This window comes from Loxodonta africana, chromosome 19, assembly GCF_030014295.1.
Source record: "Loxodonta africana isolate mLoxAfr1 chromosome 19, mLoxAfr1.hap2, whole genome shotgun sequence".
Classification (NCBI taxonomy): domain Eukaryota; kingdom Metazoa; phylum Chordata; class Mammalia; order Proboscidea; family Elephantidae; genus Loxodonta; species Loxodonta africana.
In genome coordinates, this window is record NC_087360.1 from 76,296,947 (window position 1) to 76,585,304 (window position 288,358).

Consider the following 288,358-nt stretch of genomic DNA (forward strand, 5'->3'; position numbering starts at 1 on the left):
AGATTGCACATCAGAACTGCATTGTACCCTGCTAAGTAAGCAAATTTAAGAAAGAGGAGAAGGTGATGTCAAGATTTATTGCAAACTGAACAAATAAAGGAATTGGATTTGCATGGTGTTCAGCCTATTAAACCACAGCCAAACGTCAGCCCTCATTTGTCAACTTAAATGTATTTCTAAAATTTACAAAGATTCAGCCGATGGGAAGTATCCTTTATCTAGTATTCAGACTTGAAAAATAGACAATAGGAAAATGATAAATAGACCATACCAATAACTTAATTTCTCATAAATATGCACATTAGTAATTCAGATAAAGATCTTTTTCACCTTTTTTTCTGATTATAAAATTACTACAGGTTTTTTGCTCCCAGTTCCTTGAGGTTTTAGAAACTCTGATTAATTTTTGCTTTAGAGTAGCCGGATCCCAAATACCACACACACTGAAGCATCTCTAGTCTTCAGGGACTTACTCCCTTCAAAATTAAAAAAATGAAAATACATTTTAAAAAATCTAAGCTGAACCCCAAGTAGCCAAGGGTAAGGACTGGGGGACTTTGGAGCCTACTGTGTTGGGCTTACAGAGAATACCCAGGAACGAGGCAGCATAGGTGAGGAGCCGGAGCCAGAAGGATAGAGTTCAGTGGAGCTTGGAACCAGGATGGTAGGGAGCCTGCGGGGTTCATGGAGGGGTAGGATTGCCCTGAGGGCAGACTTCTGTACCAACCAGTAAGTGAGCATATTGAGCCCTGAAATAGCAATGAAGAAGAGAACCTGAATTTCAGGCCCCCTCCTAGGAGATAAAACCCTCGAAGGGAACCTGAAGGGTCTTGGGACAAGTGTATGTACATACATCACACACACACACAACTGGCTAAAGCAAGAAACCATCCCACAAGACTCACAGGTCACATCAAACGTAACCACTTAAACTAAGAAATTCAGATTCAGTCAGTCACTGTGAGTAAGAATGAATGCAGACAATAAATTTAGACCCCAAAAACATAGTTGCTGGAGCTGAATATAGAGTACAGAAGAGCTGCATATGAAGTGAATTGCGGAATATAAAATACGGGACCTCAAAAAAAAAAAAAAAAAACTTCAGAGATTAAGCAGATACACTTACCAAATATAGAATTTCTAGGGAAAAAAATTAATTGCTGAAACCAAGAAAATGGAGATTTGGTTCCAGCTCTGACTGAGAAACCAGTATTGGACTTTTCCTACCATAAATAACTGCAACGTCATACAACAAACAATGCAGGGCTTTGATCCTTGAGAGAAGGGAAGCTGAGGTGTTAAGTGACCTCTACTGTTCACTCTGGCTTCTTGCCTGGGGGCACTTTCCAGACTGCAACACAGAGAGACCTGTTGCCTTCAAGTCAATTCCCGAACTTATAGCAACGCTTTAGGTAGAACTGCCCTGTAGGGTTTCCTACGCCGTAAATCTTTGCAGAAGCTGACTGCCACATCTTTCTTCTGCAGAACAGATGGTGGATTCAAACCACCTATGTTTCAGTTAGCAGCTGAGCGCTTAACCACCGTACCACCAGAGTTCTTTGCAACACAAGGAAGTGGAGCCCAGAGAACAGAAGTTTCGTGACTCATGTTGGAGAGGGGCTGAGAGTGCCAGAAAGGCTCACTGTGTTAGAAAGTGGCATCAGACTTGTGGTATCAACCTCGTGATAATGACCAAACTCAAGGTAGGGGGTCTGAAGTTTGAATTACATAATAAGACCCCCATTAAAAGCTCTGGACACTGAAGCTCCAAGAGCTTCCTGGTTGGTGAAAGACATGCATGCAAACGGGAGGACAGTGAGTCCCTTTTATGGACATTGAAACTCTACATTGGGAGCCCCTCAAGACCTTGCCCTATGTGTCTCTTCATTTGTATCATTTTTGCTGAAAGAAAACTGTGATAAGTGTAGAACTGTCCTGATTTCTGCAAGGTGTTCTAACAAATTTTTGAAGCTGAGAGTGTAGTGGGAGCCAGCAGGTCAGGGTGAGGGGAATCCTGAAGACTCCCAAGCTTGTGCTGGTGTGTAACGTCTTGGGCAGACTTGGCAGTCTGTAGAACTGTGCCCCTCAACTGGTGAGGTCTGACCTAGCTGTGGTGACTAGGGTCAGAGGAAGAAGGGCTGCGTGTACACCTTGTACCAGAACAGGAGGGCAACAGAATTTATAATAGTCTATTTGGTTTTGTCAACACTTGGTGTCAGAGAAGCAAGGGATTTTAATTTGCACAGAATTATAAAATGAAGGCTTAATTACACTTCTCCCCACAAATATCCAGCCAACTAATTCAGCAGTATTTATAGAATAACATCTTTCTTGACACCTAATGTAATGCAAATCATATTTTAAGTATTTTTATATACCTGATACTGTTTTAAGATGCTATTTTCTTCCTTTGGACTATCTGACTATCATTGTAACCACATTGTTTTAATTATTTTAGCCTTATAATATGATTTTATATTCCATAGGGATTAAGTCTCTCTCCCCTCAGTACCCTCACCTACTTTCTCTTCTTCTACATTAAAAAAATTTTTTTTTCTTAACTGCACTCACTGGTTTATCCTCTCAGATGAACTTTAGAATTGTTTTATCAGATCTCTTCCAAAAGCGATTCTTATTGATTTGAACTTTAAAATTAGTGTTGTATAATATCACATCATCACCACAGGGCCCACAGACCAGCCCCCACACCACAGGCCCCAACAACCAGCTCCCTCACTGTCGTGGCCATGTGGCCACCACAGCCACACAAAGCCCCCCAAACAGAAGGGCCTAATGCTCTGCAGTCATCGTCTTGGAATTATTAATAATGGTATGTATGAATACCAAGCGAAGCCCATGGGACAGTGGAGCACATGCCAGGGACTCGGAGCCTTTTTCACACCGGCTCCCCGCCTCCTGGGATGGGTTCTTGGCCACCCCTGCCCTGACTTCTGTGCCTGAGGCTCCCCCAGCCACAGCCATAACGTGGTGGGGGTGAGCCTCTCACCCGCCCCCTAGTCTGGTATCTAGCCTCCTGACCCAGAGACTGCAATACCTCTGGGGTTGCCCTTGTAGGTTGGCAGAGCCAGCTGGTAGAAAAGGGAGAGGCCTGACTCGACTTCCCCAGGGTGCCCCCTGCTGGAGCATGAGGCATCAACCCAGTAGCTGGCAGGAGGGGAACCTGGCAGCCTTCAGACCTGAACAAATGAGGGTGCATCCAGCATCATGGGATGGGGTCTCCAAGCACCTGCAAGAGCCGTCACTCACCTTGCAAATATCCCGGCGTCAAGGGAGTTTATTGCTGAGTGAATCCTGTCTTCTTCCTTCCAACCTTCCTTAGCCTGCCTCTTCTGGCCAGTTCAGGGCACCCTCTGGAATCATGCCCTGAAACTGGGATTACGTAATTTAGTTCATTCCACATACTCTCTAAATGCTCTGATATTTGCATTTAAAACTAGCCATTGCATAATATAAAGATGAACGGTAAAAGTCATGCCAATAATTTAAATTTTTAATTTTTATTTCTTTAGAAAGACATTAAATAGAAAACAAGAACACCACAAGTTGAGAGAAAGATCAGGGAAGAAAGGAAAAAACTTGATACTATAGTACCTTAAGCTGCCCCTCTTCCGGCCTTTTAAACCTAACCACGGACCCCCAAAAATTATGTAGTGGGTCCTGTTCCTGGGATGTGGAAACTTGGGTCAGTGTACAAACACGTGCGTGAATTTAGTGAGATATACGATGGTAAGAAATAGATAAATGAAAGAGTAGTGCATCTGCTACTGGGAAGTGGACCTTGATTTTCTTGAAACTACAATGGAGAAGACAGTTTTTGTATTAGAAAAGACAGATATGAGAAAAAATGCTAAGACAGTAAGCGTGCTGCTCAGGACACCGGAATTGTGAGGTACCGAATGAAGCATTAAGGCCTAGGAGGATTCAAGGCCTATAGAGCAGTTATGATGACCTGTCTGAACTGAGACCTTGAGTTTCGTCAATGTGACTTAACCAAATTCCAAGTACAAAAAAAGCAAACCAAGCCAATTTCTGTAGAGTCAATTCCAACTCATAGCAAGCCTACGAGACAGAGTAGAATTGCCCCATAGGGTGTCCAAGGAGCACCTGGTGAATTCGAACTGTCAACCTTTTGGTTAACAACTGAGCTCTTAACCACTGTGCCACCAGGGCTCCAAATTCCTAATAAGTTCACTTAAAAAAAGATATCAATCTAGGCTTATAACTCCTGCAGAATGTAAATGTATAAAGAATAAATAAAAGCAAGATACTGTAACATGAATGAGTTTACATGAGGCAGGATGCACTAAAGAGGAAATGAGGGTGTGTAGAACACAGCTGTGGTGGCTGGACTGTGGGTTATGGACAAACAACTCTAAGAGCTCACTTAGTCATGGGGCAAATAAGCGACTGAAATGATGAGTGACAACTGCAAGGAGACACTGCAAGGACTAACTATACAATGATGTCAGCTTTGTTCATCTTTAACTTACCCAACCGAGAATGGAATACTGGTCTCCCCATCTTTCAGTGCTAAGTATACACATCACCAGAGACCCTGGGTGGCACAAACAGGCACTCGACTACTAGCCAAAAGGTTGGTGTTTCAAAGCCAACCAGAGGCACCTGAAATGACAGGCCTGGAGACCTGTTTCTGAAAGATCTCAGCCTTGAAAACCCAACGGAACAGTTCTACTCTGCACACATGGGGTCCCCATGAGTCGGGATGGACTCCACAGAGACAAACAATAACATAGACATCACCATCTCCAAACACAGAGAAATGAGGAACAATTCTTTAAAAGCCACTGAAATGGCTCTCACATCCTGTGCGTCAATGGTTTTACCCTTTTTCACACAACGTCTTACCAAAGAAGCATTTTCGTTCAAAATGGGTACATAGTTAAATAACATTTTTCAAAAAGCAAATGGTACTTTGTTTCCTGGTACCAGATTCTCTTTTAGGTGATTCGTGAAGTTTTTCAATTAGGTTCATGTGGTATTTTAAAAAATCGATTTGGCTTCTACCTTTCAACTGAACGAATGAGTCAGTTTATCAGACAGGTGAGGACTTGCATAATTACGACATTAAATGATCCTTGGGTAGAGTTGAGAAAATAGGCAAGAACTAAAAGCAGAATCCAAGCAGATGTAACTATTTCAAAAGGCTAATTAAGAAAATATGCACAAATTGGTGCGGTATACCTAAGTCTCTCTCTCACACACATGCGCACACATATACCGGTTGCCATGACTCATGGCGGCCCCATGTGTGTCACAGGAGAACTTTGCTCCATAGGGTTTTCAGAAGTAGGTCGCCAGCTAGGTGTTTGTTCTGAGATGCCTCTGGGTGGACTCGAACCTCCACACTTTTGGTTAGCAACCAAATGCATTACCCATTTCACCACCCAGGGACTTCACATCTAGATCATACATTTGTAATAGCATAGTGGTTAAGCATAAGTCAGACTTTGCGAGTTCAAATCCTGACTCTGTCACTAACTACATTTGTAGTTAAACAAGGTTTTTCCACTTTTCAGACCTCAGATTTTTCATGTGTAAGATGATATCATGAGAGCTGCTATGTCATAGGGCTTCTCATGGATTTTACTGTGTCCCCCCAAAATCTCTGTGCACTTGGATAGGCCGTGATTCCCAGTATTGTGGGATTGTCCACCATTTTGTCATCTGATGTGATCTTCCTATGTGCTGTAAATCCTACCTCTATGATGCTGATAAGGCAGGATTAGAGGCAGTTAAGTTAATAAGGCAGGATTGATTCTACAGGATTAGGTGGTGTCTTAAATCAACCTCCTTTGAGATATAAAAGAGGGAAGCGAGCAGAGAGACGGGGGGACCTCATAACACCAAGAAATCAGAGCTAGGAGAATATGTGGCCTTCGGACCCAGCGTACCTGCACTGAGAAGTTCCTCAAACATGGAAGATTGATGACAAGGACCTTCCGCCACAGCTGACAGACATAGAAAGACTTTCCTGGAGCTGACGCCCTGAATTTGGACGTCTAGCCTCCTAGATTGTGAGAGAATAAGTTTCTGTTTATTAAAGGCATCCGTTAGTGGTATTTCTGCAACAGCAGCTCTAGATGACTAAGACAGGGCTGTTGTGAGAATAAAAAGGGAAATTGCTTACAAAGCACAGAGCTTAGCACGTAGTAACAATACCACCAAAAACCTGTTGCCGTCGAGTCGATTCCGACTCATATAGTAACAAGTTTTAGTTATTGTTATTCCTAAAATAATAACACTATTCATTTATAGTCAGTTTATTCGTAATTATTATTTGTAAACTTGACCTTGAAGACTAATACAAAGTTAAAAATTCATGGACTATTGAAAAATATAAAGGGGTGCTCATTATTAAAGTTGAAAAAAATTAAAATATATTTTTTAATTTCATTTGATTAATATTACCAAATACTGTACCTGAACTGTTCTATCGGGGGGGAAGGAGGATATATTTTAATTGTTGTTACTGCTGTCATCTATTAAATTCTCTACGGTTCCAGGCACCTGCTGAGTTTCATTGAATGGAATATTTTATGCTGTGCATGAGAAATATGTAGTCCATGTAACCAGGACTATTTCTGTCCACTAGTTTTCCCTGTTCTTAAAAACAGAAACGAAGAACGCCTACGGCTGAAAAAAAAAATTCTGTCTTCTTGTCAGCTACTTCTGTTGATATCTCAAGAATTCCCCATTACATATTCACATAATTTCCATTTTCCCGTTCTTGGTTTAAAAAAAAAAGTCATCAAAACCTAAAATACATTCTTTTTATACCTAAAAATTGCTTCTATTGCTCAAAGCTAATTTAAAATAAAGTCTAATCACCCTGAAACAATATACATATAAGAATATTTTTTTAATTTAGCTTCAGATCCCTGGTCACTCAACACTCCCATTAACAACCTTGTTTGCTTTTTAAATGTAACTTTCTTTTTTGAAGTGGGGCTTAAAGTTTTATTCTATTGGAAAAGCATTGCTCAGTCCTGTGCTTAGCATAATGTCTGTAGGGTTTCCAAGGAGTGGCTGATGGATTCAAACTGCTGACCAACGGTTCAGTTAGCTGCCCAGCTCTTAACCACTGCACCACCAGGGCTCCTGGTGTCTGGTAGATATCAAATATAATTGTTGAAAGAATAAATAGACGGATGGATGAATGAATGAATGAACAAACAAAAAACAAAGTAAGGAATATTAAGCCTGAATGGCAAAAATAAGTCTTTACTTTTACTTTACTCCTTAACACATTTCTTAAAATATTCCTCTGCCTTCTGACACTAAGACTAATAAATGCAATTACTCACATACTTGAGAATTTCCTAACAAAACGCATATCCCAGCAACTAAGGTGTTCATGCCTCAATGAGATGAGTTTGCCATATGTGCCACGCACTGCACTGAACACTGTATACTCATAGTCTCATTAATCCTCAACAACCTTATAAAATCAAAAACTTGTTTTCACCGAGTTGAATTCTGACTCATAGTGACCCTATACAACAACCCTCGTGAGGTAGTGATATTGTGCTTCCCAGCTTATATCTGAGGCTTAAACCCAGTGCCGTGGAGTCGAGAGAAGTTAAATAATTCCCCTAAGGCAACACACCAAACCTGTTGACAATGAGTCAGTTTTGACCCATAGTGACCCTACAGGACAGAGTAGAACTGCCCCATGGGGTTTCCAAGGAGTGGCTGGTGGATTTGAGCTGCCGACCTTTTGGTTAACAGCCAAGCTCTTACCCAGGTTTGTCTAGTTTCTGAGCCAAGCTCTTAACCGCTATGATCTATTGCTTGCCCTGATGTGGGAACACTAGGAAGCGGACAGAGGTGACTTTTAAGTCCTGGAAGAGATGCTAGTGAGAAGTTACGGTTTGGTGAGAAATTCAGGCTTCTGAGCAAGCGCTCTGGAGCCTAAGCAGGCAGAAGGGAGGCTATGATCCACTAGGTATGGGGAAAAGGTGGGGTATTAAGGCAGAAATTTGGGTGGGAGAAGGCCACGGTACTGGTTTATTTAAAAAAATTTATTTAAAAAAATTGCCATCAAGTCACCTCCCACTCGTGGTGACCTCATGTGTGTTACAGTCGAATTGCACTTCATAGGGTTTTCAATGGCTGATTGCTGAGGCACTGCTGAGTGAACTCAAACTGTCAACTTGTCAGTTAGCAGGCAAGTGCAATAACTGTTTACACCACCCAGGGACTCCCTGGCCTCTACCTGTTGTTGTTGTATGCTGTCAAGTCAATTCTGACTCAGAGCAAACCTTTAGGACAGAGGTGGGGTTTCCTAGGTCATAAGCTTTACAGGAGCAGATGGCCAGGTCTTTTCTCCCATGGAGCCCCTCAGGGGTTCAAACCATCGATCTTTTGGTTAGCAGGTGAGTGCTTAACCATTGTGTCACCAGGTCTCCTTGGACTATATCTAGAGTCACATAATTTATCATCCAAACCAAGATACTTTTAAAAATGAAAGAGGACTTTGTTCATAATTGCATCAGGATTTACCGCAAACTGCCACAGTCCAGGGTCAGCATGTCTTAGTTACCTAGTACTGCAGCTGTAACAGAAATACTGCAAGTGTGTGGCTTTAAAGGGCAGATTTTTCTCTTCTCACAGCTCGGGAGGCTGGAAGTCAGAGTTCAGGGCCTGACCCTTGGGGAGGTCCTTCCTCATCTATTTCAGCTTCTGGCAACTGCCAGCAATATTTGTTCATAGATAGGCCTGTCTTCCCCCGTGTGAGGCTGTGTGTCTGTTTCATTCTTTTTATAACTTAGAAGTGTTTAGGTTTAGGATCCACCTTACTCTGGTGTCTTAGTTATCTAGTGCTACCATAAGAGAAATACCACAAGCGAATGGCTCTAACAAAGAGAAATTTATTCTCTCACAGCCTGAGAGGGTAGCATTCCGAATCCAGCATGCCAGCTCCAGAGGAAGGCTTTCTTTCAGTGTCAGCTCTGGAGTAAGGTCCTTGTCATCGATCTTCGCTGATGGAGGAGCTTCTCAGCACAGGAACCCCGTGTTCAAAGGATGCACTGTTTCCTGGCTCTCTTTTCTTGGTGGTATGAGGTCTGCATGTCTCTCTGCTCACTTCTCTCTTTCATATCTCAAAAGATATTGGCTTAAAACACAACCTAATCTTGTGGACTGAGTCCTGCTTCTTTAGCATAACTGCCGATAATCCTGCCTCATTAGCATCATAAAGGTAGGATTTACAATGTAGGAAAATCACATCAGATGACAAAATGGTGGACAATCACACAATACTGGGAATCATGGCTTAGCCAAACTGATACAGATATTTTTGGGGGACACAATTCAGTCCACAACATCTGGTATGATCTCATTAACATATACAACAAAACCTCCATCTCCAAACAGGGTCATATTGATGGGCACAGGGGTTAGGGTTTCAACAACACATATTTTTGGTGGACATAATTTAATCCATAGCAATTACCTTTCCCATATCCATTTCTTGCTAATTTTTTCCTTGTTTTTTAACTCTCTCATATTTTCTCCCTTCTTTTCTTTCCCTGTTTGTTCTCCCCATGTCTCTCAATGACTCTTACCATGTACCTTAAGTGGCAATAATATGCTATGATTACCTAGAGCTGGGAAGCTCACTAAGTGCCTCATATGCCAACCTAGTTAGACAAATGCTACAAAACAATAAGTCTTTTGCTGTGGTATTAGTTATCTATTGCTGTATAATAAATTAACCCAAAATGCCATGGCTTAAGAAGACAAATATTTATTCTCTCATACAATTTTGGAAAGTCGGTAATCCAGGAAAAATTAGAGAATACCTAGATATCTAGCAATAGGGGAATGGTTTATTGTGTCATAGAGTACGACACATACTTTGTTAAAACAAATTCCAGAGAAATTTAGTGGAAGCAGAGGTAGCTGGAGCCAGGCATATACTAGATTTCACAGGAGAAAACCAGCTCTCCAAAATGGTGAAGCTGCAGAGACATATTTATAGGGTGAGGACAGTGAACTAAAGATAGTCTATTTTGATTGGAAGTTGCAAACTTAAATCAGCATAAAGTGGGATTACTTGAAGTGCGGGCTTGAAAGGGATTGGTTTAAAGAACATATGTGTATTTCTCAGGTTGGTTACAACGTAACTATTTCAAGAGTACTTGACAAAAGGGGGATTACTGGGTGGTTACAAGTTAATTACAGGACATTCTTTCCTTAGAAACAGCTTGCTCAAGTGAGAACTTTCCTGTGGGTGTACATGTAGGAATATGCAGGTAGGAGATGTAGATGAGGGTCAGCGCCAAGGTCTTCTCCCGAGACATTGTTTCTACATCTTTAATTTAGGAAATTATTTCCTTACTTGCATGGTTAAGTCTGGACAAAGGTTAACTGTTGCAAAGGCAAAAGAAGTTACAAAATGGGGTTGGGCTCAAGCCTTTTCAGATATACCAGGCACCTCAATTTTAAAACCCTTCCACAAACGAATTATAGAGCTTCCACAAAGTGAAATGTTGTACAACTATTTAGAATTATTCTAAAGCCTGTGTAGTAATGTGAAAAGCATTTGCAATGAAATATTTATAAAAGAGCACAAAATTATATGTACACTATCATTTCAACTCTGAAAAAAATATGCACAGGAGAGAGAACCAAGTAGAAGCATACTGAAATAACAGCAATGGTTAGGCTGATATTTGAGATCATGGAGGTTGTTGTCTTTCTCTGTTTCTAAATTTTCTGTTATGTAGCTATATAATTTTTTTTTAATTTTAAAGAAGATAACTGAAGATAATCCTGGCTTTCTTAATAAAGATTCAGTAGGCATTTTTCCCTGTGTAGGAAAAAACCAGAGTATACTGGATTTATAGATAGTTTTTGGGGGGCTGGGGTGGGGGAGAGGATTATATTGGTGATAGAAAAGACAGGGAATATGACTCTCTCAAAAGAATTCACTAAAGGAAACTGCTATGGATTGACTTGTTCCCTCCCCCACCCCAAATATGTGACGGAATCCTAATCCCTGCAGCTGTGGGTGGAAACCCTGGTGGCACAGTGGTTAAGAGCTACGGCTGCAAACCAAAGGGCCTGCAGTTCGAATCCACCAGGCGCTCCTTGGGAACCCTATGGGGCAGCTCTACTCTGTCCTACAGGGTCGCTAAGAATCAGAATTGACTCAGCGGGCAATGGTTTGTTATTTTTGTTTTGTTTGTTTTTAGTCGTGGATGTCAACCTGCTTGGAAATGGGGTTTTCTTTTACGTTAAGGAGATTGCACCAGTGTAGGGCGTTTCCTAAACTTAACCACTTTTGAGCTCTAAGAGGTGCAGAGCAGACACGAATGTCCCCACAAATTACGAAGACGATGTCACGTGAGGACTGTCTACAAGCCAAGGAGCCAAGGAACGCCGGGGACTATCTACAAGGACGGAACAGACAAGCCTGAGACCCTGATTTGGATCCTTAACTTCCAGAACTATGAGGAAATAAATTCGTGTTCTTTAAAGCTATCTACTTGTGGTGTTTCTGTTACGGCAGCACGAAGAAACTAGGACGGAAACTGCAGGGCGTGGTGAAGCACCCTGGGTCAGCAGTAGAGGGAAGTCGGGTACTTACCCCCAAAGGCTTAAACCGGAAAAGGGAGGGAGTAGCTGTAGTTGGCAGGAGCTGGGATCATCCATGTTCAGGCTGGGGGGGGGGGAGTGGAACAAACACCCCCATCTCATTCTCTGCATCACTTGCCTTGCGTCTCATTGATTGGACCAACCAGAAGCCAGAGGACAAGGGAGGCCTTAAACACGAGCCTCCCATAATAGAAAGAAAGGTAGAGAACAGATCCAGAGGAACAAATGGAAATACCCAGCACAGGAATTTATTTAAAACAGCTAGGTGATATTCTCCTTTGGTAAAAGGATTCCAAAGATGTTGCAAAACATTTGTATCTTTATATTAAAAAGTTTGACATTGACAATAGTTGAGGAATATACATTTCAGGGTCAAAAAGTTCATACAAACATGCCCAGATATCACACTAGTTATTGACATTTTCCCTTCTGGACACAGACTGCTGGCATTTTATTTACATTGTGGCAATTCAAACAGATTCCTAAATTTTGATGTACGTGTCTTATACCAGGTTTTCTGTAAGTGCAGACAGTAGACAAACCAGCAGGGTCATTTCCATGGACCTCTTGATAAGGATGGTGGTGGTGTGGTTGTAGTCACGAGTCGGCTCCAACTCATGAAGACCTTATGTTTTTATCTTCATTCAGGTAGAAGGTGTAGAAATGGACATTTTCTTTAGCTGTTCTGTGAGCTTCACTATGGCAAACTCCTTGCTTTGTTTTAATTTTTTCCACAACATATAGCCCTCACCTCACATAATACCTTGAACAGCGGAAGTGTGTTATCAAAGTTTGTTAAATGGACACATGAATTGGTTTACTAAAAGCTTTTCACATGTTAATGTCCCCAGTTTTTTTTTTATTGGAGAAATGGAAGCCCAGAGATTTTAAGTAACTTTCTTAAGATCACATAGCTAGTAGGTAACAGAACTAAACTTCAAATCCATCGTTTTCAGTTTCGGCCCCTTGGGGAGACCAGCCCCTAACACTGGCACTTCTGTTACATTTCCAAATATATAGCCTGAGAAATGGCCATGTTCTTACCGTGCAAACTGCACAAAACTTCACCATCTTCTCTTCAACCTCTCTGGAAGGAAATTTAATGTTATTCCAAATGAAAATGTTTTATCATATCAGACAAACCAAAAACCCATTGCCCCTTGAGTCAATTCTGACTCATGGAGGCCCTATAGGATAGAGTAGAACTGCCCTATAGGGTTTCCTACGCTATAAATCTTTACAGGAGCGGTTCACCAGGTCTATTCTCCCTAGGAGAGGCTGGTGGGTTTGAACCACCCACCTTTTGGTTAGTAGCCAAGCACTCAACCATTGCACCACCAAAACTCTTCAACAGCATGCAGCAAGAAGAGGGCTCAGATGGAGTCCCTGGTGGTGCAAACAGTTAACGTGCATGGCACTAACCACAAGGTTGTAGGTTTAAATCCACGCAGAGGAACTTAGGAAGAAAAGCCTGGTAACCTACATCCAACAAAATCATCCATTGAAAACCCTGTGGAGCCAGAAGCAACTGAAAGGCAACTTGGAGTAGTACACAGAAGGCAATCAATAAAATTCGTTAAATGATACACTACAGAAATTTTAAAAAGTTCCTCATGATGTTTGAGCAGCTTCAGTATGCTCATGATTTCTGTATTTTGTAAACTTTTAACCACTTTCTAATGATGGTATTTATAACTGACCTTTTCATAACAAAAATTAATTAGCACTTTTAGCTAAACTTGACAGTTTATCCCAGCACTAAAGACACTGTAATTCATTGCCCTGCTTACTACATTTAACAAAAGAATGGAGCACTGATATTTTTAACATTCATTTCAGTCACTTGAATGTAATGCTTTGTGATTGTATGTGTATTCCAAGATGCTTATAATTAGAGAGTAATTATAAATTCCTACAGGACACTGTTTTTACCCCTGGAAAATTCAGTATCACATCATGTATGAATAAAGTTCAACTTGCTTTTCTGATTGATCAAAAAGATTTCAAAACTGCATAACGTGTATATTATGACACTTTTTGACGTATTTTTTCCAACATTTTGCAAAGCGACTATGTTGTCGTCAGTTCCTTCTTACTTCCTGGAAATGAAAAAGTGCTATCTTTAATATTGTGTTAAATCCAAGGGAAACCATAAAAGAATGAAAATTTGTTACTGAAGGCTGATATTTTGTAATGTTTAAAACATAAAATTAAAAAACTCTAATCATTTGGGCTGAGTCCCCACCACTATATTACATGCTTGAATATTTCTATATCTCATAGTCCACATACACAGATTATTGATATTCCACCACCAACTTAGCGTTTCATAGCAGGATCCACTGTCAAAGAGACTGAAATATAAGCAAACAGACAAGGTGTCATCAGCCAGTGAAATAATCCAAAGGAATTCAGTACCTTGAGTGTCCAAGTCTGTCTTGAGAATAACGCCAGACTCAAAGACTCTGTGCTACAGGACGTAATTAACACTGGACAAAGATAAAGTCCAACTGACAGAAGAATCCCTGATAATCAAGTTTCTTACTACAACTCAGGAGCCAATATGCCTTTTTAGCTAAAAGCCATCATAAAATATTTATTCTTCATCTTACCTGCTCTTTCTAAAGGCCAAAGAGAGCCCTCGTTAAATTTGTTACTTCTACAGTTATAATGAGGCTCTGTGAGCTTGATCATGAAGTAATTTTCTCCAAGTTACATTGAAAACATTTGACAGTTCTTGCAAATACTTACTAAAATTAGACATTTAAAAATCATTGTGTTTTTGTTTTGTTTAGTTTTCAGAAGAGGGCACCTGGAGCCAGAGCTAAGGTGTGTTTGTATAGGCTGCTGGGAAGAGCATATTAAACCCACCTCCTCTCACATCTGCAGAACAGAAACCCAACATGACTAACCTAGCCTCCAGCTTGACAGACGGAGCTGAATACAACCAGTTATTCTCCCAGCGCCCTCTGTGACTGTCTGCTTGACCAACAAAATAGAAAGGCTGCTTACGGCCATTGGATGAAGATAGACGGTTCTGTGCTTCCACGCTGGAGTCACCGGGGGACAAGGGTGTATCTCTAAGTGCTATCGGTTTATAGGAATCTGGGTATAACAGCCTGGTGAGTTTCTCCCTATGTACACTGGACTTCTCTTTGAGAGCAATCATCTGTACACAAGCCTCAGGTTGAATAATCTGCAGTGTTACCTCTCATGCCTCTGTTAAGATTCAACGGGCTCCTTACTCTTCAGACTTACGTCTTCAAAGGAAGAAAGTTCATGATGCGGTAAACCTAAAAGTGTCAACTTCCTGTTACCACCAGTTTTTTGTGTCTATGGAGCAGTAGAGTTAGAATTAGAGAGAGGTCTTTTCCCCCTGCATTTATAAACACAAAGCCTACCTTATAAGTAGCCAGAGGAGTCCTGGTGGTGCCAATGGTTAAGCACTGGGCTACTAACCAACAGGTTGACTGTTCAAATCCACCCAGAGACACCTCAGAAGAAAAGCCTGGTGATCTGCTTCCGGAAGTTCAGTCTTGAAACCCCTATGGAGGGCAGTTCTATTCTGCAATACATGGGGTCACCACGAGTCAGGATCGACTCAACGGCAGCTGGTTTGTTTTGCCATTTTGTTTGGTATGAGTAATCAGACAAGGTAAAATGTCTAGTTGGTGCCATCCAGCAGAACTTCCTGTGAGGATGAAAATGCTCTAGATTGTCACCGTTCAATAGAGTAGCCACTAGCCGCACGGGGCTATGACTGCTTGAAAAGCGGCTAGTGCAACAAAGGAAATAAATGTTTCATTTTAACTCATTTAAATTTAGATTTAGTAACTGCACTACAGTGCAGGTCTAATGAGTGTGGCTTGAAGGGCACCAAGAAAGTTCTTCCATCCCCAGAAATGCCTGTATCCCTATTTCTGTTCAGACATTAGCTGTCCAGCCAACCCTTTAAGATGTAGGATGCAGAATGAAATTAAAACTATGTGCCAGTAAGAGTTCTTGGTTGTAAACACAAGTTGACTCGAGTTGACGGCTACAAAAATGTGTTTGCAGGTAAGTAGACATCCCACAGAATCAACGGGAAGCCTGATGAAACAGGCTTGAGCTGGAACACAGGAAGCTGATGCACAGCCAAGATCCTGCCAGGAAGAACAGTCTGCCTCGGATGTCATTGCTGGCCTTGACAACACTGGACACTTGCCACCACACGGCAGGATTCTGCTGCACTGGGTACCTTCTGCTAACCACTGAACACTCAACAACAACGGCTGCTTCTAATTATCTCTTGTGGAACCTGTGCCTGTGTCACCCCTTAGTGGTCCACTCCAGGGCCGCCATTTCATGAAGAGGAGCATCTGCCTACCTTTGGGGATCATAAACCAAAAAAACCAAACCCATGGCCTTCAAGTCGATTCCGACTCATAGAGACCCTATAGGACAGAGTAGAACCACCCCATAGAGTTTCCGAGGAGCAGCTGGTGGATTTGAACTGCCATCCCTTTGGTTAGCAGCTGAACACTTAACCACTGCACTTCCAGGGCTCCTTTGGGATTATAGACACAGCCTTTTCCCAGTTTAGGGGTAGGACGGAGACGGGTCACTGCAGGCAAAAGCATTTACTTAAATAAAAATTTCCAATTTTACCTCCAAAAGTATTAGCTTTATGGCAAACTCCCAAGAAGCGGAAGCAGAATTAGAGGGATCTGTGTTACGGAAAGATATTCTTTAAAGCCTTTAAATTTTGTTCAATATTATTGGTATTTTTATTAATTAATCATTAGCCAATAAATTATAATATATAATTTTGTAATTATAGTATAATTATAATTAGTTATGATTATGTATAATTGGCCGCGAAGTTATAATTTATAACTGACTTGGCTATTGAAATCACTAGGAAACGATGTCAAGAGAGGTGCACTGCTCGGTGTACGCCTGCCATCTAGTGGCAAGAGGCATTAATACAGTCACGGAGAGTTCCCCGTGCCTGAAAGGCTAGGTAGGTCAGAGACGATTGTTCCAACTTCACGGTTTTCCCATTGTTTTGACCCAATCAACTGTACACTGAGGCATCCTTACCAAAAAACAAACCCGTTCCCATCGAGTTGATGCTGACTCATAGCGACCCTATAGGACAGAGTAGAACTACCCTATAGGGTTTCCAAGAAGCCTCTGGTGGAGTGTACTGCTCTTAACCACTGCGCCACCAGGGCTACGGAGGCATCCTTCATTCTTCGAAATAATCTTTTATTCTATTCCACTGTGTTCCAGATTACTTGCAAAACTGTAAATCAACTGCACAGCAGCTGGTTTGGCTTGGTTTGATGCTCCCAAGACATAGGGTGGGCCCATGTCGCCCCAGGCTTTGTTGGTAAGCCATTCTTAGTTCCTATTATGAAAAGGAATAAGTGAAAACTGTAGTCCATCTTGAAAAGTAGGAGGAAGATTTTGATCCTTAACGTGATGTGAAGATAGATTTAAGGTTTGGGGCCTTTAGAATCTGTAGGACTGGTTTAAATGAGATCTTAGCTAGAGGAGAGGAGGAAGACCAAGTTTCCTTCATGGGAGCATGTCTGATCACAGGGGGCTTGAAATTTTGTGAATTTTGTGAGTAACGTTGACCAGCTGCTGAGCAGTTGGAACATCCCAGCAGAGCCCCCCTAAGAATGGAGTCGGGATTTTCAGGAACTGGGAGGATCACGTAAGGGAGTCTTCTCCCCTTCGCCGTGCTCCCCTCACCCTCTTTCTTGTCCAGGCTGGCCCCTTCCCTTTACTTTATTGTGCTTTAGGTGAAAGTTTACAGCCCATATTAGTTTCTCATTCAAAAACTTACCCACAAATTGTTTCGTGACTTTGGTTGGGACCCCTGCAATGTCAACACTCCCCGTTTCTAACCTGGATCCCATTCCTCCATTTTTCCCTTTCTGCCTTCTTGTCTTTGCCCATCTGGTCTCATATACTTGATTGAACTAAGAAGTATGTACCTCACTTGTGTTGTTGTTTGTTTTATGTACTTGTTGTTGTTGAGTGCCATCGAGTCAGTTCCAGCTCATAGTGACCCTATAGGACAAAGTAGGGCTGCCCCATAGGGTTTCCATGGAGGACCTGGTGGATTTGAACTGCCAACCTTTATGTTAGCAGCTGACCTCTTAACCACTGTGCCACCAGGGCTGTTTATAGGCCTGTCTAATCTTTGGCCAAAAGGTGGGCTTCAGGAGTGACTTCAGTTCTGAGTAGCAGGGTGTCCAGGGGCCATAGTCTCAGGGTTTCCTCAGCCTTTGTCAGACCAGTAAGCCTGTTTTTTGTGTGTGAATTTAAATTTTGTTCTACATTTTTCTTTCGCTCTGTCTGGGACCATCTATTGTGATCCCTGTCAAAATGGTCAGTGGTGGTAGCCGGGCACCATCTAGTTCTTCTGGACTCAGGCTGGTGGAGGCTGCAGTTCATGTGGTCTATTAGTCCTTTGGACTAATATTTTCCTTTTGTCTTTGGTTGTCTTCATTCTCCTTTGCTCCAGGTGGGGTGGGACCAATAGATGTATCCTAGATAGCCACTCACAAGCTTTTGTCTCCTTCCCTTTTCTTTCCCTAGCGTGGCCCCCTCTTTGTTGTGGCTAACTCTTTCTCATAAATGACCATGACAGTTTTATCACAGTTATTACACGGAACCCACAATTCCTTGCAGTTACAGAATATCTAAATTAAAACTGGTGAGTTATGCCTTCTCGCTAAAGAGCAAATCTCCAGCCAAGGTTTTTCTTGATTGTATATGATCTTCAAACTGTTTTCTGTGAATGACAGCCCTAAAAAAGAGGGGAAAAAAATCAAAGGCTCTCTATTCCTAAAATAGAAGTTATTCTTCCACTCTCATCAAAGCCTGGGTTCTAGAGATTGGCTACTCACCAAAGAGCTTACCCTGGTGCCTGCATGCTTATGCCTGTCTGATTAGAGACTGTGCAGAGATAAACTGTCAGGTGTGGATTTAGCGACCATTCTTCCTGAGCTAGGCTTTTTTCTTTTTTTTAAGATAAGAACGATACCTTGGGAGAATTCAGTAATATTAAGTAAAAAACCCAACAAAACCCAGTGCCGTCGAATCGATTCCGACTCATAGCGACCCTATAGGACAGAGTAGAACTGCCCCGGAGTTTCCAAGGAGCGCCTGGCAGATTTGAACTGCTGACCCTTTGGTTAGCAGCCGTAGCACTTAACCACTACACCACCAAGGTGTCCTAATATTAAGTTTAAAAAAAAATTAAGTGGTGCCCTTAAAATGGCTAAATATGTGTTGAGATCATTCCATAAATATTTGCAGTAAATACCTCTGAAAGCTGGAAGGCGGAAACCTCTCAGAGAAGGAAAGCGGAAATATTTTCCACTAAAACGAGTGATAGAAAAGTGGCAAGGCTGCATCCTGCCAAAGGCTAAAACTTTTAAGACCCGGGAAAATAAAACAGTCGAGTTCTGGCTCTCAGGTTTCACTGCATTATAAATACGAACAATTAAACAACACTTTAGAGGAGTAACAAAAGCATAGTCTCTTCAAAGATGTTACACCTACATATGCCTCCAAAAAGGGTAAAGATGTGGAAAACGTGTAGGCTCGGCAGCCGGTGAGACTGATAGAAGAGGAGCTGCGCAGAGCACTGTCGTGCCTGGTATCCACCGAGGCACAATTTGTACCTTCTCCGCGGGCTCCAGTGTGGAAATCTGACCCCTTACTTTTCATTCCGTAATAGTCTCTATTGACCTTCAGTCACTGATTTGCTCATCTTCTTTGTGAGATTATTTCAGTCCTGGTTGTTGTTGTTCTTAGCTGCCTTCCAGTTGCCCCAGTCGTGGTGACCCTACGCAAACCTGAACCAGAAGAAATGCTGCCCAGTCCTGCATCACACCTATGACTGATTTCGGGTCAGAGTTTTGTGATTCATAGGCTTTCGTTGGCTGATTTTCAGAAGTAGATCACCCAGGACTTTCTTCCTAGTCCGTGGTGGTCTGGAAGTTCTGCCGAAACCTGTTTGGCGACAGCAACATGCAAGCCTCCGCTGATAGCCGGGCGGTGGTCATGCGTGAGGTGCATCGGCCAGGAATCAACCCAGGTCTCCGGATGGGAGGCAGAAAATCCTGCCACTGACCCACCCGTGTCCTCCCAATCCTGATAGGGATTTTTAATTCTTGTTTTTAGTCCCTTCTGATTGGCTACCCAATAAAGTCAGAGTATAAGGGTTTTGGGTTTTTATAAGGATACACCAAAATAAAGTATTATAAATAAAGTGATACTTCTCTGGATCAGAGATTCCCTCATTTCAATTATATAAAGTCCCACAGAAACGTAACTGATATTTTCTATGCGTTTTTTAATAGGTAACCATTTTGGGGATGAACTATAAAGAGATTCGGTGTGTGTGTGTTATAGTAGCAATTTCAGGGGAGAAGATTAGTTTACCGTTTAATCCAGTCACAGAAAGATAATCCCAAAGACATAAAATCTTAGATTTCTTTGAATTCATACAAATAAGGACTTTATTTTTTCCATCTACTAATGAATATAAACTAACTGCCCTCAACATGGTTGTGGTGTGAGGTAATGTAAATACGGATATGCATTAACATTAAGTGAAATTGTGCCCATTATATATAATAAAACCAAAACCAAACCCATTGCCACTGAGTTGATTCTGACTCATAGTGACTCTAGAGAACAGAGTAGAACTGCCCCATTGGGTTTCCAAGGAGCAGCCGGTGGATTCGAACTGCCGACCTTTTGGTTAGCAGCCAAACGCTTAACCACTGCGCCACCAGAGCTGCATTATATACAGTAATTATGTATATAATTCAGGTATACTACATTTATCTTAGGTGTTCCCATGATTTCCCGATTAGATGAATGTGGGGAAAACAAACATTCGATTTTTTTTTTTTTTTTTTTCGTTTTAACGGTCATAAAACCAAGTGTATGTTCCAACTATATCTTCAGGGTCTCTTCGAGGATTTTATGAAACCACTTTAAAACCAACTGCATGAAGTTGTCAAATCGGAATCTAATCTGCTGCGCAAATTTTCACCAAAAACACAATAAAATACTAAAAACAAACAAAAACCCTACATGCTAAGTTTAGAATTGCCACCACAAAAGAATACGTGGAAGCGAAAAGCGAGTCAGGGGAAGAGCACATGGAATGAACCACGGAGCTCCTGCGAGGGGTGGTGAGAGTGTTTACTCTTAACAATGGTTATGTAACAAGAGTTAAAATTCTCAGAGCAAAAAAAACCCTGTGTGGCTGACTCTGATCGCCCCTGTTTCTCCCTCTCTGCGCCGCCTTTTCTCCGCCAGAAGATGCTCCGCACCTTCTCTTAGTTGTGTTTCCGATTCCCAAACAATCCTTGTGGTCAAGTGGGCTTCCTTAAGGCCCAGCCGCGGCTGTCCTCCAGGTACGGAAAGCCGGCCCTGCCCTCGCCGCCCTCAGCCTGTTGACCCGGGAGCGACAAGTTGAAGCCAGAATTTCCAAGCGCAGTGCAGGGACACTGACCCCGGCCCCTGAAGACTTTCTAGGGGCGCGTTTATCGGGGTGGGCAACTCGCTCCGCACTAGTCCCGGACAGGCGAGGGTCCCATCCGCCGCCACCCTGCTTCCCAGGTCCGTCAACCCGGCAGGGGACAACTGACGGCCTCCCCTCCCCCGTGTGCGTCTCCGCGCGCAGTGGGGCCGCTCAGGCCACCAAGTGCCCGGAGTTGAGGCGCCGCGGAGGGGCCGCCCTCGCCCCCAGCTCCGCACCGAGCCGGCCGCCGCCCTCGCCTCCTCCCGGTACCCGACCCCGCGGTGGGCCTGGCAGGGTGGGCACGTGCTCTCCAGGGCGAGCGAGGGGCGCGCGGGCGGGAAGGGCCCCGGCGCCGCGGAGACCGCCCAGGGAGCAGCCGGGGAGGTGCCGGGGGCGGGCGGGCGAGCAGGCGGGGCGGAGCGGCGGCTGTCGCCTCCTCCTCCTCCTCCTCCTCCTCCTCCCGCCGCCCTCCTCCTCCCCCAGCCTCCGCCTTCGCTCCGTCCTCCCGGTCCTCCGCTCGCAGCCACCGCCCGCGCCGGGCTGAAGAGCCGGGAGTCCGCGGCGCTGGCTCGGGGCTGCGGGATGGGGAGTTAGCGCCACGGCAGCGGCAGTGGCCGCAGCGCGCCCGGCCGCCGTCCCAGGGCCGGTTCCCCCGGGGGCGCGGGGCGCGGCCAGCCCGGCACGGAGCCAGGCCCGCGGGCGGCGGCGGCGGAGCTGGGCAGGTGGATGCGGCTGGAAGATGGCGCCCTCGGGCCCGGGCAGCGTCAGGCGGCGCTGCCGGCGGGTGCTCTACTGGATCCCGGTGGTCTTCATCGGCCTCCTGCTGGGCTGGTCCTACTACGCCTACGCCATCCAGCTGTGCGTGGGTGAGTGCGCGCCCCCCGACCCGGCCCGGCCCGGCCCGTCGGCCCCGGAGACGGCACCGTCCTGTCGGCAGCCTCCCCTCAGCCCCTCCGCAGCCCACCCTGACAGTCCCGGGACTCGGAGAAGCGGGGCGCACAGTCTCGTCCTACTCCGGGGACTCCCTCCGTGCGCCCCGGGCACTGCCGGCTGAGCTGGCTCTCCGCTGCGCGGCGGCCAAGAGTAGCCTCCCTTCGCCCTACCCTTGCCTTCCCTGTGTCCAGTCTCCGGTTACGGGGTCACCTCCACTCCAGCCCAGTAGCAGCCGAGCCAGGCCACCCCAGCCACACCCCCTCTCTGGGCAGGACGGTCCCCGAGACAGAGAGCTGTGTTCCCGGTGCCAGCAGCCTCCGCCGAGGGCTGAGGCCGGGGAGGCTGCGCTGGGGGCCGGAGGACTCGAGGCTGGGCCCAGGATCCGAGCTGCGCCAAGCTCTCGCCGGCATGGCAGCCTCCGCCTCGGGTGTCGGCGACCTTTTCCTGCCTGTCCATAATCCACTTTTAAAATTTCGGTGACGGGGATCAGGGGCGTTTTCGTTGCCTTTATCGTCTGAGGATTGGACACTTTCTAGTTTAAGGGCGAGGGTGGAAGAGAGATACTAGAAAGTGTTTTCAAAGACATATGCAATATAACCAAAAAAAAAAAAAAAAAGCCGTTGTCGTCGAGTCTACTCATAGCGACCCCAGAGGACAGAGTAGAACTGCTCCATAGGGTTTCCAAGGAGCGGCTGGTGGATTCGAACTGCTGATCTGTTCGTTAGCAGCCGAGCTCTTAACCACTGAGCCACCAGGGCTCGGAGACCATAATTTAGATATTAGAATAATGGGGGGGGGGGGTGACCGTCTGAGGTTTTTTCGTTCAAAGAGCCAAATGGCCCAAATTCAAGTTTTCTGCTCCTGACGTGGTGGGGAAGGGTACTGTCAATGATGAAAAAAAAAAAGAAAGTGATTTTGCACAACGAGTGAATACAGTCACATCCTTTAATGAAAGCTGGCTTCAGCCTTCAGAGGTTTTGTGCAAAGTGACTGGGCCTGTGAGAAAGGCAGACCATTCCATCAGTGACACTGGGACGCCGGGAATGCTTGTCGTGTATGGCGCTCCACCTACGGAAGTGTCTGTATGTTTACCCTACCAAGCATTAGTCCTGGGTGGGACAAGGAGAAAGGTTAAATGGTTGAACCTTCCCAACTTGAGCATTTTCAGAGCCTCCAAGATCAAGACACAGAATCTTGTCTGAAAACATCGTGTCTCAAAATGCTCCTTGTGAGAAATAGTAGGTGCCAGAACTATACACCGAAATAAGGGCTGGCACAACTTTTAAGGGAGTTGATACTACTGATTTCATATGGGTTTTAGTTTTACTATCATTACTTTGTTTATTGCAACAGAAACAATTTTTCTGTACAAAAAATCCATCTGTTTATTGTAAAAAAAAAAAAAAAAAATTGGGCCGTACTGAAATCTTCAAGGCAGTGCATCTAGATAGGTGATATTTAAGTCACCTAAAGTGTGCAGGAAGGAAGAATTTGAAGCATTTCACAATTATTGTATTAACTTGTGATATCAAATAACTTGTCTTGCTGGGATGCATACGATACGTAACTATTAGGAGCCTCTGCTGTGTTTTATTCCTTAACCTTCTTAAAAAAGTGAACTTTCAATTGATGTAACCAGTGGGAGGAAGGGAAGACCTAGAAGGCCTTGATTATGGAAACAGGCAGCTTAGCCTCCTATATTATCGCATTAAGTCAAGAAGCTTAGCATGGGGCAGTGCCCTGTGGCCATCAGGAGGAAGTGCTTGAAGGCAAGGGGTGCTTTCTCCCCTTCCCAGGGCCTCTCCCTCCTCCGAGGGGCTGCCCGCGGAGGTCTGACTGTATTGGGTGGACAAGTGGCAAGGGTAGGAGAAGTGGCAAACTAGACAGAAAATTGCTGTTATATCAGTGTCACATTTTAATATAGATTTTCTGTGAGTTTAAGACATATGTATGTAAAATATCCAGAAAATCCACGGTGCTATTTTATCAAGTGGCAATTTGGTTAAGGGGGAGAATACCTCTTTTTTTTAAACTGCCTAAGTGACGTGGCCTATTATTGATACTTAGCTGGCAATCTTGGAGCAGCTGAAAGTGAAGTCGAATATCACTTGCTGTCACTGCCTACCTGGCCTGGCACAATGCCTGCCACGTGAAAAGCAATCGATGAATGGTGCTGAATAAACAAATAAATGATTCAGGAGCCATATGTCTTACACTGTCAGAAACTGGTTTTAAATATTCCTATTGCTATAGAAAAGGAGTCTGGTGGCACAGATGCTTAAGCACTCGGCTGCTAACTGAAAGGTTGGCGGTTTAAACCCACCCAATGGCTCCAAGGGAGAAAGAACTGGCAGTCTGCTCCTGTAAAGATTACAGCCTAGAAAGTTCTATGGAGCAGTTCTACCCTGTCCCATGGGGTCACTATGAGTCGAAAATTGACTCGATGGCACCTAACCACAGCACATGGCTATAGAAACACGTGGTAAATAATCTGTCTAGAAGACAGAGCAAATTGAAAATGAATTTAAATCTAGAAATGACGGCAGTTTAGACGTGATAAACTTCAAAAATCTTGGATAGCTTTAGTTGGGGTGTTGTTAGCTGCTATGGTATTGGTCCTCATATTATGGGGACCCCATGCACGATGGAATGAAATGCTGCCTGGTCCTGTGCCATTCCCGTGATCAGCTGTGGATTGGACTGTTGTGATCCATGTATTGGTCCTCAACTTATGGGGACCCTATGCACGATGGAATGAAATGCTGCCTGGTCCTGTGCCATTCCCGTGATCGGCTGCGGATTGGACTGTTGTGATCCATAGGGTGTTCACTGACTGATTTTTAGAAGTGGGTCACCAGGCCTTTCTTCCTTGTCCCTCTTAATCTGGACGTACCACCGAAATGTGTTCAGCATCATGGCTACATGCAAGCCTCCACTGACTGACATGTAATGGATGATGGCTCTCTGGCCAGGAAATGAGCCCGGACCTCCTACATGGAAGCCAAGAATTCCACCCTCGACCCACCACTGCCCCACACCTTGGTTGGGTTGTTTGTTGTTGTTAGGTGCCATCAAGTTGGCTCCAACTCATGGTGACCCTGTGCAGAACAGAACGAAACACTGCCCAGTCCTGGCCATCCTCACAATTGTTGTTACGCTTGAGTCCGTTGTTGATCTACTGTGTCAACCCATCTTGTTGAGGGTCTTCCTCTTTTTCACTGACCCTGTACTTTACCAAGCATGATGTCCTTTTTCAAGGACTGATCCTTCCCAATAACATGTCCAAAGTATGTGAGACATAGTCTTGCCATTCTTGCTTCTAAGGAGCGTTCTGGTAGTACTTCTTCCAAGACAGATTTGTTCGTTCTTTTGGCAGCCCATGGCATGTTCAGTATTTTTCGCCAACACCACAATTCAAAGGTGTCAAGTCCTTGGTCTTCCTTATTGTCCAGTTTTCACATGCATATGAGGAGATCGAAAACACCATGGCTTGGGTCAGGCACAGTTGAGTCCTCAAGGTGACATCTTTGCTTTTCAACACTTTAAAGAGGTCTTTGCAGCAGATTTGCCCAATGCAATGCGTCTTTTGATTTCGTGACTGCAGCTTCCATGTGTGTTGATTGTGGATCCAAGTAAAATGAAATCCTTGACAATCTCAATCTTTTCTCCATTTATTATGACGTTGCTTCTTGGTCCAGTTGTGAGGATTTTTGTTTTCTTTAGGTTGAGATGTAATCCATACTGAAGGCTGTGGTCTTTGATCTTTGTCAGTAAGAGCTTCAAGTCCTCTTCACTTTCAGCAAGCAAGGTTGTGTGCTCTGCATAATGCAGATTGTTAGAGTCCTCCTCTGATAGGAAGTTGAAATTAACAGTGCAGTCCCTTTATAGGCACTCAGAAAGACAACAACTAGTGTGACACACACACAAAACCAACCTCCTTGCCTTTTCACAGACAAAAATGGAACGCCAGCCCCCTGCCTCCCGCCCACCCCCCGTCATTAATTAACGTTGTGGACTGCCTTGGCCCTGTGGATTCCTTTTCTCTTGAAAGTTGTATTTACAATCAGATTCTGCGAATTTCACCTGTGCAACTTTGGCCCAAAGTTGACACCAGAACATGGGGGTTAGAGGCTGGGAACTGCAGTAGGTAAGTGAAGGCTAGAACTCTGGTCCTCCTCTTCCATCTGCTGTCAGCTAGGGATGACCCTGAACGTAATTGACTCTGTGCCCTTAGCGGAATGAACTGCAATTTAGGAGTAGTCCTTAGCCTGGTATCCTTGGAAACTGGAGATAATGATTCTCATTCCAGTTCATTTCTATATTTAACATCCTGGATGTATGTGGCTCGCTAGGCACTCTTTCAGTTATCATAATTTTTGCTTGATGTTTGTATTTCATAAAAATAAACTCATCTCTCTTTTCAGAGTGTGTGTATATAAAATGTATAGGGTGCAATTTATAGTATGAGAGTCCAGTGTTTTGGTAGGATTGTCCTGCTTGTAATCATTCAGATCATGGTTATCCATTTTATTATTAACTGGATCTTTTTATTCAGATTATTTCTGCCCCTCCTTCCTTCCCTCCCTCGGGCTCCTCTTCTCTCCCCCTCCTACCCCTCCCTCCTCCCCTGGTTTCTTTGTGTGTTATCTGTATTTGGTTGCTGTAATTATTACTAAGCTCATTTCCCATAAAGTAGGGTAAATTCGAAGGGTAAAATCTGCACTTTAGGATGCAGGTTAGAGGGAGCAGGGTAGTCTGCAGCCACAGGCATGGTGATGCAGTGGGTTTCCTGGACGTGGTTTGTATGTTTTACAGGTCACTTAGGTTAGGGCAGTTAGTGCATTAAATTTGCATGTTGTAGAAAGTGACTGTATTTTCCCTCTGCAGTGCTAACATTTAAAATTATTTTAACTATTTTTTCTTTCTTTTTTTTTATTATTGCACATTAGATGAAGGTTTACAGAACAAACTAGCTTCTCATTAAACAGTTCACCTATTGTTTTGTGACGTTAGCTACCAGCCCCACGGCATGTCAGCACTCTCCTGTTTTAACTGTTTTCTGCTACTATTTATTTTGTTATCATTTCAAATTTACAGAAAAGTTTCAAGAATAGTATAAGAAACGTCCCCCATGTCCCTTTTTAACCACTTTGGTCATCATTTTCTGAGATATGTTAAAGCCTTCCTTCCTCCCTGAGGCGGGTGCTACAGAACGTTTGCGATTATATTCTGTTGTAATACAGTTCCCAGTTTGCTTACAGTTTTACTGAAGTCATTTTTAAAAAATAATAAAGATTGAAAAGCTTAGAGACCATCTAGGCCAACCTCCTTCCTCATCTGTATATGAAAAATTTATATGCCTAAGAGATGGCTAAAAGTTCTGTATTCTTTCACCAAGTCTCCCAGTTCAGAAGTCAGCTGTGATTTTAAGCGCTGTGGTGTGGAAGTTTAGAAGGTCTCCACTTTCCAGCCAAACCTGTCACTAAATCTCGCTAGCCCTAGGAAGTTGTTTAACACCTTTGCTAAACATTAGCACTGTTGCTTAATAAGAGTAAAATAGAGCTCTGGAAAATAAGCCAAGATCTTTTACACAACAATTTAAGTTTTAGAGGACTTTATCCTTTGGCCCAAATAGTGAATATTTGGGGCTTTGCAGGCCATATAGTCTTGGTGGCAACTACTCAACTTGGCAATTGTAGCGCAAAAGTAATTGTAGGTAATACTGAAACGAATGGGTGTGAGTGTTCCCATAAAACAGTTTGGCCAGATTTGGTACTTGGAGCATGTTAGAAGTTAGACCATTGGAATACTGGGGTTTTGCTCACAGTTTTGCAGTCTTCATGAATACACATCCCTCAAAATGATTGTCAACCTCGTATATTCCATAGTGATCATTGAATTAAAAGCATTAGCACCTATCCTTAATGATCAGTTTGGGAGAGAAATGATCACGTTTTCCTTCCTAGAAGCGAACAAACATTCCTAAGGATCGAATATATGAAACCTCATACTTGGATTCTGTTAAGCTATGATCTACCATTAATTCAAGGCCACTGCAGTCTCAAGGACAGGGACTGACTGATTCCCTAAGTTGCTTTTCATCATGAAATGAATTCGAGCCACACAGAGAAAGAAATGTATTCGAGTTATTTGTAAACTGTCGTTTAAAAATTATGTAGAAGGGCACATAGGACTTAAAAAAAAAAAATTATGTAGAACATTAAAGCTTAAAAAAAAAAACCCAACAAATAGATGATCCAGGAATAAAAATGTTACTACCTGTCATGATTAACATTAATTCCACATCCACAGAAAACAGATGATATAAAAAACATTTAATGCCTAAGTCACTTTGGAAATTATTTCTTGCTGACATTATTCATGCCAAATATATTAGTTCAGTGACTTTTCATAATTTTATCAAATGTTTTAAAGATCTGACATTATGTGAATAGGGTGATAAAAATGTAACATTTCTTCAAATCCAGAATTCAAATGTATAAAATATCAGACTCCCAAAATTCTGGATTTGTGCTGCCATTCGACTTTTATACAAATGGTCCCTGGGAAAGTAGGGGAAGGAGAACCTACTGAATGCTCTCGTGGTTCCATCGAGCGTGTCCTGGAATCCTTTCTCTTTTATGTGTTGGACAATGCAGGGTTACTGCTGCTTTTAAATCCTATTGGAGAGAAGATATGTAAAGCAATTAGCGTGTGCCTAGCATGTAGAAGTGTTCAATAAATGCTGAATGAATTAATCTCTGTGATTTTTATTTAGTTTATTCACCCCATTTTATATATGAAAACATCCAGCTGTGTCATGGATTGAATTATGTCCCCCCCAAAAATGTGTGTATCGATTTGGCTGGCCCATGATTCCCAGTATTGTGTGGTTGTCCTCCATTTTGTGATTGTAGTTTTGTGTTAAAGAGGATTAGGGTGGGATTGTGACATCCTTACCAGGTCATATCCCTGATCCAATGTAAAGGAAGTTTCCCTGGGGTGTGGCTTGCACCACCTTTTATCTCTCAAGAGATAAAAAGAAAGGGAAGCAAGCAGAGATTTGGAGACCTCATACCACCTAGAAAGTAGTGCTGGGAGCAGAGCGCATTCTTTGGACCTGAGGTTCCTGTGCTGAGATGCTCCCAGACCAAGGGAAGACTGACGGATCACAAGGACCTTCCTCTAGAGCTGACAGAGAGAGCCTTCTCCTGGAGCCGGCGCCCTGAATTTGGACTTCTAGCCTACCAGATCATGAGAAAATAAATTCCTCTTTGTTAAAGCCGTCCACTTGTGGTATTTCTGTTACAGTGGCACTAGATAACTAAGACAGTAGCTATAAATAAGCTAGAGAATATTATTTTAGCAGTCAGAGCTCAATTTAAACTAAGGTTTGTTGTGGAAAATCTTTCTTTTAAAAATGCTTTCTGTGAGTGTCATCCATGCCATTAATACTTGCATGAGTGTTGCCAGTAATTAAACATAAGCTAAAAGGATGGTTTCTTAAATGAAGATAATTAATTATCTCTAGAGAAGGTGTATTTCCACAAGGTTAGAAAGAGGTCAGCTTCTGAAGGGCTTGAGTAGGGTTCATTCAAAATCATTTACTGACTTCTCATTGTGTGTTAGCCACGTTTCCCCAAAGAGATGATTTAGACGAGAAACTTTCTAATAGCTTTTTCTAATAGCATTGGGGGCGTGGGTGGGAGGGACATGCCTCTGGAAAAAGACTGACGTCTTCTGTCCAGCTTGGGCATGAGGAGAGGGTTGTTACCTTCCTGAATGCCACCTGCACAGCAGAGAGATAGGAAAGCAGAAATGGAAATAACCCACTCCTAGAACTCGTGAATTGGTTGCTGGCCCAATGCAGGATCAAAAAAATCATCAACAAAGCAGGGAAAAATAGCTCTGGGGGGAGCATTTCAGGAGTAATGAATTTCAAATCATATAAGTCTTACCACGTATAATTATCTCACAGTAAGGTTATGACCTGTAATTTTTGCCCCAGCTGCAAGCTATGGAGCCCTGGTGCCACAGTGGTTAAAACCTCGGCGGCTAACCAAAAGGTCAGCAGCTCACATCCACCAGCTGCTTCTTGGAAACCCTATGGAGCACTTCTTTGCCCTATAAGGCTGATAGGAGTTGAAATCAACTCAGTGGCAATGGGTTTGGTTTTGGTTGGCAAGCTAAATGGTTGTTTCAGCCCTCTCACTTCTTACCTGATGCTTGGGCCATCAGGTGTCTGCTGGCAGCTCAGTGTCTTTGACTTAGTGAGGGACGCTGAAGAGGGACAGGGAACCTCATGAATACACCTCACTGAGTCCATGGGAAGACTGAAGAACTTGCTTAGAAAATGGACAGAAACCAAGAGAAGGCGGTTGAAGCAGGGCCAACATGTTACTGGAGGAGCTGCCACCCTGTTGACTGGCTATCATGGAACCTGGAACCCCCACTTTCCCTGTGACTTTGTAAAGATGGGTCCCTTGTCAAAGACTTGTGTGAAACGAAGCACCCAGCTGGCTGAACTGAGGGTGTGTGTTCTAGACACCGGGGTTCAGCGAGAGCAGGTATTTGATCTTTTTGACTTCCGCGGTGTGAAGAAGTGTCAGGAAATGAAAATGATAATAATAGATAAAATAAAGTAAAAAAGACAAATACGTTCCTGAGATTAGTATGCAGGTGAGGAGTTCTCAGTGAGACGATCGTGACTGATTTCTGTTTCTTTGTTTTATTTGTTCTTATTTTTCATCTTAAGGGAAACTTTCTGGTTTTTCATCTCAGAACGATGGGACCGTGACTTCCACTTAATAATTTATACTGCAGATTTCATGTATTTGGACAGTTGTATCACATCTCCCAGCCTTCTTTGCTGTAGGAAGTGGTGGGCTGACAGGTCCCCTGAGACTCCGGCCCTGTGTTTGTGATGTCTGTAGAAACAGGATCTGGTCTAGATAGCCAAGTGGTAAATGAGAACATGGTACAGACCCTTAATGCTCTCTGCTTGGGAAGCACTATTCCAAAGAACATTTAGAAAGACGGTTTTAATGTTCTGTAGAATCTTATGATTTTGTATTACCCTTCAGAAATATGACAGATAATTAATAATAACAGGATAATTGAATTAAGTTTTTCAGTAGTCCACTAGAAAATTGTTGAAATATTTTTTGTAACTCTTTTAAGAGTAATTTTATTGTAATACCTCGAATGTGATCGCAATAAAATGCTGTTTGTTAAGGGCTGAAAATGGTGGGGCAGGGGTTGATGGAGGTTCAGAAGCATATGGTAACCCTAAAGTAACAAGCTATGATTGCTTCAGAATTTTCCTCTCAAAATCGTATTACATTTGGTAACGTTGTGTACCGTTTTTCCTAATTGGACTTTTCATCTGACTCTGACTTTTAAATTCAATTACAGACATTAGTGCCTCAAGCCTTACAAAATCCATTTTTATTTAGGAGGCACGCTTGAGCAAAGGTAACCGCTACATTTATTACCTTAGCACTTCTCTCCGCTCTAAAATATGTACTTGGTAGTGGTTCATTTACGTTAACTACATTTTAAAATGAAAATGAAGAAGTGCTTTATAGATAGCAGAGTTTTATTTCTTTGCCAGCGTTTCTCTGTGGGATCCTGGGATTTTCCCTCATGTGAAGTGTACAGTAAGTGTTCCTCGATACCTAAATATTTGACCCATTTGGGTTTGTTCACTGGCCTGCTGTCTCAGAGGAGCAGGATGGTCTAGCAGAGTACATCAACCGAATACAGACTAAACGATAAACAAACAAAAACCTTTTTCTCCACGTCTATTAAAATCAAATATTCAAAGAGTAGAATAGTTTCAGGGTTGTTTGTCTATCTTCATGATCATCTTATAATAGTTATGATCCTTAAAAAAAGGAGTTTATGTAGTTTTAAGAACTGTATAGATTTATTCGACTATAATTCAGTGAAATTTGGAAAACCAGAAGGCTTTGTCATGGTTACCTATTTTCTTGTATAAATACATTAGATTCTTGTCTCTGTGATTATTGTGTAACATGCATGTAAAGTTCGGATTAGAAGTACTTCAGGAAGAAAGCCAGCCTTCTCTAGAGCAGTTTATGTTGAAGCATAGTAAGAGATACCTAATGCCATTTATAGAGAAAGAAGAAGATGTCAGTTATGAGCTTCGAACTGACAGTCATAACTCTGTTCTGCATTACAGGGGCTTATTTTTGATCAGGTTTATTCATAAGTGGGCAAGTCATGTGACACGTTTCAGAAAGAGAGCCAGGAAGGGATTTATGTACTTAACTGTGACTCGTGATTCTCCAGGCCATCCAGGGAGACCAGTTAATATGAACAAAAGGCAGAGACCAGTTCTACTTAATAAAAGTTTTCATTATAGCATGTTTTTAATGAGACACAGCTTATTCCAGGAATAGTGCATACTGAAAAAAGTAAGGTATACAGAACTGAGAGCTGTATGTCAGTCACGGGGGGACAGGGGAGTCGGTAATGATTCACCATAAAAACCCATTGCCATCGAGTTGATTCCAACTCATAGCGACCTTATAGACAGAGTAGAACTGCCCCACAGGGTTTCCAAGGAGTGGCTGGTGGGTCCGAACTGCTGACTTTTTGGTTAGCAACCGAAGCTCTTAACCACTACGCCGCCAGGATTCTTAACCCATAAACTTGCCTTTTTAACACGTAATTACCAAATCCAAGACTTGAGCACATGTTAACTATATGTAATTTATTGGATGCTGTTTGAATTTTTTCATTCGTTCACAAATATTTATTGTCTGCTTTTGGAGCTTCCATCCTAGTTGGAGGGAGGAATGCAAACAGAATACATAGATAACAAATGTTACAACAGAAGGAAAAGCACGGAGCCAGGCAGAAGGGTCGGAATTGCCAAGGGAAAATTGTAGGTCTAAACAGGGTGGCCAGGGAAGGCCTCTTTGGTTGAACAAAATGTCAGCAAAGACCCGAAAGAGCTGAGGGATTTAATCATGCCGGTATTGCAGAGAAAAGCCAGTGTCTCAGGCAGAGGGTACGAACCATACAAACCTCTGACCAGGAGTCTGACATGTTTGAGGGAGAGCAAGGACATCATTTCTTCTGGAGTGAAGTGAAATGGAGAGAAGGGAGTAGGTGATAAAGTCAGAGAAGGTGCAGATCAGGTGGGCCCTGTAGCCATGTGAAGGTTTCTTTCAACTTAGAGTGAAATGAGGATCAATTGCAAAGTTTTGAGTAGAGTAGTCACATGCATATTCCAGGACACTTAACTGTGCTCATGAGGAACCTGTACATAGACCAAGAGGCAGTTGTTCTAACAAAACAAGGGGCTACTGTGTGGTTTAAAGTCAGGAAAGGTGTGCATCAAGGTTGTATCCTTTCACTGTACTTATTCAGCATGTATGCTGAGCAAATCATCTGAGAAGACAGACTATTTGAAGAAGAACGTAGCATTGGGATTGGAGGATGACTCATTAACAGCCTGTGATATGCAATTGACACAACCTTGCTCACTGAAAGTGAAGAGGACTTGAAGCACTTACTGATGAAGGTCAAAGACCACAGCCTTCAGTATGAGTTACAACTCAAAGAAAACAAAAATCCTACAAATGGATCAATAAGCAACATCGTGATAAATGGAGAAAAGACGGAAGTTGTCAAGAATTTAATTTTACTTGGATCCACAATGGAAGCACAAGTCAGGAAATCAAACAACATATCGGCATTGAGCAAATCTGCTGCAAACGACCTCTTCAAAGTGTTAAAAAGCAAAGATGTCACTTTAAGGACTAAGGTGTGCCTGACCCAAGCCATGGTATTTTCGGTTGCATCATATGCATATGAAAGCTGGACAGTGAAAAAGGAAGCCCGAAGAAGAGTTGACACCTTTGAATTGTGGTTTGGCAAAGAATATTGAATATATCATAAACTGCCAGAAGAACGAACAAGTCTGTCTTGGCAGAAGTACAGCCAGAATGTTCTTTAGAAGCAAGGATGGTGAGGCTACGTCTCATGTACTTTGGTCATGTTTTCCGGAGGGACCAGTACCTGGAGAAGGACATCACGCTTGATAAAGTAGAAAAAGAGGAGAAAAAGAGGAAGACCCTCAGTGAGGTGGATTGACACAGCGGCTGCAACAATGGGCCCAAACATAGCAACGATTGTGAGGATGGTGCAGGTCTAGGCAGTGTTTCATTGTGTTGTACATAGGGTTGTTATGAGTCAGAAGTGACTGGACAACACCTAACAACAGCAACAACAACTTAAGGATAATTTAGAATTGTAAATTATTTGTCCCAATTTAAAATAATTGCTATAAAAAAATAAGTGAAATACATTTTCAGGAAGTGGTCAAACTCAGCCCATGTTATCCAGAGAGGCCACACTCCATTTTAGTAGTTTCCAGATAAATGAAACCTTCCCCTTTATAATGCTGAAATTGTTACTCATTTTAAATTAAAAAAATTTTTTTTTTCCTAAAATCTGTTTCAACTCCCCCACCTCCACCCAGACTTCTTAGAGTACAATGCTGAACATAATTTGATTTTGATTTAAGGCTATCAATCTGAGACACATACATGTATCAAGCTTGTATCCAAGTGTGTCCAAGACCCTTGGTGTCCTAGGACTTCACACCCAGTTTCCTCTGTCTCTGTTGGCCGAGGAAGGTCAAGGAGACTGGCTTTTGTGATTTTGCCCAGGCATTCATTCTTTTGAATCCCAGGCATTGACTCTGAAGACACTCATGAATGAGCCCCACTCATGGGTGCTAGCTCTGCCTCTGTACTTAGCAAAGCTTTTCCTTCGCGTGTCACTTCCACAGTTACTTTTTTTTTTAATATTAAAACAACAACAGCAATAACAAAAAAAAGAAAAAAATCGTTTGTGGAAATGACGAGAGCTGAGATAGACCTTAGCTAGAGCTGAGCATTATTTGTGGTGTGTAGGTAGGCTGTGGAACACGTGATTCCAGAGAAGCCGACAGAAGCCCCGTAAACACGTCCAGATTTGAAGGCCTTTGGCAATGTCCTAGGGGCTCTGGCGGCGCAGTGGTTAAAGCACTCCATTGCTAACCCAAAGGTCAACAGTTTGAACCCACCAGCCGCTCCGCGGGAGGAAGATGTGGCAGTCTGCTTCCGTAAAGATTACAGCCTGGGAAACCCTATGGGGCAGTTCAGCTCTGTCCTATAGGGTCACTATGGGTTGGAACTGACTCAGCGGCAACGGGTTTGGTTTTGGCAGTATCCTTGGGGAATGTAAGTGTCACTGTAGCCATTTTTAACTGCCCTCTTCTTTCATGGTTCAGCATAAGAGCTGGTGGGCAGGAGACTGTGAACAATCCCTTTTTGCCCATGCAGCAGTCTCCTTTACTGGGGAGCATGTCCCTCAGGAGAACTCTGGCCATCAGGAATGGTAGGGCAGAAAAGCTGAGAGCTGCTGGCATACTGTATATAGTTAAGAATTCAACAAAAGGTTTTGAGCAAACAGTCCTGAGCACTAAAGCTAAATGCTGGAAATTTAATCTTTTCAAAGAGCAACATGTTAGCAAGGGCAAATGGTACACAGACAGGGTAAACGAACTAGTAGGGCAACACCTGCTTATGTGGAAACGTCGGTAACCTGTGGTGTTAGCCATGGACTCAGTCCCCATCCACAGCACACAGACCTGAAAGTGACTCACGAATGAGTGGCAAGGTGTTTGTATTGCCTGCATATCTAGGGTTAGTGAAAATGGTATTAGGAACAGAAAGCAAGGATCAACACAATATAATTGGCAGAGAAATTCGGACAGGAAGTATGAGATGGTGCTCACACATTAAACAGAGGAAGAGACCCAGTCCAGGTTTTAATGATTATCTTGTTCAATTTCTTAAATAATTTTTTAGAACTTCCCCCTTGCATTAACAAATACATCTGGTATATAATCAAATGGTATTTGTATAATATTGTGCTACCATAATATACTATGGAGCCCTGGTGGCGCAGTGGTTAAGAGCTTGGCTGCTAGCCAAAAGGTCAGCAGTTCAAATCCACCAGCAGCTCCTTGGAAACCCTATGGGGCAGTTCTACTCTGTCCTATAGGGTTGCTATGAGTCGGAACGGACTTGACAGCACCTGACAACACCAACAACATAACATACTGTGCCCTTCAGCAGGGGCTTCCAAAGCTTTCATCTGTGGGCTGCCCGGTGATGATTACGTCAGATTGATTTTTGCTGCAACTGAGCATATGTATCGTTAGAGCAATTTACGTCAGATTGGCCGTGCCAGTGCTGTAGGGCAAGGGTATGATTTGCAGCAGGTAGGAAGGAAATCGTAGGAAGGAAAAGACATGGTGTAATTAAAGCTGGAACTGAGGAAAGATTGTGTGTGTGAGAACTTTAATTCATGAAGATACAACAGGGATGTTACAACAGAAAACAGTGCTTTCCGGGGACCCAGTACTGAGCTGTGAGCCAGTGAAGTTTGGTTACCTCTGCATTTTTTAATAGATACTGTGACCCAGAGCTGTATTGCAGGAATTACTGCTGGCGCCAGTGTTTTAAATCTTTTAACCCGTCCTTTTGAGTGTGCCACTGTAAATTCTGTTCTGAGGCGAAACATAAACACAGAGGTTGGAATTACAGCTTTATACAGTTCCTTTCTCTGGTGAGTTGTAAATGTTGTGTAAGTGTAAAACAATGTATGAGGCAAGAAGTATTGGTTTCGTTTTAAATATGTTACACGCACGTGTATTCTGGTCACATAGCACCCAACGTGTATCTCCTAACCCTGGCAGGTAGTTTCAGAAAGCAGTCTGTGTCCTTGGAGAAGCAAAGAAGCATTAGTTTTCTACCTAGTAAATCAAACAGCCAGTGTCTTATTGTTGTTATTAGGTGCCTGCGAGTCGGTTCCAACTCATAGCGACCCTACGCACGACAGAATGAAGCACTGCCTGGTCCTGAGCGAGCCTCACGATCGTTGTTATGCTTGAGCTCTTTGCTGCAGCCACTGTGTCAATCCACCTCGTTTAGGGTTTTCCTCTTTTCCGGTGACCCTGTACTCTGCCAAGCATGATGTCCTTCTCCAGGGACTGATCCTCCTGACAACATGTCCAAAGTATGTAAGACGCAGTCTCGCCATCCTTGCTTCTAAGGAGCATTCACATGTCTGTCAGTTTTTCGTACTGTGGGGGCTTGCATGTTGCTGTCATGCTGGAAGCTATGCCCCCGGTATTCAGATACCAGCAGGGTCACCCATGGAGGACAGGTTTCAGCTGAGCTTCTAGACTAAGACAGACTAGGAAGAAGGACCCAGCAGTCTACTTCTGAAAAGCATTAGCCAGTGAAAACCTTATGAATAGCGGCTAGTGTCTAGCAGTATAAAAATAAAGTACTCACAGTATTGCCCTCTCTGTGCTAATCCTGAGTGTACCAGGCAAATTAAGAGGTGGATCAAAGACAGTAAAATATACACTACAAAAGTTGTTTCAGTCTGGTCTTACAAATTTTCAAAATGAAGAAATAACCAAGAATATAAGTGAGACTTTTGCTTCCCACCAATACATACATACATACACACATAAATAAGGAAGAAGAATGGTTACGTTGGGCAAGATAATCATTAAGGCCCTCTCAATTCTTAAATTTTCAATTTCTGACTGATGAGGAGAATGTTCTGAGAATCTAAAATCCCAGTTGACCTTCCCCTTGATAGTAGACAGCCCTTATGTGGGTACAGTGGATTAATTACTTTTGTGTGTGGTCGTTCTAGCCATGGTTTTGTAACTCCCACCCAGGTAACTGTGTGATAGAGTGACTGTGGCCTACCAAGGGGATTGGCCAGTCTTGCCTTAAAAGAAAGCCAATTCCAGATCAGGGAGGAGAGGAGCCCACCGACACCGATGAAAGAGAGACCAGCAGGAGAGACCCAGCAATAGGAGAGGGTGTGGTAGGCTTCCCAGCCCACGGAAAGAGAAAACTGAGTACATTTTGGCAGAAATGGAGGGCCAGGGAGAGGTATGCCTGGGGGCAGAGCTCAGGAGAGGCTCTCCTATTGAAAAAACTGTATCCTGAGTGTTCCTGAGCCTGAATTGTAATTGGTAGTTCCCTTATAATAAACCCCGTAATCGTGAGTGTGGTCTGTGAGTTCTGTGTGGCCAATGCAGTGAATTATCTAACCCAGGAGAGAAGTAGAGAGTGCTGTGGGAAGAATAGTTGGTGTCAGAACTGGTAGAGATGGCAGAGAGAGGAGGCGTGTCAGGAATCAGCCTTGGGCTATTGACCTTGGTTCGCCTTCCCTCTTGTGAAGTTAGAGGAGGTCATGTGCTGCCCACACGCCATTTTTACAGAGGGAACCAGGCGAACACTGCTGAGGGTGTGGTACACCACAGACTTAAGTGATTCAGAGGAGTTGGTAGCATCCTCTTTGGCCTTCCCTCAGGCCCATCTTAAAGAAAAAACCAAAAACCACACCCATTGCTGTCAAGTCAATTCTGACTCATAGCAACCCTATAGGACAGAGAGCGAACTGCCCTGTAAGGTTTCTAAGGAGCGCCTGGTGGATTCGAACTGCAGGCATTTTGGTTAGCAGCCATAGCTCTTAACCACTCTGTCAGCAGGATTTCTGTTTTAAAGAAAGACATCTATAATGGGAAAGGAAGAAGGTTAGGGTAGAAAAGAAACATTATTGTAGGGACATGGAGTTGACCTGTAGCCACGTGTAGAAGAGGGATGACTCAACCTGGTAAGAAAACTTACCTGCACTGAAATTTGCACCACTTGCTGAAACTGTGGATCTCTCCTCCTATTTTAATTTGAGACAGAGGGCTTATGGGATTTCCTTGAGTAAACTCTGAAACGAGGGCACTAAGAGGAAGAGACCAGCTCCAAGATCAGATATCCTTGTTTAACTGCACAGCTTCGTACAGTCAGTGAGTCAGGAATCGCCTTTCTCTTTGCCAAGGGGAAAGCTGCGGTGAGTTTTTCAGGGCCACAGTCATACGACATTCCCTTCAGGACTGATACATTGAAAGCCTACACGTTCCTAATGATTTATTTATGTACAAACATTCCGTGAATGCCTTCCCAGCCTTCAGCTGGATTTTACCCTGTCTGTTTCTGAGAGTGAGTCCAAAACCAAACCAAACCAAACCCACTGCTGTCGAGTCGATTCTTACTCATAGCGACCCTATATGACAGAGTAGAAGTGTCCCACAGGATTTCTTTTTTTTTTTTAAATCTTTTCTGGTGTAGTGGTTAAGTGCTACGGCTGCTAACCAAAAGGTCGGCAGTTCGAATCCGCCAGGTGCTCCTTGGAAACTCCACGGGGCAGTTCTACTCTGTCCTATAGGGTCGCTACGAGTTGGAATCGACTCGATGGCAGTGGTTTTTTTTTTTTTTTTTAAATCTTTACGGAAGCAGACTGCTGCATCCTCCTCCCGCAGAACAGCTGGTGGGTTTGAACTGCCGACCTTTTGGTTAGCAGTTGAGTGCTTAACCATTGTGCCACTAGTTCTTATTTATATATTTGGAGAAATGGTTTGACCATTAACTTACTAAAGAAGTGATGCTGCTGAGGAAGGAAAAGAGAGAGCCTGCTGACTTGGAAGACTGTGATACTGTAAGAATTACCCCTCCGGGACAGATCCATGTTCCACTTCTCTTAGTACCGGTTTCTCCAGGTGAGGGATGTACCTGAGGGGCGGGTGTCAGGGCTGTACACACCTCAAGAATTCTCTCTTTCCCTATACTGCTGAGGATGGAGGTCAGGAGACCCCTGTCCCCTCTTCTAATCTTCTTCCCTATCGTATCATCTCCCTGTTGCCCTGGGAACACAGAGCCCTGTTCCTTCCCCAGCTAAAAGGATGTTACATGAGATGATCAAAACCAAAAAAAACAAACAAACAAACCCGTTGCTGTCACGTTGATTCCTACTCATAGCGACCCCATAGGACAGAGCAAAACTACCCCATAGGGTTTCCAAGGAGTGGCTGGTGGATTCAAACTGCCCACCTTTTGGTTAGCAGCCAAATGCTTAACCATCGTGCCACCAAGGCTTGCTTACGTTACCTAGGTTTAATTCTCAAAGCAGCCCAATGAGATAACTGTTGAAATAGGCTCAGAGAAGCTACATAACTTTCCCCAGATAAAGCATCAAACAAGTGGCAGTGCCAGAATTCAAACTCCGTGAGGGACATGGAATGGGAACAAATTAATAAAAATAATTACAGGTTGTGCTAGGTGCTGAGAAGGAAACAGTGCACAGTGAGAGTGTTTGCTGGGGCAAGCCAGACAGGGATTTCTTCTTTGAGCGGCTGATGTTTAAACTGAAGCCTGAAGGATGACAAAGCGTGAGCCAGATGCCAAGGCAGGTGAAGAGCTTTTCGGGCAGGGAAGAACACGGAGGTGTAGCGTGTACCAGAGACGGTCAGGTCGGCGCGTCTGCAGCTCACCGAGAAGGCGAGAAGTGAGAAACGTAACCCTGGAGACACAGGCAGGAGCCAGCTCCTGCTCCCCACTGAAGCCGAGCTAAGGAAATTAGATTTTCTTCTTAATTTAGTGCAAAGCCAGAGAAGGGCTGCAGAGAGGAGAGGAGATCCTGGTTTTCTCCTTGCAGAATGAATCTTTAAGGGATAGTTGCGGGATCAAATGAGGAAGTTACCCAAGATTGCCTGGCATGGTGTTTGTGGTAGCTGAGTTAGGACTACCTTTTCTGGTAACCAAGAGAACCCCAGCTGGAAACCAGGTGTTCTGATTCCCCGTTCTGTGCTTTGACGTCTTACCCGTACCCCTTTTTCTATTCTGAAGCTAGTTAGCTGTCGTTGAACAAACAGTCCCTAAAAATCCACTGGTTATTTTTGGCATGGCTTTTGCCCTAGATTTTTAAAAGTCAATTACTTTTTTTCAGAGCACATCAAAGTAGGATATAAGATAACTTGAGAGCCAGGGGAAAATCTTAGAGCCAGAGGTAAAGTGCAGACCTTCATCCAAACAGTGAAGTTGAAGAGCGGATCAGCTGAGTAGTTGATTGGTGTCGCAGATACTGAGAAGCTTGGACTAGAGTCCAGGTCTCCTAACACCTGGTGAAGGTCCAGCACAGAAGATCCAGGGAGGGGGCAGTGCTAGCATGCTTAAGAACCAAGAAAGCCCAGGGAAGCGGAAGCATCATGCACAGAGGAGGAGATGAGATGAGGCTGGAGGAGAAGGCAGGGATGGAAGTTGTTGATAAAATTACAACAGGTGCTCTGGGGACTTCCTAAGGGCGCCTTTCCCATCTGCAGCCTTGAAGAGCACTTTGGTTTTTACCTGTTATGTTTACTCAAGGATGCCTTCTTAAACATTCATCAGTTCTACAACAAAAATCTTTCACCCTTATCAGTTGTAAGCTGGTATCCATTTTTATCCCATTGAGCCTTCTTTCTGGTGCCCACTCTGTTTCTTTGAGGAATGATTAAAGAAGGTAGGACACAGGAGAGCTGGCAACCCAAACCACCAGCCTTGCATCAGCTGTGATAATAGTACCAGATTCCTCAATGTAATTCTCGAAGGCCTTCATTTTGCTGTTGGTAAACAGGAACAGCCTTGGTAACTATGGGTAATAACTCACCATTCCCACTTCCTCTCTTCCTTTACACCATCTCTTATGGATTTAATTGTGTCCCCCAAAAATATGTGTCAACTTGGCTAAGCCGTGATTCCCAGTACTGTGTCATCGTCCACCGTTTTGTCACCTGATGTGATTTTCCTATGTGGTGTAAGCCACACCTCTATGATGTTACTGAAGCAGGCCTAGAGGCGGTTACGTTGATGAGCCCCAGTGACGCAGTGGTTAAGAGCATGGCGGCTAATCAAAAAGGCCGGCAGTTTGAATCCACTAGCTGCTCCTTGGAAACCCCATGAGGCAATTCTACTCTATCCTATGGGGTTGCTACGAGTCAGAATCGACTCGACTGCAATGGGTTTAGGGTTTTTTTTATGTTAACAAGGCAGGATTCAATCTACAAGATTAGGTTGTATCTTGAGTCAATTCTCTCTTATTGAGATATAGAAGAGAGAAGCGAGCAGAGACACAGGGGTAGGGGACCTCCTACAACCAAGTAAGCAGAGCCAGTAGCAGAACGTGTCTTTTGGACCCAGGGTCCCTGTGCTGAGAAGCTCCTAGACCAGAAGACTGATGACAAGGACCTTCCCCCAGAGCCAACAGTGAGAGAAAGACTTCCCGTGGAGCTGGCGCCCTGAACTTGAACTTCTAGCCTCCTAAACTGTGAGAGAATAAATTTCTGTTTGTTCAAGCTGCCCAGTTATGGTATTTCTGTTATAGCAGCACTAAATAACTAAGACACCACCATGCCAAAAAAAAGTGCTGATAGTCCTTAGGTTCTTTCAACAAGTCAGGGACCCTGTTGCCTAGCTGTACCACAGTTAATCAGGGAAGAATTTTAGGTTCTGGAGGTTCCTTGGATAGTTACATAGAAATCTCTAAAGCACAGTATTTTCATTGTGGGCCATGGGTCTGAAAGAAATTAGGCTAATCCAAGATAAATCAGAAATTTTTTACATGAAAATTAAAATCGTGACCCACAATATGACTGTGGTTTATATTTAGTCACTGGGTATGCCAGGGTTTAAATATTTTACTGCAATGACAGTAGGATGAGGAAACCGTGGTGGCGCAGTGGTTAAGAGCTACGGCTGCTAGCCAAAAGGTCAGCAGTTCGAATCCACCAGCAGCTCCTTGGAAACCCTATGGGGCAGTTCTACTCTGTCCTGTAGGGTCACCATGAGTTGGAATCGACTCGACGGCACTGGGGTCTTTTTTTTTTAAAAAAACAAAACAAGACAGTAGGACTGTTCCTAAGAGTAAATAGCACCTGACTTCTTTTGCAGTGAATATAGCATTTCGACCTTTTTTTAAAAAGTAGTTGTTTTTATTCAGCAAGTTAAACAGATAGTGTCACATCCTGAATAGATCTTCTCACTTTTAAGAGATTTCACACGCCCTAACTGCCTCATCAAGAATGAAGTTTTTATGTCTCATCGTCTCTCTGTGTTTAGAAGGAGTACCACCTTTTTTGTCTATACTGAACAAACTTCTGTAATGACGCAGCTTTATAAAAAAAGCGACTTACAAGATACCAACATTTAAATTATTTCTTAGTTTGATTTTTATCTGTGAAGTCTGCCTCCCCTCTAAATCTAGTGTTTATTTCTTTCAGAAACCAGCAGCAGGATGCTCTGTACAGGTGCAGAGAGACGGAAGGTGTGGTCCCGGCCCAGGGGACCTTAGTGTTTTAACAATGCTGATGTACCATATCCTGTGTGGCTAAGCTTAAAATGAGCCTAGCCCACCACCTCCATGTTGTTGGGTGCCATCCAGTCGGTTCTGACTCATAGTGACCCTATGCACAACAGACGGCAACGATGCCTGGTCCTGTGCCAGCCTCACAATTGTTGTTGTGCTTGAGCGCATTGTTGCAGCCACTGTGTCAGTCCATCTTGTTGAGGGTCTCCCTGGTGACAGTTAAGTGTTCAGCTACTCACCAAAAAGATGGAGTTTTGAACCCACCAGCTGCTTGCTGGGAGAAACAGGTTAAGTCTGCTTCTGTAAAGGCTGCAGCCTTGGAAACGCTACGGGGCAGTTCTACTCTGTCCTATAGGGTTTCTGTGAGTTGGAACTGACTCGTTGACAATGGGTTTGATTTACTAAGTATGATGTTGTTCTTCTCTAGCAATTGGTCCCTCTTGATGACGTGTCCAAAGTAAGAGAGACGAAGTCTTGACATCCTTGTTATAAGGAGCATCCTGCCTGTACTTCTTCCAAGATAGATTTGTTCACTCTTCTGCCAGTCCATGGTCTATTCAATGTTCTTCACAAACACCATAATATCTATAAATAAAATAAGTTAATATAAAATGTTTGATACTGTTATTTACTCAGTGACAAGTGATCAAATTTTGCTGGTATTCATTAAATATTTGAAAATATTTATACATAATTTTATTTGCAACATATATAACAGATATGAGATTGTTGTCCAGAATATATGAAAGACTCTTATGAGTCAACAAGTAGAAAATAAGTACACCAACAGGGAAATGATCTCACTCAGAAGAGAGAGGAAATACCATTCATTATGCTTTCTAAGAATCCCTGGTGGCACAGTGGTTAAGAGCTTGGCTGCTAACTAAAAGGTCAGCAGTTCAAATCCACCAACTGCTCCTTGGAAACCCTATGGGACAGTTCTACTCTGTCCTACAGGGTCGCTGTGAGTTGGAATCTACTCGACGGCAATGGGTACTAAATAAACTTAGTTTCACTAATGACTAGGGAAAGGAATACTAAAAAAATAATTTCTTTTGCCTGTTATGTTGACACAGTTTTTTAAAACTGATTTTGTAGTTATGGGAAATTGGGTAGGCTCATAAACTTAGTGTAATTGGCTACAACTTCTCTGGAGCGTCCACATTTTACTCTATAAATGTTAAATGTTATCTGAAATATTTACTATAAGCATGTATCCATATAAAACTTGTTTCATTAAAAAAAAAAACAGCATCTGTGGATTTTGAAGTGTGTCTGGGAAACACAAGCTCTTTGAGTGGCAAAAATAGCTTTAATGAAATACCTTTGAATGCATATTCAGCCAGGATAGTCGTGACCCAAGTAAAAAGATTACCAACTCACACTAACTGCGCCTTTTTAAAGGTCATTGTGTTTCACTGTTTTCAGTTCTGACAGCCAAAGCCATGGCTTAGTAAATAACCTTTTTTTTAAAACACTAGGCCTCCGATTGGTCAATAACAGTCATTCTTACACAAATGCACAAATCCAGTCCAGTCGCTTTTCCGTTTCCTCATGTTAGCTCCACTCAAGGGCTGGACGTTTTGATCCACGGAAGAGTTGTAGTCATTTTGGAGTATTTTGGAGGACGAGGAAGTCATGTCTAGAGAGAACTGCAGAGAGGGAGTTGAGAGACCAGATACCAGTGACAGGCTTGCTTCACTTTAGATGTGTCTCAAAGATCTTCCCTGACCACTTCAGAGGTTCTGTGAGAAAATGAACTCTGACTCTGCAGCCTCCGATGTGCAAGCAGATTTGTGGAACAGGCCAGCTGTAAGTCAGAGGTCATCTGGGCCTGCCTCTCCAGTTCTGGGGACCAGAATGTTAAAGGGTGTTGAGCAACTAGGAGATGCTTAAAGGAGCCACGTCCAGGTTGGTGACAAATCTGGAAATTATATTATTTGAGCGAACAGAGTACATTGAAGAGGGACACAGTAAATTCATATATTTGAAGTTGTGTTTGTCATCACAGTTTGAGAGCCTAGGCACCACCGGTAGAAGCTAGAAAGAGGCAAATTTCAGCATGCTGTAAGGATCGGTTTTCACATTCCTGGAGCAATCCGCTAATGGATGGGCTGCTCTCCAAGGCTGTGGGCTCCTGCCGGCCCTAGAAATGCCTCACCTGAGATCTAATAGCTCACTTAGAGAAAAGGTTGGTTGGATTAGGTAATCTGAAAAATCTTTCATGTTATCCTCTGATTCCAGTCCCTCAGATTCTAGTAGCTCTTGAGACAATGAAATTTCATTCCAGAAGAATACAGTCTCCCTTTAAAAAGCTGGGGGTCCCTGGGGGGTGCAAACAGTTAATGTGCTTGGCAGCTAACTGAATGGTTGGAAGTTCGAGTCCACCCAGAGGCACCTCAGAAGAAAGGCCTAGCAATCTACTTCTAAAAAATCAGCAATTGAAAGTCATGTGGAACACAGTTCTACCCAGACACACATGGAGTCGCCATGAGTTGAAATCTACACAAGAGTGACTGGTTTTAAAAAGCTGAAAAGGCACAAAAACACACAAAGTCAAACCTCTTTGTACAACTGAACTATGTCAAAACTTCCGAAAGACTTTGCTACAGACAGAGGCCAACTGGGACACCAAACAAATAGACAATACAGAGGTGGGAAAACTGTCAGGATTACTAAATACAGTTTCTTGGCCCAGCCTTTTCTTCTCATGGTCCCTGTCCTGATCCACCTGCTATCTTGTGAGAGTTAAAATGGCCCCTAAGGGACGGCCATTTCTCAGACGCATGGCCTGGCCCCTCACTGTATAGTAGGGAGCAGTTAGAGTCAGTGGGCTTAAGAATTCCTACGTTCAGAAATTTGAAAAGAGCATGTACCATGGGCACTGCAGTTGATTCTTTCTAAAGAGCTGTGCAGGGTGGTTGCCGATTTATAAAAGGCAATAAGTATCTCTGGAATGGAATGTCCTGGAGAACGTTGCTTTTATCTGAGCTGTGTAGTTGGAAGGAGCCCTGGTGGTGCAGTGGTTAAGAGCTATGGTGAGTTACAGCTGCTAACCAGAAAGGTCAGCAGTTCGAATCCACCAGCCGCTGCTTGGAAACCCTATGGGGCAGTTCTGTTCTGCCTTATAGGGTCACTACGAGTCAGACTGGACGGCGCAGGTTTGGTTTGGTAGTTAGAAAACCTACAATCCAATCCATGTAGAAGTTGGACCTACAAGGGCTATGCTTAAAGGGTTTTGTTTTGCTGAGTAGAAGCCAGAGCTGAAGTGCCGTCTCCCTTATTTACTGCTCTCCATATGGTGCTCAGCCTCTCTTCTGAGTAAAGTTGGACAAACATTTGAAGAATGTTGGTCGGATGGGGAGCCAGACCATTAATCTACTCAAGCGCCCTGTGCCTCTGCCAGGCCTTATGTTTGCCATAAGCATCATATAACCTGTTACCTCTCTATTTTTTTCTATCTGTTTCTGTAGTGTCCATGGAAGACATTGGCGAACAAGGTAAAATATGTTATATTATTATTGTAAATATAAAATGTTAGAAATAGCTTGAAAAACTATGATTAATTTAGATTGGGTTGGAATTAATAAATTATTCTTTGAGAATGTAGAGATAAAACGCAGGCATTTGGCATAGAACCTTCCCCTGAAATGGCCAAAATTGTGCCAAAAATTCTTGTGGCTTTGAGGTCCAGAAATCTCAACAATCTTCTGTTCTAACTCAGAGTATTACCCCATACCTGAGCCACCTACATAATTCATGGAAAATATCATTGGTTCTAAAACCATCGCATATTGATTTAAGTGCCAATAAGGATGGCTCATTTTTGTGTGTGTTTTATTTAATGGTCCTATGAATATGAGTATCATTATTCTTTAGAAAAATCAAAAGTTACTATTAAAATTTTAAAATACCAAATAAGCTATATTTTAAATTAGCATATTTTATTCAGCTATGTCTTACAGAATTAAGTTGTACATTAGTGTTTTAAATAATCAGGATCACATTATCCAAACCTAATATTTTATATTTGTGTATTAGTACTTCAGGATTTAAAACACCACACACAGTGTGTTTATATACATTACCTGAGGAAAAAAAAATTCAGAATGCTTTTTAACAATTGGCCCATGTGATAGGTAAGACACTTGAACTCCTACTGGAGGAAATTTGTCCTTGTCCAGGTGGTCTCTGTTTAAATATGTTGTCATTCAAATCAATTAGGGCCGTTAGCTTTGACTAAAAAAAAAAAAAAAAAATTTTTTTTTTTTTTTTAAGCAAATCAACAAATGGCTTCACAAATAGGAACCGCTTTTGCCATTCTCTGTCAGTAAACAAAGTTCTTAGAGCCTGCGTGTCTTAATGTTTGTTTAATGCTAAGTTTATTGTTTACAGTTTCAGGTATAACTACTTAATTGTGCAATTTAGTAAAGGTCCCTGTTAGCCATTTTGCCAGTGGGTAGACCTGTCTAAGTCAGATGGGAGGGTTCCATACCCAGGCACAGAACTAACTATGCATTACTAGGGATTATTTTTGTTAATTCTTAGCTTTAGGTACAAAATTTAATTCGTTGACTTGTGCTTATTCCAATATGATGTGACTGAACTTTTATAATTTATTATAATTGCTAATTTGGTTGTTTGAGAACAAGCAGGTCTTTTGTGAATACTGTGATTTTAGAATATAATTTGCAGATTACAATGGTAATTGTGTTTCTTTTATTTTAGTTTTGTGCCTGATTGCTTATCATCTACTTTTTGCAATGTTTGTCTGGTCATACTGGAAAACTATCTTCACATTACCAATGAATCCTTCAAAAGAAGTAAGTTAAAGTATCAGTAAAGCTGTTCTAAAGATGGAAAGATTTTTATTAATGTTGTGAAGGTCCCTGGGAGCACAAACAGTTTGTGCTCGGCTGCTAACTAAAAGGTTGGCAGTTCGAGCCTACCCAGTGGAAGTAATCTGCCGATCTGCTTCCGTAAAGATTATAGCCAAGAAAACCCTCTGGAGATGAATTTTATTCTGTGACACATGGGGTTTTTGTTTATTAATGTTGCAAACTTATTGTATGTAATCTTTGGATTTTATTTTTTTAATTAATATGTCTGTTAGTAAATAATTAAATTTTCACTTGGGAAATTGTATTTTTGTACCAGAGGAGTATTATGTTTCTAGAATTAAATCTGTTATGGGTTCCATTTCTACTTTAAAGTTAGACGTCAGAATGAATGGATGGATGAATAGATAGATTAGATAAATGGGTGGATGGATGAATAGATGGATGGATGAATAGATAGATGGATAGATGAGTGGATGGATGGATGGGTAAGTAGATAGACTAGATGGATAGATGGGTGGGTAGATGGATGAATAGATTGGATGGATGGATGGGTGGGTGGGTAGATGGATGGATGGATGCATGGATGGATGCATGGATGGATGCATGGATGGATGGATGGATGGATGAATAGATGGATAGACGAATGGATGGTTGGATGGATGAGTAGATAGATTAGGTGTATAGATGGATGGATGGGAATAGATAGATGGATAGATGAAAGGATGGATGGATAAGTAGATAGATTAGATGGATAGATGGGTGGGTGGATGGATGGATGGATGGATGGATGGATGGATGGATGGATGGATGGATGGATGGATGGATGGATAATTAGATAGATTAGATGGATAGACGGATGGATGGGTGGATGAGTAGATAGGTGGATAGATGAGTGGATGGTTGGGTGGATGAGTAGATAGATTAGATGGGTGGAGGGTAGGCGGGTGGGCGGGGGACGGGCGGACAGACGGACGGACGGATGGATGAGTAGATGGATTAGATGGATGGATGGATAGATAAATATGTAAATAGGTAGAATTGGAAGGTTGATATACTTCTATGATAATTATCACACTAAAGGTGTATTGCACCATCCCTGGGTGGCACAAATGGTTAAGCGGTCGACTACTAGCCAAAAGGTTGGTGGTTCGAGCCCACACACAGGTGCCTTGGAAGACAGGCCTGGCAATCTGCTTCCAAAAGGTCACAGCCTTGGAAACCCTTTGAGGCAGTTCTGCTCTGCATACACAGGGTCACCATGAGTTGGATGTGGGTCAGCATCAACTAACATCATCCACAAAGGTGTGTGTTAGTTGGCTGGCTAACAGGCACTAGAAACAACTACAGAATAATGGCTTAACTAATCTTCTATTCATTGGAAAAGTCTGTAGATAGTCCACAGCTGCCAGGTACTCAGGCTTCTTCTATCTTGTTGCTTTGCCATGTGTAGCCTTCATTCCCAAGGTCACCTTTTAGCCTAAAATAGCTACTCTAGCTCCAGCCATCACAACTACATTCCAGCCAGCAGGCTAAAGAAAGTAGGTAAGAGGAGAAGTAAATGTCTTTCCCTTTAAGGACACTTTCTGAAAGTTGCTGATGCCGTTTCCACTTATATTTAGAACTTAGTTATATGGCTGCTTCTACTTGCATGGAAGCTTTCATCCTTGACGGCTCTGTCACCCACTATAGAAGAAGGGAAGAATGGATATTGGTGGACAACTAGTAGTCTGTGCTAGAGAGCTTTTTAAGTAGGGTGATGTGATTAAATTTTCAGTTTGTAAAGACCATTCTGGTTATCTTTTTGTTTCTGGTCTCTTATCCTGGTTAATTGTTATAGAAGCAAAGGACTGTGTCTTACTGATTATTTTATTCTTGGCACTTAGTCCAGTATATGTTTGTTGAATAGCTGTAAATTTTGCTACCAGTAATAACAGTGTAGTTTCAGTAGGTCAAGTTAACAAAAAAAAAAGCAGCTCTAGCCGCAACACATTGGATCGTTTTCTGTAGTCATCCGTCTGAAATGCAGCTGTGGTCAAAAAGGCCAATAAATATGCCATATGATCTGAGGAAGGATATTAAAAACAAAGTATTTGCACAGAACTAATGGTATGCCTGGCCTAGAATGCTTCAGATTCAGCCTTTTTCTTCTTCTCCCCACTTCTTTTTCTTTTCCTCCACCTTTTTGCTCTCTCAAGCCATATTTGCTCTTTCTATCATCTCTCTTACCTCCCTCCGGGCATCAGTTGTAGGTTTGAAGGAAAATGCTGAATTCTGCCTTTGGTGATTTTATCCATTCTTGTGGTTTAACTAAAACCTCTTTGCTGATAACTCCCAAATCTATTTCTAGCTCTGAATTCTCTACTGAATTTCAAATGTATCCATCTACCTGACAGGCGTAGCTTCTTGATCATTCCCTGACACCTTGAATGCAACACATTCGGAAACTGAGATAGCCATCCTCTCCTTCCCCAAACTGTGACTCATTTATTGCAACTACTAGTTAATAGCACTGCCGTCCATCTCATCATTCAAGCCAGAAGCTTGGTAGCCATGCTTGAATTCTCTCTTTTCTTCATACCTCCCCCAGCATCCATACCCTACTGATCTTTCCATTTCTAATTTTTCTTTCTTAAATCTAACGCTTCTTTCCGTCATTACCCTTAGCCAGGCTATAAGTGATCTCTCGTGTGTGAGACATTGTAGTTGTTGCCTACATGGTGTTGATGTGTGCAGTCTTGCCTACATTCTCTTCCTAGACAAAACAGCTGAACCCGTTGCTGTTCAGTCGATTCTGACTCATAACAACCCCATAGGACAGAGTAGAACTTCCCCATAGGGTTTCCAAGGAGCGGCTAGTGGATTCAAACTGCTGACCTTTTGGTTAGCGGCAGAACTCTTAACCACTGTGCCACCAGGGCTTCTCTCTTCGTAGAGTCCCCTCTCCCCAAATGCATACTCCACCCTGAAGCTAGAGTGACTCATCTAAAAATAAATTTAAGAATTTCACTCTACTTCTTGTTTCTATCCAGAGACTCCACATATCCCACAGGTTACAGGCTAGTCTCCCTAGTTTGACAACAATGATTCTTGTCGAAATTTCTGACTTACCATTACATAATCTAGTAGTTCTTAACTACATGTAATTTCCTGTGTTATTGTTGTTGTTGAGTGTTGTTGAGTTGGTTCCAACTCATAGCAACCCTGTGTACAACAGAATGAAACACTACCTGGTCTTATTCTCACAATCATTGCTATCCTTGAGCCCATTGTTGCAGCCATGGTGTCAATCCATCCCGTTGAGAGTCGTCTTCTTTTTCACTGACCGTCTGCATTACCAAGCATGATGTCATTCCTGATAACATGTCCAAAGTACATGAGACGAAGTCTTGCCATCCTCACTTCCAAGGAGCGTTCTGGTTGTACTCCTTTCCTGTGTACACAATGCCATTATTTTCTTTCTAGAATGTTCCTATTCCCTTTCTCACTTGATAATTCTTTTTTATACATATGGGCAGCTCCTTCTTGGTCTCCTCTGTTGGCGCCTCATCAGCTCCTGAACTTCTAAAACATTGGATTGTCCACGGGCTCCATCTCAGGACCTCTTCTATTACCTACATTGTTGATCTCACCCAGCCTTACTGCTTTAATATTATCCCATTGCTACGGCTCTCAAATCAATATTTTTAGCTTGGCCCCCTCTCCTAAACTCCAAACTTATTTCCAGCTACCAATTTAACATCTATTAGGCATTTCAAAGAGCCCTGGTTGCCCAGTGGTTAAGAGCTCGGCTGCTAACCAAAAAAAAGGTTGGCATTTCAAACCCACCAGCCGCTCCTTGGAAATCCTATGGGGCAGTCCTATAGTTGCTACGAGTCAGAATCAACTTGAAGGCAATGGGTTTTTTTTTTTTTTTTTAGGCATTTCAAATTTAACCTTTCTGAAAACAAACTTCTGATTTCCCTAGCTGCCCCCCCAATCCTCCTGTTCCTATAGTTTTTCCCATCTCAATAATGGCAACTCCAATCTTCCAGTTGTTCAGGCCAAAACCGTGGAGACATCCTTGACTACACTTTTGCTTGCACACCTTGCATGCAGTCATTCAGCAAATCCTATGGACTGTCGCCTCAGAGTATGTCCGCAGCTTAGGCTCATGCCCCCTCCCCTGGCAGCCACCCTGGTGCAGGCCACTTCCATTTCCACTTGCATATTTGCAGTTGCCTACTAACAGGTTTCCTTGCTTTTATCCTTGCCCTCTTCTATGTATTTTCATCCTTTCAAAACACAGACAGATCATATCATCTGTATGCTCAGAACTGTCCAGTGATGTCCAAGCTCGGTCAGAGTGAAATCCTAATTCCCTGCTGTGCGTTAAAAGTCTCTACACGGCCTGGCCCACTGTGACTCCCTGTCTGACTCACTTTCGCCCCTTTAATGCTGATTTTGTCACGTTGGCTTCTTTGCTGTTCCATCAGCATGCTGAACATGTTCCTACCTCTGAGGCTCAAAACCCGCTGTTCCCCATAAACCTGAAATACAGTTCCCACAGATAACTGGATGGCCAGATCCCTTAATTTCTTCATGTCTCAGCTCAGACGTTGTCTTGTCATTGCAGCCTCCCGTGACCACGCCATATAAAACAGGAAACCACCTGCCTCTGGCATTCCTTATGCACCTTACCTTTATTTTTCTCCATAGCACTTATAACCGTGTAACGTACTGCATGTTCATTTGCTGTGGCTTTATTTATTTATTTTTATACCAGCACTAGAATGGAAGCTCTACAAGGGTGTGAACTTTATCAGTTTCGTTCACTTCTCCATCTCCACTGCCTAGAACAGGGTCCGACCCATAAAAGGTACTTCAATAAATATTTGTTAAATGATTGAAAGAAAGGAACGGAAGAAATTATGGGTAAAGATGGAGGCTTATGTTTGTGACTTTGGCAGGAAGTGGAGGTGACTTCTAATTTTCCAAATTATGTGTGAGATCATCTGCTAAGAATGATGAGGGAGATGGGTTGAGTAAGGTTTGGGAGAGTAGAGAAGGTTTGAAACAGTGCTTGGAGGGAATGGAAAAGTAAAATGATAACATTTATATTAATTGAATCATTCTATGTTTGTTCTGTAAGATGATTTTGGGGTTCAACATTATGTTGCTATGATTTCTCTTGTGCATAGTTGTAGTTCACTCGTTGTTAAATGCCATGTAACCCGTTGCTGTCGAGTTGATCATAACTCATAGTGACCCTATAGGAGAGAGTAGAACTGCCCCATAGGGTTCCCAAGGAGAGGCTGGTGGATTCAAACCGCAGACCTTTTGGTTAGCAACCGAGCTCTTAACCACTACGCCACTGTAAATGCCATATACTATTCTGTTATATGAATATACCATACCCTGATTTATTTATCCATTATCGTTTTGATGGCCATTTGGGTTGTTTTTAGTTTTTGATATTTCAAGCAGTGATGCAGTGAATGTCTTTGTATACGTCATCTGGAACACATTTATAGTGTCCCCATCTTACCTCACAGAGACACATTCCAAGGCCCCCAGTGGATGGCTGAAACCATGGATAGTACTGAACCGTATACATACTGTGTTTTTTCCTATGCATACATACCTATGATAAAGGTTAATTTATAAATTAGGAACAGTAAGAAATTAGCAATAGCTGATAATAAAATAGAACAATCATAACAATATACTGTAACAAACGTTATGTGAGTATGACCTCTCCCTTGCACTTTGAGGCCATTATTAAGTAAAATAAGTGTCACTTTCAGACCGCAGTTGACCACGGGTAACTGAAACCTGGAAAGCGAAACCGTGAATAAGAGGGAAATACCATGTGGGAGTCAGACAGACTTTGCAGACTGATCTTTGTAATTGTCAACTTGGAACCCAAACAAATCTTTATTTTTCTCTAGTAAACGTTTTTCTTTTTCAATTTTTGGCCAAATTAGAAGCTTAAGAAGGAAAACTGGTAACTAGTAATGTCATGATTATCACTAGGTTAAATTCACTGAATTGCGGAAACTTGCTTGATAGAGTCACTTATATTTTTGTTCTTACTATTATCCAAGTGAAAAGCTCATCCATTAGGGTCAGATTTGTTTCTTCGTTCATTTTATCTATTAATATAACTAATATTTGGATAGAAATTTACAGTTTATGAAGCACTTTTACATACCCTGTCCTTTTGCGCTTCAAAAAGGTCTGGGAATGCGGCTATCATTTTTAGTATGGTTATTATTTCCCTTTTCTAGATGCATAAACTAATGATCAGTGAGGCTAAGAGGCTTACCCAGAATCCAACTCCGTTACCTCACTGTGACTGTACAAATATATATAAAATAAACTGCTAGTATTTCATACATGCCTTTTTCTAGGAATAGTAGAATAGACCAATGTAATATTTCTTTGCAAATACTGATTAAACTTTAAATTCATTCCACAGTTCCATCTCTCCTATGCAGAGAAAGAGCTGCTGGAGAAAGAGCCAAGAGGAGAAGCCCATCAGGAAATTCTCAGGCGAGCAGGCAAAGACCTTCCCATCTACACCAGGACCATGTCTGGAGGTAAACGGTGATACTGAGCCCTTTGCTACAGGATCTGAAACCCTGGTGGTGTAGTGGTTAAGAGCTATGGCTGCTAACCAAAAGGTCGGCAGTTCAACTCCACCAGGCACTCCTTGGAAACCCTAGGGGGCAGTTTTACTCTGTCCTGTAGGGTCAATAGGAGTCGGAATCAACTCAATGGCAACGGGTTAATGGAATGATGAACTCGTTTTAACATTAAAAGCAGGTCCATATAGGGGTTACTGCCCAAAAAGAGCCTGTTGTGTTCCTAGCTTATTCCAACAGTTTCCTTTGTCAGGGGTAACAATATTAGCTAACATGGCTTTATTGGTAGTTATGTGTTGCAAGTAATTTGGTTTTACTGGGTGGGTTTAGTGGACTGCCTAGTTAGCAGTTGCTTTTTTTTTTTTTCTGTAGTTTTGGTAGAGGTTGCATCCTGTAAGATGCTGACGTACTGAAATCATTGTTTCTGATACCCGTGCTGGGGAAGAATGGACCAGGGCTTCAGTTGCATGAATTAAAATTCTTTTTTGGAAACACTTCTTCTAATACTTACTTCTAATCTTGTACCTCAGAGAAGATGTGTGATTTTTTTCCAGTATAAGCAACTAGTGGCGTTTATTCATACATTTCTAAAATGTGTTTCTGTGGCTGTTTCCTTACCTAGTCATCCTAGCAGGGTACAGGAAATAATTTACTTAAGGGTGACACTGTGTTAACGTTGATGGCAATGGACATATTTGTAACCTCTGTGAGCCCACTGACAATTGAGAATGCCTTAGAATAATTTCCCCAAGAGGTTCTCTATTCTTGGGAAATATCTCTAGAGAACTCTGGCTGTAGGCAAGTCATTCCACTTTTGTATTTAAAGAGTCCAATATCTAGTTTTTATCAAATTTAAGCTCAGTATGCTATTTGGGGAAACCCTGGTGGCGTAGTGGTTAAGTGCTACGGCTGCTAACCAAGGGGTCGGCGGTTCAAATCCGCCAGGCGCTCCTTGGAAACTCTATGGGGCAGTTCTACTCTGTCCTATAGGGTAGCTATGAGTCGGAATCGACTCAACAGCACTGGGCTTGGGGTTTTTTATGCTATTTGGGATTGACGATAAAACCTTTTAATGGTAGATTCACTCCAGTGTTAAATCTGAGGCTAAGTAGAGCTTTTTGTTCCCAGCAATCCGGTACTGTGACAGATGCCAGCTCATAAAACCGGATCGCTGTCATCACTGTTCCGTCTGTGACAAGTAAGAAAATCTTATACTGCTTTTCTCACCGCTGTCTGGACAATCTCCTTTTCTTCTTATTTATGCTTCTCAGACATTTATTTAGGAAATATGATGCATATAATCACTCCCATCAATGAGAGCCTGGCTCAGGGCCACAGTCAGTTATGTCTTGTTCCCGAGACTCATGCTGGCATGAAGCGCACAGTATTTAGCCCTTCTGACTTGGCTGGTTCAATTTAGCAAATACTTCTTCCTGTTTTCCACTGTTATGAAGATAATTGGCTTCCTGACAGTCAGACGTTAGTATATATTTAATATACTACAGGGACAGTGCTGCTTGGCTTAAGGATCGATATTCAGGGAAAAGTTTTTTCTAGAATTTTTGCAAAGCTGATGATGTGTTTAGCATAAAATAGTGGTATATTACTGTATTTCCTTGTTTGTAGAAAATGAGTCATTTGATTTGCCTTTTAAAACATGTATATTTTATCACCCAAAGCACCATAAAATTTTTTAAAAATGTGTATTTTAGGTGTAAGTTTCTATTATTATACCATCATTAGAATTGGTTATACATAGTGTTTATTTTAGATGAGGACTTTTGCTATTACTCAGTTTTTAGGTAAGTGAGTATTTTTGCAATATTTTCATCACTATAATCTTGAAATAACTACATTTTATATATATATATTTTTAAAAATCTAATGCGATTAAAATTTTGAGGGGTGCTGGATCTTGTTTTGTTTTCTAGATGTATTTTGAAGATGGATCACCATTGTCCATGGTGAGTATGGCTCCGAATGTAAACAAGATTCTGGACCTTACAGGTTTTAATAAATTGAATCACTTATTTGTTTAACTCTTTTTGTAAGTGAAATACTGCCATAGCTGGCCTAACTGGTACGTTCACGTTTAATTTCTAAAGTTTGTTTAATTAGTCCAGAAGAGCCTTTCTTCAGGAGAATTCCCATGAAATAATTTTAAAACCAGTTGGTTACTAACATAAAAGTTAATTTCTCATGTTTGTTCAGAACATTTTTTCTTATATGAACATAAGATTCTAAAACACTTCCCAGCAGTGTACACAAATACGTATACATAAATTATACAGTACCTCAGTGGGAGTTTCTAATGAATAATTATCTAAAGTTTTAACAATTTATTTTTTTAAAAAGCTTGATGTTAAGAAATAGAATAGCAAATACAGAAATACACAGATAATATGTTTAAACAGATTCCTCTTAGAATTCATTCACGGTTTGTAGTATTTATGAGTCATGAAATTAGAGGAATATTTGAAAGTCTGAATTAACTAATAAGAGCTCTGGTGTCCCAAGGGTTAAGTGCTTGGCTGCTAACTGAAGGGTTGGCAGCTTGAACCCCCCAGTGGCTCCATGGGAGAAAGACCTTGCGATCTGCTTCTATAAAGAATGCAGCCAAGAAAATCCAATGAGGGTAGTTCTTCTCTGTCATGTGTACTCTTTCAGGTATCAGCCTATGTGTATGTGTACATATGTCTGTATGCCTTTACCCCTTTTTTTCACAAGTGACTATATTATGAACGTGGTCTGTGTGGAGATTTTTCACATCAATACATACAGGATGTCCTTGTTCTTTTTTGCAGCCACGATGTGACTGTAACAGTCACTTGTTAAAGGACCTTTAGGATGATCCCAGACTTTAGGGCAGCTTTTTATACAGGTCCTGTATGTGGTTTTGAAGTTCAGTATCTATCAACTTTTAGCATACGAAAGATTAGATAAACTGTGCCTCCCAGCTGTCGTGATCTCAGCGTATCTGTGGTGACCGATTAAATTACCCATCAAGGTGCAATGGACTCACCTCACACTTGTATTTCAATGAAAATAGAGATTCTGTAGTGTTTGCTTTATTGGGTGTTTTAGCATAGAAGCATTTTTCCTTTGAATATAAAATTTCCATGTATTAGTAAACTATATTAATTCTGACATGTTTACCAAAGGTTAGTTAGCATAAATAAATAGTTTTAACTTCAATTTATTGTCTATTATGTGTTAGAGATTATATGTCTATATATGTAAAATCTATAATTCTTGTAACAATGCTAGACATAGAAATTATTTGTCCCATTTTAAAGAGGAGGCAAGTAAAGCTCGTAAAAGTTTGAGTGGGCCCAGAGTCACATAGCAAGGCTTTTAGACTTCACAGGCCATATTCTTCGCAATATTCCAATTTTCCCATCTTCCTTTTCCATTTTGGACTCAGAAAACAACTGCTCTGAAACAGCCCAGAGCTGTACAGTGTTGGAGGGATATTGGCCCAGCATGTGTTTTGTTTGTCCACATGAAGTCGCTCCTTTTCTAGAGGGAGGAAGCATGGGCTCAGAACAGGTTCTTTTCCTTTTCAAATTGAGTCTGTCAAGCAGCTGGCTGTTAAAATGTCTAACCAAAATCTGTTTTGAAGAGATTATTATTTTTTGAAGTAATTATTATTACTATATTTCCTCTCATATGCAATACGTATCCAATGCTAAAATCCTTGGTCTTCAGTTACTGAGTCTCTCCAATGTTTCCTCACTCTGGCTTGGCAAATTATATCACGCTGCAATAGCTGTCAAACAGAAGTTAAAGTAAGCTACCAAAAACCAAAACCAAACCCACTGCTGTCAAGTCGTCGATTCCTACTCATAGTAACCCTATAGGACAGAGTAGAACTGCCCCATAGGGTTTCTAAGGAGCAGCTGGTGGATTCGAACTGCCGACCTTTTGGTTAGCAGCCGAGGTCTTAACCACTGTGTCGCTAAACCAAAAAAACCAAACCCACTGTCGTCGAGTCAATTCTATGACTGTGTCACTAGGTTTCCAAATTAAGCTCAACTAGATAAAATCTATCATCAAAATCATTATACTTTCTATAAAAATGCTAGTTATCATTTAATACCAAACCTGCATCTTGCATTCCTATACCATTGTATCCCTTCTAATTTTCCTCAGTCCACAAGAGTCGTTGTCTGCACCCATGTTGTCCAAAGTCTTAACAGCACCCCAGTCTTGTCTACCCCCTCTCTCCTCTTGAAACTGACACAAGGGAGCAAAGGGAATACTCTCTATCCTTTTGAGACAAAATACAATTACACTTGGCTTATAGAGAACCATGCCCGATATTTTTTCTTGCCATTATTTTATTACAGGCACCATACAAGGCAATCCCAGTGACTGGTTTGCTATTCACATGGGATCTCTAGAGCTGTAAACGTAACTGTTTTCATTCAATGTGTACCCATAGTTTTTGGCTTCTTTATGAATTTGTCTGCCATATAGAAGACTCTTACAATCCAAAATTATTGACTCTAGTGTTGTTCCCTTTATCTGACACTTTTTAAAGTGGTTGCTGTTAGGTGCTGTCGAGTCAGTTCCGACTCATAGCGACCCTATAGGACCGAGTGGAACTGCCCCACAGGGTTTCCAATGAGTGACTCGTGGATTTGAACTGCTGATCTTTTGGTTAGCAGCCGAGTTCTTAACCACTACTCCACCAGGGCTCTGGTATTTTTTTTTTTTTTGGTAGAAATTGTAAACATTTTTCATGTGAACAGAGTTTCATTAAAAAGATCTAGGAAGAAAAATGTTTAGGTTTATTAGCAAAGTTAGTAGAAAGTGATCTCACCAGCGTCAAAGACGGAACAAAGACGTGTGAAGAGAGGAAAGCAGCATGTGTGTGTATTATGTGATACGTTCATTATGTAGTTAACGAAGGGTTATTTCAGCCAGTGGAGATGTCTGCCTGTTCCCACGTAAGTTTACACAGGATCATACAGTGATTGCCCTGTTTTTATGGGGGGAAAAAAAAGCAAATTTTGATTGGAAGTGTGGCTATAAAATGAGTTGTATTTATGTTTATGTTTATTAATATGACAGTTTGAATTCTTAGCCTCCCCCACCTTCCAACAATAAGATTTTAGAGTAAGAACTGAGAATTCATCAATGCCCATATTTGGAACCATAGAACATAGTGCCGGCTCTCAGAGCGCTTCTTTTACAGATAAGGAAAATGAAATCTTGATAGGCTATTTTGCTTCCTCAAGGCCATGTAATTATTTAGTGTCAAAGGTGCGTTACCAGTCTAGCTGTGTGGCTCCCTGTTCTTGTTTTCAACATCCCATTTAATACACTTTAACCCCCTGGTTGCTTCGTGGTATGCCGGCTGCAGGTAAGGTATAGTTTGGGAAGGTATTTCATCTTATTTGAGGAACCTTGAGTGATCTTAAGTTCCTTAAGCAAAGCTGGAAGTCAAATCCAAAGATAACAGTAAACTCCTGTAATCGGCCTGACTTTGTTAGGTTTCTCACAGGTTGTGTGCTTTTAGACATGTGCTTATTGTATTTTGTACCTGGGCATGAAATACAGTGAGAAGTTTCATTATTGGTTTAAAGCAATATTAAATGTCAAATTTTAAAGACCTAGACACAGAAATTCCCTTAGCAAAATGGATTTTTTTTAATGTTCATTTCTATATGTAAAGAAATCATATAAGCTGTACTTAAAGAAATGCAAATAAATTTAAAATGCTTTCAGTCCAAACACTGTTCGGGTTGAGAGTTTGCTGAGCATACCTATTGTGAAGGCGTAAAATTCATTGGTAATGTTGTTTTTGCTTTGTTCACAGGGTGAACAATTGTGTTGGATTTTCAAATTATAAATTTTTCCTCCTTTTCTTGGCATATTCTCTGCTATACTGCGTTTTTATTGCTGCCACGGATTTACAGTATTTTATCAAATTTTGGACAGTAAGTCATCACCTTAGTGACTTTTTTGGTAAACAAAAATATGTGGTATAGACTTTCAGCGGTGAATTGCTTCAGGCACTGATTGCATAGGTTAGAGCTAGTTTATACATAAGGTATAAGAAGATTTTTTCAATATTTAAAAAAGTGTTTTCTTTATGTATAAGAATTATTTTAAGTCATTTCCTCGTAATATCTCAGATATTTATTGATTAGGCTCTAGGCAACTCATTTGTTTTCTGCACTTATAGATTTTAAATGTAGGCAAAACCAAATTAAAACTGAGTGCTTCGAATATCCAAAAATACTCCTCGTGAACACCAAATGATAGTAAAAAAACAATCTGCCCCTTGCTTGAACTGCCTTATTATTTTATATTAAACTTTCGTTTATTATGGTAAGGCTTTCTGAATTGCTGGACCGTTTATGTGAGATTTGAACTAAATTCAATGCCAAAGATTTATTGAGTGCCTGCTGTGTGCCAGCTACACCGTTAAGCACTAGGCAAGTACTGTGAATGGACAGGCTCCTAGCATCCAAGGAGACTTGCAGCATCCAGCTTGCAGAGTGATCCCGAGTGAACGTCTCAGAGAACGTTGCCTTACCGCTCGCTCCTCGTTTCCCTGGCTGTTTTCAGTCCCAGACTATTTAAAATAGCTTGAAGCATTATTGTGGATGTGTTGTTGTTGTGTTCTTGTAGCTGACGCTGTTGTTTGTGGTAATGTAAAACGTCAATGAAAACAGTAGCTAAATTGTGCCGATCAGCCTCCATTTTCTGGCATTGTAATAAGACTAAACATTTGTGAATCTGTAGCATATTAACAAAATGTGTTCAGGTAGTGAATTAAAACTGTATCTTATAGTTCCTTTTATTTTGACCCTTACTATTATAACTTCTACACATACTATGTTTTGGTTATTCAAAACAAAATAAATTTCCCAAATTTTAGTACCTTTTCCAGATATATATTTACATCGCAGTAAACATTTATTTTAATTTCATGACACTGGTATGTGTGTATGGATAAATATACGTATGTGTGTATATATGTATATATTTGTATATTGTATATATACACACACAAATACACATCATCAGCTTAAAATAAATATATTTAGATATAAATATATATTTATATATATATGTTCCCCAAATTTTTAACATAAAGCCATGTATCTGTCTCCGTATCTAAATTTAAGAAAAAAAGTATCTAAGCAAAACGAAACCGTACTAACTTACTTACAAAAAAGTAGGGAGAATACTTATCCCTTTGACAAAATATTTTATTTTCTTCCTTTCTTTGTAGAATGGCCTACCTGATACGCAAGCCAAGTTCCATATTATGTTTTTATTCTTTGCTGCAGCTATGTTTTCTGTCAGCTTGTCTTCTCTGTTTGGCTATCATTGTTGGCTAGTCAGCAAAAATAAATCTACATTAGGTGAGTATCTAATTTTGTAGTTCACAGAACTTTAAATATTCACCAGAAGTTACCATATGATTAAATGCCAACCAGTCCTGATGTGGAAACGCTGGTGGTGCAGTGGTTAAGAGCTATGTCTGCTAACCAAAAGGTCAGCAGTTCAAATCCACCAGCCGCTCCTTGGAAACCCTATGGGGCAGTTCTACTCTGTCCTATAGGGTCACTATGATTCAGAATCAACTCAACAGCAGTGAGTTTGGTTTTTATGAGTTAGTCCTGCTTTGTAAGAATCATCCTTATTTCCCACATTTTTCAGTGGGTTGTGGTTTGGTGATGTACAAGTTTGTTCATTCCATCTGTGTACTGACTGTCCATTATGTATGAAGCATTGTGTACACACAATGGTGAACAAAGGCAAACAGTCTCGTGGGAGACATGGGAATGTTCGTCGGTGGCTGCCAGGGCCTGGGGATAGCGGGAAATATGGAGTGCCTGCCTCAGTAGGTATGGATTTCTTTTGGAAGGATGAAAACAGTTTGTAACTTGGTACAGGTGATAGTTGTATGACTACCGCTGAACTGAACCCTTTTAAATGGTTAACTTTATGTTATGTGAATTTCACCTCACTTCTTTTTTTAAAAAGCCCTACAGGAAAAGAGCTAGGTAGGAGTTTTTGAGAAACTATACCTGTGACTCATAGCAACCCTATAGGACAGGGTGGAATTGTCCCCTAGGGTTTCCAAGGCTGTAATCTTCATGGAAGCTGACTGACACATCTTTCTGCCCCAGAGCAGCTGGTGGGTTCAAACCGCCAACCTTTTGGTTAACAGCCAAGAGCTTTAACTACTGCGCCACCACAGCTCAGAATCCACTTGTAGGCAGTGGGTATACGTGTGACTGGAATATAGTAAACTAAAGAACAGTAATATACAACAAAGTTGGAGAAGGAACTAGACCATATAGAACCTTCTAGGCTAAGATTAAGATTTTGGGAATGCAGCCAGAGTTTGTAAATCCTTATGATCTCCAGGAGTCCCCAGGTGGTGCAAACAGTTAACGTGCTCACTGCTAACCAAAAGGTTGTAGGTTAAAATCCATCCAGAGGCATCTCAGAAGACAGGCGTGGCAATCCACTCCCAAAACTCAGCCACCGAAAACCCTGTAGGGCACAGTTCCACTCTGACACCCATGGGGTCGGTTGGGTTGAAGTGGACAACAGCAGTGGTGTTTTTTATTGTCTCAAAGGACACCATCAAGCTGAGGTTTCATTACAGTAATATTCAGTGATGATTAATTGTAGTAGATGGTTAGCAAAATGTTAATTTTTAACATTCAAGTGAAATCTTATTACAGCCAATACTGTTAAAGTGAAAATAGTGGTATAATGAAGTTTTTTTTGGCAAGGTATCTTATTTCAAATTATATGTAAAGCATCTAAATTATAATTCATCAAAAGTGAATGAATTGTTTCTGAAGTTAACTTCTAGAAATGTCTAGATAAAACTTACAGCACTGAAGGACTTCCTTTAGACAGTATGGTCCTATCATTAAAAGAATGTTTTATAAAAAGTTATATAATGTAGGGTCACAAATGCCAGGGATCTTGCAAATCACTTTTTTTTTTTTTAGAGTACCCTGACTCTAGTTAGATTTAATTTTTCCTTTTTAAATTATGGATAAAAAATCATACAGTTCTCTGTTGGTTCATATTCCAAAAAGGAAATTTTAGATTTTCCATTGCAGTGTTATTCAAGAAGAAAATGTAGCCTAAAAGGGGAGAGTATTGGAGACCTGGTTTGAGTCTCATCCTGTCATTTATTTTTTATCTGAGCAAGTCCCACAGCCTCTCTGGACATCGGCTTCCGTATCCAAAGGAGGCATAAAGAGATGCAGTGTACGGTGTTGGATTTGATACTCGTATTAACAAACCGGCTTTTAAGTATATACTTGAAAAAAAATATGAATAGGTAAGATAAAATTCTAATGAAAATGGAAAAGAGGGTTTATTGGTTGAAAAAAGTAAGTTGGAGAATTATGTAAAATATAGCCTCGTTTTGGTTAAAAATACCATGTAGATTTGTATTAACATATTAAGAACCTGCGATATGCAGATGACACAACCTTGCTGGCTAAAAGTGAGTAGGACTTGAAGCACTTACTGACGAAAGTCAGAGACTGCAGCCTTCAGTACGGATTGCACCTTAAAAAAGAAAACAAGGATCCTCACGGCTGGACCAGCGAGCAACATCACGATCATGATAAATGGAGAAAAGATGGGAGTCGTCAAAGATTTCATTTTATTCGGATCTGCAATCAATGCCCATGGATGCAGCAGTCAAGAAATCAAACGACACATTGCACTGGGAAAATGTGCTACAAAAATCCTCTTTAAAGTGTTCAAAAAGCAAAGATGTCATCTTGAGGACTAAGGTGCACCTGACCCAAGCCATAGTATTTTCAATTACCTCATAGGCATGTGAAAGCTAGACAATAAATAAGGAAGAGCAAAGAAGAGTCGATGCCTTTGCTTTATGGTGTCGGCAAAGAATATTGAATATACCATGGATTTCCGGAAGAGTGAAAAAATCTGTCTTGGAAGAAGTACAGCCAGAATGCTTGTTAGAAACAAAGATAGTGAAACTTCACCTGGCTTACTTCGGACATCTTATCAGGAGGGACCAGAGCCTGGAGAAGGGCGTCGTGCTTGGTAAAGTAGAGGGTCAGCAAAAAAGAGGAAGACCTTCAACAAGATGGATTAACAAAGTGGCTACAACACTGGGCTCGACCATAGCAACAATTGTGAGGATGGCACAGGACTGAGTAGTGTTTGGTTCTGTTGTGCATGGGGTCATTATGAGTTGGAACCAACTCGATGGTGCCTAACAATGACAACATATCTATCTACTGCCAAAAGATCCAGATTAAAGTTTTACTTTTTTTTGCCTGTTTGTATGTTCTACAATGCATGCGTACTACGATAGTAATAAATGGATTCCTTAAAAATTAAAATAGACACAATCATATCTTATGATTATTTAAAAACATGGAATAGACAGCTTACATTGCAGGATATCCACAGGAAGCTAACCATTGACTTTGAGAGCTTTACTCATTGAATTCAATCATTTCTAAATATGGCGGGTTACGAGTAGATATCTTCTTTATTCGTGTGCTTTCTCTACCATCTTTTCTAGAAGCGTTCAGAAGTCCGATATTTCGTCACGGAACAGATAAGAATGGGTTCAGCTTGGGCTTCAGCAAAAACATGCGACAAGTTTTTGGTGATGAGAAGAAGTATTGGTTGCTACCCATTTTCTCAAGGTACTTTATGAAAAAAATTGTGAAAATTTTCAGGTTTTAAACTAATGAAAGTAATCCAACAAAAGATAATTTCAGGCAGGAAAAGTCTCTAGTTCCATTGGTCTGTAGTTAAACTGGAAACCCTGGTGGCGTAGTGGTTAAATGCTTTGGCTGCTAACTAAAAGGTCGGCAGTTCAAATCCACCAGGTGCTCCCTGGAAACTCCATGGGGCAGTTCTACTCTGTCCTGTAGGGTCGTTATGAGTCAGAATTGACTCGAAAGCAATGGGTTTGGTATTTTTTTCTATAGTTAGATAATCGTGCATAGGAACGCCTCTTTTTTAAACACTGTTTTGTGATTCACTCTTCCTTCAATGTGGAAACCAGCCAACTCATCATCTCCCTAACCCTAAACACAATATTGAATCCAAAGTCTGATGCACAGATTAAGACTGTGATATAGCATGTTCTCTCTCAGACATCAGCATTTTAACAGAGAGTTCCACTCTATTGTCTTCTTCATGGTTCAGTTGTACGTTTTTCTTTTTACTATAGTCTAGGTGACGGCTGTTCTTTTCCAACCTGCCTTGTTAACCAGGATCCTGAGCAACCATCCACTCCTGCAGGACTGAATTCAACAGCTAAAAAGTAATCCCATATATATATTTTTTCATTTTACTTTCAAATAATGTATGTTATCCTCTTGTGTCCTTTGGTTATACATTCCTTTGGAAAAAAAAAATTTTTAAAGAACATAAGATAATTTACTACAATGGTTGCCACTTGGAGTGAGGCAGGGTGGATATGGTTAAAGAGGGATAAATAGGAAGCTTTGATTTTACGTGTAAAATTCTGTTTATTAATCTGCGTGGTAGATAAACAGGTGTTTCTTCTCTACACATTTTGGTTGACTGAATAATTTCATAATTTTTAAAATGTAGTGATTAAAAGAAAAAAAAAGTTAATCAAAATTAGCTCCCCCAGTGCGCAGGTACGCAGACAAGGTAAAATTTCCCTCCGGTCCTCAGTGTCCCGTGGAGTCAAATGGGGTACTCATGGTGACCTCACTGTTACAGAGTAAAACTGTGCTCTATGGTTTTCAAGGCTGTGACCTTTGAGAAGCACATCACCAGGCCTTTCTTCCAAGGTGCCTGTGGGTGGGTTCAAACCCCCAATCTTGCGGTTTATAGCTGAGCACTTAACTTTCCACGCTACCCAGGGTTCTGTTTTCCCTGATTATCCCTACAAAATTTCTATGGCTAGTCCTGGCCTCTCCTCTGTCCTCCAGAGGCATATATCTGACTTCTCAGCATACCCACCTGTCAAAAAGTAATCTCTGGCTGGGAACAGGTACAAAACAGAACCAGGATTTCCCACCCATCTCCACCTTACGCTGATTCTCTCCACCCTTCTATATTAGTAACTGGTGATCCCCGTTCTCCCAGGCACTCACTCCAGAAACCTTGAAGGCATCCTAGGTCCCCCTCTTTCCGTTACTTTGTGTTTACTCCATTTACAAATCCTGTTGGATGCTGCCACGAAATGTATTATATAATCTCAGTACTTTCTCTCTCCTGCTATGGCTGCTTTCCTGGCCCAAGCCATCACCATTTCTTGCATGGGTTTTTCAGTAGCTTCCTAACTGATCTTCCTGGTTCTATTTTTGTCCCACTCAGTTCTCTTCTCCATTAAGGAGGTAGAGTGATCCTGTTAACACAAACCAGATTGTGTCATTCTTCTGCTCCAAACCCTCTACTGGTCTCCCGCTTCACTCAGAATAAAAGCCAATGAATATCATCCTACCAGGGTTTATAAGGCCTGTCTGGTTCCTGGCCCCTAACACCTTTCTAGCCCACAATCCTCATGCAAACACATCTTCTTCCTCACCCTCAGACCTACCAAGAGTGCCCCTTGTTGAGTGCCTTTGTACTTACCAGTTCTTCCTCCTACCTGGTCTTCCTCCAGATACCTCAATGGTCTGTCTCATCTTTACTCTCTTTCTGCTCAGGTGTAAACATCACAATAGAGGCCATCTTTGAAAACTCTTTGAAATAGCTAACTTGCTCCTGCACGTCCCTTTGTGCTGTCTGATTTCTTGTCATGGACTGACTTACTATATCTATTTATTTTTTTATTCTTCTTCCTGAATTACGGTGAAATTTCCATGAGATCAAGGACCATGTCATTGATGAAATGGGCACTGAATAAATGTTGTTGAATGAATGCATCCTCACTGTTTGTTAGAATCTGATTGGCAGCAGTGAATCTGCAAAAAGTCCCTAAACTGGGACCTAATTAGTATGCTGTTCCCGTTATAGGGTCCCTTTCCAGAGGAGTAATAAGAATTGGTGATTTTCATCTGAATAGATAGAAACCTGTGCAGAGATCTGCTGGAAGGTTTTTGTTTTTTTTGAAGATTTCACCTCTAAATTTTTAATATGAGGATGTTAAAAGGACACAAAGTAGAAATATCCTCAAATTTTAGATATGAGATTAATCATTAAGGAGTAAAAACGTATCCTTTAAAAAAAAAATGGTTTCATTCAACTAAAATGTATTAAATTTTTCTTGTAAAAATTTTAAGTAGTTTTTTTTGAGTATTTTTATAATTACTATTTCAGGTACTCTAAAAATACCCTATTAGCTTCTATGCCAATAATTTTTCTGTCTTTATTTTAAGTGAAATGTTGTTTTAACATACATATATTTTGTCATACCATCCAATATATTAGTATCTGGCGTGTATATCTAAATTTTAAAACATAAACTTTAAAGAAATTCTTCTTTCAAGACGCCCGGCCTCCCAAGTTGAATGTTAGATTTGTACAACCTGGTAACATCAGATCTTTTCAACATTCCTGCAAAGATAGTACTCACATTTGTTCTTTCAGTTTCACAGATGAAGACAGAGAATTCTTTGTCCAAGACCAGCTAGGCCACTTTGGAAACACGAGACCAGTTTTTCTGAAACTTGTCTTTCTACTATCACCTTATTTTTTTTCTACATCCATATACCACTTACAAAATTAATATTTTCCTTTCCTATGTGTCTTTTAATTGGCATTTACATTTCTTTTTAAACAAAACTTTGTATCACTGTTATAAATGAGACACCAGTACAATTTGCCATAAATAGAATGTAACTGCAAAAAATAAAATCACTAATAAAATACTGTTATTAGATCTAACTAGATTCCATTACCTGTTAAAGTCTGAAGCTGAAACCATTTTCTCTGTATTAGGAGTGGAGATTTCCCAGAGTTAGATTTAGTCATCTTCTTATTGTAATTGGAAGAATAGGAAGAGAACTGAAGAGAGAATAATTTTCACTTTGTGAGTCAGGGTTATTCAATATGCCTTCTCCCTGTATGCCCCAAATTATTTTGGGTACCTCCTATAATCGTTTTACATCACAAGTAGTTTGCGTTTTGTTCTTTGGGAAACACCCAGGATTACTACCCAGAGTTGACTTATTTTTATTGTTACTGTTATTATTACGCAGTCTTGAAAACCACCCATTTCCTGCAAAACCATTGAGAGAGTCCCAGAGCCACCTTCTTACCGATTCTCAGTCTTGGACAGACAGCTGCACACACCCAGCAAAGGGCAAAGTTGGTAAGGGTGTGCTTGTTTCTGCAAGGTTTTAAAAGGTGAAAAGTGGTAAAACGATCCAGTTATAATATCTATGCAGTTGTTCTTGCTCTAGAGTTAGATCGCCCTTGTAAAATTAGAATCGTCGTTTTCAAAGACTTCCGTTTGTGAGGCACTGTGACTAATGTGTGCTAGCAGTAGGATAGGATGGTAGTGGGTTGAATGGTGTCCTCCAAAAATTCACATCCACCCAGAATCTCAGAGTGTAACCTTATTTGGCAATAGGGTCTTTGCAGATGTAATTAATTAAGATGAGATTCGCACTGGATTCCCGTAAACCCGTTGCCGTTGAGTTTATTCTGACTCATAGGACAGAGTAGAACTGCCCCATTGGGTTTTCAAGGAGTGGCTGGTAGATCCGAACTGCCGACCTTTGGGTTAGCAGCCCTAGCTCTTAACCCACTGTGCCACCATAGTGGATTAGGGTGGGCCTAATCCAATGACAGAAACCCTGGTGGTGTAGTGGTTAAGAGCTACAGCTGCTAACCAAAAGGTTGGCACTTTGAATCCACCAGCCACTCCTCAGAAACCCTATGGGACAGTTCTACTCTGTCCTATAGGGTAGCTATGAATCAGAATCAACACAACAAGTTTGGTTTTTTTTTAATCCAATGACTGGTTTTCTCACAAGAAAAGGAGAGGGCACTCAGAGACACACACAAAAAAGAAGGCCATATGAAAAATGGAGGCAGAGATTGGAGTGAGGCAGCTACAAGCCAGACAACACCAGTGATTGCTGGGGGCTTCCAGAAGCTAGGGAGAGACAAGGAAGGATTCTTCCCTAGGGCCCTCAAAGGGACTATGGCTTTGCCAACACCTTGATTTCAGACTTTTAGCTTCCAGAACTATGCGAGGATAAATTTCTGGTGTTGTAAACCACTCAGTTTGTGGTGTTTTTTTTTTATAGTTGAAGAATTACTAGGAAACCATGGCTAAGATGATATAAGTAGTGCCAGGTTCAATATATCTTTTATTATTTTGCTTCCCTGCTTCCTCGGGTATGTATCTCAAACTGTTTTTAAAGTGTTTTGTCACACCAGTTGTGTATGGCACTTCATCATTTGGGTGTGTGTTTCTATGTAACCATCTTATAAACACCCATACTATGTACAAGGCACCCTTAGAAGTATAGTGGGAGAATTCATAGATAAATAAGCAAATCTGTATTTGTTCAACATCAACAAAAAACGCCAATTTTTGTTTTCAGGTATGAGCAATCCTGCACTGACCATGGAGAATGAGACTTAACTCTTCAAGCAAAATAAGTTCAGAGTTTATAAAAGTAAGATACGTTTTCCCTGGTCAGTAAACCAAACCAGACCAAACCCATTGCTGTCGAGTTGATTCCAACTCACAGTGACCCTATAGGATGGAGTAGTTGGTTGGAATGCTTCGTATTTTTAACAATTTTCTAGTTCTCTTAGGGCAAATAGTTTCTATAAATATTATTACTTATTTTTGAGTGACTGAAATTATGTCTTAGCTGACCCATAGCGTCACATCAATCCTGCTGGGTCCTCTGGTCATGAGGCTACCTCAGAATTAACTGGTATGTAGGTTACCTGACAGATTAGAGAAATAAGTTGATGTACAAAATTCATTTTTCTAGTAATGCATTAAATGGCAGGGATTGATCCTAAAACATTGAGCTTTACATGAAAATTATCTTGTCATTTCATAGGATAAGGCAATTTTTTATGTTTTTCTGTCCTTCAGGACATACATTGGTCATACCCTTGACTGCACATTAACAGAATTTCACTGGGTCCGGGTACAAAAATCTCTGTCATCCCCATATTTTGGTCACATCAGGACCCCATAGCATGAGCTATTCTTATAATGCTAGGTGTTCCAAATCATTTTATTTAGACCACAATTATTTTTAAACCTGTAGTTCCAAGTAAATTTTTTTTTTTAACAAAACAATCTATTTATAAACTTCTGTCAATAAAAACACTACAATAAGAAACCCCTTTGGGGAAAAAAAAGCCATAAACATCTAAACCAAATAAACAATTATCTACACTGTCATATTAAACATAAAATAGTTGAACATTGAAGTTGTCAAGACAACGCTGTGTTTACAGAATTGCAAACTGAAATCCTGAAGTCTAAGGGAAGCAAGAGAGTGCCATCGAAAACAAAATGATTTGTGTAAAAATATTTCATGGACATTATGAGTTGGAACTGACTCGACGGCACCTAACAACAACAACAACAATAATTTAAATACATTCCTAAATAATACCTTCATATTTGTTTCTCCTCCTTTTGAACTACAGTAGTAAACGATCTGTGGGCTTTTTATAAAAATATTTCCTAGTTAGCGGTTCCCAGACAGTCGTAGTGAGCCTAACCCCATAACAGTGCTAAAGAGGTGTATTGCTGATGGTGTTAGCTGCCATCAAGTCGATTCCAACTCATGGTGATCACGTGTGCAGAGTAGAACTGTTCTGTAGGGTTTTCAAGGCGGTAGCCTTTCAGAAGTAGATTGCTGGACCTTTCTTCCAAGGTGCTTCTTGATGGGTTCCAATTGCCAGCTTTTTGGTTAGTTGTGGAGCGCTTAACCATTTCCAGAAACCCTGATGGCATAGTGGTTAAGTGCTACGGCTGCTAACCAAGATGTCGGCAGTTCGAATCCGCCAGGCACTCCTTGGAAACTCTATGGGGCAGTTCAACTCTGTCCTTTCGTTCGGGTCACTATGAGTCGGAATCGACTTGATGGCAGTGGGTTTGGTTTTGGGTGGGTTAACGATTTCCACCACCCAATCCAAAAAAAAGCCCGTGGCTGTCAAGTCGATTCCAAGTCGTAACAACCCTATAGGACAGGTTAGAACTGCCCCATGTGGTTTCCAAGGAGTAGCTGATGGATTTGAACTGCTGACCTTTTGGTTAGCAGCCATAGCTTTTAACCACTATACCACCAGGGTTTCCTTGCATCACCAGGGACTCCAAAGAGTAGATCAGAGATTAAGTCTGCCCATCCTTCCCCCTTATATGGTCTAGATTCAAAACAACACGCACTGTGCTTGTATATGGATGCGAAGTTTCAAAATTATTTCTCTAAAGTCCCCCTTCCAACTTAAGACACCTGAACTATCGGTTTCAGACTACCACAGAAATAATGCCCTAGAAGCCTGCCACTCAAATTCTGGTCCACAGACCAGCAACGTTGGCATCACTTAGGAGCTTGTTAGAATGTAGAATCTTAGGCAGTACCCTGGACCTGCTGAACCAGAACCTCATCTTCTGCTTTTTAACAGCATCTTCATTGTGCATATTTGATATGGACGTTAAAGTTTGAGAAGCATTGATCTTAAAGCCTGCCTTCAAGAACTGATCTACTGAGACTTCTAGCACAGGAAACAGTGTATTTAATTATGAGCAAGGGATGTTATTGCAACAACCAACCAATGAGTTGGTAAGGTTTTTTATTATTTATGGTTAACAATAGTTTCATGTTTCCTGTTTCAAGGTATCAGTGCTGTCCATGGATGGAAGAAGCTCCCTACGGAAAGCGTTGGCCGGTTATGCCTGTTTCCTGTTGGCTAGATTGACAGAATGTGAACTGATTAGTTCTCTTGGAGCCATTGCTTACAACGTAACACATTTTTTATACAGTATACAGATTGTTTCAACTAACGCAAGTTCCTGTTAAATATTAACACTACTTACTATGGTTTATAAATCAAGGAGGGAAATACCTTCTACTATAAAAACTTGGAATAAATTCATGGGCTAGTTTCATCCGGATATTTGGGCAGCACAATTTATCACATAAAATCTGATTTTCAGATTCTGAAAATTGAGAAGATTAAGATACTGTTTGAGATTTAAGAGATTTCAAGACACATTACAACGGTAAGCTTTATTTATGAAAACTGCTAGTTACCCATGAGAAGGTGGAGGTAGCAAACCAGACTTCTTTGTTCCTTCTGGTGTGAATCCAGCCTCAGACTGGGTGAATTGTTGCAACTCTGAATTCATTTCAAAGTCCAGGTGGCCTGCAGTGAAAGATCACCGTCCATTTTCACCAGACTTTAATCCATTCCTAGCCTTGTTCCCTGCTGGAAACGAAGTACAGACATTGAAGCTCAAGCTCATTGATAAAGCCATTGGCTAGAAGATTCTCATCAGAGCTAATACATTTTCAATTACGATACACCGGAAATATATTTTTCTCTCTTCCAGTCTTTCTAAATTGAAGGGAAAGTCTATAACAACAATTATGAAGCTTGGTTTATGATGTTTTTCTTGTCAATTTGGTTTAAAAAATATCCTTTTAGGTTATTTCTTCTACTGAATGTAGCAAAAATACTGAAATTCTATTGAGAATTCCTGATGGGTCAATAGATTAATCCTCCAGTGATATCTGTGTTATTCCTGTGTCCTCTCAGCAAAACTATGACAGTGCTCCTCAAACGCTATTTAGATTAAATTATGCAAATTATCAAACCACAGTCACGTTCTTCTGGAAATTTAGTTCAACGTGAACTAAAGCGGTGTGCTGTTTGGAAATTCAGCTCAAGATAAAGTGGTGTGTTTGTTGATGCCAAAATGTTTGGCTTCAGTAAATATACCGAGAAGCCCTTGTGCCTTGTATGCACTATGTAAAAAAAAATGTTTTGTTCTTTTTTTTTTTGAATGGAGTGTATGTAAGTTTGTAATTATAATTAGCAAATGGGATAATAGACTGTGTGCTGTTTTTGGTACTGACTTTGAGAATTTAAAGCAGATTTACTTTTGAAACTACACAGCTAAAGAACTCACATTTAATCAAAGAGAAAATAGTATTAAAACTTTTCAAAGTCTTTGTTAGACAAAAATTCAACACAAAGGAACTAGAAGACCAGAGGAAAATGGAGTAAAAGATCCTTGCAGTTAGTCCTTGCTAACAGTATCAGGAGTTTTATATTAAGTGGTTAGTTTATAGAAGAATCAGCGTCAGCCAAACGAACGTTGTAGTTATTTGAATGCAGTTCCTTGGACTATAGATACGATGGCAGTCTTTTTCAGATTTTTTTTAAGAGCTAAAGATTTTAACCTGATAATCTGCTTTAAGAAATCTCAGAAAATATGATAGATTTTTACTTTTATCTTAAAGCATTTTTTTGGTCACATTTTTCCTTACCTGAAGTGCCAGATTGGAACCTATAGCTACTGCTAGAAGTCTGAATGGCTCCAGAAGCATGTGGTTATTCAGAGTTTAATGCAGCCAGATTTTTTTCAAAGCACAGTATTACATTTCTTTTCCTGTACAAGATGCTGTTAGGTGTTCCCTCATATCACTATTTTTTTTTTTTTAATTTGAATAAACTTGTCAAACTGGAAGCAAAGAAGAAAACAGATTTTTCTCCCTTACTCACTAGGGAACCATTAATTTTTTTTCCCTTTAGATCTTTAATATAATTATTCAAAAACATAAAAATATTTTTCATTAAGTTGTAATGGCTCCCTTTCTGTTTTTATACTATGGACAACCTTTAAAGAATTTTTGTTTAGTTTTTTTTTTTTGTTCTAGGGGATTATAATTTTTTGGATATCTCATTAGGTATGACGTATATATTATACCTGAGAACATAAAGCAACAACTAAACCTACATTTTGGACATATCTATAAAATTTACTTTTAAATTATTTTAAGCATTTTACTTTTAAAAAAAGTTATTGGCTTAACTCGAAGTTGAAGGCAAATGTACACTTCAGCTGTCCTGATTATCCATTAAACTGATAATCTTTATTTTTCCTGTGTTTAAGAGAATCTACTCTACAAACATTAGGATATAAGAAGTTTTTCATTTAAAAATTATTGTACAAACTGCCTCATCTACATTAGTTAATTTTCTGCTGTTGTGCAATGGAAGAGATTTTGCTTTTTTCAAAAATAAATTAAAGAAAAAAATTGCGACTAAGTATAAACGACCAGACATTCAAGGACGTGCATATCCACGAATTCCCTCCTGTTATGTCCGAATAAAGTCTGGTTGATCTTGAAGTTGAAATTGCCTTTGCACTGACAATCGAAATTGTTTGGAACATATACTTAATAGTCTACCAGGGCTACTAATGGCAGAATTCATGTTTACAACCTGGTGGTTATATAGGGATTTTTTGTTTTGTTTTGTTTTCCTTTTTTAGGGGGGAGGAGGGTGGATTGGTGAGTGAAGTAATTAGTGGTAATTAAATGATTCTCACAACCATTTGTAACAGACTGTGAAACTTGTGTACACCGTAATCAGCTGAAAACTATTGGAAATATGGCATATGTTTGACAAAAAAAAAACAAAACTATATTCTCTGGGGAAATCGAATACAAAGGATTTATAAACATGTGTCCAAAAAACTACGCTAGTAATACTGAGATTCATGCTTCAAGAAAAAAACACGTGAAAACACTGTTATTCCATTATATAATGAACTAGAAAATTTTCCCTATTTTGAAATACATGTAAACTTGCTGCACTGATTCTGAAGTCAGTCACACCGTAGACTTTGGTGTATACTCATTATATGATCGCGCATTTACCTGTAAAAATGATGGCTCTGGGACTTTTATGAGTTAAAAAATAAAAGTACAAACATACACAAACCACAGAAAATGGTAAATGAAAGGCCACTTTCATTGTAAACCGTGTAAACCATGTTGGCTCTATCGCCAGTACCACCATTCCCTCCATGGATTTTTCACAAATAACATACATCTCTAGGTAAGATCCACCTGCAGAAACTGGTTTTTCCTAAGTAGACAAGTACCTGACCTAACCCAGGACGTTTTCGCAGGCTCCACTCCTTTTTCCACATACTGAGCCTGTCTAGATGTGGAAGAGGACCTTGTTAACACCTTACGTATTTGTTACTCTTACAAAGATACCGCTGGAATTTTTTAACCTTGTCTTGGTAAAAAACGATAGATCCTAATTTTTATTGACGTTTTAGCAATAAGATCATGTAACTAATTATTTAAAGCATTAAATAAATGCCAACATTAAAGCAGTCTGGATTTAAAAATTGAGCAGCCCCTTCTGCCCTGGACTTCCTTTAGAATTTATTATCTAAAGGTCTTATTTTGTTACTTGACACAGGAGATGCTTGTTATGCATTATAATGGCACTTTCCTTTTCTCTCTGCTCTGGTGGGTTTGCTCTTTCATGGTAGTATCCTGATTCCTGAAGAGTAGACATCACTCAGGGGGTGAATTCAAGAAAGCTTGTTTCAAAGAAGGTCCCTGGGTGAAGCAAGTGGTTTGTGCTCGAATGCTAACCAAAAGCAGCCCTGGTGGTGCAGTGGTTAACAGCTCTGCTGCTCTCCAAAAGGTTAGCAGTTCATATCCACCAGCTGCTCCTTGGAAACCCTTGGGGCAGTTCTACTCTGTCCTGTAGGGTTGCTATGAGTCAGAATCGACTCAATGGCAGTAGGTTTTTTTTTTGATACTAACCTAAAGGTTGGCAGTTTGAACCCATCTGTTGGCACCGTGAGAGAAAGATGATCTACTTCTGTCAAGATTACAGGCAAGAAAGCCCCATGGGGCAGATCTGCTCTGGAACACATGGGGGCATCATGAGTTGGAGTCGACTTGGCAACAACGGGTTTGGTCTTGGTTTCTTTGAAAGAAACTCCTACGGCTCAAAAGCCGTGAGCACGAAGTATCTCTCAGTGTACTGTCCAATGGAGCAAGAGGCTCTGAAATGGGATATCTGTTTTTTGTTTTTTTTTTCCTTCCTTCCTTAAACAAAATCCCTTTAAAATGTGAGTAAAGGAGCAGCTCTTGCACCCTTCAACTGTTCTTACGCCGACAAAAAGCTGAAATATGATAAAGCTGAGCAGTACTGAAGAGACGAGTTTAAATCACTTGCAGCCCTTTCTCGTTACGGGAAAGTGACATTGAAAACACAACCAGTGTCTTTGGTGGCCTCACTTACAGGCAGCGCTCAGTATTTCTGGAGTGTTCTTTGACAGTTGAGGGAAGATGTCTATGAAATTATTTATCTGTTAAGTTGGCTTATTTCTGAGTACCAGCTAAACCAAAGGGGAAGCTTTTAGTAATTGATTTTAAGCTCTTGCTCATGCTACGTAAGGGGGCGCCTTGCTGCTGAGAAAGGACGTACTGTTTTAGTTATAATTTTACCTGAAAAAAACACAAGCACTCATTTACGTTGCAGTTTCCAGGAAACAGTTAACAGTGTAAGGAGCTCACACCTGACCTGAATTTATTAATATTTAATAGTTCTTATTTGGTGGATAAAGTTGCTTAACCAAACTGAGAAAAAGTACAATGCTTCCTATGGGAATTTTGGTGCTGAATTAAAGAACGAGAGCAGGGAGTGTGTGTTTTCTGTTCTGTTTCTTATTCAGCTGTGAAAGCAAGGCTGCTATGGTCAGAGTTTTGCTTTCCTGTCTTCTTCCACCAGGATGACGGTCCTCTAAAGTCTAGTGTCAAAAGCATCCTAAATGACCTAAGCAAATGTTTATTGTGTGAAAGTTAAACATTAAAAGCAAGCAACCTTAATTACACACTAATCTTAGAGTAAAATGCAAACATCCTTTGAAGGTTCTTCAGAAAATATATTTAGTCAAGAAGTAGAGAATTTGAATGCCTGTCGAGAATCAACTTAAGGTATTCACGTGAGCGGCTCAGGAAGAGCTGTTTACTTGTTTGTCTTTCACGTTTACTCTCTTTGTGCGTAGGTTTTGCAGGGATATTTAGCATCTTGGTATTTATGATCTCTGAAGTCAGGTACTTCAGGGACAGGTTGTTAGCTGAGCCCATGGTGCTGACTCCACCTGTCCGTAGACAGGGGTTCTTCTAAGCCATTTGCAACAAAAGGGCATTTTAAACTAGTAACTGCCAATGACTGCTCTGTGTATTCTAGATTATCTTCTTACACCAGGAAAGCCATTGCCATTGAGTGGATTCTGACTCATAGCAACCCTATAGGACAGAGTAGAACGGCCCCAGAGGATTTCCAAGGAGCTGCTAGTGGATTTGAACTGCCAACCTTTTGGTTAGCAGCTGAACTCTCAACCACTGTGTCACCAGGACTCCAGTTAGTGTATCATTGAATAGCAGAGTCTCTGCTGCTGAAGAAAATTTAGCTTTATCTTCAAGGGAAGGAAACAGAACCCTAAGTTTACCAAAAGGACACTGGCTAGCAATAAGCAATGTTAATTCTGGTTTAGAAAAAAAAGAAAACAATAAAGGTATATAATGCCACCAACAAAAGGGTCCCCATCAAAGCCACTCAAGGCCCATGAGAATACGGACAATAAGTTCCTTTGGGTTTTTCAAACTGGAACTTCCTAACAATTTGGAAGCCAAAGGAAGATGGTCAGTCCAAAGCTGAAGGAACCCCAGCTTCTCGGTGTGGTACTGGATAAAATATCCTTCTCTTTGGAAAAAAGAGAAGCCAAAATAAGTGTGAGAAAGCAGCCACTTTTCCCTCCCATGGCAATGAAGTCAGAGGGAAGATGATATTCATGAATGTCCCTCTTGTACAAAGAAGTCCTAGGTGCTAGGAGAGTATTGGCCAGGTTATCTTCACAAAGAAAAGGTGGCTTGGTTCACTCAATAACTACGAGTTATGGCTAGAGGGCTGCTCTGAGCTGGAATCAGTTCGATGGCAATGGGTTTGGTTTGGTTTGGGCTGATGGTTGTGAAGCAAAGAAATGGATTTCTACAAGTGACAAATTGTTCATTTGCAGTAGGTGGATGGTCAGCCTATTGTCTACCGTCCAGGTAGCCTAAGCAGAGGTCGTGGGCCCAGAGCGTTCTCTGAGAGGCAGGCTGGGAGCTGGGTCTCTCTCTCAGTTTCTTCTCCTTATCAGGGAAGACTTTCCCCCTGTTCTGGGCACAGGGTAACTTTCTCTGCTCTCTCCATGTGCGGGCACCACGTGGCATCTGGCCAGTCCCCTTCTGTCTGTTCCTGGCAGGAAGGTGTCAGGTCTGTATTGCTGACTCACAAGACGGCTGGTGCATACCTGTCCTCCAGCTGCAAGAGGGAACTCACTGGCCATGGGTGATCGGTGCCCACAATCGAGACTGACCGGGCTCTGTGTCTTCTTTGTGTGTTTAGCATTGCAGTGCAAAGAATTACTTAATATGGCCCTTCTAGCCATACTTTTTGTAACTCCCACCAAACGATTGGGTAGGACCATGATAATAAGCTCTGTGGAACCCTAACGAGGGGATTGATCAGTTTTGCCATTCACTGGGCTTAAAATGAGCCATCCCAGAGGCAAGAGGAGGAGATCTCATCACCACCAAGAAGAAGAGCCAGGAGCAGAGTGCATCCTTTACCTGGAATCCCTGCACCGGGACCCTCCTAGACCCAGGAGACAGAGAGCTGTAACACTGAGGACAGCAAGAAGCAGCAGCAGGGAAATGGCAGCAGCAGGGCAGCAGAACCAGGAGACAGATGGCAGGAAACCCCCAGGAGATGGCGTGGTGGGAGTCCCAGCACACAGAGCAGGAAAGCTGAGGGCCTTTGGGCAGGAGGCTTCCTAATGGAGCGGGGTGCCTCGGGGCACTTGGTGGAGCTAGAGCTGACTGCATTCAGGCAGAAGGCTTATTGGCAGGGTGGGGGTGCCTCGGGGCACCTTGCTGGCAGAGCTAAAAGAGCTTTGTAACACTTGCCTGAGCAGGGCAGAAGCCGAGGGCCAGAGAGGGGCCTGCCTGTGGGCTCAGCTGAGAAGAGGCTGTCCTGATGGAAAAACTGTATCCTGAGCATTCCTAAAACTGAACTGTAATCTGTTACTCCCCTAAAAAGCCCCGTAATTGTGAGTATTGTCTGTGAGTTCTGTGTGGCCACTGCCATGAATTATCTTGCTAGCAAAGTAGAGAGTGCCTTGGGAGGGACAGTTGGTGTCAGAATTGGTCAAGATGGCGGAGACAGGAGGCACGCCTGACCTTTAGCTCATAGTGGTCAGCCTTGGGCTTGACCCTCCTTTCCCCTCCTGAAGTTAGAGGAGGTCAGGCACCGCCCCCATGCTGTTTCCATGCACTGTATGTGATCTCTGTCCTTTGTTTGCGACCTTGAACCTTGACACGTTGAGTTTACTTTTACACTACACCTTCAATTGTCCAATGCTGTAGAAAATATTTTAAAATGAGCTAGGATAAATGCAAACTGTCTTGTGAGAAGGCACATGAAAGTCTATTTTCCTGAAATTTATGTTCCAGGCTGACTTTCATTTAAGCTCATTCCTACAACGGTACTTTTTTTTTAACTTTTAAAGCCTACAGTGATGGGGAATTCTGCAGGACTTTGATGTTTTGTATAATCCCACATTTCTACAATGTCTTAAATAATCAAAAGTAGCATTGCTATACGTTAAACACCAACCCTCACATAAATTACCTGCTCCCCAACACAGCCAATGGCCGGTGCGAATCGCCTTAATTCACTATGAAATACCTACATTTTGAAGGAATCACTGAATCGATCTTTTTTCCCTACCCCTTATAGGTTTGTTCTATGGAAGTGAAATCATGTCTAAATATTCATAAGGATTTCACCTTAGGCTGTTTACCCAAAGGAGCTGCTGCATTTGTCACTTGGGGCGACATAGCAAACAGAAAAGATACAGTCCCTGGAATTTCCGGTAGTAGAGGGGTAAGCAAACCTTTCCATGAAAGGCCAGAGTAAATGTTTTACGCTTTGCAAGAAAGAAAATGGGTATTATATAGGTACTTATATAACGAGAGAAAATTTGATTAGTAAAGTTAAAAACATACTCGAGGTGTTTATTTTTGGTAATACAGGCCCGCTAATGAGAATGGAATCTAGGTGGAGGGAAATAATACTTTGGTTAATTGGGGCTCTACGGTAGTGTCCCTATCCTTAAAATTGATTGCAGCATTCTGTTGATTCTGGTCTGTAATGACATTTGGCTTTTCATCTTTGAAAATGTCTTTTCACCTTTGAAAATGTCTTTTCACAGAAAGACATCAACCCATGAGTATGATTTTAATTGACCACATTCGTCACTTGGAAGGCATTTATAGGATTCTATTAAGTCTTTTCTTGGTATTTATCTTTTAGCATGTCATCCCATTGCAGATCAATCACTTCCAATTGATGATTAGATGGAAAATCTTCAATTGTGGTTAAATAGACTTTGAAATTATGAAATCTTCTTTGCACTTACACCCAGATCAAAAAACTCTGCTGGCACTCCAGTCTGGGCTTGGAAAATACATGTACTGCAGATATATTGGGAATGGAGACCTCGCTTCTTGGTTGGATTTTTAATAGCACAGGAAGTGTAGAAAGCAGCCTGACATTCTTGTGACTCAAGTTTTTACTGAAATGACTTTGCTGGAACTTTCACCTGTAAGCACCGCTTTACCTTGTAATTTTAGGCTCGATTCTCTGAGAAACATGATCAAGTCTGCAGCAGAAGCTAATTTCCTAAGCTACTCGGTGATCGAAAATAAGTAGTGGAGGATGGTTCTTCCCTTATCAGAAAAACTTCAATCTCAGCCCTGAGTTTAAAAAAAATGGCAGCCAAACTACCACTGCTTAAGCCGTCGCCCACTGTGTGGTAGCCACGTCAGGATATTGCGTGTTCCTCCCCAAATCCATGGACCTAACCAGAGTTAAATCCGTGAGTGTGAGCGAAGCACACCGTTGACATTACTAGTTCCTAACACGATACCAGTATTTTCTGCTGATGGACAGTAACAGCCGCAGTCAGAATCAACTAAACGGCAACAGGTTTTAAAAAAAAAACAAACCTATTTTCACAGCTTTGGGTATTTAACCAACTAAACCTTTTTCTGCTCCGTGTACATTTTTACCACCAGCTGTATCACATCTTAAATCCCACACTGAGTTGTAGTGAATTAGTGTTTACACCTGTAGCAGTTCTGCACAGTCTGTGAAGGACCAGTCGTTCGGTCACTTCAAACTCAGCATTGATTTGTCCAGTAAAAGTAACAGTTGAGCGATACCGGTAGCATCTGTCAACTCATCAAGAGTCAAAGATAACCACTCAAACTAATTTTTTAATTGACTATTGATGTTGCCCCCAATGTCCTCGTTCTTCAGGAGACTCTTAGTAGTCTTAAATGAGTTTGCTTTCTCCGGACACGATCCTTTAGGTTACTGAAATCCAACATGATTTAAGTAACTCACCATCGGTAAATGGCGCTCCCTGCATGGCTGACAAATGGTCAAAAAATGGCCAACAAACTTGCTTGCAGCCTCCTTTCCATTTTTTATTTTTGCAAAGAAATTATACTCTGATGAGATACTTGACATTTTGTAATTCTTGTGACTTGCAGTCCCGTGAATTGGGAATATTGGGATGAGTGATTGGTCTGGTAAGGTCAACGTATTGTATCCCTTCAGCACAGCTAAGGCATAGTGAACACAATGCTGTAACCATATAAGTAGATAAAATACACTTCACTTCCTTAAAAGCACAACTTTCAAAGTGTTTCCTTTGTTTTGACATGATGGGGATGAACTGGTAACAGAAAAAATAAAATGTTGGGGTGCAGCAATACACACGACACTCAGGATGCTGCCGTCAGGTCCTGTGTCACTGTAATTTGTAGCATGGGGAGACCAGCAGTATGAAACTATGAGAGCCACACATGCCGTGTCTGCAGCTACTACTCAGCTTTGTCACTGTAGTGTGAAAGCTGCCATAGACAGTCTGTAAATGACGACATGGCTGCATTCCAATAAAACTTTATTTACAGACACCGAGATTAGAATTTCATATAATTTTCAAGTGTCAGGATATTGTTATTCTTTTGAGTCCCGCTCACCCCCCACCATTTAAAAACGTAAATACAATTCTCAGCTCACGGCCCTTCTAAAAACGGGCAGCAGGCTGGTTTTGTCCCCCAGGTCACAGTTGGCAGATCCCTGCTCGAGTAGATTTAATATGGTTGAGTCCAGAATAATTGGCTCAGGGACATTGAAAAAATGCCAGCTGAGTATATCCAAAAGCTGGGCCAAGTAAAGACCTTCCTGTTCCTCTTTTGGAAATTATAAAATATCATTACTACTTAGGGACAGAAACCAAAATTGATACAAGCTATAAAATTCAGCAACTATATGGCCACTAAAAAGCTATCTTCACAGTTTCTAATTTTTAAGAAACTGAAGATCAAATAACAAGAGACTTGCTGTTTGTGCCGGCTTAAAAAAAACCCCTAAGTTATACGAGACACATTTGTCTTTCAGGATGAATGCATTCTTGGAAAGGAGATAGAAATCAATCCTTAACACCTCGCTGCCGAGGCACTCCATAAGGGAGCCGTCCTGCTGAAACGCCAAAGGCTCAGGCTTGTTTTTCTTAAGACTAAATATCAGCTACTTAATGAAGTTACCGAGTCCTGCTCAGCTGCCCAAGTACAAGCAGAATAATATCCCCCAAATAAGTATTTCTAAACAAAATCACCAGTCATCAACATATATGTAAGAAAACATTTCTGAAGCCTTTATTTACAAAAACTTTAAAAACAAATAATATCCTCTTTTGGAAATAATGTTTTGTTTAAAAAGGACCACCGAGTTACAGCATTGTAATATCATGAATAAAGAGTGTACAAGGGAAACAAACCAATGTGGCTGATGTGGGGAGATCTGCTAACATACTGACTGAGGTGTTGCGAACACACATCGTAGCTCACAGTCCATCATTTCAGGGTAGGTAATTTTTTTTTTAATGGTTACCAAAACATCTTCCCACACATGCTCTGGTCTGCTCACATTTTCTGCATGTCGAAATAGTTGTCTCTTTTGTCAATATATATAAAATAGATTGCAAAGATATACACAAAAAAATAAACAAGCATTACACTCCTCAGGTAATTTTATTAACTATATATATATATATATACTTTGTATTTTGTTTTTTGCACCAAATCTCACCATTATTTAACTCTGTGGCAACCAGGAAAGCACAATGTTTTCTAATTTAATTTGGTACAAGATACCTAAAGGCTTGCTATCTTTGGACTTTAATGAAATTGATTTGTGGAATCAACAAATCAAGAGCATCATAAGTATGGCTATAAAATAAAAAAGAATAAACAGTGATGGAATAAAGGAGGCAGGTCAAGGGGTATGTGCTATCATAAAATAACCACGGCTTCAACATCTTGGATACCAGTTTCCTGGCAGATACTCAAAATACAATCACGAGGGATTTTTTCCTGAAGGGTGTAAAGCTGGTTTGAAAATTCTTCAGTCACAGAGCAGCCTGCACATGCCAACGAGAAACTGACAGACACTAGATGTGCTTGGAAGATAAAACACTACGTACAGAAACAGCAGTTACTAAGCTCCTCAGTAGTTTTCTTTTGTCTTTTTTCTTAGTCTTGATGGATCAACAGTTTGCACCATGAAAGTGCTATATTCCGTGGGTCAAAAACAAGTAAATACTGTATAAAGTTGGCAGATGGTCATTTTTTTCCAGCTAAGAGCAAGGGAAACCAAAATTTCTTTCTGATAAAACAGACGATGTGAGTCAGAGTCTCTCTCTAAAGTGCAAAATTGATGGTCCACAATCTCAAATAGCTAAAACTCCTGTAGGACGGAAAGGAGAGACAGGGAACAGGGAAATAAATTACAGTCAGTGCTAGTTAATTTAGGAAAGGGGAAAAACAAACCAAGCCCAAGTAAGTAACGTTTATCGAAATATTCAATATGGTGTAGAGCTTTCCCCACGTTCTGTCACACACGCTTGCTAACAAGTGTATTAAGTTAGGGCCAAATTCAACCTGAACGCTCTTATTTATTAAGATCTGAGATAGGAAATGTCATACTTAGTACTGAAAGGCAGAAAATAAAATGGGCTATGGAAGGGAAAATTAGGGTATTGTCTATTGTCCGAGGGGTTCAACCAGAGATAAAACCTATATACAAGCATGTGTGTAACTCAAGTAAAATAAAATAAAAATACAAGGGCTAGTTCGTGTCATGACTGCTTGTTGGCTTCCTCTTCGTAGGCGTTCCCAGTGCCATTCTGCACGTAGGAGGAACCAGAACCAAGACCATACAAGTGACCACAGTATTTGGCATCATCAATGTGATCTTCAAAGAACATCTACAAAGGAATTTTGGAAAAAAAAAAAAAAAGATAATTTAACCAAAAGGAATCACTTGTAATAAATTACACTTCAGCAATGTTAGGTACTAACTGTTCATTAACCGTGATGGCAGCTCTTTTTCGTGGCGTTCCTCTGGGCCTACATATTTAAGTTCAAGGAATAAGACTGATATCTTCTATAAGTAGAGAGCTCAAATTAAAAAAAAAAAGACGACAAAAAATGTACAGACCAGTTTTATGAGACTTTTTAATCATGGAAAAATGGCATTTTTATTCCAATAGTTTAACAATACTCAACAGGAAGTATAAATGAAAACAGCCAATGATGGCAGGAAAAAAAAGTTTAGGTTTATTAGTTGCCTTGAATCTATATGCAAGGCTCCTTGGCTAAAAACAAATCATTAAACGTGTTCTGGGCAGTAAAATCTGAACATTTACATTAGGTTAGTGTCCTTGAAGAAAAATGAAGATGACAAAACAGTACCAAAGAATTTACCATTATAACTGAACCATCAAGGCATTAAAAAAAACAAAAAATACAAAGTTAAAAATTCAAAAAGTGGTTGTAATTCTCTAATGTAGCACTGGGAAGTACAAAAAAAAAAAAACTACTTGTCATGAAGGTACAGTCGGAATCACTTCTGAACCAATATCACCAGGTATAAGTGCTATTATGCTTTCTATTATTTTGTAGTTTAAATTTTTGATTCTATAAAGAACTTATTCTTCCATTTGTCTCAGAACTACATTTTAAGATGACTTATTTTTTAAGAAGTTCTGGGCGGTGCAAACGGTTAATATACCGGCTGATAACAGAAAGGTTGGAGGTTCGAGTCCACCCAGAGGCACCTCAGAAGACAGACCTGATGATCTACTTCCAAAAAAACCAACCAGTGAAAACCTGTGGAGCACAGTCCTGCTGACACACGAGGTCGCCAGGAGTCAGAGTCAACACGACAACCACCGGTGTTTTGGTTTTTTAATTTCTGAACACCTTCATCCAGTGTGGTACAGGTGGCCTATATGGCACCTCTAATTATATCTTCGCTTGGTATGTTCTTATCGCCCAGAAACTTTTGCCAGAGTTAAGATTTTTTTAATGTCCTAAAAACACAGCCAACTGAGAAAAAGGCATTGCTTCTTCATACTTCTCTCATTTTGAAAAAGGCCATTCCTGTGAGCAGTGAATCCGAGCCTGCCTGATGCTGCGGTCCTATCCGTTCCAGTTCCAACTGCTCAGCGACCTCCTGTAACCCGCCCTGGAAGGAACAAAAACTGCCTGTCAGGAGAGAGAGCGCAATCCCTGAATCCGCAAATGACCCAGCCAGCCGGCACACACAAGCCTTGGCACGTGAAGATGGGCCTTACGAAGACAGGAAAACCAGACAATGTGTATCACTAACCTGCTTGTTGAATGTGGGAAAAGGCTATAATGTCACAGAAAACGAGATTCTAATTGGGAAAATTTATCTTCATCATATGTTTAAGGTGGAAACCCTGGTGGCGTAGTGGTTAAGTGCTACGGCTGCTAACCAAATGGTTGGCAGTTCGAATCCACCAAGGCGCTCCTTGGAAACTATGAGGGAGTTCTACTGTATTCTATAGTAGATAATGGCAAATTTCTTTCCTACTAACCTAAAGGGGGAAACAAATTACATTATACACAAGGTAACATTTACCAAGTACATTCATGGTCTACACACCCATCAATCAGTTTCAGTCTCTGAACTTTTCTTAAATTTCCCCCCAATCCAACTCAAATATTTTTCATCTATATAATTTTTATAAAACAAAGCCATTATAATCAAACCATTAAGAATTCACTAAATGCTTAACTATGATTTCACTACTTAAAAAAAAAAAAAAAAAAGCATACAACTCCTTAGAAGGTTCTGCTAAAATCTACGTAAGTAATAGCACTAGGAATAAAAAAGAAAGAGAATGAGATGGGGAAAGAAAAAGAATTAAGAGAGAGAAGAAAAAAGAAGGAAAGGAGGGAGGGAAGAATAAAGGGAAAAAGACGGCAGAACAAAGAGCAGAAATAAAGAGTACCACCGCCAACAAAACAAAGAACAAAGAAATTCTCCTCCAGGTTGTTATGGCCTCTACTAGCGGGCTAAGCCTTCTACGTAACATTTTGAAAGAGTGCTTTGCACAGCAGTTGCTTCTGTGTTAAAAATAGCAGGAGGATTAGGTGTCCTTAGCAACTGCTTAGGAGGCCGGGGAAATAGGGTCATACAGTGTGGCTGACTATAGGCTACAAAGCACCTCTGTCACCGACCTAAACTTTAACACAGCAATTCACTTTGGGCATATTCAGAATATCTCACATACATACAAATCCCCTGATAATATACATATAAACCAAACCCACTGCCATCAAGTCTATTCCAACTCTTAGTCATAGCAACCCTATAGGAGAGAACTGCCACACAGGGTATCCAAGGCTGTAGTCTTTACAGAAGCAGACTGCCACATCGTTTTCCTGCAGAGCGGCTGGTGGGTTCGAACTGCCGACCTTCTGGTCAGTAACCAAGTGCTTTAACCACTATGCCACCTCAATATACATATACTGAGCAATAGCGTGGCTCTCTGTTGCTGAAAACTGTTTTTATGAGGACATGTCAATTCTAAGAAGCATGGCCAAATCCTGGCCCTGGGTTCTCGTTGTGCAGCGCTCCCATGGACTGGGCTGAGTTTCAAGAGCTACAAGGACATGTCAATTCTAAGAAGCCAGGTTCCAACATGCTGGCCTGGGTTCTCGGTGTGCAGCGTTCCCATGGACTGGGCTGAGTTTTGAGAGCTACAAGGACATGTCAGTTCTAAGCAGCCAGCTTACAACATGCTGGCCCTGGGTTCTCGGTGTGCAGCGCTCCCGTGGAACTGGGCTGTTTTGGGAGCTGTGAGGACATCCTGTTCTTGTTACTTGAGTCACAAAGGTCTCCCTCCTCAAATTGCACAGAATTCTGCTGCCCTTAGCTGCTGCAAACACAGAAATCTTTCTTCAAGATCCCCTGGTTACATGCTGACCACAGGCTGGATTAGAGGCAAACAAACTTTGGCCAAAGACTGTTTCTCTTATGATATTCAGTTCATTTGTTAAAAGTTTCCTTATTCAAGTTCTATTCTGTTTATTTCTGCCTAAAGGCAAAGCTCTTGAAGCCTTACCGTCTCCTGAGAGTGTAACCTTACTCGCACTTCTGAGACCTGGCGAGGAAAAATTAGACTAACTTTGGTTTCCCCGGGTAAAGAAGGGGCGATGTAGGGTTATGAAGCAACCACTTTGCCAACATTTTTTGTTGTTGTTATATTTTAAATCCGAAACTGGAGAACCACACTCATATTCCCAAGGATCTCTGAAGGAGTATTTTTCCCCCTAAAGAAACTTTCCCTTTGGAAGAATTAATATTTAGAAGTAAAAAATTATTACGCATGTGTTAAGCAGTGGTACAAGATGAGTCCTTCAAGCCAAGGGAAAAAAATCCTCTTAGCTATGCGATTTAATCCTGGAAACATTATTCTATAACCAAAGCCAACAAAATAGCCTCTAGTGACGATAAGGTGAAGGGAAAAGTCTTCACGCTAACTAAAAACACGTGCCCATCCCTGGCCACTCCGGTCGCCCTGGTGCAGACCGACTCTGTTTATCGGGAGAGAAGAACCAGCACCTTCGTGCACGTGTCCCACTAACCCTCACATGTCTGTCCTGGTTCATGGTTTTCATATGGAAAGCAATGAAAAAAATCTCACCCTTGGTTTGAAATTTGCTGAAAACTTACTCTGGTAATACAGGTTGAAGCTCTGAGAGAAGATTTCCTGTAAATTATTTTTTTAATGCATGAAAAAGAATCAACGACCAGCCAACGTAACTGCATTTAACATCAAACTAAAAAACAGGATTTGAAACAACAATCCATTCTAGGACCTCACGTCAGTCACTCAGTCTGAGTAGTGTGCTGATGACAGAAACTGCCAGTCAGAACCTTACTTTGAGATTTTTGCAGCTCTTCATGAGGTACTTCACATCATAAATGACTGGAAAAAACAACCGAAGGATCTCAAAGAAGTCAAGTTCTTCTTCAGGCAAGTTAGAGTTGGTCAGGATTTTGATTAAGTAGCCAAAGTCATAACCACTGCAAAAGGGTTAAAAGAATACAGAAGAGGAACACATAAATATAAAAACAAAAAGAAAAAAAATTCTGAGCATTTGTCACGCCAGGAATCGACAACAACAAAAAAGAACACTACAAGACCAGAGAAAACAAAAATGCTTAGTTGTGATGGAAAATGACATGGTCTTACAGACAGTGCTGAGAACCTGTTACTTTAATTTTATCATCCAGAGGCAGCAACATACAGATCTCTACTGTGCCCAAGCCTGCAGTAACTAAAATACTGATTTGCTTGATCCTTTAATAAAGAACCCTTTAAGAAGGGTATCAAATTTCCCATAAATGGAAAGAGAGACATAAAGGTGAATGCAAACTTGGTCAAAAAATATCAAAAAACAGCAAAAGAACTGGCATTCTGAAGACAAAAATAATACAAATTTTATATAAAGTCATCATATACTTCAAAAGTCTGAAGACTAAATTCCCTAACAAAGTTTTTTCACTTCCTGTAAGTGACTTTATTAAGTTCTCTCTTCCCTAGCAAATCTGCTCCTATCTCAATATGGCCCCACAAAATACATTATTAATAAGAACGTGGCACATGAAAGAAGTGAAGGTGGTAAATGGTGAGAACTACAAGCCTAGACAATAAAATACCAACTCCACGCGCTCAGATCAAGATCTCCTACCTCGACCATCGCCTTTTCACTGACATCTCCTGTCCCCACCTGCTGTAATCACACACCCCTTTTCCCTGCCTCCCTGTTCTTCAAGGACCTCATCCGGGAAGCATTCCCTGGAAGGCCCAGCTCCCAGAGAGTTCTTCCGTGGCACAAGCTGTTTTCTTTGTACTACCTTTCAAAGTTACGGTTTTCTCCACTGGTTTAAAGGGCAGCAATCACATTTTAAAAATGTATTCCCTTCCTTGAAAATACTTGAAACTGATAAATATGTTATAAGAGATGCTATTTATTAACATACCTTTTGGGGGATACAAAATACAATTTGTATTTAATGCTCAGAATGTTTACTTTTAGCAGATTAAAATCTTATATCTTGACAAATATTCACAAGTACCAGAGTTGAACCTAAGATTCTAAGCTCTAAGAAGACATGAACCTTGCCTGTTTTTGTTCACCTTAATATGCCCCATGCCTAGCGCACAGTATCTGCTGAGTGTATTTTTCAACTAAGAAAACACGTCATATATAATAAAAAGACGTGAAAATGCTTTGCAGGTCTTTTGTATCCTACTTTTGAGTAAAAATAACCCAGAAATTTTTCTCAAATTAACAGACTTCAGTCTTATCTCTTGAGGTACTGGTTCAAGTGGAGAATAGGGAGAAAAGACGGTTGGTGAGAATTAGCGCGCTCAGTACTTCCACCTCAAAGATAACTGCTCAGCATTGCAGGAAGCTTACGGAATCAACAGTCTTTCACTACCATTATTCCACAGGCCAGACGTGAAAACTCTTCAGTTTGCAGGAGACTCTCATTTAAAATGAATTTAAAATAAATGTGAGTACGAGAGCATTTAGACCTGTGTAACACAATGCTTTAATAAAATGAACAAAAGGCCACATAAAATCATGCCCAGGGTCACTCTTAGTCCCTGCACTGCCGGCTTAGTTCAGTTTACTTTGGAAAAGTCTTCCTCTCACCTTGGAAGTGGTTTCCTTTCTAAAAATTCTATTTTACAATAACAATAATTAAAAACTAGCACTTATTAATAATTTACTGTGTGCGAAGCACTTCACGAGATGCTTTAAATACGTTACTGATCACCACAACGATTCTGCAATGTACTTGCTCTAAGTGACACTTCCCCTGAACACCCACCCAAGGCACATCTCATCTACCCGGGCTGTCCTAAGTGATGCTTCCCCTGGACACCCTACTGAAGGAATACAATGTGCCTGCACACACCCACCCAAGGCACCTCTCATCTACCTGGGCTGTCCTAAGTGATGCTTCCCCTGAACACCCTACTGAAGGAATACAATGTGCCTGCACACACCCACCCAAGGCACCTCTCATCTACCCGGGCTGTTCGAAGTGATGGTTCCCCTGAACACCCTAAGGAAAGAAAACCACCTGCCCGCACACACCCACCCAAGGCACCTCTCATCTACCCGTGGTGTCCTAAGTGATGCTTCCCCTGAACACCCTACTGAAGGAATACAACGTGCCTGCACACACACACCCAAGGCACCTCTCATCTACCCGGGCTGTTCGAAGTGATGGTTCCCCTGAACACCCTAAGGAAAGAAAACCACCTGCCTGCACACACCCACCCAAGGCACCTCTCATCTACCCGTGGTGTCCTAAGTGATGCTTCCCCTGAACACCCTACTGAAGGAATACAATGTGCCTGCACACACACACCCAAGGCACCTCTCATCTACCCGGGCTGTTCGAAGTGATGGTTCCCCTGAACACCCTAAGGAAAGAAAACCACCTGCCCGCACACACCCACCCAAGGCACCTCTCATCTACCCGTGGTGTCCTAAGTGATGCTTCCCCTGAACACCCTACTGAAGGAATACAATGTGCCTGCACACACCCACCCAAGACACCTCTCATCTACCCGTGGTGTCCTAAGTGATGCTTCCCCTGAACACCCTACTGAAGGAATACAACGTGCCTGCACACACACACCCAAGGCACCTCTCATCTACCCGGGCTGTTCTAAGTGATGGTTCCCCTGAACACCCTAAGGAAAGAAAACCACCTGCCCGCACACACCCACCCAAGACACCTCTCATCTACCTGTGGTGTCCTAAGTGATGCTTCCCCTGAACACCCTACTGAAGGAATACAACGTGCCTGCACACACACACCCAAGGCACCTCTCATCTACCCGGGCTGTTCGAAGTGATGGTTCCCCTGAACACCCTAAGGAAAGAAAACCACCTGCCCGCACACACCCACCCAAGGCACCTCTCATCTACCCGTGGTGTCCTAAGTGATGCTTCCCCTGAACACCCTACTGAAGGAATACAATGTGCCTGCACACACCCACCCAAGGCACCTCTCATCTACCCGTGGTGTCCTAAGTGATGCTTCCCCTGAACACCCTACTGAAGGAATACAATGTGCCTGCACACACCCACCCAAGGCACCTCTCATCTACCCGGGCTGTTCTAAGTGATGGTTCCCCTGAACACCCTAAGGAAAGAAAACCACCTGCCCGCACACACCCACCCAAGGCACCTCTCATCTACCCGTGGTGTCCTAAGTGATGCTTCCCCTGAACACCCTAAGGAAAGAAAACAACCTGCCCGCACACACCCACCCAAGACACCTCTCATGTACCTGGGCTGTTCTGCTTTTCTCCGCAATACGTGTATCGCTATCTAACAAAGCACAATACAGCATTTATCATTTTTAAAGAATTGTCTTGCCCACTCCTACCAGAATGTAAATTCCACGAAGACAAAGATTTTAGTCTTTCTTGATTGCTTAATCTCTAGAATCTTACCACACTGCCTGGAATATGGCACACACTCAATATTTTTTAAACGAATGGTTCCCCTTCTGAAAATATTAAAAAAAGACAAAAAACTAAGCCTTAGAGATGTTAAATCCCTTTTGGCAATACTGATTCTAAGTGGCACTGCTAGATTTAAACCCAGGGCGTCCTGTTTTTCCAGCCTGTACTCCTTCTACGATGCAAACTGCCTCTCACAGGCTCAGACAGATCCCGTGTTATTAAGTTAACCTCTGAGTTCAGACAGGTCCCGTGTTATTAAGTTAACCTCTGAGTTCAGACAGGTCCCATGTTATTAAGTTAACCTCTGAGTTCAGACAGGTCCCGTGTTATTAAGCTAACCTCTGAGTTCAGACAGATCCCGTGTTATTAAGTTAACCTCTGAGTTCAGACAGATCCCGTGTTATTAAGCTAACCTCTGAGTTCAGACAGATCCCGTGTTATTAAGCTAACCTCTGAGTTCAGACAGATCCCGTGTTATTAAGCTAACCTCTGAGTAGACCAACATTAGCCTCACAGCACTAGAAAAGCTCTACTGCAGCCAGTTCTTCCCAGAAGTGAGACTGAACTGGCTGCTACAGTGACCTACCTAGTGTGAAGCAGGTACGAGCTGGTGATAGGAACGCACTTCAGCGCAGTCTTTTTACCTGTGAAATGATAACCATTTGACTCCTTCACAGAGGACCACTCCTGATGTCATGAGAAGTTCTGCAAAATACTGGGTCTCAATTCCTTCCTCCTCATGCTTTTTAAACTGGATACCAGATGTTGTGAGTAGCTCTATAGAGTCCTGGGCGTACATGTCCTCCCTGGCAGGAGAGAGAGAGACAGCATTCAGGAGCGCCGGACTTCCAACAGACCGTGCTTCTCCACTTCACTGACACTACAGTGCCAGAAACAAGATAGAGGATTAGCAAGGACCCAACTGTTTCAATGATTTAAATAAATGCACAAGCATATATAATTTAAATATAAGGGCCATTTTTTCAGAAAAACATTCAAACCTTAAATTATCAAAGTCCAATGGTGAGATGCTAAAACCTTTTACTATGGACTCAATCTCATTAGCTGTTCACATGTTAAATAAGTTGGGTTTGAAAAAAGGGTGTTCTATTCACCAAGGGGACCACCAGAGAGTGACAGGCAAGTTCTTGCCTGGGCTCTCGGTCTCAGCAGCCTCTTTAACGCTGCCAGAGGGCACTGCAGCAGTCGCTGTGAGGGCCTATGTCACCTCCCAGGCTCTCAGCAACACCAGGAAAAGGCTAGATGGAAACTCAACTAAATGGCCGAGATAAACCACATTCCACCTTAAAGAGAAAGGAGATGCCTCCACTCACAAAAGATGAGCCTTTCAAATGGCTCCAACAGGAAGTAAACTGCTTATAGTTAAGGACTCTGCTGTGAGAGCTATAATTCTTCTTCCAACAATCCTAATCCAAGAAGACTGCCTTCTAAAACCAAGCCTGGAAATCTAGATACCACCAGTCCAGGATCTCCCTGAAGCCAAAAAGAAAGCCGCATCTAATTTCCAAGCACAAATACACAAGTATCCAAAATATTGAATAAAAAAAGGTTATCAAAATGCAAGTTATGTTTCTGAGAATGAAGAAGTATTCTGTGACTTGGCCATTGGATTTAACTTACTTTTTTTAATCATTAACATTTACTGGTTTCCACAATGGAGCAAAGAAGAAAATTCTATTCAAAGCCTTATCAAAACCAATTAAACCAAAAGGTACATTTCATTTGAGCCAAAAAGCATTCCTATGGCTTGTTTCCTGGAAACCAATTTACTTTTAAATGTCTTTGAAAAATTGCAAAGCTGGCAACTGAAGTATTAAAAACAGGAAAACTGCTATAACCACTGAGTCAAACTCTCCCCTAGAAAATGCTCTAAGAAGATCCCACACGAGGACACCTGGGTGAGTTCAGCAGAAGTTTGTTCTATGAGACAATACACACTCTTGGCCTCACTATAAAGCGTGTACCTTTAACAACTAGCTCTCACTCGGCAGGACCAGATGCTCATACTGAGAAGCACGCTTTAGCAGGACAGATTCTGTCTCCAGTCTCACGTTACTTCTGGGTCCTATGTTACTTTAGCCCATTTTTACTCTCCCAATCAGAACGGAAGCTTCAAGAGGGCAATGATTTTTATTTGTTTTGTTGAATGTTCTGTCACCATATGAAAAAGTTATATATATATATTCAGAAAGAACTAAGTGGAATAATGAAGTGCTGCACTGAAGTCGGTATTTCCCAAACTTGCCCTATGATAACAATCACTCAGAACTTACCAAAAATACCAATTTCCAGGTTCCACAGGCAAACCTACTGGATCACAATCTCTACCTGAGAGATCAGGATGAGCACTTCAAGTGTTTTATAATCAAGTAAGTTTGGTAAACAAAGGTCTGTGTGTCTATGAATTCTTCTTTCTTCTCCTTTTCTCCTGCAGAGTTCACGTAGCTCAATTTGGATAAGTTAATGTGCTCTTAGCCAAATTTCACGGATTATTTTACAGCTTGGAACCGATCCCATGCTTTCTACTACCCACCTTGCTAGGAAGCAAAGGGAAAGCTGGGGCAGGTGAGCTAAATCTCCATACAGAATGAAGAAAATGTCCTGAGCTAAGAAAACTCTGTAAATGTTATGACTCATTTTTCAAATGAACAGACTGTTCTGTTTGCACAGGGTTCATTTCAAATTTTTAAATCTCTCTACCCTGCCTTCCCCACCCTCAGAAATACTAGCAAACGTAGAAAAACCGTATTAAAATATGCTAGCCTCAGAAAGCAATTTAAATATTGTTTAGTCAAAATATAACAACTGCTGCAGACGCTGGGTTGGTTTATGGATTGTAAGATTAATTTGTTTAAAATGCTAAATTAATGATAATCTCTCCCAATGCTAAAGACAAACTACTTAACGCAGCAAAATGTCCAGTTATACTAAGTGAACATGAATGAATGCCATGTACAAACCTGTACGAGGGGGTTTAAAAAAAGGGCGGGGGCAGAGACGCCCAGCTATCCTTCTCAGGTAACCTAAGGACGATGACTTAGCCACTTGTGCGGAACTCAGTAAGCACACTGAAATTACCTCTCTCTACAGATACAAACTTCTTCTACACAGAGTCACGTTTCTAAACGTGAAGTTTAAAGATTTTACAATTTGGGGATGTTTTCAACCATCCAACCTATAATCATTCCTGCCTCAACACACCAAAAAAAAAAAAAAAAACAAAAAAACCCCCAAAACAAAAAACCTAAATCTATTGTTATCACGCCCACTCAGACTCACGGTGACCTCATGTGTTACAGAGTAGAACCCTTTACAGGGTGTTCTTGGCTGTAATCTTTAGAGAAACAGATCACCAGGCCTTTCTTCCACAGCACCACTGAACAGGTCCAAACCACCAACCCTCACGTTAGAGGTCAAGTGTAAACCATTTATGCCACCGAGGAATCTTGGCTCAAAACAGACAAGCTGCCTACTCTTACATGCTAATGTCTGTAAATAAAATTAGCCTGCTTAAGAATATCAAACCAAACCCAATGCCGTCAAGTCAATTTCAACTCAGTGACCCTACAGGACAGAGTAGAAGTACCCCATAGAGTTTCCAAGGAACAGTTGGTGGATTTGAACTGCCAACCTTTTTGTCAGCAGCAATGGCTCTTCACCACTGAGCCACCAGGGCTTCCAGAGACATGTTAACCCATTGCCGTCGAGTCGATTCCGACTCATAGTGACCCTACAGGACAGAGTAGAACTGCCCCATAGAGTTTCCAAGGAGTGCCTGGCGGATTTGATATGCCGACCTCTTGGCTAGCAGCCGTAGCACTTAACCACTATGCCACCAGGGTTTCCAAGAATATAAACTCCTGTATATTTAAAATTACACTAAAAACCATTGATAGAGTTAAAAGGCAAATAAGCCTCTATGCAGATCATCAAACACACGTTATGCTGCACACAACTGAATTTGGAAGAAAACCGTTAAAAAAGCTCCAGTGTTAAAAATGCATGTTCGAAGGTATCCAGATTTTAAACTAACTCTAAAAACTTCAAATGGCATTTTACACAGTCCAATTCATACTTGATATCTTAGGGTCGCTATGAGTCGGAATTGACTCGACAGCACTGGGTTTTATCTTAGGTTAACAAGCATAAAGCTAATTTATTAAGAGAAGAAAACCTGTTGCCTGGAACTCAAACCCAGGATAAGTTAATAGCACACCTACCCCTCATTTATCAACATTCCCCATTGACCACAAGGATAAGAAATCTACTATGCAACTATTCTGCACATTAAGGACCCCACCTACCCGCATGCCCCCTCCAGGCATAGCTTGTCCAGGGCAACTGGAGGAAGGAGCAACACTTCCCGTGGGGTATTTAATCCCAGCCTGAGACCAGCACCCACTAGTACCTCCCCTCCCTCTTCCCTGTGAGCCTCACTCTTCACTCCCCTCTCGCCATGCACACAGGCGTCCAGGCTGCACAGGTGTTCAAGCCGGCCTCCACCAGCAGCACCCAGTCCACGCTGCCCCGCCTTCCACACTGAGAACGCCCACCTGGGACATCAGCGGCTGAAGAGGCCCAGCCAGCAGCCTGTAGCATGGATTTGTGTGCCTGTGAGCAGACTGAGGGCAAGCCCATGACTGCCACAGGTGCAGAGGGGCCACAGCCACCCAACTGGGACGGCTGGAGCCAGAGAGGAGAGGAGGCTGGGGCTGGAAATGCCCAGTTTTTCTGCTTAACACCGATTTTTGCATAACACTCCGGTCTTTGGAACCTAACGATGTCGATGTTGGTAAGTGAAGAGTGTGTGTACTTAAAAAGCAAGCAAGGAAGCAAGCTTTCCACTAAAGTTCTCTTATAAACTGTATTAAGTAAAAAAGTTTCAAAATGAATGGAAGAAATTGTTGTAGAAGAGCTGCCTACAAAAAGGAGCTACCAGAAGTGGTGCAAGGCCCATATTTCCTGCGGTGCACTGCTTGAGGGTCACCTGTGTCATGACAGGCGAGGCCCACAGGGTCTGTTGGAAACCCAATGGTGCTTGTCACCACCCACCCACGAATTCAGCCCACCTACACTCTAAACTTCACTATTACTGCAAAGAGTTACGTGCTCTAAAACATTATCTCCGGTTATTTACTTGAGATACCTTTGTTTACCGTTTACCACAACGAATTTTAATATGTGCCTTCTTATACAAAGGTAGGTACTAACCTACCATCAGTATTTAATAAGTCGCATTCTACCAAAAGCATCAAATCATTTCTAAGTTGTTTTCCAGTTTTCGGCAATCCAAATAGGCTCTTTTTCTACTGGATATCGTCCTATGACAATCAGATGATAAGCCAGCCAAGTGGCCAAACCATATTCGGCATACTTGGTTCAGGATATTTGTTCATCTTCCTCCTCATGGATTAACTGTCCCTTCCACAGGAAGGAAGGTTCCAAGTCATTAGTGCAAACTTCTCTCTGACTTCCATCTCCTCACCTACACTGACTCTCCTAGAGCGATGCAGACCCATCACCTGTCTTTCCCTAAGAAGTACCATTTTTCATTTTTCACATTCAGGGACAGAAAGAAGGCTAGATAGGAGGAGACAAACTTTACAGTTCTTTTTAGGCTTGGTACTCCACACAATCCACAATCTTTTCTCCAATTCTTACAATCTGAAGTTCCAAGCCATTTGTAATTACCAATTGTCTATTCTACAAATTTGGATTTTCTGCATGATTAAAATACTCAGATAATTTTTTTCCCTTTCTGTGTGGTCTCTTAATTACCATCCTCAGCAACTTCCATTTCACACCTAAGAAAGTATCTTGCCATTCATGGCTTCGTACTGATCTCCAACAGTTAGCAAGCACCCAACGGTCACTTCCTGAATTCTGTTAAGACAATGCAGGCATGACAAGGCATTCTGACAAATCTAAGATTTCTAACTTGGAACTTTTCTTCTGAGGCCACAAATTCTTCACCAGTCACCTCTGCCTCTAACTGTTAAACGTAGACATTCTTGTTTTAATCATTCCAGACTTTTTCTTCCCCTAGGACATTGTGTTTTCTTTTCTCACCTCTGATTTCTTTTACACAAATAACATTTCTAAAATAGCAGCATACTTCCTTAATTATTATCAACCCATTGCTTCTGTTCTGTTCTAACAGCGCTCCTCCACAATTTCTCCTGTTGCTCTTAAGCACAGCTGGAGCAGCTTCCATTAAAACAGCAAAGATTTGGCTGATTTTAAACTCAGATGCTCAGCTACAGCCAGGGCCTCATCTTGACCTGGCACATCTTTTTTAGCGCGAGGGCGGCAGTTGCAGACCTCTTCCTTTAAGCCTACAATATTCTTCCCCTCTGTCACTTTCAGCATAAAGCCTCACCCTACATTTCCTTTACAAAGAAATACCAGGTCATCAACATGTCTGTCTTTACATCTACTCACTCCTCTTAAGGTTTTCTTCCTTTAGTCTCAAAGACAGCTCTCCTAACCACCAAAGCCAATCTCTACCAGTGCTTAGATGCTATTCCATACCATTTTTCAAAGGGCTCCTGGAGGGGATACCCACATCATCTTCAACAACTCCTTAACCAACAACTGCCTTTCAACCTTCAAATAAAACTCTTTGCCATCAAGTTTACTCTAACTCCTAGCAACCCTATTAGACAGGGTAAAACTGTCCCATAAGGTGCCAAGGCTATAACCTTTACAGAAGAAGACTGCCACATCTTTCTCCTGCAGAGCAACTAGTGGGTTCAAACCAAGGACCTTCTGTTTAGCAGTCAAGCGCTTAACCACTGTGCCATCAGGGCTCTTAACCTTCAAATACGCCTGTGCAAAATACTGCAATCACCAAATCTGACAGTCTCTTGTTTGTTTGTTTTTTTTTTTTAATTAGTTCTCATCCTCTTCAACTTGTCAATGGAATTCTGTCCGCAGCTTTCTTTTCTTCTTCACAGCTCATCGACATTCTGCTTCAATTTTCATGTACTTATCAACTCCACTTCGGAGAAAATCTCCGTACACTGATCCAGGGTCTAACAATCCTAATTCTGGACTTTAGACCACAGAGCGTGGACATAAGAGTTCTGGAAACACTAAGCTATAACGACCATGACCAACTTCACACACTTCGACATCCCTAGTGCCTAACACAGCGGCTGGCATGGTCTAGGCACCCAATAAGAAAATCCGTTTTTACCTTTCTTCAGAATTTCCAAAGCTCTGTTCCTGTCATGCACTCTTTCTCACCACATTAGACTGTACCAGTTCTAGCTTCCAACTGACTTTTTTTTATTTAATGTTTTTTCACTATATCCTTCTCCTTTGGTAGCAAAACTACAGGGATCCTCTATGTGTAAGAAAAAATAAACACGTTTCAAAGATTGTACTAGCCCAGCAGTTACTACAAGGACAAAGATGTCCCAGAAAAGGAAACAGCTTTTTATAAAAGCTGAGACACTAGTAGGTTACCCTCTCCTTCATGTACTAAAATCACAACACTATCTTAAAAAAGTAAATTCTAATGATTAGCTTGGAAAAAAGTAGCATGAAACCAATGAAACGGTAATGAACTAATTAAGAAAAGGGTTGTTTTTTGGAAAAGGGATAGAAGGTGATTTGAGTGCTTTTTACCCTGTAGAAGGCTGTGGGGGGTAAATTATAGACCCAGTAGCTTAAAAGGAGTCAGGACAAACACAATGCAGTTAGAAGCCACACCGCTGTACCACTGACACAATCCTCTAAAATCATCAAGTCCTGCTTTTCATTAAATCTTATATGCTAAACAGCACATTATCAACAACAAAATGGAGCTTCTTACATTGTCACTAACATTACTTGCCCCATAGCCTATTTTTCAAACCAGACGTTATACCATACCACACAATCAAAGGCTGCCAAATAGGATACTCTTAACATTCTAACATACATTAAACATTTTACTTCCCCAATGTAACAGCTTGTCTTTGTCCCCAAACACCATACACTTCACTCCTACCACTGATACAGAAGTATTGTAACTAAGGACGCTGGGTGTTTGCCCAGGGCTTGAGTTAAAAGTCTGATTCTTGCAGAGAAGTGAAAGAGACAGAAGGCTTAAGGACGCTATCACTCCTCCCCTATCTGAGAGGTTTTATGGACTGACCTGGGAAAATAACCAATATATAACATTGCTTCAAAAGGAAAACTGTACCCAAGTTTCCAGGATATAAGGAACATCTCAGCACCTGTGCAATAATCTACTCGTAAGAGAGTGACCGTAATGAAATGCTCTTCACAAGGACAAACATAAAAAAGTATATATTTTAAATTGCAACATAAAGTTTGAAAGTAAAACTAATGCCATAAAACTGTTTTTTTTTAATCAAGAAGTATTTTAAATATCCCAAGTTTTCCAAATTTCAAAAAAAAAGTGGCAGCCATACTTTAAAAATTACACCTCTAAAATGTAAAGTATTTGATTTTAAGACAGTCCTTCTTTATCCTAATTTTATTACTCCATAATAAAAAAGAAACTAAACTACACCTTCCAAAATTTTAGCTTTGATATGTATTTCTAGGGTAACTATATCAAATTAAACTACAATATCATACTTTGGGAAACCCTGGTGGCGCAGTGGTTAAGTGCTACGGCTGCTAACCAAAGAGTCCGCAGTTCGAATCCTCCAGGCGCTCCTTGGAAACTCTATGGGGCAGTTCTACTCTGTCCTATAGGGTTGCTATGAGTTGGAATTGACTCAACAACACTGGGTTTGGTTTTTTTTGGTTTATCATACTTTGGGGAAATAAATTCCCAAAGTTAAACTACAAAAACAAAGTTTGGGTTGTATTTATTTTCTACTTACGTCAAATTAAATTTAAAATTAAACTGCCACGTTGAAGTTCCTGGAGGGTATTCTCCTTGCTCATTCATAAATGTCAGTCCTAGCTGAATTATCTTTAACAAGTCTACGTTACACCGCAACAGTTGGTACTGGTAGTCAGCATTGCTCCTAAATTCTCCAATGGGTCTTGCAACCACACCCGGGAACTCGGTGTCCTGTAAAACAGTTTCAAGATTCACTACTTACTAAACAGGTATAACCACAATTCACAAATTCCTAGAATAATTCGTTTTTGGTACAAGTCAAAGAATCCTGTTACAGATGATATCCTACGCCTTTAGACCCAAGTAGCTTTTAAAAAATTCTAGCTAGGAAAAACAACTGCTTTTTAGAATCATAAAATTCCTTAAATATGCATAGCTTTATTTCAAGTACTCTAACAATAAAATTTTCTATTTATAAGACACACGTGACAATGTAATACCCTACATCCAAGAAAAGGAAAAGAATCCTAACTCATGCCTCCCCAGGGCTATGTTTAACTTTACTCACATTATTCCAGTGCTAAAACCCAGGCTTGTTTTTAAAAAGCAAAGCAGAAAATGCACTGTATTTTCTGTTTTCTGAGATAAAGTCTCTTAAACAACGAAATCTTCCAAAGAAGCACGTGAGCCTCCTAAAGTCTTCAGCTAAGACAACACTCTCTCTGTGCTCCACAGAAAGCCTGCCGTCCGGAATTTCATGCTGCCCACTCATTCCGTAGGGCATCATCGCTCCTCCAATGTTGCCACTCCTTATCACCTAAGAAATGAACACCCGCTACGAATTTCCAGCGGATAATAACTTCAAATTCTAATTACGATTAAGGAGCCCTGGTGGTGCTGTGGTTCAGTGTTCGGTTGCTAACTGAAAGGTTGGTGGTTCGAACCCACAGGCTGTTATACAGGAAAAGACCTGGTGATATCCCCCCTTTATAAAGATTTATAGCCTAGGAAACACTACAGGGCAGTTCTACTTGATGGGGACACAACAACGCGACCCTTATCAAGTAGAATGTCATTTATATATACACAAATCTTTAAATTTCAACTGTTCAACTTGCTCCTCCCCTCAAAAAAGGGATTTGTTTTTACTGAGAACATGATATATCAACTCAATATCAGAATTCAAACAAGGCCTAGCTAAGAACAGAAAGTATCAAGTCAATGTGAAAAAACAAGGAAATTTAAACTTCCCTAAGTTCAGTCCAATTGAAAAACCACTTTATGGATGCTATGTATATTTTACTAGATGTTGAGAGGGGAACATTAACCTCTAAGCTTCATGGAGCAAATAATCCAACGAAGACAGGAAACAGCAGGGTATCTGCCACAGATACACAAGGTTCAATGGTACAGAGGAAAAATAATTGGGCAGGAGAGTCTAGGCAAACTGACTGCCATGCACAAAAGCAAGAAGTCTTAACAGCACAGTGTGTTCATGGAACTCCAATGACAATTAAAAAAAGAAAAAGAAAAAATGCAGACTAATTAATGTTTTACTGGCATAGTGGTTAAGTGCTACAGCTGCTAACCAAAAGGTCGGTAGTTTGAATCCACCAGGTTCTCCTTGGAAACTCTATGGGTCAGTTCTACTCTGTCCTCTACGGTCACCACGAGTCAGAATCAACTCGACGGCAACAGGTTTGGTTTTTTGGGTTTGCGAGGTCTGACTTTTTTGTTTAAAAAAGACATTGTGGAGCTCCTGGCTTCTGGAAGCTGGTCGTACAATCGACTAGGCCTTCGTGTTGCTAGGGGCTGACCTAGTGCTCATGAGTGTAAACGACTTCACAGAACTGCAGCATCCGATAAGGACATTCTATAACCATGTTGAAGCACAGACAAAAACATAAAACAATGCTCAGACCACAAAAATGACCAATCCTGGCTAATGTGAATAACTGCTGCTTCTTTATAGCTTTAGTCTCACTATCCTGGTTCTAAATAAGATGTAGTAAGATACTCAATAACAGAATTACCCCCACTTCCTGACAGCATCCAATCCAGGGCAAAGCCCTAGTTCCTTAAACCCTCCCTAAAATCATCCACCACATGCCCAAATCCTAAAAGTCCTTTCTAACACTGTCTTAGGCAAAGGCCTCAGGGTTCCCTGTGTATTTTCCCACACTGCAGTGAGTAATAAACCCAACCTGTCAACTAACTAGTGGTCTTTGGCTGGAGAGCATTAACAAATTTTTCTTTTCACGGTTAAATTAGTCCCTAAAAATCAACCAGAAGAGTTGAATTCAAGGTATTTTCAAGGCTCTCTTCCGTTTCTATAAGAAGCATTTTAAAGATTTGGTCACGGGCATACCATAGCAACATAATTATATTTTCGGATAACTTGACGAATTTTCTTCATCTCTTCATCCAAGTTGCAAGCCCAAACTTCACAGATTCTTTGGCTGTGATCTACAGTTGCTGCTGGCATAGTGAGGACACAGGGGGTCTAGGTGCCAAGCATCAAAATGTTATACTTGATTGAAGATTTGTTTCATAAAATATTTTATCCTTTATTTGTGAACCTGTCAAAAGAAAAATCAAAGTAAAAGCCAGTTATATCAGAAACTGGAATTACAGAAAAATAAGAGTTGGCAAGAGACCTGAGAGATTGTTTATTCAAAGCCTCGGATTCATAAGAAAGTCAAAGTTTAGGAAGTGACTTATCTAAGGTCACACAGCTAATCTGTAGAAAAGCCAGGGCTATCACACAGGTTTCCTGGTTATAATTTGTATTTTTTAAAAAACATTATATATACTGATCATTAAAAAAAAAAAATCCCCTAATTATAGACTGTTCTGAATTTAACTCACCTTCGGAATAAAACTTTACTAAGTCACCCATTTCCAGATAAAAATGAAAAGTTAAATACCGACAAGATCAGATGTTATAACAGCAAGGGTAGTGTTTGCTTTTTTCCCTCATTAACATTCAAAATCTGACTTACTTACAGAGCTGACGGGCATTTATTCACACCACATTGCAGGACGTAGAAATTTAAAAGTTTAAAAGCATGCTGTTTTTCAGAAATAATAGATAGCCACAGAAACTGTTTGAATGTCTGTAACTGCTAGAGTGCAAAAGAGTATTTAAAAGCGTGTTTCTAATTTCCTGAAAATTGGCACATTTGCCCCAGTTACCAATCACACATCTCAGGTTTCTGGACCATAAACACAGGGTTCATGGTATATGACAATTAATCGGATAGACAGACCAACCTTTTGATTCTTGGACACGGAAATTCCAAATGCACCTTCATTTTTCAGGCAAAAACAAGGATAAAAGAGGAAGGTCTTGTGACCCCTTCTGAACTCTGTGGAGTCACAAAGGTAATCTGGAGTGCTTCTCTAAGAACAGAAACCGAAAGAGATCCAGAGGACCTCTCCTTTATAACCTCCCTTCCCTACCCCGCTAAACACACACACACACACACACACACCCGCCTGGTTTAACATCGCTTTCTTCCCTCTCTTTCTACAGCAGTCCCAGAATCCTCGAAGAGGGACCAGAAGACTTCTCAATACTGGAGGTAGCAGCTCAGTAATGCTGGCTCCCAGAGAAACAGAGTCGCACAGAGGCATTCAAGTCATAGATACCTCTCTTCCCTGGCAAAGAGCTAGTGCAAAGGTGACGACAGCCATTTACTGGAGCCAGGCTGACTCCCAAGCATTGCTGTGTGAAGGGGCAGAGGAGCTGCAAACCCAGGCCACCGCCCTCCGCTCCCAAGTTCCGCCCCACAACATCGAAACCCCAGGTAGAGTACAAAGCCTTTACGTCATCACTAAGCGCCACCGCCGTGACATACCCCAGCCCCCCTTACCCTCCCCCCAGCCCACACACGCCCGCCGCCGAGCTCTTTCCCCCGCAGCCGCGCTCCAGCTGGCGCCATCGCGCACCCTCTCCGGATCCTCGTTCCCGCCCCTTTCTACTTCCCCAGCCTGCCCCTCCCCCGGTCTGCAGCAGACGCAACAACTACTTGTGTCGCTGAGCTCGCGCTCCTTCTCCTCCTCCTCGCCATAGAGACAGCACCCGGCGGCGGTGGCGGCGGCGGTAGCGGCGGCGGCAGCGGGTGCCCCATAGACACCTCTCACCCAGCAAGGGGAAAAGGGGAGCCGGGGCCGCGCCGCACCTCGCTGCACCGTCGCTTCCTGCACGTCCTGACGGCGGCGCTGGGTGATGACGCGCACGCAGGGGGCGGAGCGCGCGCGGGGGCGGGGCACGCAGGAGCCGGCGGCCGAGGCGGCGGCGCGCCGGGCGGTCCCGCTTCCTGACTAGCTCCCGGGGCGGCCGGACGCGGAGCGCGAGCCTGCGTGCTCCGGCCGGCGAGCTCCGTCTTCCTTCCGCCCGCAGTCCCGGCGTGCCCCCCAGGAGCCCGGGCCCCCAGCCGGCGGCGAGCGGCCGGGCGAGCGGCTGCGAGGTGCCCGCCGGAGCCTCCTGGACAGGCCCTCGGGCCCGGGGACCCGAGGAGGATGAGCTGGCTCTTCCCGCTGAGCAAGAGCGCCTCCTCCTCCGCAGCGGGGTCCGCCGGCGGCCTGACCAGCCTTCAACAGCAGAAGCAGCGCCTGATCGAGTCCCTTCGGAGCGCCCACTCCAGGTGACTGGGGGCCGCGGGCCGGAGCCGAGGGGGACGGCGGCGGGGGCGGGCGATCCCCGGGCACCCTCCGCGCCTCCGGACGGCACCCCAGGGGTCTCGGACGGGCCCGGGTCCCGGTCCCGGCTCTGGTCCCGGTTCTGGTCCCCGTCCAGGTCCCGGTCCAGGTCCCGGTCTCGCGCGCTCTCCGGTTCCTAAGCCGCGTTCATGCACTGCTGCTTCCTCTCTGCGCCTCCCCTGACTCATCCTGACCCCTGGCTGCCGGCTGCCTTAGCTCCCCGTCGGATCCCCTCGCTCCCCGTCGGATCCCCTCCCTCCCCGTCGGATCCCCTCGCTCCCCGTCGGATCCCCTCGCTCCCCGTCGGATCCCCTCGCTCCCCGTCGGATCCCCGTCGGATCCCCTCGCTCCCCGTCGGATCCCCTCGCTCCCCGTCGGATCCCCTCGCTCCCCGTCGGATCCCCTCGCTCCCCGTCGGCTCCCCGTCGGATCCCCGTCGGATCCCCTCGCTCCCCGTCGGATCCCCTCGCTCCCCGTCGGATCCCCTCGCTCCCCGTCGGATCCCCGTCAGATCCCCTCGCTCCCCGTCGGATCCCCTCGCTCCCCGTGGGCTCCCCGTCGGCTCCCCGTCGGATCCCCGTCGGATCCCCGTCAGATCCCCTCGCTCCCCGTCGGATCCCCTCGCTCCCCGTCGGATCCCCTCGCTCCCCGTCGGCTCCCCGTCGGCTCCCCGTCGGATCCCCTCGCTCCCCGTCGGATCCCCTCGCTCCCCGTCGGATCCCCTCGCTCCCCGTCGGATCCCCGTCGGATCCCCTCGCTCCCCGTCGGATCCCCTCGCTCCCCGTCGGATCCCCTCGCTCCCCGTGGGCTCCCCGTCGGCTCCCCGTCGGATCCCCGTCGGATCCCCGTCGGATCCCCTCGCTCCCCGTCGGATCCCCTCGCTCCCCGTCGGATCCCCTCGCTCCCCGTCGGCTCCCCGTCGGCTCCCCGTCGGCTCCCCGTCGGATCCCCTCGCTCCCCGTCGGATCCCCTCGCTCCCCGTCGGATCCCCTCGCTCCCCGTCGGATCCCCGTCGGATCCCCTCGCTCCCCGTCGGATCCCCTCGCTCCCCGTCGGATCCCCTCGCTCCCCGTCGGATCCCCTCGCTCCCCGTCGGATCCCCTCGCTCCCCGTCGGCTCCCCGTCGGCTCCCCGTCGGATCCCCGTCAGATCCCCTCGCTCCCCGTCGGATCCCCTCGCTCCCCGTCGGATCCCCTCGCTCCCCGTCGGCTCCCCGTCGGCTCCCCGTCGGATCCCCTCGCTCCCCGTCGGATCCCCTCGCTCCCCGTCGGATCCCCTCGCTCCCCGTCGGATCCCCTCGCTCCCCGTCGGATCCCCTCGCTCCCCGTCGGATCCCCGTCGGATCCCCGTCGGATCCCCTCGCTCCCCGTCGGATCCCCTCGCTCCCCGTCGGATCCCCGTCGGATCCCCGTCGGATCCCCGTCGGCTCCCCGTCGGATCCCCTCGCTCCCCGTCGGATCCCCTCGCTCCCCGTCGGATCCCCTCGCTCCCCGTCGGATCCCCTCGCTCCCCGTCGGATCCCCTCGCTCCCCGTCGGCTCCCCGTCAGATCCCCTCGCTCCCCGTCGGATCCCCGTCAGATCCCCTCGCTCCCCGTCGGATCCCCTCGCTCCCCGTGGGCTCCCCGTGGGCTCCCCGTCGGATCCCCGTCAGATCCCCTCGCTCCCCGTCGGATCCCCTCGCTCCCCGTCGGCTCCCCGTCGGATCCCCTCGCTCCCCGTCGGATCCCCTCGCACCCCGTCGGCTCCCCGTCGGCTCCCCGTCGGATCCCCTTGCTCCCCGTCGGATCCCCGTCGGATCCCCGTCGGATCCCCGTCGGATCCCCTCGCTCCCCGTCGGCCCCCCTCGCTCCCCGTCGGATCCCCTCGCTCCCCGTCGGATCTCCATCTCTCGGGCCTTCTCCCGGATTCCTCAGCAACTTCCCCTTTGCCCTCCCCGTGGCCGCCCCAGTGGAGATCCGTGCCCGGCTACAGACAGCCATGAGAAGTCATCCCCAGGTTTCAGAAAGCGCGGAAAGCGAGCAGTTGGCACGTCCGAGGCCAGGAGGCCGGCGCTTCCAGCAGCCAGTCCTCCTCGCCTGGGCGCGCTCTGCGCGGCTCTCCTGCCCCAGCAACTCCTCCGGGTGCGCCTCCCGCGTTTTGGTTACTCCTGTCCCCACGCTCAGCGGGTGCTTTCGGCTCTGCTGGATCCTTTGGTTGCCTTCCTGTGGGTCTCTCGTTTTCAGCGTGCTCAGATGAGGAATATTTGGCAGTTCCGTTTATTTCAAGTGTTTCTGCAGTAAACTGGTTTTCTACAGGTTTTTGTATTCCGAATGCCAGTAGCCTCTAATGGAGCCCTGGTGGCACAATGCTTAAGAGCTCGGCTGCCAACCAGAGGTCAGCAGTTCGAACCCACCAGCCACTTCTTAGAAACCCTATGGGATAGTTCTTTTCTATAGGGTCGCTCTGAGTCCTCAACGGGTTTTACTGATAGCCTCTAAATGGTTTTCAAAAATTAGAGCTGCCTCTTTATATTAAGTGGTAAGTGAATTATGCAAGCATATTTATTTAAGTTTCACAGCATGTATTTTAAGGTAAAGATGTCAACGACTTTCATTGGTACTCCTCTTTTGAAATACTCTTTTTGCATATGTCCTGAGATAATAAAATTGAATAATTCTCATTGAGTAAACCATCGTTGTTGATGAGCAAACCACAGGAGCCATTCTGTGTTACACTTCAATAATGTTTTCCAAACAAGTCTAGAATAGTTTTAAATCAGGTATATTAAGAGAAAAATTCATCACAAAATCCATTTGGTTAAAAGGAGAGCTATTGTTGACTGCACTTCAGATGTTTTTCACCTGCCTCAGTTGTTTTGCTTGTTCAGAACTTTCAAAAGGTGAAAATCTGTAGCATTGGACAGAAAACAGTAGCAGGTGATTTGATTTGCTAGTGGCTTCCTTTTTGTAAAATTAAGTTCACAAAGTTCTTAAAAGTCAACCTTAATTCAAGTTCTATATTAACCTGTAAAAACCACTTTCACAACAGATGCTATAAAATGACATATTTTTAGCAAACCTAATGAAAGTGTGTCTTCTTTGATAATACCGTCTTGGAAGTATACTGTTAAAACTGTTGCCAAAACATTTTTTAGAACCACGTCCTTGGAATTAGTTGCTTTAAGCCTTTACAGAATATTCTGTTGTATATTCTGTTAAATACTCTCAGTGGTGACAAGTTTTTGTTTTTTGAGGTTGCAGTTGAATATTTGGAATACCCCCCCCCAAAGTCCCTTGCTGCTAAAGCTAGTAAATAAAGAAAAGGATCTATCTGAAATTTATGTATTTTTTTGCCTCCCAAATAAGGTGTGATTCTAAAGCAGGAATTCTTAGAGAGTCCTGAAATTGGCTTAAGAGGATCCATAAATACCTGAATTGAATATAGAAAGGATCCATAGTTTAATATTTTGAGCCAGAAATGATGGACATGTAATTGGACATGTGACATTATTTACAAACTTTTTAGTGTTATGAACATATAACTTTAAGGACTCGGTTTAAGTTCTTTAACAGAAAATACTTGAAGTTTCATTTAATTTAAATCTTTTACATTTACAAATTATACCAGAATACTTCTGGTAACATTTAAGTAGGTCATGACATTGAGATGTCTAGGAATGGGATTGTACCAGAAAAAAAATGCCATCCACCTATTCTAGTTCGGTCTGCCCTTTTACCTAATGATAACACTTTTGGACTTTGGTCATATAGTGGATAAGAGCTACAGCTGCTAATCAAAAGGTCAGCAGTTTGAATCCACCAGCTACTCCTTGGAAACCCTGTGGGGCAGTTCTCCTCTGTCCTATAGGATGGCTATAGAGGCGGAATCGACTTGATGGTAGTGGGCTTGGTTTTTTGTAGGGATGATTTATCAGTGCAGCACCTAACAGCGTGTTGTCTGAGTAGCTAAATTCAGTAGAGCGACATATACTTAAGGATTCCATGCAGAAATACACCACGATTGGTTATTCTGAAGGTGTCCTCTGTATAAGTTGAAAGAATCTTTCAATGGGATTTCAGTGAATAATACAAAAACTTCCTAAATTATGGACATCACTGTCCTTGTGCGCTGCCCACCTCCCTCATATTTCATACTCTGTCCCTTCACCAAACGTAAGGGCAGCAGCTCTTTCCTGCAGTGAAAGCATTTGACTTCTTTTGCCTTCTGCATAACCTCTTCCCACCACCTATTCTCGTCTCCCTTCCACCTCTTCTTTCACTCCTTATAACTGAGAATTCAGTCTTAGGAAAGAGTCTCTAGTTCATTTTCTCTAATGGATGTAAACTTTTTGTTGTTGTTGTTGTTGTTAGGTAAGAAATCCTTACTTTCTCACCTTCCTCGGGCCTCTCCTCACGGTTAGCTGAGTTTTATGTGTTTCCTTTTCTAAGTCTCACTGGTGACCAGTAACCAGTTGTTGTCCAGGCAGGTCCGACTCACATGGTTCCAGGTGTGCCAGTAGAACTGTGCTCCATAGGGTTTTCAAAGGCTGAATTTTCCGACGTAGATCACCCATACCTCTGGGTGGACTTGAACTTGCAGCTTTTCAGTTAGCAGCCTGCCAAGCATGTTAACCATTTGCACCACCCCGGGACTCGTAAGGCAGGGCAGATGGGAAAGGTTACTCTAGCTAATTGTTGGTTGTCCACTTCATTTCCCCTGGCTTCTTGGAAGAGCCCACTGCTGTTTGTGTTTCCCGCTCTGCATGTACTCACTGGAGGCAGAGCTCTTTCCACCCCAGCGGATGATCAGTGATTTGTTTAAACCAATGATGACGGTCTTATTGCCCCTGATGGTTGGACGCAGGACTCTTGATCTAATCCTGATCCATGCGAGTTGAAGGGGAAATCTACTGGGGAAGCTGCTAAAAAACATTTTTCTCAATAATTAAGAGAGGTCTGGGAGGAAATGTTTCTCTTATGTTGTGGATATTGTTATTGTACCTGAGATATCTGGAACTTCTTGGACCATGAGTGAGGACAGGGCTGCCCACTGAATGTGGTAGAGAGCTGGAAAACATCTGGGTCCAGGATAGTGCTTTGCTGCTAAATTAACGAGCAGTGGAGCCTCCCTCTTTCTGAACTTGAGAGATAAATAGCCCCTCACTGGGTGAGGCCGCTTTCAGCTTGGTTTTCTTTCTTTAATACTTTGTTTGTTGTTGTTGAGAATATACACAGCAGGGCATACACCAAATCGACAAGTTCTGCAGGTAAGTCCAGTGTCACTGATTATGTTTTTCAAGCAACCCTTCTCTTCCTCCTCTTCTGAATTGTTCCTCCTCCGTTAACATAAACTCACCGCTCCCTAAGTTTTCTAATCTTTTGAATTGCTGTTGTCAGTTTGATCCCATAGTTAGTTCTTAAAAGAGCACAATGCTCAGGTCAGACATTCTTTACTAGTTATGCTAAACTATTGTTTTGGTTTAAAGAAGACTTCAGGGGATATTTTTGGTTTAAGGTTCAGCTTGGTTTTCTGTTACTTGCAGTTGAAAACCTCCCAAGTCATACATTCACTGATCCTGATACATAAAGAGTCTTGAGAAGTGAAGCTGTTAAGTATTTCCCTGCATTTTGTCCACAATCAGAAAATATTAAAATCGAGTGACCCTAACAGTAAATAGCCTAACTATCTAGGTCTCATTATCTCAGTATCTGAAGTTAGTTTGCTCCTTTATTATTTTCTGGGCTGTAAAACAGCAACCTGGAGCTGGGTTGTGAATGGTGGTTGTTATTCGTAGTTAACTATGTAAATTCCAAGTTATGCAAATAGCAGCCTTTCTTTATTATCTTTTATTTAAGGAGATCACCTCACCGGTATATGGGCTTCGGCATTCATTTTAGTCAGATTCAATTCCATGATTATTTTGATGCTGTTTTTGTTTGTATTTGATTTAAAAAAAAAAATCTGATTTGGGAGTTATGCTTATCAGAATTGCTTTTTATTTTATTTTTTCCATTCTGGTAAAGCATTGGATACATGGTCTCAGAAGTCAGGAGATACGGATGTGTCGTTTACTGGCAGTACAACCTTGGATAGTCACGTAACCTTTATCGGCCTCATTACACTGGTGGCTCAGTGGTTAAGAGCTTGGCTGCTAACCAAAGGTTGGCAGTTCGAATCTACCAGCCGCTTCTTGGAAACCCTATGGGCCAGTTCTGCTCTGTCCTGTAGGCTCACTGTGAGTCAGAAATGACTCCACGGCACTTAGCAGCAACAGTAACGTGGAAGTAATAGAATTGTCTAGGTGATCCCCTACTGCCCTGTCCAACTGTGAAAGTCTGTCCATCCCTCGGGCCCCTCAGCGTGATCATCCTTTTGGAGAGAGAATTGCGGTGTTTCCTTTTGCTGCCAAACCCTGGGTACCATCCCTATTTGTGATTCCCAGAACCTTTAGCCTTGGAGAATCTGCTACGCATAACCCTCCCTCACGACTAAGACTCCCTCCTCACAGCTCCTGGGTTTCTAAGTAAGCCCAAATTCTATCCCTTTCTTTCTAGATTTCACTCTTCGCTCACAAGGACTCACACACAAACTTGATAACATGACAGACTGGTAGTTGCCAACATTTAGAAATTGAGATTTTTATGTTAACATATATCCAGGTTTCCAACTTTTAAAATGGAAAGATCTGGCAAGAATGTCCATGTTAACACACTTGCTTGAAGCGGCAGAGTAGCCGTGCCCTCTGCTGTGCTGATCCCACTCGGTTTCACCGCCACTCCCTGTGATACGACAGGCAGCTGCCTCTACTCCTGTACGTTATCTAGTTCCTGCTGGTATTTGAGATTGTAGTTCCTTTATCGGAGGGAATCACCTTAACTTGTTCCAATAAAAAGTTCCAGAAGAATCTGCTATGCCTTAGTCTATTGAAGCTACAGAAATCTACAAAAGTCAACATTGAGGTCTTAATGTGAACTTTGAAATTATGTGTATTAAACAGTCCCACAATTAAGTGAATTTTAATTTGGTACATTAAATCTTAGTCTGTTTATAATCTGTGATTAAAATTTATAGTTGGCGAGTATATGATACAGTAAAAGGATGTTTCCATTTTAAGAAGAGTTTCCTAAGTGGATCATAACAGCCTAAGAGTTATCTCCAGTTAATTTTTCTCTTAGCAGTATCAGTCCATAACTGCTTTAAAAAAATTTACAACACAGGCGGTCTTTCCCCATTGCCAGTTGAATCCAGTCACGCCTACCTCCGTCTACCCCACTCCTGAACTACTTCAAAGTGATCTCTGCTGTCTGCTCCCCTAACCAAAAACCTGGGTAATCCTCAGTTGCCACCCTCACGTCTACCTCGGTCTACCCCACTCCTGAACTACTTCAAAGCGGTCTCTGCTGTCTGCTCACCTAACCAAAAACCTAGGTAATCCTCAGTTGCCACCCAGTCTTCCATCCCCACCTCCACTTTGTTGTGGTTCATTGCCATCAAGTCGACTCCTGCTCATGGCGACCTCATGTGACCCCATGTGTGCAGAGTAGAACTGCTCCGTTGGGTTTTCAAGGCTGTGATCTTTCGGAAGCACATCACTAGGCCTGTCTTCGAGGTACCTCTGGGGAGATTCGAATCACCAGCCATTCAGCTGGTAGTTGAGTGCATAACTGTGTGTGCTACCCAGGGACTCCCTTCTCTTGCCACTGGGCTCTAGCGGTCTCTCTGCCCTCAGTCTTGTTCCCGCAATGTTTTCTTCCACATGGCTGTTAGAGCGATGTTTTCTAAAATACAACTTTGACCATGTCATTTCTTTCAGGAGTTTCTAGTTCTTGCCCAAAACAGATCCGCCTCCGTAGCTTGGTGCCTGGTTATCGCAGAAGGCAGTGATATGGAGAGAATGTCAAGTTTCTTTAATGGCCAAGGATAAGGAGACTTTTAGAAACTCCGTGTCAGTTCATATCTGAAGCTTTTTTGGTGGTGCTTACTCTGTCTACAATGCCCATTTCATTTCCCTGATTCCCTTTCCTGGGTGTTAACTCCTACTGACATTTAAATGTAGCTCAGGTATTTTCCCCCCGCCAGGAGACCTCACCACCACTACTCCCATTAAGGTTAGGTGCGTTCTTCTGTGTTCCCGTACCTTCCTTTGCAAAACTCTGTCATAATCTGATGAGTTCTGTGGAACACCGTTAAAAAATGTTGTAGCCTCAGTGTTCCATATCAGACACATCTAGGGAAAAAAACAAGCCGTTTACCTTAGAATGTCTCAAAGCTTTTAATATGCTAAAGGGCATCAGTAATCTTAATATGAAGCCCTTCGCAAACAGAGCACTGAACCATTTATTTGAAGGATTTATTTTAAATTTCCAGTTTCTTAATTTTACATTTTCCTATCAGCATTGCGTGTGTGCATGCAGAGGCTATTTTCTTTTGTTTCTCTAAGGATGTTAATTACACAAACTTATAGTCTTCTCTTGGCTCAATATTCACTCTATTTCCTTGAGTTCTGGGGGCTTTTTTTTGTTTGCTTCTTTTGTTGCATTTGATACTTGCCTTTCATGGTTTTGTTTTCTTCAGCTATCTGGTGACTGTTCATGTCTGTATTTGCGGTTCCCCCGGACTTGTTTGTGGATGTTTGCTCCCTTTTCCATAGCCTGCATCTGGTGATTGAAGGAAAGATTGCCTCCTGGATGGGGCAGGCTGCTTGTATTCTGGAAATGGAGGCTTCCTGGGTGTCGGTAGCTCCTAGGGGTTAGGAACTTCCTGAGGCACCGTTACCTTAGGGTCTGCCTCACCGTTTCGTTCTGGGTGCAGATGAGAGGTACTGCTCGGGGAGAGTTATCAAGGCTGCCTGCTGCACCACGTATGTGCTCCCATTTATTACCATGAGAAATGCTCCTGCCCCTCTCTCCACACTCTGGGTTTGCATTGACTTGGCTCAAGGGTTTGGAGGACCTTCAGACTGCTCCTGACTTCACTGTGGTCTTATGTTTTGGGTTGCGATAAGTTCCTATATTTACTTTCTTGGTTTTTTTTCCACTCCCTTCCTTAGATCTAATCCCATCTTCTTATCTTTACCTTCTTTAGTCTCTTCTGCATCTACTGTCTTTCAGCGTCTGGCACACCCATAAACATGACTGAGCTCCCCAGCACTGTGGGGACTGCATGATACTCAGTGTGTTGAAACCACTGGATTTTCTCTTCAGGCTATGTGCGCTTTCAAAGCAGGGACTATACTGTATTTCTCTCTATACTTGCTTTGCAAGATGCTCAGTATTTAATAGCTCTTCATTTGAAATGAGTTTTATGATGAAATCCCAGTTTACACAAAATACAAAGGAGGAGATTGTTTATTCTTCAGAGGGAATCTTTCACCTGTAGCTGATGCCTCTGTTGCGGTTCAAGGTCTGTTTGTTTACAGTTTTAGGGACTACCAAAGAAATAAGGTTGTTAATTAATTACAAATTCTGATTAACGGAGTTATCTGTTGTTCCAGCTCTTGTAGCCGCAAACACATGCAGAGCAATTGAGGTAAAACCATAATAATTCTCTTCTTAAAAAGCCTAGAGGATAAAATTAAATGTTCTCTTGTGACGTGATTACAGTATTTAAATATAAGTATATAAGATACATATTTACATCTAAAGGAGTACCACCTTCAGCATAAAAATATGGCTTCAATAACGTTTATCAGAGAATAGGTTTATAAATGGTGAATATTGGAAACAATCTCAGTATCAGCAGGGATAGGTTAAAGAATAAAAACCCGTTGCCGCTGAGTCCATTCTGACCCATAGCTACCCTGCAGTAGTATTATCATGTAGTAGAACACATGCAGCCATTTACAATATTGTAAAATAACATTTCCTGATTGAGAAAGAGAATAACAACAAATTGTAGAGTGAGACAGGAGCAGGTTACAAAATTGTATGTATAGTGTGATTCTATGTTTGTCTTAAAACTGTGAAGGTAGGTTGGAAAGTTCTATACCTATATGTTAACGGTAGTTGTCTTGGGGATACGCAGCCACCAGGGATTTTTATGTTCTGTTTGCTCGTTTTTTACTATGAGAATAAATTCTTTTTGGAATAAGCTTTTTTAAAAAGTTACTAATAAGAGCAGATTTTCAAAATCTCTTTTGTGGTGAATTATTTCCAGGGAGTGATTCTTGTTTTAATTAAGGGAAACAATTAAATATTTGCTGTGTTGCCTAACGCAGCTAGTCGGAACGCACCTTTGCATTTTGAGTTACAAGAATTCAGCCAACAGTGGTCTCAGGATACTGCACAGTTTATGGTGCTCATCTGTTAAAATCTGCGGTTTGTATAATTTCACGGCCATACGTTTAACTTGCATGCTGACTTTAGACTGTTGCATAAACTGCAGTTGAACTGTTGCTGTGAATCCCACCACATCCAGCTTGTTTTAAGGTTGTAGAGACTGAACTTTACCACAGGGTGACTAACGTACTTGAACTCTGAAAGTAAGCAGGAATGTTAGAATCCCTCATCCATTTCCCACTTGGAATTCCATGGTTATCTTAAAGTTATCTAAAAGGCTTTGAATATCTGCATATCTAATAATGGTTGTAAAAAATAATAAATAACATTTAGAATAGCGTTCATCCTGAGCACTTTACATTTATTTACTCACAACAGCCCTCTGAGGCAGTTACCAACTTACAACAAGGAAACCAAGGCTGGAGAAGTAACCTGCTCAAGGTTACCATGTGAACAAGTAGACTTTCGCTTTATTTCCTCCTTTTAGATTTTCCTTTTAGTCCATCCTTCAGTTTTTTTTTAGGAGTTCTCAAACATCACGTAAGAATTCTTGTATGTAAGCCGCATGCCTAAAACTGTGTAAACCTTATGTAGGATTTTCAAGGGTGATTTTGACTCTAAAGGATTTAATCCTAAGAACTTATCTTGAAATCCAATCGTCTCCCCTTCATAAATATGATTTTACTATATGGAGAAATGCAGTGTACAAACATACACACAAAGAATACAGAGGAAGTTTAGCGTTTTAGAGTTCAAACAGTAGCAGTGAGGGCCAACTACAGACCGTAGGTTATCCCTCCGTGCCAGAGGGCTTACAGTTGCTTCTACTGCTGGTGAATTGGATGCGTAGTAAATCAGTCTAGCAGTAATACAAGAATTTTCCTTGCCTCTTTACGTCAACAGCTGCCTCCCCACTTTCGATATTTCAGAACATTGTTGTTGTTGTTAGTTGCCATCCAGTTGAGCCCGACTCATGGTGACCTGTATATAACAGAACAAAATCTTGCCGGGTCCTGTGCCATCTTCATGATCGTTGGCATGTTCGAGTCCATTGTCGTGTCAGTCCATCTCATTGAGTATTTTCCTCTTCTTCACTGACCCTCTACCAAACATGATATCCTTTTCTAGCTATTGGTCTTCTTTGATGATGTGTCCAAATTTGCTAAGCCTTTCTAACTATGATATTTTTTTCCTTAAAGTACAAGTTTTACTGGCTGTCCAGATTCTGTGGTTAAAATTAACGTAGCTGAGCTTTAGTAGACTCTAGCATTTAGCATTTGTTTTTAGCATTAATGTTTTTGTAACTTTGGATAATTTTTTTTTCAAATTTTTTCCTATAGTATAGCTGAAATACAGAAAGATGTGGAATACAGATTACCATTCACCGTGAACAACCTGACAATTAACATTAATATGTGAGTAGAATTGGGTTCTATTTTGCCATGTAACAGGTCTTCGGAAAAAAAATCTTTATTTTCTCTTTCTTAGTCATTATTAGAAATAAGTTGTGTAAAGTGAGCTTATTGCAAATACTCACTTTCTAGTAACTCAAATTTATACAGAGTTACAATAAGTGAAATATTTTTGAAAGACATCACTAATTTATATTGCTGTAAGAAAGTATAAAAGAAGGAATACAATAAAAATATGTAATAATACTCTTTAGTACTATAATCATTTTTATTGCTTTGGACTGAAGTCTTAGCTGGGGGTCAGCTGAAGGAATCATGATAATGACAGATAACCAAAGGGATCATGCATGGAAAATCATTAGCGATATATTCACCTTTATACAGAAACTACTTAAAATGTTCTCATTTGCAGCAACAGAAATCTTCTATGCGAACCAGAACATTCAAGGCTGAATTTGATCTGCTGATTATTTTTAAGGCAAAAAAATTAAAATGTTAAAAATATAATCATGAGGTTATTACTAAAGTTACAGTGAAGAAAGCTTGGACAAGATGATTTCTGAAGTACCCATTTAGCCTTAAATGCAACTATTAGTCTTTAGTGTGAGAAAATTAAGTTATCATCTCAGATTGCATTAGGTGGCTGACTGTTAGAGAAAGCGCTTGAGCCGGGTAGAACGGTACCTCACTTGAAGACAGGAACCACGTCTTACTCACCTTCATATTGCCTAGCATAGTGCCTGCACATAGTAGGCCTTATCGAATGCTAGTTGAATGAACTAATTAAAACATGAACATATAACTGTGCCAAGCATTATGCTAGGTTAATTTGATACATGTGAGGTTTTAGCATCCTGCAAATTGAGGCAAATTACAGACACGTAAGTAGTGAATAGCACAGTCAGGATACAAACCCAGATTGGTTGGGTCCAAAGACCATTCGTTGGATTTTTACCCAACTAGTTTAACATCTTCAACTATACAAGTGAAGTAGCTTTCTCTCTCATGAAATGCTCCTGGCAGAGCTAAGTAGGAGAGGCCAACAAGGACCTGGTTTTTTTCTTTCTTGACAGCGCTGCCAACAAATAGTTTTCTCAGTTATCAGGGGAACAGAGAGACAGTTTAAAGAGAAATCCAATACACTTCTAAATTTTAGACGAGTTTGGAAAACAAGGTTCTATGTTCAGGAAGATTCCATTTTTATGATTTTATTCACTATTCATAATTTTCCAGCAGTTCAAAAAAGTTTAAGATGTTCACTTTTTTTGTATTCAGAATTTACCGTTCTTTGTTTGAAATCCTGTGACTGACCTCAAAGTTGGGAGAGGTGTTGGTTGGGAAGTTTAGAAGGGAGCCTGGAAGGACTGAGGCGTGCCGACAGCTGCAGTTTTTCAACCTTAGTACTTTCTTTTTGTCCACCTTACTCTTTAGTAATAGATTGTGAAATAATTCTTGGCAGTGTTTTCAAAGTAGAAAACTCACAAGGAAAGTTCTATGGCCAGGTCCTGCCGTCCAGTAAGAGCCAGATGGGGTTGATGAGGTTTACCTGATACAAATGCCTGATCTAGTTTTTAGCTGAGATTTTGTATAACTTGGCAGAGTATTCTGTTGGAAAGCAATGAATTGGCGTGATGTGAGGAATATTTTACAAAAACAAAGGTTTTACTCTATTAACTCACTGTGTGGTCTTGTTGCCAAAGTGTAACCTTTTGTATGTTTGCAATCAACTCAACATCCGTAACAGAGTACTTATTAATGAATAATTAGTCTGAATGTGTGAAAATTTAATTTGCTTTTAACTTTGTTTTAGGATCATGTTTATATAATGTAACATTCACAGTCTTTGTTTTCTGGTTTCCTTTCTGTTTTGTCATTACCAGATTGCTTCCTCCTCAGTTTCCTCAGGAAAAACCCGTGATCAGTGTTTACCCACCAATACGACATCACTTGATGGATAAACAAGGAGTGTATGTTACCTGTCCGTTAGTAAACAACGTATGTATGCCAGAGAACCTATCTCAGAGTGATATAACAGCTGTACAACTTTTCTGTGAAATAGTTTAGAAATCTGAAACACACTTAAAATTTCATTTTGGAATCAGTAACTTCAAATTTTATGTTCACCATGTGTAATAGATAATACTGTATTTACTTAGCACTACAATTCTGATTGGAAGGTTGTTTGTTTTTCATTGGTCAGGACCTCTTGATGTGACAATTTTGTTTCAGAGCAGGTCATTCCCTAGTTGTTAGGAAGGAATAAAATTCCCATATGCCTTTGAGTTCTTAGGATATGTGTATGATTGATTAACTGGGCGACTGTAACTTAAATAGACTCTCAGTGTTTACCCTTGACACCTACATTCCTGTAGATAATGAAATGTGGAAACATTGCAGGTCTGTTATGACCAAGTAGACTTCTAAGCTGACTTGCTAACTACTAAACATGATGTTGATTCTGTTGAGAAAAGATTTTAATTGAAAATTTTAATTTTTAATTGACTCAGTACCTCTGCTTTTCATTTAATTCTTGACCTACAAAAGTGGATTAAGATATAAGTTTTAGAGTGACGTTTTATCCTAAGGACACTTTATGGTCTTGTTTTTCTAAAAGTTACTTTAACCGTCCTGTATTATTTTTACTTTCAGTTTACGATGCACTCAGATCTTGGAAAAATTATTCAGGGTCTATTGGATGAATTTTGGAAGACTCCTCCAGTTTTGGCTCCTACTTCAACAGCGTTTCCATAGTGAGTATATTTATAATGAATAAACACTTTTGCTTATATTTGGTTTTGTTTTTATCAGAGTAATAAAAATCTAGTTTAAAAAATCAAATGATGTTAAAAGGCGATTCTCTGCTTACCACATCCTACCTTCATACAAATACTGTATACTTAGGCTGGTTGAAGGCAACTGAGTTTTACTCTTCTAGATGTTTGTTCTAGTATTTGCCTTTGTCTTTCTGAATGGTATGTACATACTGCTATTCATTTTAGTTATTATCTATAGATATGTTGTTATGTTAGATGAGGGGTTCAGCGTCTTTCACAAACCTTTACCCTCTCTCATCCTCCCTGTTAAATTGTTTTGTTATTTTTTTACTTAAATCTGCATTTGGTGTTTTCATAATTCTGATTCCCTTAACAATTGTCTATTGTTAAGCCAAGTACTTTATCACGATTACATTTCCTAATGGTATATATATATATATATTTTTTTTTTTTGCCGTTTTCTGGAGCTCATAATTACCTGAATTTTACAATGGTTTAATTTTCTTAGAAGATCTGTTTAATTTTTCACACGTTTCAGCCTCTTTGAGTCCATTGTTGTGGCTGATGTCAGTCTGTCTCATTGAGGCTTTCCCTTGTTTTCGTTGGCCTTCTGCTTGACCAAACATGATTTCCTTTTCTAGTGATTGGTCTTTTCTCATGACATGTCCAAAGTGGGCAAGTCAAAGTTTGCCATCCTCACTTCTAAGGAACATTCTGGTAGTATTTCTTCTTAGACTGATTTGCTTATTCTTTTAGCAGTTGATGGTATTTTCAGTATTCTTCACCAACACCACAGTTTGAACTCATCAATGATTCTTCTGTCTTCCTTTTTTGTGTGCATATGAGGCAATTGGAAAGACCATGGGTTGGGTTAGACACACCTTAGTCATCCAAATGACATCTTTGCTTTTTCCAACTTTAAACAGGTCTTTTGCAGCAGAGTTGCCCAATGCGATATATCATATTTTTTTCACGGCTGCTTCCACGGACATTATTGTTGATCCAAGTAGAATGCAATCGTTGACAGCCTCCCTATTTATAATGATGTTGTTTATTGGCCCAGTTGCGAGGATTTTTGTTTCGTTCACATTCAGGTGTAATCCGTTCCAAAGGCTATAGTCTTTGACCTTCATCAGTAAGTGCTCCCAAGTCATCTTCATTTTCAGCAAGCAAAGTTGTGTCATCTGTATATTGCAGATTGTTCAAGCCTTCCTCCAATCCTGATGCCGTATTCTTCTTCACAGAGTCCAGCATCTCAGATTATTCGCATACAGATTGAATAAGTGAGGTGAAATGATACGACTCTGCCGCACACCTTTTCCGTTTGTGGATCACACAGTGTCGCCTTGTTCTGTTTGAACAACTGCCCATCTGCCTCTTGACCCACGTACAGGTTCTGCATGAACACAATTAAGTGTTCTGAAATTCCCAGTCTTTGCAGTGTTAACCCATAATTTGTTGTGATCCACACAGTCGAATGCCTTTGTGTAGTTGATAAAACACAGATAAACATTTTTCTGCTATTCTCTGCTTTTGGCCAAGATCCATCTGACTTCAACAGTGATATCCCTGGCTTCACATCCTGTCCTGAATTCAGCTTGAACTTCTGGCAGTTCCCTGTCAATGTACAGCCGTAGTAATTTTTTTAATTACCTTCAGCAGAATTTTGCTATCATGGGATATTAACGATATTGTTTGATAATTTCTGCATTCCATTTGATCGCCTTTCTTTGGAGTGGGCAGGCAGTGTCTTCCAAATTTCTTTACATAGACGAGTGAGTACTGGCAGGGTTGTACCCGTTTGTTAAAACATCTCATTTGGCATTCCATCGATTCCTAGAGCCCGGTTTTTTGCCAGTGCCTTCAGTGGAGCTTGAACTGACTTTATACTTGCTACTGAGTTCAAAATAAAGCAGATTGGTTCAAAATTATTAAGGTGTTTGGATAGTATAAATATTTTTTCGTGTTGGTCATACTGTTTTTAAATAACTTATGTTCGCATATATATCACTAATACCTTTCAAGTTTTAAAGTAAAAATGAGCCATTCTTTGAAATTAATAAGTAATCAGAAAGCTTTTAATTTTTGGAATGGGTCATATTCACTTGGTTCAAAAAGTGTAAAGGCATGTAGAGTGAAAGATGTCCCTGTCACTTTTTCCCTTGTAACTTAGTTTTTCTCCTCATCGGCATCCGAAGTTGTTAGTTTGAGGGGGTGTTTATATAATACATATACAAGGAAATATGTATGTGTAGTATTTTAATTCTCCCTTTTTTTACACAAAGAGGACCCCAGTGGCGTAGTGTTTAAGTGTGTAGTGTATAAGCCCACCAGCCGCTCCGTGGGAGGAAGATGTGGCCATCTGCTTCTGTAAAGGTTACAGCCTTGGAGACCCTATGTGCAGTTCTGCTCTGTCCTATAGAGTCCCTGTGGGGTTGCTATGAGTCAGACTCGATGGCAGAGGGTTTGGTTTTGGGTGTTTTTTCACAAGTAGCATTGTACCTTTTTTTTTTCTTTTTTTCAAACTAAATGGTATAGTTACAGAGAGCTTTTCATGTTAGTATACAAGGTGTTTCCTCATTCTTTTTTATGGCCACAAAGTATTCGTTTTATGGACGTACCATAATTTATTTCAGAAGATTCATTTTGATATTTTTGTTGTTTCCAATCTTTCCTGAAAGGCCTACCCTTTGCCTTTGCCCTTAGTGCTGCAGTGAATAATCTTAAAAAATAATATTTTACCCAAATGTGAGTATATTTGTTGGATAAGTTCTAAAAGCAGTAGCCACATCTGTCGTTTTGACAAATAACTGCAAAATTGCCGTCCAGAGTAATTGTAGCAATATGTGCCCCTGTACAAAATGCCTGTTTCCTTGTATCTTTTGCCAAAATACTGTATTATCAAAATGGCTCTTTGCCAGTTTTATAGGGGGAAATGGTGTGTTAGTAGAATTTTAGTTGCTTTTATCAAACAGTGAAGTCGAGCTTCTTTTCCTGTCTTTTAAAGATATTTTCATTTCTGTTTCTCTGAATTCCTTTTATTTGTATACTCTCCTGCTTTCCATTTTGCTCTTGGGTTGTTAGTCTTTTAAGAATTTCTGGAAGTTTTTTAGGTATTATAAAAATTATTCCTCTGTCTGTGATACGAGTTTCTCATGTTTTCTTCCACTATGGCGTTCATCTTTACTTACAGTGGGCTTTGTTGTGTAGAATTTGTTTGTTGTGGAATTTATCAGTATTTTCTTGTAACTTCTGGATGTGAGAACAGAAAGTCTTTTCCCACCCTAGGACTATAATTTTCTAGTTCTTGTAAGATAATGATTGATAGCAGTGGAATTCTGAAAACTCAAGAATGGCCTCTCTGTCTCCGACCAGTTTGATTGTGTGCTTTTTGAAGCATTCATCTTCTTTTTCATGGAAAACACAATTCTCTTTCTTTTGGAGTTATATATTTCATCAATTTATATAAGATTTAATTCAGTTACATAATTTTAAGGGTATTACCTACTGTAAACAGATTCCATCTATATTGCGTGACTGTTACTATTTAGAACAATTTATGAGTAATTTTATAGATATTACCCCTAAAAGCTAATCTAATCTTTCTTCTGTCTTTAGCTTGTACAGTAACCCAAGTGGACTGCCTCCTTATGCTTCTCAGGGTTTCCCATTTCTCCCTCCATTTCCCCCACAAGAAGCTAACAGGACTATCACTTCTGTATCGGTTGCTGACACTGTTCCTTCAGCCACAAGTTATGCCACAGCCAAACCCGCTGCTCCCTCCTTCGGCATCCTCGCCAGTCTGCCGTTACCCATTCCCACGACAGATACTTCAGCACCGGTTGGTATCTTTGGATATCTATATTTTTTACCTTTAAAACATTCAGTCAGTAAACATTTATCTGTGCCTGCATTGTGCTAGCTGCTGAGTTAGGCACAAAAGATAGAAAGATGAAATCAGATTTTCCCACCTGAGTAGCAAACAGTACAGTAGAGAAGAACAACAGATAAGCAAATACTGGCAAACTGGGAACTTCCTATAAAGCAGAGAAAGAGTCCAGAGTTATGGTGGAGACACAGGTGAGAGAGAGCCAGTGCTCACAGGGACTGAGGCAGAACTAGCAGGGGCATCTTTTTAAAAAATGTGGTTATTTTTTACCACGTTATCCCTGGTTCCTCGAATCATGCCTGATACTTGGTAGGCATTCAGTAAAAATGAGATGGCTAAATGAATGAATGAATTCATGCCTTTGAGGATCAGGTTTTGAAGGGAGGTTCTGAGTTTGCCGGAATGGCAAGGGGTCAGTACACGGCATTCTTTGAAGAGGTAGCAGTGTTGGTAAAGGCACAAGACGTAAACCAGGTGGCCTATTTGTGAGTCTATCTATAATAGATCTCTCTGGCCGTTGTATATAGGCCAAAGGGATAGGCATAACAAGTGATCCTACAGGAGAACCAAAAAAACCAAACCCATTACCATCGAGTCGATTCCGACTTACAGTGACCCTACAGGACAGAGTAGAACTGCACCATAGGGTTTTCAGGGAGCACCTGGTGGATACCAACTGCTGACATTTTGGTTAGCAGCCGAACTCTTAACCACTACGCTACCAGGGTTTCCATATATAGGAGAAGCAGGTATTCTGTTGTGGAGAGTGTGTTATATCACATTAAAGGCTTCAGGTCCCTCATTAGTGTAAAAAAATGATGTTCTTCAGTTGAGCTGGTAACTGTTGCCATGTGGGATGTGATCGAGGGAGAAACTAACACTTTGTGTATAAAACATACAAAGGGATGTAAAAGCTTTCACTTTTAACCCTTAGTGAATAGCACCCAGAGTAATGTTGAAATAGTGTAAAGCCTTATCACATCCAGCAGTACTAATTTCAGAATTTGTAATCATTTAGGAAATGAATATAAGTATACTTTCTTTTTTCCAAGCCATTTCACCGTTGTGTTTCTGAATGCTATATGAATAAGCTGTAAATTAGCAGTATAAACAAATTGCAAGAGAACTTTTCATGGCTTCTTAATTTTAAAACATCCTCTATATTCAAACAATGCGTACTCTATTCCTCACCTACCTACTATTCTATTATTTAAACTTTTGCCAAATAATTTTTTATACTATTGCTTTTCACTTGTGGTAAATATATTCATATATACCAATGAAATCCACAGGCAGTTCTCCACATTGTCACAGATACACTTAAGAGACTTATTTTACAGTCATATAGTTGTCCAAAAAAGAGAGCAAACGTAGCTACGCATGTGGTCCTCACCATCCCCTCCCCCAAAAAGGAACCCGTGTATACAAAGCTCTACTGAGAAAACAGCTGGAAGGAAGACGGGGAGAGTAAAGAAAAGGTGAGGTGCAAAGATGAAGAGGCGATAGTGAAAGCAGTTACAGGATGTGGTACATCTCAACTTCTTCTGGTAAGTAAATGAGTGCAGTCACAAAGATGGTTGCAATTGAACACTATTTAAAACTCTTTTTAGATAAACCAGAATGGTGTTGGTTATAAGATGCCGGATGTCCCTGATGCGTTCCCAGAACTCTCAGAACTAAGGTAAAAACCTTGAAGGGTAAGGTCGGCATTCGTTGTCTTATTTTATTTTTTAAATACAGAACAGAGTATCATTTTCATATCCACATTGAATACAAAGATTTGTCAAATCCTCACTATTCCTGTGTTGTGGTTGTCTTAGTGGAAATTTTTAATAAATCAGTTTTAGGTCTTGCAGGTTGTATTTATTGAGTGACTCGTATGTATCCAGGGATTTTTCTTGAAGCTGGGAATGATAGAAGAGTTGCCAAAATAACAAGGCCCTTTCTCTCATGTGAATTACATTCTTTTGAAAATTACTTTTGAATCCATTATTCCTGCAGATTTCAAAATATATCTTGGCCTATTTTAGATCTTTGTATGGTTCCATTAATAGAACTTTGTGTGTAGAGAAATAAAGTTATCGTAAATGATTACAAGGTATTTTTACAGAGCCAAAAGTTTATTAAATTTATGGCAGGTAAGTTTGTAACATTCAAGTTTAAAGTAGCATTTTTAATGGCACACAGGCCCTCTGAGATGCTCCATGAGAGAAGTGTTTTGTGACCCTCAGTTTAGGGAAGGATTGCATCCTTTCTACCCCCATGGAAGATTTATAATACCCATAAGGCCATTATTACTAACACTGTTGCATACAGTTAAAAGTTTTTGGTTTTAGCTGTTCTTTTTGGCTTTAAGATATATCCCACCAGGGATGTATGACCAAATACGCATGAGAAATCTTAAGGTTTAAAAAAAAAAGTTGTTCAACTTTACTTGACTTAATGTTTTACAATCACTTTAGGAAATAGGAGTATTAATATTTTTAATAATAATAAACTAATGAATGCTTACAGTACGCCAGGTGTATGTTACGGGTTTATATGCATTGTAATGCTCACAACAACCCTTGGAGTCAGGGACTACAGTTCCCATTTTATAGAAGAAGAAACAGACTCTGGTTAAGTTAACCTTGAGCTCTTTGATTCTCGAGCCTCAGTAAATATTGATAAAAATGAATAGTACCTTCTCTCTCTCTCTCTCTGATTTTCTCTTACTCTTCTTTTTTAAGTTATTATGGAAATGTCAAAAACACACAAAGGCAAACAGAATAGTGTAATGAGCCTCCACACAGCCATCATTCAGCATCAATATTTATTAGCCTCTTTGCACATCTGATTTCATGTACCCTCCTGCCCAGTTTTTTTGAGGGGGGTTTTGGGGGTGGATGCGAAGTCCAGATGTGGATTGGGATTATTGTAAAGCAAATCTCAGACACTGTCTTTTCACCCGTAAATTGTTCCGTAAATTTCTCTACCAGATAAGGACTTTCTTTTTTTAGCCATGACCGTAGTCAGTATCATTTTTATGCCTAACAAAATTAAAAATGATTCCTTAATGTTATCTCTTTTCCCCAGTGCCTTAATAAGAAAATATTTTTGTTGTTGGTTTGTTTGAATCAGGATTCAAAACAAAGTCCACACATTGCATTTGTATGCTGTATCTCTCAAGTTAAATTGCTAACCATCTCTTCACCTTTAGATTTATATGTTTTATTTGTGTAATATGTGTATGTTTATGTGTTATTATTTATTTAGTGCAGAAGTTGGTTATTTGCCCTATGGAATTCCCCATCTCCTGATTTTGCCTGATGGCATCCTCTGTTAATAATTAGTCTTCTATTTCCTGTAGTTTCTGCTACGGGTGGTTAGATCTGGAGGCCTGATTAGATTAGGTTCACTTCTTCTGGCCGGGATACGTCCTATGGTATCACATCAGGCAGCAGTGATCCCTGGTTGCCCTGTTTTCAGTGAGATTAAGATCGGATCAGGTCGAAACACCTGCAACCATTGATCATCCGTTATTTCATTAAGAGTTGTAAATTTGATACTCTGATTCTGTCATCCCTTCTGCATTTATTAACCAGAATTCTTCTACAGAGAACGTTCTTTAATCAACTATTTAGTTTTACTGAAATACACTCTATATGGGAAAGGCAAAATAAATGCTTGACTTTTTTCTCTTTCTCAATTTTCAAAATACTGTGTTGATGCATTTGCAATCTGCGAAGTTTGTTTTGATGGGTGGGTTTTTTTGGATACATTTAAAAAATATATATTCAGTGTGTTTCAATCCATTGCAATCATTATTCTTTTTGATGCTTCACCTGTCCCATCTATAGTCATCAGGAAGCTCTTCAGGTTGACTTCTGTGTCTTTTCTGATGAAACAAAGATGCCATGGGCTCATCGTGAACCTTTTCTTTTCCCAGACCTGGAGCCAGCCACTTCTCTGAAGGGCTCTCGTTCTTTTTCAGAATTGGAATACCAATAGTGTTACTAAGATTATTGAATGCAGGTTACATTTCTGTTTATTTGTGTTTGGTTTTGATTTTTAGGATATATTCTGTCAGAGATGTACTGCCAAATACTGTTTTTTGAAGTCACTTCAAATAACGCTTCTCTGTATGTAACTTAGCAAACACAGGTCGTTTAATTCTATCTGCTTTGAATTTTAAGACTGCTTTGTTTTTTCTTTGTATAATTTTATGTTCTAATTATATAATGTTTTTATATGGTTCCATGGTCAAAACTAAAGGATATGTCCAGAAGGGTTAGCTCCCATTCCTGTCCCTCCCAGTTCCCTCTTTCCCCCATAAGTATAAAAAAAAATCAAGTCCAGTGCCGTCGAGTCGGGTCCGACTCATAGCGACCCCACAGGACAGAGTAGAACTGCCCCATAGAGTTCCCAAGGAACGCCTGGCGGATTCGAACTGCCAGCCCTTTGGTTAGCAGCCATAGCACTTAACCACTACACCACCAGGGTTTCGTTTTTTTTTTTTCTGCTTTGACCTTCCATTATTTGTTTTAAAAAAATATTTTATGCATATATGTACCACACACAAATTCACACATACATCTTTTATTGTGACAGTCAGACACCTATCAGCTGAACAGGTACAGGGGTTAAAATGGGGAGGTCGTTGTGGCTGTTCACACACCCTAGTCTCAGTAGGCTGTAGTAGTTTGACACCAAACAGAAGCAAAGACTGTGCCTTGCTGAGTCTTGGGAGGTTTTATTGGCTACATCATGGCCCACATACGGTTAAAACCACACTGATCTGGTCTAAGCCTGAATGGAAAGAACAGTCTTCCACAAAGACTTTTTATAAACCCGAATATTACAGTAACCACTCTGGGTTCCTTTCCAATTCTATTTCCCACCCATCAACACGGAATGAAAGGAATGGGAACAAAAGCTTCTAATGTTAACTTGTCTGTCCATTTAGCTTCCTTGAATTTACTCTATTATTAATAGGTTCAGAACGTACTTTGAAGAAATAGATAGCTTAAATTTTACAAATCAGCCTGGTTCCTATCAGAGAAATTGAGGAAATAAGTGATATTCTAAAGCAATGAAATTAAACAGGAAGAAAAAAATGAGAAATACATCACCGCTCTCCTATTTTAAGGAGCCTGGGCTGAATAAGTGGGAGTACTAGATTCACCCTTTTGTCTTCCCTGAGTTACATGGATCCTCCTCTTCTTGTTAACTTCAGGCCACTGCCCAGTTGTGAACACTTCCCCACAGCTGTGATTTTAGAGAAAGTAGACAACGTCAGTGTACCCACTGGACCAGAATTCACCTCCACAGATACTATAAGAACGCATACTCTTTTATGTTCCATTCTGGTTGATATTTTATTTGCTCTTCAGGTTATTACTAGCCTTCTTAGATTTATATGTAAAAGTGCATACTTCAATAATTATTTAGAACCCTATCAGTTTGCTAAAACTGAAAAATCGTGAATATTTGTCATCGTGGGGAGAAAACTGGCTGACTAATTTTCATTAACAAGATTTTTTTTCTGCTGTGTTTCTAGTGTGTCACAACTGACAGATATGAATGAACAAGAGGAGCTATTACTAGAACAGTTTCTGACTTTGCCTCAACTAAAACAAGTCATTACTGACAAGGATGACTTAGTAAAAAGTATTGAGGAGCTAGCAAGTATGTCTTCCTGTACTTCAGCTCAGATTTCCTGTGAAAAATGTGACCTTTATCTTGAGAAATAAGCCAGGGATATTTATCTTACAGGAAAAAATCTCCTTTTGGAGCCCAGCTTGGAAGCCAAAAGGCAGAGTGTTTTAGATAAGGTGAGTTATTATTTTGAAGAAAAATATTATGCAATTAAAAAAAATAAGATAAGACAGCATTTTTACTTTCTCTTTTAGTATGAATTGCTCACACAAATGAAATCTACTTTTGAAAAGAAGATGCAAAGGCAGCATGAACTTAGTGAGGTGAGATCGTTCAGCTCTTTACCTTAAGGATTTTGATCTTAGTGTATGTGAACCACGTTCTGACTTTATCATCAGAAAGCATTTAGACGTCTGCGTTAATAAGGCATGGCACCGCTCTCAAATACGAGCATTATAAATCATTTCTGCTCATCTAAGAGCGTATTTGGTTCCAGGACATAGGAAAATATGAAAATTCTCCCTAAATAACTTGATGAAATCAGTGTAATCCTTGTAATAAAACCAAGCAACAAAAAACTTCAACTTTAGACTCATTTGTATGCTTATGTATAAATATCTTCGGTGGGAAGTTAGCAAATTGAAAAGCTGAGGTATAACCACCACAACTGGCAGGTTTTATGCCAGAAACCCAGTTATACGAATAATAAAAAGACATTTTTAAAATTCAACCCATATTTTTGAAAAAAATAAATAGAAACAGAATGGAAGAATACAACCTTATGTCTCATATCAATAACCAACATCATAGTTAATAGTATTCCGTTACCTTTAAAAGCAGGAATTGTGAAAGGTGAAGCCAATGCGGTGAAACTTAGAAATAAAACAGCAGTAGCAAAAAATGATGGTGAAGGAGAATCTAACTTTATAACGAATCGTAAATAATGTGATAGTCCTTTGGAAGAAATAAGACGAATGGTTAACATTCAGCAGTTACTGTATCTTGCTCTGCACTAAGCTGTTTATATGCATTGGCCCATTCAACTCCCCCAGAACCCTGTGAGGTAGGTCGTTAAACTGAGGCCCAGGGAGATTAAATAACCTCCCGGGGGTCATATAGATAGACAGTGTCAGAGTCAGGAGTCTAACCTGAGCAGTCCTTCCTCCTCTTAACCAGAATCCTAGAGGAGCAGCTGAAATACCCTTAGATGCACGTTAGCACTTAGTGGACACTGAGAAGGCTTTTCACCATAGTCAGCATTATTTTGTATGTAAATTCTCAGTAAACTAAGAATGGAAATTAATTTATTAATTTGGTAAAGAATAATAGAAACCAACCTCAGACATCATGCTTAATAACTAAGCATTACCCGGATCCCATCTATGTTAGGAATAAGACGGTGGTGCTCCACTATCACTGCTGTTTAACATTGCTTGGGAGGTTCTAGCCACTCCAACAAGATTAAAAAAAAAAAAAAAAAGTTGTTTAATATAAAAGAAGAGATGAAATGATTGTTTACCAAAAGCAAGCAAACAGGCAAAAATCCCAGAGAACTGAGACACTTTTTCCCTACGTTCCAGTAATTACTAGTTCAAAATGCAGTAGAGGAAAAAAACTAAAATAGCAAGAAAACCATAAGCTAGCAACAGAACTGAAGTTAAACCCCAGCGAAGTGAATTAGAAAACTTAACTGCATGATATAAAGACTTGAGTAAGCACAGCAATATAGCATATTCATAGCCTGAAAGATACACCATTATAAAAATTTCATTCTTCCTAAAATCTATAAATTTAATACAGTTCCAGTAAAAATCCCGAGAGTATTCTTTTTAACCTTAGCAGATTTATTCCTAAGTTCACTTAAATGACTAAATGGATAAAAGGATTTGGGAAGAGTGTGAACAAAAAGAAATAGCGAGAAAAACTTCCCATTCCTGGTGTAAAACTGCACTGTAAAACCTCAGTGTTTAAAACAATGTGGTAGTTCGGTAGAAAGAGAAAAGTCGCTCTATGCGACAGACGTCAGTTCTGAAACAAGACTCGTGTATGTGAGTAATTAAAAAAAAACCAAACCCATGGCTGTCGAGTCGATTCCAACTCATAGTCACCCTATCAGTAATGGGTTGAGAAAAAGATTGAGGATTCAATATACTACATTATTGAGTAGTCATTTAGGAAAACATTAGATTCCTACATCATACCGTACAGAGAAGGGTTTCCAGATAGAGCACATATTTAAATGGAAGCCATGGAATGATGAGAGGCGACTCTCTTCAGATATGTTTTCTAAGATTATGGTGGGAAAGACCTTTCTAAGCATGACACGAAACAGGCAGAAGCATGAGGGAAAAGACTGACATGTTTGGGTACATACAGACTTCAAATGTGTGTGGTAAAGACCATAAACAAAACTGAAAGCCAGGTGAAGAAGTGGGCACAGGTTTTGTAACATATGTAATACACAAATACTAACACTGGTGGTCTGTATAGACCCCTTATAAGTGGGCAAAGGAAGGGACAGGACGTTTACAAAAGAAGAAACAGAAATGTCCAGTAAACATTATAACAGTTTTTCAGACCCCTGGGTGCTTTTTATAGCTTTGTATTAGAATTGCTTGAAGAGATTCTTAAAATGCTTCAGTGAAAAAACAAACAAAAAACCCTGGATTCCTGGACCCTTCTCTAGATGTACCCATCACAGTCTTGGGATGATCAATCTTCTACCCACTAAAATATGAGAACTATTTCACTAGATTATTGGTTCCATATTTTGGTCCTCATATATACCTAACAGGAGCCCTGGTAGTGTAACAGTTAAGAGCTCGACTGCTTACCAAAAGGTTGGCAGTTCGAATCCCCCAGCCACTCCTCGGAAACCCTATGGGGCAGTTCTACTCTGTCCTGTAGGGTCTGGAATCTACTAGACGGCAGTAGGTACTCTATGGGTATACATACCTAACACTTGGCACATAGTAGGTACTAATGAGTATTTAATGAATAAGTAAATGAATGCTTCTGAAAAGATGTGCAACCTTACTATAATTATAAACAAGCAAAATAAAACATCATCCATGTGAGCCAAACTTTTGAAGGTAGATAACCACTGTTGGCAAGGGTGAGAAGAAATGGTGCATTCCTGTACATTCCTGTGTGACATAACTTAGTACTGTCTTAGGAAGACAGCGTTCAGCTGTGCTTCCGTCTTCTGCCACTCATTCAACAAAAGTTTATTAAGCACCAATTATTCAGGACAGCTAATGTGTCATAAAGAGTAGATTCTCACTGAATCTGAGGGTAGGAAATTAAGTTCAATTAAAAGGACAGTCAGAAACCGTCTTTCTCAGGGACACCTGTTTTCTTTTTGTCTGCTTTTTATTTACTCATATTCCGGGCATATGGCCAATGTGGCAGCCATCTCCATCTCTACATCATGACTTCTTTACTGAAGTGGCCACGACCACCTGACCCAATGTGTCAGTGATTACGTTGTCTGTCTATTGCTTTGTAACATATCACCCCAAAACTTAGTGGCTTAAAGCAGCAAACGTTTATTATATCACAGATTCTGTGGATCAAGAATACAAACATGGCTTAGCTAGGTGCCTTGGCCTCAAGGCTGCAATCAAGGTGCCAGCTGGGGCTGTTGTCTTATCCGAAGGCTCAGTTGGGGGAGGGTCTGCTTCCAGGCTCAGTCATGGCTGTGAACAGGATTCATTCCCTCATGGGCTGCTGGACTGAGGGCCTCAGTTCTTCGCTGATGGTTGGCCAGGGGCCTTGCTCAGTTTCTTGCCATGGGGACTCTCCACAGGGCAGCTCAGCGTGGGAGCTGGCTTCCCTCAGAGCCAACAAATGAGAGACAGTGCAGGAGAAGGCACACAAGACGGAAGCGTCAGTCTTTTGGAAACCTGATCTCAAAAGTGATATCCCATTCCTTTTGCCGTATTCTGGTCACTAGGTCCAGCCCATACTCAAGGGGTGGGGCTTACACCCAGGTGGGCATACCAGGCAGGGACCATTGGGGGCCATTATAGAAGGTGACTACCACAATGCTGTATTTTCTCAATCCCCAGGAGACGACAGTGGTTTGCCCTATTTCTCACTTCAGTGGTTAGTAGCCCATGGGTTGGTTTCTTGTATGTTGGGTACCCATCCCTCTGTCCAACAACAGAAGACCTCGGTGGGGCATTGTAAGGTAGCAGTTCCACGAGAAGTGGGCGTGTAAAGTGTGTAATGAATGGCTTCTCCCCGCCTCTCCCCTCATTCTCCTTCCCTCTTAGGAGCTTTTCCGAGCATTAGAAAATCCCACGGTGCTTGATTTTCTTTTTCAGAGCTGTAGTGCAAGTGCCCTTCAGGCGAGGTTGAAGGTAGCCGCGCACGAAGCTGAGGAGGAATCCGACAATATTGCCGAAGATTTCTTGGAGGGAAAAACTGAAATAGATGATTTCCTCAGTAGCTTCATGGAAAAGAGAACAGTATGTAATACCCTCCAGTTGAGGATGAATAGCAGTGTCATGTCAATTAAGTATACTCAAAAGTAAAAAAACTTGAGCGTATTACAAACTAGAGTTCTGAGCGTCGTGGAAGAAAACTAGAGTCTCTGTTGAGGAGAACAGCGTTGTCCTGGCACTTGGAACCTCGTGGGCACGCACACAGGGAGATGAGATTGGCAGTTCTGTTTAGACACAGTGTTGTCCGTACCCTTCTGTAGTAAAGCAGCCGGTCAGCCGGTCAGCTTACATCTGGTCTCCGTAGTTGTAATACATTCCTGTATCATCTGTTTTACAAGTTATTTAAAGAGAATAACATATTACAGTTTCTGATCTGGTATTTTCATTGAATATTTTTTAAAAGGAGAGGAGCTGCTTACAATTTCTTGACCTTTGATAGAGTCCTACATATTTACCTAATTTCTCTGAAACATCACATTTTAAAAATAACCTTTCGTGAGTGAATTTTATAAAACATGTGCTGTGTATATCCCATTCGGGCAGTTGGGGTAGGTTTTATTATCCCCCATTTTCCATGAGAGAAAATGGAAGTTCAGGGACGTTAGTAACCTGCCTGTGATCCTAATATTAGTAAGGCATTGATTTCTGGCCCATTACTCTGTTGTACTATATGACCGTGTGGAAGCTTTTATTTGTTAACCTTATTGGTTAACAACAGAGAATGAAAAATTATTTGCATTATCTTTAAAACCCAGATATTTGAAATTACATAATCAGGGATAATAATATAAAGAATCAGAATTTATTTTGATTATTTTACATTCTGGGAATCTGTAGGCAAAGACTGTTTCCAAACAAAATTAAAGTTTTTTTTTTATTTTTAAATTCTGAGGAATTAGCTGCTCGAAACATTTAAAACGTGAAAGCATGTCAGCAGGCTAAGATGGTGAGAACTCTGTCATTCCACGGGAGGTAGTAGGTAGGTCCTGTGGAGAAGTGACTGGTGTTTTGATTTATCTCCAAGGTCTGCCACTGTAGAAGAGCCAAGGAAGAGAAGCTGCAACAGGCCATAGCGATGCACAGCCAGTTCCACGCTCCGCTCTAGGTAGGTTGTTGTATTTCCCAGCCCTTGAGCCTCCGTGGTGGTGCATGGCCGCTTCGGTTGAAGTACCCGTAGCAGTGCCTGCTCAGTCAGCTCGCAAACGTAATTCTGTCATTATTGTTAGTATGCTGTGTAACAGGCAGAATGCTTTATACTATGTATTGAACATAATAATTTATGAATGAACATATCACAAGAAGAAATCTGTTAGATGTTTTCTCAGGATGATGTTGGCGTAAATGAAAAGTATTTATCCATGTTTGATAGCTCCTTATTTTTGCTTTTATTTAGAACTTAAGTTACAGCTGCTTCCTTTCTCTCAGCTGGTATGTGGACTGTTGCCATACCTTCTAGTTGTCATATTTCTCAGTATCTCCTTCATCATTTTTTCCTCTAAAATGAACTTCCAGGCTGTCCCTTTTCCGTCTACACCAGGATTACTCCAGAAATTTTCTGACCTGTCCCGCTGACTTCTGGGTTTCTCCTTCCTACACAACACTGACAGAATGGCCTTCCTAAAATACCACTTCGTAAATACAACTTCTCTGCTCCACAACCTGTAGTAAGCCCCAAGGAATAGTATCAACAGCGAATTTCTCTCTCCAGTTGTAAGCCCTCAGTTAGCTGGCCTGTGTTTCAGATCACCTGTTTGAATTTTCCATCTTCCCCTTCCTTAGGTCGTTTTACAGGTCGCGTCCTTTCTTCCACCACCAGTATCTTTGCTCGCGCTCTTACCTGATTTCTTCCTTTTCCTCTCCGTCTGTCTTGTTTTAGGAATGATTTGGCTACAAGGACTAGTTCCTACCCAAACAGTCTTAACTACAGCTTAGGTTACTGGGTAGACAGTGAGCTACCACTCAGCCAGAATGCTGGGATGTACAGCTCAGTCACCTGAGAGACTGAAAACACAGCCAGAAGCCATCGGTAACCAAAGCACCCGCTCTGAGGCTCCTTGTTTCTCATCTCCACTTCCCTCCTTTCCTTTCTGTCTCTCATGTACTTTCTCGCTCGCTCTCTCTTCACATCACACAGCCTTCTTAGCGACACTTGCACATAGTCCACCTGCCCATAGGCCCGATGTCGTCATTGGACACTTCAGGTAGCCAGTGGAGGCTGACGGGAGTCTCTCAAGTCTCTCCAGTCCCGTACGATCCCCAGGAAAGATCCCTCCACATAGGGGTGAGGTGTCCATCCCGCCTCATCTGTTTGGCCTGGAGATTGGTGCCCTGTGGTCCTCTGCCCACTCACTGGGCTGAAGAGGTAGGAGCAGCTACAGGGAGGGGAATGCTAGGCCTTTCTCATCTTCAGCTGAGACTCCTGCGCCCCTCAGCCTCTGTCCTCCTTAACATCCGTACCAGCATCGTATTGCTTTGGGACTCATTTCCCAAGTTATACTGTAAACTCCTTGAAGGTTGGTTTTTAATACCAAGTTTACATTTCCCACAGCTTGAGAAGAAAGTGGACATTGAGTCATTGCTTACTTATCTGTACAAACGAGAATCCTTTCCTCATCCTTCCCCTCTCATAGCCAGGTTATCTCCTTCTCAGTAAATTTTAGCTGGAAGAGAAAGTAAAGGAATGAAAAATTATCCTCTTGAATTAAATCTCAGAAGTTTTGTTTTCGTTTTTCTCTTCTTTCCAGATTTTCCTAAAAAGATGAACTGCCAGGAGAGGAATGGACAAAAGACTAAACACACTGTTTTATATTTGTGGTCTGCAAACTGGCCTCCCACACAGTGGCGGAATTCACAGACAGACTGTAGACTGTATAGAACCCAGACAGACCCTGTACAGGTTAGAGTGATTGCCATCAGCTTTGCTTCAGAGTTTTTTCCCGCACCCTTTGCACTGGAAATGTTTATTTATTGTTGATAAATCCTGTCATATTTAAGTTTCCTCTGCTACTCCCTCTTATTAGAAATCAAATACCTATGCATGGAATTTTAGTAAGTTTCAATATTTTATAAAATTATTTCATTTAAATTTGTATTTTTTAATTTGAAACTGCCTCATTTCTTTACCAAAAGTGGTTTATTATTTAGATTTTTCCCTCTCAGCCTTTTTTGAAAAAATTAGTATTTTTCCTCTTTCTTTCTAGATAAAACTTGGAAAAGCAGTTTGTTTTTAAATATTCTTAGTGTCAGGGACACCAGACCTGTCAGTGTGCTGTCTCAAAAAAATTAACTTTTAGTAAGTGCAATAAATTGAAAGGATGAACCACCTGCTCTTATAAATTGTTTTTATTTTTTAAACTAAATATGCATTTAAAAAGTAATACAAGTAAATGGATGGTTTATCTAATAGGAAAAAAAAAAAAAACTGCCTTTCACTGAAACCAGTCCAACACAAACTTTCATGGTGGTTTTCTTGTTGTTTTCAAATAAGTACCTGATGGGTTTGTGGTGAGAGAAGGATGTTTTCAGAATTCATAATGTTAACAATGGTCTTTTTAGTCAACAAATAGTAAATTTAGACACAAGAAAGTCAATTAATTTTTCTGACCTTTTACTGTGAGTTAGCTTTTCATAAGAGAAAAGCTGTAGTGATAAGTAAATATTTAGTTCTTAGGAAATCCTCATTTTAATGAATTTAATTGAATCTTTACCTTGTACTACGTGCAGCGATTTACTCCTTTGTCACGGAACGGAAACATTTCACGGGTATCCTTCAATGCTAATAAAGGAGAAAGTCTTGAACTATATTTCTGAGACGCAGGAAGGTAGTCTGTAAATCACAAAACCATCTAAAGCCTATTTGTGTTTAAATTTCATCCCGTAATGACTGTCGGTCCAACACCAGCATGCAGTACAGCTCATGTTTTCTTTTTTCTTCTCTTCTTCCTGTACATGTTTTTGGCATTAGAGCTTTAGGAAAATCAAAATTATTTTCTTACACCTAAAACGTACTCAATATTTAGTCTGTTTGTGGAAGGTGAAGTATTCACATGAACGATAAAGATACAAAGTTGGATAAAGAAAATAACTTAATCACCTATCTTCCTGGCACTGCTAGGGGCATGTTGTTTTAGTCTTCAGAATGACTGTATGGGGAGGTACAAGTATTATTGCTGGTTTATAGGTGAGATAACCGAGGTAAAGGTTAGTGTTTCAAACTTGTGGCAGAGTCCTCTGGGTATCAGGAAGCCTTCTTTATGGCCCTGGCCACCGAGGCTTCAGTTTTACCGCCCAGCGTCACAATGGAGGAGCTAATAGTCCAGTCCTTTGCAGAAATCAGGTAGCTTTTTAGAAACCAAGTCTAGCCCACAACAACAGACCAGCAGACCATACCAGTTTTATTAAGCACCTACAAAAAAATAAGGCATTGTGAAGATACCGTACAGAGATGACTCAGACAGGGTTTAGGTGCTTATCTACCTACCTCTCCACAAAAAAAAAAAAAAGAAAAAAGTTTTTTTTATACAGAGTAAATCTCGTCTACATGATCAACTACATGACTCATCTCAGTGACTTTTATTCTTTAAACGTGGGCCATCCCAGTTAACACAGCTAGGTTTCTCCTTCCAAAATTAATTTATTAGATAGGCTCATCACAACCCACTAGTTAAAGGAAGTGTTCGATCCCAGTTATCTGTATTCATCAAACAGGCAAATTAGTTTAGATATAAGGTATGTAAATCAACCAGGATGGAAACAGTCTGCATCTGAATTTGGGTTCTGCTTTTATAGTAGAAATTTTAATAAAAGTTACCATTTTTATAACTTTAGGGCTATCTTTTTTCTTCTTAAAATTGGCCATATTGGAGAAGTAGTGACAAAGGAAAAAGGAATGCATGTCTGAGAATTGGATTTCACTTTAACACGTGATAGAAGACTAGATGACATCAGAATGATAAAGGAAAACTCAGGAGTTATTAGATTGTTCAGGTGGTAGTTTGTAATAAGTAGACATTTAAAAGCTAACATCTCAAAACAGAAGAAAGTTCTAGATCAATGAGAGAACATAGTAAAGATGTTTCAAGGTTGTTAGAAATTTCTAGGGATAAACAGAATAGGGAATTTATATTGGAACAGAGATTGTTTGACAGGTTTGACCATAATTTATATATTATTAAGTTGAAGAACAGCTCAGATTCATTTTAGGGGAAGAAAGTACGTTTCCCCTAAAGTGCCCTTAAGAAATAAAAATGTTTCCCAGGGTTTCCCCTCTCTTTACCATACCTTCATTTATTGTAAAAAAAGAAAAAAAAAGAAAAGTTTTTTTCTTGATTAAGAATATCAAGTGAGTGGGTTATTATGATCAACATTTTTATTATCAAATGTGAGTATCACTAAATAATAAATCACTCGAGCTCTAAAAATTACTAATTGCGAAGTAATCTGCTTTGAGTTAATTTTACAACGTCTTTAAACCAGCTCTGCCCTAAATAAAGCACTTCCCAGTTGACCTTTGATTTAAAATGAAAATGTACTCTTAGAGAGTTATTTTTGTTGGTACCCTGGCCATGATCTTTCAAGGCCCTGTGAAAGCACAAGTTTTCATGAGCAGTAAATGTAACCTGTTATGTAAATTTTAGTCTCAGGTCAACTTCCAAAAAGACTAAATAAATACATACTTATAATGTCTCGTAACAAGGCGGGGGGGACCAAAGAAAATGTGTTGCTGTGATGTAGAAGACATCACATTAGATAATTAAACTTTAAAATATTAAATATTTATACTGTTTCCTTTTGAAAATAAATGTATAACGCTGTTTGGCATAGTTACTGTGTACTTTTTTTTTTCCTTTTCCTTTTTTCCCCTTTGGCAGAAGCACTCTGCCAAATGGAATAAATTGAAGTGACATCTTTAATAGGCAGTAAAGTTTCTAAGACTAACTACAAGAATAACATGAAGCATGTTATAAAAATGCAAAGCCAGTACGACTACATGCTCAGGGTTTGTCGTTAACCAGGTATTCTCTGCTCCATACAGTATAGTGCAGAAAATGAATTAACATTCCTTAAATAATTTGGCAGCTCTCATTAGAGGATTTTTTTTTCTTATTAGAGGATGCTCAGGTTTTATATTCTAAAAGAATCAAACTTGCCTATTTTTTACAGTAACAGTACTTTTATATCTCAGGTCTCGTTACATAATAAAGTTTTTAAAGTAATATATATTTAAATATAAACACAATTACAATTATACTGTATTATTTCCTTTATATATACTGCAACACTCTGAATCTTTAATATTAGAGATTTCAATACAGTAACTTTCTTGCCCTTTCTTTGTTCCCATTTCAATAAAATTTAACACATTTTCCTATAAAAGAATTTCACATATTCAAAATATCGGTATACAGGTTAAAAGTTAAGTCTAAATTAATCCTTTATAATATAGAATGTACTAATATTTTAAAAGCATACAGTGTGAATATTGTTTATTTCTGTTCAGACATAGCAATCCCTCTCCACCGTTTCCTCAGATCAAAGTTTAGTTAACCCAGTAAAGTCCCATTTCTGATCATAAGATGGGGCATGATTCCGCTTCAAATGTGTATTTTAGCAAAACATAAAAACTCATGACTTTCAGGAGTCAGTGGTCACCAGGTGTTATTAGTGTTAATTGAACCATTTTCTAGTTCTTAACTGGGGTTTTCCTTCTTTGAACGTTTACCCTGTGATGTTCACATTGTTACTCCTCAAAGATCCAGCTGGAGGTTGGTCCACAAGGTCTTGGTAGTTGTAGTCTCTGGAATAGTAATATAAGTTATTAATAAACCTAGTCTGATCTGAGTTCATACGTAAGAACCAGAGAGCAAATGTTGCTTTTACTTTATTAGGTATTAGACTCCTGTTAAAGAAAAAGTCACAGCCTTAGCATTTTTTAAATGATGAATAACAGGAGAGGTTCAGAGAAAAGCAACAAAGTTATAACAATGTAAAATATATTATCTAAGGAAAAGTAAAGTGATTATTAAACCTGAAACATAAGCTTAAGCCATTACAAAGCTCCTCAGTTACAGGGATCTGTCTGTTAACCAAAAGGGTGTATCTCAACAAGGTGCTCTGTTTTTACAAATACTGATAACAAAGTCAGAAAGGAAGAGAATGTCAAATGTTTTAGAAAACACAAAATATAGACCTGGAAATGAGATAAGGGGAAAGGTTAAAGATGAAAACGGTAGAACAGAAAGGGCTTGGGGCCCTGTGAGCGGATGCATGCTAAGACAAGAAGACTTCTTTTTGTAACCTCAGGAGATGGTAGACGTAACTGCTCTGTACCAAATAAAATTTTCAGAGTCTGCAGTGACTTCTGAAATAATTTTCCTTACATCTGATGACAGAAATGGCTATTTCCTGTTCTTTGATACCTAACGAAACTAAAAGTTGGCCATCTTTTCCCTTTTTACAGCTATATTTTGTAATTCCTGATGACAGGGCCCTTTTCTTGAGATATTTCTTATTGTGAATTGCACAGTTCCCATATTTTTGGAAGTGTTTGCTGGGTGTCTTTTGTCCTGGGACCCCAAGGGGAAGCTTCACGCGGTGAGGAACACTGCCTCGTCAGAATCCCGGTCCTTGCTGCTGTCTTCACTCGTTGCCCGCTCCCCACCGCTGGGAGACCGGCAGCTGAGGTCCTCCACCCCGGACTCCTGATCGCTGTTGGCCGACAGTTCTGGGTCTGAGCTCTTCAAGTTGTCTTGGGTTAGGATCAGAGCGGAATCCTCGTCTCCTTGTGAAGGGCTCCTGGAGGGAAATGATCTCATATTTCCACTGTAGTCCTGGGGCGTGTTGGCCATGCTGTTGTCTGAGGTGGAAAACCCAGAGTGTCTTCCGGGTTCACTCTGCTTACTCTTCACTTCCGTGCGATTTAACTGGACTTTCTGAATTTTTTCCAGCCTCTAAAAAAGAAACAACAGTTTCATGGGAAAATCACAAATCATTTACCTCTTTTTTATACATGTATGCTTTCAGTATTTATTACCTTCCATTTGGGTATAATGTTAGGAACATGGGGTCTATGTGGACATGGGTTCAAATCTAGACTTGATGACCTAGGGCAAAATAAACTCTGTGAGGCCTGGTTTCCTCATCTCTAATGTAAGGATGGTAATACCTGCCTTAGCATAGATTTCTGTAAAATTTTAAAAACACAGCGTAGGCTAAAGTACCTGGCAGTCGGTACTCCCCATTTATTAAAGAGGATTTCTGTATGATTTTACATAAATCAGGCATGAAGGGTTTACTTTATTATCTAATTTTTTATTGAGATGTAATTTGCTTTCCATTGTGCCCTTTTAAAGTGTACAGTTCGGTGGTTTTCAGTATATTCACACGGTTGTACAACTTTCACTACTACCTTCATCACAGAACACCTTCATCAACCGGAAAGACAACCCCGTACCCCTCAGCAGTCACTGTGTCTCCCTTCCCCACAGCCCCTGCGAAACCCTAATCTACTTTCTGTGGATTCGCCTAGTCTGGATGGGCATTTCATGTAAACGGAATTACACCACAGCCTTGTGGGTCTGGCTTCTTTCACTTAGCGTAAGGTTTTCAATGTTCATCTGGTTGTAGCATTTGTCAGTACTTCGTTCCTTTTGGGAGCCCTGGTGGCACAGTGGTTAAGAGTTCGGCTGCTAACTGAAAGGTTGGCAGTTCCAATCCACTGGCCATTCCTGGGAAACCCTATGGGACAGTTCTACTCTGTCCTATAAGGTCGCTGTGAGTCAGAATTGACTTGATGGCAGTGGGTTTTTTGTTGTTCCTTTTTAAAGCTGAATAACATTCCATTGTATACATATACCAAAGTTTGTTTATCCACTCACCCCATGATGGACGTTTGGGTTGTTCAAAATACATTTTATTAAAATTCATCCTTCATCGTCAGAGGGGGAGATGTTATAAAATCAAGTATTACGTAGCCATTCAAAAAGACATTCATATTAATATGCAAAAGTACTGTGGTGGGCAATATGGGGAGTAGAAATAAATACAGATCCAGCCATAAAGAACTTGGAATGTTAAAGGGCTATTTAAGAGGCAATGTTCATGTAATATAGGAGTTTGGAAGAGGCAAAAGTCTTTAAGAGCAGCGGGGCAGTATGGTTAGAGGGCAGAGATCTGATTTAGCTTCAGGGAAGAAGCATTTTTAACATGTACTTTGGACATATTATTAGGAGGGACCAGTCTCTGGAGAAGGGCATCATGCTTGGTAAATTAGAAGGTCAGTGAAAAAGAGAAAGATACTCAATAAGATGGACTGACACGGTGGTTGCAACAATGAGCTTAAACATGGCAGCGAGTATGAGGATGTGAGGACTGGGCAGTGTTTTTGTTTGGTTGTACAAAGGGTCACTAAGAGCCAGAGCCTACTCAACAGCACCTAACAACATGAACAACGATGAAGGAATATCACCACTCGTCTGTCAGCTTGTTGTACTCTGGTGCCTTGCATTTTGCTGTGATGCTGGAAGCTGTGTCTCTGGTATTTCAAATCCCAGCAGGATCACCCATGGTGGACAAGTTTCAGCAGAGCTTCCAGACTAGGACAGCCTAGGAAGAAGGACCTGGCAATCTACTTCTGAAAAACGTGGCCAGTGAGCACCTTATGAATACCGGCAGAACACTGTCTGATATAGTGCCAGAAGATGAACCCCACAAGTTGGAACCCAATATCCAGTGCCGTCGAGTCAATTCCGACTCACAGTGACCCTATAGGACAGAGTAGAACTGCCCCATAGAGTTTCCAAGGAGTGCCTGGTGGATTTGAACTGCTGACCCTTATGGTTAGCAGCCGTAGCACTTGACCACTATGCCACCAGGGTTTCCATTCCTCAAGTTGGAAGGCACTCTGCCTTCTCAAAGTAGAGCCGACCTTAATGATGTGGATGGAGTCAAGCTTTCGGGACCTTCATCTGCTAACGTGGCATGACTCAAAATGAGAAGAAACAGCTGCAAACATCCATTAATGATCTGAACATGGAATTTACAAAGTATGAATCTAGGAAAATTGGAAGTCATCAAAAATGAAATGGAACACAAAGATCAATATCCTAGGCATTAGTGAGCTGAGATGGACTGGTATTGGCCATTTTGAATTGGACAATCATATGGTCTACTATGTGGGAATGACAAAGTAAAGAGGAATGATGCCACCTTCATCATCAAAAAGAACATTTCAAGATCTATTGTGAAGTACAACACTGTCACTGATAGGATAATATCCATACACCTACAAGGAAGATCGGTTAATACGACTGCTGTTCAAATTGACACACTAACCATTAAGGCCAAAGATGATGAAACTGAACATTTTTACCAACTTCTGCAATCTGAAACTGATCAAACAGGCAGTCAAGATGCATTGATAATTACTGGTGATTGGAATGCAAAAGTTGGACACAGAAGGATCGGCAGCTGGAAAACACTGCCTTGGTGACTGAAATGATGCAGGAGATTGTATGACAGAATTTTGCAAGACCAACAACTTACTCATTGGAAATATCTTTTTTTTTCAACAACATAAACGGTGATTATACATGTGGAACTCACCAGAGGAAATACATAGGCATCAAATCGAGTACATCTGTGGAAATAGACAATGGAGAAGCTCAATATCATCAGTCAAAACAAGGCCACGGACCGACTGGTTGCTTGTATGCAAGTTGAAGTTGAAGAAAATTAAAGTCCACAGAGCCAAAGTATGACCTTGAGTATATCCCGCCTGAATTTAGGGACCATTTCAAGAATAGATTTGACGCATTGAACACTAATGACTGAAGACCAGACAAGTTGTGGAATGACATCAAGGACATCATACATGGAGAAAGCAAAAGGTCATTAAAAAGAAAGAAAAGACCAAAATGGATGTCAGCATAGACTCTGAAACTTGCTCTTGAACACAGAGTAGCTAAAACGAATGGAAGAAATGATGAAGTAAAAGAGCTAAACAGAAATTTTCAAAGGGTAGCTCAAGAAGACAAAGTATTACAATGAAATGTGCAAAGACCTGGAGTTAGAAAACCAAAAGGGAAGAACACACTCAGCATTTCTCAAGCTGAAGGAACTGAAGAAAAAAATTCAAGCCTCAAGTTGCAATAGTGAAGGATTCTACGGACAAAGGAGCCCTGGTGACGCAGTGGATAGAGCTCAGCTGCTAACCAAAAGGTCAGCAGTTCAAATCCACCAACTGCTTCTTGGAAACCCAAAGGGCAGTTCTACTGTGTCCTATAGGGTCACTAGGAGTCAGAATCAACCTGATGTCAACGGGTTTGGTTGGTTTGGTTTTGAGAGGCTTTCATGGTGCAATGCTCTTCATGAAAAAAGGCACAGAAAATAGACTGACAGTAGCAAGTGTGTCTTACTTCTTCTAGAGTCTCCAGTTCTTCCTCCAGCTGCTGCGTCTCCTCCTTCACTGCCATAAGGTAGTCTGTAACCGATTGTCGGGGCTGCATCCCCTTTTCAAAGCGGTTATACATGCCACTCCAGAACCTGGAAAGGATGGCAGGGCTTTACACGATAACACCACATCACAGTCTGTAAATTCCACACTCTCAAATCCTCTAAGTATCTCTGATACCACAGTCCCACAGTTTTCCTATCAATCAGCCAAAGGATAAAATACTAGGATCCGCAGGGAGCCACACTGCTCTCTGCATACCAATATGCATAATCTTAAAATAATACTTTTCCACAGGGGCACATCACTAGGACTTGATTCAGTGGAGTCAAGAAGATGGACGTGTCATGATTGCTACCTAAATTTAGGATTTCACATTTAACTTACACAGCACTTGGTTTATTCAACTAACTTCCTTCCAGATTCCTTCTTTCTTTCCAAATTCCTTCCTTCCTTCCTTCCAAATCCCTTCTAAATCTCAATGAGAATTTGCATTTTTAAGATACTGTTATAAAACTGCGTTCTGAAAAGAATTCTACATATGGGGGCAGATACTTTCAGGCCGCCGTTTTCTGTGTGCAGCCAAGCTTACTCCACACATTAGTTACTAGTTTTCCTTTCCCACCTTTTAAATGATTACATCGATAAACGGGAACACCTAAATTGGCCACTAAGAATCAGCACTCACAAAGCCATGATTTGTTTGCTAGCTGTATAAACACAAATCCAGTGCAGATCACTCACACAGTTAACTGATGAAGTAAGCTTTACCTGCTACACTCAGGACTGTGTATAGTTTTAGTATTTAAAATCACTGTAAGCTGATAAAAGCTGCGATGGTTTGTAGCTCCTCTAGGGTTAACTGAGCCATAATCCACCTTGAATATTTTCTTGGCTTTGAGATTTAGTATCATGATTCCCTCAATCTCTAGTCTCTAATATATGAATCAACTAAAGAGAGAAGGAGCCCTGGTAGTGCAGTGATTAAGAACTATGGCTGCTAACGAAAAGGTCGGCAGTTCGAATCCATCAGCCACTACCTGGAAACCCTAGGGGCAGTTCTACTCTGTCCTATAGGGTGTGATTAAACTTTACTCTGACCTATAGTGTCACTATGAGTCGGAATCAACTTGATGGCAATGGGTTTTAAAAGTGAAAGGGAAGGAAAGACCAGCAAAAATACCAGATCAGATATTCAAGCATCCTCTCATGTATTTTGTGTCCAGAAAAGCCTTAAAGCACAGTGTTTCATGTACTTCTGCCTCCACAATATTAAGCAGTGACAGACTCTAGGTTCATAACCACACAGTGAGGTCCCAGAGGTTGACGTACTTGTACATGAAGTTGCACGGTGTCGCAGGAAGATGCAGCGTTCCCTGGGTCTGACTGTGATCAGCTCTAAACAGAGGGTTCAGGTAGTCAGCTCGGTTCTTCCACAGGTGAGCCCAGAGAGAGTAGGTTCTTTCCTGAATTCTGTCAAAAAGACAATTAGTCTGAAAGTGACCTATCTTGGTTCTCAGCAATAGTAGATATATTACATCTGGAAAGGAAGCGGCAATTGCTTGGTGAATATCAAGTGGCCCCATTCCACAGCAGAGAAATCTGCAGCCTTTGTCTGGCTTCACGGTGCAGCAGAGGAACATTGTGTAACAGTCTCAGCTCCTCTACTGGCCTCGACAAGACGTTTAATTCCTCTAGATAAACTGCTCGAGTTTTTTGGATTGTTTCCCCAAATAATCACTGAACATTTATTATTTGCCACACATTATTCTAGGTGTTTCACACGTTTTCGTTCATTTAATCCTCACTGAATTCTGATGAGATGTGCCCATTTTACAGATGAGGAAACAGACACAGAGAAATTAAGTTGTTTGCCAAGGTAACACAGCTACTGAGTGGAAGAGTCGGACTTCAAACCCAGGCAGATACCATTAGAATTGGCTTGTCTAGCACAAGAGACCACAAAGCTGTGTCTAGGCCAACAGCTGAGCTTATAGAATGTACTCTGCTACTTTTAAATCCATGTATCAGGGATCACTCTTGAAAATTCTTGGAGAAAATGTAAACTAGTATCCTCTAGAAAAAGTAATTTTCCGTCCTGTTCTCTTCAGGCAGTATAAAACTACTAGAGTGTATTTTATCTTCACTGATAATTTGCAAAATTAAATCTGATAGTATTGTATACACCACAATTAAAATCATTTTCTTTTTGGAAAACTTCAGAACTGTTCTTGCACTTCCCACTTCACCTTGTTTCTGTTTTTTTACTTCATAATTTATTTTAAAACCATACCTTATATACTTTTTCCCTCTGGATAAAAGGAATTCAGTTTTTTATCTGAACAAACAGTGGCCTGAGTTTCAAATCTGCTTTCCCGGTTACATTTACAACTCTTATTACAGGAATATATCTGCCAAAGATGAATAATTTCTTTTAAACACAAAAATCGCTGTCTCTGACTCCAGGAATTTTCTTTGAAGTCCACCACCCTTCTGTGGGAATCAGGCAGAAACACAGAAAAAATGGAACCTGTATCCACCTGTGTCAGTCTATGACATTTAAGCCATTTATATAATGATGTCAAAAGAAGAAACTTTGAGTCAGATAGTCTTTCAGAATTATGAAAAGCCATCTAAAAGTCTCAGTCACCAATATCTTCAGATAAAAATTAGACATCAAAACACCTACCTGAGTTCTTCTCTCTCCTTTTGACTGTTACATAGGAAGTTTCCAAACTGGCAGGAATAAATGTGATGTTGAACATGAATCAGAAACCTCTCATTGAACTCAAAGGCACAGGGAAACTGTTCCATCAGCTGCCAAACACATTCAATGAACTGGTCAGCAACTGGGGAGATCTCCTTTGGGTCGCCGTCTAGATTGCCGTATCTAGAAAACAATGTATTAGAGACTTTTTAAGGCAATTAAAAAAGAATTATTAGAAAGCTATAAATGCAAAAATAATCATAAAAGCCACGATAATTTTTAAATGGGGTCCTGGTGGTGCAATGATTAAGAGCTTGGCTGCTAACCAAAATGTTCGAATCCACCAGCTACTCCTTGGGAACCCAACGGGGCAGTTCTACTCTGTCCTGTCAGTCACTATGAGTTGAAATCAACTCTATGGCAATGGGTTAATTTCTCAATAAATGTTATAAACTTGGAAAGAAGACATTGAAAAAAAATAACTCTTTAAATTCCAATATCAAGAGAACCTACTGAAGGTCTGGAGAGAGAAGGGGCGTGTCCATGTTATGCTACAAAAGAAAGTGCTTTGGACAGAGCCCTGGTGGCACCATGGTTGGTTAAGTGCTCGGTTGCTAAGCAAAAGGTTGGTGTTTGGAACCCACCAGCCGCTCTGTGGGAGAAAGATGTAGCAGCCTTGGAAACCCTATGGGGCAGCTCTACTCTGTCCTGTAGAGTCGCTATGAATCGGAATCAGCCTGACAGCAATGGGTAGTAGTAGTAGGTAGTAGTAATGGGGAGAGTGGGAAGACATATCTAAACAACTTCAGAGTTCTTGATTTTTCTACTCCCATGTTCTGAAGGGATGAGGAAGAAAGACCAAAAAAAAAAAAAAAAAAACCAGTGAAGTTACCCAAATTTCTAGGGATATTTCTATTTCTGGAGCAAAAGTTCAGCTTGTCACATAATTTATGTCCATGTTACCAAAATTCCACACATACCTTTATATCTCTTACATCTTTATTTTTCAAGAGTACATGAGAATCATCTTTCTGATGTTTATACGGATTTTTAAACAAGGACTGCCTCTAGCCTTTTATATGGTTTTTAGGAAGAATCCAGAAGGGTTATATGGGTGCCATAAAAGAGAGTAATATAAACCCTCACATTATCAGCCATGGATGATCAACCTTTGAGGAACAGAAATAAAAAGTAACGATCGATGCAAGTCTTCCCAAGCGTGGGAACATTCGAAATGATCCAGAAGCTTCTCCAACGTTTCAGTTCTGCTCACCTTTGGTAGCTTTAAAAAGATCTGCTTGATTTACTCTTTCCTCGTGACACAACTATCCAGCCAGTCTTCAGTCACCTCCTTACCCTTTGTGTCCACCTGTGTCCTGTCTCTGAAACCTTGGCTGCCTAGCAGATAGTCAGTAGAACCCCCCCAAACAGAAAGTAGCCATGTTTTCAGAAGGTTCCTTAATTGTTTGGGGGCTTTAATTTTCTCATTTATAAAATGGGACTACTGTGTTTTCCTGGAAAAATAATTATAAAAATAGAATCACAGAAAACCATACGGTGATGGTCAATTGATGCGAAATGTGAAGACTGTAAACATGTATATGAGCAGTTCCATGAACTTAAGATTTATTGAAGGGAAATATACTGAAATAGTTAAAAATGCCTGTCTAATTAAATTATTAACATGCTGCCTAAATTTACATTTCAGCACCAAAAGACTAAATCGATTTACAACAATTTCACGTTCAGAGATTGGCCAACACTACGGAGCCCTGGTGGTGCAGTGATTAAGAGCTTGGCTGCTAATCAAAAGGTAGGTGGTTCAAATCTACCAGCCACTCCTTGGAAACCCTACGGGGCAGTTCTACTCTGTCCTACAGGGTCACTATGAGTCTGAATCGACTTGATGCAGTGGGTTTGTAGAGCCCAAGTCAGGCATTATCACCAACACCAACAAAAGGAGGCTGCTGGCTTCAAAAACAAACAATAGCTGCCATTGACTCCAACTCACGGTGACCCCATGTATGTGACAGTAGAAGTCTGCTTCACAGGGCTTTCCATGGCTAACTTTTCAAAAGTAGATCACCAGGCACCTCTGGGTGGACTTGAACCTCCAACCTTTCAGTTAGCCGCTGAGCGTGTTACCATTTGCACTACCTAGGGACTCCCCCAGAATACTACTTCTGTTTATTGAGAGCCTGTTCCATGGCCCAGGCATGGAGCTAGGCTAGTTATATGCATACATATATATATATATATGTATGTATTTTTCGTTTTTTTTAGTCCTTGCTACAACCTTATGGAAGAGGGAGGTGTCCCCCATTTTATAGATGAGAGACTAAAGTTCAGAGAGGATTGAGGCCCAAAACCACATAGCTGGTCAGTGCCACAGCCTAGATTTAACGTTAGATCTGTGTGTCTGCACAGCCTGAACCTCTGTCCTACGTGAGCTCTCCAGAGACACCCCGGACAAACTTCACCTACAGCACAGATGCTTCAGAGCCAGCTCAGTGTAGCTCCCACTGTGAGAAATAAGGAGAAGCCATTGCACAAGCTTTCCACAAGGTGTAGCTTCCAGTGAGTGTCGCTTGTTACTCCGCTGGTACTTGTGCGATGGAATGTCTCAGTAAACCCAGTGTGCGTGGTGGAGGAAGGGAGAGCTGTTCCTTCTTGGCTCTAGAACAAGCATTCTGGATCTCCTCTGGAACAGTATAACCATAGTTCAAAAAAACTAAACCTGTTGCCGTCAAGTCGATTCCAACTCACAGTGACTCTAAAGGACAGAGCAGAACTATCCCATAGGGTTTCCAAGGAGTGGCTGGTGGATTCGAACTGCCGACCTTTTGGTTAGCAGCTGAGCTCTTAACCACGGCACCACCAGGGCTCCATCATTAGTTCAGTTCTACCCAGCTGATGCTAACAGTAGTCAGAGTTAGAAGTTCCTTTAGCTGTGACACAGTGTATATACCACAGACACCACTGGACTTTCAAATTAGACACACAAAGTAAGAAATCTGTAAAAAATAAGGCTATTTACCCCAGACACTCAATTGAAAACTTCAGAAACAGATTGTTTTTATCCTGAGCGTTCAAAACAACAGCTTTTTAAATATTCTTACCTGTGATTAAACTTATGACCAAAGGAAATCCAGTCCTTTTCAATTAATATCTACAAAAGAAAGAATATAAATAGCATGGAGAGAGGCAAACGAGGAAATAAAAAAAGAGAGTACAACCAATTAAAGGGTTCAGAGGTATCTGGAGCAGAAGCCACCACCCTTGGGGTATCCTGCAAACGAATAAGCACGCATTATTCATGAATATGAAGCACATATCTGAAGGGCCAAGTTGAAGGTCAACCATAGGAAAAATAAGTGGTTAAGAATGCACGCATGAAAATGTAAAAAAACCTCCCACTGAGTGCTTCCTGTGTGCCAGGAACTCTACATACTGCTTCATGTACGACCTGATTTAATTGTGAAAGGCATGTTATTATCATTCCCGTTTTGTAGAAAGGGACACTGAAGCAAAGAGGCGTTAAATACACGGCTAAGTTCACGCTTCTAGGAAGTGGTGGACGCCACCTCACAACCTCGCTCCTTCAACTGCAAAGCCCATCGCTTAACCAAGATGTGATGCTGCCTCTCAGTATAAAGTAAAATACCAACCTTCATTAGAAGAAACAGACAGGAATGTTTTCCAGTCATCTTTTTATCTTTACTACACATGAGAAGAATCCTAAAATCATGAGGGTTTGGAGTGTATGAGAAGTTTCAGCCCTGCTTTGGAATTAGAGTTCAACATGAGTTTATAGTCTCAAGAAATCTGGATGCAAAAAAAAAAAAATTTCTTTTTAATCAAATAATGAGTAGTCTCATCAATACAACGAATGCTCTAAGATGGACCGAGGTTTTCCCTAAAAAAAAAAAAAATAAGGCTTGCCCCTTAAAAAAAAGGCTGCACAGCCAATTACTGTAATTGCCGTCAATGAGGTATGGCATTTTGGGTGGGTCCTGCATGTAATGGGGCAGAATTAGAAATGACTGAGTGAGGCCTGTGTTCGCGTGTACCCAGGAACCCTTCACTCTCCAAACGTAAATGAAGGAATCTAGCCCTCCTGGCCTCAGGAGAGGCAGGGGTCTGAAGCAGAAGGGTCACTCTGAAGTCTCAATGCTATCACAGATAAATGGAAGTTCTCTGACACATCGGTAACAAAGAAAGAAAAAGCCCAAGAAGGGAAACTCGCCTCTTCTCTCTTGTCCTCAGAATGTTAGCTTGTCAGCTGAAATGACCTGATGAAGAAGCAGACCCAGTAGTGAAGACACCCCATTAGGGCTCCTCTGTCAGCATCTCTCCCTAGCATGGATTCAGGACCCACTGAAGCCCTTTCTACCGAGCCCTGGTTGAAGAGGCGCCAGGTGATCTCAGTCACTAGGGAGTACCTGCCGTCGCTTTAAGACACCAGTACCGACTTAGCCACAGCGCCACCATTCTGGGCAACTACACAGTCTGCACTGTGTCTTAAATGTCTAACTGGAAGCAACACGTCACAGTTGGATGCGTACCTAAAAGAAGCAACATCTGAGAGAGGATACACCCGTGTGTCATCTCAGCCGAGAACACAGAACCACTGTGAACATTTCAGTATTCTCACCCAGAGCTGTGAAGGCCTTCTTAAAGAAATAAAGGCTAGAAATGAAAACAGTTTTTCATGCAAGGACTTTGTTATTGATTGAACTGTGTTCCCCAAAGGTATGTGTTGGAATTCTAACCCCTATACCTGTAGATGTAATCCGGTTTGAGAATAGAGTTTTCTTTGTCATGTTAATTAGATCATACCCAAGTAGCCAAACGAGACCAAACCCATTGCCCTCAAGTAGATTCCAACTCATTACGACCCTATAGGACAGGGTAGATTGCCCCACAGGGTTTCCAAGGAGTGGCTGGTGGATTCGAACTGCAGACCTTTTGGTTAGCAGCTGAGCTCTTAACCACTACACCACCAGGGTGGGTTCTAATCAGATCACTTCTGAGTTATACAAAGAGCAGATCAGACACAGAGTCACACAAAAACGTGGGGGAAAACAGATATCACATGAGAACCACCAAGGAGCCAAGGAACACCTGGGACTTGGCTGAGGAAGGAATTGACGAAGCAAGACCCTGATTTGGCCTTTTGGCCTCCAGAAGTATGAGAGGACAAGTGTCTCTCTTTAAAGCCGCCCACTTGTGGTATTTGTATAACAGCAGCACTGTCAAACTAAGACAAGATTTTTGCACACAAAGTATAGATTTTTTTCCTCCAAATATTTTTTCTGAAAAGTGTTTTGTTACACGTTCATGTCATCTAAAACGTGAAACATTTAAGAGCAAATGATGTATAAAACTCACTACCTTACAAACTACTGAATATATTGTATATCCGCACCCAAATTCACATTTAATAGTATGGATCTGAATTGGTTTCAACATCCCAGAAGGCCACCTCTATATCCCAAGGTTTTTTCACCTTTTCCCCTTTAGTTATCCCCGCTGATCTCTTACTAAGAGAAAAACAACATTGATTAAATTAAAAAAAAAAAGTTGCCAACAGTTGCCCAAACAGACAGGCCCACTATGGTCTGAGCGCTGCCTGGGAAAGGCGAGAGCACTGGACGGCCGCACTCACCATGAAGCCCTTCAGCGTCCGGTAGTGCGGATCCAGCAGGAGGCTGGCCACCGAGCACACCTGTGCCGTCCTATCCCAGCCATCGGAACAGTGAACAAGCACGCTTATTCCTTCCTCGGAAACTGCCTAAAAACACAGGATCAGCAGAGTCACGGGATAGAGCAAAAGGACAAAGATCTCATAAGAACTAGGCTTGGCTTTACACTTAAACAAAGAAACAGGCCAGAAGAACAAAACAAAAGCCATCCGTTCATTCGTTCGTGTTTGTTACCCACCCAGTAGGGGAAGAGCCAAGGAGTTACTCGGTGAGGTGGCCAAAGCTTTAGCTATTCTTCCCATTACGTGTGGATAAAGAAAAGTGAGCTTCCCGTGCAACACATCGCCAGGACGCATCCCCTGGCTCCACGACGCCCCCCCCCCCCCCCGCCGCCCCAGCCTGCCCCTCCCTCCAGCTCTCCGCCTTACGCCCTTCCAGTATTGAAACTCTGGAGCTGTCATCAGTCCAATCCATCACCAAAATGGAAAAGACATAAAAATAAATTATAAAACCCTGAAGTTAGAAATAAAGGGATAAGAGCCAAGTAATGGATCCTGGATGGAGAAAGAGGGAGACAACAAAGGGAAAAATTATACCAGAAAATATCCAAGAAAGGAATTTCTATTTGCTGTCACAAATGAGCGCACCATTTTTAGCATCTCGAGTACCTCGGCAGGGAACATAAATTGGGAAACGTGGTGATTTCATCATGTTATCTATGACTATCTGAAATTCTGTGTCTACTCATTTATGCATCTTCTGTCTCTCACACCAGAATACAGGCTCGTGAGGGTTGAGACTTGATCTGACTTATTCAGCATGGTATTCTTGCGCCCAGAACAGTGCCTGGCATTCAGTAAATATGTGTTAAATAAATGAATTATCTAAAAAGGGAAGTAAACAATGTCATCAAAAAGACACAGTTCTCTTTGAGGCCAAATCAGAGAAATTTATGAAAGGACACCAAATAACCAGATGAACAATGCATTCAATAATAGCTTATATGAAATTTGCAGCAAGATCTGTCCCACGGCAGAAAGGAATCCACCTACCAGCTACAATAACATAGCTTTTGCTTATGCCTTGATTAAAATGGATAAATCCATTTACTAAGATCTAGGCAACAGGCAAGGTGCACAAGAGTTAAGCACTTGGCTGCTACTCGAAAGGTCTGTGGTTTGAACCCACCAGCCACTCCAAGGAGAAAAGACCTGGCGATCCGCTCCCGTAAAGGCTACAGCCTGAGAAACCCTTGGGAGAGTTCTACTCTGTCATACAGCGTCGCTACGAGTCAGAATCGACTCAACAGCACACAACAACAACAAGGCAACACGTAGTGTCACACCGAGTGAGTCACATTTGGTTGTTCCCTGGGAGGAAAAATTTCTTCCTTCCTCTCAGGACCAAGCCAAGCTGAAGAGAAAATACTCTGCAGGTATTTTACTGTTCGACAGCTGCGCTGAGATACTATCAGCTGAGCACCATCCCAAACCCATGGCCATCGAGTCAAATTCCAACTCATAGAGACCCAATAGGACAGAGTAGAACTGCCCCCATAGGGTTTCCAAGGCCCTGGTGGCACAGTGTTTAAGAGTTATGGCTGCTAACCAAAAGGTCAGCAGTTCAAATCCACCAGCTGCTCCTTAGAAGCCCTGTGGGGCAGTTCTACTCTGTTCTATAGGGTTGCTATGAGTGGAAATCCACTCCATGGCAATGAGTTTGGTTTTTATTTTTAATCTTTATGGAAGCAGACTGCACCATCTTTCTCTGGAGGAGCGGCTGGTGGGTTGGAACAGCTGACCTTTTCAGTTAACAGCTGAGCACTTTAACCACTGTGCCACCAGGGCTCCTGCTGAGCACCATACTCTCGAAAAGCCACATCTTCTCGTGGCAAACTAGGCGGAGGCCTCCAGAGCTTGCCACCCTCTCAGGGTAGCCCGAGGGGAGGAAACAGGGCCTGCTCTCTGAAGTCAGGTGTCCCAGGGCACTACCTGAGTTTACTGTCTCTGCCACCTCATTCGTACCTTTGCGATGAAGATCCCTGCATCCATGATGGCCTTGATGTGCCTTAGCCAGCCAGAGTTCTCCAGTCCCCACAGGAAATCACTCATTGAGGGAGACTTAAGCTCACACACTGCAAGATAAATGGGGTTAGGAAAATGAAATAAAGGGGATATCTCATTTTTTTGCAGGCAGTTGATGAACGATTCTTTCCTTATAGTTAACATTTCCTGGATGGAAGACTCAAATCAAGACGAATGCCCAAACTTACCAAAACTGCTTCTATTGAACCATTTCACGTTTTCTACCTTCTAGGGGCCCTGGCGGCGGAAGAGCTCAGCTGCTAACCAAAAGATTGGCAGTTCGAATCCACCAGCCACTCCTTGGAAACCCTGTGGGGCAGTTCTGCTCTGTCCTCTAGGGTTGCTATGAGTCGGACTCAAAGACAATGGGTTTGTTTTTTTGAGTTTTATTTAGATATAATTCATATAACATAAAACCCACCTATTTAGAGTTTACAGGTGAGTGTCTTGTCGTAGATTTACAGACTCATGTGTTCATCACCACCATCAACTTTAGAATATTTTCATCACCCCAGTGAGAAGCCCCACTCCTCTCAGCCTTCACCCCCAGGCCCTCTGCCCACCTAGTCCTTGTCTCCGTGATGGAATCATACAACACGTGGGCCTTCGTGACTGGCTTCTTTCACTCAGCATAATGTTTTCAAGGCTCATCCATGCTGTAGCACGTGTCAGTGCTTAAATCCTTTTTATGGCTGATGGTTAAAAGTGAGCAAGCCCTGCTCCCCTGTCCCAGCTGGGCAGAGACCTGTCCTCTGGTGCCGCTCCCGGCAATACTGGCCAGGCCCTCCAGGCGGCAGGCTTGCCTCTTCCCCTGCACTGAGTCCAGCGGGCAGCAGTGCGTGAAATTCCAGCACCCTCTGTGAGTTCTCGCCTCTCCCAGGGTGCCTGCTCTCTGGTCTTTCTGTCCAACCCCAGGCCATGACCCAAAATGTTCAACTGAGTCCTAAAATACAGACATTCTGCCGTGTGGAGGCTCGGGACTCAACTGATTGCTTTAAATCGTCCACAGGCAGCACTCGCCTGCAAACAGTTTTTTTTTTTTTTCACCGAGCCCGTCAAACTTTTGGGTTATAATTGTAGGGCTTAGAGCTAGTTTGCATTCTCGTCTATTTTAAAAAGTCCAGGGAGCCTGAGGAATATGTTGGCACCCAAGCTCTGAAGCTCAGCCCAAGAACAAATGATCCTTTTCACCTTCTCTTCCCACCAAGTGTGGAAACGACAGCAAGTTTAAAAATAAAGACACCAGACTTTCCAGCTAACCTGGAGTCGGCCTGGGCCAAAAGCAAGAGGGGAGTGGACAGCTCTCAGAACAAGGCCCTAAAATTGACTGCCAGGGAGAATGTTCCAGAGCTTTCCTTTCCATTTGAGCTTACACAGCCAGGGACCAGCTGCTGAGTTCCCCGCCCTGTCAGCTCCCTTGTTCCTGCCCTAAGAATGGCTCCTTTTTGGACATTTCTGTTTTCAGGAGCAGTAAAGTCACATGCTAAGCAAAATAATCTCACCAGGCTTTCAAGCAAGGTAACAGCCGAGAGGGCATATTCCCCTAATGCGGGCGGAGTGGCTGGGCTAAAAGCAAACAGCATTTCAGATGATTAATTCACACAGACAGATGGGGGTACACTTGAGACTGAAACAATGCCTCAATTTTTAAATATAAAACTGTTGGGTTTGTTTGGATAAACTCAGGATAAGGCAGGAATACCGATTTGTTCACTCCTGTTGCCAAACCCAAACCAATATTTACAAACCATTTTGCTGAACAAAGTTCAGCTGACGTCAGCAGCATATGCCACAGATTACAGAGAAACGTACTCACTAACCAGGAGTTTAACGCCCAATTCTACTAATGTTTGTTTTATATAAAACAGGATCCCGTGATACATATAAACCACATTTTAAAAAAACAGATGTATAATTTTGGAGTCTGAGGAAATGTGGAATTTACGTAGAAGAAGATAAGCCTTGGATGGTCTTCCTTGGATATCTCCCTCACCGAGCTCATTTCTTCCAATACAGTCACTGGGTAGGGGCGGTAAGAACACTAAGGACGTTTCTCTTTGAACCCTGTGGGACTGGACTTTCTTGGACAGTAAGAGCTACAGCTGAAATGCATGTGACCTTGCCCTTAATTACTAGCCTGACCCACACCAGAATTCTACAGAAGTTTGAACTGTCCCTCATTTTGGAGTCAAGAAGACAAGCCCGATGAGATGGTCTTCGAAGAACTGGCAAAATGGCAGTGTCCCTTCATTGAACACTCTAGCAGGGGAAACCACTCAAAGAGGACTTAATCATGGCCTATCAGATGGGAATTTTTAGTTATGCCTCTTTTGTAGTCTCTCCGTCTTACTTAGAGTCCACCATGGTGGCCCAGAATAAACTTCTGAGCTCAGCTGTGAATTGTGTTCGATTTATTAATGTTCGTGGTGCTCTCCCTCCCGTTCACGCCCACCAATACAGACCCTCTTTACAGAGAACTTCACATTAACTGCAGGGATTTGGATATTACATTTTCCATAGGACACCAACAAGATTAAAGGTTATTCTTTAAAACAATGCAGCCATTTTAAAAACTATGATTTTTTTTTTCTGGAATTTTTACACAATTAATAAAGCCACGGAACCCATTCATTTATAGCCTTGTTTTCTTTTAAAGAATGATGTTAATATAATTTTTTTTAAAGATGTGATCAATCCTAAATTCTGTATTCCTATGTTAGAATTACTTAAGTTTGTAATACAGGAAATAGTATAAATTTTTTTTTATAAATGCACACACATATGTGTGTATGTGTATAATATACACTGTATATAATACACTCAAAAGCTCATTTCTGTTGAGTTGATTCCAACTCACAGCTACCCTATAAGACAGAGCAGAACTGCCCCACTGGGTTTCCAAGGAGCTGCTGGTGGATTCAAACTGTCAGCCTTTTGGTTAGCAACCGAGCTTTTAACCACTGTGCCACCAGGGCTCCATTTTCCACTACAAGTAGGGAATAATTAAAAGTCAACATACAAACTCAGGCAGGATGAACAGGGACTGAACAGAAGGCAGGGTTTAAGGAAAGAAAAAGTCAAAACAGGAAACTTCAGGCAAATGGAAAAAGGAAAGTTTAGACTGGAAGAAGACAAGTGTGTCTGAGAGGCTGGGAAGTCTGGGGTGGATACAGAAGACAGTGGTAGGCCAGGAGGTAAGAAGGGAATCATGTAAGATTAAGAGGATGCTGGCAGGAAATCACTGAAGGGGTGAAATACGCAGCGTTTGCAGCCAAGGATGTGGGGTGGGGACTCGTTCCACTCTCATGACGCCAGCTGGAGAAAGCTGCCAGGACCAACATTCTCATCAAATTTCAAACCATACCGTCGCTGCCAAGCACATTTTTTAGATACTATAATTTTATGGAAATTAGCTACTAAAATTAGCCCTGTCTACCATTACCATTAGTTTCATGGAATAAGCTTCCTTCTACTTACACATAGTGAGTGAAAATCACTCATTTCTTAGTCATAGCCTACTCACCCAAAAACTAACCATCATCATTAACAAAACAAAACAATAATTCTAAGGATGAAAACTGTTTCATCAACCTTTGAGTCATCTCAGTGCACTGCAAGGTAAAGCAAACTTAGGATCCAAGTAGCCACTCATCCTCTCATTAAATTGGGTTGTTTTCTCTGGTCTTCTCCTTCAGTGATGTCACCCAAGGAGGAAGTCTCTGGCTTTGAGGTCCAGTTAAGACATTCAGCCATATGACTAACCCATGATAGCACTCAGTGAGATCACTAATAGGGCAACCATGATTATTTTTCTTCTTTCAATATTTTATTGTGTTTTTGGTGAAGGTATACACAGGAAATTAGGTTCTTATTTAACAACTTCTATACATATTGTTTGGTGACATTGGTTACTTTCTTCGCAACGCATCAGCATTCTCATTTCCGTTTTGGTTGTTCTGAGACACGATTGTTTGTTCCGGCCATGATTTTTGCCCTATATCAAGTTCAGTCACTTTGTTTTATATTAATGAATAAAGCATTTTTCTATCCAACGCCTAGCATATAGCCCAAAACCAAACCCATTGCTTTCAAGTCAATTCCAATTCATAGCAACCCTATAGGACAGAGTAGAACTGCCCCATAGGGTTTCCAAGGAGCTCCTGGTGGATTCGAATTGCTAACCTTTTGGTTGGTAGCCAAGCTCTTAACCACTACGCCACTGCCTAAAAAAAAGAAAAAAGCGCTGCTGTTGAGTCAATTCCAACCCACAGTGACCCTATAGGACAGAGTAGAACTGCCCCATAGAGTTTCCAAGGAGCACTTGGTGGATTCAAACTGCCGACCTTTTGGTTAGCAGCTGTAGCACTTAACCACTACGCCACCAGGGTTTCTAAAGGCTCTGCCTAGCATATAAAACCAAAAACCAAACCCAGTGCCGTCGAGTCGATTCCGACTCATAGCGACCCTACAGAACAGAGTAGAACTGCCCCATAGAGTTTCCAAGGAGTGCCTGGTGGATTTGAACTGCGGACCCTTTGGTTAGCAGCCATAGCACTTAACCACTATGCCACCAGGGTTTCCGCCTAGCGTATAGAAAACCAATAATCGTTTAAGGAATGGATGAATCTCTGCAATAACTAGCAGCTCCGAGTTACTAATTACTTACATAAGCAGGTATTGTTTCTGATGTTCCCCACACGTTATCTACCAGGTAGGGGTATTATTTATTCCCAATTTTCAGATTGGAAAGCGTGGCTCAAACGGGTTAAGTAAGTAACTGAGCTGGAATTCAGTCCACAGCACATTCACCCAAAAGGGCCACGTTCCTTTCTTCACACCTTAGTGCTTAGAACGTTATTGTCTATATTGGCCAACACCACTCAGCAATCCAGCAGTCATGTCCTCATGCAACACCACAGAAAGGCTAGGTACATATACTCTTAATCCATCTTTCTTCCAAATGACTATGCAAAGCCTGACAAGACAGACCTGCGGATCTAGCGGACAGTGGTTAAAAAGCCTTGTGATCACTATTTCTCTGTGAGGCTATCTTGTTCCTCTTCTGCGGGGAAGGAGGATTTCTGTGCAGACACTGGTGCAGCGCTAAATCTCGAGGGAGAAATGATGACCGTATTTTCATCACGCTCCTGTTGGCTGCCTCACAGAATAGATTAGTAATCTGAGAAAATTAGTAATGGTAAAAAGTCAGATTATAGGGAATGAAAAAAGGACTAATTTTCATGGCCTTTCATAAGATCCTATCTGTAGAACTCATGCCATAAACTTGTAGGCAATGTGATAGGACATTCTTCCCAATCAAAAAGTTTAATCTGCACTATCTATCTATAAAGGGTTGAACCCTTTCATTTATTCAAGGTTGAGTTAGTTATCACCCCATAAAGACATGAGGTAGAGAAATTAAGTATCAAACAAAGAGGGGTCTAAATTGATAGCCACAATCTTAACTCTCTGAGCAGGGAGAACTATTTCACGGGACCCTTGGAGCTGACTGTGTCAGGGACTGTGTTCCTTTCTAGACCTTGGTCAACCCGAGAGAAGTGGGCAGGGAGACTGGAGAGGGAATCGTATACCCATAATATCCACTGACAGTGCCTCCCATGATGTACTTGAAGTTCTCTGCTTTTGACCATCCTTTCTACGCCCAACCAAGTTTCTGAATAATCAGACCTCAGAACCTTGACACTGAAGCTCCACGGGCAATGCCCACAAATTCAGGGAAAATGACAAAGAAGTGGTTACAAAAAGATTTCAATCTTTTAAATTCAATCCACTTGGCCTCCTTTCAAACAGCCCTTCACTGTGTTACTGCCCAGATTGCTGAATGGACGTTGGGCTTTTGTGCCGTGTGCTCTGGACCCTGTCCCATCTGATCCGCTGTGAGGCTGAGGTCTGTCTCCCCGTCAACAGCAGGCCGAGAGAACGCCCACAAGACCTGTAACCTTGTTGATGAAGTGATTTTTGACGAGCTTGTGCTGAGTAGACACATCATATCACGAGGCAAGCATTAGCGTGCCTCTGAAAATTCTGCCGTCTAACCCCGTGTCTCCTGAATAAAGAAGATAAGAAACCTGACCTAAAGAAGGCATTAGACTGGATGACTGCATCAGTCTACAGCCCACGAGCTGATCTGTTTTAGGCAATGCTCATTTTCTAGCACGTTACTGCTTCCCAAGAACAGCATAAAGTACCAGACATTTGACAGCACTTTATAGTTCGCAGGAAACCTTTTTAATAAGTCTGAGTTAGACAGGGAAGACATTGTTTACATTATTTTACACACAAGAGATATGAAATTTGCTCAAGTTTACTCAGGGACTAAGCTAAGAACCCAAACCTAGGTTCTCAGACACGTAGGCCAGGGCACATTCTACATCGACCCCCTACCTAGAGGAGAGAGGCAGTAAAGCCAAGTGGTTAAAATTGTGGCCTCTGGATTCATACTAAACCAAAAACCTGTAGCCACCGAGTTGATGCCAATCATAGTGACCCTATAGAGCAGAGTAGAACTGTCCCATAGGGTTTCCAAGGAGCACTGGATTTGAACTGCCAACCTTTTGCTTAGCAGCTGAGTTCTTAACCACTGAGCCACCAGGGCTCTGGATTCATACTAATTAGGTATAAATCTTAGTTCTGCCACTTACTGTTGTGACCTCTGGGCCTCAATTTCCTCATCTGTAAAATGGAGATAATAAGAGTAGCTTTATCACATGACTGCAGAACCCTGATGGCACAGTGGTTAAGAGCTCAGCTGCTAACCAAAAGGCCGGCAGCTCGAATCCACCAGCCGCTCCTTTGAAACACTATGGGGCAGTTCTACTCCATGCTATAGGGTCACTATGAGTCGGAATCAACTCGACAGAAATGGATTTGGTTTTTTTTTTTTTTTGGTTTATCATATGACTGCCGTGAAGATTAGCTGAGTAAGCACCTTCTAAAAAAAATTAGAACACTGCCTAGTACATAGTGACCACTCCATAAATGTTATACCATCAGTACTATGTGGGGTGCTTATCTGCGAGCCTGTCAAATATCAGAACCAAAAATCAGTGAGGATCATTGTGGTCTGGTGAAAGTACTAGGTTCAAATCCTGTTAGACTAGAATGATGTTTTTTGTTTTTAAGTTTTAATGAAAAATGTAATATATCAACCACAGAGAATATTTCGTAAATAAGGAAGAAGAAAAAAAAAAAGAAAAGCGCACCTATAATCCTCCTGTGTTACTCCAATCACCACTCTGAGCATTCCATCCTAGACTTTCTTTGTCCGTATGATTTACCACAGAGTTAATCGCAGCACACAGATAATCTTACAGCCCAATTTTTCACTTATGTTACATACATTTTCCATGTTACTCTGTGGGTCCCTCACATTTATTATTGTTAATGGGTGCAAAACTTTCCTTCAAGAAGGTAGAAGATAATTAATTCATCAGTCTACTATTGTTCAACATTCCTGTGGCTTCCAATCTTCTACTATTATAAACAAAACACTACTGTCAACATAAAACCCAAAACCAACCAAACAAACAAACCCGTTGCCGTCAATTCCAACTCATACCGACCCTATAGGTCAAAGTAGAACTGCCCCATAGGGTTTCCAAGGAGCGATTCGAACTGCCAACCTTTTGGTTACAGTCAAGCTCTTAACCACTATGCCACCACAGGCATGTATAAGTCTTTACTATTTTAAATCATATTTTGATTATTCCATAGGAGAGACAACCTGGTAATAATATATTGTGTCTCTATACATGAAATATGTTATATATTTTTTATGCATGAAATATATTATGTTTCTCAAAACCAATTTCAAAACCAGCAGAATATTTAAATTAGTAATTTCACCACATTCTTTGCTGTGTTGACTATTTTAACTTAAAAAAAATACACGGAAAATGGTACCTTGAGATTTTAACTTACATTTCTTTAATTACTGGAACATTTAAACATTTTTCTACATGTTTATTCGTTTCAGCTTACTGTTTTCTTTTTAAAACAATTAAATTAAGTTGTCTACCCTCTCTGAGACTCAATTTCTTCAATTGTAACATGCAGATAGTATCATGTACTGCACAGCGTTGCTGTGAAAATCATTTAAGTGAAAGTATTTATAACGAAGCCAGGCACTCAAGTTTTAGTTCAGTGAATGAATTAATGAATTAGTGATCATCCACCCAGAGGTGCCTCAGAAGAAAAGCCTGGCAATCTACTTCTGAAAAATCAGTCCTTGAAAACCCGAAGGAGCGCAGTTCTACTCTGACACACGTGGGGTTGTTATGAGTTGGAATCGACTTGACCGCAGTTGGTCGGTTGGGTAGTTGGTCAGCTTACTCAAAACTATATAATGGCTAACAATGATAATCTAATATTCCTGTGTAATCTAGGTACAAAACCAGGGGAGGGGAGAAAGTGCAATGTTCTGGGCAACACTGGCGGAAATGATGGAGCTTGTTGATGAAAAAAGGAGGGAGATGCCTGTTATGGATAGAACTGTGTCCCCCCAAAATACATGTTGTAAATCCTAACCTCTATGCCTGTGGTGGAAGCCGTAGTGCCATAGTGAGGGGTTAAGAGCTACAGCTGCTAACCAAAAGGTCGACAGTCTGAATCCACCAGGCACTCCTTGGAAACCCTATGAGGCAGTTCTACCCCATCCTATAGGGCCGCTATGAGTTGGAATCGACTCAACAGCATCGGGTTATGCCTGTGGTTATAGTTCCATTTCGGAATAGGTTTTCTTTGTTAAGTGAATGAGGTGTAGGGTGTGTCTTGAGCCAATCTCTTTTGAGATATAAAAGAGAGTAGACAACTAAGTGAGCAATGCAGAGACTGGGGAAGAGAGATGCCAAGCCACATGAAGGTGCCTAGAAGCAGAGCTCAGCAAGGACCTTTCTCCAGAGTCAACAGAGAGAGCCTCCTCCTAGACTCGGCTCCCTGAATTCGGGCTTCTAGCCTCCTGAACTGTGAGAAAATAGATTTCTGTTTGTTAGAGCCACCACTTGTGGTATACCCTCACAGCAGCGCTGGGTAGCTAAGACAATGCCGCTGCCACGACGTTCCCATAACCACGTGCCTACCTTGAAAGCAGGTATTTTATAAAGACACAGTGCAGTGTGGCACGACTGCAACACGCCTGGATGAGAAAGCAACCTCTGACACCTCTCCACCTTCCCTCCTCTCACTCGTTTCCTCACCAACGTAAGGATGCCCTAGGAAGGAACAGCTGCACCTCCAACGACAACAATCTCGTCAGTCAGTCCTGAAAGGAGCCGCTCAAGCTCGTCTACTCCTGGCTGTTTCCATAAACGAAAGAAAAGCAAACCCGTTGCTGCCGAGTCGATTCTGACTCATAGCGACCCTACCGGACGGAGCAGAACTGCCCCGTAGGGTTTCCAAGGAGCGCCTGGTGGATTCAAACTGCTGACCTTTTGGTTAGCAGCCGAGCTCTTAACCACTGTGCCACCAGGGCTTCCTGTTTCCATGGAGTGGGGGGGATATGCTTTTACTATTTTATTCTTTGAGGGAAAAATCATTATCTTCATGATCAAAGGGGAAGCTACCACAGAAAGCATTTAACAAGTTACAAAAATGCTATGGAACATTCTTACGTACATCATTACTGCCTCATGGGGAAATATGGACACCACAAAAACAGTTGGGTTTGTAACACATAAATCAAATCATCTCTTTAAAAAGACCTACACAGGGTGTGAACTTGGTCCTAGATTTCAGTTTCTGATGGAATACCCTGCAGCTCTTGCTCACAGACAGCTCTGTTCCAAGCCAGAACGCCAACAGCCCTACTCCTCCGTTACTCAAAATCTAGTCGAATAACATCTACGACAGAGGCAAAAACTTGACGGAAATTATCATCCTGAAAGAAAGGCATCACTCCCCTTCCTCCCAGGCACCAGCACTGCAAATATTTAAATCCCTCGATGCCAAGGACAGCTGTTTGAAGGAGAAAAGGCCACAGAAGCAGGGTCTGGTTGCATCACCTCACCAACAGCTGAGCCTCCGTAAGTGGTTTATAATTTACCCGTAAAAACAGATAGTCAAACATTGGTCAAGTCCCCTGAGAGGCATCCAGAAAGCCGTCCTTGCTTACTGCACTGACACACAGCTAGAAAAGTCGTCTAAAAGTACCGTGATCCCTAATGAAACAGGGAGCTGCCCTCCGGAACGTCGTCAGCTTGCTTGTCCTTTAGAAAGAGCAGTGAGTCAGACTATAGGCACAAGGGCTGCAGAAATGGTTCCCAATGAAATGCCAAATACTTGCTGATTAAAAAACTAATGCCAAGTTTATATGTTATAAGCACTCTTAAGAGCGGCTTTCTGGGTAGAAGAGAATGCATGTCCTTGAAAGCTAGCTTACGAAGTTACTAAGTGAACAAAGCAAAGGACATCAACCTAAGTGTTCTTTTACTGAAGCTGATAATAATGAACACACTTTGTACTAAAATTAGGCTGTCTTTCAGTAACAGTACCAAGGTATCCAATTTTTTTTGAGGCATAAAAAGCACAGCTGATGACAGGGACAGCCACACTGCCCACGGCAATTTCCAGAAGTTTATCAACCTCAAACAAGCATGTCAAAGCGATGGTCACTCAGACCTAAGACAATGGAGAGAGCGCTGGGCCTGGGGCTTTCTTAGATGCAAGAAAGGATTTCTTCTAACCACTCAAATGCTCAGTTGTAAAGTGTTTCCAACCAGAGGCATCAAACCGTAGACTCACAGACAGTCACAGCTGGGAGAGCCTATGGAAATTATCAGTCCAATCGCCGCATTTTTGCAGTAAGAAACAGAGACCCACAGAAGTAATGGATGTCCAGGTTTCGTAGTGACTGAGGACAGCCAAGGCGTTCAGGAAAGAGAAAAGGAATCAGAGGTCTCACGGCATCCCAGCCTGTCCAGCCCTTCTGACAGGTTCTCACTACACCCCGTTGTTCTGATTCAGCAGAGAACTGCACACCTAACCTCTGAGCGAGTGTGCATTCCTGGAAAAAATAATTCAGCGCCTCTTCTTCCCTCTTCATTCCAGACCCCACATTTCCTCCTAAGAGCCCCGCTTCCCCAGCACCAGGCTCGTCTCTGCAGGGCTTTCCACGGTGCAGACACGGCATTCACACCCAAGGCACAAAGCCCTGGGTTCTACACCCTCCTCTTCCTCTTCTCGTTTCCCACTACAGCCAGGGCGGTGGACTGCAGCCACGGGTTCCTCTGGGCCTTTATGAGCACCAGGAGAAGCAAGAATGGAGCTGGTCTGGCAGAAGTGCAGCGGTGTCTACTGATCAGCTTATGGACGGTGCGGTCATATGAGTAATTCTTCTCTGTTACAGAATCCACCTTTTTAACTTCCTCTCCACGTGAATGTGTGTGTGTGTCTTGTAGTGTTTGTTATGGTGTGTGTGTGTGGGTGGGGGTGGCACATGAGTGCCTGGAGCCCTGGTGGCACAGTGGTTAAGAGCTCGGCTGCTAACTAAAAGGTCAGCAGTTCAAATCCATCAGCTGCTCCTTGGAAACCCTATGGAGCAGTTCTCCTCTGTCCTATAGGGTCGCTATGAGTCAGAACCAACTTGGCGGCACCTGACAACAGCAACTACAACATTGCTGTGGTTGCTGCTATTTAGAAATAAGGGTTAGGATCTCCAACATCCTCCCTTCTAATAAGGCCAATTCAGCAACTCGGGGATAGAGTTTATGAGCGTGATTTCCCTACAAGGACAGTTGATTATGGCTTTATCTCCAAACGGCCTTGAATGTGGGTCAAACTCATATCATGGGGGAGAAAGAAAAAAATACCCCCATGCACTTTATCTTAGACGTTAAGTTCTATTAGAGAGTCCCTAACCACCAGGTGACAAAGCTACTTCATGATAACACAAAAAATAAATCAGTAAGAGAGAGGCTGTTACATCGTAAAGAGTCACTGCAATATAACATTCTTCCCAGTTTATCACACCTATATAAATACCATCATTGTAAAAAGCCATTTTAAAACCAAACAGTTATTCAGTTTTGGCATAAAAACATTTAGCCATATATGTATATTTTAACGCTGTGTACAAGGAAATGGTTTACCTTCCAGCATTTTCTGCAGGCTATTCCTCATGACGTGGATGTTCTCTATCCCAATAAACTGAAACTTGATGTTGGAATAATTGTCTTCATTCTCATAGCCTTTCCCTGCCGCGCGGTTTGCCATCGCGTTAAGCTGCAGCGGTCGACAAAACAGAAGAGTCACCAGTTACATTCGGCACAGGGAACGCGCGGTATACTTCGTGGACACGCGTGAAAACATTCGAAACGACGTGTGGAAACATCCTATGTTTTAAACCACTGGAACGTTGTTCTGACTTACGTAGTCTCCGGCACTCACACTGAGCTGTATTCAAAATCCTAAATTTGTTAGTGTGTGTAACATTTTCTCAGCTGGGAAGCATTCTGTAAGTAAGCCTTTCTAGAGGTGCTTCTTGCAGTTACCTGACAGATGCCCAAATGAACGTGGACTTCGTGCCAGAGCCAAGTTGCCCCGATTTAATACCAAACGTTACCGACTTCAGATTAGCAGAAGAATATCAGCAGATACAGCAGGCGGTAGAGGGCTCAGTAAGTTAAATTATTATATCTTCCTGTGTTACATGTAGCACCAAGCCCACTGCCATCGAGTTGATTCCAACTCATAGCGACCCTATCAGACAGAGCAGAACTGCCCCGTAGGGTTTCCAAGGAGCACCTGGTGGATTTGAACTGCCAATTTTTTGGTTAAATGCTGTAGCTCTTAACCACTCCACCACCATGGTTTCCATATATAGCACACTCACTGCCAATAAACACATCATGAATGAGAATAGTTACTTCATACTAACTTGCCTACAAAGACGCCCCCAGGTATCCAATTAAACCTTGACCAGGAATCACTGAATAAAGAAGAGAGGGAAAGCAGACGCTAACTCTTGAGACGTCTCTCCTCCAGCCACCTTCTTTAAACCTGCTCATTGCCAGTGAGGTGATTCCTACTCATAACGACCCTATGGGACAGGGTAGAACTGCCCCATAGGGTTTCCAAGGCTGTAATCTTTACAGAAGCAGACTGCCGTATCTCTGTCCAGCGGAGTGGCTGTTGGGTTCGAACCACTGACCTTTCGGTTAGCAGCCATGTGCTTAACCACTGCACTGCCAGGGCTCTTTTGTCTAGGGTGTGATTGCCCATGAGTCTAACAGCAGGCATGGGCCATTAGCAGTGACGCATCCTTTCTAGAATGTATGAACTTCCCAGCTAGGGCAGAAGTTGCCCCTTTTGACGTTAGCTACACGGGAAGAGCTATGGCAGTAGACTGGGTTTAATAAACTTCCCCAAGGTTCATTACCATTTAACCCAGTTTGAATGGGGAAACCCCAACTTTTCCTATGCAAAATTATGGTAATTAAAGTGGGGACCAACAGGCCCTTTTAAGAGGCCTCTAGGTTTAAATAGAAAGGATGTGTTATTGCTAACAGACCATGTCTGCTGTTACACAAAGTGGGCAGTCACATCCCAGAGACGGTGTTTACTGACTGCTGTCTTCCTGGGCTTACGAAGGGCAGGAGGGCTAGCCCAGTCCAGGTAGAAAACCAAAGCCAGGAATTCAGCACCAAGGCATGGCGGGGGGCGGGGAGGTGAGGAGAGGAAGAGGAGCAGCTTTTAAAAGCACAGTGCAAAGCAGTACTAAACCAAAAAACAACCAAGCCCAGCGCCACTAAGCTGATTCCAACTCACAGCGACCCTATAGGACAGAACAGAACCGTCCCATAGGGTTTCCAAGGAGCAGCTGGTAGATCTGAATTGCCGACATTCTGGTTAGCAGACTAACGCTTAACCACTGCACCCACCAGGGCTCCACTATCGATATTTGTTTAGATACTCCTGTATTGTTTGGTGTCCCTGTATGGTGTAAGTGGTTAACACACTTGGCTGCTAACAGAAAGGTTGGAGGTTCCAGTCCACCCAGAGGCACCTCAGAAGTAAGGCCTGGCCATCTACTTCCAAAAAATCGGCCACTGAAAACCTTACAGAGCACAGTTCTACCCTGACTCGTATAGGGTGGCCAGGAGTCAAAGTCGACTCCACAGGAGTTGGCGTGTGCTGTGTGTATTCTTTAATGGTTACAATGAACGTATATACTCAGTTTGTAATTCAAGCAACATAAGTAAAATGAATTAAAAGTTGAAGACAAAACACCAGAGGGCACACCGTTGCTAGGGGGGCTTAAGCGGGCAGATACCTCGCTTCACTAGCAGTTCTGATCTGCAATTCAGTTCACGTGACAGCAGCTGGGGAACGTGAGCCCCGTACCGACACTGCCCCCCATCTATAAAGACTGTCACCTTCCTCCCAGACATGCTGTGTGAATAAATCAAGAGATTTATCACCTTAATCAAGAGAGAATATGAAAATGTTATTTTTAAGATAACTTATGTTCATGCTTTAAAAGCTTAAATATTTTAAGGGGAAGTTGCTTCTAAAATTACAGTGAGAATTGTTACTCTGATTCTTAATATTTTTTTAAAACATCATTGACTATATTATTTTAAAAAGCTCCTGACTTATCCTTCAGAAGACACTTCATAGATAGAACAGCTAGTCAGAAATGCGCAGGTACATGGTTTACAATAAGCCAGGTTACCTCAACCTTACAGTTACTCCCTATCTTGAATAATTCGAGTTACGTCTACTCATCACAGACCACAGAGATACTCTTTTTAAAGAGGTAATCAATAAAAACCAAAAAGTGATTGAAATTACTTTAATCTGTCATTAAGACTCTATGTTCACATTTTAAAATAGTTGAGCATCATAGATCTGGGAGAATTTACTGGTAGTCTTGCTTCAAAGCAAAGGAGTAAATATAAGATGACTTCTTGAAAGACAACGTGCATTTCCTATAGTGAACAGGAGGTGGCAGGATGAAATCTACCTTCCAAAATGTGATATCTCAGGGTTTCCACATATTTTACAGGGTCTGTCCAAATAATGTGGCAAAAGATGAACCCTCAAAAAAAATACAGTTGTATAATTAATAAAAATTCAAGAAGCCATCTTAGCCTTATCATACACATACTAAGATAGAGTGTTTCTGACACAAACAAAACACTATTAGTAAGTCTAATTTGGTTCGCTGTCCCTTTTGCTGAGAACTCCAATTCAAAACCAAAGAAAGAGCTATTCATGTCAAAAAAAAAAAGTCAGCTCCTAAAAATTCTCAAGCAGATAAAGCGGTAGGGGTAACTGCATTCCAATTTCAATTTAAGTTTGAGAAACTCAACAGACATGAAGGAAAAAGTGCCCTATGTTCTAATACAAGATCAGCCTGCTATTTGAGGATATTAACATCTTCAGGTGCAGAAAAGCTCACAAATGATACAAAAAGGACCCGACCGTTTATCAGTGAATACTTACTGAACACCTACTGTGTGTCAGACATTGAATGGCACAGAAAGGTGAGTATACAGCAGTTCCTGTCCTCGGAAGCTTACAGTTGAGTATGGAAGGTGTCCTGGATTGAATCATGTCCCCCCAAAATGTGTGTCAGTTTGGCTGGGCCATGATTCTCGGTGGTTTGGCAGTTATGTAATGATGTAATCATCCCCCATGATGTGATCCGATGTGATCAGTCAATCAGTTGTAAGTGGATTAAGGTGGGATGCAACACCCTTACTCAGGTCATAGCCCTGATCCCATGTAAGGGGAGTTCCTCTGGGCGGTGGCCTGCATCACTTTTTATCTTACATGAGATAAAGGGAAAAAGAAGTGAGCAGAGAGAGAGTGACCTCATTACCTTCAAGAAAGAACAGCCAAGAGCAGGGTCCCTGTGCTGAGAACCTCGTAGACCCAAGGCAAGATTGATGACAAGGACCTTGAGCCAGAACAGAGAAAGAAAGTCTTCCCCTAAAGCCAGTGCCCCCAATTCAGACTTCTAGCCTCCCATGAGAGAATAAACTTCTGTTGCATAAAGCCACCCACTTGTGGTGTTTCTGTTACAGCAGCGCCAGACAACTAAGACAGGAGGGAAAGCACACTTACCACATAATAATGGACAACTCCCATGAGGGCTGGGATAGGAGCTGAGGCGAGCAGAAGACAGGGACAGCGTAGGAGTTTAAACAGGAGGACTCCCATCTGACCTAGGTGATGGGGTAAGGTTTCATAAAAGAGGGAAGACTTGAGCTCGATTTTCATACTCTAGAAGGATGGAGAGAAAGGGGAGGGCATTCTAGATGAAGCAGTAGGAGAAGGAGCAGGGGGACAAAACCAAGGGAATAGGTTGGTACCAGTAATCCAGCCAGTCCAAGTGGGGTGGAAGGCTCATATATGGCGGCAGTACCCATAGAGGGGAATAGAAAGCATTTAGAATTCACTACAAATAGGACACAGTCCTTGGTGGTGCCAGTGGTTAACATGGTCGGCTGCTAACCAAAAGGTTGGAAGTTCAAGTCCACTCAGGGGCACCTCAGAAGGCCTGATGACCTACTTCCAGAAAATCGGCCACTAAAAACCCCACGGAGCCCAGTTCTACTCTGACGCCCATAGGGTTGCCATGAGTTGAAGCTGACTCGACGGTAGCTGATGCTGGTACCAACAGGCCCAATTAAATACTTAGACTTCATCTGTGGCAGTGGAGAGCAACTGAAGAATTTTGACCAAGTTTAACTGAAAAAATGGAGATTGATCTAGTGTTTATGACAGAGAAGATCCATTGGAATGGGGACAGACTAGAGACAGACTCTCCCCCCCCAAAAAAAAAAACCAAACACAGTGCCATCAAGTCGATTCCAACTCATAGCCACGCTTTGGTGTTAAAAAACAGAAGGTGAGGTGTAAGTAGAAAACAAGCTCCAGGAGGGGCCTCGTCAGTCTTCCTGATGGCTGTATCCTTGTGCCTCAAACTCGCCCAGAACAGGCACTCAATAAAGATGCATTGACCGTCTGACTGACTGGAAAACTGGCTGAATTGGAAGGATGAAGTGAGAGGTGAGCAGACCAAGACTATTAAGAAATAGATCAGGTTCTTCCCCTAATCCTAAATCAAATCATCAGACTTATATCAAAGCCATTGAAAACTCACTCAATATTAATCTTGATATCATATTAAAGGTCAGCCTGGTGGCTATCTCAGTCTTGTAGTCTAAGATTTCAGCACCTACACGTTATGCCTGAAATGGCAGAAGGAAGACTGGGCCACAGCCTAGCATAGGCTGTCAAACAATGGTCCTTTTCTCTCCCTCCATCTATAAATGAAGAATCTTAACTTGTGGTGTAAATTCAAAAATATGAGAAGATTTTATTTCTTATAGCTTCTGTGCACAATAAAAATAATTTTTTTTTTTTTTTATTGCTAGTCAAAATTCACCTCACCCACCTCCTCAGGACATCTTAAGGAGCCCTGGTAGTGCAACAGTTAAGCGATCGGCTGCTAACTGATTAAAAAAACCCTATGGGGCAGTTCTACTCTGTCGCATGGGGTCGCTGTGAGTTGAATTCAACTTAGTGGCATCTAACAACAACAACAACAGAATATCTTGGAGTGTGAGAGAATGACTTGTAAACTTTCACTAAAAGCACAATAAAAATTAAAAAAAATAATAAAAAGAATATCTTGAGCACAATTAATAGCTTTCTGCTCACAGAATAGAACTGCGCCACTGGGTTTCTAAGGAGCAGCTGGTGACCTTTTGGTTAGCAGCCGAGCTCTTAACCACTGGACCACCAGGGCTCCTTCTGCTCACATACGGAGAGGAAATCTCCATACAGCTCACCAAAATTCCAATACCATATATGATTCAAAATTACCTCCCCTTTTCCACTCACACAGAACATCTCAGAGTCCCTGGGTGGTGTGAAAGATTAAGGAGCTGGGCTGTCGTTATTCAAAATCCCCTCCTTCTCCCATTACAGACTATGTGGAGTGGTGAGGGGTCAGTTCTGGTGCCCTCTCCCTTTCCTCTTCCTTCTAGGCTGTATGAAGAGTGTTGGCGGAAGGTGCAGATGAAGGTAAATATGTCTTTACAAAGCTGGGCAATGTTGCAATTCTCTCTTCATTGGCCGTCACTGCTTTTCTGGCTAACGTTATTGACCAGGGTTGCCCTCTCTGGGGCACGGGTCCAAATGCTTGATCTTTAGGGCATATGTGCTGAAGCCCTGGTGGCACAGTAGTTAAGGGCACAGCTGTTAACCAAAAGGTCGGCAGTTCGAATCCCCCAGCTGCTCCTTGGAAACCTTATGGGGCAGTTCCACTCTGTCCTATAGGGTCACTATGAGTCAGAATCGACTCTACGGCAATGGGTAGGTAGTGTAGGTAGGGCATACATGTGGGTTCTTGTGGGCAGGGGCTGTTCAGTTCACTGACATGGGAGATCCACTTTGGCTTGAGCTTATTTCAATCTCCTCAGCTTCCCTTCCCAGCATACACCGCACAGTCACTTGGAGCTGGGGACCTCTGAGTAGGCCAAGCCCTCTTGGGAGGGATTCTGGCAATAAAGCTCATGAGACATCCTTCCGCAGTGTCCACTTGGCAGACAGGACATTTCTCCATCCCTGTCCTGGCAAAGAGAGCGTGTGCAAGCCATTCCACTGCCACTAAGCACTGCTGTCTCTATCCGAGTCCCGTTCTCTGCTCAAGTCGCCAAGGTGGCCATCAGCAAGTATACTATCTAAGGACAAGTCGAATAGGAAATGAAACCCTGAATTCCCCACTTTCAGACACCCCTAATCTTTATACCTGGTTCTCTTAGACCCCCTCTTCGCCTCCCACAGAATTCAATGAGTAGAAAGCACCTAATCACCACTAAGTGGAAGGTCAGCAGATCAAATCCGCCAACCGCTCCGTGGGAGAAAGACGTGGCAGTCTGTTTCTGTAAAGATTACAGCCTTGGAAACCCTATGGGGCAGTTCTACCCTGTCCTATAGGGTCGCTATGAGTTGGAATTGACTCAACGGCAATGGGTTTGGTTTTTGGTTTTTAATCACCAATTCCATGTGATAACCCGTTACAAAACTAAAACGTCCCTTATACGCTGGTAGAAGTAGTGGCCATAATCACAAAGCCGTCTTTGGAGAAGAAGCAAAGACAGGAGGTTGAGCGTTAATTGAGGCAGGCATCTGCCTTGCCTCCCCCTTCTCTTCACTGTCCAACGACTCCCTCCAAGAGCGTCAGCCCTCAGAGCACCACGCACAGCCCTTCTTGCTCATCCGGCTTTTGCCTGATCTTGGATGTGATTATGGTCGAGTCTTCAGCTTCGCTAGCTATACTCGGAGGCGACAGCCCGCCTGAGCTTTAAAGTGGAGACAAGGCTCCAGGGGAGACTTTTTATAAACAGAAAGCACCACAGTCAGACGGAAGGAGCATGGGCTTTGGAGTCAGATGACCCTGTGCTGCGTGACCTTAGGTGAGTGACTTAGCCTCTCTAAATCTAAGTCCTGTCCATAAAAAGAAAAGAACATCCCCTAATCTGCAGATTATAAGAATTAAATGAGGAAGGGGCCAACATTTTTATAAGCTCAGCAAAATCCCAGAACAAGTTAATGATAAGGTCACGAACAAGATTGAGATACAATGAGTTATCCCTCTCTTTATAATTCAGTAAATATCACAGCTACACATTTTCATATTTCCTTAATACACCAAACCCAACAGCAATACATTGCCTCCAAGGGTATCATTTTTTTGAGTAGGTATCCAATACCTGTGTAAGGACCTCACTGTCTTTTCTCCCAATATTTTAATATCAACGTGCAATTGGGAAGGTTTCATCTGAAAGGCGGCTCTTGAAATTCGTCTGGGGACAAGAATGATATGGGTTGCTTCCCAATCCTTTCTCTTTCTAATTGAGGCTGTGAGCAAACCTGAGCCGCACCACGTTTGCCATTGCCTACCACCTTCTGTGGAAAATAGGGACTCAGTCTCCCGGCTACAGAGGAAGCCTAACAAGCTCTGGGACAAAAGTAAACAGACATGGTCTTTACAAGAACAAAAGCTCTAAGCAAACAGTTTAAAGCCCGTGTGAAGTGTGTGTGCATAGACAAACATGACAAGATGACATGACTTGTGGGAGACACCAATTTTCTTTAATGGATCTGCGTCCAACTTCTTATCGCTCGGAGTAAACACACTTAGTGCTAAATACACTCTTCAAATCAAATCCTCTGGATTAATTTATTTTAGTCTGGAATATGCCTGGCTGTATGACTGCCTAGTTTCCTACAAGGTTTACACAGCAGAGTACGGCTTTCGATCATTGTCCCGTAATAGGTGAATAATAAACCCGCTGCTGTTGAGTCAGTTCCGACCCATAGCGACCCTCTCAGTCAGAGAAGAACTACCCTAGAGGGTTTTCACGGAGTGGCTGGTGGATTTGAACTGCTGACCTTTTGGTTAGCAGCCAAGCTCTTAACCACTGTGCCACCAGGGCTCCAATAGGTGAATAGCAAGTGAATATTATTCACCTATTATGTGAATGGGAAACCCTGGTGGTGTAGTGGTTAAGAGCTACTGCTGCTAACCAAAGGGTTGGCAGTTCGCATCCACCAGGCGCTCCTTGGAAGCTCCATGGAGCAGTTCTACCCTGTCCTATAGGGTCGCTATGAGTTGGAATTGACTCGACAGCACTGGGTGTGGTTGGTATTACGTGAATGTAACTATTCACCACGTAATAGGTGAATTACAGTAATATAATTACTGCCCTACTTTTGTGCAGATAATGGGGCATTCTACGCTTGTTTCTGAACCGGGCCCTACTTCCCTAAGCAGCTGGCACACAATCGCAGAATGCTCATGTTATTTGCGTAAAAAACGTATTACATAATAGATGAATCTGTTTGCCTTAATTTAAATCTGGGGAAATAGCATAGGATAAAACTAAAACCCACTGCGGTTGAGTCAATTCTGACTCATAGCAACCCTATAGGACAGAGTAGAACTGCCCCATAGAGTTTCCAAGGAGCACCTGGTGAATTCGAACTGCCAACCTTTTGGTTAGCAGCCATAGCACTTAACCATACGCCAGCAGGGTTTTCAGTATAGGATAAAGTTTCCCAACTCTCAATAAAGCTCCAGTCTCTTTTTTAAATTTCCCTAACTTATCTTACGAGTCGGAATCAATTCAATGGGAACAGGTTTGGTTTTGGTTTGGGTATCTTGTCTTCAATATATTTGTCTAAGAGGCAGGCATTAAGTTACCTATAACCATTGGGAAATTCAAAACAGCCCCAATGCACTGATACACAAAGCACGCCAGGAAGAGCTGGGAAGGAAGTCCATGTTAGAAGGACGTGGTCAAAGCTTAGGGTACCAGACAGAAAAGCACAGATCAGAACAGCAAGTCAGGGATTTTCTGGTCCAAGAGCACATCTCCGGTAGAGAATCTCCTCTGCCCCGTTTGAAGCTCTTATCTCGTGTTTTGTACTTTCAGAATTTATCTCAAAGAAGGGAAGGCTTTCCTTCTAATTTACTAGAGTGTGATCTGGCTGTACCATCCCTTTCGTCACTGATCATCATGATTGATTTCTCTGATTTGGCTACCAAGGGTAACTCTATCCTCAGCACACACACCTATCTACCCCACAGCTGTACTTGGGTCAGAAGTAGATGGGACTGCTCGGAGGTCAAGGGTATGACAGGGCACTTATGACTGTCGTTGTTAGCTGCTGTTCAATCAATTCCGACTCATAGCAACCCTACATACTAACCCTAACCCTAGCCCTAACTTGTGATAGGGCACTGGGAAAACATCAAATTAAGTGATCCTGGGCATGAATCACAATATTTGATGAAATGAGGCTCAGAGAAGGGGTGAAAATTGCCAGGAGGGGCACACCTCTACAAAGGACAGAATCCAGTTCCCATTACTTCACGTATCGCCTGCGCGTATAGATTATACCTCATTACCTGTTCTTAATATCAGGGTGTACTTTTCAGAGACTTGGGCATTGATCTTAATTCATCCTTCCCATTTTAATGCTTTTGATTTCCTTTTGCTCTCTCTCTTTTTTTTTTAATAGCTTCATTGACATAGATATCACACATGATACAATTCACCCATTTAAAGTATACAATTAAATGGTGTTTAGTATATTGACAAAGTCGTGTAACCATCACCACAATCTCATTTTAGCACTTTTTAATCATCCCAGAAAGAGACTCCCTGTACATTAGCAGTCACCTCTATTTCCTCCCCCTCCCCTGGTAACCACTAACCTGCTTTCTGCCTACAGATTTGCCTATCCTCAAGGTTTCGTTTAAACGGAATCATACAGTATGTGGTCCTCTGACACTGGCTTCTTTCACTCAGCATAACGTTTTTAAGGCTCTTCCATGCTGTGGCACGTACCATTACTTCTTTCCTATTGACGGCCAAATATTCCACTGAATGGATATTTATTCAGTGAATTTTGCTCATCCATTCTCAGTTGATAGACATTTGCTCGTTCCCCCTTTTTGGCTGTTACGAATGCTGCCGTGAACACTTCTGTACAAGTTTCTGCATGGATGCTTTTGTTTATCTTGGGTATATACCTGGGAGCGAAATTACAGGGTTATATGGTAACCTTGTGGCGCAGCCAAGCTGTCAACCGAAAGGTCGGGAGTTCAAATCCACCACCGCTCCTTGGAACTCTATGGGGCAGTTCTACTGTGTCCTATAGGGTTGTTATGAGTTAGAATCAACTCAACAGCAACGGGTTTTCTTTTTTTGTGTGTGTGTGTGGTTCCTTGTGGTTTTGTTTTTTTTTGTGTGGTGGTTAACCTGGTGGCAAAATGGTTAAGGGCTATAGCTGCTAACGAAAAAGTCAGCAGTTCAAATCCACTGGGCGCTCCTTGGAAACCATATGGGGCAGGTCTACTCTGTCCTACATGGTCACTATGAGTTGGAATCGACTCGACAGCAATGGGTTTGGTTTGGTATGTTTAATATTTTGAGGTCCATATGTTCTTTCAGCCTTTTTTATGATTAAGAATTTCAAACCGTAATTTAGAAAGGAGAAGTTTCTTAAAATCCTCCTCCCACCCCACAGAAATAACTACTGTTAAAAGTTTGGTATACATTCTCCCAAATGTTTTTTCAATACACAGACTGATAATAATATCACTATATTACAGAAGTGGGATTACGCTCTACATATTTTTTGTATCTCATGCTTGCTGCTCAATAGTATATCTTGGACACCATTCCATACCTACATGAAGAGATAGAAATCTCTCACTCTGTCTTGAATCAGTTATAGATTTAGGAAAACTTTCATTATTGACTAGAAACCACAATGCCAAGTATGTTGGATTCATTATGTCATCTCTATTCCCTACACTTGTAGGTGATTTTGCTTTCATGTGATCATTGGTACATCCCTCTGACGACTCCATTTGTTGATTTGTTTAGAAAGAAGTGGGTCTAAAGAGTAACTGGAAATCTTACTAAACCTAACACTGATTCTCCTTAAAAAATGTAAAACTGAGTGAGAAGGTAAGTGTAAAATCAACTTGGCTTACCCTCGAAAACTAGATCTAATTATTTCCTATTGGCTGATACTTTAAATTTAAAAATAGTACATGATTAATTGTAAAATATATTTTTTATACAACGGAGAAGTAGAAATTCTCTACCTCCCCAAATCCTACTTGCTTCTCCATAGAATACTCATAGCTTGGAATTTATCCCGCCAGATATTTTCTATACATTTTAAATAATGCATAGTTCTTTAAAAACATAAATTCAGTAGCATATATATTATCTCACAGCTTGTTTTTTCCTTTAGCATTACATTTTGTAGATATCCCAGATCATAGCTGTGGAGTGCTAAGAGTCGAATTTGGAATAGTATACCTGATTATGTCACAAAATTGGAACTGCTGGAGGGTCATAGTAAGCTCCATACTGCCAGAGCAGAAAGGGTCATCTTAAAAATAAACCAAAAAATAGTTTGGTGTATTTAGGGGGTCAATCTCCAATACTAAGCCACACCTGTTTGTGTGCCACGTCACACCCAGCGCAAAGCAAGGAGCAGGGGAAAGACAAAAAGCCCCTGACACAGTCAGCCCCTCCAGGCACTCGGGACATCCAGGTAGAGAGCAGCCCAGCAGCGCGCCCCACAGTGACTCAGCCAAGAGGGGCAGCCCCTGCAGCGAGGCCTGGGCGCCAGGCAGTGCGTTAGGCGTTGCCACACCTCCAGCTTCCTGACTCCTAGCTGTAAAGGCGTGCATCAGAATGGCCACTTACTTTAGGCCGAGTGTCCACAACATAAATGAAGTCGCTTCCCGGATTGGCTTTCCGGATGGCTTGGAGCATCTGCTCGTCCTCCAGGCAGCGGGCGCTGAAGCCGGACAGGGGCTGGCTGCTCCGGCAGATGGAGGCCTGGCAGGGAGGGCATAGCAGCACGGCGGTCAGACAACACTACCACTGTATACCCGGGCCATCTAGGCTTCTCAACGGAACAGAGAGCCCCTGGCTTACTCACATCCCACACAAACCAAAAAACTTTTTTTAAAATGTTGCCTCCAGTCGATTCCCACTCACAGCAACCCTATATAGGACAGAGTAGAACTGCCCCCTTGGGTTTCCAAGGAGTGGCTGGTGGATTTGAACTGCTGACCTTTTTGGTTAGCAGAGGAGCTCTCAAATCAGAGGCATTTACATAATTAACCTTGATATTAAAATCTAAACATTGCTATAAAACACAAATTTGATCATTATTCTACACAGTATAGCAATTAGTTCATAGTGGTGTGGGTACGGTGGGTGTGAGTACAAGTATTTCCCTGGAGCAACCAGATTATTTAGCAACTCTTTGAAAAACACCTCTATTTTGCACCTTGTAAGAGATGATTAGGAAACGCTGGTGGCGTAGTGGTTAAGTGCTACAGCTGCTAACCAAGAGGTCGGCAGTTCAAATTCACCAGGTGTTCCTTGGAAACTATCGGGGAGTTCTACTCTGTCCTATAGGGTCACTATGAGTCAGAATCAGCTTGACGGCAGTGAGTTTGGTTTTTTTAAGATGAGTTAAAACTCAAAGTATAATCTGGTTTCAACTCTTAAACACAGGAAATTAGTTATTTTGACCTGTAACTGATTTCTGTGTGAGCTCCTTTACAGGCCTCCAGGTAAAGTAAAGAGAGCACAAGAGAGCAGATGTGCAGAGATGAGGCTCTGGGGTCGCAGGGGAAGATGCTAGTCTCTGGGGTCTAATGGTTAAAAGTTCTATCCTATTCCGAGACACTACACACTTGTCCTTTATAAGACTCACGCTGACCAAAAAAAAAAAAAAAATTCCCTTTCCTCAAGGATATCAAAACAGAAGGAAAAAGGAGAAAAAGAAGCCAAATAGGTATTAAGTCCAGTTTCAAAGTACGTCGTCCACCTCCACCTCTGAAACTACAAGGAACCATCCTCCCTCCATCTCTTCCTCCATTCACCTCCCCGACTTCTCTATCAACTGATGCTACAAAGAGTGTGAATGTAACTGGCCTTCTAATCTTTGCTGAGCAGAAAGAAATAGGGATACAGAATTTCAGGATGTTGTCTGTGAAATGAGGATGCTAACCAAGAGGTTGGCAGTTCGAATCCACCAGCTGCTCCTTGGAAACCCTATGGGGCAGTTCTACTCTATCCTATGGGGTTGCTAGGAGTCAGAATCGACTTGACAGCAATGGGTTTGGTTTTGGTTTTATTCCTTACATCATTAAAAAAAAAAAAAAAAGGATATTCACCTCTTTCTCTGCCTATATCCATGCTCCAATTGTGTTGTTTGAAATATATTTTAACTCAAATAATACAGGACATTAATAAAACACTTGTCTTCTTGAGACTTTATTTCAGAGCTAGGAAGAACCCAGAGCAGTGAGTATAATTAAAAATAAGATAACATATCCTTCAATGAACAGAGCCTGCACCTCGAATCAAATATTTTCCTTTAAAGCAGACAACACAGAAGGCTGTGCGCTGACTCTGGTGAAATTCTCCTTGCTGAAAACACTTCTGGAAGCTTCCTCTTGGAACGTGATTCAGACACCGCTCTACCCCAGCCACAGGCACACGAGTATGCACACACCCACACAACTGTCTCAATTGTTCACAGCACCACTTGACTTTGAATCCAAAACTGTATATTCTACTTGGAAAATCAAAATTTTCATCTGGTTAGAACCATGTAACTTCTCATGTGGCAGCAAAGACCATCCTTGTCCCACCCCACCCCACCCCGCCTCAATTTTTTTCCCCTTTTCTCCACAGAAATGAAACCATGATTTGTTTAGCTGTTTATACAGCTAACTATAACACTGTATTTCCTCTCCTGCCCTGGGCAGTTCTGACCAACGGGATATGAGTAAAAGTGTCAAGTGACAGTCTCTGAGTACCTTCCTTAAAGTTTTGGCTCAGTGCACCACGAGCCCGTCCTTCGCCTGCTGCCTAGGGCATAGAGGTGACACTGTGCTAAGGCCACCTCCTGAACCACGTCAAAGAGGGCCAAACCTAGGGACAGCAGGGCAGAAGGGCAGAGGGAGCTCAGATCCCTGAAGGCTGTGTGGAGCCAAATCAGGATGCCAGGCCTGGGCTGCTCACCTTTGGCCTTTCATGTGAGAGAAAATACAGCTGTATACCGTGGAAGCCACCACTAGTTAGGCTCTCTGTTAGCTGCTGACAAACCCTAACTTTTACAAAGAATATTTAAAAAATCCACTCTCCCTACTCAAAGGTTTCTTATACTGAGAATACTCAAAAAAACAAAAAGCCATTAAAAAACAATAATAATAAAAAGAAAAGAACATTTCATGGGCTTTGGGGCTTCTCTAAAACAAAGGTTCTGAAAGATCTCCTGATGGCCAGAACTCCTTGAATAAGCATAAAGCCTCCCAAGGTGACTACTGAGAAGAAGACAGTGCTCACTTGGAGGATAAATTTAGGGTTTTTTTTTTTTTTTTAAAAACCTAACCCATGACCTTATTGTCTTCTTGGAAAGCCAACTTCTACATAGGATGAGGGTTTAAGCACAGTTGTACTGTGCCATACTGTACACAGTAATCTACACATACCTTTAAGAAGAATTCAAGTGCATAGGTGCGCACACGCGTGCACACACACACACACGCACACACACACACACACACCAGAAGGCAGCTAGAGAAAGCCTGTTGATGATAAAAGTAGAAAAGCAAAGCATACAACAAAAGCCTGCTTGGAGACTTACATGGTTATCTTTATAGTAGTAACAAAGGGCAGGAAATCGCCGTCTACTCCGGAATTTGGAGCTCCCCACGATGAGGTGTGCCGTGGCTGATTTGGGAACGTACAGTTCCGAGGGGTAGGAGTCACAGACCTGTCACAGAAAATACCAGGGGATTTTAAGGCAATCTACTTTGAGGTCTGCCACCAGAAATACCACTTCCCATACATACAGGCTGCATGCTGAAGTTTTCTTAACCAAGTTACAGAGGCTATTTCTGGAAACCAGAGGGATGAAGCCCTGCAGATTCTATGAAATCACACTGAAGGAAAGCCAGATTCCTTTAGTCTTCTGCACTGTCCTGTCTCTCCAAGGGCTGGTCATGGAGGATAGAGACAGTGACAACTATGCATTTGTTTCATCAAAAAGGGACAAATTACATTTGCATCCTGACAGCCAAGAAAACTTTTCAGCTGCCTGTAATTGATTGAAAGAGAGAAATTTTTCCTAAAATATAAACACCGGGAGTTAACTCCTTGGGTCGCCTTCCTGTCCCTGGCGTGCTGTGTGTATTCCTGCCTTCGAGCCTTAGTCCAGCTGATGCCCTCCCTAGATATTCCTCCACCTGCCTTTCCAAATCGCATCCATTCTTGAAGGCCAAATCCAAGTTTGACCTCCTCTGAACTCCCAGCCCAGGACGTTTTCTAGACCTGATTTCCCAATCTGCCACACGTTACCACACAAATTAACAGCTTTGTATTTGTTTCTTACATGTTGCTTTTATAAGTGTTGAGAAATGATTTATTTTTCTACACATTCCTGGCTTTGATTGTCACAGTGGAAACTCTGGTTTCTTGGAATGATCTTGCGATTTGGAGTCAGAAATCGGGGGGTTAGAATCTGGCTCTGATTAATCAACTTCATCACCTTGAGTAAGCTAAACTTCTCTGAGTGCTTTGGTTTCCTAATCTCTAAAACCAATGCTGTTGTTGCTGTTAGGTGCCAACAAGTCAGTTAAGTGCCATCCTCAATATAGTAGGTATGTTTGAGCCCATCATTGCAACCACTATCTTGCTGAGGGTCTTCCTCTTTTTCACTGACCATCTGCTTTACCAAGCATGATGTCCTTCTCCAGGGATTGGTACCTCCTGATAATATATTCAAAGCATGTGAGACGAAGTCTCGCCATCCTCACTTCCAGGGAGCATTCTGGCTGTACTTCCTCTAAGACAGACTAGTTTATTCTTCTGGCAGTCCATAGTATAGTCAATATTCTTCACCAACACCATAATTCAAAGGCATGAATTCTTCTTTGGTCTTCCTTTAACATCCATATGAAGTGACTGAAAATACCATGGTGTCCTCGAAGTGGTATCTTGATTTTTAATATTTTAAAGAGGTCTTTTGCAGATTTGCCCAATGCAATACATCATTTGATTTCTTTTTTTTTTTTTTTTTCTTTATTGTACTTTACTATAGGGTCGCTGTGAGTCAGAATCGACTCGACGGCACTGGGTTTTCTGGATATTGTACTTTAGATGAAAATTTACAGAACAAACTAGCTTCTCATTAAATAGTACACATAGTGTTTTATGACATCGGTTAACAACTCCACGACATATCAACGCACTCCTTTCTCCAGCTTTGGTTCCCTATTACCAGCTTTCCTGTGCCCTCCTGTCTTCTAGTCCTCGCCCATGGGCTGGTCTTGTTTTGCTTTATGGGCCTGTCTAATCTTTGGCTGAAGGGTGACCTCCGGAGTGACTTCATTACTGAGCTAGAAGGGTGTCTGGAGGCCATACTCTCAGGGTTTCTCCAGTCTCTGTCAGGCCAGTAAGTCTGGTCTTTTTTTGTGAGTTAGAACTTTGTTCTAAATTTTTCTCCAGCTCTGTCTGGGACCCTCTATTTTGATCCCTGTCCGAGCAGTCAGTGGTGGTAGCCGGGCCCCGTCTAGTTGTACCAGACTCAGATGGGTGAAGGCTGTGGTTGTTGTGGTCCATTAGTCTTTTGGACTAATCTTTCCTTTGTGTCTTTAGTTTTCTTCATTCTCCCTTACTCCCAAAGGGATGAAATGAGTGGAGTATCTTAGATGGCCACTCACAGGCTTTTAAGACCCAAAACACTACTCACCAAAGTAAAATGTAGAATGTTTTCTTTATAAGCTATGTTATGCCAGTTGAGCTAGATGTTCTCCAAGACCATGGTCCCCACAGCCCTCAGCCCAGCAATTCGGTCCCTCAGGGAGTCTGGATGTGTCTATGGAGTTTCCATGACATTGCCTTGTACAAGCTGTGCTGGCTTCCCCAGTATTGTGTACTGTCTTACCCTTCACCAAAATTTATTTGATTTCTTGACTGCTGCTTCCATGGGTGTTGATAATGGATCCAAGTACACTGAAATCCTTGACAATTTCAATCTTTTCTCCATTTACCATGATGTTGCTTATTGGTCCAGTTGTAAGGATTTTTGTTTTCTTTATGTTGAGGTGTAATCTATACTAAAGGCTGTGGTCTTTGATCTTCATCAGGAAGTGCTTGGAGTCCTCTTCACTTTCAGCAAGCAAGGTTGTGTCATCTGCATATCGCAGGTTGTTAACGCTTTCATTACTTCATTTTTTCTCTGGAATTTTTTTTTTTCTCGATGGCATGTGTTTTCAGTATTGGAATGCATCCTGAGTGCGTTTAAATTTTGGTTGGTAATATGGACTTTGAGAAATATGATCTGGTAATACAAGCTACCAATGAGGCGAGCGGCCCTGTGGCACCACCAATCTGTGGTACAACAATATGCCAGTGAGACCTATACAGACAATTTGTTGGCGGTGCCTTTCCATTAGGTTACATGGGGAACCTCTGGCTTTTCTAACACGACACAGAGAAACCAAAACGAACTCATCAGGGCTACGTAGCTATCACACAGGAAAGCCATAATTATGCTTGCAAGCCTTATCTCACAGAAATAAAGGGACAAAAGGCAAAAGTTTACAAAACTAACATATCCAGGAAGCAACACCTAACAGAATGCTCAACCTATGCAACAATGAGGCTCCAACTAGGTCTGCTGAGTTTCACGAATTTCCAAAGGGGCCCACCTTGAAGCTAAATGCATTAGAACTGGAACAACACCTTACCTCTGAGGTCCAGAGCCATAAAACGTGGCTGGTATACTGTTAATCCAATAGTAGCAAAAGGGTAATGAGCCTCCCTCCAATCCTGATGCCACATTCTTCTTCATATAGTCCAGTTTCTCAGATTATTTGCTCAGAATAGAGACTGAATTAAGTATGGTAAAATTACATAGTCCTGGCACACACCTTTTTTCAATTTTAAACCAAGCAGTATCCCTTCATTCTGTTGGAATGACTACTCCTTGTTCTACGTACACGTTACGCATGAGCACAATAATGTGTTCTGGAATTCCCATTCTTTGAAATGTGATCCACAATTTGTTATGATTCATGCAGTTGAATGCCTTTGCGTAGTCGGTAAAACATAGGTAAACACCTTCCTGGTAGTCTCTGCTTTTCAAAAATAAAAAAAAAACTGATATGACAGCAAATATTTCACAGAGTTGATATAAGGATCAAATCAGATAAAACGCATGCAAAGAGCTACATAAACCACTAGGTCTGACAGAAATACTAGTCCTAGCAGTAGTAGTTGGTGGTGTTGGTGCTCAACACATATTTGGTTCTGACATCGATGAATCTTTTTTCAATGTGAGATCATTTAGATGTCAATTTCCTGGGCTTTGGACAAATAACTATTCATTTCCTGGAAGTTAAGCACCTTCCTAGTCATATTGAGAAACTCCTCAAGTATCTGTTGCATTAGCGGAAACACTTTGCTGCACGTCCAGTGTCCACCTCAGCCCACCCGGCCATCTGGAAGATGGGATCGAAGGAAATGAGTGAAAACTACCACAAGAAAGAAACAATCCTCCAAAGCTCGTCCAGATTGTTCTGGGGTTGCCTGCTTCCACTGTCTTTGTTACAACATTGGTGAAAAACATCAAGCAGGAGATAAAAGGGTCACCAAAGTGATGTTTACCCATCCAAAGTGTAATTTTGGGATTTTACCAAAGACACCTCGGGACAGAAGATTACCAGAGAGGATTACCTAACCTCTGGCACTGACACTGGAGGAAAACCCCTTCCCAAGACCAGATGGCCCCACCTACTTGGACCCAGACAGCTTCTTACTGGAATTAGTGCCATGAGACACTACATTTCCCTCCCCATGCAAATCTGGAGTCTGAAACTCCCTAAGACAGACATCTGGGGCATTTCCACACAGACCACACCTGCTTGTCTGAGATTCAAGAGACGTGTGGTCATTGCACCAGACTTACAACATTTTCTCAAAATAACATTTTTAAAAAGGGAATAAGCAGGCTTTCGGCAAGTTGGGGATCCCCTATTTTCTGAAAACAGTGAACACTAAGGAATGGCAAAGTTATTTATGATTAAATAAAACAAGAATAAGTAAAGAATAGGTGAGATTTCTCAACATGCTTACCACATATAGCACCTTAAAAAGCAAGGAAGTGAGCTATGAACTCTGAAGCTCGTGCCAGGCTCTCTCATGGCCAAAAGACGCCCAGCTTGGCCAGATCGTGGCCCTTACATGCGCCATATCTAGTAGGGCACCAAGAGAGAAAAGAAACGCCCAGAGCCCACTCTTTTTAATACTCTCTGTCCCCAAGTACTCGGGGACCTTACTGCTGTCTACCCACTCCTGGCCCTCTTCCTTCATAAGGAGAGCAGGAAGACAGCCTCTAGGAGTACCAGGGCTCCCACTCTGCACAGACTAGGAAAAGGTAGACCTTTATGGCTTGGCATGAGCAAGGAGCAAAGAGCCCTACCACCCGAGCCCAGTCAACAATGGTCAGGCTTACCCAGCCTGCCAAGGCCTCCCCTCTAGGAATACGGCACTAACTACAGTACCCTTGCTTACCCAGGGCACTGGGTTTAGAAGAAGAGACTGCATGGGTCTGAAAGGAAGTATAGGGAATTCTGATAAGCACTTGTGTGGGAGCTCGAAAAAAAACAAAAACCAAATCCATTGCCGTTGAGTCAATTCTGACTCATAGTGGCCTTATGGGACAGAAGAGAACTGCCCCATAGTTTCCAAGGAACGGCTGGTGGATTTGAACTGCTGATCTTTTGGTTAGTAGCCATAGTTCTTAACCACTGCACGATCAGGGCTCCATGTGGAGCTATAAAAGAAGGTAAAACATCTTTGGAAAAAATGAGACTCACAGTGCCAGTTAACTCAGGTTTCCTGATACAACCGGAAAAGCCTAAATCCATCCTCTTTCCTCAAAGTAGACAGCACTCTCAAGTGGAAATTAAAATAACAATCCTGGATAGGGCGGACCACTGTCGCTTTTATAATAAATACACACAGTTGTAGTCAAAATTCTAACAATGAACAGTGCATGGCACAGTGCAATTCAGGCCATCAAATTCTGAAACTCTTCAATAAACCCCCAAATTTTGTCTGGTTTAGAAAATCACGTAAGAAAATTCAGCGAGAATAAAAGAAGTTCAAAGGGAAACTGCTTTTCTCCTAGTTTTTTCTTTTACATTGAATCTGCTTTAGTCAATGAAAGTGGATTACCAAGTTAATTATTTCTGCATAATTTTTATTAATAAGAAAACAGATTCTCTTTGTCCTCTGCTAAATAAATTACCCTGTCTGGAGTGATGCATGTCTTGGTTTGGCCTTGCCAAGAAAACTCTTGTTGGTAATTCATTGACTCATTCAACAAGCTTTTACTGAATAGCTACGATGTACCAGGGAAACTGATCTCTGTTGTCTTGGTTATAACCTTCCAGTAAATGCATTTATCTCTGCAGGGTACTATCCATCTAAGACGCTATCCAAGCAGTCTTAATGTCAAACTTTTGCGGTTACAGAGGACCAATCACTCAATTGGTCCCTGGGTGTCACAAATGGATTGTGCTCAGCTACTAACTGCAAGGTTAACAGTTCAAATCCACCTAGTGGTACTGTGGAACAAAGGCCTGGCTATCTACTTCTGTAAGATTAAAAAACAAACAAAAACACCAAACCCGTTCCCATCAAATCTGTTCCGACTCACAGTGACCCTATAGGAGAGAGTAGAACTGCCCCTTAGAGTTTCTAAGGAGCACCTGGTGGATTCGAACTGTCAACCTTTTGATTAGCAGCCTGACCTCTTAACCACTGCACCACCAGGGCTCCTGAAAACCCTAGGGAGCGCAGTTCTACTCTGAAACACCTGGGGTCACCATGAGTCAGAATTGACTCAACAGCAACTTATTTTTTTTTTTTTGGTTAATCACTCATTTGAGCACTTTAGGGTAAAAGTCAGGTGGTCAGGAATTAAGCTATATCTAGAGAGACAACTTTATGTCTTAAAATTTATGTTAAGAAATTTATGACGGAATAGGGAGAAAAAGTATGGTATGAGCAGCATAAAATGATGTATATAGAATAAAATAATGTATAATCCATAAAAAAAAAGAATTATTGGTTTGGATTATGCCTTCAGTTTTACTCCAAGAGAAACAGATTAAAATTTTAAGACAGCAATGAATGCCAATTATTTTATTTAAATAAGAACAATTTCAAGGGTTGGGGACAACAAGAAATCTCAGCTTGGAGAGTTAGATTCCCTTCAGCAAGCATTTTACAAAGAGGGATAATGATGACGATGACAGAGATGATGACACCAACAGCAATGCCCGAGACCCCGCAAACGGGAAACGGCAGAACTGATCCTGGAACCTAAGCCTTCGGACTCTAGGTCTGTCTTCCTTTCTACCACGTGGAGTAACATCCTGCCCTACTTCCCTCACAGAATTTGTAGAAAGAAAGAAATAAAATAACTCTTCTAAAAGAAAGAAGGAAAAAAAAAAAAAATTTCTCAACCTGAGAATAAAAACAAAAGGAATGGATGATGACCTAACCCTCTGAAAGGACTAAAAGTCAGAAATGTTCCAAAAGAACAAAAATTTTATTATTTTTCTAACTTGGTGACCAATAAGTGAACGTTGTCTGTCCTCCTACTTTGGTAAATTTACAAAATCAGAAAATTCCCCAGGATTTTACCTTTTCTGGTTTCAACACAATTTGTGGACGGTTAGTTTTGCTTTGCTGTGTGTGACTTCTGAAAAGACGTGCTGAGTAACCTGTGGTCTGCAGTCTGTGCGGCGGAGGCTTAAGTGACTGAATACGAATCACACTTGTGGTGCCAACTCTAGAAGGAAATCTCATCAGAAAATATGAAGAACCCAGGTTTCCAAAAAAAAAAAAAAAAAATTATTCCGCAAGATGTGGCTCAGCCTCATTTTCTTCCTCACTCGAGGATGTGTCATATTAAAAAAAAAAAAAAAGACATCTAGTTTTGTTTTTTTTTTTTTTTAATTAAACTTGGATTTTTCTTCCTTTAATTTCAAGGCTAAAAATTTCACTGCAAAAGATGGCTTTAGCATGAGGACAAAGCACCTGATTACATTAACCAGGTACTTTATAATAATTGAGCCAAAGTGGTCCCAAAAGTCCACTTACAATGTAAGGCAATGGTTTGTGAAATTAAAGTGTAATCACAAGGAAGATTCAGCATCATGAAAGTGTCCATTCTACCCCAAATAATAAATTCAATGCAATTCCAACAGACACTTCACTGGTTTTCTTTCACGAGAGCTGATTCTGTGACTTACATGGAAGAACGAAGAGTCAGTAATAGTAAGATATTTCTGAAAAATGATGTGAAAGGGCCTGACCTGTAGGATATCAAGATTTAATATAAAGCTATAAGAATCATATTATTAAAAATATAATCACGAAAATTACAAAGTTCCAAATTGACACAAAGATTAACAAATAGACCAGTAGAATATTAACAGAACGCTCCAAAATAGACTGATATAAATATGATATCTTGAACTATGGTAGAACCACCAAGGAAGATCAGTAAGTACTGGGACTACCAGTTTTCCACTAAAAAAAAAAATTATATCTTCACCTCCAACTGTGCACACACAAAAAGTCCAGGTGGATTAAACACCTAAATGTGAAAAGTAAAACTTAAAAAAATTTTTAAAGAAAATATAGAATATCTTCAAAACTTGAACAGAGGAGGTTTTTTGTTTTTGTTTTTTAAGCAATGTACTAAAGTAAGAAACATGGCAAGAAAGATTGATGACTTAAAACTTCTCAGGATCAAAAGAACTTGTAGGAAAGTAATAAAGTGAGAGGAGATACTTGTAACAGACAAATGTTAATGGACTACTATCTAGAATATATAAAGAAATTCTACTTATTAATCAGAGTGAGACAAATAATCTTATAGAATAATGCTCAAAATGCCACACACAGGCGATTCACAGAAGAGTCAACTTGAATGACCAATAAGCATGCATTCAACCTCATTAGTAATGCAAAGAAAACCACACTGAGATACCACGTCACACCCATCGGACTGGCATTTTTTCAAATTTAATTTTTTGATTAACAAATAAGTTAATATAGTCACAAAAATGAAATAATACAAAAAGGGGTATGGGGGAAGTCTCACTTATCCTTGTCTCCTGTCTACTCCATTCCCACCTACTCCCTATATGATCACATTTGGACAATTACAAATACATTTTTATAAACATATATTCTTATTTTTTTCCCTTTTGTCAGGTCGTAGATATCATATCACATTCATTGTGCTGTGCCTTGTTTTTTTTAACCTAGCAATGTATTTTCCTAATTGTTCCTTAGCAGTTCATAGAAATCCTCATTTCTTTTTATAGCTACATATTAATGTAATTATATGAGTAGAGGAAAAATTATTTAAATGGTCCCCTAGTAAGGAAATCTGTGTTTCTTCTAATATTTTCTTTTATAAACAATGCTTCATTAAATAACTTTGTGCATCATTTTGTGCATGTGCTATTAAGTTTGTAGAACAGATACCCAATAGTCAGACTATGGGGACAAACAGTACGTGTATTTGTAATATCAACTGTGTGTGAGTCTGTGGAGCAAGAATTTTATAGCTTGTTATTATGTCTGTAAGTCCATGCAAACACTTTGGAAAAGAACTTGACAATATTTGTTGTTGTTGTTAGGTGCCACTGAGTTGGTTCCAACTCATAGCGACCCTACGCACAATAGAACGAAACACTGCCGAGTCCTGCACCATCCTCACAATCGTTGTCACGTTTGAGTCCATTGTTGCAAACACTGTGTCAATACATCTTGTTGAGGGTCTTCCTCTTTTTTGCTGATTCTCTTCCTTACCAAGAATGATGTCATTCTTCGGGGACTGATCCCTCCTGATAACATGTCCAAAGTATGTAAGACGAAGTCTCACCAACCATGCTTCTAAGGAGCATTCTGGCTGTATTTCTTCCAAGACAGACTTGTTTGTTCTCTGGCAGTCCATGGTATATTCAATACTCTTTATCAACACCATAATTCAAAGGCATCAATTCTTCTTTGCTCTTCCTTATTCATTGACCAGCTTTCCCATGCATATGAGGTGGCTGAAAATAACATGACTTGGGTCAAGTGCACCTTAGTCCTCAAAGTGACATCTTTGCTTTTTAACACTTTAAAGAGGTCTTTTGCAGTAGATTTGCCCAATGCAATACGTCGTCTGATTTCTTGACTGCTGCTTCCATGGGTATTGATTGTGGATCCAAGTAAAATGAAATTCTTGACATCAGTCTTTTCTCCATTTGTCATGTTGCTTATAGATCCAGCTGTGAAGATTTTTGTTTTCTTTATGTTGAGGTGTGACCTGTACTGAAGGCTGTAGTTTCTGATCTTTGGCAGTAAGTGCTGTAAGTCCTGACAGTGTTGTACTTCAGGACAGATATTGGAATGTTCTTTCTGTGATGAACATGGCACCACTCCTCTTCCATTTGTCATTCCTGGCATGGTAGACCATATGATTGCCTGATTCAAAATGGCCGACACCAATCCATTGCAGCTCGCTAAAGCCTAGCATATCGATCTTTATGCATTCTATTTCATTTTTGATGACTTCCAATTCTCTTAGAGTCACACTCTGTACATTCCACGTTGTGGTTATTAAAGGATGTTTGCAGCTGTTTCTTCTTATTTTGAATCGTGCCACATCCGTATCATTGAGGTCAACTCTACTTTGAGGAGGCAGCTCTTCCCCAGTGATGTTTTGAGTGCCTTCCAACCCGCAGGGCTCATCTTACGGCACTGTATCAGACAATGTCCCGCTATTATCCATAAGGTTTTCACTGGCCAATTTTTTCATAAGTAGACTACCAGGTCCCTCTTCCTAATCTGTCTTATCCTGGAAAGCTCCGCTGAAACCTGTCCACCAAAGGGGTCCCTGCTGGTATTTGAAAATACTAGTGGCAAAGCTTCCATATCACAGCAACACGCAAGTCACCACCCTATGACAGACTGACAAACGCGTGGTGGTGGCAATATCCAGTAAAGCTAAAATCAACGTATCCTCCAACTCAGAAATTCTACCTCTAGGTAGAAACCCACAATATAGAACATACAATGAGACAATGAAAGCCAGTTAATTGCTTCATTTGTAATGGTAAGGCCAAAAAAAGGAAAGAAAATAACATATTTTTTAATCTACGGTATATTTCTAAGATACAATACAACACAACAGTGAACAATGAATGAACTAGAGCTATAGATACAACCTTAACCTCTCTGTGCCTCCGGCAGTTACTTAATCTCTGTGCCTGAGATTCCCCATTGGTAAAGTAGGGATAGTAACAAGACGTTATCTCACTGGACTGCTAATATCTGTCAAGTTTTTAGGAGAGTGGTAACTGTTGTACACATGTTTGTTAAGTGGAATGAATCTCACAAATACAATGCCACAATCAATGCCCATAGAAGCAGCAGTCAAGAAGTCAAATGATGTATTGCAACGGGCAAATCCGCTGCAAAAAACCTCTTTAAAGCGTTACAAAGCAAAGTACCACCTTGAGAACTAAGGTGAACCTGACCCAACCTATGGTATTTTCAATTGCCTCATATGCATGGGAAACCTGGACCACGAATAAGGAAGAGCAAAGAAGAATTGGTGCCTTTGATTTATGGTGTTGGCAAAGAATATTGAATATACCATGGGCTGCCAGAGCAAACAAATCTGTCTTAGAAGACATACAGCCAGAATGTTCCTTAGAAGCATGTCTCTTTGGACTTGCTAGGAGGAGGGACCAGTCCCTGGAGAATAACATCATGCTTGGTAAAGTAGAGGGTCAGCAAAAAAGAGGAAGCCCCTCAATGAGATGGACTGACACAGTGGCTGCAACAACGGGCTCAAACATCAATGATTGTGAGGATGGCACAGAACCAGGTAGCGTTTCGTTCTGTTGTACCTGGGGTCACCATGAGTCACAACTGACTCAACAGCACCTAACATAATCTTTCAGAATTTATATATGATGCTCCCATGGGTGTTGATTGTGGATCCAAGTAAAATGAAATTCTTGACAACTTCACTCTCTTCTCTGCTTATCATGTTGCTTGTTGGTCCAGTTGTGAAGACTTTTGTTTTCTTTATGTTGAGGTATAATCCATACTGAAGGCTGTATTTTTTGATCTTCATCAAAGTTGAATTCATCATTAAATTCTGGGAGACTATGCCATAAACATATCCCCTGAATGATGACATTATTAGGTGAATTTAATATCCTTTTTGCTCTATATTTTCTAATTTTCAACAATGAATACGTATTCTGTGTACAAGAGAAAAATTAACGACTGAAGATGAGAAAAAAAAACTGAAGAAAATACTTAAAAGATAACAGTGAGAATGTTATGGCACTAGGATGTGGGTGGGTTTTTCCTTTTCCTTTTTTTTTTTTTTTAATTCTCTTTTCCAATTGTCTGTAATGTTCTTACATTAATTTTCTTATTTAGAATATTTTAAAAATTAATAGTTAAACGACACTGATGTATAAGTCCATCCCTGTGGAGATCATCAGCACTTGAACAGGAAAGATTCTGTCACTCCTGCTTCCCGTCCTCCCTGACTCTTTCCTGTAAATGCAGGCATGTTTCTCCACATTTTCTCCAGGGAAGCCTCTTGGTGACCTTCTGTACCAGTCAGGAGTTCCAGTGAGCACAGAGAGGAGCGGTGCCAAACTGCCATCAGAGTCTCTCTGACGTCCCCACTAACCACTGGCCATGCTATAAAAAGGCCTGATGGGAGAGGCTCTCCCTTAGCTGAGGTGTGGAGGGGACAGTCTAATGAATCACTGAAGCTCCTGGCTCAAACATTCTTGTTCTAGGCTTAGGGAGAAAATGTAGCTTCGATAACCAAGGGTGACTTGGAATTCCTCACATTTATACCTACAAAGAGCGACAGAACCCAAAGAAGATAAAACAAATGTCATGCTAAGCTATGTGAAATCAGGGTTTCATGTGGATTAGAAATTTGGATTTTCACTCACTCGGTAGTCTCTATTCACATCACTGAGCTGCCAGTAGTTATTAGGGAGGCCCATCCTCTTGTACTCTTCACCTAGGTCGACCAGCATCCAGCCTTGTTCTCTCTCTTCTTTATCGAGCTTGGGGTTGAATGAAAAGCAGTATAGCTCCTCGTATTTCACTGCAAGAGAAGGGAGAATATAGCTAAGTCAAAGCTGGAGCCACATCTCCCCCAAACCATACCATTCTATCTGGGCTGGAGTGATGGAGAGGCTGGTACAGCCCCTCATCTCCTAACACACTCCCAGGAGTACCCCTGCCTCAGTGGACAAGGTCACCCCCTCCTCCTACCACTGAGAAAAGGTGCTCCGGGCATCTGGACAGGACTGTAAAAGAGCTTCTTTCCTCTTATAAAACAGGGCTTTCTCCACTTAGTGCTTTTCTTTTTCTGCTTTAAAAGCGAATACATTTTTCAGAGACCACAAAAAAATGCAGCATAAATATTAATTAAGAACGTGTATATTCATTAGACATCAAAACTTCAATCTGGAAATCCATCCACATATGAGCAGTTGATATTTGACAAAGGCAGCGAAACAATTAACTAGGGAAAAGACAGTCTTTTTAACAAATGGTGCTGGCATAACTGGATATCCATCTGCAAAAAAGTCAGACAAGACCATACTTCACTCCATGCACAAAAACTGACTCACAATGGATCAAAGACCTAAATATAAAACCTAAAACAATAAAGATCATGGAATAAAAAATAGGAACATTAGGAGCCCTAAGACATGGCATAAACAGTATACAAAACATTATAAAGAATGTAGAAGAAAAACTAGATAACTGGGAGCTCCTAAAAATCAAACACCTATGCTCATCCAAAGACTTCGCCAAAAGAGTAAAAAGACTACCTACAGACTGGGAAAAAGTTTTTAGCTACAACATTTCTGATCAGCGCCTGATCTCTAAAATCTACATAATACTGCAAAAACTCAACTGCAAAAAGACAAATAACCCAATTAAAAAATGGGTAAAAGATATGAATAGACACTTCCCTAAAGAAGACATTCAGGTAGCTAACAGATATATGAGGAAATGTTCACGATTATTAGCCATTAGAGAAATGCTGATCAAAACTACAATGAGATTTCATCTCACTCCAACAAGGCTGGCATTAATCCAAAAAACACAAAAGAATAAATGTTGGAGAGGCTATGGAGAGATTGGAACACTTATACACTGCTGGTGGGAATGTCAAATGGTACAATCACTTTGGAAATCGATTTGGCACTGCCTTAAAAAGCTAGAAATAGAACTACCATACAATCCAGCAATCCCACTCCTTGGAATACATCCTAGAGAAATAAAAGCCTTTACATGAACAGATATATGCACACCCATGTTTATTGCAGCACTGTTTACAATAGCAAAAAGATGGAAGCAACCAAGGTGCCCATCGACGGATGAATGGATAAATAAATTGTGGTATATTCACACAACGGAATACTACGCATCGATAAAGAACAGTGAGGAATCTGTGAAATATTTCATAACATGGAGGAACCTGGAAGGCATTATGCTGAGTGAAATTAGTCAGTTGCAAAAGGACAAGTATTGTATAAGACCACTACTATAAGAATTTGAAAAATAGTTTACACTGAGAAGAAATCATTCTTTCGTGGTTACGAGAGCGGGGAGGGAGGGAGGGTAGCAGAGGGACATTCACTAGTTAGATGGTAGATAAGAACTACTTTACATGAAGGAAAGGACAGCACACAATACAGGGGAGGTCAGCACAATTGGACTAAACCAAAAGCAGTTTCCTGAATAAACTGAATGCTTCGAAGGCCAGCGTAGCAGGGGCAGGGGTCTGGGGACCATGGTTTCAGGGAACATCTAAGTCAACTGGCATAATAAAATCTGTTAACAAAACATTCTGCATCCCACTTGGAAGAGTGGCATCTGGGGTCTTAAACGCTAGCAAGCAGCCATCTAAGATTCATGAATTGGTCTCAACCCACCTGGATCAAAGGAGAATGAAAAACACCAAGGACACAGGGCAATTACGAGCCCAAGAGAAAGAAAGGGCCGCATAAACCAGAGACTACAACAGCCTGAGACCAGAAGAACTAGATGGTGCCCAGCTACAACCAATGACTGCCCTGACAGGGAACACAACAGAGAACCCCTGAGGGAGCAGGACAGCAGTGGGATGCAGACCTCAAATTCTCATAAGACCAGACTTAATGGTCTGACTGAGACTGGAAGTACCCTGGTGGTTGTGGCCCCCAGACCTTCTGTTGCCCCAGGACAGGAACCATTCCCAAAGCCAGCTCTTCAGACATGGATTGGACTGGACAATGGGTTGGAAAGGGATGCTGGTGAGGAGTGAGCTTCTTGGATTACGTGGACACTTGAGACTATGTTGGCATCTCCTGCTTGGAGGGGAGATGAGAGGGTGGAGGGGGTTAGAAGCTGGCGAAATGGACACGAAAAGAGAGAGTAGAGGGAGTGAATGCCCCTCTCCTACCCTGCCCCCGCCCCGTAACCACGAAAGAATTGGGAGTGTGTAGCAAGGTGTATAATGGGTTTTTGTGTGAAAGACTGACTTGATTTGTAAACTTTCACTTAAAGCACAATGAAAATTATTTAAAAAAAAAAAAACTTCAATTTGCTTATGAAGAAAGACTTATTTCAAGCTTGGAACTGGAAAGGTCTCTCAAAGGTAGACACAGGCCCAGGCTACTTCTACTTTTCTATGCTAATGGTATTAAAAAGAAGAAGTAGCAAAACAGTTCAGAAGTTGTGGAATATATTCAATGTTTGCATTGAACAAATTAGAACTTTTAACAGTACCATATATAACATAATTGTGATGCTCATAAGATATTTATAGGATTAATAAATATATCAATTCATAACGCACAAAGTCCTGTTCAAGGGGTACAAGTGTAAGGATGCATGATGAAAGTCTTCTTTCAATTCCATCAGGGGATCTTTGCCTATACGTATCACCTTTTACGTATGTGAGGCCAGAGCCAACAGACCCATGGGCTCCCCCTCCCCGCAACACACACACACACACTCCTCTCTGCAGTAAAATCTAGGATTTTGTTCCCTTGCTCTGGTCTTTCTATGTTGAGGAAAGTATCTAGGCCAGCATAACAGAAATATAATGTAAGTCACATATGCAGCTTTTAAAGCCACGTTAGAAAAGTAAATATAAATAGTGAAATTAATTTTAATAATATATTTTATCTAACTCAGTATGTTCAAAATACACCTGTGCTTCACTTATTGACTATCTCATCATCTGATATTTTGCATTTACAACAATAGTAAAAAATCTACTATCTGACTGTTTTGCGCGTTAGTGACGTATGTCTGGCAGTAATGAGCGCCAAGGTGGGAGGTGAGAGTGTCGCTGGCTGTGATGGTTCAGGTTATGTCTCAACTTGGCTGGGCCATGATTCTCAGTGGTTTGGCAGCTATGTAATGATGTAATCTGGCAGTTATGTAATGATGTAGTCATCCTCCATTTTGTGATCTGATGTAGTCATCTTCCATTCATGCATAATGCTGATTTTTGCATAATGACCTGGTCTTTTGAACCTAACTATGTTGATAAGTTAGGAGTAACAAAAAAAAGCCAAATCCATTGCCGTGGAGTCAATTCCAACACATAGTGACCCTATTAGGCAGGGTAGAGCTACCCCATACACTGCCAACCTTTTGGTTAGGAGCTGAGCTCTTAACCACTTCACCACCAGGGCTCCAAGTTAGGAGTGGGTGTATGATAATTTCAACATATACACATTGTAAAACTTACTAATGAATACTTTATATTTTGTGTTGTACTGTCTTTGAAATGCCGTGTCTATTTGACACTCACAGCACATTTCACATCTCAGTTCAGACCAGCCACATTTCAAACACTCGGTGGCCAGTGGCTGACACTGAGTCCTTGTTATGTTCCAGCTTCAGTTCTAATTAAATGTATTAACCCAAACATTCCAGTAAGGTACACACTGTCATAGCCCTCATTTACAAAGAGAAATCAGAGGGAAAGAGTGAGAGGCATGTTGCCAGGGTCCCACAGCTGTAAATGGGAAGTGTGGATTTAAATTCAGGCAGGGTGGCTCACAGTCCTTGGTCCTAACTACCGTACTGCTCTCCAAGGCAGATCCTTCTCTCACCTCCTCAGATGGATCAGTTTAGTCTCTTTTCTTGCCTTCTTCCATTCCCTAATCTTCTCGTTTCATCCAATAGATTTCTTTCTCCTCACAGTTTTCTTAGGTTCCCCCATTTATTTCTTGGTCTGCTCATGGCATTCAGCATGAAAAATTTAAATGCTCCTAAACATGTATATTTGGAGATGTTGTAAAGGATTTGGGGCCCTGGGTGGTGCAAACAGTTAACACGCTCAGTTACTAACCAAAAGTTTGGAGGTTCGAGTCCACCCAGAGGAAGTAAGGCCTGTCGGTCTACTGAAAAGTCAGCCACTGGAAACCCTAGGGAGCACAGTGCTACTCTGACACACACATGGGGTTGCCATGAGTTGGAGCCAACTCAACGGCAACTGGTTAAAAAGAGACTAGAGTAACACACAGGCACCCTGAGATCGAAACTCAGTTTCAAACTCGTTTTGGTTGCTACTGAGATGACTGACCTACATGGAAGGAGATAATAAGGGTTATATCTTAAGTTCCAGGATTTTTCATTAAAAGCATACTCTTTCCTGTAAATAAGAACCAATATGACTGTGGAATGTCAGTGAGATAAGTTATTGTATTTCAGTCTCTCTCGATGTCATATTTCTAAACTTCAAACCTTAGAATACTGGCTATTAGAACAAGTAAGGAAATACACACATATAGGTGCATACACACAAACACAAAGTAGACACTTTCAGTAAAACTTGTTTCTTATAATCTAGCTGAAGGAGCCCTGGTGGTGCTGTGGTAAAAGCGCTCAGCTGCTAACTAAAAGGTTGGAAGTTCGAACACACCAGCCACTCCGCAAGTGAAAGATGTGGTGATCTGCTTCCATAAAGATTACAGCCTTGGAAGTCCTATGGGGCAGTTCTGCTCTGTCCTGTAGGGTCGCTATGAGTCAGAGTCAACTTGACGTCAGTGGGTTTGCTTTTTGTTTGTTTGCTCATAATCTAGCTAATTGAGCAGATGGCATTTAAAATCGAATCTTCTTCTGGGAACAGCTGGCTTGATGCTGACACATCTTTTCCATCTCTCGGTACCACTTCTGTGGCTTGGGCTTCTGATACTGTAAGGTCAACCCCAAACGCAATTTATTTAAGATGCCGAAAGAGTCTCTAAAAAAGCCCCAGTCCCCTCAGTGCAAGGAGAGCTAATGGATACAGGGTAGTAAAGTAAGTTCCCACTGTGAAATATTTGCAAATAAGTTTAAAGGTGGTAAAAGGGAAACAGTCTAGGAGCTATTGATGGTGTTCTCTGTGGGCTGGCACATGCTTCTACTGCGAGCAAGCAAAGAGACTATGCATAAATTGTCGTTGTTCTGTGCCACCGAGTTGACTCTGGCTCATAGCGACCCTACAGGACAGAGTAGAACTTCCCGATCAGGTTTCCAAGGAGCAGCTGGTGGATTTGAACTGATGACCTTTTGGTTAGCAGCCTGAGCTGTTAACCACTTCACCACCAGGGCTTCCATACATAAATTATCACAAGAAAAATTTATAACTGGGCTTAAGAAGATCACTCTTGGGTCTGGAGACAGTGAAATTATGAAATTTCTTCTTTCAAGAAATTTTTAAGGAAAAGGGTGATCAGCCATACCCCATGCCTAATTTAAGTGAAATACTACATGAGGGTAGGGGGACCTACATTTTTGTCAGCAAAAGCACCGTTCTGTAAAGGTGGGCAAGCTTCTCATCCAGAGCGCCAGCCCAGGAGCCCCCACTGGGAACCATATGCTATGAGAAATTACAGTCCCATCAGCATAGATATAAATTTTACCGAACATTTCCCATGGTAAAGTGTTCTGTTCCCCTCACCTTTGTCTTCTGCAAAATATATAGCAGAATTTTTAGCAATCAGGAGGGAAGTAAGTTAAAAAAAAAAAAAACCTAGGGCTAGAGAAATCTCTAGTCTTCAGAGTGTGAACTGAGAGAAAATACTTGCCTGCTTTAGAAAGGTCATATCCCTCAGCTGGTTTTCACCCACTTTAAAAACAGATGTGTTAAATATTCCACTGGTTTTTCACATCACAATGCATGAGGCATCACATTCAATGTAAAACGTGTTTTGTTGTTAGGGACCTGCAGGTCTCAACCTGAGCTGCACTGAAGGCCTCAACTCAAATGACCCATTACTAAAGCCAAAAAACCAAACCCGTTGCTGTCAAGTCAATTCCAACTCATAGCGACCCTATAGGGCACAAAACCTGTTGCCATCGAGTCCGTTCCAACTCATAGAGTCCATTTCGACTCCTAGCGACTGTCTTAGTTATCTAGTGCTGCTATAACAGAAATACCACAAGTGAATGGCTTTAACAGAGAGAAATTTATTCTCTCACAGTCTAGTAGGCTAGAAGTCCAAACTCAGGGTGTCAGCTCCAGAGGAAACCTTTCTCTGTCTGTTGGATCTGGTGGAAGGTCCTTGTCATCAATCTCCCCCTGAACTAGGAGCTTCTCAGTGCAGGGACCCTGGGTCCAAAGGATGCACTATGTTCCCGGTGCTTCTTTCTTGGTGGAATGAGGTCCTCATGTCACTCTGCTAATCCCATTTCATTAACATCACAGGGATAGGATTTACAACGCAGTGGAAAATCACATCAGATGGCAAAATGGTGGACAATCACACAACACTAGGAATCATGGCCTAGCCAAATTGATACACATATTTTGGGGGACATAATTCAATCCATTACAGTGACCCTATACAACAGAGTAGAACTGCCCCATAGGGTTTCCAAGGAGTGGCTGGTGGAGTCCAACTGCCAACCCTTTGGTTAGTAGCCAAGCTCTTAACCACGGAGCCACCAGGGCTCCAGGAGGGCAGAATTGCTCCTCAGATAAGAAGCAAATACTCATCGTGCCTTTGGACTGTGCGAGTGAGCTGAAGGTGCACTTTCATCTTAAAAACTAATTCAGAAAAGGTTATTTGGAAATAATTCTAGTATTTACTTTGTTTATCTACTTACGTAACTAGCAAAACAAAGGCATACTTAAACACTTTACTATCTATTCAGAAAGCAAAATGACAATTTCTGAAACACTCCATTGAAAGAGGAGTGCGTAGCATTAGGGCTGTGTTTCTAGGCAGGTCCAATCAGTGGTTTAGGATGAAGCAGACGGCACAGAAGCTCCACTCAAGTGTGGAGGTGCCTTTTTTTTCAACTTATTTTAATTTTTTCTTTAAATGTTTTATTGTGTTTTTGGAGAACGTTTACACAGTAAATTAGGCTCCCATTGAACAATTTCTATCCATATTGTTAGGGGACACTGGATACATTGTCCACATTGTCAACATTCTCATCATTTCAATTACAGTCGTTCTATTTCCATTTATCTAGCTTCCCTGCCCCTCATCCCTTCCCCAAGCTTCTCAACTTTGCTTTAGGGTAAATGTTGACCATTTGGGTCATATAGATGATTTTTTTTTTAAAGGAGCACAGCACTCATGGGTGATATTGCTTATTTTATGAGCCAATCTGTTATTCAGTTGAAAGGTGACCTACAGGAGTAGTTTCAGTCCAAAACTTGGTTTAAAAAAATTTTTTTTTTTTAGATAATTTTTTTTACTTTGTTGTTGTTGAGAATATACACAGCAGAACATACACCAATTCAACAGCTTCTACATGTACCATTTAATGACATTGATTACATTCTTGGAGTTGTAAAACCATTCTCACCCTCCTTTTCTGAAGTGTTCCTCCCCCATAAACATAAATTCGCTGTCCCCTAAAATTCCTATCTAATCTTCAAAGTTGTTGTCAATTTGAACTCCTATTTTTTTTTTTTTTTTTATAGATAGTTCTGAAAAGAGCATAACGCTCAAGACACACATTTTTTACTAGGTAAGCTAAACTTGTTTGGTTTTAAGAAGACTTCATGGGATATTTTTGGTTTAAGGTTTAAAGATTATCTCAGCGCAACAGTTTCAGGGATTCATCCCATCTTCATGGCTCCAGGAAGTCTGGAGTTGACGAGAATGTGAAATTCTCTTCTGCATTTCCCCCCTTTTGATGAGAATTCTTCTATGGAATCTTTGATCAAAATGTTCAGTAATGATAACCAGGCACCATCCAGCTCTTCTGGTCTCGTGGCAAAGGAGGCAGTTGTTCATGGAGGCAATTTGCCACATATTCTGCATCCTCCTCCTATTCCTGACTCACCCTCTTCCTCTGTTGTTCCAGGTGAATAGAGACCAACTGTTGTCCCTTGGATGGCTGCTTGCAAGCTTTTAGGACCCCAGGCCCTACACAAGAGCTAGGAGGTAGAACAGAAGCACTAAACACATTAAGCCAGTTAACTGGGATGTTCCATGAGCCCATGACCCTAAACCTCTGAACCAAGGAACCAAATCTTGTAAGGGGTTTGTTTGTACAAAGGCAGCCTCAGCAGCTACTTTTTTTTTTTTTTTTTGTCTTTGTTGTAAATATATCACACGACTTTTGCCAATTCATCTTTATACAGGTGTACAATTTTTTAACAGCAATTACAATAATCAACTGTGCAACCCTACCCCAATCAATGTGATATTTCCATCACTTTTAGCTCTCCCTCCCCCAAACCACCAACAAACTTTGTTCTCCATACATTTCCTTTTCTTCTCTTTTTATATAAGTGATAAAACCCAGTGCCGTCGAGTCAATTCCGACTCATAGCGACTCTATAGGACAGAGTAGAACTGCCCCGTAGAGTTTCCAAGGAGCACCTGTTGGATTTGAACTGCCGACCCTTTGGTTAGCAGCCATAGCACTTAACCACTACGCCACCAGGGTTTCCATATAAGTGATATCATACAATATTTGTTCTTTTGTGACTGACTTATTTCACTCAGCATAATGTCTTCCGGCTCCATCCATACTGTAGCGTGTATCAAGACTTCATTTCTCCCACTGGCTGAGTAGTATTCCATTGTATGTATGAACCACATTTTGTTTATCCATTCATCTGTGGATGGGCATTTAGTCTGTGTCCACCTTTTGGCTATTATGACTAGTGTTGCAATGAATACTGGGGTACAAATCTCTGAGTCTCTGCTTTCAAATCTTTTGGGTATGTGCCTAGGAGTGGAATTGCTGGGTCATATGGTAATTCTATTTTTAGTTTTTTGAGAAACCATTACACTGTTTTCCACAATGGCTGTACCATTTTGCTTTCTTGCCTGCAATAGGAAAGGGTTCCAATTTCCTCACATCCTTGCCAACATTTGTTATTTTCTGTTTTTAAATTTGTTTTTTGTCTTAGCCATCCTAATGGGAGTGAAATGGTATTTCATTTTGGTTTTCATTTGTATCTCTCTGATGGCTAATGTGCATCTTTTCATGTGGTTGGTGGCCATTTGAATATCCTCTTTGGTGAAATGTCTATTCAAATATTTTCTCCATTTTATGATTGGGTTATTTATCTTTATGTTGTTGTCAAAGTTCTATATATATTTTGGCTATTAGATTCTTTTCAGATACATGGTTTCCGAAGATATTCTCCCCGTCAGTAGCTTGTCTTTTCACTTTTTTGGTAAAGCCTTTTTTTGATGAACAAAAGTTTTTTATTTTTATGAGGTTTCATTTATTCATTTTGTCTTTTGCTGTTTGTGCTTTTGTTATTATATTAGACAACCCATTGTTGAAAGTTAGGCCTGACAGCATTGCCCCTGCTTGTTTTTCTAAGAATTTTATGGGTTTAGTTGGCACATTTTAGGCCCTTAATCCATTTTGAATTTGTTTTTCTCTATGGTATGAGGAATGCGTCCTGTTTCACTTTTCTGCATGTGGAAATCCAATTTTCCCAGCACCATTTACGGAAGAGACTTCTTTCCCCATGAACGGACTTAGCACCCTTGTCAGAAATCAGTTGACCATAGATGTGTGGGTGACTTATTTTATTTTAGCTCTGTTGTTCATTGTGTTTCCTTAACGCTAGGAAGCCTGTGTCTCTACAATCGGGGTCAGTATCTTTTACTCCCACCAACTCCCTTGCTCTGTTCTAACTTCACTTCCTACTATGAGGAGAAAATACAAGTCATCGAGCAGAAGCTCTTTCAATTTTCAGCCACCAAGCCTACCAGAGTACCTGCATGGACACCCAGCCTTTGGCCCTTATCACCTATGCTAAGGAAAGAGTGTTCATTCTGTCAAACAAAAGATATGGGTACAGCAAAGGAATTAGGGTAGGAAGAAAAATAACATCATGTTGCTCGTTTCCCAGGTATCAGGCTGAAAGCTGTGAAAGCAGAATATTCAGGGGAAAAAAATATGGGGCAAAATACAAGGGAATTTTCTTTCATTATAGCCTAGCTGGTAGGAAACAAAAAGGAATATAATATTAAAATCAAAAGTACTTCGGAGTCCTGGTGGCACAGTGGCTAAGAGCTCAGCTGCTAACCAAAAGGTCGGCAGTTTGAATCCACCAGCTGCTCCTTGGAAACCCTATAGGGCAGTTCTACTCTGTCCTATAGGGTTGCTATGAGTACTATACTTAAAAAAACTAAAGGAGAATCAATCACGAATCAGTACCAGCAGAATGGGAAGGAAAGGGTACCGACAGCCATCAGGACACAGGAATATGAAGTTTTTTGGAACTGAAAGTAGCCACTCAAAGCGACTCTGCTCCAGCTGCTCTTCTTAATTCAAGCGACTTAAAATATAGTTGAAAGACTAGCGAGAGGTGAGAAGACAACACAGCCATAATTGGCTTTTGCATATTTGAACACCTTTGCATATTTAAAATAAAATAATGAGGCTATCTCACCTTCGCTATTTTAAACAAACAAGTGTTCGAATTAAACTGACTTTTGAAGCTAACACTTAATGGAAGCCAGCTCCTGGGCTCGAGCTTAGCACTTTGGATTAAAAAGAAAGTTAACACTGTAAGAACTGCTTAAACAGCTACAACTTAGATTGTTGTTGTTAGTTGCTGTACCAACGGCTCGGAGTCGTGGCAACCTTACGTAAAACGGAACAAAGCAGTGCTGGCCCTGGGCCATTTTCATGATCAGGGGTATGTTTGAGTCCATTGTTGTGGCTAGGCTTAGGCCAGCTTTGTAAAAAGTTACAAATTAAGGAAGTGAGACTGTATCAATCGTTGAGATCTTTTAAACCAGAATGAATATGTAGAAGAATCAGGACAAAGATGGACTAAAAAAAATTGTACTTAGTAAAACTGGGAAAATAAAAGAAACAGTTTCGATGTTGAAGGACCTGAAAACACTAAAGACTGAATGATAATTGATACAAAAATAAACAGCAGGAGGCAAATTAGAGGGATGGGAAGAGAAAGTACATGGGAAAAATGGAACTCTCAGAGAAGTAGATTCAATTCCAATAAGGATATACAATTTTCTAATTAAAAGACCCCTACTTTTCTCAGGGAGTTTCCATTTGGGTCACAATCTTATTTTAATCTGAGTTATTCTTTACTAAGAATTAAAGGGTGTATTGAATTCGGCCACATGATTTTTGATTGGAATCTTTTAGTCTGTGACCAAATTCTAACCCAACTTTTTTATATGAGACCCAAAAAGTCTCTCCAAATTCCTTAGTAATTTGACTTTACCTTTATCCCAAAACCATAATATAAACCAGTTGCCTAGATTCCAGTTCTAACTTCATGTGTGTTAGAGTACCACTGTGTGCCAAAAGGCTTTCAATGGCTGATTTTTTTCAGAAGTAGATTGCCAGGCCTTTCTTCCAAGGTGCCTATGGGTAGACTCAAACTGCCAGCCTTTGGGTTAGCAGTCAAGCACGTTAACCTTTTGCACCACCCGGGAACCCCTATCCTTGTCCCAGGAATCTTAGTTGAGTAAAGAGACAATCTCAAGAGCTTTGAAAATATCTCCTCCATAGGCCTTGACTTAAATGGACTCCCAAGTATTTCTTCTTTTGTAAACTTCTTGTTTGCTCCACAGGATCTTGTAGTTAGCTCAGGCTATAAGGAAGGAGCCCTGGTGGCACAGTGGTTAAAGCTGAAAATAGTGACTGGTGTTGGTGAGCAGCCAGAATTCTAGAATTCAAAATATACTTCCCTCACTGACCCCACACAAACACACACACATACACACTCACACACATACACACATACACACACACTCACATATAAACACACACACACTCACACACATACACACACATACACACACTCACACACAAACACACACACTCATACACACACACACTCACACACAACGCTCACCCACCCCTATTCCGATATACCCAAAGACGGGTGAAGGTGTGAGCCTTTTGTAAAAGATCCTTGGGTGTTTCTGATTAAGTCACTTCCAGCCCCAGCTGGGAGCCACTGTTTTGGTACCTGGCCTTCACTTCGCCTTTTCCATGTCCACTCAGGTTCAAAACCGTGGTTTCAAGGTTATACATAACCTGTGCTGTGTGCTAATTTTTGCTTTGCCTTTAATGCTAAGTTGCTGGGGTTCTAATTCACTTTCCCACACATATTAAAGCAATATGTTTTATGTAAACTGGCATTTCTTAATCCCAATGTTTCAAAATGCTGATTACGGCTCTATAATCCTCTCAGGTGACAGCCTGAAGTCAATTAATGACTATGGTTTCCTTTTTTTTTTTTTTAACAAAAGGCAGTCAGGTCTCTGGCCACATCTAATACCTAACTCCCAAATCTGCATCTTTAAGAGAAAAGTACACGTTTTAAAAAGCAGAGGGAACACAGTGATTTTCCTCCCGTGAGACTCTCCCCAAGAGATCCGGGTGCTCCCTGCCCTCAGGGCAGCACCCCTCAGGCCACTGCGTCTACTCCTCCAGCCACTCAGCACTCTCCCAGTTCTCTGGGCTATTCCGAAATCCCATTAATCCGGCGAGAGCATATTTATTACCCAGAACACACATTAATCAGTGACGCTGAGTTGCTGGCTCACCATTCTCCCTGCCTTCTCTGCCACATGAACCTAATGTACATCTTCCCAGAACTTCTGTTCCAATTATAGCGCACCCTCTAAAAAGTTCAACTGCTTTCCTGGCTTACGACGCGGTTCTTTTCAACACGCCAAGACAAAAAGCCTTCACCAGCTGCTTTGAAAGGGGAGCAAAGAAAAGTCAAAACTGTCCGATTTTGACAGTTCCTGGCATTATTCCCATAAAATGAACTTTAGCTCTTAGCTAAAGGAAACTTAGGACCCAAGCAAATCTCTTGAAGCTTATAATCAAAACCCTTGTCTTGAATTAAAAGCATTAGGCAAGTAACCACCAGTACATATCCTATTTGTTTTACTAACGCCATATATGTGAGGCTTACCATGCCTATCACTTTTACATAAAGAATGTCTTTTCACTGTGTTCTCCCAATAAACTTAGATGTGCTTTTATTGCTTAAGCAAAAGAACACCACAATTCACACAAACATATAGACAGGAAACACTCCTGTAGAAGCAAACCAAAACCAAACCGTGGCTGTCAAGTTGATTCCGACTCACAGCAACCCTATAGAAGAGTAGAACTGTTTCATAGTACTTCCAAGGAGCGGCTGGTAGATCCCAACTGCCACTGACCGCTTGGTTAGCAGCCAAGTTCTTAACCACTGTGCCCCCAGGGCTCCTCAGAAGTGAACCAAACCCAAACCCATTGCCATCAAGTCAATTCCAACTCGTAGCAACCCTATAGGACAGAGCAGAACTGCCCCATAGGGTTTCCAAGGAGCACCTGGTGGATTTGAACTGCCGACCTTTTGGTGAGCAGCTGTAGCTCTTAACCACTGTGCCACCAGGGTTTCCTAGAACTGAACGGTACACTATAAATCTGAATATCTCAAGATGAGGGATATAACAAGATAGTACCAGAGAGAACATATTTTTCAAATCAAGAAACATTCTTCCCACAACTCTTAAAGAGATTTTGTTTAGGAGACTCAACATATCCATACCCTGAATGTTCACTGCTACGAACAAAATTATAATTGTATCAGCCTTAAAAACCCACTGTGGTCAAGTCGATTCTGACTCATAGCAACCCTATAGGACAGAGTAGAACTGCCCTATAGGGTTTCCAAGGAGCACCTGGTAGATTCGAACTGCCGACCTTTTGGTTAGCAGCCAAGCTCTTAACCACTGTGCCACCAGGGCCCCAGATATCAAGGAAACATACACTACTATTAAAAAAGCAACAGGCACCAAACCTCAAAAGAGTCAAGATGGTGGTGGTGATAAGGAGGGAACGCACTAGAACTGTTAGATAACCATGTTTTCCACACAAAACAATATGTCAGTTTAAAAATATATATATACGTCAGTTTGTTTTTTTTTTTTTATTTTAGGCCTCATTCAAGATGGCGCCACTACTACAGTATTGTTGTTCCTGTTAGCTGCTGTCAAGTCCGTTCCAACTCATGGCGACCCCATATGTGCAGAGCAGAACTGCTCCATAGGGTTTTCGATGGCTGCCACCTTTTGGAAGCAGGTCGTCAGACCTTACTTCCAAGTTCCCCCTGGTTAAGTTCTAATACCAGCCTTTAGGTTAGTAGTCCAGCGCTTAACCTTTTGTGCCATCCGGGCTTCCTACCATAGTATTACTCGTTGCCTTGGAGTCAATTCTGACTCATAGCGACCCTATAGGACAGAGTAGAACTGCCCCATAGGGTTTCCAAGGACATAATTGTAAGGTGATTTCACCCAGAAGGAAAATGAACTCCAACTCCCAGCGAGAACAAGTGAACACTAAGATTAATGAAACTCGCCCATCTATTAGATAACTCAGAGAGAGAACCTAAATGACAAGGAACCGTATTCTCAGGTCTTGGTCTCCTCTAAGGACTGGGATAACATAAGTCACTATCGCTCTTAAGCATCACCTGTGGATTTCTCAGGCGCGCCGAGCCCCCTCCCTACCTGGCCTCGTGAGGCGTATCAGAGAGACGTACACGTCATGGCAGTCTCTCTCCTGTGGTATGACCAGCTGTACTATCTGGAAGTCCTTGCAGCGGATGAGCAGAGGGCATCCGGTAGCCGTTGTTGCCTGCTTTTCAATCGTAGAAATCTGACTGTGAAGAATCTAGACACAAAAGTTAACAATGATAAACTGAGCACGAATAACTGGAAAATACAACAAGGAGCATCACATACCTCCAAGCCACACAAACAGACAAGAAACACCCCCTACCCCTCAGCACCTGCATTCAGATGGCAAGAAACAAGATGCTTTGTGTAAAAATCAACTGTCTGAATGTATCCTTCATCTTCCAATCCCAGGCTCTCTGATACACAGGCTAATTATGGAAAAGAAAACCATTCAGCATATATTTTTGTATACATCCAGGTAAGGGAACATTTGGGGAGTTGAATGTTGAACACACTTAATAAAAATAGCTAAAATTAAATAAGGTCATGAGAAACCAGTAAAATAAACTTTGCAATCAACGAAGGTTAGAGATGACTCCTCCGGGAGAGGCCACCATGCTTCTCAATTCCTCATGGGCTGCTCAAGTTCAGTAGCAATTTGGGATTGTTGTTTTCTAAGCTGTTGGTGGTCTGGCAGGTTGCAGAAGAGGTTTATTTTAAAAGAAATCATGCCGATGCACATCTCCCTCGCGTTTCAGGCAGGTCTCACGCAGTCCTCAATGGCAGCACTTCGTTCTTTCAACTTTCTCCCGCTGGGTAGTGCCTAAAGAGCCCTGGTGGCACAGTGGTTAAGAGCCCAGGCTGCTCCCTGGAAGTCCTATGGGGCAGTTCTACTCTGTCCTATAGGGTCGCTAGGAGTCGGAATCAACCCCATGGCAACAGGTTTGAGTTTTGGTTTATGTAGTGCCTAAGGAGCCCTGGTGGCACAGTGGTTAAGGGCTCAGCTGCTAACCAGAAGGTCAGCAGTTCAAACCCACCAGGCGCTCTTCAGGAGAAAGACCTGAAGATCTGCTCCTGTAAAGATTACAGCCTAGGGCCCTATGAGGCAGTTCCGCCCTGTCCCATAGGGTTGCTGTGAGTCAGAATCAACTCGACAGCAATGGGTATGCAGTGGCTGCCACCTCCTGCTAAAAATGTAAACAATGTTCACGAGATATGGAAAGGTGAAAATCTACCATTTGGGGATTCTGGTTCCGGTCATAATGTCATGATTGGTTTGCTAGATAAAGTAAGCCATATGTAATGGTCTCGTTATTAGTATCCAGACATATGCCCATAGGACTCTTCCTTAGCTTTTCTTTTTTTCCTCTACCAGAGAAATGGAGAGAACATAATAAAATGACTAAATGGCCTTCACTACAGGAGCCAATGAATTATCAGTTCTAAAGTGTATGGCAAAAAATACAACATAATCCAAAAGAATTGAAAGCAGAAAGACAAAGACACATGTACACCAATTTTCACTGTAGCACTACTCAAAATAACCAAAAGGTGGAAACAGCCCAATGGCCATCAACAGATGAATGGGTGAAAAAGGACTTACGTAGCTGCTTTCTGTAGCATAGTGATATTACTGGAGCTCCACTTGGTAGCTGGGACATGAAGCATTTAGTTCTTCTGGCTCTTTTTAGAGCTCTCTTGGATATTTGTTTCCCCTCTGCCCCAGAATCTATGTTGTAAAACCTAACCTCTGTACCTGCGGATGTCATCCCACTTGAGAATAGGGTTTTGTTATGTTAATGAGGCCATAGCAGTGCAGGGTGTGTTTTAAGCCAACTATCACCTTCGAGATACAGAAGAGCAGAAGAAAGGAAGCACAAATGGGGGAAGACAGATGCCATGCCACAGGGAGATGGCCAAGGAACAGGAGAGCAGGAGCTGAAAAGAGACAAGCACCTTCCCCCAGAGCCAACAGAGAAAGAAAGCCTTCCCCTAGAGCCAGTGCCCTGAATTGGGACCTCTAGCCTCTTAAACTGTGGGAAAATAAACCTCTGTTTGTTAAAGGCTCCCCTCCCCTCCCCCGCTGTGGTATTTCTGTTATTGTAACACATATGGCATGAGTAGATTAGTGGGCAGAAAAAGACAAAGCTCACATCCCAGAACCAGTCTGCAATCAGAAACACCCAGAGCTCACCTGTTTCACTGTGAGGACAAAGAAAAACAGCGAAGGATCAAAACATTTCATTTCAAATGTAAGAAAAAACATGTAAGCCAAAAATAAGGAAAACATACCCACGTTTCTTTTCTTGTGTCAGGTGTGTTTTCCACGAATATGACATGAGTAGCTGTCAAATACAAAGTCCCTAGGACCGCTTTTTTAGAAGATGCTCGGTCTACCAGGCGGACGTTTTCAACCTAGAGAGATCAGTTTGATGGAAAGAGTTATAAAAATGCAGAAGAGCTGTTCACAAACATAAATAAACAGCTAGGAGATAATCTCCTGTTGACTTCAAAATATACTCCAATAATAAAAACCAAAACTTATCCCCTTAAAACTAGTCAGATCTCAGAATCTGCTTCTGTGTATCGAAAGCTTAAAATTCACCAATTACTGAAAAATGCCATTAAATGTACCGCAAAAGATTTATAGAATTTGTCCTTTAAGAATAACCTGTCTGAGTTTTAAATGTTGTTGTGTGCTCTCGAATCGATTCTGACTTATAGCGACCCCATATGACAGAGCAGAACTGGCCCAAAGGGCTTCCTAGTGGCGTAGTGATTAAGAACTACTGCTACTAACCAAAAGGTCAGCAGTTCAAATCCACCAGGTGCTCCTTGGAAACCCTACAGGGCAGTTCCGCCCTGTCCTTTAGAGTCATTATGAGTTGGAATCAACTTGACAGCAACAGGTTTCTTTTTTAAAAAAAGATCTTTATAGGTCTTTTCTTCTGCAGAGCAGCTGCTGGGATCAAGCCTCTGACCTTTCGTTTAGTAGCTGAGGGCTTAACCATTGTGCCACCAGGGCTCCTTGGGTTTTAAATAGGTCACCATTTCCATTTCATTGTAATTATATAAAATTTATAATTTAAGGCAGAAAGTTTATGCATCAAAGTTCCGAGTTTACACAGTGACTATATATGTGTTCTATGAGAAAGGGAAAAAACGTAGCTTTTTCTACATGTTTCTCAATAGCAGAAATGGCCTCCAAGCTGTCTGCTTCTATATCAACTAGTTCTGCTGTTAGTTGCGTTTGAGTCGATGGTAACTCCCAGCGTCCCCGTGTGTGCAGGGCTGAACTGCTCCACAGGGTTTTTAAGGCTGTGACTTTGAAAAGCCGATTGCCAGGGCTGCCTTTTGAGGTACCTCTGGGTGGGTTGGAACCACCAACTTTCAGATACTAGTTGAGCACCTAACCATTTGTACCACCCAGAGACCTTATATCAACTAGTAGGAAATACAAACATATAGGTGGGAGAAAAAGGTACCTAAGAAATGTTCTGCGTGGTTACAAGGAAAACCCACCAAACGAAGACCTGTGTATTCATTTCTAATGGAAATCCATTTAGAATAACTCGTAACAAAATCTCCCTAATCAACTGAGTTCTTACCACTCAGCTAAAGTTTAAGCTGTTCAAACAGAAACAACTTTCTAGAAACAATTTTTTAATCAAGCATACACTCCTTACACGCACAGCAGTCTCAAGAACGTGTGCACTGAGATTATTCCAATATGAAATGTAATGGAAACAGCAAGACGACGTCCACAGAGCAAGTGAAAAATGAAGCAATGACGTGGTGGCAAAGCAGACCACTGTAACCACCAGATGGACATCCCCGGGATAACCAGCGGGCTTAGCAATGCTGCCACTGCCACGCATCAGGCAGACACTGGCTCAACCCTCCTGCCTCAAGTCAGGATGGTTATGTGCGTCCATGAGGCAGCTTAGGGGTTAGTGAATCGAATTTGCTCCATGCTTCAGTCTAATATACAAGTCGTGGTCCTGGTATAGTTTGGGAGAGCCACCGGCTCCTCATCTGCTCCCAGGATGGCCCAAGGGAATGCCAGACTAACGAACGTTCCTTAGGCAGCCAAGAGCAAACAGCACTTAAGAAGTCCAGGAGTTTCAGTCTCCTCTTACAACCAGGAATAACTCTTGAGGGTCCCATCCCACTTCTTTCCAATTGCCCTTGATTTTTCTGGGATCTACTGAGGTAAATAAAGAATTTCATATTTTAAATGTTTTTTCAGCCACAGAATTTACTCTGGGGTGGTTGTGAAATTCCTGTGGCCTTCTCAAAGTCCATGTACGTAAAAATGTTCATTTCCCAGTACTGCCCCTAATCTACCAGCTCTCAAACCAAGGCAAAGACAGAAGACATGGTGTGAAATCATGTGTTTGTGATTTGCTGAAAGGAACAGAGAATTTCTGAAAGTGAATAACCTAATTTAGGGCAGAGAACCTTAAGCTGGGAAATAGTTTCCAGAAATTAAAACTAGACTAGTAAAATAAGTTATCAGGGGGAAAAAACAGGTTTAGAAGTCTAAAACTTACAATGAATGTAATGTTACTGTGATCAAAATAGTGAAAAATATTATGTTGTTGTTGTTAGGTGCTGTCCAGTTGGTTCCTACTCATAGCAACACCATACACAACAGAAAGAAATACTGCCCAGTCCTGCACCATCCTCACAATCATTGTTGTGCCTGAGCCCACTGTGTCAACCCATCACATTGAAGGTCTTCTTTTTTCCTCATCTTCTACTTTACCAAGCATGATGTCCTTCTCCAGAGACTGATCCCTCCTGATAACATGCACAAAGCACGTGAGACGATGTCTCGAAATCCTCGCTTCTAAGGCGCATTCTGGTTGTGCTTCTTTCAAGACAGATTTGTTTGTTCTTCCGGCAGCCCATGGTATATTCAGTATTCTTTGCCAACACTATAATTGAAAGGCATCAATTCTTCTTCTGTCTTCCTTATTCATTGCCCAACTTTCGAATACTTATGAGGCAATTAAAAATACCATGGTTTGGGTCAGGTGCACCTTAGTCCTCAAAATGACATCTTTGCTTTTTTCTTTTTTTCTTTTTTAACTTTAAAGAGATCTTTTGCAGCAAATTTGCCCAATGCAATACACTGTTTGATTTCTTGACTGCTGCTTCTGTGGGCATTGATCATGGATCCAAGTAAAATGACATCCTTGACAACTTCAATATTTTCTCTATCATAATATTGCTTATTGGCCCAGTTGTGACAATTTTTGTTTTCTTTATGTTGAGGCGTAAATCCATACAGAAGACTTCGATCTTCTTCAGTAAGTGCTTCAAGTCCTCTTCACTGTCAGCAAGCAAGGTTGTGTCATCCGATAACGCAGGTTGCTAATGAGTCTTCCTCGAATCCTGATACCATGTTCTTCTTCATATAGCCCATCTTCTCAGATTATTTGCTCAGCATACAGATTGAGTAAGTATGATGAAAGGATACAACCCTAGCACACACTTTTTCTGATTTTAAACCACACGTTATCCCCTTGTTCTGTTCAAACCACTGCCTCTTGATCTATGTACGGGTTTCTCACGAACACAATTAAATGTTCTGGAATTCCCATTCCTTGTAATGTTATCCATAATTTATTACAATCCGCACAGTCGAATGCCTTTGCATAGTCAATAAAACACAGGTAAACATCTTTCTGGTATTCTCTGCTTTCAGCCAAAATCTATCTGACATCAGCAATGATATCCCTGGTTCCATGTCCTCTTCTGAATCCAGCTTGAATTTCTGGCAGTTTCCTGTTGATGTACTGCTACAACTGTTTTTGAATTATTATATAAATGATATATTTCAACAAATATAATCTCATAAGCTGAAAGTTACCCCAAAATGAGTGATACTCAAAGAAATTTGAGAATTATATATATGGAGAACAAAAATTTAACCATATTAAGTGATAGACTGGAAGGGCAAGAGAATCATGTTATGAGATGAGGTAGATAAAAACAACATGGGCTGTAATTCTATTACATTCTTAATTAGAAAAAGAGCAGATGTCAGTATTATCAGATATCTTTCTAGTGTTTTCTACCCTATATATACATTTTTAAACTAAAAATGGGATATAGAGTTGGGGAATCATGCTGTTTAAAAGCTACTGGGATTTTTATACCATTTAAAATATTTTGTAAGCACTCTTCCATGTAATGAAGTAGACTCCTAAAAATACTATGGCTGGAAAAAATAATAATAAAGATATTATGGCTGCAACATAATTTACTACATGTTAATATTGTTTCTAATTTTCATTATTATTAACAATTCTGTTATTGGGAATCCCTGAGGCTAATGTTTGCACACAGCTGTAATTATTTTCTTAGGACTAATTTCTAGAAATAGAATTTAATGTTATCCATTGGAAAGGCATTGCTAAGCCAAGCTCTTGGAACTCTGAATCAATGTTCAATCTACAAATTGTGTACGTCCAGGTCTTCCTACTCTTCCCAACGCTGGATAGTCTTTTTATTGTTTGACTTTTTGACCAAATGAGAAATAAAATTTGGTTCAGTTTTTATAAGTATTTCTTTTGTTACTCATACGCTACACAGTGTTTCACATGCTTACCAATCATGTGTGTCTCTTTTGTCAAGGCTCTTCAAACATTGTTTTATTTTCCTACTGGGTAACTGGCTATCGCTACTTATAAGAACTCTTTATATAGTGAGGATTGTGGCCTATTGCTTAATTTTTGTATGTGTGTTTTATACCTGCTCTTTTACCAATCTTTTTTATTGGTTCTAAACTCAGTGGCACTGGGTTTTGGGTAATGATTTTTTTCAGTTAAGACTCTTGGATGTTCTGAGTAGACAGGACAGGAATGCTGCCTCTTTCTTTCTAGTATTTACAGATTTTTTCTCCCTTGTTTAACAGCATTAACTAGATAAACCTTGTTGAATAGAATTAACCTTCAGAGTAACAGTACATAGCAGACACCTTGTATTTTTTTGCTTGCTTGCTTGTTCAATAACAGCTTTATTGAGATATCACCGGCATACCACACAATTCACCCATTTAAAGTATATAATTCAATGGTTTTTAGCATATTCATTCACAGCAATATTATCATTGTGCAACCAGCACCAAAATCAGTTTTAGAATGTTGTAAAATTTTTTTTCATCATCCCAAAAGAAATTCTGTGCCTATTAGCAGTCACTCCCTAAGTTTTCCCCAGGCAGGTGTCAGTCTGCTTTCTGTCTCTGTGGATTTAACTACTCTGGACACTTCACATAAATGGAGCAATGTAATATGTTGTACTCGTCACTGGTTTCTTTCACTTGGCATGATGTTTTCAATCCAAGTTCATCCATTTGTAGCATGCATCATTTCTTATTTTTATTGTGGCTGAAATATGTGTATATATACGTATATATATATATAGAGAGAGAGAGCATTTGTCATTTCAAACATTTTTATGTGGACAATTCAGTGACATTATGTTCACTGTGTTGTGCGACCATCACAACTATTTGCAATGTTTCCATCACTCTTAACAGAAACCCAGTGCCACTTAAACAGTAACTCTTCCTTTTCCCCTTCCACCCTCCTAGTAACCACGAATCGACTTTGGTCTCTATGCATTTGTCTATTCTAGAGATTTCAGACAAGCAGGATTATGCAGTATTTGTCTTTTGCATCTGATTTATTTCACTCAACGTACAGTTTTCGATATTCAGCCACGTTGTAGCATGTATCAGAACTTCGTTTCTCTTGACCTCTGAGTAATATTCCATTATGTGTGCATACCACATTTTGTTTATCCACTCACCTGCTGATGGACATTTGGGTTGTTACTACCTTTTGGGTATTGTGAATAGTGCTCCAATGAACATTGGTGTAAAAGTATTTGAATCTCTGCTTTCAAGACTTCTAGGTATATACCTAAGAGTCACATTGCTGGGTCACATAGTAATTCTATGTTTAAGTTTTGGAGGAAATACCAAAATGTCTTTTACACCAGCAGTACCATTTTACAACCCATTTCTTTTTATTGCTGAACATTCTATTGTATAAATACATCACATTTTGTTTATTCATTCATCAGTTAATGGGCATTTGGCTGTTATGAACAATGTTCTATCAACATTCACGTACAAGTGTTTGTGCGAACATTTGTTCTCGTTTCTCTTGGCTACATAGGGTACATCCCAGGAGTGGATCTGTTCAGTCTTACGGTCCACCACACTACCCACTGCCATCGAGTCAATTCCAACTCACAGCAACCCGATAGGACAGAGTAGAACTGCCCCATAGGGTTTCCAAGGAGCGCCTAGGGGATTCCAACTGCCAACCTTTTCGTCAGCACCCACAGCTTTTAACCAGGTTTTCCTGGTCTTATGGTAACTCTATGTTTAACCTTGTGAGAGACTGCCAGGCTGTTTTCTGACGTGGCTGCACCGTTTTACAATCACAGCAGCAATGCGTTAGGGCTCCGATTTCTCCACATTCTCACCACACTTGTTATCATCTCTTTTTTATGACAATCGTCCTAGTAGGTGGGACATGGTATCTCATTATGGTTTTTATGTCCATTTACCTGATGACTAAAGATGTTGAGCATCTTTTCATGGGCACCTGTGTTTTCAATGGGAACACTTTTTGATGTTGATTTTTTTTTTAATGATATTGTAGAAGTGGCCTATTCCTGGTCTACTAAGAGTTTTGATTTTTAAAAACCAGGAATGAAATTATGCTTTTAAATAAGTATTTGGCTGAATACTTGCCTTTTGACTTTGTTGTTGTTGTTAGCTGCTGTTGATTTGGCCCCCAACTCATGGTGACCCCACGCACAGCAGAACTGAACACCGTGGTCCTGCGCCATCCCCAGGAACAGCGACAGACTGGACCGTGGTCATCCATAGGGTTTTCCTTGCCTGATTTTTGGAAGTAAATCACCAGGCCTTTCTCCCTAGTCCCTCTTAGTCTAGACACTCCACTGGAACCTTTTCAGCATCACAGCAACACACAAGCTTCAACCGACAGATGGGTGGGTGGTGGCTGTGTTTGAGGTGCACTGGCTGGAATCAAAGCCAGGTCTCCCACATGGTAGGCAAGAATTCGACCACTGAACCACCAGTGCCCTCCTTTGACCCAATAATTTTAGGAGGCCTCGTGGTGCAGACTGCTAAGCACTCGGCTAGTAACTGAAAGGTTGGCAGCTAGAACCCACTCAGTAGCTCCACAGGAGAGAGACCGGTGATCCACTTCTGTAAAGATTATAGCCAAGAAAACCCTACGGGGCAGTTCTGCTCCGTCACATGGGTCACTGTGAGTCAAAACTGACTTGATAGCACCTAACAGCAACAAGAATAGATAATTTTAATAGGTTTCTTAATTGTTAAAGCAGTCTTGGATTACTGGTATATGACCAATTTGGAATTGGCATTGATTTTTTTGTTTAACGTTTCTTGGCTTTTATCTGTCATAATTTTTTTCTTTAGCATCTGTACTTTTAAGAGAGATTAGCATGTACTATCCTATTTGAGCTACTTTTATCAGGTGAATTAATGAGGGCTATGATTTTTTATGATTACATCCACTAATTAGGATACTTTTTCATCATACAAATTATTTGCTACTTATAACAGACACAGGCATTTCTTTTTACAGAATTTTTCCAATTTCTTATGTAGTTATAGGTCTACTCAATGTTTCTATTTTTTACTAAATCTCATTCTGATGACATCTATTTGTTTGACAAATTACCTGTTTATTGCATATTTTCATATTCTTGCAAACCATCTTTTAATCCATATTTGTGGGTTAAGCTTCTCTCTTTACCCCATCTCTCATTCCTTGTATTGTGAATTATCTTTTTTTTTATTAGACAGGCAGAGATTTTTTTTTTTTTAATAACCAGGCCTTGTTAATTTTTTTCTAATGTGTTAATTCCTGCTTTTGTTTGTTAATAAATGTTATATCTTGCTTCCCTTGGGTATCTCAGACAATTTTTGTTTGTTTTCTAAATTCTTAAGTTGAATAGTTAATTCATTTTCATTCTTTTTGTTTAATAACAGAAGTCTTCAAGTCCCATCATTTTCCTCCAAGTAAATTTTTGGCTGCATCCTGTGCATTTTATTTGCAGTATCCTCATTTTCGTTACCTTATGGATAGCCTATAACTGCAGTTTTTATTTCATCTCTGACCCACAAGTTATTTAGGGGTCTATTTTTCAATTCCCACGTGGTGGGTTTTTAATTTCAACTTTTGTTATTAAACATTCTATTTTGAAACCAACTACAAGGAAGAGATTATGTAGAAAGAAAAAAGCAAAAGAATATATTATTCTTGGAAAGTTCCTATGGGAAAAACAACAACCTCATTTACATGCTAAAATGTGCTTAACTAGGTAGAGGTCCAGGGATGATGTATCGGCTGATAATATCGAAAATGAAGGATAAATCACTCTTCCTGCACTTAGGACTAATGGAACAGAACTTTACTGGGATAATAATATTGAACTTAAGAGAGTATTTTAAGGCAAAATTATTTAGGATGAAACACTCTCCCTACCGAAGTGATGGGAACTATAAATACCACTTAGATTGTTTTCAGAAGACCCCAGTGGACAAGAACAAGGTACACAGATGGTGGCAGATTTGACTACTTAATGGGATTTTTCCATGTGTTTTTGTTAGCTTTGGATGCAGCTGCAGGAAAATTACATTCCAAAGTTTGTCACTAGTTGTTACAGGTCCCAAGTTGAGACCAAAGCTGTCAAAAGCAATCCCGAAGATATGAGGGAGCCTGATACCCATTGCGGTCATGTCGACTTTGACCCATAGTGACTCTGTAGAACAGAGTAGAGCTGCCCCATAGGGTTTCCAAGGGGTGCCTGGTGGATTTGAACTGCCAACCTTTTGGCTCGCAGCCGAATTCTTAACCACTGTGCTACCAGGGCTCCCAATGGGGAAACAGAGAACAGTGTAGCAGCAACATGATTTCCCAATCATGTTGGACCATAAAAGCAATGACTAATGAAATTAAAATTCAGTTGTCTCAGAAAGTCTGTGACAATATCAAGCACTGCTCAGGGGCCACCTCATGGTTTACACTGATAAAACAAGAACATTCCTAACTGTGGCTCTAGCATCCACCATCCTAATAAGAAATAAATCTCAGAGTTTGGCACCATCTTGAAGACACACTGGCTCAATGATTCTGCCTCATGGTTTGGCTAACTGAATTTTAGCACCTCTGTCCATATAATTAGCTATGCAGTAATGAGACCTCCCTCAGGCATACAGAGATATGGCTCTTACGTAGTGGGCTGCACACACAGGTTGCCTCAGAGGCGGCCCCAGGATTCCAAGCAACCACAAGACCACTAGGATGAGGACCCTGACCAGGACCAGTAACCTCACCATAGGCGCTGAATCCTTCCGGTCTGCCTGGGTCACGCACATGAGATACTTACACAGAAGCAGACAGCAAAGAACAGGAATAGAGCATGGTGAGCCGGTCCCCCTGGGCTTGGAAAGCTGTCTGGGAGGATGGAAACTTCTCTGTGTATGCCCCGTGGTGTACAGCAGGCAGGCGCTCCAAAGGCCTATACCCATATGACTCACTTGAGTTAAGCACAACTGTAGACCCTGCAGCTCAAAAACCCAAGGAGGTCCATAGCCCTTGATAGGTGTCAAACACGTTGTTCTTGGTCCTGGAACAAATTTTTTCTCTCCCAGTCCCTGCAGATTACCTGGGGAGAACATGAGGCCTCAGGATGAGCTGTGGTTTCTTCCTGAAGCCTAGACTCTAGCAGGGGAAGAGAGGGGGGGACCATGGCCATTCGGCTGTCAGAGGACTGACTTCCTTCCAGGTAACTACGAGCTTTTTGAGACAAAGTTATTGCAATTCCATTTGTATGTCTTTAAAAACACCATGCTTAAGGCACACCAGGTACTCGTGCCCTGAAAATGGAATCTGATATATACAAATGTATCACCAATTCTTAGATGCTCAAGTCTCACGTTTATAAAAATGGGATGCCTCTTATGATTGATGGAAACCCTGGTAGCATGGTGGTTAAGAGCTTAGACTGCTAACAAAAAGACTGGCAGTTCAAATCCACCAGCTGCTCCTTGGAAACCCTATGGGGCAGTTCTACTCTGTCCTATAGGGTCACTATGAGATGGCAAAGTGTTTTTTTTTTTTTTTTCTTATGATTGATGTGATAAGAGAGTATTGTGTCACTGAATCAACAGGGCTTTTTTCTTTCTTTGTGATACGCAAAATCTCAATGCATCTTACAATCACTGATGCCCAGGTTTGCTGACTGTACTGAGTTCGTAGACATGATATGTAGATGATTTTGGAACACGGGACTGGAAGAGGTTACACAGGGAGAGAATGCAGAGTGAGAAGAGGATGGGTCTGAGGAAATCCAGCATACAAAGGTCTGGTGGGGGAGAAGGTTTTCATACTTGGATCCACAATCAACGCCCATGGAAGCAGCAGTCAAGAAATTAAATGACATATTGTATTAGGCAAATCTGCTGCAAAGGACCTCTTTAAGGTGTTAAAAAGCAAAGATGTCGCTTTAAGGACTAAGGTGTGCCTGACCCAAGCCATGGTGTTTTCGATCGCCTATATGCGTGCAAAAGCTGGACAACGAATAAGGAAGACTGAAGAAGAATCGATGCCTTTGAATCAAGGTGTTGGCGAAGCATACCGAATAGACCATGGACTGCCATAAAAAAAAAGTGCCATCATAAGAATGAACAAATGTGTCTTGGCAGAAGTACAGCCAGAATGCTCCTTAGAAGCAAGGATGGTGAGACTTCATCTCACATATTTTGGACATTTCATCAGGAGGGACCAGTCCCTGGAGAAGGACATCTTGCTTGGAAAGTAGAGGGTCAGTGAAAAAGAAGAAAACCCTCAAGAAGATGCATTGACAGAATGGCTGCAACAATGGGCTCAAGCGTAACAACAGTTGTGAGGATGGCACAGGACAGGGCAGGGTTTCCTTCTGTACAGTCTCTGCCTCCATCTTCACACGGCCATCTTCCCTCTGTGTCTCGCTGGCTCTGTGGCTCTTCTCCTTATGACACCAGTCATAGTGGATTGAGGCCAATATGACTTCATATTAGCTAAATAACATCTGCAAAGATCCTGTTTCCAAATAAGGTCACATTGACAGGTATCCAGGGTAAAACTTCAACATAATTTTTTGGGGGAACACATTCAACCCACAACAGTTACCTTTCATTTAGAAGGGCAGAGGACAACCAATGGCACCGTTGTCTCGGCCAAAGGCCAAGCCCTTACTACCATATATAAATTAGGCTGAAGGTCACTGCCAATCACTTGGGGGAAGAGATCCAGAGGTTGTTAAACCGGGAGGAATCAAAATGCCCACAGCAGCCAAAACCTAAGACAAGTTTATGTTCTAATCTAAGAAAAGCAGCTAGATAAATAGTTTGTCATGCTAAATTTGGTATCATGACATTTTCTAACTTTACAACATGAAAAAAAATATGAGTCAGGAGGCCTGGACTCTGGTTCTGGTTCTGCCACTGAACTGCTGGGTGTAGGCAGGTGAGTTGTATCTCTACGTTCTGATTCTAGAAGAGACCTAAAAAGGGTCTTTACGTGTCTCGGTTGGTTCTAACAGGCTGGAGTTCTGGCGACAGCAAGAAAAGGCACAAAATGGCAGTTGTGAAAATACCTACAGTAATGATTCAATATTAAATTCTCCAAAAATTAACACTCAGTAATGTGGTTGGTCAAGGAGCCTTGGTGGTGCAACCATTAAGCATTTGCCTGCTAACCGAAAGGTTCGCGGTTCCAACCCACCTAGTAGCTCTGCGGGAGAAAGACCTGGCTATCTGCTCCGGTAAAGAAAACCCTATGCACCAGTTCTATTCTGTCATGTGGAGTTGCTATGAGTTGGAATCGACTCAACGGCACACAATAACAACAAAAACGTGGTTGGCCAATAAAAGTCTTGTGATTTACTAAGGAAAGGAAGCCCCAACCTCGGCAACAATGGACGCTGCAGATGTCTCTGCAAGTGGTCAGGAGGCTGCACCGATGTCCAGCGTCCCAGGCTCCGAGGAGAGAGAGAGAGGAACACACTGATCCACTAGCTCGGTGGAGAAGGTGCCTGGGCCACAACCGGCTCTTTTCCAGTCCCCAAGCTTTCTTCCCCCCTTGAGCTCGCCTTCCCCTCTCATCCTCTGTAGAGTTATGAAATTGCTGCCCAGGAATCCTGGCATAATTGGTAAGGCTACCTAAGTTAATTTTTACCTTTGATAAGTATCATTTGATTTTAAGTTTGAATTAGTGAAATATCTTACTGTAATATTAAAAGCAAATATTTTCATCACCTTCTGTTTAACAAATGACATCATACTGAATCTTTTTTAAGTATTCTACTTAATCCTAATGCTCATAAAATTCTTTAAGATAAATGCAAAAGAAAAGATTATCCCAAATGCATGCTTATATCAGGATATGCTGGGGACAGTGGGTGCAGAGGGGCCGCCCAAGCCAGGCTGCAAGGGCGGCCCCTCTGCACCCACTGCCCCCAGCAAGGATACCAATCTGGTTTCTGAAAACATAATATTTCAAAATTAATTGACCTACCCATCTATCCATTCACCCATTCATCCATCTATTTGTGTGTGGTGTGTGTGTGTGCACACACAATTTTTATTGTTGGTGTTCAAGCTACCTGGCAAACAAACCAAGCTGGCTTCTTAGTGCCCACCCATCGAATGCTCACACCACGGGTCCCAAATTGCCTGAGTGGCAAGACGGACTCATGCAGGAACCAAACTTGAGACCATTACAGTAAGAGTGTAAGCAGAGTCCATTTTTCCTAAAATGTTCTTAAGCTGTGAGAAGCACCAGCCATGTGAAGATGTGCAACACACAAAACGTGTGTTAATACTGGAGTTTAAAATGTGCAAGATTTAAGGTAGTTCTATTACACTCTGCCCCAATGAGCACAGCGGTGAGGGGAAAGCGGTGAGGATTCAGGTCACTGGTTGTGCAGGTGCTCACTCAGGGCCACATGGGTCGTCAGGGAGGACAGAACAGCGCAAAGAGCAAAGGAGGAGGCGCTGGAGCTGCTCAGAATCCTGGAGACCAGATCCTGGACCTGGCAGCTTCTCGGGTGAGGGGCACCCGCTGCTGGGTGGTAGGGGAGCTCGGGGAGGGGAGCCACCCCAGGAATTGAGAGCCTGGTTGGGTGGATGATCCTGGGTTTGCAGGCTGGTTTGGCTTTAAGCAGTGCCCACTCCCTCGCTCCACCCGTAACTAACTTCTGAGAATCACAATCAGGCAACCCAGGATGAATTTTCCAGAAAAGCTGGTGGTCAGGAAGGAAGAGGAATTATGGCCAATCCCTTTCAACAACCTCTCGCTCAAAAAGAGAGGGTAAAAGGAGGAAGGGAACAAAAACACCACCACCACCACGTATTACTGCTCCCGCCATTCACTGAGCAACAGCTGAGCGATGGGCTTTACACTAGGCATTGTCGATACGCTATTTCTAAGCTTAACTGGAAGGGAGATACCGTCAGTCCATTTTAGGGATGATAAAATGGAAGCTCATGAAGAGTAAACCAGCTGTTCAACGTCGCAGACCTAGAAAGTGGCAGAGCCAGATTTCAAACCATGCCTTCTTCCCTAGATCCCCACCATCCTGTAGGTCTTCGTTCCAGGCCTAATATTGGCAATTAAGAAAAGGCATCATGGTTCCAAAGTCTGTCCTACGCTTTCCCTGAAATTTCATTTATAGAGTACTATGGTTAGCAAATAAAAAGCTCAGACTACAGCTAAGGCATTGGTACTGTGGTGTAGAGAGGCGTGGTGGGCCATTTTTAAGCCCCTTCTTTTTTTTTTCCTGTTCACTCTGCCTCGTCTGGAGGGAAAAACCCACATGGTGCTGAGGTCAGCTTGGAGCTCCTGGTTCCCAGGTATGCCCCGCACTAGCTGGGCGGTGTCTAGAGGTGTGTGCTGGGATGTGTCCTGTCATAAGGGTCAACGTCCTCCGACATCTTGGAAAAACCCTTTCCAAGTCTCACTTCTTCTAAGCAGCCATGAATTATTTATAGAACCATCTACCCAAAAGTGGTTTTATTTATGGCAGGTATCCCTGTCTGTATGATGGTTGCTAAGTAACAGGTTTTAAGTTTGACTCTCGAGCTCCTGGACAATGACTGATCCCACCTTTGAGTAACTGCATATGTGAAGGTGGGCAGGGGAAATGCACATCTCAGTAGTTATTAATGAAGAGTAATTATTAGTAAACAAGTTCATCCCACAGACTTCGGAGTTTTATTCTGTTCTCAATGAACGATCAATTCATATCTGTGACTTCACTTCCTTTCTGCTACTGGAGGGATAATGATATAGTATGCAAGAAAGATAGGCTAAATGGAGAAAGATTGATGTTGTCAAGGATGTCATTTTACTTGGATCCACAATCAACATCCATGGAAGCAGCAGTCAAGACATCAAACTATGCATTGCATTGGGCAAATCTACTGCAAAAGACTTCTTTAAAGTGTTAAAAAGCAAAGATGTCACTTTGAAGACTAAGGTGAGCCTGACTCAAGCCATGGTGTTTTCGATTGCCTCATATGCACGAGGAATCTGGATAATAAATAAGGAAGACTGAAGAAGAATTGATGCCTTTGGATTATGGTGCTGGAGAAGAATATCGAATAATCCACGGACTGCGAGAAGAAGGAACAAATCTGTCTTGCCGACTTGACAGCACCTAACACACACACATAACTACTTTGACATTCAAGAAGAAAAATCAAAGCAATAAAAAATAGTTTTCTACAAGACTAAAGGGATGCACCAGCCCTGGGGTAGGGACTGGAAGTCAGGAAGAAACAGGAAAGCTGGTAACAGGGAACCCAGGGTTGAGGACAGAGAGTGTTGACGTGTTGTGGGGTTGTTAACCAATGTCACAGAACAATGTGCGTACCAACTTTGATGATAAACTAGTTTGTTCTGTAAATCTTCATCTAAAGTTTGGTTTTCTAGACAATTTAGAATTGCTGTTGTTAGTCTGATCTGTCTGATAGTGACCTCGTGTATAACAGAACAAAATGTTGTCCGGTCCTGCGCCATCCTCATAATTGTTGCTATGTTTGAGCTCACTGTTGCAGCCAGTGTGCCAATCCATTTCGTTGAGGGTCTTCCTCTTTTTCACTGACCCTCTACTTTACCAAGCATGATGTCCTTCTCCAGGGACTGGTCCCTCCTGATAACATGTCCAAAGTAAGCAAGACAAAGTCTCACCATCCTCCCTTCTAAGGAGCATTCTGCCTGTAATTCCTCCAAGACAAATTTGTAAGTTCTTCTGGCAGTCCATGGTATATTCAATATTCTTTGCCAACACTAAAATTTGAATGCATCAATTCTTCTTCAGTGTTCCTCTTTCAGTGTCCAGATCTAATTATGAGACTATAGAACTGTTACAATCTCATAATTACAGAAAAAAGCATTTAATTTTTCCAACTTAAAAAAGCTTATTTTTTTCTACTTACATAAAGGTTTTGTTTTCTGTTTTTTTTTTTTTCAAAGAGTGGGTAGCCATGAAGCTTCAGGAATTTTCTAATCTAGCCATTTGGTAGAGAAATCGGGAACACCAATCTTTTTCCCAAAAGGCTGATTATAATGTTTAAAACTATAAAACCAATGAAAATATTTTCCCAGGACCATTTTATTCAGAGGTCAAATATTGGGGGAGAACTGACGGAAGGGTAAGAATCACAGAACATAACCCAAAAAAATATATGACATGTAACCAGAAGAAGCTTAAGAGACCTGCCCGTCATAAAATCCATGATTAAGGCATAAAATATCCTCAGGAAAACGAAGAGAAAAACGCTAGCGGAAAACACACACTGAAACTCATGAAAAGAATCCTCTTTTCAATCTGCCTGAAAAACAGATCACTTCTTAAAAATTGTATCCTGCTGTGAAGCTAAACTGCTTTGAAAACATATGCGATATAGTTGGATATAATACAAAGTAAGCTGTCTATGGAAGAACGCTGACAACTCAACAGCTTCTGCTCATTAGTTTAACCCTTTGGTTTTCATGAATTCATTAATGAATTGTATTAATTTGCTGCGTGCCTCCTCTGTGTCAGGCACCCAGACTATTTATCAAAAGGTCCCTAACTAGTAACGGTGCCCACAGATCATCTGACTCCGTCTCTATCTGTTAGGATTCTTTCAGGTGCAAGAGACAGAAATTTCAACTTCACATGGCTTAAGCAAAAATGGATTTTAATGGATCACCTATCTAAAAAGGTCAGTGGTGGGGCTGCCTTCAGATTAGCCAGGAGCTCAAAACGCCCAGCTCCTTGCCGTCCATCTCTCGGCCAGCTGCTATCTCTGATGGCTCTCTGCTCTCTGCTCACAATGGCTCTGGTAACCTCCCGCCACATCCATGGCTAGAGTGAAAAGTCACCTGCCACTCCCCCAGCGGCCCCAGCAAAGCCTTGCTGCATTTTACTGGGTCACATGCTTATTCTTAACCCAGTCAGCGTGGTCAGGGAAATTCTATCATCTGAATGGCCACTCTGGGGGTACATGCCACACCCAAACACAATGACTAGGAGAAGAGCAGGAATGGTCCCTCAGAGAGAGTCAGGGAGAATGGATGATGGGCAGCCAAAGCTCCCAAAATGGTCATACTGAGACACACCTTGGACACACTCCCTATCTAAAGCCTCAATGGTCCTCCACTGCTATTGACCAGGGCATTCCGCAATCTGACTGCACCTTACCTGTTCAGCAGGTTGCTCCTTTAATTCCCCAATCCCCAATACCATGTGATAGGCACCACTAATTGTTCTCCAAAGATATGCTGGTTTATCTAGAACGTATGCATGTGAAGACAGCCTTCATTGTCTTTCTTCTATCAATTTCTGAAACTGAGCCTGTAGAGCCCGCATCTTCAGCCTTGCCTTCTCATGCACTGACTTTTTCTTGTTGTGGTTGTTAGGTGCTGCGGAGTCAGTTCTGACTCATAATGACCCTATGTACAACAGAACTACCTGGTCCTGCACCATCCTCACAATCGTTATTATGCTTGAGCCCACTGTTGCAGCCACTGTGTCAGTCCATCACATTGAGGGTCTTCCTCTTTTTCACCGACCCTCTACTTTACCAAGCATGATGTCTTTCTCCAGGAACTGGTCCCTCCTGATAACATGTCTAGTGTATGTGAGATGAAGTCTCGCCATCCTTACTTCTAAGGAGCATTCTGGCAGTACTTTTTCCAAGACAGATTTGTCCATGCTTTTGGCAGCCCATGGTAGATTCAATATTCTTCGCCAACACCATTTTCTTGGATAATTCAGCTAAGTTAATTGAAGCAACAGGGTTCCAACTTGGAAAGAGCAGCAGGGTTCAGACTTGGAAAGACTAAGACCTAGTTTGAAATAGGCTTATAATCTAATGGGTTTAGACAGACCCAAGGATGAATACTGGTAGAAGTGTTCATGCCAGTGATCTTGACCTAGTTTTCAAAAGTAAGGAGAAAATGAACAGATCAGTTCATCCAGACTATTTTGTTATGTTGGTTGAACAAAAGGACATTAAAAATGAATTATATGCACATTAGAAAGGTTTTTAGTGTGTCAGCTTCCACAGCAAAGGATCTTGCTGTCGAGTCGATTCTGACTCATAGCGACTCTCATGGATGGAACTGTGTCCTCCCAAAAATATGTGTCAGCTTGGTTAGGCCATGATTCCCAGTGGTTGTCCTCCAATTTGTGACTGTAATTTTATCTTAAGAGGATTAGGGTGGGATAGTAACACCACCTTTACTCAGGTCACCTCCCTCATCCAGTGTAAAGGGAGTTACCGTGGGGTGTGGCCTATACCGCCTTTTATCTCTCAAGAAAAGGAAAGGGAAGCAGAGAGTTGGAGACCTCAAACCACCAAGAAAGCAGCACCAGGAGCAGACTGCGTCCTTTGGACACGGGTTCCCTGTGCCCGAGAAGCTCCTCGATCATGGGAAGTTTGAGGACAAGGACCTTCCTCCAGAGTTGACAGAGAGGGAGAGCCTTCCCCTGGAGCCAACACCCTGAATTTGGACTTCTAGCCTACTAGACTGTGAGAGAATAAATTTCCCCTTCTTAAAGCCACGCACTTGTGGTATTTCTGTCATAGCAGCACAAGACGACTAACACAGCGACCCTATAGGACAGAGCAGAACTGCCCCATAAGGTTTCCAAGGAGTAGCTGGTGGATTCAAACTGTCGACATTTTGTTTAGCAGCCTAACGCTTAGCCACTGCACCACTGGGGCTCCCGAAGGATCTATATACTCTTCAATTTGCTGGAAAATGTAAGTCTTTCCTCCACGTGGAAAATAGGGTACTTGATGCACGTATTTCTATAGGTTTTCTAGCACCTAAAACCTCCAAACAATTCCTATATGTAAGGCTATACTCTATCTTTGAAAAATATAGGCTTTGAAATATCTTGTTTTAAAAGGAGAAAAAAAAAAATCAGTCAAACTTCCTATATAGATAAGGGATTTTTTTTTTTTTCATCTGTTGCTTTTAGTTGGCAAGGAGCTGATTCTGACTCACGGCGACCCCACGTGTGCAGAATAGAAAACCCTGCTCCATGGGATTTTCAAGACTGATCTTTCAGAATCAGGTTCACCAGGCCTGTCTTCCAAGGTACCTCTGGGTGGGTTTGAACAGCCAACCTTTGGTTAGTAGTGGAGTGTTGAACTGTTTGTGCCAGCTGTTGTTAGGTGCCATCAAGTCAATTTTGACTCAGCGACCCCATGAACAACAGAACAAAACACTGCCCAATCCTGCACCATGCTCACAATCATTGCTGTTTGAACTCATTGTTGCAGACACTGTGTCAATCCATCTCGTCAAGGACCTTCCTCTTTTTCACTGACCCTCTACCTTAACAAGCATGATGACCTTCTCCAGGGACTAGTCCCTCCTCATAACAGGTCCAAAGTACATGAGACGAAGTCTCACCATCCTAGCTTCCAAGGAGCATTCTGGCTGTACTTCTTCCAAGACAGATTTCTTCATTCTTCTGGCATAGCGACTAGCTATGTTAAAGTAAGGAAAATATCTTGATGATTCTGGATAGCTTTGTTGGGTTTCCTCTACCTACCCAATTGTTAAAACAGTGGCCTTGATTGATGTCTAAAATAACTAAATTAAAAAAATATCCCTGAGAAGGATAATAAAGCTAAAATAGTGATACAAAGTGATAGCCGTTTAATAAATAAGTGCTAGAAATTCTTGGAAAAGGCAGAGAAAAGAAAATGGAGTCCATATTTGCTCAGCGGAACTACATACGTTATGCCAGCAGTCAACTTTCATAAATAAAAAGTCAGGCACTTGAGAGTTCTGCACAGGACCCATGTTATTTTTTTTTTGGTATGACGGCCCTGAATGTGCAGTATTAAAAGGATATGCATTGCTGAACAAGAGGACAGTCCCAGGATTTATTTCAACACCTCCTTAAAATAACCTCAACCAAAAATACCATTTTTAACAAGCACGAAAAAGAGAAAGAAAGATATCAAAGGGAAAATAAATTCAGAACAGCTGCCGAGCCCATTGTAATTCAAAGAGTAAATGTGTGGAGTGACTTATGAACGAGAGATGGTTATAAACAATAAAGTTATTAACAAATAATAAAGTGATACTGTATTAGGAGACTAAGACCTTGCTTTGAAGCAATACAGAGAGTTTATAATTATGGTGATTTTTCCTCTAAAAATATTTCTAAAATCCTAAAATGCTTCTGAATTTAACATATTTTTGAGAAAGGCACTAAATAGCAAAACTCTAAACCATCAACATATATAGCTCTTTGGGACTATGGGAAAACATTCTTCCAAGGGCAAGTTATGCCAAGTGGAACTCATTGCTGGTCCAAGGAGAGAAGATAGTCTGGGCACAGAGAGAAACATGTTTCAGGCACCCCCTCCCACCAACTCCTGGCAAGAGTCATTGCCAGAAGACAAAGGGGTACAGTCTGTCCACCCAGGGCACGGCCAGGTTCCAGCTCGTTTACACATTCCCAGGCCTCGCCCCTGGGCTCCGGAGCCCTGAAGGACAGACTCCATAATGGGTCCCACATTTTTCTTTCTTTCCTCTTACGTGACAAACCTCAAGAGCCATCTCTCCCCTTCTGGGAAATGAGCATAAAGCGAACTGCCTTTCAGACAGCAGCAGTGCCCTCCTCCCGGTGAACTCTGAAGTTACAGGAAGAGTGGGGGCACCTGGCACCCAGCACGGCAGGCTCCCCGCCAGCCTGACGCCTGAGGTGCACCTCAGGTCTTCCCTCAACCAAGCCAGTCCATAGTCATCTTTCTCTCTCCTTGGAATTGCTGTAACACTTCTTGTCATTGCTATTTATTTTCCATTTGCCTACACTGCCTTATTACATGCTATTTTTATTGTACACTCTAGTTGTTACCGCCAATGTTTATTCTCAAGGGGAGCACCAGTTGTTTTATGTCCAATAAACTCCTTCAGCACCCTGAACAATGCTAGGCACCCACATACACTACGACTGTGGAGGGAAAGAAAAGCAGACGCTGTCTTGACACACGATTGTACCAAAGTCAGGACAACACAGCAACCTTAGACTGTGGGATCTTTCAGGGCAGACACCAGGCTTTTTTCACCTTTCTATCTCAATGCATAGCACATGTGTGTACTATAATATATGTCCAGTGAATGAAAATTAACACTGATACAGTGAAAACAAAGCATGTGAGGGCTCAGTAGCTGGAGAATAGGATGATTAATCAGGAATGCTTTATTATTGAATTTGAATTTCCAGACAAGAAAGTAAGGTATATATAATCTTGCAAATATAAGAAACAAAGAACAGAGAGCAAAAGAGCCAAAGAGAACTTTACCCACAAAGCTAAAACTAGTGCCACAGAGCTGGAGTGGAGAGAATGGTGGAGAGCAGTAAGAAACAAGGCTGTTGAAAGATAATGAAGCTTAGACATAAGGTCACATTCACTCGATTCCTTTTCACTCATTCATTAACAAGGGCGTCTCACGCACAGCCACGGCCCGTCTGTCAGTAGAGGCTTGCATGTTGCTATGACATTGGACAGGTTTCAGTGGAGCTTCCAGACTAAGACATGCTAGGAGGAAAGGCCTGGAAATCTACTTCCAAAAATCAGCAAAGGAAAACCCTGTGGAGCATAATGATCTGATCTGAAACCAATCACGGGGATGGCGCAGACCGGGCAGCAGTTGGTTCGGTTGTGTGTGGAGTCTCCAGAGTCGGGGTCAACTCCACAGTAGGTAACAACCACAATGACTGTGTGCCAGACACTGTCCTGGGTGCTGGAGACACGGCAGTGGAGAAGACAAAGCCTCTGCCCTCATGCAGCTTACGTTCTGTTTAGAGATGCGTGGGTAGAGCAAAAGGCAAAAAACAAAACAGTGGAAAGAATACACACACACACAAACACACACACACGCCAGAAGATGTGAGGGGGCAAACTGAAGAAAGGTAAGTAGCTGGCTAGGCAGGGACAGCAGGGTGTCCAGGGCATTGCTCTCATAGAGAAGCAAAGTCAACGAGAGAGCCAGCCATGGGAAATCTGGAGGAAGACAGTCCAGGCAAGGGCAACAACAAATGCAAAGGCCCTGATGCCAAGAAAGCTTTGATATGTCCAAGGAACTACACGGAGGGGAGGACGCCTGGACCAGAGTGGGTGAGGGGAGACGGGTAGGAGATGAGATGCCATGGGTAGCAGATCTTGTAGGGCCTCCCAAGACAGTGCTAAGGCTTTGGCTTTCACTCTGAGTGAGGTGGGAAGCAACAGGAAGGTTTAGGGCAGACGGGTAACTGGATATTGGGAACGAATCTTACATACGTGGAAGATTTTCCTAAGGTCTTGGCTTACAGGGATTATCCATATATTGTGTTTTAAAGAATTTCCACATTATTTTATTTCTTTACTACAATGTAAATTCCATGAAACAGGAGGTCTTGTCTCTTTTCCACCATTGGATCCCCAAAACCTGGTATGCAGGAAGCACTCAAGGAATATTTGTCAAATGAACAAGTGAATGAATGCATGCAGGAACAGTCCTCTGAATCTATCAAGAAGGGAGAGTCCCTTTCTCAAGCTGCCACCACTCAAACTGGCTGAACAGTGGTTTTATCTATCCCTCTCCCTCCTGGTGGCCCAGTGGTTAAGAGCTCGGCCGCGGTTCAAATCCACCAGCTGCTCCTTGGAAATCCTATGGGGCAGTTCTACTGGGTCCTATAGGGTCGCTATGAGTCAAAATCGACTGGATGGCAATGGGTCTGCTTTGGTTTTCTCCCTCCTCAATATGGAAGCCCACTGTACCTTGAACACTCTAAACACTTGTACTTTGCTACAAGCCCTGTGGAATGAAACCGCTAGCTTTTTTTTTTTTTTTGTAGCTTGGCAATAAATTTATTTCTCTGGGAATCTGTGATAAGCAGTGTTTTAATAAGTGAAAAGGAGGAGAAAAGTAAACATGCAATTTTTATAAAGTTGTCATAGCCTGCCACAGAACTTAAGTGGGGGTTATTTTTAAACTATTTTAAATGGCTGTGGGAGGAAGGGTTGAATTTATGTCCTGGGAAGTACTTTTACTCCCAAAGGCTTCAACTAGCTGTCCACCAGGGGAAAGGGCACTAGAAAAAATACTGGAGGCTGTTCTTGGCCTAAGAAATACAGTACAAATCGGACTTCTTAGGCTCCCTCTGAGTACAATGTAAGAAGACAAAATTGATCCTCACTGACCAAGTCACGGAATCCTGAGTGTCTGGTCAAAAGGTTTAATTTCATGCATACTTCAGAGTTTGTCCTGTTCAGAATGGAAAAAACCGATAAAAATAAGCTTAAAATAAGGATGAGAAAATATATGCACATCTGCTCTGTGAAAACATGCATCCCAGACAGTGCCTGCAGAGATACAACAGAAGAGATGACCAAACCTAAACAGGCAATGAAGTGAGGTCAGCTGGGAAATGTTGAGATGTATTAATCAATAAATAATATCTAGAATGGACATGCATAGGAGGTGACAGTTTCATGTCTTTATCTTCACACGCATTCAACTACTTCAAAGTGGGTAACGTCTTTGCCCTGCTGGTGAAGTGGTTAAAAGCTTGGCTGCTAACCCATAGGCTGGCAGTTCGAATCCACCAGTTGCTCCTTAGAAACCCTATGGGGCAGTTCTACTCTGTCCTACAGAGTCACTATGAGTCAGAATTGACTCGACAGCAAAGGGTTTGGTTTTTTTTAATCCCTTAATGGAAGGAGCCCTGGTGGCACAGTGGTTAAGTGCTTGGCTGCCAACTGAAAGGTTGGTGGTTCAAACCCACCAGCCGCTTCGCAGAAGAAAGATGTGGTAGTCTGCTTCCGTAAAGGTTACCGTCTTGGAAACACTATGGGGTGGTTCCATCAGAGGGCCTGAGTGGAGTCCCTGGGGGGTGCAAATGGTTAACACGCTCAGCTGCGAACTGAAAGGCTGGCATTTCACGGTTTGAGTTCATTCAGAGTCACTTTGGAACAAAGGCCTGGTGACCCACTTTCAAAAAATAAGCCACGGAAAACCGTGTGGGAGCACAGCTCTACTCTGACACACACAGGGTCGCCGTGAGTCAAAATCAACTCAACGGCAACGGGTTTGGGGTTTTCAGTGCTTCAATTGCATCCTTTTTGAAAGTTTTAATGGTTGTGCAAATGTCACCATGTTACTTTCCTCCATTTAAAAAGCCAGAGTGTGTTTCCCAGTTTCTTCTCTCCACACCCAATCCAAAAGGACTCTTTCCTTAGGGATCTGGGGTGATGTTGAGTCTGCCTCTGGGAACAGACCACGTCAGAGGCTTCCTGAGCACAGCCCGATGCCTTTCCTAAAATCCATGTGTTTGCTGAGATTAGTGTTTTTGTTAAGAAAAATATGCTCTCAAGTGTGGGTGTGAAGTAGATACGGGTTACAGAAAGGCACCCTTTGTAGGATGCCTTCACAGAAAACATATTTAAACCCACGGTGCAGGGGGAGGTGAATGAGTAGACTGAATGAAATGTTTGGATTAAAAAAATTCCTTTTGTTCTCAAATTTCATTGAAGTTCCTTCAGCGTACAAGCCTGTGGCCATGTTCTTATGCAATGATGGTGATAATAAAAATCACAGAAACAGTGAAATTTTACCAAATGTCACTGTAGTATGTGCTTTAAACACAGTCTCTCATTTAGTCCTCCCAGCAAGTTATAGATGAAGAAACTCAGGCTTTGAGAGCTCAAGTAACTCACTCAAGATCATAAACCTAGCTATAGTAATCAAGACTGTGTGGTATTGGCAAAAGGACAGACATTGAGATCAAAGGAATAAAACTGGGAGTCTGGAAAGAAACCCTTGCATTCGTAAGTGAATCCCAGAAAACTCAATGGGGGTAAGAATAGTCTTTTCAGTAAATGATGCTGGGAAAACGGGATACCCACATGCAAAACAACAAATTGGGTTCCTACCTCACATCATACTTAAAAATGAACTGAGAATGTATCCAAAACTAAAGGCTAAAACTACAAAACTCTTAGAAGAAAACACAGGTGTATATCTTCATGACCTTAGATTAGGCAATGGTTTCTTAGCTATGACTCTCAAGCACAAACAACCAAAGGAAAGTAGATTAATTGGACTGCATCAAATTTAAAAACTTTGGGCTTCAAAGGACACCATCAAGAAAGTGAAAAACAACCCACAGAATGGGAGAAAACGCTTGTAAGGCAAATATCTGATAAGGGTCTACTATAAAAATAATATAACAATTAAAAAAACAAGTAAGCCAATTTTTTTTTTTTTTTTTTAAAAAGGATTTGAAAAGATCATGGAAGAAAAAACAGGGACAACATTAGGAGCCCTAATACAAGGCCTAAACAGAATACAAAACATTACCAAAAATGACAAAGAGAAACCAGATAACTGGGAGCTCCTAAAAATCAAACACCTATGCTCGTCTAAAGACTTCACCAAAAGAGTAGAAAGACCACCTACAGATTGGGAAAACATTTTCAGCTATGACATCTCTGACCAGTGCCTGATCTCTAAAATCTATATGATTCTGTTAAAACTCAACCACAAAAAGACAAACAACCCAATCAAAAAGTGGGCAAAGGATATGAACACACACTTCACTAAAGAAGATATTCAGGCAGCTAACAGACACATGAGAAAATGCTCTCGATCATTAGCCATTAGAGAAATGCAAATTAAAACTACGATGAGATTCCACCTCGCACCAACAAGGCTGGCATTAATCCAAAAAACACAAAATAATAAATGTTGGAGGGGCTGCAGAGAGGTTGGAAGTCTTATACACTGCTGGTGGGAATGTAAAATGGTACAACCACTTTGGAAATCTATCTGGCATTTTCTTAAAAAGTTAGAACTACCACACAACCCAGAAATCCCACTCCCCAGAATATACCCTAGACAAATAAGAGCCTTTACACAAACAGATATACGCACACCCATGTTTATTGCAGCACCATTTACAATAGCAAAAAGCTGGAAGCAACCAAGGTGTCCATCAATAGACGAATGGTTAAATAAATCATGGTATAGTCACACAATGGAATACTACGCATCGATAAAGAATCTGTGAAACATTTCATAACATGGAGGAACCTGGAAGGCATTATGCTGAGTGAAATTAGTCAGAGGCAAAAGGACAAATACTGTATAAGACCACTATTATAAGTTCTTGAGAAATAGTATAAACTGAGAAGAACACATTCTTTTGTGGTTACAAGAGGGGGGAGGGAGGGAGATGGTTATTTACTGATTAGTTAGTAGATAAGAACTACTTTAGGTGAAAGGAAGGACAATACTCAATACAGAGAAGGTCAGCTCAACTGGACTGGACCAAAAGCAAAGAAGTTTCCAGGGTAAACTGAATGCTTCAAAGGTCAGCGGAGCAAGGGCGGGGGTTTATGGACTACGGCTTAAGAGGACTTCTAAGTCAATTGGCATAATAAACTCTATTATGAAAACATTCTGCATCCCACTTTGAACTGTGGTGTCTGAGGTCTTAAATGCTAACAAGCGGCCATCTAAGATGCATCAATTGGTCTCAACCCACCTGGATCAAAGGAGAATGAAGAACACCAAGGTCACACGATAACTATGAGCCTGAGACAGAAAGGGCCACATGAACTAGAGACTTACATCATCCTGAGACCAGAAGAACTAGATGGTGCCCGACTACAACCGATGACTGCCCTGACAGGGAGCACAACAGAGAACTCCTGAGGGAGCAGGAGAACAGTGGGATGCAGACCCTAAATTCTCATAAAAAGACCAGACTTAATGGTCTGACTGAGACTAGAAGAATCCTGGTGGTCGTGGTCCCGAAACCTTCTGTTGGCCCAGGATAGGAACCATTTCCGAAGACTACTCATCAGACATGGAAGGGACTGGACAATGGGTAGGAGAGAGATGCTGATGAAGAGTGAGCTACTTGTATCAGGTGGACACTTGAGACTGTATTGGCATCTCCTGTCTAGAGGGGAGATAGGAGGGTAGAGAGGATTAGAAACTGGCAAAACGGTCAGGAAAGGAGAGACTGGAAGAAGGGAGCAGACTGACTCATTAGGAGGAGAGTAAATGGGAGTATGGAGTATGGTGTATATAAGCTTATATGTGACAGACTGACTTGATTTGTAAACTTTCACTTAAAGCACAATAAAAAGTATTTAAAAAAAAAAAGGAATTGAATAGACACTCCTCAAAGATACATAAATGGCCAATAAGCGCATGAAAAAAGGCTGAACATCATTCAGTCACTGAGAGATGCAAATCACAACAAAGAGTTACCACCTCACACCCACTAGTGACAAAGACAGATAAAAACAAGTGTCGGCAAGGACGTGGAGGAACTGGGTCCCTCATGCATTGGTGGTGGGGATGTAAACAGTATAACTACTTTGGAAAACAGTTCAACGGTTTCTCAAAAAGTTAAACAGAGTTACCATATGACCCAACAATTCCGCTCCTTGTTATAGGCCCAAAAGAAATGACAAAAAATATGTTTACACAAAAATTTGTACCCAGATGTTCATGGCAGCATTACTCATAATGGCCAAAGAGTGGAAGCAACCCAAATGCTCATGAATGGAGAAACAAAATGCAATATGCCCACAACACTCTTATTGTGTGCCGTCAAGTCAATTAGGACTCACAGCAACCCTATCCATGCAATGGAATATTACTCAGCAAGTACTGCTATTACACGAAGTACTGATTCATGCTACAACATGGATGAACCTTGAAAACGTTATGCTAAGTGAGAGACACCAGCCACAAAGGACAACATATTGTATGATTCCCTTTGTATCAAATATCTTGAACAGGCAAAACTATAGAGACACGAAGTCAGTCAGTGGTTGCCAAGTGTCGGAGGAGGAAGAATGGGGAATGGCCATTAAATTGTACACTCTAAAAGGGCGAATATTACTTTGTGAATTACATCACATTTTTAAAAAATGTTATGCTAAAAAGAAAACAGACTTATTCAGTGAGTGGCAGAGCAAGAATTTAAACCAGGGGCTTTTGATGTTGGAGCCACACTGCCTTTCATTCTTACATCCATGGTTGACGTACATTTGCCAAATTCAGTATAGTTGGAATTCATGCATGAATTCATTCATTCAACAAATTCATTCACTCAACAGATATTCACTGAGCACTTGCTATGTGGCAGGCAATGTACATGTTTGTTTGCTTTTTGAAAACAGGTGCAAACATCTGATAAAGGAAAAAGGAACCTTTCATTACAAAGGAAACGTCCAGCATAACTTTAAATACTATGCTTCTCTCATGCTGGGAAATATATTTCTTTAGAGTCCATGAGTTTGCACCTTGATGGATCATAGAGAAAGGCAGTAAAGAACAGAGGTTAAATGACTGGAAACAAGTATATTATTTATGTACATGAGATACGTAATAAATATGCTATATTAAATAACTCTTAAAAGCAATGAAGTCTGTAGAGAAATATGACCTAATTTACATAGTATTTATTTTTTAAAAACTTCAGAATTTATATTTATTGAATAAATTTATTTTCAAAAAGAATATGAGATTTTTATGAAATACATATGATAAAAAAGAAATGGTCCTTATAGAAAACCTTAGCAACTCAATGACAAAAAGACAAAAACTTGATTAAAAAATGTGCAAAGACATGAACAGGCACTTCACCAGTGAGGGCATTCGAGTGGCCAACAACCACATGAAAATAGCTCATGATAATTAGCTATTCGAGAGATGCAAACCAAAACTACAATGAGATACTGTCTCACCCCTGCAAATATGGTACTAATAATAAACAAACAAACCAACACTGGAGAGGCCATGTGGAGATGAGAGCCCTGCTCCACTGCTGGTGAGACTGTAAATTGGTTCAACCACCATGGAAAATGGTATGGCTCTTCCTCAAAAAGCTAGAAATAGAAATATCCTATAATCCAGCAAAGGAGCCCTGGTGGTGCAGTGGTTAAAGCACTTGGCTGCTAACCTAAAGGTTTGCGGTTGGAATCCACCAGCCATTCCACAGGAGAAAGATGTGGTATTCTGCTTCTGTAAAGATTTGCAGCCTTGGAAACCATATGGGGCAGTTCAACTCTGTCCTATAGGGTCTCTATGAGTTGAAATTGACTCGACAGCAGTGGGTTTTATATGATCCAGTAATCACACTCCTAGGTATACACCCTAGAGAACTAAAACTACTGATACAAGCAGACATATGCACACCTGTGTTCACTGCAGCATTATTCACAACAGCAAAAAGATTGAAACAGCCTAACTGCCCACCAACAGATGAATGGATAAACAAACTGTGTTATATACATACACTGGAATACTATGCAGCCATAAAGAATAATGACGAGTTCTCAAAATATACTATAAGTGTGGCTGAATCTGGAGGACATTACGCTAAGTGAAGTAAGTCAATCACAAAAGAAAAATACTGTATGATCTTACTATTATAAAAAGACAAGAATAGGTATACACGTAGAAAACAACATTCTTTGGTGGCTACCAGGGATGGGAGGGAGAGGGGAATCACTTTCTAGATAGTAGACACTTGTTAGTTCTGGTGATGGGTAAGGCAATACCACATAAGGGTGAAGCCAGCACACCTTGACCAAGGTAAAAGATGACATTAACAACTACGCAAGAATAAGGGACCATTCTGGTAAAAGCCACAACATATACAATTTTGCAACAACAGTAATAACCAAAATATAGTGTGTGGTTACACAGGTAGATATGTATGCTTATATATGTACAGGTACGCACATGTGAATATAGAGGTGTGCCTGTATAGGTGTTTCTGTAGTGAAATGTATGTTTGTGTGTGCTGCATATATATTCATATATAAAATAGTGCATATAGGAGGCACAGTTATGGATACTTCCTAGATATAACCAAATGCCTCAAAGGATTGGTTTACTGGGTTTGAGGGCTTAGGACCAAAGTCTCGGGGGGCAACTCCATCAGCTGGCATAGCATAGCTCATAAAGATAATGTTCTACATCCTAGTTTGGTAAGTAGCATCTTAAAAGCTTGAGAACAGCAATCTAAGACACAACTATTGGTCTCTGGAGCAAAAGGGAAAGAAGGAAACCAAAGACTCAAAGGAAAAACTAGTCTACAAGATTAATCGTCTACACATACACAAACTATGGCCTCACCTACCTTGAGACCAGAAGAACTAGATGGTCCCCAGCTACTACTACTGACTGTTCCAACCAGGAACACAAAAGATGGTCCTGGATAGAAAGAGAAAAAAAATGTAGAACAAAACTCACATTCCTAAAAAAGTCAGACTTACTGGACAGGTAGAGACTAGAGGAATCCCCGAGACTATCACCCTGGGATACTCTTTAAACTTGGAACTCAAACCATTCCCAGAGGTGACCTATCAGTCAAACGACAGAGTGGTTCATAAAATAAATAATATCACCCACGAGTACCGTGCTCCTCTATACAATCATCTAACTGAGACCTAACGGTCAACATTTACCCTTGACCAAATATGAGAAGGTAAGCGGGTACAAGGAAGCTAGATTAATGGAAACAGAACAACCAGAATGGAAATAATGAGAATGCTACACATTGTAAAACATGTGAACCAATGTCACTGAATAATATAAAAAAAAAAAAAAAATTTTTTTTTTTTTTTTTTAAATTATTAAATGAAAACCCAATTTGCTATGAAAATTTTCTTTAAACACACAGGAAAATATTTTTTAAAAAATAGCCGTATATGACAGTGTGCCACTCTTGTGTTGTTGCTATACAGCTGCTTAAGGGGCTGTTGTTGGTGTTGGGTGCCATTGAGTCAATTTTGACTCATAGAGACCCACGTGAGAGAGTAGAACTGCCTCATAGGGTTTTCTTGGCTATAATCTTTATGAAAGCAGATTGCCAGGTCTTTTTCCTGTGGAGGCACTGTAAAAAAAAAAAGATTTTTTTTTTTTTGGGGGGGTGGTTTATATCACCAAATTTTCAGTTAGGAACTGAGGGTTTATCCATTTGTGCCACTAGGGCACTTTCCTTAAGGAAGTACCAAGATCTTACTAAGGGAATCCACTTGGGTAAATAGAAAGCAGCTCAGACTTAACATGCCCAAAGCTGAGCTCCTGATTCCCACTCCAATCATCTCCTCTGTAGTCCTTCTAATCACAATGACCCGTCTTTCCAGTGCTGGGGTCAATAACCTTGGGGTCCCACTTGGCTCTTCTCTCTGCTCCTACATTTTACTCCATCAGTAAATCTTGATCACTCTACTTCTGAAATATGCCCAGTTTATTCCCACCTCCATTGCTATCACCCTTGTCCAAAACACCATGACTTTTTGCATGAATCATCAAAATAAGCTCCTAACTAGCCTCCCTGATCCCATCTACCTTCCCTCAAGTTTATTTTTAACACGGCCATCAGAGGGACCCTGTTAAACAACCGTCAGAGCTGAGATCCCTTCAGTGGGATCTCCTCACACCCTGAGTCAGAGTCTGTACACTTCCCGCCCTGCTGACTCTCAGACCTCCTTTCCCACACACCCCATCCCCTGCACCTCAACCACTCTGTCTTTCTGCAATTCCCCGAACAACCCCAAGCACACTCTTACCTCATAACCTTTGCACTGGCTGTTCCCTCTGTCTGGAACTTACTTTCCTTTGATAGGCTGATGGCTTGCTTTCTCACTTTTTTAGATCTCTGCTCAAATGTCATTTTATTAGGAAGACCAAATTATCATCATATATAAAAGAACAACCCTACCCCACTCCAAGAACAACCCCTCTCTCCCTTACATTTTTCTCCATGGCACTTTTCCCATGCTCATACATACAGTCTGTATCCCCCTACTCAGAAAGGTACCCGTCTTAGTCACCTAGTGCTGCTATAACAGAAACACCACAGGTGGATGGCTTTAACAAGGAGAAATTTATTGTCTCACAGTCTAGTAGGTTACTGGTCCAAATTCAGGATGTCAGCTCCAGGGGAAGGCTCTCTCTCTCTGTCAGCTCTGGAGGAAGGTCCTTGTCATCAGTCTTCCCTTGGTCTGGGAGCATCTCAGTGCAGAAACCTCAGGTCCAAATGACGTGCTCTGCTCCTGGTGCTGCTTTCTTGGTGGTATGAGGTCCCCAACTCTCTGCTTGCTTCCCTTTCCTTTTTATCTCTTGAGAGATAAAAGGTGGTGCAGGCCACACTCCAGGGAAACTCCCTTTACATTGGATCAGGGATGTGAGGTGGTAAGTGTGTTACAATCCCACCCTAATCCTCTTTAACATAAAATTACAATCACAAAATGGAGGACAACCACAGAATACTGGGAATCATGGCCTAACCAAGTTAATACAAGCATTTTGGGGGGACATAATTCAATCGATGACAGTACCTGGTAGGTACTTGCATTTCATACATAAACACTGAAGGAAGAAATATGGACTCCTAAGTGGCATGACAGACTGTGTGTTCCATGCAGCCAAGCCCCGCTCAGGTGAACCAGACTTCACGTCGACTTCTGCAGACCTATTAGAAGGGAGAATTCTAAAAAGTGCGGGTCCTTTCTGAGAAATGTTTAACCACAACTCCTGCGACTACTTGGTTCAGACAATCCATTTTCACTGGGAAATCTAAAGAAAATGTAACCGCCACAGCAATACTTTGAAGTGGATTGTTTTACTACAGCAGATTTATCAGCCTTATCTTTGAATAGAGAGAGCACATTTGATTATACTGACTGGAAAGTGTTAAATATCAAACAATAAAACAATTGGGCAACAGCAGCTGAGCTCTTAACCATGGAGCCACCAGGGCTCCGAATCTGTCTTTAGACACTTTTTAAATAAAAAATCATTGTTGAGCATGGTTCCTTTATTCTTTTGATAAAAATCAAACCCTGTAACTTCATAAAAAACAAGGACAATGTTTGATAATGCAAAGGAGCTTCCATTAACCCCAAAACAAGAACACAACCAGGACTGAAGAAGGCCTGGAATTGGGAGCTGTAAAGCCACTAAGAATCCCAACAGGACCCTCTGCGTCCCTCAGTGTCTCCTTATTTACTCCATCCACAGAGCAGTGTTCTTTGTTACTCTGTCTGCGAGGTAAACAAACACCACCACCACTAAGGAAGCCGTGCACTCCATTATGCAGTGAGGTGCGTGCTAACTTCTGGGGGTACAACGTTGTTGATAACTGCCCTGGAGTAGGCCCCGAGTCACGGGAACCCCATGCACCACCAAATGAGGTGTTGGGTCTTCTGTGTCGGAGGCTAGAATTATACCACTAAACCACCAATGTCCCCTGGGGATACAATAAATGGTACCCCCCTCCCCCCTCCAAAAAAACAACTCTCACTGCTGTCGAGTCAATTCCAACTCATGGCGACCCCAGGTGATACAGAGTAGAACTGAGCTCCACAGGGTTTTCTTGGCTGTAAGCTTTACGGAAGCAGCAGTCAAGAAATCAAACAATGTATTGCATTGGGCAGATTTGCACAAAAGGCCTCTTTGAAATCTTAGAAGGCAAAGATGTCACTTTGAGGACCAAGATATGCCTGACCCAAGCCAAGGTATTTTCAATCGCCTCACATGCATGCGAAAGCTGGATAATGAAAAAGGAAGACAGGAGAAGGATTGATGCATTTGAATTGTGGCGTTAGCGAAGAATATTGAAAATACATGAACTGCCAGAAGAGTGAACAAATCAGCCCTGGACAAGTACAGCCGGAATGTTCCCTAGATATAAGGATGGCAGGATTTCGTTTCTCTTACTTTAAACATGTCATCAGGAGGGACCAATTGCTGGAAAAAGGACATCATGCTTGGTAAAGTAGAGGGTCAGTGAAAAAGAGGGAGACCCTCAACAAGATGGACTGACACACTGGCTGGAACAACAGGCTCAAACATGCCTACTATTGTGAGGATGGTGCAGGACTGGGCAACACTCGGTTCTGTTACACATAAGGGCACTGTGAGTCAGCCGCACCTAACAATGGAAGCGTGTCACCAGGCCTTTCTTACGATGGTGCCGCTGAGCAGGCTCGAGGTGCCAACCTTTCCATTAGTAAAAGTCCACCTCGAACCATTTGTACCACCCCCAGGAACAAACTCCTCCCAACACCTCAGAGAGCTGAATGGGAGAGACAGACATTAATCTTACAAAGACAAGTTGAAATGACGGTGAGGACTACGAAGGGCTGCCCATGGTTCTTGGAGAGCCTGTGATGGGGAGAATCCCCCCAGCTAGAGAGGTCAAGGAAGAAAGGGGGTTGTGATCCAGGGGTTGAGTAGGAGTAACTTAGGGGAAGAAGGGAAGGACGAGTATTCCCTGTGGGGAGAAGGAGCATGGAGGATGATGGATTACAAGGTTGGCAAAGGGAGATCCAGTAGCAAGAAGTCTCCATTCATGCAGGGCTTTGTAGGATATACGTTTGTCTGCATCGTAAAAGCAATGGTTTTATATGTTGTCCAACGGAATATTTAATTATTACTACTTATTTTTTTAGACATTGTCTTAGTCATCTAGTGCCGCTATAACAGAAATACCACAAGTGAATTGCTTTAACAAAGAGAAATTTATTTTCTCACAGCTAGTAGGCCACAAGTCCAAATTCAGGGCGTCAGCTCCGGGGAAGGCTTTCTTTATCAGCCTTCTCATCAATCTTCCCCTAGACTAGAAGCTTCTCTGTGCAAGAACCCTGGATCCAAATGACGTGCTCTACCCGCAACGCTACTTTCTTGGTGGTATGAGGTCCCCACTCTCTGCTCGCTTCCCTTTCCTTTTATCTCTTGTAAGCTAAAAGGTGGTGCAAGCCACACCCTAGGGAAACTCCCTTTACACTGGATCAGGGCTGTGGCCTTTGTAAAGGTGTTACAAGCCCATCCTAATCTTCTTTAACATAAAATTACCATCACTAAATGAGGGACAACCACACAATACTGGGAATCAAGGCCTAAACAAGTTGACACATGTATTTGGGGGACACAATTTAATCCATAACAGACATCTAATACAAACAGATCTATTCGAAGATAAAAGTATTCCTATTTCAAAAGGGTACTTCACTTTATGAAAAGATCCCTAGATCCTTAGGGTACTTCTGTTGCAACTCAAAATGGCATAAACAATAAGGAAAATGTTCTATCTCACAAACAAGAAATACTGAGGTAGGGTGGCCCCAAGGTAAGGCTCAAGGGTATCATCAAAGACCAAGGTGCCTAGCATATCTGCTTGCTACTGTCTCAAGAATCGCAATGAGGAACAATGGCAGATAGCAGATATTCCACCGATCTCCTCGGTCAGGATGAGGTTATGTGCCCCTTTCTAAATCAGTAATTAGTAAAGTGCATGGGATTACCACGATTGTCTCTAGACTAACCATTATTTCTCCCTGAGATAGTTGGAGGAGGAGTGGACACTCGGTAAGATCAAGGTTCTGCCAGAAAAGAAGAAGGAGGAAATAGATGTAGGGTAGGCAACCAATAAGTGCCTGCTAAAGTCCTTCCATAAATACTTAGGAGTGGGAGACACTAAAAGCTGGAGTGCTACAAGCTAGCTGATAAAGTATCAATTGGCAATTACAATAAAATATAAACATAAAATTAGAATGCTAAAAACAGACATTAATGTGCTGGATTGTTAAATTTTAATATTATCCACGCATTTCTGGTTCATAGCATACACCTGGCAAGACTCCCATCCACAAATCCCAACTTTATCTCTTACAGGTCCAGCTACATGGAGAGGTTGAACCTATCTCTTTCTCTGTTCCAATTCCAAACCCCCAGAGAAGGAGCTTTGGCCCAGTCTGGGTCATCTATTCATCCCTGGTCCAATAAAATATAATGTCCAATACTCAATACACGGAAGGTCAGCTCAACTGGACTGGACCAAAAGCAAAGAAGTTTCTGGGATAAACTGAATGCTTCGAAGGTCAGCGGAGCAAGGGCAGGGGTTTGGGGACTATGGCTTAAGGGGACTTCTAAGTCAATTGGCAAAATCATTCTATTATGAAAACATTCTACATCCCGCTTTGAAATGTGGCGTCTGGGGTCTTAAATGCTAACAAGCGGCCATCTAATAAGTTACATCAAATGAAAACAGAAACTTGTGCATAAATATTCATAGTAGCAGTGTTCATAATAGTCAAAAAAATGAAAACAACCCAAATGTCCACCAACTGATGAATGGATAAACAGTACATATTCATACAATGGATTATTCAACAATAAAAGGGAATGAAGTACTGATAAATGCTACAACTTGGATGAGACCTTGCAAACATTATGCTAAGTGAAAGAATCCAGAGACACAAAAAGCAACATATTGTATAGTTCCGTGTATATGGTATGTCCAGAAGAGGCAAATCCATAAATAAAGCAGATTAGTGGTTGCCAGAGTGGGGGGAGGGAGAGGGATTGAGACTGGTAATGGGGGCGGGGATTCTTTTTGAACTGATAAGAACGTTCCAGAATTAGATAGTGGGATCATTGCACAGCTCTGTGAATATACTAAATAATAGAATCGTATATTTTAAAAGGGTGAATTTTATGCATTTTATCTCAAGAAAAACCCTCATAACTCACTGCCACTGAGTTGATTCCAACTCATAGTAACCCTAGAGGACAGAGAAGAACTGCCCCATAGGGTTTCCAGGAGTGGCTGGTGAATTCAAACTGCCGACCTTTTGGTTAGCAGCCGAGCTCTTAACCACTGTGCCACCAGGGCTCCATGCACCTCAAGAAAAAGCTCTTATTAAATAGACATAAATACATGTATTCGTACATACAGTAAAATCACCAATTATCAAAATGGTAAAAAAACAGGTAATTCAGAAAAGTAACAAAAAAATGGTCAATAAACGTATTTTCGAAAAAGCTTCAGCCTCACTAGTGATTTTAAAAAATGCAAGCAGAGAATAAAGTGTTTATCCCCCCTCTTTAAATTCAGGTTGGCAGTTCGAGCCCACCCAACAGCACCACAGAAGAAAGGCCTGATGACCCGCTTCCATAAAGATTATGGCAAAGAAAATCCCGTGCAGCCCTTCTACCCTGTAACACATGGGGCGCCATGGGCAGGAATTGACTCAATGGCAACATGTTGGTTTTGGTTTTTTAAGTTCACCAAAAGGCCACAAAGACAGGGTTGTGCGCTATACACAATTAACAAAGTGGCTATGAAACTACACTGCCTCCCATTCCAACCATACCTAAAGTAACAGGTATGTATTTGTAACTGGGTGAGTAAAGTAACCAGGATGGTTAAGGGACTTAAAACCAAGCCAATGATTGGTTGCCAGAACACAACGTATCAGGCTAACTACTTAGGTAAGAGGGAAGGGTGAGGAACAAGGCAACATGGCACCAATTACCTGAAGGACAATTTCCTAGAAGGAGAACTGATGTACTGGGCAGTATCCCAAAGGCCAGTGCTGGACCCAATTACTGAAAGCTACAGCGAGACAGATTTTGACGAATAGAAGGAAAACCTCCTAAAGGTTGGAGCTGCCCAAAATCGCTATGGGCTTGCCAAGGGGGACAGTGAGTTCTCAGCATTAGCGGTGTGTGAAGCTCAGGCTAGCTGGGCATATGGCTCAAACATGATTCTCGATTCTGGAGGCTGACATATGAGTCTAGACTGGTCTCTCCTCAGATGTCTGAAATACCTCCAGGCCTTTGCTAACAGGAGTCATCCGAACTGCTTAGACGTCGGTACTCCTTCAATAGATAAATGAAGTTTTTTTTTCCAAAGAAGTGTAATTTGGGAAAGAACTCTGTATCAAGCCAAAAGTCTTCTCCTCTGCAATGTCGACCCTTTATTTCTGCTTTCTGGAACTACAAAGAATTGCCTAAACCTTGGGGCATAAGAGCTTTCAAATACTCAAAGACTGCATGTAATAAAAAAATAAGAACCCTTAAACGGCTGTTCCCACCCCACCTCAGCCATGCTACTTGGGGAATACGCCTTAGAGAAAACTGAATCAGGGATTTCCATAGGGCGTAAAACCTAAATGCCTAATAGTGGGGGCAGGTTAACTACCTACAGTCAAACTAATAGTACTTAATTATTAAAATAATAAATAGGTGGGCTACTTTTGAATATAAGATCTGTATATAAAATAATGGTAGGCAAACAGTAGGTATTATTGTACAATAAAAGAGAACAAACACCCTGTTTATAACTACATAGAGAGGGCACATTACCACTGACATAAATTAGAAGCGAATTTGGAGTAATATAAATATAAATTTATGCTTATTGGGTTATTTTTCTAAGAAGGTTTTAGAAAGCGTAATAAGTTATATTCTCTTTTGATGTAAGCTTATCTATTCACACCACTTAAATGTTTCAAAAGTAACTAAGTTCCGCGTACTATAGAAATCATTGTATACCATATCGTTGGATACGCATGAAGGATTTAGTTGTAAATATATATAAAATGTAATCACTATATTACATATATAATATACACAATGCATTGAAAACTACAAATACTTAACACTAATACTATTCGATGATGTGCCAAGTCACTGGTACAATTTGCGTGAGATCTAGATTGCAAATTCTACAAAATGAAGTGCTGATATCAAGAATTATGCTTTCTGTCAATTGTTCAATTATTCATTTATTTATTGTGTGCATACTTGGTACCAGGCACAGTATTTCTTGCTAGGGCTACAGTGGTGAACAAGATATGACCCCCGCCCTCATGTGGCTTCTGGTCTAGGAGGAAGCTTGACTTCAAGCAAATAAATACTCAAATAAACATAAAATTAGAACGAGGGGCATAAGGAGGAAACACAGGAGTGTACTATGCTAGAACATCACCGGCAGACCTGATGTAGGTGGGGAGTCAGGCAACAGTCTCCCTGAGGAAGTGATATTTCCTCCGAGCCTAGGTAGGTGAGCCATTTAGCCAGTCATGGGGTGAGGGTAAGAGTGTCCCCCAGATGGAAAGACAGTGCAAAAGTCCTGAGGTAGAAAAGAACCCGGCACATCTGAGAACCTATGAAGGCCGGAGGAGAGAGAATAAAGAAGAGTGCCACAAAATGAGGCTAAGGAGGCAGACAGGGACCAGTCCGCTCTTGGCCTTGTGGGCCGCTCTGGGGATTCTCACTTTATATACTGGATACAAAGGGAAAAAGACAAAGGGAAGCCACCCAAAAATTTTAGGAGGTAAGTGACTTTACCTATTTGTGTCCTAAAAAGCATCGCCCAGGCTACTCTGAAGACAAGGGATTAGAGAAGAGCAAAAGAGGAATCTAGGAGACCAATTTGGAAGGTTTTCTTTTTTTTTTTTTTTTTTTAAGTGAGCATTTGACTTAAGCAATAGTTTTTTCTTTATTTTTCACTGTGCTTTAGGTGAAAGTTTACAGCTCAAGTTAATTTCTCATTCATAAATTTATACACATATTGTTTTGCAACATTGGTTGTAATCCCCACAAAGTGACAGTACGCTCCCCCTTGCCACCCCCGGTTCCTTGTGTCCATTCATCTAGTTCCTGTCCCTTCCTGACTTCTTGTCCTGCTTTTGGACAGGAGCTGTCAGAGCAAAGGAGAATGAAGAAAACCAAAGACACAAGGAAAATATTAGCCCAAAGGCCTAAATGACCACATGAACCAAGGACTCTACCAGCCTGGGACCAGAGAAACTAGATGGTGCCCAGCCACCACCAACAACCGCCCTGACAGGGATCTCAACAGAAAGTCCTGGACAGAGCAGGAGGAAAATGTAGAAAATAATTCAAATTCACATAAAAAGACCAGTTTTACTCGTCTGATAGAGAGTGGAGGAGCCCCTGAAACTATAGCCCCTGGACACACTGCTAATCTAGAACTGAAACCATTCCTAAAGCCCACTTTTCAGACGAAGATTTACAGGCTCATAAAACAAAAAATAACACAGTGAGGAATGTGCTTCTTAGTTCAATTAAATATACGAAGCCAAATGGGGGCTTTTGAAGCAATGACTCAGACTAGGGTGATGGAGGTGGAAAGAAAGAGAAGACATAGCCAAAGTTTGTTCTGAAGTTTGGGTGGCTATCACCCATCATATCACCCAAGATATGAAAACTAAGGCAACCTACCTGTTTTGACCCTGCAGAGTATAACGGAAGAAAAAATAAAGATGAATATGACCATCGACAATTATGTATTTTATGCACACGCTGTATAAGTAATTCAATTTACACTTGTGGGGAAATGGCCTACCAAAAAGACCAACGCTTAAAAATTAGAGATTACCTCAACCCACCTGGATCAAAGGAGAATGAAGAACACCAAGGTCACACGACAACTAAGAGCCCAAGAGACAGAAAGGGCCACATGAACCAGAGACCTACATCATCCTGAGACCAGAAGAACTGGTTGGTGCCCAGCCACAACCGATGACTCCCCTGACAGGGAGCACAACAGAGAACCCCTGAGGGAGCAGGAGATCAGTGGGATGCAGACCCCAAATTCTCATAAAAAGACCAGACTTAATGGTCTGACTGAGACTAGAGGAATCCCGGCGGTCATGGTCCCGAAACCTTCTGTTGGCCCAGGACAGGAACCATTCCCGAAGACAACTCATCAGACATGAAAGCGACTGGACAGTGGGTAGGAGAGAGATGCTGATGAAGAGTGAGCTATTTGTATCAGGTGGACACTTGAGACTGTGTTGGCATCTCCTGTCTGGAGGGGGGATGGGAGGATAGAGAGAGTTGGAAGCTGGCAAAATTGTCACGAAAGGAGAGACTGGAAGGGCTGACTCATTAGGGGGAGAGCAAGTGGGAGTATGGAGTAAGGTGTATATAAACTTATATGTGACAGTTTGACTTGATTTGTAAACGTTCACTTGAAGCTCAATAAAAGTTAATTAAAAAAAAAATTAGAGATTACCTAGCCAGGATCATAGACACATTAACATCAATCTAGTACCAAACCAAACTCTACAAATACTTCAAGTTACTTCTAAGGGCCCTGAAGCCTTTTCATGTAACTAAGACTCGACGGCACTGGGTTAAGTAGTACTTGAACCCAAATTATCTGTGAACTTCAGGCAGAATAATTTCATACAGGCAAGATTTCGAAGCGGTAAAGAAGTTAAGCAGTGAAGTAGAAACCCAAAGGTTTTTTGTGATGACTACAGGTTAATACATGGTTGTCCTCAATTTGTGCCAACTGCAAACTAGCTTGTCCTTGAAACATTCCTTTTTTTTTTTTTCTTTCTTTCTACAGAGGAGCACTTTGCTTAGCATATGCTCTGTTGAAGGCTTCAGTTAAACACACAAACACACACTCCAAACGAAATATGTGCAAGGCATTCCAGATTATTCACGTACATCTGTCTCTTTAAATTGCACCCCAGAGACTGAAGCAGAACACAGAGGCTGTGACAGATGTTGCAGTTTAAAAGCAGTAAATGCGTGACTTTCATTGTGCTAGGAAAGCAAGTGTACATTGTTGACGCAAACACTTCTTTTCCTCTTAAAATAAGAGGTGAATGTTGCATCAAACCCAAGTGGGTTAGATAAACAAACTTTGTTTACACTCCTTATAAACCAGCCCAAACAGGAAACCACGAAATCTAAAGCAACCTACCTATTCAGACCCTGCAGAGTATAACGGAAGCAAAGACAAATATGACCATCAGTGAGGATGGATTTTATGCACCTGCTCTGTTAGTAGTCTTGTCATCTGTGGTTTCAGGTTTCTTCCACCTGCATTACCCTAAATGTTAACGACCTTCAATGACATTTCAGACACTTCTCAGTTTTTCCCCATTCCTTTCCATGTCTAGATAGAAGTTCTGATTAGAAGTACCGACGTGCTTACAGAGTGTCTGTGAAAACCAGTCTTAAGAATAAGTAAGAATGACAATATGGCTTGCTACCCACTCTATACACATGGCTTTTTCCAGGATGAGTTGGTATACAGACCAGAAAAGGCCTTTCCTCCCTAAATTCATTTTCTATAAGAAAATGTCATCCTATCACTCTAATTATTGTCATTCACATCAGGTATCATTTTTATAGCCCTCCCCCCCGCCCCCCGGAGTCTTGGAAGAAGAAAAGATGTCCTTGGCAAGGGCAGAGGGAGGCCATGAGTTAATTTCATCATTCTGGAATAAATTATTTAGTACCACTTAAGCCCTGGAAGCTTTGAACTGCCTATCTTGTGGTTTATGGCACTCTCTTCTAAGTTTACAATTTCCCGACTGTGAAGCAACAATTTAATTCCATATTGCAAAATCAATACAGCTCAAATTTACTGTTGGAGTGAACAATTGCCTAGCAAACTAAAAAACTTACTCTTCCACTCTCGTGAGATAATTTAAAAGCTGCTTTTACAAAGAGGTACTTGGGAACCGTTCCAGAATTCGGGAAGAAACTCTCCTTGCTGGACCTAAGGCAAAGCAGTCGCTCCCTGTGAAGTGGGTGAAATTCCTGGGGCCACCTGGACTCTGCTCAGCAAGTGTCAGAGGCCTAGATTTTTGAACATAAGATCATCCTAGAAACCCAAGGAGCTGTGGAGGCAGTAATAACAGATTGCAACAGGCTTTTAAAATACATTCATTCACCAGTTTAGGGTTTTTATCAGATAAGATTTTTTTTTTTCATTATAAATTATATTCCCAGTGGGAAGGCTCAGTACAGAACTCAGAAGTTATTTCCCTGGAATGATTTGGGGGCCGGCTGCTTTTGCTGAGTGGCAAACGCTTATGTTGTTTAAAACACATGAATCTAAAAGCCGCATCCTTCTCCCCCAGAGAACGAAGCAGACCGAGAAAAGCAAGAACAGGGAAGAACTGAGGCCATCATTCCAACCTACAAGGAATACTGAGCATCCGTTCTGTAGGGCTCACCGCGGCTGCTAGAGTGAAGACGGGGAAGAAGAAGGCCCAGCTGAGCGAGTCTAAAGGACCCCCGGATTCAAGAAGATTCCGAGTGTATGAAACCTAGAATCGCACACAGCTCGTTTTCCTTGCACCTGTCGTTAGAAAGGGTTGTTTTCCGTTCACCTGCCCAGAGCAGCCAACAGCTATACAGGTACTGCCGGGAGGAAAGGGAAGCGATGGCCAGCCGCCTCGGCAGGCACCTGGGGTCTCCCCCGGCCGCGCCGCGCTCCCCGCGCATCTCCCAAGGGCGGCAGGCTGGCTGGGCCTGCGAGGCAGCGGGAAGGCCGCCCCGAGCCAGCGCGGGGTGCTCCCGCCGGGCACCTCCCCCGGGCTCGCGCTCCTGGCCCTGCCCGGCCTCCCTCCTCGGCCCGCAGCCTCCCACTGACCTTCGGGGTGCGGATGTGCTCCATGGCGCTCGGCGTCCGCAGCTCCCGCGCCCGCGCGCCTCTCGCACCTGCCGGCTCTGCAGCGCCCCGGAGGCCGCGGGGAGGGGGCCTGGCTCCGCCTCCAGGTGCGCCCGCGCCTGTCCCTGCGCGCGGGACCCGGCGCCCGCGTGGCCCTAGAGCGCGTGGCGCGCCGCCGCCGCCCACCGCCCCGGCCCCGGCTCCACCTAGCCTCTGGCCGGGGTCGCCAGGTCGAGAGCCGCCGGCTTCCTTTGTCCAGGGCCAGCCCGCGTAATACTGTGGGGCTACTGTTCCCCAAGACACAATGAAGGCCTTGTGTTGGGTGTGGCCTCTTGCAGGAGAGATGGGAATACGTGCTTCTCCACACCACTCATAGGCTTCCTTCCAGAGCGTCCCAGATGAGGTGGGACTTCAGGGTGGGGCAGAAAATAGGCGGCCACAGGCACTCTATCTCCATAAGGCCGAGTGGGCTCTGTCTGTATAGTTTAGCACATACTCAGTGCTACAGCCAGTATAACGTTTGGGATGAGGGCACCGTAGAGCCCTGGTAGATGTGCTGTTAAGTCCCGCATCTCACACTAACCTGGGACTTCACTGTTGGAAGAGACGCTTTCTCTTGGCACCATGCTGGACGCTCATTTGCAATCTTCACTTAGCTCTAATGAATTGAAAGATATAGGTAGGAAGCATCCAGTATGAGGTGTCGTTTTCCATTCATGATAGTAAAAGATGGTACTATTGTTAGTATTAAGCCAGTGGCAAAAACCAAAGGGAATAAATGCCCTCCAATCTGTTTTTCTTGCAGCCCTAAACTCCACCATGATGGAAATGTCATAAAACTGTACATTATTCTTGGAATAATATCTATTTAATTTTTTTTTTTCCCTAGCTCTTAGCTTTTTTCCCAACTGGGTTGGTAAATTCTTTGACCCTGGAGACTGTCTTTTATCTGTTGGTCCAATGCCTGGCAGGCACTTTGCATGCTTGCAAATAGATGTTAAACAATGAATAAAGTGTTGAATTTACTTTAAAACTGCCAGATCCACTTCACAGGTCTTCTCTAATTTCTTCCTCCTACGGCTCTGGGAAGCAGTTAAGACAAGTGCTGTAAGTGGTCCTTTGCCTACGAGGGAATTGTCCCAGAGCATAATTTCTTCACAACTAAAGGAAACCAGGAAGACAGCCAGTAGCATTGGTCCCAACTCACACTGGCGTCAATCTCCTCATTTATAAAATGAGAGTCACCTGCTTAGTTGATCTCAACTGTACCTCCACCTCCAAATCCTATTAATACCAGGAATTCTTCATTGTTTGAGGTGCATTCTGAAATAAGATAACGATGTTGGAATTATAAACTTTTGGGGCTCTTCAATCCCTCTGTTGGTGGGCTAATCAATAGTTTACTTGGTGCATAATTTTTGCATACAAGTATTTCTGACCTGTCCCAGAAGAGGACATGGAAAGAAGGATATCATTGCTGATGTCAGACAGATCTTGGATGAAAGCAGAGAATAACAGGAAGGTGTTTACCTGTGTTTTATCAACTATGAAAAGGCATTTGTGTGGATCATAACAAAATTATGGATAACATTAAGGAGAATGGAAATTTCAGAACACTTCATTGTGCTCTTGCAGAACATATGCATGGGCAAGAGGCAGTCATTCAAATAGAACAAGGGGATACCATTGTTGTTGTTAGATCCTATAAAGTCAGTTCTGACTCATAGTGACCCTATGTACAACAGAACTAAACACTGCCCAGTCCTTCACCAGCTTCACAATCGTTGCTCTGCTTCAGCCTATTGTTGCAGCCACTGTGCTGATCTATCTTGTTGAGGGTCTTCCTCTCTTTCGCTGACCTTCTACTCTACCAAGCATGATATCCTTCTCCAGGGACTGATCTCCCCTGATAACACGTCCAAATTACGTGAGACAAAGTCTCACCATAATCACTTCTAAGGAACATTCTGGATGTACTTCTTCCAAGACAGGTTTGTTCAATCTTCTCTAGTCCATGGTATATTAAATATTGTTTGCCAAAGACAACAATTCTTCTTTGGTCTTCCTTATTCATTGTCCAGCTTTTGCACGCATATGGGGCCATTAAAAATACCCTGGCTTGGGTCAGGTACACATTAGTCCTCAAAGTGATGTTTTTGCTCTTTAACACTTTAAAGAAGTCTTTTGAAGCAGATTTGCCCAATGTAATAAGTCATTTGATTTCTTGATTGCTGCTTCCATGGACATTGATTGTGGATCCAAGTAAAATGTAGTCCTTGACAATTCCAGTTTTTTCTCCATTTATCATGATGTTGCTTATTGGTCCAATTGTGAGGATTTTTGTTTTCTTTATGTTGAGATGTAATCCATACTGAAGGCTGCAGTCCTTGATCTTCATCAGCAAGTGCTTCAAGTCCTTTTCCCTTTCGGCAAGCAAGGTTGTGTTTTCTGCATATTGCAGGTTGTTAACAACCTGCGATATGTAGATGACACAACCTTGCTTGTTGAAATGAAAACAACCTGAAGCTCTTACTTACGAAGATAAAAGACTACAGCCTTTAGTATGGATTATGCCTGAATGTTAAAAAAACAAAAATTCTCACAACCAGACCCATAGACAAAATCATGATAAATGAAGAAGAAATTGAAGTTGCCAGTGATTTAATTCTACTGGATCGATTATCATTGTCCATAGAAGCAGTGGTCAAGAAATCAGATGATGTATTGCATTGGGCAAATCTGCCGTGAAAGACCTCTTTACAGTTTTAAAGAGCAAAAATGTGACTTTGATGACTAACGTGCATTTAAACCAAGCCATGGTCTTTTCAATCACTTCATATGCATGCGAAAGCTGGACAAAGAAGACAGAAGAGTTGATGCACTGGTACTGTGATGTTGTGGAAAATATTGAATATGCCATGAACTGCCAGAGAAACGAAGGAATCAGTCTCAGAAGAAATACAATCAGAATATTCCTCGGAAGGGAGAATGGCGAGGTCTGTGTTCACTTTTTGGACACATGATCAGGAAGGACCATTCACGAGAAAATGACGTCATGGTTGGTAAAACAGAGGATCAGCAAAAATGAGGGAAACCCCCAATGACATGGATTGACACAGCAGACAAAGCAATAGACTCAAACATGCCATCAGTCATGAATGTGGCGCAGGACCAGCCCATGTTCGATCCTGCTGTGCGTGAGGCCGCCAAGAGTCAGAGCTGGACCAGCCCATGTTCGATCCTGCTGTGCGTGAGGCCGCCAAGAGTCAGGGCTGGACCAGCCCATGTTCGATCCTGCTGTGCGTGAGGCCGCCAAGAGTCAGAGCTGGCTAGACAGCAACTAAGGACGACAGCGACATATTAGCATAGCCTTTTTTTTTTTTGTAAAAAAAAAAAAAATCACCCAAAACATTAATTGGTCAGTGAAGAGGCGTAAGCTTGAACAACGTAAATAGCCTAACGTTAAGAAAAAATTCACAGATAAATTTAAAAATACATCTTACTGTTAATCATAGTCATAAACACAGCATTAGGTTAAAATGAGCCAATAATTATGTTCAAATGACTAGGATAAATTAACATAGAACAAGCCATAGAAAATAACAATAGGGAAAGGAATTTTGATAAAGAAACGTTTTGGTTTAATCTGACTAACAGTTGTCTCAGGAATCCTCCTCTCTGTAGCCCAGGCCCAGTCACTATCCAGGTTATTAGACACAAACTGTGTTGACCCCAACATCCACTATGTACTTTGGGGTACCGACATTGCCTTCTATCCCCAATGTCAGTGGTTCTTCAAACTACCATCCAGCAGGTCAGAAGAGGCTGAATAAAGCAATGAGAGTTGGAGGGCAGTGAGGTAAGGGAGCCAAAGGTACATTATTGAGATGCCTATGTTGCTTCTTAAACAAAAACCCCTTGTAGTCGAGTCGATTTCGACTTACAGCAACCCTGCAGGACAGAGTAGAACTTGCCCCATAGGGTTTCCAAAGAGCGGCTGGTGGATTCAAACTGCTGACTTTTTGGTTAACAACCAACTCTTAACCGCTACACCACCAGGGCTCCATGTTGCTTCTTAGTAGGGTGAAACAGGTAAAATTAATTATTCATTTGCTCAAGAAATATTACTTTACTTTTGATCATGCACAAGGTGCCATGACAGACGCTGGAAGGTTGAAGGGAGACCTAGAGGGGAAACACACTAAGTTCTGTAACTGTGATATGGATCACACCAAGGAAAAATAAAAGGTAATCCACCAAGGGTGGCAAAGAGCCTGTGGAAATACCCAGGTCTACTTACTGCATTTTCCGTATTACTTAGAGAGAAATTAGTGGGTAAACTCGGGATTACATACTTAGTTCTCGAAGTTTGATATCCCGTGTTCCTGGAGTGAACTAAGGATCATTTGGACAGATGGTGTGTCTTTGCCGGGCAAAAGTCTCTTCATCTGACCCCAGGGTCAAGAAGTGGAAAGGAAACAACTTATTCCTCTAACTCTACGTAATTTGCAAAAATGGATCCACACCTTGATTTACACTAAATCAGTCTATGGCCAGTGGTTTGGGAAATAGAGTGTTTTTCCTCTAATGGAATTCCAACTCATAGCAGCCCTATAGGACAGAGTAGAACTGCCCCTTAGGGTTTCTAGGAACCAGCTGGTAGATTCGAACTGCCGACCTTTTGGTTAGTAGCCTGAGCTCTTAGCCACTGAGCCACCAGGGCCCCAGTAGTATTTGCAAATCCTGGGTGGAAAAAAGCATTTTTCAACAATATTTTACCGTCAAGCAAAATATCAGACAGTAGGGTAAAGACATACTTACCTATGTATCTTCCAGAGTACTCGTTCCTTTGCCAAAGCTTATCATGGTTGTCCTCATTTTACAGTCAGTGTCTTATTTTCAAGGACCCCTGGTGGCACAGTAGTTAAGCACTCAGCTGCTAACTGGTGATTGGAACCCACCAGCTGCTCCACGGGAGAAAGGTGCGGCAGTCTAGTTCTGGAAGGATTTACAGCCTTGGGAATCCTATACGGCAGTTCTACTCTGTCCTGTAGGGTGGCCTTGAGCCAGAATCGACTTGATGGGTTGGTCTCATTTTCAGTAATTTCTGCCTTTGTGACAGTGGTGGGTATTACCATGCACACCAATATTTGGTTCTCCTTTCCTTCCTGGGCACACTACCCTCTTACAATTGGGCGGGGTCATGTGACCAGTTCTGGCTAACGGGAGTGAGAGTGTCTTGTGTCATTTACAGTGGCTCTTCAGCTCTCTCTTTCCTTGTCTTAATGACGTGGAAGTCACATGTTGAGTTTATGATGAATTCGTTCCAAATATACGAAGTGACTTGGCCCCAAACTGATCAGCATCAGATTGAATTGAGTCAAGACCTAAACAGGCTATCTCTCTGAGTCATTTCCCAGAAAGGAGCAATTCTGGAGATCCACGGCAGCTTTTTTGTTGTTGTTGTTGCGGGAAGCCATTGTATTTGAAGGTTAATTTATTACTGTAGCACTGCCTAGCCCATTCTAACTGTATCAAGAAGGGGCATCTGAGGAAGAGTCAAAATAACCTATTGTCTCTACCTTTTGTTTTTCTTACTGTTTTTTTTTTTTTGAAAAAGGGGTCGATAATATCTTTAAAGTGCCTGAAGGACACATAGCATATGACAAACCCAAACTACTATGATACCAGACTTCTCCTACAGAACATCTTCTGAAGAAAATTGTTATCACATAGATATTCTAGTTATAAATAATATCGCTACAGGAATTTTTAAATAAAAATTTGATATTGACTAGGAATTTTCCCAAAACTCTGTGATCTTCAGTGGCCTGAGGAGACTTGGATACTTATCAAACACTTGCAAGACTTTTTCTGGAATACTTCCATTTCTCCCAGGGCATGAAAAACTTCTGATTTGACAGTGAAGCCAAGAAACGTTTCCTTGGGGGCATGGTATTTCTAATGATTACAAGCTCAATGAAATCCTATTCAGCAGGGTCACACCCAAGTGGGCCATGTCACGTGTGGAGAAGGGCATACATCTCCCCACAAGCCCAGCCTCAGCTAGAAACATGTTAGATATTCAGCATGATAGAGTTGGAGCCCTGGTGGCACAGCAGTGAAGAGCTCAGCTGCTAACCAAAAGGCTGGCAATTTGAATCCACCAGCCACTCTTTGGAAGCACTATGGGCAGTTCTACTCTGTCCTACAGGGTTGCTATCAGTCAGAATTGCCTTAAAGGTAAAGGCTTATTTATTTTTTTTGGCGGGGGGGCAAGGACTATGATAGAGTCAGAGCTGTATTGGGGGTTGTACCTAGTTAAAAAAAAGCAGCACATTTGCCTTCAGGATTTTTATAAACTCAGTGTTGCAGGTATTGGCATCTTCTTTGGTCTAGCTCTGGGCCAGAGATAGCGAGTAAGCACTCAGCGGACCGCAGGCAGCTCTGTCCTTTTTCTGAAAACTAAAAAAACGAACTTGAAAGCAGCACAGAGAATACTTCCTCTGTGAACAAGCGGGTTTTAAAATAGTCTCCATATCTTGCTCTCCCTCCAAGAAGGCTCCCTTCTGAAGCCCAAGTCCCTGACCTCAGACCACCTTTTGCAGTATGTTCCCTTTCCACTCCCATCCCAACAACCATCCCTTCGAGGCAATAATCCCAAGTCTGTATTTCTAGTCCTAAACTCTCTCCCTGTCTAAGGTATTCTATTTACACCCACCGACCATGCAGGTCCACTTGGATGCCCCATCACTAACTCACATGTCACAAACCAAGTGTAGTCAGGAGCATGGGCTCTGGAGGCAGGCAGGCAGGGCTGCATCTGTCCTACAGTAGCTGTGTGGCCCTGAGAAAGTTATGTAAGCCTCAGGGTTCTCACCTGTGAAATGGGAATAACAATAATATCTGCAATGTTTTGTCAGGCTGAGGGGCACATATATACATTACATTATACCCTGTGCTTTTGTGTATGCCTGGGATTATTCAAAATGAAAAACAGAATAGTAAAAATGGAGATTAATTATACCTCCTTCCCTGGGTTGTTGTGACAACTCACTGAGATCAGGTAACTGGCTGTGTTAGTTATCTAGTGCTGCTGTAACAGAAATACTGCAAGTGGATGGCTTTAACAAAAAGATATTTACTCTCTCACAGTCTAGTAGACTACTAGTCCAAATTCAGGGTGTCAGTTCCAGGAGAAGGCTTTCTCTCTCTGTCAACTCTGGAGGGAGGTCCTTGTCATCAGTCTTGCCCTGGTTGAGGAGCTTCTCAGCCCGGGGACCCAGGGTCCAAAGGACACGCTATTCTCCTGGCTCTTGTTTCTTGGTGGTATGAGGTCCCCCAACTCTCTGCTCACTTCTCTCTCCTTTTATCTCTTGTAAGATAAAAAAGGTGATGCAGGCCACACCCCAGGGAAGCTCCCTTTACATTGGATCAGAGATGTGACCTGAGTAAGAGTGTTACATCCCACCCTAATCCTCTTTAACATAATCTAATCTTGCCTCATTAACCGCAGGCAGAGATTCAGATATACGACACATAGGAAAATTATATCAATCACAAAATGGAGAGCAACCACACAATACTGGAAATCACGGCCTAACCAAGTTGATACATTCTGGAGGACACAATTCAATCCATAACACTAGCATATTTTGATACAAATATTTATTGAGTGCTTACCTTGTTTGTGCCAAGTACTGGGGATAAAATGGTGAACAAAAGCAAGCACAGTCCCTGCCTTCAAGACGTTTCAGTCTCATAATGTCAGCTATTATTATTGTCTTCCACCTAATAATAGCTTTTCCTCTTCACTTCATTATTCCTTTTGTTGAATGCAATCACTCAGGCTCAAAACCATGGAGCTGTCTTTGGCTTATATCTCTTAACCAAAACCCACTGTTGTCGAGTAGATTCCAACTCATAGTGACCCCATAGGGTTTCCAAGGCTATAAATCTCTATGGAAGCATATTTCTTCTGTGGAGCTGTTGGTGGTTTCGAACTGCCGACCTTTTGGTTAGCAGTCGATTGATTTAACCACTCCGCCACCAGGGCTCCTCAGGGCCCCCGTATCCAGACAGTTGTAAATTCCTTCTCCACAACATTCCTTCAACCCATCCTTTCATTTTCTCACTGACATAACCCTAGTTCAGATCCTCATTGCTTCTTCACGGCTGGAATATTAGCCTCTGCAGCGAGATTAATCTTCATAAAAGGCAATCCTGGTCATATCACTTTCCAACCTTAAAATCTTCAGTGGTTTGTGATAGCCTTATGAATTAAGTACCATGTTCTTATTCTGGCTTTTAAGGCTAAGCCACATCCTACCTCTCTTTTTTTACATACTCAGTCAAGTTACTGGCACTTAATAGGTGTTTAACAAACATTTTTTAAAACATATCAACTAGTCTCCCAAACATTTTCTATATCCTACATTTGTTTATCTCTATATCTTTGTTCCCCCACGTGTCTGTCAGTTTGTCGTACTATGAGGGCTTGTGTGTTGCTGTGATGCTGGAAGCTATGCCACCAGTATTCAGATACCAGCAGGGTCACCCACGGAAGACATATTTCAGCTGAGCTTCCAGACTAAGACAGCCTAGGAAGAAGGACCCGGCAGTCTATTTCTGAAAAGAATTAGCCAGTGAAAACCTTATGAATAGCAGTGGAATATTGTCTGATATAGCGCCAGAAGATAAGCCCCCCCGGTTGGAAGGCACTCAAAAGATGCCTGGGGAAGGGCTGCCTCCTCAAAGTAGAGTCAACCTTCAGGACTTGGATGGAGTCAAGCTTTCAGGACCTTCATTTGCTGATGTGGCAAGACTCAAAATGCGAAGAAACAGCTGCAAACATCCATTAATAATCGGAATCTGGAATGTACGAAGTATGAATCTAGGAAAATCGGAAATTGCCAAAAATGAAATGGAACACATAAAGATTGATATCCTAGGCATTAGGGGGCTGAAATGGACTGGTATTGGCCATTTTGAATTGGACAATCATATAGTCTACTATGCCGGGAATGACAACTTGAAGAGGAATGGTGTTGCATTTCATCGTCAAAAAGAATGTTTCAAGATCTATCCTGAAGTACAACACTGTCAGTGATAGGATAATATCCATATGCCTACAAGGAAGACCAGTTAATACGACTATTATTCAAATTTACACACCAAACACTAAGGCCACAGATGAAGAAATTGAAGATTTTTACCAGCTTCTGCAAGCTGAGATTGATCAAACATGCAATGAGAATGCATTGATAATTACTGGTGATTGGAATGTAGAAGTTGGAAACAAAGAAGAAGGACTGATAGTTGGAAAACATGGCCTTGGTGATAGAAACAATGCCAGAGATCGAATGATAGAATTTTGCAAAACCAATATCTTCTTCATTGCAAGTACCCTTTCTCACCAACATAAATGGTGACTATAAACACAGACCTCATCAAATGGGATACACAGGAATCAAGCTGACTACATCTGTGGAAAGAGATGATGGAAAAGCTCAATATCATCAGTCAGAACAAGGTCAGAGGCTGACTGTGGAACAGACCATCAGTTGCTCATATGCAAGTTCAAGCTGAAACTGAAGAAAACTGGAACAAGTCAACAAGAGCCAAATTACGACCTTGGGTATATCCCACCTGAATTTAGAGACCATCTCAAGAATAGATTTGATGACCAAAGACTAGATGAGTTATGGAATAGCATCAAGGACATCATCCATGAAGAAAGCAAAAGGTCATTAAAAAGACAGGAAAGAAACAAAAGACCAAAATGGATGTCAGAAGAAACACTGAAACTTGCTCTTGAATGTCAAGTAGCTAAAGCAAAAGGAAGAAATGTGAAGTAAAAGAACTGAACAGAAGATTTCAAAGGGCACCTCAAGAAGACAAAGTAAGGTATTATAATGACATGTGCAAAGAGCTGGAGATAGAAAACCAAAAGGGAAGAACACACTCAGCATTTCTCAAGTTGAAAGAACTGAAGAAAAAATTAAAGCCTCGAGTTTTGCAATAGTGAAGGATTCAATGGGGAAAATATTAAATGATGCAGGAAGCATGAAAAGAAGATGGAAGAAATGCACAGAGTTATTATACCAAAAAGAACTGGTCGACGTTCAACCATTTGAAGAGGTAGCCTATGATCAGGAACTGATGGTACTGAAAGAAGTCCAAGCTGCACTGAAGGCATTGGCGAATAACAAGCCTCCAGGAATTGACAGAATATCAATTGAGGTGTTTCAACAAATGGATGCAGTGCTGGAAGTGCTCATTCATCTATGCCAAGAAATTTGGGAGACAGCTACCTGGCCAACTGAAGAGATCCATATTTATTCCTATTCCCAAGAAAGGTGATCTAGCCGAATACGGAAATTATCCAACAATATCATTAATATCACAAGCAAGTAAAAGTTTGCTGAAGATAATTCAAAGAGGGCTGAAACAGTATATCAACAGGGAACCACCAGAAATTCAGGTGGGATTCAGAAAAGGATGTGGAACCAGGGCTATCATTGCTGATGTCAGATGGATCCTGATTGAAAGCAGAGAATACCAGTAAGATGTTCACCTGTGTTTTATCGACTATACAAAGGCATTCAACTGTATGGATCATAACAAATTATTTATAACATTACAAAGAATGGGAATTCCAGAACAGTCAATTGTGCTCACGAGGAACCTGTACATAGATCAAGAGGCACTCGTCCGAACAGAAAAAGAGGATACTGTGTGGTTTAAAATCAGGAAGGGTATGCATCAGGGTTGTATCCTTTTACCGTACCTATTTAATCTGTATGCTGAGCAAATAATCAGGGAAGCTGGACTGTATGAAGAAGAATGTGGCATCAGGATTGGAGGAAGATTCATTAGCAACCTGTGTTATGCAGATGACACAACTTTGTTTGCTGAAAGTGAAGAGAGCTTGAAGTTCTTATTGATGAAGGTCAAAGACCACAGCCTTCAATATGGATTACACCCTCAACATAAAGAAAACAAAAATCCCACAACTGGACCAATAAGCCGCATCATGATAAATGGGGAAAAGATTGAAGTTGTGATGGATTTCATTTACTTGGATCCACAATCAATGCCCATGGATGCAGCAGTCAAGAAATCAAAAGACCCATTGCTTTGGGCAAATCTGCGGTGAAAGACCTCTTTGAAGTGTTGAAAAGCAAAGATGTCACCTTGAAGATGAAAGTGCCCCTGACCCAAGCCATGGTGTTTTCAATTGCATAATATGCATGCAAAACCTGGACCATGAATAAGGAAGACCAAAGAATAACTGACACCTTTGAATTGTGGTGTTGGTGAAGAATATTGAATATACCATGGACTCCCAAAAGAACTAACAAATCTGTTTTGGAAGAAGTACAACCAGAATGCTCTTTAGGAGGAAGGGTGGTGAGACTGTGTCTTACATACTTTGGACATGTTATCAGGAGGGATCAGTCCCTGGAGAAGGACACCTTGCTTGGTAAAGTACAGGGTCAGCAAAAAAGTCGAAGGCCCTTAATGAGATGGATTGGCACAGTGGCTGCAACAACGGGCTAAAGCATAACAACGATTGTGAGCATGGCGCAGGACTGGGCAGTGTTTCGTTTTGTAGTGCATAGGGTCGCTATGAGTCAGAGCTGACTTGGCAGCACCTAACAACAACAACAACATCTTTGCTCAGGAGCCCTGGTGGTAAAGTGGTTAAGAGCTTGGTTACTAACCAAAATGTTGGCAATTTGAATCCACCAGCCCCTCCTTGGAAATCCTATAGGGCAGCAGCTCTGAGGGGGAAAGACCTGATGATCTGTTCTCTTAAAGATTACAGCCTAGAAAACCCTAGGGGGCAGTTGTACTCTGTCACATGAGGTTGCTGTGAGTCAAAATCCACTCTACACCATACAACAACAACATGTCTTTGCTCATGCTGTTCCCATTTATCTTCACTTCAAGACTGTACTTCAACATTCTAACCAGATGCAGTTCTTCCAAAATAACTCTTGTCTGCTCATTCCAATAAACAGAGATCATCATAAGCAGTTTATTTTCATCTGGAAGTGAAATATTGTACCTCTCAGTCACAATTTATCCACAGAGACCTTCATCAATCCACTATCCCAAGGATACCACACTGGTCCACTGTGTTGATAGCGTCGTCTTGATTAGATCTGGTGAGCTGAAAGTAGCTAACCAAAAGGTCGGCAGTTTGAATCCACCAATTGCTCCTTGGAAACCCTATGGGGCAGTTTTACTCTGTCCTATAGGGTCGCTATGAGTCGGAATTGACTTGACTGCAAAGGTATTGGGTGTCCTTATAAAAAGAGGAGAAGAGACATAGAGACACAGGCTCAGAGGGAAGACAGCCATGCAAAGACAAAGGCAGAGATTGGAGCTATGCTCCCTCCAGAGACTCTAGGGGAAGATGCTTCTTGTTTATTCTAGTTTCTGTAGCCTCAGGCATTCCTTGGCTTGTACATGCATCTTCACGTGACCATTTTTGCTCTGTTTCTCTGTGTCTCTTCTCCTTTTTCATAACGACACCCCTCAGATTAGATTAGGACCCATCCTACCCCAGTATGACCTCATGTTAACTGATCACATCTTCAAAGATCCTACTCCCAAACAATCTCACACTCATAGGTACAAAGGATTAGGACTTCAACACATCTCTTTTGGGAACACAATTCAATCCATAATGGACGGATCTTCCTCCCTGGAGCCTAAAGAGAGAGCATGACCCTGCCAACACTCTGAAATCAGACTTCCAGTCTCTAAAAACATGAGAATGAATTTCTGTTGTTTCAAGACTTTCAGTTTGTGGTACCTTGTTCTGAAGACCTAGGAAACCAATATGGCCTCCATTTTCTTTATAGAATCCTCCTCTTCCGCAGGCCCATCCTGCCGTTCTCCTACTGCCACGCTAGCAGGGTCAGGGTTATACTGCAGCAGACACGCTAAGCGCTCAAAGATGCTGTTCCTATTTACCTAAAATGGTTGCTGCTAGAAATCTGCTGCCTTCCACGTCAGGGAAGCTGAAATCCCGCCTCAGACTTCTGAGTCAGAAATCAAAATTATACTCACTTTGGAGAATTTCCAAAGATGTTCAAGTCCCAGAGTATATGTGCAATTTTTTTCCCCCGTTGCGGTGATCCAAACTGGTCCTTCTTAGCCCCAAGCTAGACAGCTTCATTCAGGTGCCAATCCTAAGCTGGAATTCATTTCCTGTTGCAATTAGTTACTACCATTGCCAACACTGGTGCTTTCACTGTGGTTATTGTTACTTAGAGTGCTAATTCCATTAGCAGAAAGAGGACTTGAAGCACTTACTGATGAAGATCAAATACTACAGCCTTCAGTATGGATTATACGTCAACATAAAGAAAACAAAAGTCCTCACAACTGGACCAAAAAGCAACATGATGATAAGTGGAGAAAATATTGAAGTTATTAAGGATTTCATTTTACTTGGATCCATAATCAATGCCCATGGACACAGGAGTCAGGCAATCAAAGCACATATTGCATTGGGGAAAATTTGTTGCAAATGACCTCTTTAAAATGTTGAAAAGCAAAGATGTCACTTTGAGGACTAAGGTGTGCCCGACTCAAGCCATGGTATTTTGAATCACTTCATATGCATTTAAAAGCTGGACAATGAATAAGGAAGACCAAAGAAGAATTGCTGTCTCTGAATTACGGTGTTGGCAAAGGATATTGACTATACCATGGACTGCCAGAAGAACAAACAAATCTGTCTTGGAACATGTGCAATGAATAAGGAAGACTGAAGAAGAATTGTTGCCTTTGACAAAGAATATTGAATATACCATGGACTGTCAGAAGAATGAACAAATCTGTTTTGGAAGAAGTACAGCCAGAATGCTCCTTAGAAGTGAGGATGGTGAGACTTCGTCTCGCATACGTAAAGCATGTTATCAGGAGGGACTAGTCCATGGAGAAGGACATCATGCTTGGTAAAGTAGAGTGTCAGCCTCAATGAGGTGGATTTACAGAGTGGCTGCCACAATGGACTCAAGTATAACAACAATGGTGAGGATGGCACAGGACCTGGGAGTGTTCCATTCTGTTGTTCACAGGGTTTCTGTGAGTTGGAACGGACTCAGCGACACCTGACAACAACATAGTGCTAAGAAGAATGCTTTCCTAATGTTTGAGAAATTGTAAAGCCACCACCACCTGCCAGTACCAGAGATCTGCACACTGCAGATAACCTTGTGAAATGAAAGTGAAAACATTCTCTTTAGGCTCAGGTAGGGTTTGTCCCACAGCAAAGCTTGTGGGTTGCCAAAGTGTCAGAGTTCATAGTCTTTCAATTCATGGGCATTGCTATTTGGCACAAAGTGCGTAAGTAGAATGTGTTCTCTGACCAGCTGGTACACCTTACCGACTGCTAGGATTTGCTTTTCATGTTTGATCCCATTTCAGTTGTGAATCAGATGAGTGTCTCTCATTCTTTGGGTGGAGCTGTACGCACATGCACGCGTGTGCACACACACACACAGGTCACTGCACAGTAAGGAATCTCCGCCTGCAAACCTACCTGTAGCCAAGTGCACACGGTCCCACTGAGAGCAGTAAGGCTTTCCTCAGGTTGCTTTCTCCTGTAATCGGGATGGGAGGCTCTATCCAGGAGCATCACTTTATTTTCATTTTTCCAAGTTTAAAAAAATTTAAGAAATTTTCATTTACCATTGGAAACTCTAAAACCGCTTGCACACAGAGTGTTTTTTGTTTTTGCTTAATTTTGTCCTGCTTTATTTCATCTTATTGAGGAGCATTATAATGTAGTGCATAAAAAAAGCACAGGGTTCAGGACCTGGGAGCCTGTGCTGGCGTCCAGGCTCTCCCATTTATCAGCTTCTAAAGCCTGGGAAGTGCTTAACCTCTCTGTGCCTCGGTTTCCTCACTGATAAACATGGGAACTGATAACTGTGTCATTGTGAGCATTTGGAACCGTGCCTGGCACATGTGAGTGCTAACGACACATTCCTGCTGGGCCCAGCTCCTTCTCCGTCTTGATTCTCTTTTCTAGCTCTAAATAGGCAGAAAGGAAAATGCGGTATCTGTCATTAATGAGCAGTAGTGGTATTTTAAGGAGCTCTGATGGTGTAGTGGTTAAAGTGCTCAGCTGTTAACCAAAGGGTTCAAAGTTTGAACCTACCTGCAGCTCTGCAGGAGAAGGATGTAGCAGTCTGCTTCTGTAAAGATTTACAGCCTCGGAAACCATATGAGGCAGTTCTACTCTGTCCTGTAGGGTCACTATGCATCAGAACAGGCTCAGCTGCAATGGGTTTGGTTTTGGTTGTGGTATTTTGGGTGGGACAATTCATAGTGCAAGACGCACCCACAAATTGCAGGATGTTTATCATCTCTAGGCATTAAATACCAGTGAAACTCCTCAGTCATTGTGACGATTGAAAACAGTTCCTCTTCGTTTCCATACACTCTTGAGGGTACCCGCTGTAGGTACTTAACACTCACTTTCATTGATATCAGCTACTGTTTAAGGTGAAAAATGGAAATAGTGATGGATAAAGTAGACAATAAAAACATTGTTGTTGTTAGGTGCCATCAAGTCAGTTCCAACTCATAGCAATCCTCAAAACTGCCGCTATGTTTGAGCCCATTGTTACAGCCATCGTGTCAATCCATCCCCTTTAGGGTCTTCCTCTTTTCGCTGACCCTCTAACTTTACCAAGCATGATGTCCTTTTCCAGGAACTGGTCCCTCCTGATAACATGTCCAAAGTATACGAGACGAAGTCTCGTCATCCTCGCTTCTAAGGAGCATTCCAGCTGTACTTCTTCCAAGATAGATTTGTTTGTTCTTCTGGCAGTCTGTGGTATCCTCAATATTCTTCACCAATACCGTAATTCAAAGGCATCAATTCTTCTTTCGTGTTCCTTATGATTGTCCAGTTCTCCCATACGTATGAGGTGATTGAAAATATCACGGCTTGAGTCAGGAACACCTTAGTCCTTAAAGTGACATCTTTGCTTTTTAGCACTTTTTTTTTTTTAATTAACTTTTATTAAGCTTCAAGTGAACGTTTACAAATCCAATCAGTCTGTCACATATAAGTTTACATACATCTCACTCCCTACTCCCACTTGCTCTCCCCTTCTTGAGACAGCCCTTTCAGTCTCTCCTTTCGTGACAATTTTGCCGGCTTCTCTCTCTCTCTGTCCTCCCATCCCCCCTCCAGACAAGAGTTGCCAACACAATCTCAAGTGTCCACCTGATATAGTTAGCTCACTCTTCATCAGCGTCTCTCTCCCACCCGCTGACCAGTCCCTTTCATGTCTGATGAGTTGTCTTCGGGGATGGTTCCTGTCCTGTGCCAACAGAAGGTCTGGGGACCATGGCCACCGGGATTCCTCTAGTCTCAGTCAGACCATTAAGTTTGGTCTTTTTATGAGAATTTGGGGTCTGTATCCCACTGATCTCCTGCTCCCTCAGGGGTCCTCTGCTGTGCTCCCTGTCAGGGCAGTCATCGATTGTGGCCGGGCACCAACTAGTTCTTCTGGTCTCAGGATGATGTAGGTCTCTGGTTCATGTGGCCCTTTCTGTCTCTTGGGCTCTTAGTTGTCGTGTGGCCTTGGTGTTCTTCATTTTCCTTTGCTCCAGGTGGATTGAGACCAATTGATGCATCTTAGATGGCCGCTTGTTAGCATTTAAGACCCCAGACGCCACATTTCAAAGTGGGATGCAGAATGATTTCATAATAGAATTATTTTGCCAATTGACTTAGAAGTCCCCGCAAACCATGTTCCCCAGACCCCTGCCCTTGCTCCGCTGACCTTTGAAGCATTCATTTTATCCCGGAAACTTCTTTGCTTTTGGTCCAGTCCAATTGAGCTGACCTTAAAGAGGTTTTTTTGCAACAGATTTGCCCAATGCAATACAACATTTGATTTCTTGACTGTTAGTTCCATGGCTGTTGATTGAGGATCCAAGTAAAATGAAATCCTTGACAACTTCAACCTTTCCTCCATTTATCATGATGTTGCTTATTGGTCCAGTTGTGAGGGTTTTTGTTTCCTTTATGTTGAGGTGTAATCCATACTGAAGGTTGTAGTATGGTCTTCATTAGTGTTTCAAGTCCTATTCACATTCAGCAAGTAGGATTGTGTCATCTTCATATCACAGATTGTTAATGAGTCTTCCTCCAATCCTGGTACCACGTTCTTCTTCATATGCCAGAGTTCATAACAGACCTTTAAAAGGAGAGGAAGAAACTAAGACTTAAAAATTAAATAAGTAACTTAAGTTACCATGATGTCACTGCAGGTCCAGAATTTGAATTCCTGGTTGTCTTACTGTAAAATACCACCACCAGACCCTGCGTTACTGTACCAATTCTGAAGTGCAACATGGCAAATCTGTGATGTTCTTTCAGGTTATCCCTGATTTCTAGATAGCCAGGAGGCCATTAAAAAAAGGACACTAAAAACTAACATGTATTATTCCGTTTTTATCACATCCTTCTGACCAGAGTCTGGACACATGTTAGCCTATGGAACGTAGCTTTCATTACTTACAATAAGAAGTGGGCTGTACATAACAGGCAAGTAGCCCTCCTGGCTCAAAATCTGTCCAAACAGAGATAGAGGATTTTCCATGCACGCTCCACTTTGTGCCATGGGTGAGAGACTTAAGTAGGACAGTTACATAACATGTCAACCTTCCTGGCCTCTGGGAACTGTCCAGGTAGATACAGATTTTCCACACCTGTCCTCCATCTGGCATCATGGCTCAGGGACACAATGGGAGCCTACCATCTGCTGGTCTCCCCCTGGCCAGGTAGGTCAACTTAGGTGTGCTGTAAGCCTAATGCTACCTGTGCCCTACTGGACCATAGCTGAGAAGACAAACGAAACTTCCTTTCCCAGCTATTTTATACCCCCAGCCTACATGACTAATTATATCTTTTTAATCCTGCTAACAGACATCATACTGCATCATGCCCCCCTGGGTTCCTGAGGAGGTGAGGGTGGTTAGCCCAGAATTGTATCTTTTTAACCTGCTAACAATCATCAGGCCTCATGGGGGAAGGGGAGTGTTGTTTTGAGAACTAAAGATGCCAGCAGTGAGAAGAATGGAGAAAATCATGGCATCTGGCTTGTCCAAAGGACTGCTTCCTCCACCATACCTTGTGCTCTTATCTGTCAAATGAGATCCCTTGTTTTAAGTCAATTAAACTAAGACAGATGACCTTCAGACATCTCCATCAGTTTGACCAAAGACCATGTTTTGTGCAAGTGTAAAGTTTAGCATACTCATCAATACATCCACATAGTATACATTGAACAGAGCTGATTTTGATATATAGACAATACTGAGGGTTTTCTGACTCATAGTGACCCTATAGGACAGAGCAGAACTGCCCCATAGGGTTTCCAAGAAGCAGCTCATGGATTTGAACTGCTGAACTTTTGGTTAGCAGCTGAGCTAGGATCACTATGAGTTGGAGTTGATTCAATGGCAACGGGTTTGGTTTGAGGATTTTTAGTCCTATGGAGGGGTCCCATCACTCCCACAGTAATATGAACCAAACAACCAAACCAAACCCACTGCCTTTGAGTCAATTCCGATTCATAGCGACCCTATAGGACAGAGTAGAACTGTCCTGTAGAGTTTCCAAGGAGTGCCTGGTGGATTTGAACTGCTGACCTCTTGGTTAACAGCTGTAGCACTTAACCACTATACCACCAGGGTTTCCGAACCAAACAACACATATTCATTTATGTAGTGAATAATATTTGAAATATTAATTTAAGTTTCCATTTCTTAAAATTCCTTTAACAGTATCTTTCTTCCTTCTGCCCAAGCAGCTATAACATCTTTCACCTACACTGAAGAGGAGTCAGACATAAGCTAAAACCAAAAAGGCTTTGTATATCAGAGGTTTGTTCTGAGAGCCACAGCACCTATAAGATAAAATCCTTTCTGAATTTCAGAAACTTAGCTTTAATGATGAAGAATCAAAGCCTGAAGGAAAAGGACATACAGTTTACCCACAAACAATACACGTGGGGAGGAGAAAAGATGAAGAGCCCACTGCCAGCCATACAAGAAGAGGATAAAAAGACCTTTCTTGGCTGGGGGAAAAGAACTTCAAAAGGAGGGAGGAGAACAAGAAAGTGAGTTTGTGAGTGTCCCTGGACATTGGCCCCGCTCCTCACCTTGGCTGAGTCCAGGTGGATACAGCAGCTGGAAACCCAAGATGGGCTTAGGCGACCCAAGGCAGGACAGGACTTGGCCTTCTTTGAGGAGTTCTGCATCCATATTAGCACCAAAAAATACTGAGATGCCCAGACAGCTCACTCAAGAGCAGGAGTGGACCCCAGGAGATATGGGGATAGCAGGAAAACATGACTGTGGGCCCTGAGGGGGCATAGGAATGGCACCCAGGCCAGTGGACCTGAAGAAAGCTGGAATCTGGTTCTGGGGCAGAGGACCCAGTCTGGCCAGCACTGGATGGATCATCAGAGCACTGGATGGGGAGACCATGATCGTTTCAGCACGTGTGGCGGGCATGTACCCAGAGTCTTCATGGGCTGCAGTGTGGCTCAGCAGCTGTCAGAGGTGGACATAGGATGTTCAAGAATGAAACATCCTCTCCACTTGACCCGCCTGGGAGTTAAATTCCCTTCACTCCGTGACTGGTATCACCTTCCGGGTGGGAGGAATAGAGTTGAGGGAGAACACGGAAGTGACTGAAAAGATAACCATAATCCACTGACGCTTCAAACCCCAAGTGCCTGTGCTAACCTTGAATCAGAAAATTACTCTTACACTACTAAGTGAAAATGGGAACTCAAAATCTAGCTCAATTATAGAGAAATGAAGAAAGTTCCAATTTTGCACACCTTTAAAATTTTCTCGCAGCACGTCTGTCATTTCTGCTTTGAGACCTTCTCTTGCACTTGCTCTCAGAGATACCTACCATCCCTTCCTCGTAGTCTTTCTTCTTCTTTCTGGCTTTCTCTACTCACATCCACTTCTCTATGCTTTTTCCACCACGGTTGCTGGGGAACTCCTAACTCTGCCTCTGCAGTGTGCAAGCAAGTCAACACTCCGGGTCCTACTCTCATCACTTGCCAACCTGCTACTACTTCGGCAGCATGGAGCCACCTTCCATTTAACAGAATCCTTCCTTAGAAGTCAGTTGGAGTTATGAATAGCATGTTTCTCCCTTTACGTGCCAGTAATATGCCGGTTGCTCTGGTTGCTTTATATACTTCACCTCAGAATAACACAAATAAGGAAACTGACAGTCGGAGGCTTAGAGAAGCAAAGCGAAGGAGGCATAAGTCACTGTTCAGGAAGCATTGAGTATCGTTTATGGTGATAGAAAATTGGGCAGTGGATACGAGTGATGTTTGCACAACATTACTAACGTAATACTTGTCACTGCATTGTACATGGAAACATGTCGCTTTGGCAAATATTGTGTTATATATATTTTTACAAGAATTAAAAAAAAGGGAGACATAGGTAAGAAATTGAGCAGGCCCGGGTCTGCCTATCCCCAAATCCTGCCTCATTAGCTACTCCGTTGCAAAAGATTACTAGCTTTTGCGTACGCACTTGCTTAAGGTCCTTGAGGTTTAAGTCTTGATCATATCATTTCTTCAGAAGGCTTGGATTCCTTCCAGTCTGCCTCACTTGATTTACTGGTTAATGGAATGGCTGATGGCAGACAGGCTCCATCTCTTTAACTGGAGCTTGCTCATTGTCTTCCTTCTCCCTCTGGCAGCCTTCTCGGTGGTACCGTCAGCCTCTCTGCCTTCTGAGGCCGGAGGGAAACTTTTAATTTCCCTTTGAAGAGGAGAGTCATTTCCTGCTTTAAGTTTAAACTGAAATTTGATCATTTCCTGCTCATCTCTCTGGGAGAGATGGTTTTGTTGGTTAATTAGTCCACTTCCCTGTGGACTACCAGGGTCACCGAAAGCAGCGGTCCTGCAACCTCCTTTGAGGAAAATGCCTCAACAAGAGAGCTGAACTACACTAGGTTCCTACAAATGCCCTCACAGACTGGATGGGGAGAAAAAGTTGTAGAAACAGGTAGGGCCAACAAAATACTTTACCTTAGTCTCGAAAGCTAGGTGTTTGGAAATGCCTAACGGCTGGTAAAAAGTGTACACTTCATGTATTCTCTAATTTCTAAAAGGACTGAAGAAAAGAAGTCATTGCATTTAACTTTGGCAAATGAATTATCAGCTTTACATATTTTAAGATCATTCCTAAAAATTAGCAAGTAGTTTTTGAGATGTACTGGAAACTATAATAGTTAGAAAAATAGCTAGTCTTTCATGAGTTAATAAGCTGTGCTACAATAAGTAAACAGTGAGGTATATTAAACTCAAAATCAAACTTGACGAATTTCTCTGTTTTAGAAATGTTTCCTCTATCCCAGGAATACAGGTTGATTTAACATTCAAAATCAATCAATGCCAAAATGTCCATCAGCAGACGAATGGGTGAACAAAATGTGGCATATACAGACAACAGGTTCTTATCTAGCTGTAAAGAGATAAGAAGTTCTGATACATGCTGACGTGGATAAACCTGGAAAACATTTTGCTATGGGAAATAAACCAGACACAAAAGGACAAATACTGAATGACCCCACTTTTGTAAAATAATTAGAGTTGGCCAATATGTAGAATCAGAAAGTTGATTGGGGGGTTTGAGATGGGGAAATGGGGAGCTATTGCTTCATGGGTACAGAGTTTCTGTTTGGGGTGATGGAAATTTTTGGAAATAAAGAGTGGTGATGGTCGCACAACCTTGTGAGTATAATTAATGCCACTAAACTATGTAAAAATGGTCAAAATGGCAAATGTTATGCTATATATATTTAACCACAATAAAAAAAAAGAAAGAAAGAAATCAAACTCGGGTCCGCTTGACTCTTGACTTCAGATCCTGGCTTTTATCCACTAAGATTGACGTTCTAGATGAAGCAACCATGGGAACCTACTGTTATCTCATCGATATGCTGTATTCAACCAGGGGAAGATTAACCAGTAAGCAAGGCACGCACAGGTTTATTGGGTAATAAACTTGCTCATTGGGTAATCCATCCCTGATATTTCAACAGTTTCTTACTTATTCATTAATGCAGAATGCAAGATCTCTCTCTTTTTTTTTTTTAAGGCTAATTTGACTTTCCACATGACTTTCAAAGTAAATAAATTGTTGTTCTTTTAAATTACCCGTTTCTCATTAATTCAGATATCCCAAATTAATATCAAGGGATAAGGCCCTGTCGTATTGCCACATCGCTATAAGTCACACCATCAAGACATGCGTGGCATATTTTCCTTCAATGCACATTTCCTCAGCAGTCACCTGGGCACAGGTGTTACATAAGAGACAGGCGTATACGCAGCTGCCCACGCACAAAGGCAGATTGTGATAAGATCGAGGGACACCGGGTGATTGAAGAGCTGAAGATAAAGCCGTTAAATCCCACTGGGGGCACAGCTGGCAACTTTTTCTGGCAAGCTGTCAATTGAGCTGGGCTTGGAAAGACGAAAAAAGATTTTGAGAAGCAAAGAAGCGTTCTGAGGACATTCCATTCAGGGCAGGTCAGAGATCTCGGGAACAGAGTGAAGCCACCACCAAGGCCTTCCACACAAGCCTTATTAGCTCAAAGAAGACCCAATCAGAGTCTATTTGTCAGTATACTGTTAGGTGGATTTAGGCATTTTGGAAAGACCCTCGATCCCCAAATAAAATTTTTTTGCTTCTTAAAAAAAAAAAGTCCCATTTTAATGGTACGATCGAAAAAAATGAAATTGTACGTCAGATCTCTAACCAGTAAATTTGTGTCAACAAATAATCTGACATCAGTCCATGTCATCCAGCACTACATAAGTTGAGCAGGTGAAGTGTGCAAAGACCCTGTCTCAAAGGACTCGGAAGATCCGTGCAGGGAGGTTGGAATCATAAGGAAAAGCTGACACAAGAGAACATGGAATTAATAGCTTGGATTGGATGACAGTCGGATGGTGTAAGTTCAGGCGCAGGGCTGGCAATAGAAATGTGCGTAGGCAGTATTTTCTTCAAGTCTTGTTGAAATTTACTACGCTCCTCACCCACTGCCACCTGCCCATGCACAGAGTGAGGACACCCTCTCACACACCTTCTTTCTAACTTATGGAACGGCAACCATGAAACCCAGTGTTGGGGGATGAAAAGGTCACATATAACACAGCGATCCCTGGTGCTTTCGGCCCCCTGCGGAGATGAGAAGGGCAAAGAAGACCAACGTGGTACGCCTGGGGCCCCATTTTTGTGTTTCTGCCAGTTTCAATTAAAGGAACCAACGGCGGTGGCTGTGCTGGCACCAGTGACAGAGGAAAAAGCCGCTGTGTGTGTGTCATACCAGCAGCAGTGACCAGGGCCAGTTACTTTGGCTCTAGCCGGGCATACACAGTATAGCTTCGCCTGCAGCAAGCAAACGCCAGGCCACTGATCAAGATGACGCTGTTAGGAAATGTTCTGTTGGTGTAGAGGAGAGGGAACTGACTGAACACTGACTCATTGTTGGAGACAGACACTCTGAGATCTAGCCACGAAGGACTCAAATGTCACACTGGGGCGGGACCGTTAACATCAGCCTCTGAAAAGCAGCCAGCCAACCTCATGACACTGGGAGTCATTTAGATATTGAGGAGGGAAAGGTGGGGAACTGTAAGCCTCTTTGTAACCCCTTCAGAATTTGCTTTTGTCTGTCCAGTTAAGTAGCCTTACACGAGATGTTTTCAAGAGTATAATCGGCGATGAAATTCTACAACTAAATAAAATAGCTTAAACCATCCTGATCCAATACAGCATTCTGCCAAGATGGAAATATTGTACAAATGCTCCAACCAATATGGCGGCCACTAGCTACATGCGGCCACTGAACACCTGAAATGTGGCTAATATGACTAAATTTTTTATTTAATTTAATTTTAATTTGGTGACAAAGGATGGTGCTTACCTTACCTGAAGCAGTCTGCATGTTTGTTGGTGGCATATAATGTTTCCTGTCTGTGTAAGTTTAACAAACTAACTAAATTCTCTGACAAAAAAAGCACCAACAGTTTTGTATTCTATTCTTGAGGACTAAGGTGCGCCTGGCCCAAGCCACGCCTTTTTCAGTTGCCTCATATGCATGCAAAAGCTGAACAGTGAATAAGAAACACCGAAGAATTAATGCCTTTGAATTATGGTATTGGCAAAGAATATTGAACATGCCATGGACTGCTAAAAGAATAAGGAGTCCTGGTGCACAGTGGTTAAGAGCTTGGCTGCTAACTGAAAGGTCAGCAGTTCAAACCCACCAGCCACTCCTTGGGAGAAAGATGTGGCAGTCTGCTTCTGTAAAGATTTAAAACTTTGGAAACCCTATGGGGCAGTTCTACTCTGTCCTATAGGGTCACTATGAGCCAGAGTTGACTCGACAGCAGTGAGTTTGGTCAGAACAAACCAATCTGTCTTCAGAGAAGTATAGCAAGAATGCTACTTGGAAGTGAGCATGGCAAGACTTCTTTTTTCTTTTTAAAAGGAAAACCCATTGATTTCATTAAGTTAAAAAAAAAAAAACTTTCGTTTGCTTGTATGTAGTGAGCTTATTGAAAAGGTCACCATGTTATCAGTGATGCTGACGTATTGACATCACATAGGTCCTGGGCTTTTCAGACAGAAGCTCACACCTGGTTCAAAAGAGCTGTGGTGGGTCATAAGTTCTGAGTTCAGAATGATAGTATAAATCCCTCTTGTCATCCTACCCCCAGCCATAAACCTGTTGTTATATGGCATGAATAGCAATGCTGTTAAAGAAATATAAATTAATATGAACACTTACATAAAAAATCCCAACGAATTCTTCAGTAATGCCACATCCTTCTCCTCCTCCCCTTCTTTCCTCTCCTTTTCCTTTCTCTTTCCCCTTCTCCTTCTTCTTGCTAAATTTTGACATTATGAACTTAGAGAAATAAGCATCTCATCTATAACATCTGAAGATCTTAAAATTTAATTTACCTTAGGTTCACTGTCAGCCTTTATGAGAGAGCTGGCAAAAGACACAGGGTCTACGTGGGTTTATTTCGCATGGTAGGTACCTGGTAAATGCTTTTGAATTAACCAATTATTCAGATCAACAAGTATTCGCTGAGCTAGACTCTTTAGAGGTGCCAAGAAGAAAAGGTCTCTGTCCTCAAGAGGCACCACCTTGTTGAGGACACCAGGCACAAACACTTGAATGAGCTCAGAAACAACAACACAAACATCAAGTTCAGGATAATAATAAAAGAGCTAGCATGGAGTTAATTGCCAATTAACTGATGGATGGTTGGTAGGAAAGAACTTCTGAGCAGATCGCAGTTATCCAAGTAGAGATGACCACATAGATGTTTTATGGAGAAGATGGGTTGAATTGGATCTCAAAGCAGGGGCTAAACTTCGGGTGACCAAAACAGTTAAACTTAAGTGTTGGACTGCTAGCTGAAAGGTGGGCAGTTTGAACCCGAAAGGTTCCGAAAGGTCACAGCCTTGAAAACCACACGGAGCAGTTCCACTCTGCACAGATGTGGTTGCCATGGGTCAGAATCAACTTGAAGGTAATTAACAGCAACAAAGATTTGGGTTCGTGAAGAGGATGTGTTACCAATGGGGGGAGGCTGCTCTTAAGGAGTGCAGACAGGGAAATTCAAAGGTTTCCTGACTAAAAGCTTGCTTTTCCATTAAAGATAGAAGGGGTGTTTGGGGTGAAGTTGCTTATGTCAGGGCAATCAGTGATCTTTAATATAGATTTGAAATAATCAAAAGTTCTCAAAGTACTCTTTAGGATTTTAGAGACTAAAAGAAATTAGCTAAAATTCTATTTTTTTTTAAATCAAAGAGCTGCTTTTCCTGATTTTAAAAACTACCCATAATATAAAAATACACTATAAAAATATCATTTGGAAAAATAATTATCTTTTCCTGAAGTTTTGTCCGTGAGTTAAAATGTAAAGTTTAGCTATAGCCTGTGTTTACGAGTTACAGTAATAAACCCAAAAGCCCAGTGCCATCGAGTCGATTCCCACTCATAGCGACCCAATAGGACAGAGAACTGCCCCGTAGAGTTTCCAAAGAGCGCCTAGCAGATTGGAACTGCCAACCTCTTGGTTAGCAGCCATAGCACTGAAGTAATCAATAAATTCATTTATTCTCCATGAATATGAAGGCTGATAGTATTTGTCAGTACGATGTGTTCAAAGTTTTTTTTTTTAATCAAGAACTCCAAATAATTTTGTCTTTTAAAAGCCCGCCTTGTTTTTTCTAATTCAGCCTTCTTAGGTTGAGATTATGGGCCACGTGGGGAATGGTTGTTTTTTATTTCTCTTTCATTCATTAGCAGCATATTCATTTTACAAGTCATTCCTCTCAGTCCAATACCTTGATGTCCACATTGGCTTTGGAAGTCCACAAAGGACCTTGGTACCAGACAGTTCCCCCAGAACCTGTTCCCTAAGGACAATGCTGTCGGGGGTTCCTTTGTGTATCTCCGTAGGGAAACTACAGCCAGTTGGTATTGCTCTTGCTCTTAGAACCACGTTACCTGCTTTTCTGTCGAAGAACAAGACGAGGACAAAAACTTTCCATTTGCTGAGGGAGTCTAATAAAAGAATAAACTCTTTTAATGAAAGAAAAAAAAAGTATCTGTTATTGGAGGAAGATTTGTCATCTTCCTTCCAAGTCAAGCTGGAGGCACATGTCAAGGCATACTAAGAATAGACTTTTATTTTACTGTTTAATGTAGCCTGTATGAGGCAGCTGCAAATCCTCGTTTTCATGGAAACAATCCCACACCCTTGTTCACCCCAAAGAGTTCTTTTCTTCCAGCTAAGAACAGGTTTTTTTTTTTTTTCCTTTCATCAGATCATAGAATTTTGAATCTCAGAGATCGTTTAGTCCAATTCCTTCGTTTTATAAATGAAAGAGCTCACAAAGATAATGCAGAAAAAATGTGAAGCACCTACCCACATATCCCCTTTCCTACCCTGCACTCACAAGTGAACCACACTTCAGCAATATTAAGCTTTTTTAAAAGGTCTGGTGATTTTAAGACAATCCCTCTTGCCTGGAATAATCAGCTCCTCCTTCATCAGAACCTGCCTGCTCTTCCTTCAAGACCAATTCGAAGGTCACCTCATCTATGAAGGCTTTCCCAGTTGTCTGAGTCAAGTGCCGTCTTTAACCCCATGTTCTGTCACCTCTGTCGTGACACTCCTCTTGGTGTTTTACAATGATCTCTTACCGGCTCATCTTCTCACTGGACCAGGAGAGTCTTGGGCTCAGTTCTTCATTTTTTAGATCCATTGCTTATCACTGTGCCTGATAGGTAATCGCTAATTAGTAACTCAGAATAATTGGCCAGAACTTGATTGCAGCTCTCCTTGCCTCCAGTAAATTGGTTACAGATTCTTAGATCTGCTCCTTATCTAAACCGTATTCATCACTTGAATAACATTTCTGAGCTCCACACCTTTTGGAAGTAAACTAAATCAGCATGATTGCTTGGTTTAAAGCTTCTTTGATGTATTTGTTGAAAAAATTATTAAGCACTACTTATTAGACATTGAATTCAAGGAGTTAAAGGAGCCCTGGAGGTACAATGGTTAAGCACTGGGCTGTTAACTGAAAGGCTGGTGGTTCAAAACCACCCAGCGGCTCCACGGGAGAAAAGACCTGGTGATCTTCTTCTGTAAAGATTACGGTCTAGAAAACCGTATTGGGGCAAGCCTACTCTGTCCTATAGGGTAGCTACAAGTTAGAATCAACTTGATGGCACACAGCAACAAGGCCACTTAAGTTTCACCTTAGTATAATTTAAGCACTGGACTCAGAAATTTTAAAAAATGTTCTATCATCATAAACTAAAATGAGAGAGTTTGATTATTTTTGCCTTTTGTCAGAAGTTTCTTCTTCCTTTGTTAACTAGGTATGATTAGGTTTCAAAACTGAGTTTTTGCATTTTGTAACCTGTCGCCCTCACACCCTGGGAAGTGCTCCTTCACGGTCAGCTCTCCCAGCAAGCACTGTAGGGACGAGCAAGGACAGAACCTAAGATCATACCACACAAACCTCTAAGGCGCTTCCAAGCACAAGATGTTGAATTCTAAAACTTCATTTTTTAAAGACGGCTCTGTCCTTATCTTCCGGGCCAGTGGTAAAATGGAAATTCTTTACTCTGGGAACTCTGACTGCATTGCTGATGAATCATTCCTACTGTGACACAAGGTCCCAGCACTGGGCCTCTGCGTGTTCTCTCCCTGGCCATCACTGGTTTTATATGTTTATTTAAAATGAGCCAAAGTGATGCAAACGTTCAGCCCCTATGGAAAGGACACTAGCCTATCTGAGAGGGGAGCTCTCAAATTTTTTGGATAAAATCAAAGCCTGCAAGCAGTTTGGTCTAAGCAAACTCTGGAAGCACGCAGGGAGCCAAAAATAAATGCAGTGGATTGGCAAAGGCCCAGGGCTCAGAAGTTAGTCTTTGAAATTTCTAGTGTAAGTTTCGAACTTTCCCTGCTAACTGAAAATATTAATATTTGCAGCTCTTTATAGTGCTACGTAGTAGGTCCCTGGAGAAAAATACAGAAATTCTAAATGTTATTCTTATCTATTTTTTCCTCCATTACACTAGTTGCCGTATTCATGTTTTAGATAAACAGAGAAAAGTCTTTACAATTTGATTTGTAATTTCCTGTAGAGCATTTTACCACAGGTAAGATCATGTCTCTTCACACACAGTGCTACTACATCTTTTCTTTGCTGGAACACAAAAAGATTATAGCATTTGTATATCCATATCTGTGTATACAAGAATGTTTTCCCTCTTCTTTATTTTCTCTAAATATATGCTTGTGTGTGTGTGTTGTTGTTTTTGTTAGGTGCCATTGAGTTGATTCTGACTCATAGCAACCCTATGTACAAGAGAACAAAACATTGCTCTGTTCTGCACCGTCCTCACCATGGTTGTTATCTGTTGCAGCCACTGTGTCAATCCATCTTGTCAAAGGTCTTCCTTTTTTTTTTCACTGACCCTCAACTTTACCAAGCATGATGTCCTTCTTTCCAGTGACTGATCTCTCCCGAAAACATCCCCAAAGTTCGTGAGACCAAGTCTTGCCTTTCTTTCTACTAAGGAGAATCCTGGTTGTTCAAGACAAATTTGTTCGTTCTTCTGGCAGTCCATATTATATTCAATATTCTTTGTCAACACCATAATTAATGGCATCGATTCTTTTTCTGCTCTTCCTTATTCATTGTCCAGCTTTCTCATACTCGTGAGGCAATTGGAAATACCATGGCTTGGGTCAGGTGCAACTTAGTCCTCAAAGTGACTTCTATCATCCATCTATCTATCCATCCATCCATCCATCCATCCATCCATCCATCCACCCACCCACCCACCCAGCCACCCATCCATCCATCCATCCATCCATCCATCCATCTATCATCTATCTATCTATCATCTCTCTCTCTCTCTAATCTATCTTTCTACCTACTTATCTATCTATACATATGTATATATGTGTGTGCATGTATACACACACACGTATATACACATACACCTATACATATTTGTACATACACAGATATTGTTGTTGTTCGGTGCCGCTGAGTTGATTCTGACTCATAGCAACCTCACGTACAACAGAACGAAACACTGCCCAGTTCCACACCATCCTCACCATCATGTTATCTTGAGCCCATTGTTGCAACCACTGTATCAATCCATCTCATTGAGGGTCCTCCTCTTTTTCACTGACCCTCTACCAAGCATGATGTCCTTCTCCAGGAACTGTATATCAATGACAGAGAGGAAATAAACAAACGAAAAACCACCAGTTGCCTAGTTACCCTGGCAAAACCCTTAAGCAAAAACACTTCTATTTCCTAGTCTTCTCCTTAAACCAACAAAGGAAGGTACCAGATCACTCTTTTAAAGCTTTCAATATAGAAACCTTATTTTTCAAATATTGTTTTGCTATGAATCCAGGTTTAGTGGAAATTGTTTTTAATATTGAGCACTTACTTACTTTCTGTCTACAACAGAACACCAGCACTGAGTGAGACTACGAGAAGTCAGGCTCTATAAACTGAGAGGCTTGGATGGGCGGAAACAGCTGCTCCAGACTCATGTTGCTTCCTCGCCTTAATCCAAGCTGCTGTAATGTGGGACAGCAATTAACTTTTCCAAATATTCTAAGTGATGGACTTTTTCCCTTTTTTCTGTTTTGAAAATAAGAAGGAAGTTCCTTTCAGTGGAGTGTTCTCTGAGTAGCTGTAAGTACGGTGAAAGGCAAGCAGAGATCGCCAAGGAAACAGTGATAGGAAATACAATAGCATTTGCCAGTTTGCCTACATCTGCCCCTTCCTTTTACCATGATGACCCACCATAACTGGGTGTGATCTCCACTTCTTCTTCCTCCGTGAAATGAGTCACCACCTGAGCTGGTGTGTTACTCCCCACCCTCTGAGCCAATTGCGTGGCCATTTGGACAACCTTACGTGGTGTCAGGTTGTTCTGTTCCAAGATATTCACTGTAAGTCTAAGAGTTTGCTTTCTCTCACTGATCTCTACACCCAAGGCCAGTGAAAGTGCACCAGGACATTTGTGTCACAAGATGTTTGACACTATTACATAGAGTCAGTAATGATTACCCAAGCCCAGGTAAGTGGCGTGGAAATTCAGCTCTGTCGTCCATCTGTAACCCAATTTTCTGGGAGGAAATTCTGGGAGAAGCAGATTTACTTTATAAGGCTAAAACCTCACTTTGTATTTTAGAAGAAAATGATGCCCCTCACTAATAAAATTTAATAGATAAAATGTATATCCTTTAATTTTCAGAACTTTCAGTCCCCAATTTTCATAACCTGATGACAAGTCATAGCTTGATCCAATATTTATGTTAAGATAATAACTTCTAAGAAGAATCTGTAAGCTGAGCAAATGATCCTAGCAGCTGGACTATATGAGGAAGAACGTGGCTTCAAGATTGGAGGAAGACTCATTAACAACCCACAATATGCAGTGACACAAACTTCCTTGCTGGAAGTGAAGAGGACTTGGAAAACTTACTGATAAAGATCAAAGACTACAGCCTTCTGTATGAATTATACCTTAACATGAAGAAAACAAATATCCTCACAACTGGACCAATAAGCAACATCATGATAAACAGAGAAAACATTGAAATTGTCAAGGATTTCATTTTACTTGGATCCACAATCAACAACCACGGAAGCAGCAGTCAAGAAATCAAAAGACGCATTGCATTGGGTAAATCTGCTGCAAAAGACTTCCGTAAGTGTTAAAAAGCAAAGATGTCATGGTGGGGAACTGAAGTATGGCTGACCCAAGCCATAGCATTTTCAGTTGCCTCACACATATGCAAAAGCTGGACAATGAATAAGGAAGACCAAACAAAAATTGAATAATTGTGTTGGTGAAGAATATCGAATGTACCACAGACTGCCAGAAGAACAGAAACCCTGGTGGTGTAGTGGTTAAGAGCTACGGCTGCTAATCAAAACATCAGCAGTTCAGATTCACCAGGCACTCCTTGGAAACTCTATGGGTCAGTTCTACTCTGCCCTATAGGGTCGCTATGAGTTGGAATCAGCTTGATGGCAATAGGTTTGGTTTTTTTGGTTTTGACCAGAAGAACAAACAAATCTGTCTTGGAAGAAATACAGCCTGAATGCTCTTTGGAAGACAGGATGTTGAGACTTCATCTCACATACTTTGGACATGTTATCAGTAGGGACCAGTCCCTGGAGAAGGACATGATGCTTGGTAAGGTAGAGGGTCAGCAAAAACGAGGAAAACTCTAATAAATGAGATGGGTTGACACGGTGGCTGGAACAATGGGCTCAAGCATAACAATGATTGTGAGGATGGTACAGGACCGGTAGTGTTTCGTTCTGTTGTACACTATGAGTCGGAAACAACTTGATGGCACTTAACAACAATGATGACAAGTCATAGCTTGATCCAATATTTATG

General features: G+C 41.8%; 4 protein-coding genes across 7 annotated transcripts; 2 read left to right on the forward strand and 2 right to left on the reverse strand.

Annotated features, from left to right (window-relative positions):
* Positions 1-21,917: 21,917 nt before the first annotated feature.
* ZDHHC2 (zinc finger DHHC-type palmitoyltransferase 2) lies at positions 21,918-76,158 on the forward strand. Of its 2 annotated transcripts, none has more exons than XM_010592499.3 (13): positions 21,918-22,050; positions 46,876-46,902; positions 48,131-48,225; positions 54,701-54,821; positions 55,995-56,064; positions 56,798-56,830; positions 60,691-60,811; positions 62,116-62,248; positions 65,425-65,551; positions 66,085-66,177; positions 69,032-69,144; positions 70,388-70,462; positions 72,656-76,158. In XM_010592499.3, exons 1-12 carry the CDS (start codon positions 21,924-21,926, stop codon positions 70,426-70,428), a joined length of 1,101 nt encoding a protein of 366 aa, XP_010590801.2. In that variant the 5' UTR covers positions 21,918-21,923; the 3' UTR covers positions 70,429-70,462; positions 72,656-76,158. The 2 variants fall into 2 exon arrangements, with proteins under 2 accessions (XP_010590801.2, XP_023406936.1); XM_023551168.2 differs by lacking the exon at positions 21,918-22,050 and adding an exon at positions 36,305-37,219.
* Positions 76,159-83,608: 7,450 nt separating this feature from the next.
* Positions 83,609-105,855, reverse strand: CNOT7 (CCR4-NOT transcription complex subunit 7). 3 transcript variants are annotated; one of them, XM_064272887.1, is made up of 8 exons: positions 105,709-105,855; positions 104,046-104,256; positions 101,715-101,908; positions 93,495-93,656; positions 89,234-89,378; positions 86,394-86,504; positions 85,099-85,242; positions 83,609-84,722 (listed from the first exon to the last, which is right to left on the reverse strand). In XM_064272887.1, exons 2-7 carry the CDS (start codon positions 104,160-104,162, stop codon positions 85,114-85,116), a joined length of 858 nt encoding a protein of 285 aa, XP_064128957.1. In that variant the 5' UTR covers positions 104,163-104,256; positions 105,709-105,855; the 3' UTR covers positions 83,609-84,722; positions 85,099-85,113. The 3 variants fall into 3 exon arrangements, with proteins under 3 accessions (XP_064128957.1, XP_064128956.1, XP_064128955.1); XM_064272886.1 differs by adding an exon at positions 104,951-105,045 and having other exon boundaries at positions 83,609-85,242; XM_064272885.1 differs by having other exon boundaries at positions 83,609-85,242.
* Positions 105,856-106,133: 278 nt separating this feature from the next.
* On the forward strand, positions 106,134-139,331 carry VPS37A (VPS37A subunit of ESCRT-I). The gene is made up of 12 exons (XM_064272888.1): positions 106,134-106,326; positions 117,979-118,053; positions 119,931-120,045; positions 120,700-120,800; positions 124,443-124,665; positions 126,324-126,394; positions 130,253-130,380; positions 130,468-130,526; positions 130,605-130,673; positions 134,679-134,822; positions 135,823-135,903; positions 137,543-139,331. Exons 1-11 carry the CDS (start codon positions 106,202-106,204, stop codon positions 135,901-135,903), a joined length of 1,191 nt encoding a protein of 396 aa, XP_064128958.1. The 5' UTR covers positions 106,134-106,201; the 3' UTR covers positions 137,543-139,331.
* A 2,294-nt stretch (positions 139,332-141,625) lies between these two features.
* MTMR7 (myotubularin related protein 7) lies at positions 141,626-222,202 on the reverse strand. The gene is made up of 14 exons (XM_010592500.3): positions 222,101-222,202; positions 213,676-213,798; positions 211,435-211,597; positions 196,402-196,559; positions 183,978-184,106; positions 181,013-181,147; positions 168,848-168,980; positions 156,684-156,793; positions 154,623-154,748; positions 152,074-152,123; positions 148,937-149,137; positions 147,580-147,720; positions 146,213-146,339; positions 141,626-142,747 (listed from the first exon to the last, which is right to left on the reverse strand). Exons 1-14 carry the CDS (start codon positions 222,200-222,202, stop codon positions 142,385-142,387), a joined length of 2,061 nt encoding a protein of 686 aa, XP_010590802.2. The 3' UTR covers positions 141,626-142,384.
* Between the last annotated feature and the right edge of the window lie 66,156 nt (positions 222,203-288,358).

Excerpts from the sequence above, each read along its gene's own strand:
- VPS37A (XM_064272888.1), top strand. The coding sequence starts at position 106,202 with ATGAGCTGGCTCTTCCCGCTGAGCAAGAGCGCCTCCTCCTCCGCAGCG. Across the intron at positions 120,801-124,442 it reads ACTTCAACAGCGTTTCCATA|CTTGTACAGTAACCCAAGTG; the intron begins GTGAGTATATTT and ends TTCTGTCTTTAG. Across the intron at positions 134,823-135,822 it reads GCTTCATGGAAAAGAGAACA|GTCTGCCACTGTAGAAGAGC; the intron begins GTATGTAATACC and ends TTTATCTCCAAG.
- ZDHHC2 (XM_010592499.3), top strand. The coding sequence starts at position 21,924 with ATGGCGCCCTCGGGCCCGGGCAGCGTCAGGCGGCGCTGCCGGCGGGTG. Across the intron at positions 46,903-48,130 it reads GGAAGACATTGGCGAACAAG|TTTTGTGCCTGATTGCTTAT; the intron begins GTAAAATATGTT and ends CTTTTATTTTAG. Across the intron at positions 48,226-54,700 it reads CAATGAATCCTTCAAAAGAA|TTCCATCTCTCCTATGCAGA; the intron begins GTAAGTTAAAGT and ends TTCATTCCACAG.
- CNOT7 (XM_064272887.1), bottom strand. The coding sequence starts at position 104,162 with ATGCCAGCAGCAACTGTAGATCACAGCCAAAGAATCTGTGAAGTTTGG. Across the intron at positions 93,657-101,714 it reads AATTTTAAATTTAATTTGAC|GGAGGACATGTACGCCCAGG; the intron begins GTAAGTAGAAAA and ends CTCTCCTGCCAG. Across the intron at positions 86,505-89,233 it reads AGAGCTGCAAAAATCTCAAA|GGCGGGTTACAGGAGGTCGC; the intron begins GTAAGGTTCTGA and ends TGTTCCTTCCAG.
- MTMR7 (XM_010592500.3), bottom strand. The coding sequence starts at position 222,202 with ATGACCGCAATGGGTATCAGGCTCCCTCATATCTTCGGGATTGCTTTT. Across the intron at positions 184,107-196,401 it reads ATGTGAATAGAGACTACCGA|GTCTGTGACTCCTACCCCTC; the intron begins GTGAGTGAAAAT and ends TTTCTGTGACAG. Across the intron at positions 156,794-168,847 it reads CCTGCAGAAAATGCTGGAAG|TGTGTGAGCTTAAGTCTCCC; the intron begins GTAAACCATTTC and ends TTTATCTTGCAG.